At 45.4% G+C, this 288,358-nt stretch overlaps 4 protein-coding genes, 2 long non-coding RNA genes, 1 other non-coding gene and 1 pseudogene across 12 annotated transcripts; 6 read left to right on the top strand and 2 right to left on the bottom strand.

Moving 5' to 3' along the window:
• The first annotated feature begins 46,147 nt into the window (after positions 1 to 46,147).
• Positions 46,148 to 46,220, top strand: TRNAK-CUU. Its single transcript has one exon. It is a non-coding gene; the product is annotated as a tRNA-Lys (tRNA).
• Positions 46,221 to 52,665: 6,445 nt separating this feature from the next.
• Positions 52,666 to 77,833, top strand: MORF4L1 (mortality factor 4 like 1). Of its 6 annotated transcripts, none has more exons than XM_037833263.1 (14): positions 52,737 to 52,754; positions 55,400 to 55,476; positions 60,021 to 60,067; positions 62,554 to 62,621; positions 65,874 to 65,990; positions 67,076 to 67,162; positions 67,810 to 67,890; positions 70,942 to 70,967; positions 71,443 to 71,531; positions 72,441 to 72,542; positions 74,484 to 74,572; positions 75,050 to 75,222; positions 75,494 to 75,578; positions 77,088 to 77,833. In XM_037833263.1, the coding sequence occupies exons 2-14, from the start codon at positions 55,437 to 55,439 to the stop codon at positions 77,170 to 77,172; spliced, it is 1,089 nt and encodes a 362-aa protein (XP_037689191.1). In that variant the 5' UTR covers positions 52,737 to 52,754; positions 55,400 to 55,436; the 3' UTR covers positions 77,173 to 77,833. The 6 variants fall into 6 exon arrangements, with proteins under 6 accessions (XP_037689190.1, XP_037689193.1, XP_037689191.1 ...); XM_037833261.1 differs by lacking the exon at positions 52,737 to 52,754 and adding an exon at positions 59,631 to 59,657 and having other exon boundaries at positions 55,422 to 55,476; XM_037833262.1 differs by lacking the exon at positions 55,400 to 55,476 and having other exon boundaries at positions 52,666 to 52,754.
• Positions 77,834 to 112,512: 34,679 nt separating this feature from the next.
• Positions 112,513 to 113,468, top strand: LOC119531709 (60S acidic ribosomal protein P1-like). Its single transcript, XM_037833260.1, has 2 exons — positions 112,513 to 112,628; positions 112,984 to 113,468. The coding sequence occupies exon 2, from the start codon at positions 113,103 to 113,105 to the stop codon at positions 113,445 to 113,447; it is 345 nt and encodes a 114-aa protein (XP_037689188.1). The 5' UTR covers positions 112,513 to 112,628; positions 112,984 to 113,102; the 3' UTR covers positions 113,448 to 113,468.
• A 986-nt stretch (positions 113,469 to 114,454) lies between these two features.
• CTSH (cathepsin H) lies at positions 114,455 to 142,771 on the bottom strand. Its single transcript, XM_037833259.1, has 12 exons — positions 142,593 to 142,771; positions 129,646 to 129,677; positions 128,935 to 129,040; positions 127,865 to 127,935; positions 127,181 to 127,285; positions 124,444 to 124,530; positions 123,549 to 123,604; positions 121,745 to 121,826; positions 120,338 to 120,406; positions 118,111 to 118,217; positions 116,179 to 116,304; positions 114,455 to 115,462 (listed from the first exon to the last, which is right to left on the bottom strand). Exons 1-12 carry the CDS (start codon positions 142,681 to 142,683, stop codon positions 115,387 to 115,389), a joined length of 1,008 nt encoding a protein of 335 aa, XP_037689187.1. The 5' UTR covers positions 142,684 to 142,771; the 3' UTR covers positions 114,455 to 115,386.
• A 1,899-nt stretch (positions 142,772 to 144,670) lies between these two features.
• LOC119531705 lies at positions 144,671 to 167,501 on the top strand. Its single transcript, XR_005216392.1, has 3 exons — positions 144,671 to 144,765; positions 162,039 to 162,312; positions 167,249 to 167,501. It is a non-coding gene; the product is annotated as an uncharacterized LOC119531705 (long non-coding RNA).
• On the top strand, positions 147,584 to 151,668 carry LOC119531704 (annotated as a pseudogene).
• RASGRF1 (Ras protein specific guanine nucleotide releasing factor 1) lies at positions 155,461 to 275,642 on the bottom strand. The gene is given in 28 exon segments (XM_037833258.1): positions 155,461 to 156,780; positions 170,383 to 170,451; positions 171,502 to 171,619; positions 177,626 to 177,705; positions 182,076 to 182,273; positions 186,448 to 186,532; positions 187,965 to 188,068; positions 190,935 to 190,995; positions 193,120 to 193,232; positions 193,709 to 193,815; positions 194,857 to 195,027; positions 199,720 to 199,845; positions 201,839 to 202,157; positions 202,159 to 202,213; positions 204,407 to 204,655; positions 213,216 to 213,298; positions 215,536 to 215,672; positions 217,596 to 217,659; positions 220,756 to 220,916; positions 223,029 to 223,147; positions 226,609 to 226,718; positions 227,361 to 227,554; positions 229,529 to 229,608; positions 238,832 to 239,085; positions 241,552 to 241,644; positions 249,188 to 249,335; positions 256,818 to 256,924; positions 275,291 to 275,642. Coding segments are annotated over 28 exon segments (3,774 nt in total). The 5' UTR covers positions 275,567 to 275,642; the 3' UTR covers positions 155,461 to 156,687.
• LOC119531707 lies at positions 190,235 to 196,776 on the top strand. The gene is made up of 3 exons (XR_005216393.1): positions 190,235 to 190,347; positions 191,857 to 192,008; positions 196,644 to 196,776. It is a non-coding gene; the product is annotated as an uncharacterized LOC119531707 (long non-coding RNA).
• Positions 275,643 to 288,358: the final 12,716 nt, after the last annotated feature.

Here is a 288,358-nt window from a genome sequence, read left to right as displayed (position 1 = left end):
GTGTGAAGGGTGTGGCAAGCCCTTTTGGCTGTACACCTAAAGCCTTGTTCTGGAATTAGCTTATCTATAAAAGGGTGAATTCTAGAATGCCTCTCAAACTATAATGTGCATACAAATCCCCTGGGGATCTTCTTAAATGAAGATTCTGATTCAGCAGGTCTAGGGTGGGGCTCAGATGTCCAATTTCTAACAGGTCCCAGTGCTGTGGGCCCCCGGACCACACTTTGAAACACAGCTTTTGATCTCCTTCCTTGAAGCAATCCAGGCCGTGCATCTTGATTCCTCAGTCAGTTCTGACCTCAGGAAGGAAAAGAGGAACGTTATTTATTAACTTGCTAAAACCTTGGCAGTATGTGTATTAGTTATCTAATAAAAATTACCCCAAAACTTAGTAGCTTAAAACAATAAACATTTATTATCTCACCGTTACTGTTGGTCAGAAACTCCAAAGCAGCGTATCTGGGTGGTTCTGGCTCAGCCTCTTGAGAGGCTGCCATCAAGCAATCGTTGGCGGCTGCCCTCATCTCAAGGTTAGACTGAGACGGAAGATCCACTTCCAAGATGGCGCCCTCACATGGCTGCTGGACCAGCCCAGTTCCCCAACACGTGGACCTCTGCATAGGGCTGGTTGAGTGCTCTCACAGTGTCTCAGCTGGCTTCCCCCACAGGGACTGATCCAAGAGAGAGAACAAGGAGCCACAGTGCCTTCGATAAACTATACTCGGTAGTGACATACTGCTGCTGTTACTTCCAGTAACTAGTAATCCTATTAGTTAGAAGCTAGTCACTAAGTCCAGCCAGCACTCAAGAGAAGAGCAATTCAGTTTCACCTCTCAAAGTAAGGAGTAGCAAAGAATTTGTATGTGTATTCTAAAACCACTACAGTATATATGTACTTTTTATGATCCCCCCACCACTACCCACATACACACTTTACCTGATTTTTCCTCATGAAGGGGGAAAGCAGAACCCTGAGGAGCCTGATCTCCTCCAAGGACCAGATCAGCACTCAGCATCTTTTCTCTGATTTGTAAAACCAATATTTGTCTTCCGCTTCTCCACTAGAAAGTCAGCTTCCTGAGGACAGGGACTTTGCTTTGTTCCCAGCTGTCTCCCCATAAAAGTACTTACAAAAGCTCCTGTAGACGTGTCTGGCACAAAGTAAATACCCAATGAATAACTGTTTAATAAATAGCTAGAAATAAGGAAGTAGGGCCCTGAGGAAAGGGACTTGGAGCAGGCAGGCTTTCATGAAAGTTCAGCTCAGGAGGATCTGGGAAGGGTCTGCTACCTGGGGCTGTGACTGCTGGGGCAACCTGGGCAGGCAACCTGGGCAGGCCTGAGGAGAGCGGGTCCTCCCTGTTTAGCCCTGAGTAACTCTCTCTCGCCCTTCATACCCCCGGTCCCAAACCCCACCACCCTCCAACCCCTCATGCTGCAGAGTTATTCCTGGTTAAGTCTGAAATACTTTGTTTCTCACTTTTCTTTTTTCCTTAACATTTGTATGCTTACTCTGAGACTGATGTTTAACATGAATTATCCCATTAATCCTTGAGCATTCCTACGAGGTACACTATTACTATCTCCAATTCACAGGTGAGAAAAAGAAATCAAATCACTTGCAAAAGGTCACACAACTGGCAGAGCCAGGATTTGAAGGCAGATCTGTCTGTCTCCAGGTGCCAGGCTCTCAGTCATTACCCTGTGCCCTGTCAGCAGACAGTGGCACTTTAGAAAAAATATAGATGATGCAGAGACATTTGAAAAATGTACATCCCCCACTAGAAATCAAAGGAACACAAATTGAAGCAACCAGAGAGCCCTTCTCACCTATCAAATTAGCTATGATTTTCGTCCTTTTGCTATTCAATTTGTATTTACATCAAAATAATACATGTTCGTGGTTTGAGAATCAAATGGTACTACAGACGTATCAGCTGAAAAACAGCTGACTCTGCCCCAGCCCATCACACATACACACACATATACACACATACAGACAACACAGACTGCAGGAGGAAGGCATGCAAATTGAGAAGCACCCCTGAACAAGGCCTGTTTCCCCACCATGGCCTTGACCTACTGTCCACTGCTTTCTGACCTCTGCACTTCCTCTGAACTCTCCAGGGCCTCTGGGAATGTTGCCTGACGTTTCTGTGATCTTCCTAGTACAGCAACACAAGGAGCTGAGTGTCCTCTGCTGGGGTGGGGGATGGAGTCACATGCAGCAAGAACCAAGAAGGATCCATGCCTCTTGACACAGTCACCTATAATCTCACTCTGGTGAAACTATCCCCAAGGGAAATGCCAACACTGGCCACATGACTCGTCCAAAGCCATCTGTATTATTTTCCTAAGGCTACCAAAACCACATACCACAAACTGTTGGCTTGCAACAGCAGAAATGCATCCTCTTACAGTTCTGGAGGCTAGAATTCTGAAATCTAGGTGTCCGCAGGGCTATGTTCCCTCTGAAATTGGCATGGGGAGAATCCTTCCTTGCCTCTTGGTAGCCTCGGGTGTGTGCTGGCAAACTCGTGCTCCTTGGCTTGCAGATACACCACTCTAATCTCTGCCTCTGGGTTTACATGGCCTTCTACTTCCGTGTGTCTGTCATGGGGTCTCGTCTCCCTATCTGATGAAAACCCCAGTCATGTGGAATAGGGCCACTCTGCTCCAGGTCACCTCATGTTAACTACTTTCATATTCAATGACCCTATTTCCAAATAAGGTCATATTCCAAGGTACTAGGGGTTAGGACTTCAATTTATGGAGGACACAATCCAACTCCTAACACTATCTGTAGAAGTGCTTGTGTTCTCATTGTAGCAACAGTAGGAAAAAGATCTCTTTTTTAACAAAAATAAACACCTCCCCAACCTGTGAGTCTATCCCACCAACACCTGCTTTCTCTTGGGGGTCTCCCACGTGCATGGAATTTAGGACAGTTGCCACCAGAGCACCACAAAGAAAGCCAGACAGGCTCTTCAGAAAGAGGCTGGGGTTCAACTCTCGGTTCTGGCCTTTGTCAGCTGTAGGACCTTGGGCAAGTCTCCTCTCTGAGCTTCAGTTTCCTCACAGAGTAGTCATAAGGCTCAGAGGAAACGATCCTTGTAAAAAGTCTGGCACATGGCTGGGAACACACAGTAGGTACTCAGCCAAGACAGCTACCTTCCTTCCAGAAAGCACCCTGGCCTCAGCCTGGCTCCAACTGTCCTCTCTAACAGTCCCTGGCTCACCTGTCCCTGTAAGTCCACTTTCCAAGACCGAACAAAATGGGAGTAGGGATGAGGGGTATCCATGGCTAAAGTACGGGGAAGACATGGCTTTTACTGGGAGAAGAGGGCTCAAGGCAACTGGGGTGGAGGGCAGGGGGCTGCTGGCTCTGCTGCCAGGACTAGGACAAACTTTCTCAGCTCACGTTGGCTATTTCGGGGTAGGCACTGGCTGGAGGTGGAAGGGCGAGTTGCCTCCCCAGCAGAATTGGTGTGACCTCTTCTCTTCCAGCCCCGAGTTCTGGAGCCACTCTATGAGCCACTGGGCTGCAAAGACTGAGCCTTCAGGCCGGGACCCGCAGTGGCCCTGGTCCAGAGTGAATCGCAGAAGCCGCTTGCTCTGGTCCTGGGCCCATGTTTCAATTTACTGGCGGAGGTCCCTAATCTTCGGCTAAATTGGGGGTGAAAAAGCACCCAATAGAAATACAGCTTGGAGGCTGGACCACAGGTGCAGATGACCAATTGCCAGTGGGACAGTGCCCAGTCTTTAAAGTGCTGCAGTGAATACGCACACTCCCGGTTCTCTCCGCCCGGTTGCCAACCACTGGGTGGATCCCACAGGACTCCTGTGTCCCCCTGTTGCATCACCCCCTTGGCAGGCTGGAAGACTTGTCTTCGGGGCGATCCTTTAATGCCTCTGTGGGCAACTCATCGGAGAGCACCCGCCAGGCCTGGGGTTCCCGCAGCCTGGACAGCCTGGAGAGCGTGGCAGAGGTGCTGCACGACGCTGGCGCTGCGGGCCCTAGTAGCAGGTGCCTACCCGGCCCTGTTGATAGCTGGATAAGTAGAAAATACTCAATATAATTCTTTAGCTGGAAAATGCTTAGTATAGTCTTCAACAGCCAATAAGAAAAAAAACCTGTTTATGAAGATCACTTCATTCAGACAGCCTTGAGTTATTCTGACCATGAAAAGCCCTCATTAAAATAACTTGCTGTTGCTCTAATCTCAACAACAACAACAAAACTTGCTCTCTGCTCCCAGGAACTTTCCCAGCATTGCCCACAGGAGGAAACCACCATATGATTTGATAAAGAACTGGCTTTTTGAAAAACAAACCTGAACGAGGGGAGATGCTGACAGAACAGTTTTCTCTCTTCTATTTTTTTTCCTCTCTGCTTTCTTCTGGCTTCTGGCCATTTCTTTGTCTGTTTGGGGTTATAGAAGCCCAACCAATTCTTCTCACTTTGAACTGGGCTTGAAAGGTTTTTCTTTCCTCCAGTTCCTTGTTGATGCATCTTCAATAAACTTACCTTCTCATCAAAGAAAGAGGCTTGTTTCTCTGTCTGATGCGGGATCAGGCGGGCCTGATTACCTGGGACTGGGTTTTCTACCGGTAACAATTGGCAACCACAAAGGGATCCCTGCTGCCTTTAGAGCAGCCCTGATCCGTGTCTTGTCGGCTGTGGGGCTCCCCTGGACCCCTCAGTTCTGTGCCTAGCAGATGCCCAGGAATTTTTCCTGGAGGACCAGGACTGGAGGGTCCAGGTGGAGGCACCTGTTGTGGACGGATACCAGCGCATCTGGGTGAAGGTGACTTTGCAGTTGAGGCTTTCCCTGTGCTGGGTAAGTATGTGGTCTTTTGCTTGTTGTGTTCATTTTGCTTTCGTTTCAACTGGTCTATTGTGTAATAAGGCTAATTGAGTTGATCCAGGGGTCATGCATGCAGACTCGGTGGGTTTGAGCCCCACTATCCGTGACCCCGGATCTGTGGTTCTCCTTTGGAATTTTGTGCAGTTTGCACAGTTTGCATTTGTGTGGGAACCAGTTGTATTTGAGGAGCTCCTACTCTGATGTTCTGTCTTCGTGATTTCTGTTGGTATTGCCCAGCCATGGGAAACTCTTAAAGTGTGCTGGTTACATCTCCCTTGGGAACTATTCTTAATGATTGGTCTAAATTTGGAGAATGTCATTTAAAGAAGGAATTGTTAATACATTATTGCAACTCTGTGTGGCCACAATATAAATTAAGCAAAGGGCAGTGGCCAGAGAATGGGACTCCTGACCTCCAGGTGATTATTCAATTAGAGACACACTGCAAGAAAAACAAGAGATTAGAGGAAGTGCCTTATAGTCAACCATTTGTGGGGTTATGTGAAGATAAAGACGTTGTAGAGATTTAATTTACTGTACTTTGAGGATTCTGAGGGAGCTAAACAGGAGGAGCCTGTTGCAATAGAGAAGGAACCTATAGATGAGGCCTTAAGACATCGTGAGGTATTTAAAAAGAAGCCCCTCGACAAGGTCTGAGGGGAAAAGCGACAGATATTTAAAGCCTTGCACGAAGTCCTCACTTGTGAGCAGGACCCGTTGGATGACTTTCTTTCCTCCCCATTCCTTCCACCTCCTCCACCTGTTGGTGTAGAAGGAGTATCGTACTCACTGTCTCCAGCATCTGGGGGAGCAGTGACCACTCCCAGTGCAGTTCTGGCAGCAGTGCCATCTCCGCCTGCAAGCTCAACCATTCCCACCCCCTCTGCCGCCTGTGAGCCTGGCCGGGTTCCCTAGCACTCCTCCCACACCCCCATATAATCCTGTTGGAGGAATGACCTCCCCATCTCATACCTGTAGTTGGTGTGCAATTTGGACAGGGTGCAACCGCTTCTGGATCAGGGCAATTTCCAATGCGTCAGGTCCCTTTAGGAGTTGATGAGGAGGGAACTCTCAGGGAACTATGTTGGTCCACATGCCGTTTTCAAAATCTGCCTTGTTAAACTGGAGAAATAGTACACCTGGTTATAGGGCTGATCCAGACCAAATGAAAAGACTGTTTGTGTCTATTCGTGCCATGCACACCCCAAATTGGGCTGATATTCAGTCATTGATGAATGTGCTGCTAACTTCTGAGGAAAGACGAATGGTGTTAGATAAAGCGAGGCAGGAGGCAGAACGCTTAAGAGAGGTGTCTCCCCAGGACTCCATTTATGCCGTCCCAAGTGCTGCGGTCCCTGAGGCGGATCCTCGCTGGGATCCTAATGACCCTGGAGAGCGTGCTTGTTTAGAGCACTATAAAACATGCATTCTGACTGGCCTTAAAAATGGGGCTCCTAAACAAAAAACTCTGAACAAAATACAAGAGGTGCAGCAGGAGCCTAATGAGAATCCCTCTGCTTTCTTAGAATATCTGATGCATACCACAGGTATTCTGATATAGACCCGGAAAGTCCAGAAAATACCAGAATAATTAACATGACTTTTATTAGTCGGAGTGCTCCAGACATTCAGCGTAAATTACAGAAGCTAGAGAGTGGGCTTGGAATGCCCATGGCAATGCTTATAGATGGTGCTTTCAAGCTATTCAACAATTGGAAACAAGCACAGCAAAAACAGCAGATGAAACAACAGACTGCCCTTCTGGCAGCTGTTATACATGGTAGCTGGGCAAGTGGAGGTCATAGTAGAGATAAGAAAGAGAAACCTAGTAAAGATTAGTGTGCTTACTGCAGGGAGGAAGGACATTGGAAGAAAAACTGTTCCAAACTGACAAATAAGAAAAAAGAAAAAAATGAAATGGCACTAATGGCTCATGGATCTGGACTACAAGATTCGGATTAAGGGTGCCCAAGGGCACTAGCAGCATTTTCTTCTGCCATACCTATATACCACCAAGAACCTCAGGTAAAGATAAAGGTGGGAAGCAAATTAGTGGACTTTCTCATTGATACAGGAGCAACTTATTCTGTGATAAACCAGTAATTAGCTGCTGAGACAAATGAGCAAATTATGATCATTGGAATAAATGTCCAAAATACACCTAAGGTGCTCCTACAACCTTGAGATTGTAAAATTGGAAAAGAGTATTTGCAGCATCAATTTTTGTATGTACCTGAATGCCCTATACCATTGCCAGGAAGGAATTTGCTAACTAAATTAAATGCCCAAGTTGTGTTTTCAAAAGGAGAAATAGCGATCCGAGTTCCTCCAAAGAACTGCATCTGCAGGCTGTCCTTTTACAAGCTGAAGAACCTGAAAAAGAAGTGGTACTGGCTCACATATTAGAACATGTCGCCTCTGAGTTATGGTCATCTGGCACTCCGGGAAGAGCTGTAACTGCCCATCCAGTAAAATTGAGCTCAAGGCAGGATCAAATCAACCCAAGGAAAGTCAATATCCTTTGTCATTACAAGCAAGGAAAGGTATTAAACCAGTAATAGAAATTTTGAAAGAAAGTGCCCTCATTCAGCCTTGTCAGTCTCCATTTAACACACCTATACTCCCAGTCTTAAAACCTGGCACTAATGGAGAATACAGATTTGTCCAAGATTTAAGGGCCATAAACAAAATTGTGAAGGACATTTATCCAGTTGTGCCTAATCCTTACACTCTGTTGACAACTCTGACTGGGAACTTTAAGTGATTCTCTGTAATAGACTTAAAGGATGCTTTCTTTTGCATACCTGTGGCCCATGAATCCCAAGAACTATTTGCTTTTGAATGGGAAGACCCAGACACTAAAGTTAAGGAGCAACTTACATGGACTTTTTTACCACAAGGATTTAAGAATTCTCCCACACTCTTTGGAGAGTTCTTAGCAAAAGATTTGCGTGATATGCAACTACATCAAGGGGTCCTTTTGCAGTATGTAGATGACATTTAAATAGTCAGCGAAACTGCTGAAGATTCAGATGCAAATACTATTAAGACTCTGAACTTTCTAAATGCTAGGGGATATAAAGTGTCCCAGAGGAAAGCTCAACTCACTAAGCCCTGTATAAAGTACTTAGGCTATTTTCTCTCCCAAGGTCAGAGAGCCCTCCTGCATGATAGGCACCAAGCCCTGATGAATATTTCAGCTCCTAAAACAAAGGATTTCTAGGAATGGCCGGTTTCTGCCACATCTGGATCCCCAGTTTTGGACTTATTACTAAACCGTTGCACATCGCTGTGCAGGGCTCAGATAGAGAAGCCCTGGGATGGACTGCAGAGTGTAACCAGGCCTTTCATCAAACTAAAGAAAAGCTGAGCACAGCTCCAGCCTTGGGTCTGCCTGTGTGCACAAGCCTTTTGATCTGTCTGTACATGAAAAGCAGGGAATAGCGCTTGGTGTTCTCACACAAAACTTTGGGGGCATTAACGATCTGTAGCATATTTTTCAAAGAAACTGCACTTTGTATCACAGGGATGGCCATCTTGCCATCGGGCTGTGGCTGCCACTTGTGATATTTTACAAGAAGCTACAAAACTTACCTTGGGTCAGGAGGTTTTAATACACATTCCACACGGTGTGCTCTCTCTGCTTGAGCAGAAAGGAGGTTACTGGCTAACTGCCAGCAGGCTGGGAAAATATCAAGCCATATTATTAGATAACCTAACGTGCGACTCCTGAGTTCTAGTTTTAAATCCAGCTACAGTGTTACCTGAATCCGAGGGGCCTGTTTTGCATGACTGCGTTCAGGTGATTGAAGAAGTGTTCCCTAGCTGACCAGATTTGGGGGACACCCCTCTAAAGGAACCTGACCTGGAATTGTTCTTGGATGGGGGCAGTTTTATGGACCATGGACATTGACATTCAGGATATGCCATAGTAACCCTGACAGAGGTGCTAGAAGCCAAACCCCTGTCACCAGGGACATCAACCCAGAAAGCTGAACTCATTGCCCTGACCTGAGCCTTTATCATTGGACAAGGTAAGAAAATAAATATTTATACAGACTCTCACTATGCCTTTTCTGTAGTGAATGCTCATGGTGCAATTTGGAAGGAAAGAGGACTTTTAACCACAAATAATAAAGAAATTAAGCACCCAGAGACTATATTAGTTTTATTAGAAGCTGTACTGCTACCATCAGAAGTTGCCATGATGCATTGTTTGGGGCATCAGAAGTCAAACAACTGTCTAGCAAAAGGGAATCATAAAGCAGATTTGACAGCAAAGGCAGCTGCTAGGATACTTTTTGAACCCAAAAGCACCAAGGAATTAGCTCTTATCCCGACTGCAGACCTCTCATCATCATTCACCTCACTTTATGAAACAAAAGACTTAGAATGGGGATTTAATATCAAGACAGAGAAAGGATGGTTGCAATAGAAGTTAGGCCAAGTTTTGATACCAGAAAAACTAGAGGAACCTGTGTTGTCCTACCTGCACCAGGAGACTCACTTTGGAAAAGACGCTTTTGCAACCCGTATCAGAGGGCACATTGCAGGACCAAAAATCCGGGCACATTGCAGGACCAAAAATCCAAGCAACAATCCATAAAGTGATGAGCAAATGTGTCCTATGTCATAAAAAATAACCCAAAAACTAGCAGACCCCCTTTGACAATATGGGTGCAGGCTCGTGGGTTCTCACCTGGAGAAGATTGGCAAATAGACTTTACGGTGATGCCCCGAGCAGCTAGAAATTTCCGCTATCTCTTAGTGTTAGTTGACACATTTTCAGGGTAGGTAGAAGCCTTCTGGGCCGTGAACACGGTGCTCGACTTCAGTTGGTCCTGCGGGGATGCTGACGCTCACAGTGCTCAACATGTACACTAGCAGCTTCTTCCTCAGCGCCATGAGCGTGGCGCGCTACCGCGCGGTGGCCAGCACTCTCGCCCGGGCGTCTGCGGCATGCCCTGGGCCATGGCCACCCTAGCCACGGCGCCCAGTGAGGGGTGGGGGGCGAGTGCTTGGGCCTGCTGCGCTTCCCTGACGGCGGCCCTGATTGGCTTGCCCTCTACGACCTGCAAAAAGATCGCCGTGGCCTTCGCGCTGCACGCTTCTCACTGCAGGCCTTCCGGGGTCCGCCCCGACGGCACTCCCGGGCCACTGGAGCGCTGGCCTGCTTCTGTGCTCTGCTGGCTGCCCAACCAAGCGCTCACCCTTTGGGGGGTGTGATCAAGTTGGACGCTGTTACTCTGGGACCACGCCTATTTCCAGGAGCAGGACTACCTTTTCCCTGTCTCTGTCTGCCTGGAGCACGCCCACAGCTGCTTCAACCCGCTGCTCTACCGCCTGCTGCACGGCGATTTCCGCAGGAGTCTTCAACGGCCGAGCCCCAACCTGGCCTGAACCAGGATGAGGACCACCCACCAAGGGGTCAGGGTATCAGAACCAAGGGGACAGGGCAGATTGTGCCATCTGGGGTTGGGATAATGACGTCAAGAAGCGGTGCCTGACTTCAGGGCTTATATTCTGGGTTTCTCAGAGGGGCAGGGTTGGCTCAACTCTTTATCACTATTGGCTCATCTGTCAGGTACCAAGAAGGGGGTTAAAGTGTTCAAAGAGGCAGAATGAGAATGATGTCCTGGGCCCAGAGGCGACAGAAGAGCCAGGTGAAAGAGTGGGTGCCCTGACTGGGTGAATAGAGGCTGGGTGGCTATGGGTTAGATGCAGTAGGGGCAGAGAGGATGAGGAGGGGTAACGGCCTGCAGGAATCATCAGCATGTCTGACATTGTCTTTCATAGTAGTGCATCCCCGCCCCCATGGCAGCATGCTGCGGGAGATGATGTATGAGGGAATCCAAAGACTTCTGAAACCCCTCTGAGTGGTGGAAGTGTCAAGCTGTCCACTCTGTGTCTGGAGAGCCAGAAAGAGGCTCCTGCTAAAGGTGAGGGATTTCCCCTGAAAAGGCTAGGCTGTTTCCCAGTCACAGAGCCTGGCTGTTGATGGCCCCCCAACTGTGAAGTGAGGGCCTGGCTGGTTTGGGAACTCCCCCCAGACTCTGGCCACATTTGCCTTTTCCCCTGAGAACAGAGGGACAACTAAGCCTTTTTTTTCTCTCCAAGTCCACTCATCCCCCAGCTCCTCTTTGGAACCTTCCATGTGTTGGAATCCCAGGCAGAAATGTTCCAGGCTTTACATCAGCCCCAGCCTGCTCCCTGTGAATGCTTTTGGGGCACTAGTGTCCTCTACTTTGCACCCCTCTCAGATGCCCTGAGCCTTTTGTCTCTCTGTTATAGCTCTCCACTCTCCTGGCCTCTCTGCAGTTCCCCTGGCCCACCCTGGAGGACGAGGGCTGCGTATGAAGCATGGCAGTCTCTCCCCAGCCACAGCACCAGCCCCCCCACCCCCACCCTGGTGCTCTGCCTGTCGAGTATGGCAAACTGAATGCTGAGTAATGTTTTTGTCTTCTCTTATAAACCATGCATTTCCTTAATGGGTAATGTTTTATGTGCTTTTGGCTGTTTGTATATTTTCTTTGGAGAAATGTCTATTCAAGTCTTTTGCCCATTTTTTAATTGGATTGTCTTTTTGTTGTTGCATTGAAGAATTTCTTTTTATACTCTGAGTATTAAATCTTTAGTGGGTGTGTGGTTTCCAAATATTTTCTCCCATTGTGTAGATAGGTTGTTGTTTTACTTTCGTGATAAAGTCCTTTGAGGCACACAAGTTTTCAACTTTGATGAGGTCAACATTTATCTATTTTTGGTTTTGTTATTTGTGTTTTGGGTGTAAAATCTAACACAATATCCTGAAGATGCTTCCCTGTGTTTTCTTCCAGGAGTTAGATAGTTCTATATTATATTTTTAAATGTAAGTATTAAGGTCTTGATCCATTTTGAGTTGATTTTTGTATATAGTGTGGGGTAGGGATCCACCTTCATCTTTTTGCAAGTAGAGATCTAGTTTTTCCAGCACCATTTGTTGAAGAAACTACTCTTTCCCAATTGAGTGCTCTCTGCTCCCGTGTCAAATATCGGTTAGCCATAACTATCCTTATGTTATGTCTGTCCTTCTGCCAGTACCGTGCTGTTTTGATTACTTTGGCTTGGTAATAAGTTTTAAGATCTGGAAGTGTGAGTCCTCCAACTTCGTTCTTCTTTATCAAGACGGTGTTGTATATTCAAGGCCTCTTACCCTTCCATATAAATTTGATTGGCTTTTCCATTTCTGCAAAGGCTGTTGGAATTTTGATTGGGATTGTGTTGAATCTGTCAATTGCTTTGGATAGAATTGACATCGTAACAATATTTAGTCTTCCAATTATGAACACCGAATGTCCTTCCATTTATTTAGGTCTCTCTTGGTTTCTTTTAGCAATGTTTTATAGTTTTTTTTGTGTGCAGGTCCTGCACATCCTTGGTTAGATTTACTCCTAGATATTTGATCCTTTAGTTGTTATTGTAAATGGAATTTTTTCTTGATTTCTTCTTCTGATTGTTCATTGCTAGTGTATAGAAACACTACTGATTTGCGGGTGTTGATCTCATACCCTACTTTGTTAAATTCATTTATTAGCACTAGGAGCTTTGTCGTGGATTTTTTAAGACTTTCTGTATATGGGATCATGTCATCTGCAAATAGGGAAAGTTTTACTTCTTCTTTTCTGATTTGAATGTCTTTTATTTCTTTTTCTTGCCTAATTGCTCTAACCAGAAATTCTAGCACAATGCTGAGTAACAGTGGTGACAGTAGGCATCCTTGTCTTGTTCCTAATCTTAGACAGAAACCTGTCAGTCTTTCATCATTGAGTATGATGTTAGATTTGGGTTTTTCATAAATGCCTGTTATTATGTTGGGGGAAGTTTCCTTCTATTCCTAGTTTCCTAAGTGTTTTGTTTTTTTTTTTAGTCAAGAAGGGATGCTGGAGTTTTTTAAATACATTGTCTGCATCAAATGAGATGATCCTGTGTTTTTTTTCCTTCATTCTGTTAATGTGGTATATTTGATTTTCTTATGTTGAACCACCCTTGTGTACCTGGGATGAATCCCACTTGATCATGCTGTATGATTCTTTTAATGTGCTATTGGATTCAGTTTGCTAGTTTTTGTTAAGGATTTTTGCATCTAATTAATAACAAATATTAGTCTGCAATTTTCTTTTCTTGTGGTTTCTTTATTTGGTTTTGGTATGAGGGTGATGTTGGCATCATAGAATGAATTAGGGAGTGTTCACTCCTCTTCAACTTTTCAGAAGAGTTTCAGCAGGATTGATGTTAACTCTTCTGGAATGTTTGCAAAATTCCCCTGTAAAGTCATCTGATCCAAGGCTTTTCTTTGTTGGGAGGCTTTTTTATGCAATTTTATTGAGATATATCACATAACATACAGTCATTCCAAGTGTACAATCAGTTGTTCACAGTATTGTCATATAGTTGTGCATTCATCACCACAATCAAACTTTGAACATTTTTATTACTCCAAAAAATAAAATTAAAATTAAAATAAAAAAGAACATCTAAAACATCCCATTCCCCTCCTCCCCCATGTTCATTTACCTTTTTTAAAATACAGTTTTATTAAGATATAGTCACACACCCTACAGTCATCCACAGTGTACAATTAATTATTCACTGCACCATCATACAGTTGTGCCTTCATCACCAGAATCAATTTTTGAACCTTTTACTTACCCCAAAAATAAAAATAAAAGCAAAAAAAAAAAAAAAACCTAAATCTTTCCATCCCCTCCATCCCACCCTATTCTTCATCTAATTTTTGTCCCAATTTTTCCACTCATCTGTCCATACAGTGGATAAAGGCAGTGCGAGCCACAAGGTTTTCACAGTCACACAGTCACACTATGCAATCTGCATAGTTGTACAATCATCTTCAAGAATCAAGGTCACTGGGTTGCACATTGACAGCTTCAGGTATTTCCCTCTAGCCAGTCCAACACACTAAAGACTAAAAGGTGATATCCATATAGCACATAAGAATACCCTCCAGCATGACCTCTGGACTCCATTTGAATCTCCCAGCCACTGGAACCTTATTTTGTTTCATCTCTCTTCCCCCTTTTGGTCAAGAAGATCCCCTCAATCCTGCAGTGCTGGGTCCAGGCTCATCTCCAGGAGTCATTTCCCGCATTGCCAGGGGGGATTCACACCCTTGGGACTCAAGTTGTTTGGGAGGCTTTTGATTACTGATTCCATCTCTTTCCTGACTATTGGTTTGTTGAGATCTTCTGTTTCTTTTTGAGTCAGTATAGGTAGTTTGTGTGTTTCTAGGAAGTTGTCCATTTTATCTAGTTTATCTAATTTGTTTGTGTACAGTTTTGTCGATCGTATCCTCTTGTAGTCCTTTATAGTTCAGAGGCATCACTAGTAATGTCCCCCTTTTCATTTCTGATTTTAGTCATTGAGTCCTCTCTCATTTTTTCTCAGTCAGTCTAGTTAAAGATTTGTCAATTTTATTGATCTTTTCAGAGAACCAACTTTTGGTTTTGTTGATTCTATTGGGTTTTTAATCTCTATTTCATTTACCTCCATTCTAATCTTTGTTATGTCCTTCCTTCTGCATGTTTTGGGCTTAGTTTGTTCTTCTTTTTCTAGATATTCCAGTTTTGAGGTTAGGTGTCTGATTTGAAATCTTTCTTCTTTTTTAATGTAAGATTTAGAGCTATAAATTTCCCTCTCAGCACTGTCTTTGCTGCATCCCATAAGTTTTGGAATGTTGTATTTTCACTTTCATTTGCCTCAGGATATTTGCTAATTTCCCTTATGATCTCCTCTTTAACCTATTGGTTGTTTAAGAGTCCATTGCTTAATTTCCACATTTTTGTGAATTTTCCATTTCTCTGTTGTTGATTTTTTCCTTCATTCCATTGTGGTCAGAGAGAATACACTGTATGATTTCATTATTTTTGAATTTATTGAGTCCTGTTTTGTGACCTAACAGATGGTCTGTCCTGGAGAATGATCCATGTGCACTCAAGAAAAATGTGTATTCTGCTGCTGTTGCAAGAAGTGTCCTAAATATGTCTGTTAGGTCTACTTGGTTTAGAGTATTGTTCAAGTCTTGTATTTCCTTATTGATCTTATGTCTACATATACTATGCATCATTGAAAGTGGTATATTAAAGTCTCTCACTATTAATGTAGAACCATCTATTTCTCCCTTCAAATCTGTCAGTATTTGTGTCATGTATTTTAGGGCTCTGCTGTTAGGTGCATGTATATTTATAATTGTTATATCTTCTTGTTAAATTAACCCCTTCATCAGTACATAATGACCATCTTTGTCCCTTGTAACTGTCTTTGACTTTAAGTCTATATTATCTGATATTAGTATAGCTACCCCAGCTGTCTTTTGGTTACCACTTGCATAGTGTATTTTTTTCCATCCTTTCACTTTCAACCTACTTATGTCTTTGAATTTAAGGTGACTCTCTTGTAGACAACTTACAGTTGGGTCACTCATTTTTATCCATTCTTCCAATCCTTGCCTTTTGACTGGGGAGTTTAATCCATTTACATTTAAAGTTACCACTGATAATGTGGGACTTTCTTCTGCCATTTTGCTATTTAGTCTTTTTAAGCCTTATGCCTTTTTTTCCCCCTCAATTCTTCCTTTAATGCCTACTTTCATTTTTCTATTTTAATTTTTGTATTGCAGCATATTGGGTTCCTTCTCATTTCTATCTGGATATGTTTTTTATATATTTTCCTTGTGGTTACCATGGGTTTAAAATTTAACATCCTAAATGTATAACAATCATATTTGATTTGACACCAAATTGACTTCAATAGCATACACATACACTGTTCCTATACACCTCTATCCACCACCCCTTTTTTTGCACTTGTTACAAATTATACCTTTGTATATTTTATGTCCAAAACCATAGATTTGTCATAACTTCTTAGGCATCTGCATTTTAGCACCCCTAAGAAGTAAGAAGTGGAATTACATATCAAAAACTACAATACAATAGTACTGGCATTTATAATTATGCAGATGGTTACCGTTACTGGACGTCTTTATTTCTTCATACTGCTTCGAATCACTGACTAGCATCCTTCCCTTTCAGTCTGAAGGATTCCCTTTAGTATTGATTTTAGGGCACGGCTAATGGTGATGAACTCCTTTACCTTTTGTTTTCCTGGAAATGTCTTAATCTCTCTCTCAGTTTTGAAAGAAAATCTCACTGGATATAAAATTATCGGTTGGCAGTTGTTTTCTTTCAGCACTTTAAGTTTTCTACCCCATTGCCTTCTTGCTTCCATGGTTTCTGATGAGAAACCAGCACTTAATCTAATTGGGACTCCCTTATACATAACATGTTGTTTTTCTCTTGCAGCCTGCAGAATTCTCTCCTTGTCCTTTACATTTGACAATGTGATAAGTATGTGAAAGGTCGTTTTTTTCTTCAAGTTTATCCTATTTGGTATTCTCTGGGCTTCTTGGATATACATACTCATGTATTTTGCTAAGTTTGGGAAGTTTTTTGTCATTATTTCCTTGAATATTCTTTCTGCCCCTTTCTCTTTTTCTTCTCCTTCTGGGATCCCCATAATGCATATATTGCTATGCTTGATGGTGCCACAGAGGTCTCTTGGGCTATTTTCACTTTTTCTAATTCTTTTTTCTTTTTGCCCCTCAGCCTGAGTCATTTCAATTGTCATTGTGAGGGGCAGAGGTTGGTTGGAGATAGGATGAATGCCGAGGTTGACAACCGTATCTGAAAGCAGATGTCCTCTGGGCAGAGCCTGCCTAGTGGGGGCAGAGCTGGAGTGCAAGGTGCTCACGTCCTGGCTAAAGCCTGCAGCCCCACCCTTTCCCCCTTTCCTTCTAACCTTCCTGGTGACCAGTGGCCTGGATAGGTTAGAAGTATGACACCGACGTCAAACGGTTTGATCAGGAGCCACCACAGAGTTTGCGGGCCCAGGGAGGCTGGATGGAGTGGGTCAGAGGACAGCACAAAGGGGGCTTTGGGTGCAGTAGAGGTGGTGTGGCATGGGGGAAAGAGCACAGGCTCTGGATCACTTCTCGGCTGCGTGACCCTGGAGCAGTTCATTTAACCTCTGTGCCTCAGCCTCCCTCCCTTGTAAATGTGACCCATGCTTTATGCAGCACTGGCCTGAGCCTGACACGTGGTACATTCTCGATAAATGGTAGCAATTGCTAATTTTCATTCCAGTCATGGGGATCAATTTTACATTCAGCAAACATTTGTTGAAGACTATGTGGCAGGCACCATGCCAGCTCTGGAGACAAAGATACACACACACACATACACACACACACACACACACACACATACAAGCAACTTATCAACAGTGTCAAGCTGGATTTTTATTTCTTAAACCCACAAAATGTAATTAATGCCACTAAATTGTACATTTAAAAATGGTTAAAATGCAAAGTTTTATCTTATATATATTGCAATTAAAAAAACACACACACACAAATTCAGCTTTATTCTCAGTTATATACACACCTAATTTAGACACACCTAAAATAAGAACACAAACAAGTTGAAAGTAAAAAGGATGGAAAACGGCATACCAAGCAAATACTACTCCAAAGAAAGCCGGTGTGGCAATGTTAATGCCAGACAAAGATGCCTGAAGGCAAAAAAAATGCACTTTTTAGGGATAAAGAAGATCACCACATAACAATATAAAATAATGATTCTCCAGCAAGAGATTTGAACAATTTTAGCTTTTAGTAACTAAATGACAAAGCCTAAAATTATATAAAGCAAAAACAGATAGAATTATAAAGGAGAAATTGATAAATCCATGATCATGGTGGTAAATTTTAACACTTCTTTCTCAGTTATCGATAGCTCAACAAGAAAAAACAATAATTGGGCTACATAAGATTTGAACAATATTTTTAACAATCAAATGGATACATATAAAACTATGCATCCAAAAGTTAAGAACATACATTCTTTCTAAGTGTTCAAGGAACACTTAAAAAAAATTAACCTTGAATTAGCCACAGAACAAGTTCCAAGAAAAAAACCTAAAGAATTGGTATTGTACAGACTTAAGATCTCCAATCACAATCCAATTAAGTTGGAAGTCAATAACAACAAACCTACCACAAAATGAAACAAAATCCTGTATGTTTGAAAAAATTCAAGTAATGCAAAATAATAAATTATAATGGGAGTTCGACAACTCTGAAAACTGAATAATAATGAATAATGATGATGATGAAACTACCAATACCTAGCACTTTTTGAGTATTTGCTGTGAATCAGACCTACTCTACATACCTTGATATTACTACTATAATATAATTACTTTCCCCACTTCAGAGGACAAAAACCTCAGAGACATTGAGGGGTTGAGTGATTGTGCAAGTTTCCACGGCAGCCACCTGGCAGTACTGAGCTACAAACCCAGGCAGTCTGGTCCTGGAGTCCATGTTCATAACCACATGACAAAACGCCTGGGATGCAGCTGACATGGTCTTAGAATGAAACCGGTGGCCTTGGGTTCCCATATTAGAAAGGAGTTTGAAGGCCTCTGCTACATCCAAGACTTTTTGATCACATCCTAATGTCACACACTGTCACCACGTCATCGGCTGCCTCATCCCCACATGCACTGGACGGTCTTCGGGAGGTAGCTCCATCTCAACAGTCCTTGGCCTTCCCCTTCTCTCCCCTTGCCCACAGTGTGCCCCCCACCTGGAATCCCTCCCAACGCCACCCATCCCTGTTGAAATCCCAGCCAACATCAAAGTCCAACTCAAAGGGCCTCTCTCTATGAGGCCTTCCCTGCCCCCTCGGACATTCTCCCCTAGACCATAAAATACAAAGCTGATCATGCCACTTCCCTGCTTTTAAACTCTTTTCTGGCTCCCTCTGCCTAGCAATGCTCCCCCACACTTCTCCACTGAAGTATTTTGAAGAGCAGAGTTGAGAAGGGACACAGCTGCAGGCTCTGCATTCAGTTGTGAAAAAAATGTTCTCAAAATCTTGAGCTTTATCTGCAAAATTTGACAAGTTTGTAGTCTGCTCCATATTATGTTCGTGCTTATTTTACAATAAAAATCAGGCCAACCTCACCCCGCCCGGCCACGTCAAGTGACTGATGCCATTGGAAGATACCCCAAGTATATCCCGCATGGCTCTATGGAGAATCTCAGTTTGAGAAGCATGAGCTTGCAAGATAAAGCCCAGAATCCTTAGCCCCCACGGCAGCCTCTCCCTCGCTTCAACCTCCCTCTCCAGCCTTCTTGGGGCTTTACCCATTTGAACTCACTCTTGCCTGGGGTGCCAGCCCCACCCCACTTGCTGTGGAGTTTTGGGGGCTCCCACAGCCCCACACTTATCCTTTACTGCGATGCTCCGTTGTACTGGTTGCCGGCACCCTGGACCCTCAGCATCCTGTGTCTGAATCCCCTTTGTTTTCCCCACCTTCCCCACCTCTCAAAGCACTTGGGGACCACGGAGAGTGGATTGGGTGCATTTGTGCTAATAAGTAAGTGCCTTCCCCACACCTGCTGGGGTTCAGATGCTGTAGACATGGCTCTTCTCCCTGGGCTGAGCTGGCGGCCTCGAAGCCAGGACTTGGCTTCTCTAATCTGTTTGTGGCTCCCACACAACGGTCTCTAGCCTGGAGGGGGAGTTGGAAGATTCCTTGCTGAAATGGAAATGTGTGTGGCCCTGACTCTTGACCTTTCTGCTTTGTTTCTTTGCTCTTAATTCCCTGATTAAAATGACCAGTAAACAGGGATTTGTAAACCAACTTTTAATTCCTTAGGGGCGGAATGCCTTTCTGTTGTGGTAGCACAGAGTAAGGGGTGGGGGGAGCACACATAGTGGGGGTCACCCCTGCGGGCTCTTGTGGTCATCTCTCATTATCGTAGGTGGTTTCCGAGTGCTGCTCCAGGGGAGGTGGTGACATAGCAGGGGACCAAAAGATGCTATTAATTAGGTCAGCAAGACCTAGATTCATAAACCGTGGAATGTGTAAGGCAGAGGCACCATCAGAAGTCCTATCTTGTTGCCCTATTTTAGAGATGGGGAAACTGAGCCTCAGAGAGGGGAGGCTGGTGTTCAAGTCATGGAGGGAGCTGGTGACTGAGCCTGCATTCCTCAATCTGACAGAGAGGGTCCCAGGAGGGACCAAACAGGCTGATCAACCATCCAGCTTGCTGGGACTGAAGGGTTTCCTGGGACCTGGGACTTGCAGTGCTAAAATTCAGATAGTCCTGGGGAAACTCAGACAGTTGGTCATCCTGTCTTCATGAGTCATGATTTCTCTATCCTCCCCTGCTATAAACCCTCTCAGTCTAGTTCTAGAAAAAATGAAAAGGCAGAGACATCTTGCCTGAACCCACCTGGACCCATGTCTGGCCTGTAGTGAGGTGGGCTGGAAGGCCTGGGGTGGCTGGGGCCCCATTGCTGCCCAGCCCCTGCCTTGCTGTGGGCACTCGCCTCTGGGTCTCCAGCTTGGACACTCTTCTGTCACTTAGCTCTATTTTTACAAAAGACACAATTTAAAAGCTCTCTTGGGGGTTGTTTAATTTTGATCTCCATAAACATTTCTTTTGTTAAATGCCAGTATACACATGATATATATTTTGAGAGCGTCTACCTAGCAATGTGCTGGCATGTCTTTCCGTTCTTTGCAGTTTGGGGAGGTGAGGTCTGGTGTCTGGCCAGCTCTGTCCCTAATTCCCTGCATGACCTTGAGCAAATTCCCACACCCTCTAAGCCTTAGTTTCCCCATGTATGAAGTGGGAATGGCTAGTATCTGCCTTGTTGAATTGCTTGAGAAGGAAAGGAGAGATGAGGACTGGAACTTGCCTGATGCAGTGGCTGGCACATAGTAGGCACTCAATAGAAGGTAGCTGTTGTTATCTCTGGTCCTTGATGGTTCTCAGTTTGTTCAATCCCTTTCCCAGAGGCTTAGGGGAGTCAGCCGGGGATCAGTGAAGACTCTGGGATTCTCCATGGATGGAAACTTAAGATTTCACTGTCCTAGACCCTGCAGGCCCAAAACTCAAAACTCTGCTGTTCAATGCAAAGGCTTTTCACCAAAGCCCCTTTCTTTCTTAAATTACCAGAATAGAGCCAAAGTTATGAAGGGTGTTCATGCTTTTTCTACACAAAGCTGCAATTATCTAATAGTGGAAGATGCTGAGCATGGGTGGGCAGAGGTGGAATGGATGGGAGGGAGCAGGGCTGGTGAAGATGAGACTGACCTGGGCGTCAGAAGACCCAGGACCCTGTCCCAATTCTGCCCTCTCATTTGCTGTGTGATGTGAGCAAGGCCTTTCCTTCTCTGGGCCTCTGGCTCCTCATCTGTGAAATAAGAAGGTCAGAATCAGTGAACTCCAAGGCTCTTCCTTAATCTTAATTCTTTGAGTCTCAGTTCCTGCACTAGATACACAGTGGGCATAAGTAAATGTGGCATTTAATTAATATTTGTTAAGTGAATTAATATGGGGGGTGGGGGAGCACTGACAGTGATGGGGACTTTGACCCTTCTCTTTATCTTCCAGAAGGAGGGCATGGCCCCAGCATGGGATTCACTTGTTTGCTGTCCAATCCCCAGAAGCACAGTCCTGAGAAGAGGGGTTGAGGGCCAGGATAGGGGCTGCTTCTCCTTCCTGGGGCCCCCACCCCTCCCCACGGGGTTACACAAGAAATGAAAGGAATTCCTTTCACTGGCCCTGAGATAACAGCTGAGTTGGGAGGCTCTCAGCACCCCAGGTCACAGGCCCCCGGCTTTAGTAGGAATCCCAGCATCCTCTCTACAAAGGAGCAAGCTTCTCTTCCAACTCAGCTCCTCTGTGAAAGTAGCCAAGAGATACTAGTTCCTTTTATCAAAACAAACTGGTCTGTAGCCTGCGGCTGCCTTGCCCAATTGTGTGAGCTGGGGTAGAGATAGCCTGCGAGCCCAGGATGCTCAAAGCCCCTGATAGCAAAGAGCATTTGGACCAAACAGCAGCTTAGGCGATCTGTAGTTCTTCAAACAGGTGGAGAGACCTCTCTCTCTTCAGTGTCAACTTCCCTTCTTGAGCTCTCACATAAACTCACTGCAGTTCAACTCCTTGCCACTGTTCCAAATGAAAAGGCTGGGCTCTCAACTCACAGAGCAATAAAAGTTGGATGAGGATAATGTTTCTGTTGGAAAGGAAAGGAATTATCCTTCCTTGCTCACCAGCCACAGCCATGCCAGTCTTCTTTCCATTGCTCCTCAGATGTTTAGCTCTCCCCACATTCAGAGTGTTCACCCTGCAGTTAGCTCTCTCTTTCCAGGGCACTCTCTCCCATCCCCTGCCACAACTGACAACCTCCAGGTTTCAGCTGGAATGTCACTTCTTCAAAAAGGTCTTCTCTGACTTCTAATCAAAAGTATGTGCCCCACCCCCACCCCTGCCACATGGGACCTAACTCCCAGGGGTATAAATCTCCCTGGCAATGCAGGATATGACTCCCAGGGATGAATCTGGACCTGGCATTGTGGGATTGAGAACATCTTCTTGACCAAAAGGGGGATGTGAAATGAAATGAAATAAAGTTTCACTGGCTGAGAGATTTCAAATGGAGTCGAGAGGTCACTCTGGTGGACATTCTTACGCATTATATAGATAACACTTTTTAGATTTTAATATATTGGAATAGCTAGAAGTAAATACCTGAAACTATCAAACTCTAACCCAATAGCCTTGACTCTTGAAGATGATTGTATAACAATGTAGATTACAAGGGGTGACAGTGTGATTGTGAAAACCTTGTGGATCACACTCCCTTTATCCAGTGTATGGATGGATGAGTAGATAAATGGGGAAGAAAACTAAATGAAAAATAGAGTGGGATGGGGGGGATGATTTGGGTGTTCTTTTTTATTTTTATTTTTTATTCTTATTCTGATTCTTTCTGGTATAAGGAAAATGTTCAAAAATAGATTGTGGTGATGAATGTGCACAATTATATGATGGTAGTGTGAACAATTGATTGTACACCATGGATGATTGTAAGGTATGTGAATATATCTCAATAAAGCCGAATTAAAAAAAAGGAAAGTAGGTGCCCCTACCACCTTCTCAGAGTTCTCCATAATTTTTCAAAATAGTACTGACTGTCTTTACTCTTTCTTCCTCCCTCCCTCCTTCTCTTCTTTCCTTCCTTCCTTCCTTCCTTCCCTCCCTCCTTCCTTCCTTTTTCCATCCCTACCTCCTTCCTTCCTTTCTTTTTCTCTCTTTCTCTCTATTGCTGATCTCCCCAACTATATTCAAAGGTCCATGGGATCTTTTATCATTATATGTGGTCCTTGATCACTTTACCCCAAATGCTTGGCAATCTTTTCATTTCAGCACCCCCCCCCCACTGCCACCACCAGTATTAACACAGCCATAGCAGCTGTCTTTGTTTAGTATTTGCCTGTTATATCTTTTTCTGTGTCTATTTTAACTGTATCTCTTGTAAGCAGTGTATAGCTGGATATTGTTTTATCTTTAATCCAGCCTGACAATCTTTGTCATTACTTTCCTAATTTAGTCCATTTATACTTATTATGATAGTGTAATAGATATATTTATCATCTTACTTTATACTTTATAATTATCTTGTTTTTTTCTGTTTTAATTTTCCTCTCTTTTTATTTGGATTTATTTATTTTTCACATTTCATTTTTCCTTCTAGTAGTTTGAAAGTTATACACTCTATTTTTATTCTTTTAGTAGCTATCCTATAAAATATGACCATGCATATTTAACAATGTCTAAAGTTAATTAGTATTTTCATCCTTCTCCCAAACTGTTTAACTCCTGATTTGTGTGCTATTGTTGACTATTTTAACTCTATCCTACTCTTACTAACCCCACAAATTAGACATTGTTTTATACAGTCAGTAATTAGTCAGATGTACTTCCATATTTGTCAGTTTCTTGGTTTGTCATTTTGCCTTGTATCTCAGATCTGTCTGGGATCGTTTTTCCTTTTTCTCATCTACTGTCTTTAAACATTCCTTTAGTGAAGCTTTGTTGGTGGTAAATTTAATTTTTTTAAAAAATGTCCTAATTTTGTTGTTGTTCTTGAAATAGTTTCACTGGCTATACATTTCTAAGTTGATAGATCTTTTTATTCATTTTTTTGAAGATATTATTCCACTGTCTTCTGGTTTTCCATTGTTGCTCTTGAGAAGTCTGCTATTGATTTAATCATTGATCCTTGTAAGTAATCTGTCTTTTCCCTTTGACTGCTTTTAAGACCTTCTCTCTGTTTTTGATGTTCTGCAGTTTTAATGCAATGTGTTTATGTATGTATTTCTTTTTATCAATCCTCTGTAGTGTTCATTCTGCTTCCTGAGTTTGAGGATTCATGTCTCTAATACGTTCTCAAAAATTCTCATTAATGATCTATTCACATATTGCTTCTCTCCCATTTTCTTTTTATACCTTCTGGAACTCTGAGCAGATATTGGTTACACTTCTCACTCTATTCTGTTTCATAACCTCTTTATTATATTTTTCCATCATTTTTTTCTCTTTGAACTATATTCTTGGCAATTTCATCAGACATATCTTTTAATTCACTAATTCTCTTTTCAGCTGTGCTTAAACTGCTGTTTAACCACTCAGAGATTTTTTTCTTTTATCTTTTCTTGATGAACTATTTTTCTCTTTTCTACATGCTGATATTTTTTAAATGCAGTTTTATTGAGATATATGCAGATACCATATAAACCATTTGAAGTGTACAATCACTGGATCACAGTATCATCACATAGTTGTGCCTACAAACCCATGATCGATTTTACGAGATTCTCAGTACTCCATAGAAGAAATAAAAATAAAAAGGGAAATCCAAAAACATCCCATACTCCCTGTCTCTCCCTATTATTGACCCATAGTATTCGTGTAGTACATTTATTACTGTTGATGAACAAGTATTAAAATATTACTGTTAACTCTGATCCATGGTTTGCAGTAAGTACAATTTTTTTCCATATACCCCTCTATTATGAACTACTTGTATTAGTGTTGTACATTTGTTCTATTTCATGACAGAACTTTTTAATATTTTTACAGTTAATTATGGACATTGTCCACCACAAGATTCACTGTATAATACATTCCCATGTTTTAATCTCCAGCTTTCTATTTGGTGACATGCATGACTCTAAACTTCCCCTTTCCACCACATTCGCACACCATTCAGTACTGTTAATTCTCATATTAACATGCTGTCATCACCTCTGTCCATTTCCAAACTTTTAAGTTCAACCTAGTTAAACATTCTGCACATATTAAGCATCCGTTCCCCATTCTGAATGGGGATTTCCAGCTTCACTTCATTATTAACAGAGAAAGTGCTTTGTGTAATTTTAATCTTTTAAAATTTATTAAGAACTGTTTTGTGCCCCAGCATGTGGTCTATCCTGGACAGTGTTCCATGAGTACTTAGAAGAATGTATATCCTGCTGTTTGTGGGTGCGATGTTCTATATACATCTGTTAGATCTAGTTCATTTATCATATTATTTAGGTTCTCTGTTTCTTTATTGATCCTCTCTTTAGATGTTCTATCTATTGAAGAGTGTGGTGTCTTGAAGTCTCCCACTATTATGGTAGAGTCATTTATTGCTCCCTTTAGTTTTGCCAGTGTTTGTCTCATGTACTTTGAGGCACCTTGATTAGGTGCATAAATATTCATGATTCTTATTACTTCTTGGTGAATTGCCCCTTTTATTGACATATAGTGTCCTTCTTTGTCTCTTATACCATTTTTGCTTTTTGAAGTCTATTTTGTCCGATATTAGTATATCTACCCCAGATTTTTTTTTTTTTTTTTTTTTTTTGGTTACTGCTTGTGTGGAATCTTTTTCCATCCTTTCACTTTCAATCTATTTGTATCTTTGTGTCTAAAATGAGTCTCTTGTGAACAAAATATACATGAATCATATTTTTTTTATCCATTCTGCACCTGTGTCTTTTGACTGGGGAGTTTGATCCATTAACATTCAATGTTATTCCTGTAAAGGCAGTTCTTAATTTAGCCATCTTATAATTTGTTTTGTATTTGTCAGATCTATTTTTTCCTCTCTCTTTTTACTCTTTAAGTTACCCTTACTAATACTCTTCATTTCTGTACCCTCCTCCAGACCTCTCTCTACTGTCTTTCTTTTCAGCCAGCAGCTCTCCCTTCAGTAGTTCTTGTAGGGCCAGTCTCTTGTTAATGAACTCTCTCAGCTTTTGTTTATCTGTGAATGTTTTAAACTCTTCCTCATTTTTGAAGGATAACTTTGCTGGATAGAGAATTCTTGGCTCTGACTTCTTAATTTCTTCCTTTGACTGGGCCATATCTTCCTCTGTGCCTTGTAATTTTTTGCTGATATCTGGTCATCTGGTTTTCCTGATGGTTGGTTTCTCCTTCTTGCCTAAGATTTAGTTGTTGCTTAGGTTTGTATTTGGGCACTGCTTTGACAGTTGAATTGTCAGTATTTTCCAGCCAAAACACGGCTGGATTCCTATGCACAGGATGTTTTCCAGCTCTGATGGGCCTGGGACAGGGTCTGGAGAGGCTTCAAAAAGCCCTGTTTTTTTCTCCTGCACTTTCTGAACTTCCCAGCAGTTGGCACTCTTTGGAGTCCCCCAGAATCTGACTCGGTGGAGCTGAAACTGTGAGAATCCTGTTTTCTTACTTTGTTGGCCAATATCTGGCTCAGTGTCAGGCAGTATCCCCCTTTTTCCTTGGGCCAGAGGGCTTCCACAGCCATCCAAGACCTCAGCTGCTCCCCGTGCAAGGATTGGACCATTGCTTCTCTCATGGGTAGGGGATGGGTGCCAGGAGCCATGGCTGAATTTACAGTCTCTGCCCATGTTTTCTCAGACTCTTTGTCCTGCACTGACCTGGGCATTTGAATATCCTCCCCTGTCCCCTGGTTGATTCAGACAGTTTCTTCCTGGCTACTTGCTGTTTTGGAGAAAGAAGTAGGTTTTCCCATTCTCTCCCTAATCCTGCATTTTGGAAACTCCTTCTTGGTGCCCTTTTGTATTCCACACTCTTCAGCAGCTTGTGTCCTGCCCTGGATCTCTGTGGACTTGGGCCTCTGTGTCTGGATATACATGGGGATCTATCTCACTTCTGTGAGAGATTTTAGTCTGTGTCCCTGGTGGGAAGTGGGAGGGATCCCAGCCACTGCCTCTAGGCACTTCCCAAGAAGTATGAGACTGAGTGAGGGGGAGGGTAGAGGACTGGTGGGTCTGGATAGAAATTTCCTACTTGATATTTTTCTCTTTCTTCCATTCTGCATTTGTGGGATCCTTCTCCAGTCCTTACCTTCCTCCAGAGTTCTGAGCAAGTGAGAGTTGTCCCTTTTTTTGCTGAATCTCTGGGGAGAGGTTATCTGTAGATGTCTTATGTCACTATGTTGATGACGTCTTTCCTAGCTTGATTTTTAAGTACATCTAAGCCCCTGTTGACTTCACCAGTTCCATATTCTCATTTCCCAGAACACACATACACGCTCACATAGCCACATTCACACTGATACACATATTCACACACACACTTACCCTACATTCCGTAAGATGTACTGTATGTTCTCTGCTGTTCTCTATACCTTTGCCTTTTTGGAAGCTGAGGAGGCAAAGCCTAGCCCAAGACAAAGTGTAGTTAAGGATCAAGGACATCACCCCATAAAGATGGAACTTCCGAAAGGCCATACCATACCCTTAGGAAAAGCACAACTAGGAAAAATCTAACCTGCAAAAGGAGATAGCAAGAAAATATGCCTTTTGGACTTTACTTCTGATAAAGTGGTGAAAAATAGTTTTCCCCTGACAGTATGGCTTTCCCCATGGTTGGAGAACCTGAAGTCTCACTACATATAAGGTCCAAAATTACCCAGGCTGTAAATATAAAGTGGCAGAAGAACATGCAGTTCTTTCTATAGAAGAGCACTTTCAATCCAGACCTCAAGGAATTGCTACATATGCAGAACCAATGAACATGAATTCACAATCAGATATGATATAACATGATATAACAGGGCACCATGAGTGAGAGTCAATAGACACAACTAACAACAGAATCATGCCCACAAAAATTTAAGCAAATATAATTATCAGAGACATTATAAAATAAGTACATTTAATATGTCTAAAGAAATGAGGTCTAATTGAAAGTATGAGTGAAAAACAAGAGACTATTAAAGATGATCAGCATGGAGAGATTCAGTGATAAAAAGGACAATTCCCACTTATTCAGAATGCTGGAGGAAGGTATAGATTCGAGAAGGATCCCACAAATGCCAAATAGAAGGAAGAGACAAATATTGAATAGGAAACTTCTGTCCTGGACTAGCCAGTCCTCTCCGCCCCCCTCAGTCAGTCTCACACAGCTTGGGAAGTGCACAGAGGCAGCAACTGGGACCCATCCCATATCCCACTGGGGACATAGACTATAAAGTCTCTCACAGCAGTGAGAGAGATCCCCACCTATATCCAGACACAGAGACACAAGCCCACAGGAACCCACGGCAGGACTTAAGTCTCCAAAGGGGGAGTGTGGAATATAAAAGGGTAACAGGGAGGAATTTCCAAAATGGATGATTAGGGAAGGAACAGCAAAATTTTTCCCCAAAGCAGCAAGTAGCTGGCATAAGCTGTCCGAATCAACTATTTGGGGATCTGGGGGATAGGGGAGGACATTTCAAGGCCTAGGTCAGTGAGGGATGAAAAGTCTGAGAAAACACAGGCAGAGACCATATTTCCAGCCATGGGTCCTGGTGCCATCCCCCACCCTCGAGGGAAAAAGCTGTGGGTGGCCTGATCCTTGCCTGGGGGGTGGCTACAGACTGGAGTAGCAGCAGGTGGAATCCTCCATAGCAAGTGAAGTGGGGGTCACAGTCCCACATTGAGCCAGATTTTGGCCAGCAAAGAGAAGACACAGGAATTCTGCTGTTTCAGCCCTGCCCAGTCAGATGCTGCAGGGCTCCAAGAGGTAATGCATTCCCACCCAGTCAGACACAGCTGGAGCTCCAGGAAGTAAACAGCTGCTGAGGACAATTAAGTCACAGAACACTACCATCTCCTGGGCAGGCTGGAAAGTGCAGGTGAAAACTGCAGGACCTTTTAGAGCCTCTCTAGACCCTAACCCAGGCCCATCAGAGCTGGTCTACACCCTGCACAGGTACCTGACCCTGATTTGGCTAAGAAATACTGACAACCCAACTGTCAAAACAGTGTCCTAATACAAACCCAGGCAACAACTAAATCCTAGACAAGGGAGAGAGAAACTGACCTTCAGAATAGACCCAACAAGATAATCAGATGACCAGATATTCAGCAAAAAAATCACAAGGCATACTGAAAGTGAAAGAGAAATGGCCCAGTCAATGAACAAATCAAAAAGTCAGAGGAGACACAGAATCTGGAACAAATAATCAAAGATAAGCAACAAATGTCCTGAATCAATGCAAAGAAATGAAGGAAAATGTGTATAAAGAGATAAAAGATATTAAAAAGACACTAGAAGAGCATAAAAAGATTTGAAAGAATACATAGAAAAATAGCAGACTTCATGGAAATAAAAGACAGTAGATGAAATTAAAAATATACTGGAGACACACAACAGCAGATTTGAAGAGGTAAAAGAAAGAATCAGTGAGCTAGAAGACAGATCAAATGAATTCAAACAGGCAAAAGAACAAATTGGGGGGAAAATGGAAAAATTTGAGCAGAAGCTCAGAGAATTGATTGACAACAGAAGGCACCCAAACATATGCATTATGGGTCTCCCAGAAGGAGAAGAGAAGGGGAAAGGGCTAGGAAAAATATTTGAAAAAATAATGGCTGAAAATTTCCCAACCCTTATAAATGACATAAATATTCATTTCACACCTCTTAGAATGTCCACTATTAAACAGGAAACTACAAGGGTTGGAGAGGATGTGGAGAAATAGGAACACTTATTCACTGCTGGTAGGAATGTGAAATGGTATAGCCATAATGGAGGATGGTTTGGGGGTTCCTCAGAAAGCTACTACAGTATGTGGAAATTAGGTTAGGGAGAGCAAACTGGCTGCAGGAGAGTGAGCAGAGGCCCTTCTCAGAAGCCCACTTGCTGGTCTGATGCATGCTTGGTCATTCAAAAAATACCTCTGAGGGCCACAGAATGCCAGGCATTATGCTGGGCACTGCGGATGCTGTGCTAAGGAAGAGGGTCCCTTCCTTCGTGGAGTAAGGAAGACAGACCTAAAAAGGAGGGAAGTGTTTCAGAGGGATGGACAAGGACATTTTGCATGTATAACTAGGGGACCTGATCTAACTGAGGAGCAGGGATGGACCCTTGAGGAAGGCATGTCTACACAGAGCCTGGCAATCAGGATTTGACCTCCCTGACTGGGGGTGGGGGTGGGGTGGGGTGGAGCAAGGTGTCTCAGAATGGGGTTTCCTGGCCTGGGACTACCCCTGCAGGGGATGCCTTGGTGGCAGGAGCCTTAGACCTCCACTGAACCTGCCAGGCCTGAGATGGCACCAGGGCAGCAAGGCCTGTGCCCACCACTGAGCCATGCTTGGGCGGTTCGGTGGCCCACTCACAGTCTACTCCAGAGGCTGAAGATTGGCAGTGTGCAGGTTATAATCAACCCACAGACAGGTTTGTTCAGTGGGCACAGTATTAACACTTAAAAAATATACATTTGTCAATATGTAAAAATTAGGAGTTTTTGCTTAAAATCCAGATTTCCAGTTCCTTTTTAAATAAAGTGAGAGATCTGGTAGTCCTGGGCCTGCATGCCTGGCAGTGACTGTCCCCTTCAGATCAGACACAAGTACTCCAGTCTCAGGACTCCACCCCCCGCCCCAGTCCCTTCAGCCAACTGCTTGATTCTCTAGACCATCAGTGGCAGACTGGGCACTGAAGCCCTTAGAACTATACTTAAATCCCTTTTCAACCAGCCAAGAAATGCTTCATAAGCCCCAGAAAATGAAAGATCACATCAAGAACTTGTTAGCTGATTGAGGCATAATAGTACGAGCGGGCACTGGAGCCAGGCTGCCTTTCATTCTTCCAGCCCTGCCATTCATTAGCTGCATGACCTTGAGCAAGTTACTTAATCACTCTGTCCCTCAGTGTCCTTATCCGTATGCTGATGATAATACCACCACTTTCCTCCCAGGATTGTTGTGAGATTTAAATGAGCTCACATACATACAGCGTTTAGCAAAGAGCCTAGGACATGGCAAATGAGAAGAGGCCCAGGGGGACATGACTGTGGTACGGGTAATTGAAAGCTTTGAAAGTGCCCAGGTCGGCTATGGAGGCCAGCTCTGCCACTTATTAGCTGTGAGGACTTGGGCAAGTCATTGACCCCAGCTGAGCCTGTTGAAGTGCCTCCACAAATGGCAGCTATTCTCACTAAGTGCTTGCTAAATGTCTTGGCTTGTTTCCACAGCATTCGCTAGCCCCTCTGCCTCCCACCCCTCCTTTCAGAGCTGGGGAATGGATATGATCTGGAAGACAGCTGAAAAGAACAAAGAGCCTCTGCCAAGCACAATGGCTCCATTGTGAGTGCACTGGGGCTCACAGTTCCCTTTCTGTCCTTTCAACTTGCAGGGATGCCCTTTGGGGCCTGGATGGGAATGGCTGGGAGCCCCTCCAGAGTTCTATGAGTTGGTGGGGGGAAGGTCAAAGAATCACAGGACGCAAAGGAGGGATTTCCCTGAAGGATCCTTGTTGGGTCAGTCTCCTCGTTATGTAGATGAAGGCTCCGGGAGCCAGAGGGAAAGAGACTTTGCCTGATATCATGGACAGGAGCCGAGTTGGACTGGAGCCCCAGCCTCACACTGGGGGCCGCAGGAGACATTTTAGACGTTTGATCTTTTCTCCAAATGAAGTCATATATTCTGTCATTAAGCACACTAAGATGCAAAAAGCAAATGTCTGTGTTGCAACTTAAACATTTAAAACATATCTCAAATTTATAATCCCGATTCAGCGTTATTGTTTTCCCTCCTCCTCCTCCTTCCTCATTACAACTTTATTGAGAGATAATTCACATACCGTAAAATTTACCCTTTTTAACTGTACAATTCAGTGTTTTTAAATATATTTGCAGAGTTGTACAACCATCACTAGTACCTGATTTGAAACATTTTCATCAGCCCCAAAAGAAACCCACACCTTTTGGAGTCACTGTGGATTCCTTCCTCTCTCCAATCTCTGACAACCATTAATCTACATTCTGTCTGTATGGATTTGCCTATTGCAAACATCTGTATAAACGAAATCATAGAATATGTGATCTTTTGTGACTAGCTTTTCACTTAGCCAAATATTTTCAAGCTTCACCCATGTTGTAGTATACATCAGTACTTCATTTCTTTTTGTTGCCACATAATATTCCATTGTATGAATATACCACATTTGTTTATTCATTCATCAATTGATGGACATTTGGATTGTTTACACCTTTCAGCTATTATGAATAATGCTGCTATGAATATTTGGGTATGAGTTTCTTGATGGACACATTTTTCATTTCTCTTGAGTATATACCTAGACGTGGAATTGCTGGGGCATATGGTAACCATATGCTTAACATATTGAGGAAATGGCAAACTCTTCAAAGTTGCAGCACCATTTTTCATTCCCATAAGCAGTTTATAAAGTTCCGATTTCTGCACATCCTTACCAACACTTGTTATTTGTCTTATTGATTGTTGCCATTCCAGTGGGTGTGAAGAGGTGTCTCAGTGTGGTTTTGATTTGCATTTCCCTGATGGCTAACGATGTTGAGCATGTGCTTATTGTCATTTATATACCTTTTTTAGAGAAATGTCTATTGAAATCTTTTTTCCGTTTTTAAATTAAATTTTCTTTTCATTGTTGAGTTGTAAGAGTTCTTCATATCTTCTGGGTACAAGTCCCTTATTAGATATATAATTTGTAAATATTTACTGCCATTCCAGAGAAATGTATTTTCACTTTCTTGATGGTGTCCTTTGAAGCACAAATTTTAAAAATTTTATGAAGTAGAATTTATCTATTTTTTTCTTTTGTCACTGTGCTTTTGGTGTCATATGTAAGAAATCATTGCCTAACATAAAGCATGAAAGTTTACTCTTACATTTTCTTCTAAGAGTTTCATAGTTAGCCCTTGTATTTAATATTTAGGTCTGTGATCTAGTTTGTGTTAATTCTTGTATATGATAGGAATCCAACTTCATTGTTTTGCATGTGGATAGCCAGTTGTCCCAGTACCATGTGTTGAAAAGGCTTTTCTTTCCCCCATAGAATTGTCTTGGCTTCCTTGAGGAGAATCAGTTGACCATAAAAGTAAATGTTCGCCGGAGGCGGGGCAAGATGGCAGACTGGTGAGCTGTATGTTTTAGTTACTCCTCCAGGAAAGTAGGTAGAAAGCCAGGAACTGCGTGGACTGGACACCACAGAGCAATCTGGCTTTGGGCATACTTCATACAACACTCATGAAAATGTGGAACTGCTGAGATCAGCAAAATCTATAAGTTTTTGCAGCCAGGGGACCCGCGCCCCTCCCTGCCAGGCTCAGTCCCGTGGGAGGAGGGGCTGTCAGCTCCAGGAAGAAGGGAGAACTGCAGTGGCTGCTCTTATCGGAATCTCATTCTACTGATCCAAACTCCAACCATAGATAGACTGAGACCAGACACCAGAGAATCTGAGAGCAGCCAGCCCAGCAGAGAGGAGACAGGCATAGAAAAAAAACAACACGAAAAACTCCAAAATAAAAGCAGAGGATTTTTGGAGTTCTGGTGAACATAGAAAGGGGAAGGGCCCTGAGGCGCATATGCAAATCCCGAAGAAAAGCTCATCTCTCTGCCCTGTGGACCTTTCCTTAATGGCCCTGGTTACTTTGTCTCTTAGCATCTCAATAACCCATTAGATCTCTGAGGAGGGCCCTTTTTTTTTTTTTTTTTTTTTTAATCCTTTTTTCTTTTTCTAAAACAATTACTCTAAGAAGCCCAATACAGAAAGCTTCAAAGACTTGCAATTTGGGCAGGTCAAGTCAAGAGCAGAACTAGGAGAGCTCTGAGACAAAACGCAATAATCCAGTGGCTGAGAAAATTCACTAAACACCACAACTTCCCAAGAAAAGTGGGGTGTCCGCTCACAGCCATCATCCTGGTGGACAGGAAACACTCCTGCCCATCGCCAGCGCCATAGCCCAGAACTGCCCCAGACAACCCAGTGTGACGGAAGTTCTTCAAATAACAGGCACACACCACAAAACTGGGCATGGACATTAGCCTTCCCTGCAACCTCAGCTGATTGTCCCAGAGTTGGGAAGGTAGAGCAGTGTGAATTAACAAAGCCCCATTCAGCCATCATTTCAGCAGACTGGGAGCCTCCCTACACAGCCCAGCAGCCCAGAACTGCCCTGGGGGGACGGCACTCACCTGTGACATAGCACAGTCATCCCTCAACAGAGGACCCGGGGTGCACGGCCTGGAAGAGGGGCCCACTTGCAAGTCTCAGGAGCCATACACCAATACCAAGGACTTGTGGGTCAGTGGCAGAGACAAACTGTGGCAGGACTGAACTGAAGGATTAGACTATTGCAGCAGCTTTAAAACTCTAGGATCACCAGGGAGATTTGATTGTTAGAGCCACCCCCCCCTCCCTGACTGCCCAGAAACACGCCCCATATACAGGGCAGGCAACACCAACTACACACGCAAGCTTGGTACACCAATTGGACCCCACAAGACTCACTCCCCCACTCACCAAAAAGGCTAAGCAGGGGAGAACTGGCTTGTGGAGAACAGGTGGCTCGTGGACGCCACCTGCTGGTTAGTTAGAGAAAGTGTACTCCACGAAGCTGCAGATCTGATAAATTAGAGATAAGGACTTCAATTGGTCTACAAATCCTAAAAGAACCCTATCAAGTTCAGCAAATGCCACAAAGCCAAAAACAACAGAAAATTATAAAGCATATGAAAAAACCAGACGATATGGATAACCCAAGCCCAAGCACCCAAATCAAAAGATCAGAAGAGACACAGCACCTAGAGCAGCTACTCAAAGAACTAAAGATGAACAATGAGACCATAGTACGGGAGACAAAGGAGATCAAGAAGACCCTAGAAGAGCATAAAGAAGACATTGCAAGACTAAATAAAAAAATGGATGATCTTATGGAAATTAAAGAAACTGTTGACCAAACTAAAAAGATTCTGGACACTCATAGTACAAGACTAGAGGAAGTTGAACAACGAATCAGTGACCTCGAAGATGACAGAATGGAAAATGAAAGCATAAAAGAAAGAATGGGGAAAAAAATTGAAAAACTCGAAATGGACCTCAGGGATATGACAGATAATATGAAATGTCCAAATATAAGACTCATTGGTGTCCCAGAAGGGGAAGAAAAGGGTAAAGGTCTAGGAAGAGTATTCAAAGAAATTGTTGGGGAAAACTTCCCAAATCTTCTAAACAACATAAATACACAAATCATAAATGCTCAGCGAACCCCAAATAGAATAAATCCAAATAAACCCACTCCGAGACATATACTGATCACACTGTCAAACACAGAAGAGAAGGAGCAAGTTCTGAAAGCAGCAAGAGAAAAGCAATTCACCACATACAAAGGAAACAGCATAAGACTAAGTAGTGACTACTCAGCAGCCACCATGGAGGCGAGATGGCAGTGGCACGATATATTTAAAATTCTGAGTGAGAAAAATTTCCACCCAAGAATACTTTATCCAGCAAAGCTCTCCTTCAAATTTGAGGGAGAGCTTAAATTTTTCACAGACAAACAAATGCTGAGAGAATTTGCTAACAAGAGACCTGCCCTACTGGAGATACTAAAGGGAGCCCTACAGACAGAGAAACAAAGACAGGACAGAGAGACTTGGAGAAAGGTTCAGTACTAAAGAGATTCGGTATGGGTACAATAAAGGATATTAATAGACAGAGGGGAAAAATATGACAAACATAAACCAAAGGATAAGATGGCTGATTCAAGAAATGCCTTCACGGTTATAACGTTGAATGTAAATGGATTAAACTCCCCAATTAAAAGATATAGATTCACAGAATGGATCAAAAAAAATGAACCATCAATATGTTGCATACAAGAGACTCATCTTAGACACAGGGACACAAAGAAAGTGAAAGTGAAAGGATGGAAAAAATATTTCATGCAAGCTACAGCCAAAAGAAAGCAGGTGTAGCAATATTAATCTCAGATAAAATAGACTTCAAATGCAGGGATGTTTTGAGAGACAAAGAAGGCCACTACGTACTAATAAAAGGGGCAATTCAGCAAGAAGAAATAACAATCGTAAATGTCTATGCACCCAATCAAGGTGCCACAAAATACATGAGAGAAACACTGGCAAAACTAAAGGAAGCAATTGATGTTTCCACAATAATTGTGGGAGACTTCAACACATCACTCTCTCCTATAGATAGATCAACCAGACAGAAGACCAATAAGGAAATTGAAAACCTAAACAATCTGATAAATGAATTAGATTTAACAGACATCTACAGGACATTACATCCCAAATCACCAGGATACACATACTTTTCTAGTGCTCACAGAGCTTTCTCCAGAATAGATCATATGCTGGGACATAAAACAAGCCTCAATAAATTTAAAAAGATTGAAATTATTCAAAGCACATTCTCTGACCACAATGGAATACAATTAGAAGTCAATAACCATCAGAGACTTAGAAAATTCACAAATACCTGGAGGTTAAACAACACACTCCTAAACAATCAGTGGGTTAACGAAGAAATAGCAAGAGAAATTGCTAAATATATAGAGATGAATGAAAATGAGAACACAACATACCAAAACCTATGGGATGCAGCAAAAGCAGTGCTAAGGGGGAAATTTACAGCACTAAACGCATATATTAAAAAGGAAGAAAGAGCCAAAATCAAAGAACTAATGGATCAACTGAAGAAGCTAGAAAATGAACAGCAAACCAATCCTAAACCAAGTAGAAGAAAAGAAATAACAAAGATTAAAGCAGAAATAAATGACATAGAGAACAAAAAAACAATAGAGAGGATAAATATTACCAAAAGTTGGTTCTTTGAGAAGATCAACAAGATTGACAAGCCCCTAGCTAGACTGACAAAATCAGAAAGAGAGAAGACCCATATAAACAAAATAATGAATGAAAAAGGTGACATAACTGCAGATCCTGAAGAAATTAAAAAAATTATAAGAGGATATTATGAACAACTGTATGGCAACAAACTGGATAATGTAGAGGAAATGGACAATTTCCTGGAAACATATGAACAACCTAGACTGACCAGAGAAGAAATAGAAGACCTCAACCAACCCATCACAAGCAAAGAGATCCAATCAGTCATCAAAAGTCTTCCCACAAATAAATGCCCAGGGCCAGATGGCTTCACAGGGGAATTCTACCAAACTTTCCAGAAAGAACTGACACCAATCTTACTCAAACTCTTTCAAAACATTGAACAAAATGGAACACTACCTAACTCATTCTATGAAGCTAACATCAATCTAATACCAAAACCAGGCAAAGATGCTACAAAAAAGGAAAACTACCGGCCAATCTCCCTAATGAATATAGATGCAAAAATCCTCAACAAAATACTTGCAAATCGAATCCAAAGACACATTAAAAAAATCATACACCATGACCAAGTGGGGTTTATTCCAGGCATGCAAGGATGGTTCAACATAAGAAAATCAATCAATGTATTACAACACATTAACAAGTCAAAAGGGAAAAATCAATTGATCATCTCAATAGATGCTGAAAAAGCATTTGACAAAATCCAACATCCCTTTTTGATAAAAACACTTCAAAAGGTAGGAATTGAAGGAAACTTACTCAACATGATAAAGAGCATATATGAAAAACCCACAGCCAGCATAGTACTCAATGGTGACAGACTGAAAGCCTTCCCTCTAAGATCAGGAACAAGACAAGGATGTCCGCTGTCACCACTGTTATTCAACATTGTGCTGGAAGTGCTAGCCAGGGCAATCCGGCAAGACAAAGAAATAAAAGGCATCCAAATTGGAAAAGAAGAAGTAAAACTGTCATTGTTTGCAGATGATATGATCTTATCTCTAGAAAACCGTGAGAAATTGACGATACAGCTACTAGAGCTAATAAACAAATTTAGCAAAGTAACGGATACAAGGTTAATGCACATAAGTCAGTAATGTTTCTATATGCTAGAAATGAACAAACTGAAGAGACACTCAAGAAAAAGATACCATTTTCAATAGCAACTAAAAAAATCAAGTACCTAGGAATAAACTTAACCAAAGATGTAAAAGACCTATACAAAGAAAACTACATAACTCTACTAAAAGAAATAGAAGGGGACCTTAAAAGATGGAAAAATATTCCATGTTCATGGATAGGAAGACTAAATGTCATTAAGATGTCAATTCTACCCAAACTCATCTACAGATTCAATGCAATCCCAATCAAAATTCCAACAACCTACTTTGCAGACTTGGAAAAGCTAGTTATCAAATTTATTTGGAAAGGGAAGATGCCTCGAATTGCTAAAGACACTCTAAAAAAGAAAAAACGAAGTGGAAGGACTTACACTCCCTGACTTTGAAGCTTATTATAAAGCCACAGTTGCCAAAACAGCATGGTACTGGCACAAAGATAGACATATAGATCAATGGAATCGAATTGAGAATTCAGAGATAGACCCTCAGATCTATGGCCGACTGATCTTTGATAAGGCCCCCAAAGTCACTGAACTGAGTCATAATGGTCTTTTCAACAAATGGGGCTGGGAGAGTTGGATATCCATATCCAAAAGAATGAAAGAGGACCCCTACCTCACCCCCTACACAAAAATTAACTCAAAATGGACCAAAGATCTCAATATAAAAGAAAGTACCATAAAACTCCTAGAAGATAATGTAGGAAAACATCTTCAAGACCTTGTATTAGGCGGCCACTTCCTAGACTTTACACCCAAAGCACAAGCAACAAAAGAGAAAATAGATAAATGGGAACTCCTCAAGCTTAGAAGTTTCTGCACCTCAAAGGAATTTCTCAAAAAGGTAAAGAGGCAGCCAACTCAATGGGAAAAAAATTTTGGAAACCATGTATCTGACAAAAGACTGATATCTTGCATATATAAAGAAATCCTACAACTCAATGACAATAGTACAGTCGGCCCAATTATAAAATGGGCAAAAGATATGAAAAGACAGTTCTCTGAAGAGGAAATACAAATGGCCAAGAAACACACGAAAAAAATGTTCAGCTTCACTAGCTATTAGAGAGATGCAAATTAAGACCACAATGAGATACCATCTAACACCGGTTAGAATGGCTGCCATTAAACAAACAGGAAACTACAAATGCTGGAGGGGATGTGGAGAAATTGGAACTCTTATTCATTGTTGGTGGGACTGTATAATGGTTCAGCCACTCTGGAAGTCAGTCTGGCAGTTCCTTAGAAAACTAGATATAGAGTTACCATTCGATCCAGCGATTGCACTTCTCGGTATATACCCGGAAGATCGGAAAGCAGTGACACGAACAGATATCTGCACGCCAATGTTCATAGCAGCATTATTCACAATTGCCAAGAGATGGAAACAACCCAAATGTCCTTCAACAGATGAGTGGATAAATAAAATGTGGTATATACACACGATGGAATACTACGCGGCAGTAAGAAGGAACGATCTCGTGAAACATATGACAACATGGATGAACCTTGAAGACATAATGCTGAGCGAAATAAGCCAGGCACAAAAAGAGAAATATTATATGCTACCACTAATGTGAACTTTGAAAAATGTAAAACAAATGGTTTATAATGTAGAATGTAGGGGAACTAGCAATAGAGAGCAATTAAGGAAGGGGGAACAATAATCCAAGAAGAACAGATAAGCTATTTAACGTTCTGGGGATGCCCAGGAATGACTATGGTCTGTTAATTTCTGATGGATATAGTAGGAGCAAGTTCACAGAAATGTTGCTATATTAGGTAACTTTCTTGGGGTAAAGTAGGAACATGTTGGAAGTTAAGCAGTTATCTTAGGTTTGTTGTCTTTTTCTTACTCCCTTGTTATGGTCTCTTTGAAATGTTCTTTTATTGTATGTTTGTTTTCTTTTTAACTTTTTTTTCATACAGTTGATTTAAAAAAGAAGGGAATGTTAAAAAAAAAAAAAAAAGAAAAACAAGGAAAAAAAAAGATGTAGTGCCCCCTTGAGGAGCCTGTGGAGAATGCAGGGGTATTCGCCTACCCCACCTCCATGGTTGCTAACATGACCACAGACACAGGGGACTGCTGGTTTGATGGGTTGAGCCCTCTACCACAGGTTTTACCCTTGGGAAGACGGTTGCTGCAAAGGAGAGGCTAGGCCTCCCTGTGGTTGTGCCTAAGAGCCTCCTCCCGAATGCCTCTTTGTTGCTCAGATGTGGCCCCTCTGGCTAAGCCAACTTGAAAGGTGAAATCACTGCCCTCCCCCCTACGTGGGATCAGACACCCAGGGGAGTGAATCTCCCTGGCAACGTGGAATATGACTCCCGGGGAGGAATGCAGACCTGGCATCGTGGGACGGAGAACATCTTGTTGACCAAAAGGGGGATGTGAAAGGAAATGAAATAAGCTTCAGTAGCAGAGAGATTCCAAAAGGAGCCGAGAGGTCACTCTGGTGGGCACTCGTACGCACACTTTAGACAACCCTTTTTAGGTTCTAAAGAATTGGGGTAGCTGGTGGTGGATACCTGTAACTATCAAACTACAACCCAGAACCCATGAATCTCGAAGACAGTTGTATAAAAATGTAGCTTATGAGGGGTGACAATGGGATTGGGAAAGCCATAAGGATCACACTCCAGTTTGTCTAGTTTATGGATGGATGAGTAGAAAAATAGGGGAAGGAAACAAACAGGAAGACAAGGGTACCCAGTGTTCTTTTTTACTTCAATTGCTCTTTTTCACTCTGGTTATTATTCTTGTTATTTTTGTGTGTGTGCTAATGAAGGTGTCAGGGATTGATTTTGGTGATGAATGTACAACTATGTAATGGTACTGTGAACAATCGAAAGTACGATTTGTTTTGTATGACTGCGTGGTATATGAATATATCTCAATAAAATGAAGATAAAAAAAAAAGTAAATGTTCATTTGTAGACTCTCTAGTCTATTCAGTTGTTCTGTATTTCCATCCGTATGTCACTACCTTATGCCACCGAGTCTTGGTTCCTGTAGCACAATACAGGAATCGGGAAGTGTGAGTTCTCCTTTCCAAGATTGTTCTCCCTTTTCAAGATTGTTTGACTCTTCTAGGAGGTCCCTTTCACTTCCATATAAATTTTAGGAACGCCTTTTTAAAATCAGCATAAAAAGGCAGCTGGGGTTTTGATGGGGATTATGCTGCATTTGTGGATCAGTTTTGGGAGAGGTGCCATGTTAACAGTATTAAGTTTTCCATTCCTTGAACAGGGCTGTCTTTCCATTTATTTAATTTCAACAAGATTTTATAGTTTGCAAGGTACATGCCTTGCACTTCTTTTGTTAAACTTATTCCTAAGCATTTTATTTTTGATGCTATTGTAAGTGAAAATTTTTCTCAATTTCATTTTCAGATTGTTCGTTACAAATATATAAAAATGCAATTGATTTTTGTATATTTCTTGGATTCTGAAACTTTGCTGAGCTCATTTATTAGTTCTAATTTTTTTAGTGGATTTCTTAGTATTTTCTATATTCAAGATTATATATCATCTGTGAATAGAGATAATTTTAGTTTTTCCTTTTCACTCTGGATGCCTTTTTTTCCTCCCTCCCTCTCTCCCTCTTTCCCTTCCTCCCTTCTTTTCTCTTTTTGACTATTTCCCCTGGCCTGAACCTTTAGTACCACGTGGAATAGAAATGGCAAGAGTAGAGACCTTCGGCTTGTTCCTGGTTTTAAGAGGAAAGCTTTCAGTCTTTCACCATTAAGTATGATGTTAGCTGTGGGTTTTTGTAGATGTCCTTTATCAGATTGAGGAAGTTCCATTCTATTCCTAGTTGGTTGAATGTTTGTCATGAAAAGGTGTTGGATTTTGTCAAATGCTTTTTCTGTGTCTATTGAGATGATCATGTGGTTTTTGTCCTTTGTTCTATTACTATGGGATATTACATTAAATGTTTTTCAAATGTTAAACCAAATTTTTATTCCTGAGATAAATCCCACTAGGTCATGTGTATAATCCTTTTTATATGTTGCTGGATTCTGTTTATTAGTATTTTGTTGAGGATTTTTAAGTGTTATTGGTCTGTAGTTTTCTCTTTGGGGATATCTTTGTCTGTTTTTGTTATCAGGTAATACTGACTTTATAGAGTGTGTTGGGAAGTGTTGCCTCTTCTATATTTTGGAGGAGTTCATGAAGGAGGCATTTCTTTAGCCATTGGTAGTTGAGAGATATAAATTAGTTTATCAGGCATTCTCCAACCTGACCAGTTAGCTGAGATCAGTGAGCTGAGGAAATTGGATTTAGTATGCGAGGGTGATAGAGATGGATTAGAATCTGGAGACTGGCTATGGAGAGTAGCCAGGTTGGGTGTGAGGCAGGAATGTTGGAAAGTGACCATTACTTGAGAGGATAATACATTACCAGGAAGGAGAGGACAAACTTCTCTGCCTCTCCAGGTTTGATCCCTTGAGACCTTCCAGAAGCCCCAGGGAGATGCTCTTGTTAGGAAGTCCCTCTGCAGGTGCCAGGAGCCTAAAGCCCTTGAGTCCTAGGACATAGCAACCCATTCTTCCATGAGCTGTAGGAAGCAGTGCTTCCCATTCCTTTCCTTGCCGGAGTTCCATGGCAAGGAAACTGTTTCTCATCTGTTCTCTGGGTTTGCAGGCAGAATTAGCTTGGGCAAAGCGTGGCCTCTCCCTGCCTTTCAGGCTGCTGCTGCAGTCCCCACTCCCACAATGTCCATGGATCCACTTGGCTGCCTCCTCCCCTACAACCAAGCCTTGTGTGACCTATAATCCTGTTTCCTTGATGTGAATGAGAGAGCTGGAAGAAAACACACGGCATGGTGCACTCACTTAATGGGCACCCACAAGGGTGGAAAACAAGGTCCTTGTCTGGCCAAGTTCACAGACTGGTGGGGAGGTCAAGTGTTCTACATGCCAGGCAGCAGGTACCACACGTATCCTTTCCTTCAACCCTCCCAACACCCCCATGAGGTCAGTAGGCAGTTCTCAAAGTCACATGATTAATGAGTGATCCAGTTGGGACATGGTCTAGTCAAGGTGGTCTTAGGCTTGACCTCTGCACTAACCACCGCAGAAGAGCAGAGTTGAGTCAGGGAGTACAGGGGTCTGCGGGTGCACAAAGGAGAGTGTGTAAGCCATACTGGTAGGCAGAAGAACCTTCCTGGAGGAAATGCTTCCTGATTCATCAGGGTCTTCCAGGATGAAGGAGTAGAGAAGGGAGAGTGAGTATGTGGGGACATGAGCACTGTCAGTTAAGGGAGAAGTGTGTTTGGCATCCTGGAGGCTTGAATGTGAATGGCTTTGCTCTATCCAGCTGCTCAGTATGGCACATCAGGTGCAGGTGAAGGCTGGCGATCAATGAGGCTGAAGCTGGACCAGGCAAGGCCTGATAGGTCTTTTTAAGGAGTTTGGGCTTTGGACTTCATCCTGTTGTCAACCTCGGAGAGTTTTAGGGAAAATATCAGAATGATCGTGCTTACTGCAGAGGTCTCCCCAGATCACTGAGGAGTTTGGTTTAGCTGTGGCTGGCATACAGGGGTGAAGGAGAGAAGACAGGAATACAAAAATCTTCATAGTTCTTATCTCAGCTGTCTCCATGGTGACACTAGAAGATGCTATATTTCCTTCAAATGAAATTTCCTTACTTGAAGTTTCAGGTGTTTTTGTGTTTCAGGTTGGCCTAGATCCTGGCTTTGTCGTCTTCTCTCTAAACACAGAGAGGAGAACTGGGAAGGTGGGAGGAATGAAACACTAGGGTGAGATGGTGAGGGACAGAGGGTCTCCAGCTGTGCCACCAGCCTGTGCAACCTTGACCACCCATCTCCTGTCCTCCACCCCTAGGCCTCCCCAGGCCTAAACCCTAGCAGAAATCAAGTTGTGCCTCTTGGGAAGAAGAGGGGCTTTTATCCTTGTACTCACAGACAGAGACTCTAAAGAGGGGGCCAGTATTTTTGTCCAGAGTCTAGATGGTTACCAATTCATGAGCTGTAGGACTTGGAGGCTCCTTAGAGAGCTCCTGAAGTCCTCCCTCCTCAAAGTCCTCCCTCTCTTACACCCAACCTCCCCATGACATTTTGCAGATGAAGAAACAGACCTGCATTATGGAAGTGACTTGCATAAAGGTTAAAATTCCAAAGAAACAACAATTCAGGTCTCTTTGATCACAGCACTTTTGTTTCTGAATAACGATATCTATATAGCTCTGTCTCTTTCTGGTCTTGGTACCCAAGGAATTGGTTTGGTTTAAATGGTTTACTCTAAAGGACTCTATGAACTTCATAACTGATCAGATTTCCCTTTCTGCCTTGACACTAGAACGCTTCGGACCAGATTTGTAGACCACTTATACAGAAGATGTATCCAGGGCTTCTGGGTTCTCATTTCTCCTTGCCTAACTGTTGGTCACATTTTAAAGTCCTACCCTTGCTTTTCTTTCTCATCTACTTCTTAAAAATAACTATTTTATTATTATAGAAGTATATATATATGCATTGGAGTAAGTTAGAGAATAAAGATAAGGAAAAAAGTAAAAACAAGATTTCCACCACCCAAGTATCAACCTTTAATACCTTTGCACATCCTTTTTACTAAAATGGGAGATTACATTTTACTCTGCAACCTGCTTTTTTTCAGTCAACCATCTCCACTCTTCCATTGCAGTAAATTTTCATCTTATCTAATATTTGGTCCATATTGAAATTTTCCCAGCTGACCCCAAAATCTCTTTTATAGCTGGTTTGTCCACAGCAGTATCTAATCCAGGACTACCTATTGCATCTGATTATTTTGGCCCTTGTGCCTCTGTGAATTCAGCAAAAGTAATTTTTAAAAATAAGAATATGTGTTGAAGATACCAGGCCAGTAGTCCAGTAGTTTCCCACCTTCTGATTTTGTCTTATTGTTTCCTCGTGGTGCCATTGATCTTGTTCCTCCATGCCCTTTATTCCTGTAAACTGGAATTAATATCTAAAGGTTGCTGAATACAAGTAAAATATTTTTTTACTAGAATAAATACATTACCATTGATCTTGTGTATTTCATATTGTATCTTGCTGTCTTGTGACGATTAGTAAATCATTAGTGAAGCTCAGATTGACTTCTGGATTAGGGTGGTGAACAGCCTGATCCCTTCATTATGCATTTAGTTTGCCTTCCATGCATCTAGGAAGTAGTCTTTTTGGTGCAACTTTGACTCTATGTGAATATCCAGTTCCTTATCAACTATTAATCTAAAGATTTTTAACCACAATTGATCATCCTTGTTTATAAAGGTTTGTCAAGTTGAGCTCTTTAAATACTACATGTTTTACATTTGTTTCGTCTTCTACAAAGTAGAGCTTTCCTTCGTCGACTGGAGCTATTTGGTTACTGAGCAATATAGTTCCCACTGGAAAAGCAGAATAAATTCCTAATTCTTTCCTTTTAGTGGGGGGAAGCTTGGAGTTATGGTCCCTTCTCACACTGAAATGCTATCAGTCTGTAGGATAAATGTTTTCACCTTCTCGTTTCGTGTAATGTGAGCAAACTCTATTCGGTCTTCTCAAGGAACTTCTGAGACTGGTTTAGCTTTTAAAATAATCTTCTTTGATGTGAACAGTATGGCATGGCTTAGTTGGACCACCATCGTGATATAGAAAATCCCTGTAATCTCAAAGCCACACAGTGCCAGAGAGGCCGGCGAGCTCTGCAAATGTGTTTTCAATTCTGAGCGTTTTTTGGGGGGTAGGGAGCCTGTTTTGTATTCGATATTCCCTTGCGCCTGGGGGATGAGCGTTCTACCAGCCGGAAGTTGTAGGACAGACAGAGGCACCCCACACTAGCTTGACTTCAATGCCGTACTTTACTTTAAAGAAACTGGAAGATGCTGACCACTAGAGGGCCGTTTTTACGTTATTAGGCAGTTTATGGGCACGAAATCAGAAATAAAATACAATTTTGAAAGTGGCGGGACACTTTACGGGAAAAAAAAGTTATTAAAACATTATTCATTGTGAGGTATAATCCTTTAACAAATTAAAAAGGTCTTATTACTTTGAAAAGAATAGAAAAAGGTCCCGTTCCCGCCAGCCCGGCTAGCTCAGTCGGTAGAGCATGGGACTCTTAATCCCAGGGTCGTGGGTTCGAGCCCCACGTTGGGCGTGTGGTTCATTTTTCACTTCCTTAGGCCGTTTAACTTCTGGTCCACGTTAACGGGTTATGCTTTTCATTTACGGTAATAACTGACCTCAACGCGGAGTTTCAGATCTTAAGCAAGAAATAAAAATCTGCTAAGACTGGACTGACTGAAGAAAGAGAACAATAAAACTCGAAAGCAATTTCATCTTGTAAATACACAAGGGTTATCTGGTGTGGAAAATATTTGTTACTGAGTGGCCTGTTTGAAGAGTATCGGAATGCCAAAGGTTAGAGATTAGGAAGACACGAAAATTAATAAAATTGTAGAGTTCATAAATATTGCCGAAATGATCTCTATCAAAACGTTTGAAAGGAGTATTTTTGACTTAATGCTATGCGATAGTGAAGATTTGCTTGGATAGGAAGTCTGAATTACAAGTTTTACTAAACATCTTATTTTCATGTCTTGAAATTCCTTTAAGTCAATTCATTTACTTTCGGCATGTGGAAAGGGTTAGTGATTATGATGGGCTGGTATGTTTTTAAACCAATCTAAGATTGTTTTAGAGATGAGCTAATAAGGTAGCCATTGTGAATAGCCCTAACTTTTTTTAATCCTTTAAAATTTTTCTTCAAATTGAAAATTTTTCTTCAGCCATTTTTTAGTCTCAAAACAAATTTCAGAGCAAATGAAACTCTTCCTGATACATTTTCCTAAAAGAACTCACTTTCATAGGGCAAAACTTTGCTTTTAGGACAATGGCAAATTCTTTCCGTGTCTTATGTTTTCAGTTATTCCCGGCAATTCTTGAACATTCTCCACAATTATTGTTATTTAATCATCAATTCAAAGTGCAATTTCATACCTTGCAAGCGAAAAATGGAAAATTTACTCAGAAATGAAAATCCCTAAATATTCCACTGTTACACAGGAGTACTTAATCCAAATGTGATGGGGTTGGAGTGAGGGGTGGGTAGGGGAGACGAGTTTTTCCAGAGAAGCAAATCTGGTCAGAGAAAAAGCAAGCTGAGAAGTCAATGAAGATATCAAATCACGCATCCATTTAAAATTGAAGATCAGTATTATAGGTAATTTTGATTTTAAATTTATTTTATTATACCTTCTATAATTGTCATCATCTTCATTCTCAAAAGCCTTTGCTGAAAGCAATGGTTTGTTTTGATGAGGTCCTAAGTTCAGGTCCAGTGAGGAAGCCAGGGTCACAGTTCCTTCAGAAATAACACTTATAAAAATGAGCTTAATCTCAATGGATGTTTTCTTCTTACTGTTGGCTGATGTTTTATTACTATCTGTGCTAAAAGAATATGTTCAAAGATATACCAAATAAGACACATTTTATTTTCCCATGGAACTCATATTTGAAAATTTTAAGTTCAAGTAATTCATAAATGAAACATTTTAAGAAAGTATGCTAACAAACAAATAGCAAGTATAAGAAAGAAATAGACCATAACATCTCAAGCATATGAAATCTGTAGACCTAGTACGGATCTTGAGTTGAACCAACCAATCATTTAAAAAAGCCTGTATGCGATAGTTGGAGGAATCTGGACACTGACTGCACACATGAAGATATTAAGGAAATATTTATTTTTAAATGTGATAATAGTTTTGTCTTTAAAAGATCCTTATATTTTAGAGATACATACTAAATAAACTGTTTATGAATTAAATAGATATGCTTCACAAGATGGTTATGCGTTTATAACTATAGAAGCAGACTGATGGAAAGACCAGGTTCACTATACTATACCATCAACTTTTGCGCATGTTTAAACATTTCCATAACATTAAATGTCATTTGATTCTGCCAAACCAAAGATGCCATCACCTTCTCAACCCAGTGATCAAACTTAGCATCACTAATAATGGGACAACCAGACATTGTGTGTTTGCTGATGTGATGGAATGAAAAGTGGATAGCATCACTTATAAAATATTCTTGTCAAAAACTTTCAACTTGAATCTAATCAAGCCTTTAGATATAACTGTAAGTTTATAGGAAGTAAAAGAAAAAAGGAAAAAAATTACGTACACCATGAGTAAATAACCAGGCAAATCCAGAATGTCATAAATTTAAAAAGCCAATGTCATGAACAAATATTAACACTAATACTAAGGCTAATACTGATGCTAATACTAACAAAGTATGTATGGTTACGGGGACTAACCCCTGGCAGTCTGGTAAAGCCTCTGTCTCAAATACTGTTTTTAAATGCAAAAGGAAAAAAAAAAAATACATAGGATTGTAAAAGGTAAAATATTATACTGAAGTACAACTATCAAAATATTTTTAAAATGTGATATGATATTGTTTATGCTTCAGTATTAATGCATTAAATGACAACATCTAGCAGCATGTCTAATAACTACAGTAATTTCAAAGTAGTGATGAATGTAAATGTATTTCAGAAATATCTGCAAGAACTTTAATGTGATTAGAAAATATCTGCAATTACTATTGGCAACCAAGTCAAGGATACAGCTGATGCTAATGTAGTTTGTTGCCTTCATTTATAATGAAAGGAAAACATAAATTTCAATTAAAGTTTGGTGAAAATAAAGATATAAATTTTTTCCTATGAAAGCTTTGAATTTTCCTATTTACCCTTTGAATTGTATTCATGGACTCGGGGGTTGAGAATCCTTGGTCAAGATTTAAAAAGACTTAAGGGATTTAACAACAAAATGCACTGTACTGTCATTTAATGCATCCTGTTTTGCGAAAACAAATATGAAAATATTTTAGGGACAATTGTGGAAATTGTAATATGGCGTGAGTATTATATGATTTTAGGGAATTATTGTTAATAGTGTTATATGTGATAATGGTATTGTGATATGTACAAGAACGCCTTTGTATTTTGGAAGTGCATTCTGAAGAAATCAGACATGAAGGATCATGAGGTCTATACACATGCACACACACATATATGGAAAGATGTTTACAATTGTTGAATCGAGATGATATATATTTTATTATTCCATTTTTCTATGTGTTTGAAATTTTCGTAATGTAAAAAGTGACAAGATGTTTTTATTGAGGGATAATGTAGAGATGGTGAAATGCATGAATTGTAAATGTATGGCTTGATGAATTTTTACATAAGCAAACATCCATAAAATCACACCAGATCAAGTTATAGAATATTTCCAACAACCCCAAAATTCCCTAGTGCCCCTTCCCAGTAAATCTCCTCTTCCATTTCAGTTAACCACTATTCAATTTTGATCACCATTGATAAAGTGTCTTTTGTGTCTGGCTTTTTTTTCCGATAGCATGACTTACTGACATAGTAAAACAAATTTTTAGAGACTGATAATACCATGTTTGGCCAGAATGTGGGAAAACAAGCCCTTTCTTAAATTTCTGGTTGAAATGTAAATTGGTGAAGCCTATCATATTTTTGACTTAGATATTCTACATGCAGGGGACCAAAAAAAATTATAATAATAAAAGAAATGTGCATAGTGCACAGCAAGTTGCCAAAGGACCAAATAACTTAAATATTTTTTAAATAAAATGCCATTTTGTAGAAATTGGAGAAGATAAAATGAGACATTATCTAAACCAAACTTTAATATTTCTGAAAAATAAAGCCGAGATTTGGTTTTAAATGTTGATTTTTTTAAAACACCAAAAGCCTTCCATTACTGTATTAAACCATGAAAGAAAGCAGATATATTTTTACATTTTTTTGTTTTATATAAAAAATTAAAAATTCTGACTTTTATAATATTAAAATTGAAAACAAGCTGACTGGGTTCAGTCAGGGTGAAAATACTTGTGACAGACATGAGATGGGTTGTGGTGGAGCTGGTGTTGCCCAGTTTTGAATGGTTTGGGTTTAAAATTGAACTATTTTTGTTTAAAAATGTGAAGAATTTCCTAGAAGAATAAAATTTCATGCAAATCAAAAGGATTATTTTCACTCTATTGCAGCGGAAGTGGCCCTGGGGAGTGGAGTTTTCAACCTCACTATGTTGGATGGTACACCTTTTCACTTATGCTATTTTTGTGCCTCCACATGGGCCAGGGGGGTTTTCATTGTTGTTGTGTTGATTGAGTTATGAAAAAGTGAAGAATCAAAAGGAGAAAAATCCCTTGTTATTCATGAGTCTTAGAAGGCACTTCTCTCTTGGGCAACATTTAGACCCTGTTCAGATTTAAATTTTGTTTGTAACAGGCTACTATTTGGAAAAGAAGCAATTGCCTGCAAAATTGGAAGACTTCCTTCCAAGTAACAAGATAGAGAGAAAGGCTGACATTTTAGCTTTTAAATAACAATTTATATGGTTCTGCTTTTACTGAAATTGTCACTTTTCCAGTGAAAGTGATATACATGTAGAGAGTCTTAACAAGTCTGGGTAAAGTTCCATAAATTGCAACAAAATGATATCCAGTTTCAATTTATCCTTTTTGTATTGTGAAACAGGAAACTTATGACATAAATTATCAGCTGGTTTTCCTGAATATAAAGTGTGAAAACAAAGAACAGTACTTTGATCTATTTGATAATTTTGAGGGTTTTTCTTGAAGAATTAATGAGCATGTACATAGAAATAGTGACTGCTTGAGTACTATATTTATTTGCACTCTTTCAGTACATCAATATTCCTGTATATTTTAGAGTATAATCAAACACAGATATGAATTGTATTTAAAAAAAAAAGAAATGTGCTTAAAGATAGAGGTTCAAAGGTATAGGTCTCTAACAGTGAAAACTTGGAAGCAACCTAATTGTCCGGATTCACAAGCAAGATTAGATAAATTATGGTATATTTATGCTATAATATGTCATGAACTATTAAAAATGTGACATAGATGGATACGTAATTGGAATGATCTCTAGGCCATATAATTAAGTTAAAGAAGAAGACACAGAACATATGTACAACCCATTTATGGTAAAAGAAAAAAAAAATAGGAAGGGGATGCAAAAGATATACTTGCCTAGTGGAACAGAGGCAAATGGGGTGAAATAAAAGTTTTTTTATTTTAAAACTTTTGCCCGCCATTCTGTACTTATGAATTGTTGCATCATGTACAACCCACATATTCAAGTATTGTTTGTGTAACTAAAATATAAAGACAAAAAACTATTTTAACTTAAATATAAATAAAAGAAAGACCAACAAGAGGATGCTAGGATAAACTCAGCAAGGATACATAGGCAACCTTTGTGAGGGGAAGTGGGACTGAGGTGGTAAAGAGACTTTTCACTATCTTCATTTTTATATTAAAAGAAAGTTTGTAAGTATTAACTATTCAAAATTAATTTGCAAAATGCATATCGAGCAGTTTTGTGGGGGAAGGGAGTCTCAAAGAGGCCCTTGCCCTTTTCTTCATGTAGTTAACAATACAGTTGTGCCAAAGGAGTTGCAGAGATAGGATGATCTGTAAACAACTGGAATAAGAGGGATTTTTGTGGGTTTCTGTGGTCCAAAAAAAAAAAAAAAAAAGGGTTGCGAGGGGTTTGGAATTGGCCGAGAGCATTTGAAGACTGCTTTGAAAAGCTTTGGAGATAAAGGTTTATGCAGGGCTTGTAGGTGGGTTGGGGCTGTTTGCGGACGGATTTAAACGCCAGGGTCAAGTGATTAATCCTCGAGTTAACGTTTATTGAACACTTAATCCCTGTTAAACACCACACTAAGCCTTTAAGATGAAATTCTCACAATAAACCGATGGATAAAGTGCCATTATCCCCATTGTGCAGCTGAGCAAACTAAGGACTTTGTGAACAGGGTAACGACATTAAGAAATCCATTTATTTCGATTGTGTATATATTCAATAAGAATAGTTCAAGGAAATTAGGCGACAAAATGGTACAGCTAAATAGGGCAAGTACAGAACCCAGACGTTGGTATTATTTCGTATTATACCCAACAGCATCTTTTGACGGGCAGTACTGCATGGATCTCAAACGGCCAAAGCTCGATCCCCAGTCTGCCCAATGTTTCTACTTCATCTTCCTCCTCACTGCCGCAGGGTCAAGGCTGGAGAAGGATAGGTAGGAGCAGAAAACAACAAATGACCATCAGTCCCACCAAATAATCTAGTAGGGAGTTTGCCAGACAAAGAAGCTTGTCGTGGACCCCATTTCCCTTTGCCTTCCGGCCAGACTGTAACAGCTAAAGCTTTCCTATGAAGAAACTACTCTGGAAGTGCCATTTAAAGTGGGTTTAAAGGAAGTCCTATTTGGGGGGCTCCCGCCCCTCCCCCACCCCGTTTCTCCTCATATTTGGAACTACCAATCCCGGCGTGCCCCGGGGCGGCGTGGACGCAAGAGCGCGTGCGCGGCGGGCAGCCGTTGGCTGGAGCAGCGGCTGCGCGGGTCGCGGTGCTGTGATGTCTGCGAGCGCTGGCAAATCGAGCCCAGGATGTAGAGTTGGCAGTGCCTGACGGCGCGTCTGACGCTAAGTTGGGTGGGGTAGAGAGTAGGGGGCGGTAGTCGGGGGTGGTGGGAGAAGGAGGAGGCGGCGAATCACTTATAAATGGCGCCGAAGCAGGACCCGAAGCCTAAATTCCAGGAGGGTGAGTCTGGACACGAGAGAAAGGCACTTAACAACGCTGGAGAGGGAGGCAGGCTCGGGATGGCTGAGGTTTAGGCGCCTGGGGTGGCACGGGGTGTGTCCTGAGAAGGCAGCGGGTAGCTCTTTGTGCAGGGAAAGCGCATTGCAGAGGGTAATTTTGGTGCGTCATTAGGAAGAAAACATTTTGGGAAGCGAAAGCGTTACCGAGATGTTAAAAATGAGAGTGGGAGCGCTTTACGTGTGACACACTTTAGTCAAGTGTTTGTTATTGTTCTGAGGCAGGGGGCGCGGAGAAAGTAGCCTATTGTAGGGAGGCGACGGGTACGCCATGGCGGCGGTTAAGGGAAGTGATGTGGCGCGGGGGAGGGGAGGGGAGGGGAGTTAATGGTGGCCGTTTGGGGCGCCCGTGCGGGATTCCCCGGTCGCGTTGGCCAGCTGTTAGCGGTTCTGGGCTTCCTCGAGCTCCGAGGTGGTCGCGTTCGGCGTTGAAGCCGAGGTGCGATGGGGGTGGGGGTGGGGTGGGCTTCGCGCCCCAGGGCGGGAGAACTGCGTTGTAAAATGGCTGCTGCAAGATGGCTGCCCCACCGTGGCTGCCGGCGTCTCGGCTTCGGTTCCCAGACACACTTAAGGGCAGATGCAGCGCCCCCTTCAACAAGGCCACACGGAAACCTGTTCCGTAGCGTTTACCTCAGCGAGGGGTGGGGGTGGGGGGCTAAAAAAAAACGATGAGCGTTTCCATCTGCTTTGTGTTGCCTGAAGGCATCACTTTCGTGGCGTTCTCCGAAGAGCGGAGTGCCAAGATTTATTTGACTGTGAGTGTGCGTTCTTGCTTGCGGATCCTCGTAATAAGTAAAGAAAAACAATTTATCGTATTTCCGTTTATAAGCCCGTTGCCCTGATGTCATTTTTTAAGCATAGCAATTGTTTCATTAACGACAATTGTAATTTATAAGGAACGGTGGTGTGAGAGTTAAATTGATTTTTATTGTCTTTTGAAAGTATTTTGACTGACGGTAGAAGCTGACCGCCAATGGAAGATAGTTCTTTTATCACAAACAACACATTATTAACGTTAAGGTGAAGGCTTCATAGTAAATAAACTAGAAAGGAAGTAAATCTTATAGGCAAAAACGGAAACTCTGACATTCCCTTTCATTGCTAAACAGGCTTGTGCTAGCTTTCATGAATGCACATGTCCATACGTTCTGTATAAATTTTGTTTCAGGGATGTTCAAACTAAAGTGTGTGTTAGAATTACTCTTAGGATCATGTACTTTATGGACTATATAAGGGGTTTCCAAGGGTATTCCAGATAATGAGTGTTTTTTTCTTCCTAAGAGACTCTGTGACCATTCTCTCATTCTTTTTTTTGTTTAAGCAGTTGGGTTTACAGTAAAATCATGCATAAAATAAATGTTCCCTTATATCACCCTATTAAATCTTGATTTGGTGTGGTACATTTGTTACCATTGATGAAAGCACATTTTTGTAATTGTACTATTAACTGTAGTCCCTGCTTTAACTTAGAACTCACTGTGTTGTGCAGTTCCATTTGTTTTTTTTTTTTCCAGTAACATATATACACCCTAAAAATTCCTAATACCTGTCTTTTCCTACCTGAAGAGATTGTGACTCTATTGTACTTCCTATGGATTCATTATCTTAGTAGGTGCTTTATGGGATTCTTAATGTAGGGTCAGTCGACAGAATTCGGAGTCCAGTGAACTTGGATGGGGAAAAAATATATACCTTTATTATTTTCCCACTTTCTAACAGAAATTTAGTATTTTAATTATGAATGTAAGCCAAATAAAAACCTACGGTAGTATTAACAGTACTGTGACTGTCAGCAGCAAAAATGCGTTATTTCCCATGTCAACATTACAGTTGCAGAAATTTCAAGATATTGATTCTTTTTATACTTCAAAATGATAGTTATTGGATCTGCAGTTAAATCTTACTAAGGAGCACATGTAATGCCATACAAAATTACATTTAAAATATTTTGATAACTTTCAGTTATAGTTGGTTTTCTTTGTATTTCCTTATTGCGTTTAAAAATGGTGAACAGTTGATTGTACACCATGAATGTGTACAATCATTCATGTATATATTCACATACCAGTGATATATTCACATACCAGTATTGCGATATAGTTACATACTGGTATGGTATGTGACTATATCTCAATAAAACTGAATAAAAAAATTTACATGGTAGTTGATAAGAGGACAATATTTCAGCAATTTTTTTTCATTAAATTTAAATTTAATTTTTGTATGTTTTTTGTACTTTTCCCCCAACTTTTGCCACAAAAATATTTTATGAAATTCAGTTTGATGGCTAAATGTTTTCAGTAGCAAATGATGTTTTGTCTTACTTCTTAACATATTTTTCTAAAGATACAATTTATTTGGTAGCAGTAGGAGACAACTGTGGACACGGGATTTGGAAAAAATTAATGTCTTCGAACAACCTTTTGTTGCTAAATGTCCTTTTAACTAAAATTATCACAAATAAGTGTCCTTCTAAACGTGTATATATATTATGCATGCATATATAATATATCTGTAAAAGTTTTGATAAATCACTCATCTATAGTATTTCACAAAAAGCAAATTGATACTAATCACTTTTTCTTCTAGTTGGTGGCTAAATTTTTTAAAGAAAAACCAGGAAGGAATGATCAGATTACTTAAATTTGGGATATCAAGCAAACTGGGTAAATTTTCTATCTGCTTTCTTTCTTTTTTTTTTTTTAAATCTTCATTTTATTGAGGTATATTCACATACCACGCAGTCATACAAAACAAATCGTACATTCGATTGTTCACAGTACCATTACATAGTTGTACATTTATCACCTAAACCAATCCCTGACACCTTCATTAGCACACACACAAAAATAGCAAGAATAATAATTAAAGTGAAAAAGAACAATTAAAGTAAAAAAGAACACTGGGTGCCTTTGTCTGTTTCCTTCCCCTATTTTTCTACTCATCCATCCATAAACTAGACAGTGGGGAGTGTGGTCCTTAAGGCTTTCTCAATCCCATTGTCACCCCTCATAAGCTACATTTTTATACAATTGTCTTCGAGATTCATGGGTTCTGGGTTGTAGTTTGATGGTTTCAGGTATCTACCACCAGCTACCCCAATTCATTAGAACCTAAAAAGGGTTGTCTAGAGTGTGCATAAGAGTGCCCACCAGAGTGACCTCTCGGCTCCTTTTGGAATCTCTCTGCCACTGAAGCTTATTTCATTTTCTTTCACATCCCCCTTTTGGTCAAGAAGATGTTCTCCATCCCATGATGCCAGGTCTGCATTCCTCCCCGGGAGTCCTATTCCACGTTGCCAGGGAGATTCACTCCCCTGGGTGTCTGATCCCACGTAGGGGGGAGGGCAGTGATTTTCACCTTTCAAGTTGGCTTAGGTAGAGAGAGAGGGCCACATCTTAGCAACAGAGAGGCATTCGGGAGGAGGCTCTTAGGCACAATTATAGGGAGGCCTAGTCTCTCCTTTCAGCAATTATTTTTGAACAAAACTACAGCAAAAAAATTTTATCATACAATAGTGTGGCCTCTGGGCTATATGTGAAGCTGGTCTTGATTTCCCCCTTTTAGCTTTTGGGACCAGATTTGATAATAAATAGTAAGTGTCCATAAATCACTGTGTGCTGAATAGACTATAGAGTTTAGAATTGACTCTGGTATGACTCAAATAAAAACAAAGAAGTTTTGTTTGCATCAATTACAACTTGAGTAATAAAAATATGCCCCTCCAAAAAAAAAAAAAAAAACCATTCAAAGAGGAGGCCCATAGGCTTCACCAGACTGTAAAGGGTCCATGTTACAAGAAAGTCCCTAATATAGGTTATGAAAGTCCCTAATATAGGTTATCAAAGGAGGAAAGTCACTGACATCTGGAACAGTCTAGGATGGCTTGCTGGAAGAAGTGCTGTATTTAGTTCTGAACTAGAAGGATGGTAGAGTGAGGTGAATAGGAGCAAATGAGGATCCATGTGCTGCTGTTCATAGTAGTTAGGTGGGGGAAGAGTAGGAAGCAAGGTAGGGATAAAGTTTAGAAAGGTATGTCCAAGAATCTCTTTACTTACCATCTCTTTCCATGTGTGTTTCTGTTTTTGTGTGACTACTGAATTCTCTAACCATCTTTAGGAAATTACAGGTATTTATAAAATATGTTCAGAGAAAATCTCCTAAGGAGAAAAGGAATATTCTGTTAATGCTAACAGAATTATCTTGAAACACCATGGAAGTGTATATAATGGTAGGAATATGAATTATCAAAATGAGGTAGCATTTTTTGTTCATGATTCTTTAAGTTACACAGTTTTCTCATAAGAAAACTTTAAGCACAGTGACTGCTTTGCACCCTGCTTGGTTTTCCACTTGAACTTTTATTAAAGCATAGGGTAAAGAAAACTTTTGGCCATCTAGCCTGTTTTCATAGTGAAGGCCTTCTGCCTTGTCAGGAATTAAGAGACTGGCTGATGCTGGCATTTGAGTAATGTTCCTAGTAAGCGCAATCCATTGGGAGGATGGGGAATGGAGAGCTCATCAACCCTGAACTTCAGAGCATTAAGCAGAATTACCTTTGTAGTTTGACATTTGAAAGGGTTGAGTGGAGAAAGATAAACCATATCTGATATGGTGGTTTGCTTTTTCCCCAATTATTACTTTCCTCTTCCTTGAAGAACAGTCATTTCTTATCCTGGGTCATACTCCACTGCAAGCGGTGTATTTTGTTTTCTGCAGAATTAGGGTCACATAACTAGAATGGAGGTCAAAGGCCTGGCAGCATCGTCAGCTGAAAAGTAGTAGTAGGCAGACCATTTTCAGAGTGCCTTTAAAGTTTATCTGGAAAGTGTGATTAGAAGATAGGGGTATGCCCTTTGGTGCTGCTGTTTATTGTTAGCATTATAGCTTATTTGTATCCCCACCATTACCCACAATATTTAATGAGGACTTTAGCCCAACTTGCCTTAGCTCCAGACATGTACCTAATTGCTTACTACATGTCTCCATTTTGGGATGTGCTATAACCACTAACATAGTCCAAAATTGATCTGAATTCCCTCCTCCTGTATCCTGTTCTGGTTAATGCTCCCACCAGCTTGGGAGTCATAAACCTTATGCTTTTGTCTTACCTGTCCTCACTGTGTTTGACCCATTTCAGTTCTTATCCTTGGACTTTTGAAGACTTTGACTGGTTTCCCTGTTTCCAGTCCTCACTTCAAGCTTTACATAAACCCAGCAACCCCTGGCAGTGGTTCTTCAGATTGGACCACTGCACAAGAATTATGTGGAGAACTTTTATTTAAATGTGAGGTTCTGGGTCGTACCCTGGGAAGTTGTAATAATATGGGTCTCTGGTGAGGTTTGAAAATGCACATTTTTAAAAACCACTGAGAGTGAGTCAGATTTGGGAATCCCTCTGTACAGGATAAAGACCAGACTTTATAACATGGCTGACTTACATTACAATACCTTCCATGATCTGTGTAATTTTCACTTCTTCTGCCTGTTTATCCCATGTTCCAATGTTAGTGAACTACTTGAGAAAGTTCTCTAACAGTGTCACTTGATCTCTTGCTTCTGTGGTTGAGAGTACATTTCCTTCTACCTGGACCCTTCTCCGTGACCCACCCAAATGGCCCATCATTTCTTTCCTTATTGCTAACTTATGAAGGTAGTGACAACATGAAGCCCAGGAAATTGTTCAGAACTCTTTGTTTACATGTCATAGTAATCCAAAAGAGTGCTTAGCACAATCAGGTACAAGAAAGCACTGGATAAATATTTTGTCAAAAAAATGAATACTACAAGAGACACATTTTAGACACAGACACACACATACACACACACAAAAATGAGTACTGTTAACTGTAAGATATACAGATTTGCTGTGGAATAACTATTTCAGGTTGAAAGTATATCTATAAATTGTGGCCATTTTTAAAACTGTTTTAAAAGCAACAGTACCTTTTAAAAATGATGAAACCTGTATTGCCCAGTATTTGCTTAAGGATTGAGCTAGTACACTTGTTGTGTTGTTTTTTTTTTTTAAACAGGCATCAGAGATGTATTGAAAGTCAAACACCAGACAGTGCAATGATTCATAAATAATTGGAAAATTACAACCTGGGTTTAAGATCTTTATTGATACTATTCCATGAGATAGTGATATTTTCCACTCTGAAGGGAATGCAAGATATCTAGGGATTAAGTTGAAATTAAAAGGTTGATTGTTGCTTAAAGAAAATTTTTAAAAAAGATAAAAATAATACAGGACACATGAGAATGTCAAACTAATGGGGATGCCCACAGCATGTACTCATTCACTGCTCAGAGGTAAGAGTAGTACACCGTTTTAATTTAATTTTAGAGCTGAAAGAGCTGACCCTGTTGGAATACTTAACTTTTGTTACCTCTGGGACTTTCGAAACCAAGTGGACCGAAAATTTATATCACAGTGAAGTGTAATCTGAGGTGTTGCCAGGAATTACCTGCCTGAGTTGTCTTGTGAGCAAATTTGGAACAGGGCTTGCTTGGCAGAGTTGCAGGGTGCATTTCTTATCTTAAGCATGGGTGTCATTCCAGGTCTTACTTTAGCTGCTTTGATTTCATTTAGTGTTTTGTTGTTGTTGTTCTTTGAAGCAACCCAGCACCCAAAAACTTACCAGATTGAAGGAGTGAATATAGGTGGGACAAAAAAATCCAGCCATCCCTGATTCATATTGCAGCTTTAATGTACATAATATTTTACTCAGTTAGTAAAAGTGCTGTTAACAGGGAAGTAAATGGCCTAAGCTTGAAAAACACATGGGCAGAAGCATTTAAAAAACTATATTCACAGAAAACAGTGGAAAACAAACCCTGCCAGGTAGGTAGCTGCAATAAATTTTGTGTATTTGCTTAGTGGGTGATAAGATGATTCGATAATTTAAATAGATAGAAGTTCTGGTAAATTGTTTTTTTGTTGGTCAACTCAGAGATTAAGGTATTTTCCTTTAGGGTAGGGTTGAAAATGGGGGGAAAAGGTGAAAAAAAATGGATCTGGTTGAATTTATATTTGAAGTGTCTATATATAAATTTTACTTGGAATATTGTAATTTCAATTTATATTTGAAATGTCCATATATAGATTTTACTTGGAATATCTTAAGTGTGATGTCTGTCACAGGTGCGAATCTTTTTATATTTGAAAGAGAATTGCAATTAATCCCGTACCTTTTTACCTTTGTAGGTGAGCGAGTGCTGTGCTTTCATGGGCCCCTGCTTTATGAAGCAAAGGTATGAAAACTTTTCCTTTGACGAGTTGACACTAACTACTTCTAGATCTGACTTTTCAGTTTCAAATTTCAATGTTTTGTTGCCTTGGAAAGAGAGCTGCCATTTTTCCTTCTCTGTTCATAGATTTCCTGATCTTTTCTGGGTTTCTTAACTACTTGCTTAATGGGTCAAAATGAATTAAAGCATAAGCATTGCTACTCATTTCTGACTTGGCCATACATCTTACTGACTTGCTAAAGGCCCAGTAGTTGGAAGAAGCATTTTACAATTAGCCAAACATAAACAGAATAATGCATTTCAGAGTTAAATGATTTTAGTAAGACTTGACTCTTTATTAACAATTGTAGTCTTTTCAAAATGAGCATATTATAAAATCCAAAACAGTATAAGTAGTTAAATTGGAGGCAATATATTAATTCTTGGTGAATAGCTTATGTATTTCTCTATGAAAATAAGTCCGTGTAAAGTATTGGCAGCGTGATTAACCATTTTTTCACTACTTTTTACTGGTGTTTTGATACAAAGATTCATGTTTTTAAAGTTCTAAAATGCCTAAGTTTGCAGTCAGATTTTTAGGAACTTCAAGTGAAGTGTGTATGTATATATACATCTATCTTGATGGTATAATGGTAATAAAATTTAAAAGTAAATTATGAATCCTGTTGGTCATTTATATCCCTGGGCGTTCGTTATTTTTGTTGTATCAGCTTCCAGTAAACTCGACTAAACTGGCAGGAGTTTCTCTTCTGGCAGGAAAACACTTGGGTGAACAATTTTAAATGGCTATTGGGATAGCTTAAACTATGTGGTTCTCCTCTTTGTTTGCTTCTGAAAATGACTTTTAAATCCAAAACCAGATATTTGTCATTTTTCAAGTTAATGACTTCTCTAATAATTCGCTCTTATTTGTTTGACTGCTTTTTTTTGTTATTATTATTCATTTTATTGAGATATATTCACATACCACGCAGTCATACAAAACAAATCGTACATGTGATTGTTCACAGTACCATTACATAGTGGTACATTCATCACCCAAATCAATCCCTGGCACCTTCATTAGCACACACACAAAAATAACAAGAATAATAATTAGAGTGAAAAAGAGCAATTGAAGTAAAAAAGAACACTGGGTACCTTTGTCTGTTTCCTTCCCCTATTTTTCTACTCATCCATCCATAAACTAGACAAAGTGGAGTGTGGTCCTTATGGCTTTCCCAATCCCATTGTCACCCCTCATAAGCTACATTTTTATACAACTGTCTTCGAGATTCATGGGTTCTGGGTTGTAGTTTGATAGTTTCAGGTATCCACCACCAGCTACCCCAATTCTTTTTTTTTTTTTTTTTTTTTAAATCATCATTTTATTGAGATATATTCACATACCACGCAGTCATACAAAACAAATTGTACTTTCGATTGTTTACAGTACCATTACATAGTTGTACATTCATCACCTAAATCAATCCCTGACGCCTTCATTAGCACACACACAAAAATAACAAGAATAATAATTAGAGTGAAAAAGAGCAATTGAAGTAAAAAAGAACACTGGGTACCTTTGTCTGTTTGTTTCCTTCCCCTACTTTTCTACACATCCATCCATAAACTAGACAAAGTGGAGTTTGGTCCTTATGGCATTCCCAATCCCATTGTCACCCCTCATAAGCTACATTTTTATACAACTGTCTTCGAGATTCATGGGTTCTGGGTTGTAGTTTAATAGTTTCAGGTATCCACCACCAGCTACCCCAATTCTTTAGAACCTAAAAAGGGTTGTCTAAAGTGTGCATAAGAGTGCCCACCAGAGTGACCTCTCGGCTCCTTTTGGAATCTCTCTGCCACTGAAGCTTATTTCATTTCCTTTCACATCCCCCTTTTGGTCAAGAAGATGTTCTCCATCCCACGATGCCGGTTCTGTATTCCTCCCCGGGAGTCATATTCCACGTTGCCAGGGAGTTTCACTACCCTGGGTGTGTTTGACTGCTTTTGAGAACATAAAATGTTTTTAATCCCTTTACTATTTAGGCTGATTTTTCTGCAGCAAATTACTGTTTTTCATAAGCTAGTGGAATTCTTTATATTATAATATAGTTTGAATGTTTTTCTTTAACTGAATTTTTTTTTTTTTTTTAAACATGCAGCTCCTCGCTAGTTAGATTTTGAGAAAGGACAGGCAAATAGGTTTCAAAAGCTGGTCACTTGTATAGCTTATCTAGCCTATTGATGATAAGGTTTAAGTTGACCTTGTATTCTTATGGTTCTTCAGCTTTGTTGAACCTTTTGTGGCTAATTTGCAGAATTTTATAGCTCTTGTCTAAATGCTTAGTATTAAACCACATTTTATTTTGTTCTTTTTGGCCACCAAAAAGTTTTAAGCTAGAGAGTGTCTTGGAAAATGGATATTTTAAAATTAAGCAGATAAGTCTTTTTTTTTTTTTTTTTTAATTATATTTCTAAGTGAATTTTTTTCTTCTTTATTTCAGTGTGTAAAGGTTGCCATAAAAGACAAACAAGTGAAATACTTTATACATTACAGTGGTTGGAATAAAAAGTGAGTATTAGATCTTTTTATAGTTAAATTGTAGTTTGTATCATAGATGGGCAAAACAAGCATAAGTGCAGTTTTAATGTAATACGGTACATATTGAAAAAGGTGACTCATTTGTAGTGTGATAAAACTATTGTTAATAAGGGTCTTGGAGCTATTTTATTTTAAATACACTTGATTCTTGGGAATATTTCTTGTTTTCTAGTATAATGTCTACCAAATAGGTTTATCCTATTTGGCAGAGCAGCACACTTTTTTCTGATTTTGGTACATTTTAGACCAGCCTGAATATTTTGGCCTTATTAGCACACTCGTTGACTGCATATATTATTTCAAGCAGCTATACTCAAAACTAGTTGGGATTTTCCACCTAGAGAAGGTAAAAGAAAGAAGATTGCCTAATTTTTGAAGTGATGACAGTTTACAGAGCCATTTTCTGAACTTTGGAAAAGCATTATAAAATATTGACAGTGATTACATGTGGCTTACTTTTTTAACATGTTTTAGCACGGATAAGAGAAGTTTAATCACCTAATCTAATTTTTTACCTCCAAGAGTTGGAAAATTTTGGCAATACTGTATTGGCCTTTTCTTGCAAGTAGATATGGGTATAGATTGATCATCAAGAATATTCCATCCAGTGGAACTCTTGCAGTGGTGGATCTTTCTCCAGTAATTTACCCAGGCCTCATTTTTTGGTGCCTGTAGTTGAAGGGCCTGTAATTCTTACTGAGAGGTTTTTAATGTCTTGTATTAATGGTGTTTTGTCTTTAAAAAAACAGACACTGCTAATAAGTGTAGTTCTTTAGGTGTTGTTTTCTAGTAACTTTTAAGTAAGACTGTGTCACTTGGAGCTGTCTGTGGTCTGGTATACCTGGTTCACCATGTGGGCGGTGCCATCTGATTTGATGGGTACTTCACTGCCATAATGATTCTCTCTGCCGAGTTTACTGGCCCTGTGACTTTGTTCTTGTTTTTTATAGTCACCTGTTCAGGTGACTAGCCCACTTAATTTTATTTCTTTGTTAGAAAGTTATTTTCACATATGAAATGCTTTTACCTAAGAGGAAATATAACCTTAGTGTCTTCATTATTATAATCATGGAAAGGTGGAAATCTAAAATGTTGATAAAAGCACTCATTCTGACATTTTTTTCCCTTGGTTATAAGAATTAAAGCATTTCTAATAATAGGTAGGTAACTCAGTAATTCAAAGTGACCCCATGGACTTATATATTTTAAATATTGGGAAATTATGGAGAAAGCTGTCTTGTGGTCTTTCAGAAGTAAATATGCCTTTAAATGTTATTCTGATATAAAGAGAATCTCAATTCTTTACTGAAAATAGGGTACCTTATTTATGCCTATTATGAGTGGGTAGGTTAAATAAGTCCAAACAGATTATTAAAGAAAAACGAATAGCAGATTCATGCCCACTCCCCCACGCACATTTTCAAAGATTTGTGTTAGAATTTCACCTTAATAGCTGTGAATATAGTTTTTATGTTTGATTTCTTTCATATATAATGGATAGTTTGTGTAAAATTACACATAGATGTAATGCACATCTCAGAGACTGGATTTTATTGCATTTGTATAATTTGTCAGAAATTGTGGAAATACCAAATGCTTTTTTTTTTTAATTTTGTTGCTTAAAAATTAATAATTTTTTTTCTTTGGTATTAGAGTCCAGAAACAAGTAAATGACAGGCTAATGTAGATTTTGCTTTTTGTTTTCGGCTGATTTTATAAATTAGTCTTTGGAAAAAGAATCAGTAAAAATGGCACTAAATATTAGAAATCTTTATTAATATCTTTGTAGATGTATTGAAAAATATATCAAATGTCTTTTTTTTTTTTAATTGTGAGTTTACAAAACAATCATGCATAAAATACAGAATTCCCATGTATCACTCACCCCCAATACCATGCAGTTAGTGTGGAACATTTGTTAAAATTGATGATAGCGTTTTTAAAAATAATTGTACTATTTTGTTTTAACAGTAGTTACCTTTGTTACAATTGATGAAAGATTATTAAAATCATATTTGTCATCCATAATTTACATTAGGTATATATTTTTTCCATACACTATCCTATTATTCACACCTGTTAGTATCATACATTTGTTAAATTCATGAAAGAACATTTTTATACTTGTAATATTAACAGTCGTCCATTGTCTACAATAGGGTTCACTGTGTGGTACAGTCCTATGTTTTATCTTTTAATTTCCTAGTAATACATACATACTAAAGTTTCCCCTTTTAACCACATTCACTTCTGTAGTTTAGTGCTGTTGATTCTACTCAAAATAACGTGCTATGATCTCAACCATCCATTTCTACATCTTTACCATCAACCTAAATAGAAATTCTGTACAAGTTAAGCATCAACTTCCCATTCTCTAATTCCAGTCTATCTGCTGGTAACCTGTATTCTAGGTTCTTTTGTGATTGGATTAGTAAGTAGATAAATAAAATTTGTATTCAGAGAAGGAGCCTTTAACCACTTTGAAAGGGAGAGGAGTTACTCAAATGCCTACAGAGTGTGTTGTGTTTTTGTGTAGGGCTGTATAAGTAGTACCCGTGGATCATGTGACTTTGGGAATTAGTCACAAGCTACTTTTGAAAACTTGTGAAAAATTTTTTATGCTTGAGCAACACACAAGAATTTCTGATTGTCCTTGACTTGGCTGCTTGGTGTGATGTTTCTCAGAGCAAAAGATATATTTTGTTTTCCTTTGGTTTACCAAGGATTTTCAGCTCCTGATAGATAAAAAGAAACAGTAGCAGTGACTTGATTTTTAAATCAAGGTGTATATTTAGATGCATTTGGAAACATTTAATGAGGTTTTATATCGGGGAGAAGGGATTTGCAAGGTGCTAAAAAAGAAATTTGTAATTTTAAAATGGCTCATTCCCTTTGATTTAAGAGAGAATTGGAATAGATTTAAGAAGGCATAAATAAGATCCCTCATTTTGGAAAATTGGTTTGTAGGATACCTTATTTTTAAAAAAAATCACCCAACAAAAGCGCAACCCCAAATTGGAATTTTCTTAAACCTCAGTAAACAGGTATTCTTGTTTCAAAAGCATAATAGGTATTAAGATAATTCTAAGTTTTTTAAAGCCTTACTGGAATTTGTTGATATACACATTTATATATTCCATTTGTAAATAAATCTTACTGAAGCTTAAGCTAAATTCTGCACCTAGTTATTGAGAATACTTTGTACTATGCTGTCTGTATCAGAAGTGCTGTGAGGCCCAGGCGCTCTGAAAAAACTTTGAAGACACGTGAGGATATTGTAGCCCCTTTTCCTGTTCCTGAAGGAGCTCCCTCAGTACACCACCCCCACCTGACCTCTAGGTAAATGCATGTTTTTAAGTTTTTTTCTAGGAAATCATGTTGAGAATTGCTCCCTTCTCCCCCCACCCGTCTTATTTTTTCTAAGAGGTCAAAGGTGGGAAATCATAATTAAAAGACAGCTTTGAGGATACATATACTTGTATCACTAAAGGAGCTCCATCAACAGGAAAGGCTCACGTTGCACAAAAAGTTCAACATTCCCTGAAAAATAATCTTCTTTTTTTTCCCCCCTTTGAGGAAAAAAAAGGTGTAGAAATCTTGTTTTCGAACTTTTTCGAAGTGCCAATTGAATACCTTAGCAACTAGGCATTTTAAGGGAGTGGATCTACCTTTTGATGTTTAGAAAGTCGGCTTTTTGGTCAGCCTTGGAAGTGTTAGTTCAAATTTGTGAGTGAATAAAGGTTTAAAATCATGTAGTCTGATAAACCAATGTAGTACCTTAATTTACAGGCTTAGTTGAATCAATATAGGTGGTGGGTGAGTATTATAGATCCCCTAATATGTTTCTGACTTCTTATGTGTTCGTCCTCTGAGTTGCTCTCAAGTATTTCCTATGCATTACTTAATTCTCGTAACAGTTCTCTGAGACAGATACTGTTGTTAACCCATTTTATAGGTGATGGGAGTTATACAACTGCTGTGACAACACAGCTCAGTAGCCAATTCATTTGGGGTTTTAAGGAAGAAGTTTATTATGGTCTCTTGTTTTTCATTTTTAGCAATTAAAATTCTTCAAGATAATATTTTCATTCTGAGAGGCTAAATGTTTAGGGATTCTTATGTTAATTTAAGTATTGTATCCTTATACCATTTCTAAAAATCATTTGAATAATCTGCTGTTGGATGCTGGCAGTTTATTTGGAGTGCTGCTTCTGGGAATATGCTATTTTCTACCTTTAGAGGGCAGAAACATTCTTTAGAGTTTCATTTTAGTTGACAGTGCATTTGTAGTGCTAGGCTAGTTCATCAAATTGCTTCAGAGAAATCTAAAAGTCTTGCCTCTTGGATATCTGAAATATAGTGGGAGAAAAGAACCTGAACAGTACTGAAAACATGTTTGATATTTTAACTTTTCTCTTTCTCAGCTGGGATGAATGGGTTCCAGAAAGCAGAGTACTCAAATACGTGGACACCAATCTGCAGAAACAGAGAGAACTTCAAAAAGCCAATCAGTAAGTTTGTTTTGCAAAATGAATATGAGGAAATGGCTGTAAATTAATTTTTGGGCATGTAATGAAAAATAGGAACGGATAGGCTGCCGGCATATAAGATGATTCTTAGTACCTGTCAGCTGCTGAGTTATGGCTCGGACTTAAGGTAATCAGACAAACCTTTCTGGAGTAAAGGAAGTACCATACCTCTCATTTCTTGATCTGTCTTTAGAGCTAGGTAGAAAACGGAGAGATTTTGGAAATTGCTCTGGTTGCAATTGCATTGTTATCTTCCGTTTTCTCTTTTGTGCTGTGGGAGAAACAAGACGGGTGAGAAAACTTTGGCATTAGTGAATTCCAGATTTTCTATTATATGGGCTCTAACCTAATTTTGGTTATATAGAAGGGCCAAATTCTTAAGCCTTTAGTCTCCCTTTCTTGGGGTTTTTTGTTTGATCTTTGTAAATACATTATCTTTATGCAGCTTGTTAAAAACTGTACCAGAATGTGTATAGACTTGAGAAGAAATGTTAAAATAGGCACCTTAACTTCCCAGATTTTTCATCAGCATCATTTTCAATATAAATCTCTAGGTAGAATCAAGTTGGCGCAATTTATTTTTCCAAATTAAGTATTCAGTTTATAACTTTTCAAAATTATTTTTGAAGGGAGCAGTACGCAGAGGGGAAGATGAGAGGGGCTACCCCAGGAAAGAAGACATCTGGTCTGCAGCAGAAAAATGTTGAAGTGTAAGAAGTGCTGTCTTTGTTTTAATTTACAAAATTGAGATTCATACTTCATAACTGATTATCATGTGTTAGATGTCATTGAAATTAGATACTTTGGAAAGGGAGCTTGAAGAATGTCTGAGGGAGCCTGTGTCATTAGTTTGTCAGTCATTAAAAAATACATATTTTTTAGTTTTCTTTGGCAGGTTTTCTTACTCTGTTTTAATTGTATGTGTAAATATATATGCATATAATATTTTCTCTTCCAAGGATCATATTGAATTGTCAGTAGGATACAGGTTTTTGAGAGATTTTTGTCAAGGTTTGCTTTTTCAGTAGTGTTAAAATTTATACTAATTTAATTTTCCCCTTGAAGTACATGGTAAGAGTATGTGAGATATTATGGTTTCAAATACTCCACAAGTCTCCCCCAAAAGAATACTATTTATTTGTTGGTAACTTGTTAGATTTTAGAACATTTTGGTAATTAGCCTAGAGTATGGAAATTATATGTATACTCTCATTATGTATATCGAAAGTTTAATAAGTACCAGAAAGTGGGTATAGGAATGGTAACTTTAAATATTCTTAAATAAGTATTAACAGTGTTAAGGATATAACATTGTTATATCTTTTATTAAAAGATTTACAAATGAGAGAAACATTTCCATTCAGGAAGAAAATATTTTTAATGAGGTTTGAGATCTGTGGTCATCTGCTTCTTGTCAAAGGATCAAAAGTTAAACATGCTCTAAATATGATTTATCTAAGAGAAGTTTTTATGCTTTTCCTTAAAATTAGTATTTACACTCTTGCTTTTAGAATTACTGGCTTGATTTTCTACTTAAAAGTAACATGTTAGTAATGAAATTAATTTTGTGTTTGAAGCTTAAGATGTTTTACCTTTTTGAATGAGAAGATATTTAATTTGGCAAGGGTTAGGTGTGTTAGCATTTGAGCAGCTCATAGCTTTTGTTTGAGTTAGCAATGTTTCCATGGCCTAGTTCTTTGGAAAACTGCTCTGTTGTGGTATTCATTAAGATTTAATAGCAAATGAAGCAGCAGTTTTTTTCATTCTGTATAAAAATATGGATGTTATTAAGTAGGATTTTGGTTTTTTACTAATTCTTTATTTTGTACTAAAAGTATAGAAATCTAACTGGGGTGGTAGTATGCCTAAAGATTATTTTCATTTGAATATAAACTGTGCTGTGCCGTTTCTACTACAAAAGTAATAGCTGAGTAAATACATTAAAGCCATTTAAAACTCACATTTTCAATCAATGCTTGGGACAGTGGGAGCCTTTTCAAATTGGCTCCAAGATTTTTAAAGGATTCTGAGTCTTTGGGGTCTTCCTTGCCAATGATAATGATAAGATGTTCCAAGCTTATCTTGTGCATTTCCTGCCCCACGCAGGAAATCTTATTTTTCTCCAAGGAGCCTTCCTTTTAGTGGGAAAAGTGGCATTTTGATAAGATCAGAATCTGAATTAGAGGTCGTCATGTGAGTTTAAGTAATTTTAAGTACTGTTACTCCCTGGTAGAGTAGGAGGTTTTTTTAAAATAAAGATAGTGGGTAATGTAAACTTAGTGAATTTTTTTTATGTTCTTTTCCTCTTGATTTGAGGTATTGATGTGATTTTAATGTTAACCCTATTCCATACTTAGTGTTTGCTAATTATCTTGTAGCTGTCTCTGAATATGCATAAGTATAAATGCTCTGATTTGAAAGTATGAGAACCAGTTAATACCATCATTTGATTGAAGCCTAGGTCCTTAATAGTGAATACATCTGAATTTTGTTGGTACTTTGACTTCAAAGGCTGTGCTTTGATGGTTCATTATTTACTTATTGCCTTTTCTTAAAGAATGACTTAGAACTTCAGTCATTCTTTGAGGTAGGTTGAACCTAACAGCTTATTTTGAGTATACAATATTTATTCATTGAGGCTTGGAAATAGGAATACAGGTGAACAGCATTTTACTGTTTTAAATCTATTGCACAGTTTGAGAAACTAGCTTGTATGTGTAATTAATTCTACAAGCAAAAAAGTTGAAGCAGGAATGTCTAGGAGTCCTTATTAACAGAAGTCATTGAAGTGTAGGTTATAGATCCTTGTGTTCAGATTGAGATCTGTTGTCGGTGTTTTTATTTTATTTTAATCGTAGGGAAAGAGTGGATAAGGGAAGAGTGTAACGTAAGGACTCTTGGTTTCTCTTGGCCCCATGTATTATTGAAGATGTACAAATATTTGTATTGTAAAAATTATCATAGATGTGGAGGAGAATACCTGTACTTCAGATGGCTAGATTCTTGTGTTTTGGAGTTGTAAAATGAACTATAAGCCCTAAATTAAATGAATACAGTTAATTAATACTTAAAATTTGGGGGGAGGGTAAATATTATTTTAAAGTTATAGAAAAGTGAGAATGTTAAGATTTTCTGATATATTCTACCAGAAGAATCCATAATCACAGACTTCATGAATTGTTTTCCTTATATTCTAGAAATTATGTAAAAAGCAAAATTAGCAATTAATTGTTCAGTGCAGTAGTTAGGCGTAAGTTAAGTTGCTATTAAACATGATAACGAAGAGGAAGTAAACATTAGGAAGTAGAATAATGGAGCAGGTGTTGAAAAGGAGGAAATACAGTTTGGAAAAGAGATAAAGGGAAACAGGTGTGGACCAGTGAGAGTGGAGTAACAGACTGGTCTTAAAGAATATTCAAATCTAAAACTGAATTATGCAAAGCTACAGTAATTGGGGAAAAGTATTTTAGCCCTTGCAACATTTTTGTTTTTGGTAGGGTTAATCAATAGAATAACCCTGGAAGGAAGTCTCCTGAAGTATTCTTGGCTTATTTTTCTTTTATGTGGAGGAGGTGTGAATTTAACCAATTATCGGTAAAAATCCTTGTGTCTGAGTAAGAAACTATATTTACTGCCTGGTCTTATCCTGGATGGCAGTATTTCTCTACAAACTTGACGCTGGTAAAAGGGAATTGAAATAAAGGTTGTTTTAGTAGAAATAATTATTTATCTTTGTCTCTTTTTTTCTCACCACCTTTCAGGAAAACAAAAAAGAACAAACAGAAAAGTAAGAATATTAACTTTCTTAAAACTAATTTGTTTTACCTTTATAATGTTTACATTTTATATTACTGTTAAATTGAATGTTACATTTTAGAATAAGCTTATGTTTATTGATATAAATCTCATGGCAGTACGTAGAGTTAGGTAAGTGGTGGTGACACCTAATTCTGATGTTCTTTTTACTGTGGAGAAACGTAAACAGTTAATTAACTTTTGTCGTCTTGAGTCTTAATGACTCACCTTAAGATGAATGAAAGATAGTAATGTTATTAAATGTTGCCTTGTGCTAAATGGTTTTGTAAAGCTGTTTAGAAAAGATATATTTTTGATAGGATTTTGATTCTTTAACTTGGATTCAGGTAACACCTATGTAATGGAAAATAATGAAAGGAGAAGGTGTGTCAAGAGACTATTTTCCTTAAAGAGTTTCTTACTTAATTAGCTAAAAAGTATTGTTTTACCCTCCTGAATTTTTATAGCACCTGGAAATGGAGATGGTGGCAGCACCAGTGAAACACCTCAGCCTCCTCGGAAGAAAAGGGCCCGAGTAGATCCTACTGTTGAAAATGTGAGTTTTTCCTTGAGAATTTAAAAATTGCATGTTAGAATTCTCATCCATGTGTTACAACATAATAAAATAGAGAACTTTGATTCTCAAAAGCATTGCTACATGTTGTACAACTGAAATGAGATTTTTATCCTTTTTTTCAGTTAAAGGATGTATTTATATACATCCTTTTTCATCTGTAGCTCTAGATTCCCCCCACCCCCCAACTTATTATCACGTAATTGTGAAAGCATTAGGTACAAAGCAGAATGTTTCTTTGGTGTTAGATTGGAAAGATTTATGAGGTCACATTAAAAGATGTGACCTCATAAAAAGTACCATGAAGCCTTTCAGTTACACAATTGTGTATGTGGGTATAGTAGTAGAAAATTCTTACAGGATAATGTATCTTATTTATAATTTATTGTATTTATAATTTTCCAGGTTATTAATTTAAAGAGTTTTAATTAATGTTTCCATTTCTGAGGCTGAAGTTACAAAGCCAAAATATGTTGAGCATTGTACGTGGACAGTTACTGAAGACTTACTCAGGAATGAATACATTTAATTACTTTTGTGTATTCAAGATGTAGTTTTTTTATGTTTATGTTATGTTTGGGATAATCCCATATGAAAAATATCAAGTTAAAATGTATTGAGTCACTGTGTTCATTTTCACAAGAAGAGGAAGTTTGCTGAAGGATTTTTGCCTTCACATGAAAAAGCATTGAACATCAACTATTGTGTTTCAAGAGAAGATCTTTTCTCTCCCAGCAACTAGCTATGTTTGGTCATGTTTACGATTTGTGAAGTAACAATTTCAGCTGTGCATTTTGACAATTAAAAAATGGATACCCAATACCTCTAAAGGTCAAGAAAAGCAGTCTTTTAGAGTTAACTCAGCATGTAAAGAGAGCTTTTTCTATTTAGGAGGAAACATTCATGAACAGAGTTGAAGTTAAAGTAAAGATTCCTGAAGAACTAAAACCATGGCTTGTTGATGACTGGGACTTAATTACCAGGCAAAAACAGGTAACTTGAAAGCTAAACAGATTGTAAGTTTTATTATGTTCGTATGACCAGTAAATACCGTTTTAATTCAAAGACTGAACAATTTGACCATCAGGAAGAATAACTTGGAGATGGATAAAAGATTTATGAAAGTCCTTAAGTTTATAATGTTAAAAAGGGCAAATGTAACTCATTTTTTGGAGGAGGTTAGAATTCAGCTCATTTTGAAAATTCATTGTTTCCAATCTTTCCTATAGAGATGGACTGATTTCTGGCTAATAAATGCCAAAGCGTTGGTAATGTTAGAAAATCACCATTTTGTAACTTAGGAAATTGTGGATTTAGGCAGTGATAATTGATGATTGTTAAAACTATTAGGTGAAAGATTTTGGAGAACTTGAGAGTGGATGAATCAGGCCAACAATCACTGGACACTAATAATCTTGCCGTTGTTAAAAATGGGACATCACACATTATTATGTTCCTGCCCCTGCTAATAGAATATAATAGGAAGTATATATCACAATCTGTGAGGTGTTTATGGCTCAAAAGAAACCTGAATCTTATCAAGCTCATAGGTATAGTAACTAATTTATAGGAAATAGAGACATAGAGGAATATATTTAACATCACAAGATCCAGAATGAGAAATTCTATAGGACAGATGAACCAGTTTCTTTTAACAAACAAATGGCATGCAGAGGGTGGGGAGAGTAGTGAATGCTTGAGGATTGAGAGATTTAAGAAATCTATCAGTCATTTACAGTGTGGAACTTTGGATCCTGATATGGCTCTGGAGCTAATCTTAGAGGTTTCATACCTTTTTATCTGTGATCTTGGGCAAGTTTACTAGGCCTTTTTGTGCTTTAGTTTATACATTTAGTGGATTAACAGTACCTACCTCCAAGTGTTGATGTAAGGATGAAATGAGTCTGGAACATAATCAGCAGACAGTAAATGATGGCCTAATATCATGGAGATACATGCATGAGTGGTACCTTCCATGTATAGTAATTGTGTGTGTGTGTGTGAGACAGTTCGTGTTTTTTTGTTTTTTTTTAATATTCATTTTATTGAGATACATTCACATACCACGCAGTCATACAAAACAAGTCGTACATTCAGTTGTTCACAGTATCATTACATAGTTGTACATTCATCACCAAAATCAATCCCCGACACCCTCATTACCACACACACAAAAATAACCAGAATAATAATTAAAGTGAAACAGAGCAACTAAAGTAAAAACGAACACTGGGCGCCCTTGTCTGTTTGTTTGTTTGTTTCTTTCCCCCACCTTTCCACTCATCCATCCACAAACTAGACAAAGGGGAGTGTGATCCCCATGGCCCCCCCAATCCCACTGTCTCCCCTCATAAGCCACATTTTTATACAATTGTCTTCAAGATTCATGGGTTCTGGGTTGTAGTCTGATAGTTTCAGGTATCCACCACCAGCTACCCCAATTCATTAGAACCTAAAAAGGTTGTCTATATTGTGCATTAGAGTGCCCACCAGAGTGACCTCTTGGCTCCTTTTGGAATCTCTCTGCCACTCAAGCTTATTTCATTTCCTTTCACATCCCCCTTTTGGTCAAGAAGATGTTCTCCATCCCACGATGCCGGGTCTACATTCCTCCCCGGGAGTCATATTCCAGACAGTTCGTGTTTTTAAAGCTGTGCTGTCCAGTGATAGTAGCCACTAGCCACATTTGGTATTACAATTAAATAAAATTTTTAGTTCTTCAGTATCTTTAGCCATATTTCAGGTCCTGAATATCACATGTGAGTAAAGGATTCTGCGGAAGTTTGTATTGTACAGTTGGCTGCTTTAAATGCTTTACTTTTTCCTATTTTGGAATACTGTTAGGTAATAATTTGTTATGTTAAAGCTTTTCCAGTGTAATATTTCTTTAAAAAATAAAATATCGGTATTCAAGTGTGTTTTATGTTTTCATAGCTCTTTTATCTTCCTGCTAAGAAGAATGTGGATTCCATTCTAGAGGATTATGCAAATTATAAAAAATCACGAGGAAACACAGATAATAAGTAAGAATATGACACCCATTTATTTATTTATTTAGTACACACCCTTTAAGTATACCCAAAGATATTTTTCTTTTAGGTGTTTTCTTATTTTTAAATACATCATCTTAAACTTACACTTTTAAAAATAAATACCATCAGAAACTAGCAAAATAGAATTCTGTTGGTTTGATACAGACAGGGCTTGCCTGACAAAGTTTCTTACAGGCTGAAAGGTAAAATTGAGGCTGTTCTGTAGGTAGCCATTTAAAAATGTCAAAACCATTCTTATTGAGGGTTATAATTTGTCAACCCCTGGTTTAGCAAATTTCTGAAATTTATTTAATGTAACATTAAATCCTTTTAAAAAATAAACTGTTGATGTTTTTGTGTTGTTCATTAAGTTCAACCTTAAACTTAATCTCATGTTGCTAGAATTAATCTCTGTCCCTAAGTTATTTTTATTGGCCAGCTTTGAAAGTAAATCTGTTCATTTATCAGGGAATATGCTGTTAATGAAGTTGTGGCAGGGATAAAAGAATACTTCAATGTAATGTTGGGCACTCAGCTGCTCTACAAATTTGAGAGACCACAGTATGCTGAAATCCTTGCAGATCACCCTGATGCACCCATGTCCCAGGTGTATGGAGCGCCACATCTACTGAGATTATTTGGTAAAATGCCATTGGGAAACAAAATTCAACTTTTTTTTTCTTTGGGCCTTTAGTAATTAACTTTTTTTAATCTAAGTGAGCAAGGGGTAACAACTAATTTTCAAAAACATAACCATTTTAATTTGAACTCTTATCTAAAATGTTAACTATCAAAATCTGTTTAAGAGTAACTCATGTATTTATGTATGTTTTGCTTACATAATTAAATAATTATGTGTTTTGCTTACATAATTAAAATACAAAACTTGACTGAATTCTTTTGTTTAAATAGTACGAATTGGAGCAATGTTGGCCTATACACCTCTGGATGAGAAGAGCCTTGCTTTATTGCTGAACTATCTTCATGATTTCCTAAAGTAAGTTTAAGACTGTGCTTGAAATTATAAACATGAGCGAGTACAGTATACTGAAAACTGCTCTGATACCAAAAATAAAACAATATGTGGTGTTAGTATAGGAGTAGACAGATGGTTAGTGGAGCAGTATAAAATTAATGCAAATACATGGTAACTTCACAAATAACAGAAATAGCATCTTAGTGCAGTAGGGGAAGAAGATGGACTGTTTCATAGGTGGTGATGGGACAATTGGCTAGTCATTTGGAAGAAAACAAAGCTAGATCCGTGCTTGTTAATCTATGTATCAAAATTCTAGATGGATCAAAAACTTAAATGTAAAATTGAAAAGTTACTAAAAAAGGAAAAAAATTGGAATAATTTCAAAATAATTTTGTAGTAAGAAGGGCCTTTCTAAAAATTAAACTCAGATATAATATAACAAATGATTGAGAAATTGGACTATGTGAGGTTAATACTCTGTATGGTAAAAGATCCTGTAAACACGTCAAAAGATGAAGCGGGGAGAAACATATATGTTTGTTACATATATGATAAAAGTCTGCTATCTTTAATACACAAGGAGAAGGTCTTACTCCGTAACAAGCAGATGAACAAACCAGTGAAATGTGGAACATGGAAATTCATATAAATTGCAATACAAAAGACCATTAAAAATATGTTCAACATTATGATAAAAATGCAAATTAAAGTATCAGTCTTGTCATATTGACCAAGATGTAAGGTTGGAAATGGGGAAAAGGGGAATCTGGTCACTGCTGGAGAGAGAAGTTGGAACAGCTGTTTGGAGGGCATTTGACAGTGCATATTAAGATTTTAAATATGTTTACTTTTTAACTTTGACTTAAAAGTAAAAAAATTTTCGAGCATGTTTATTTGCATTGTTATTTTATAATAGTGAAGAATTTGAAGCAACCAGACATCTTTTAAAAAGGGTAAAACAGCTCTAAATCTACTGGTATGGGAAGATGTCCATGTTGTGTTAATTGAATAAAAAAAAATGAGTTGCAATAGAGGGTATGGTATGATTCCCCTCATTTGTAGAGAAAAACTGAATCTATGTTAAAAAGCCTGGAAAGGTATGGATCATGGGGTGTATTATTTCTTGAGCATGGTATATTGAAGTGGACATATTACTTTGTAAGTTTCTACATCGTAAGTTTCTGTATTTAAGTTTTCTTAATGACCTCATCTTTTATAATAAAAAATTTTAAACTTCTTCATGGGCTTGGCCAGTAGAATTTTGTTTCCTAGAGGTAGTCCAGGTTCTCAAGATGGTATTCTGAGGTCAAAACTGTTGTTTTAAAATAAAGGAGTAACACTGGACTTCCACAACTTTATGGATAGTGTTTTCTGGAATATAACCTTATTTACCTGGGTTATAGTTACGGTTTTACTGTGAAGGAATGATTATCTTAGTATATTTCAGGAAAGTTTTTATGTGGCTTATCGATATGTATTTCAAGATACGATTTTTAAAGATATTTGTACTTAATATTTTAATTTTAGGTATCTGGCAAAGAATTCTGCAACTTTGTTTAGTGCCAGTGATTATGAAGTGGCTCCTCCTGAGTACCATCGGAAAGCTGTGTGAGACTGCTGACACACACTTACGTTTGAACCTCTGTTAACAAGTTTTTGTTCCTAGTCCTCTTGTACAAATGATGTACTTTGAAAATGTTAGTGTATAACAGAATTGATGTATGTTTGTTTCTGTTTAATTTTAAACAGAAAATAAAAGGGGTTATTCTCCTTTTTTTCTTTTCTTTTTTTTTTTATTTCAAAATTGCTGCCAGTGTATTCAGTGATGGACAACAGAATGCTGTAGAGTGTTTTATGGCCTAATTGACAAAGCTGCTTTTGAATGCTGGTGGTTCTATTCCTTTGACACTACGCACTTTTATAGTATGTGTTAATGCTATATGACAGAATGCTCTGATTAGTGCCAAAGGTTCAATTCAGTGTATATAACTGAACACACTCATCCATTTGTGCTCTTTTTTTTTTTTTTCTTCTTTATGGTGCTTAAAGTAAAGAGCCCATCCTTTGCAAGTCATCCATGTTGTTCCTTAGGCATTTTATCTTTGCTCAGATTGTTGAAGAATGGTGGCTTGTCTCATGGTTTTTGTATTTGTGTCTAATGCACGTTTTAACATGATAGACGCAATGCATTGTGTAGCTACAGTTTTCTGGAAAGTCAATCTTTTAGGAATTGTTTTTCAGATCTTCAATAAATTTTTTCTTTAAATTTCAAAGCGCAATGTGCCTGTGTGGATGCATTACAAAAACCTTCGTATATTGTGTAATTCTTGTATTTAGACTGGTTTTGCAAGGGGATGTTTAATTTTCTGTTTTGGCCTTTATGGAATGAGAAACTTTGTTTTGGTACCTAGCTTGAGTTTACAGCAGCTTTTGTAATTTGCCCTCCCGAGTCCCAGTTAAAGCTGGAGGTTCACCCTATTTCTCTGCTTTCTCCCAATTTTTTTTTTTTTTTTTTTTTTAGGTAAAAATCATGATTTTATTAGTTTTTTTTTTTTTTATTAAATTCAGTTTTATTGAAATACATTCACACACCATACAATCATCCATGATATACAATCCACTGTCCACAGTATGATAACATAGTTATGCGTTCATCACCACAATCTATCTCGGAACATTTTCCTTACATCAGAAAGAACCAGAACAAGAATAAAAAAAAAGTGAAAAAAACACCCAAATCATCCCCCTATCCCACCCCATTTGTTCTTTAGTTTTTATCCCCATTCCTCCACTCATCCATACACTAGATAAAGGGGGTGTGATCCACAAGGTCTTCACAATCACACTGTCACCCCTTGTAATCTATGTTATTATATAATTGTCTTCAGGAGTCCAGACTGCTGTGTTGGAGTTTGGTAGTTTCAGGTATTTACTTCTAGCTATTCCAATACATTAAAGCCTAAGAGGTGTTATCTATATAGTGCATAAGAATGTCCACCAGAGTGACCTCTTGACTCCATTTGGAATCTCTCAGCCACTGAAACCATTTGGTCTCATTTTGCATCCCCCTTTTGGTCTAGAAGATAACTCTCATTCCCACGATGCCGGGTCCACATTCATCCCCGGGAGTCATAATCTGCGTTGCCAGGGAGATTTACACCCCTGGGAGTTGGGTCCCACATAGGGGGGAGGGCAGCGAGTTCACCTGTCAAGATGGCTCAGTTAGAGAGAGGGCCACATCTGAGCAACAAAGAGGCACTCGGGGAGACTGTTAGGCACCATTACATAGAACTTCAGACTCTCCTTTGTGGTAATGAGCTTCATAAGTCTCCCAATTTTTTCTTTTTTTTTTTTTTTTTTTTGCCTTGGCTGCATATATATATATATATATTTTTTTTTTTTTCATTTTTATTGAGATTGTTCAGATACCATACAATTATCCAAAGATCCAAAGTGTACAATCACTTGCCCCTGGGTACCCTCATACAGCTGTGCATCCATCACACTTAATTTTTGTTCAATTTTTAGAAACTTTTCATTACTCCAGACAAGGAATAAAGTGAAAGATGAAAAAAGAAAAAAAGAAAAGGAAACTCTAAACCTCCCCTATCCCTAACCAACCCCCCTCAATTGTTGACTCCTGGTATTGATACAGTACATTTGTTACTGTTTATGAAAAAATGTTGAAATACTACTAACTGTAGTATATAGTTTGTAATAGGTATATAGTTCTTCCTTATATGCCCTTCTATTATTAACTTCTAATTGTATTGTCATACATTTGTTCTGGTTCATGAAGTGATTTCTAGTATTTGTACAGTTGATCATGGACATTGCCCACCATAGGATTCAGTTTTATACATTTCCATCTTTTGACCTCCAACTTTCCTTCTGGTGACATATATGACTCCGAGCTTCCCCTTTCCACCTTATTCACACACCATTCGGCACTGTTAGTTATTCTCACATCTTGCTACCAACACCCCTGTTCATTTCCAAACATTTAAGTTCATCCTAATTGAACATTCTGCTCATACTAAGCAAGAGCATCTACATTTCTTCCACAAGGCAGGAGGGAGAGTCAAAGAAGGCAGAGAGGCAAAAGAAAGAGGAAACAAAAAAATGACAGGTAGGAAGCAGCAAAAGGAAAAATAATCTTAAAGTAGAATAAAGAATCAGACAATACCACCAATGTCAAGTGTCTAACATGCCTCCCCTATCCCCTCCTCTTATCTGCATTCACCTTGGTATATCACCTTTGTTACATTAAAGGAAGCATAATACAATGATTCTATTAGTTACAGTCTCTAGTTTATGCTGATTGCATCCCTCCCCCAATGCCTCCCCATTTTTAACACCTTGCAAGGTTGACATTTGCTTGCTCTCCCTTGTAAAAGAACATATTTGTACATTTTATCACAATTGTTGAATACTCTAGATTTCACCAAGTTACACAGTCCCAGTCGTTATCTTTCCTCCTTTCTTGTGGTGTCTCACATGCTCCCCACCTTCCCCTCTCAACCGTATTCATAGTTACCTTTGTTCAGTGTACTTACATTGTTCTGCTACCATCTCCCAAAATTGTGTTCCAAACCACACACTCCTGTCTTCTATCACCCTGTAGTGCTCCCTTTAGTATTTCCTGTAGGGCAGGTGTCTTGTTCACAAAGTCTCTCATTGTCTGTTTGTCAGAAAATATTTTGAGCTCTCCCTCATATTTGAAGGACAGCTTTGCTGGATACAGGATTCTTGGTTGGTGATTTTTCTCTTTCAGTATCTTAAATACATCACACCACTTCCTCTTGCCTCCATGGTTTCTGCTGAGAGATCCGCACATAGTCTTATTAAGCTTCTTTTGTATGTAATGGATTGCTTTTCTCTTGCTGCTTTCAGGATTCTCTCTTTGTCTTTGACATTTGATAATCTGATTATTAAGTGTCTTGGCGTAGGCCTATTCAGATCTCTTCTGTTTGGAGTACGCTGTGCTTCTTGGATCTGTAATTTTACGTCTTTCATAAGAGATGGGAAATTTTCATTAATTATTTCCTCTATTATTGCTTCTGCCCCCTTTCCCTTCTCTTCTCCTTCTGGGACACCAATGATAAGTACAGTACTGTACTTTGTTTCATCCTTGAGTTCCCGGAGACGTTGCTCATATTCTTTCATTCTTTTCTCCATCTGCTCCTTTGCGTGTAGGCTTTCAGGTGTTTTGTTCTCCAGTTCCTGAGTGTTTTCTTCTGCCTCTTGATATCTGCTGTTGTATGTTTCCATTGTGTCTTTCATCTCTTGTGCTGTGCCTTTCATTTCCATAGATTCTACTAGCAGGTTTTTTGAACTTTTGATTTCTGCCGTATACATGTCCAGTGCTTCCTTTACAGCCTCTATCTCTTTTGCAATATCTTCTCTAAACTTTTTGAATTGATTTAGCATTAGTTGTTTAAATTCCTGTATCTCAGATGCAGTGTATGTTTGTTCCTTTGACTGGGCCATAACTTTGTTTTTCTTAGTGTAGGTTGTAATTTTCTGTTGTCTAGGCATGGTTTCCTTGGTTATTCAAATCAGGTTTTCCCAGACCAGAACAGGCTCAGGTCCCAGAAGGAAGAAATATTCAGTATCTGCTTTCCCTGAGGGTGTGTCTTAGAAAATTGCTCCACCCTTTGATGCCTCAGGTCACTGTGCTTTTCTGCTCAGCAGGTGACACCTGTTAGCCTATAATTCTTGACTGGTGTGAGGAGGTATGGCCGTGTTCCCCCAGGCTCTGGGGTCTGGTTCTGAATGGAAAGGGCCCCACCCCTTTCCTCCTAGAGAAGACAGACCCCTCAGGTGGAGGTCAATAGCATTTCAATGGTCTCTCTCTCTGCTTGTGGTGTCTCCACCCTTCCCAGAGTCACAGCCCTGGAAACTGAAAATGACTGGGGCTTTCTCCACTGAGCCAAAAAAGAAACAGATAGTCCCCTTCAGACCCGGTCCAAGGCGACCCTCCTGCTCTCCCAGGTCAGTCGTCACCCAAAGCCTCTGTCTGTTTTTTGGGGCTGCTTACCTGTAGTGAGCAGTTCACACTCGCTACTTAAAACCCCAGTTGGAGCTCAGCTGAGCTGTATTCGCTTGCTGGGAGAGAGCTTCTCTGTGGCACCACGTGGCTCCGCAGCTCGGGCTATGGGGGAGGGGGTCTCCCGACCTGGTTCCGCAGGTTTTACGTACAGATTTTATGCTGTGTTCTCGGGCATTCCTCCCAGTTCAGGTTGGTGTATGATGAATGGATGGTCTCGTTTGTCCCCCCGCAGTTATTCTGGATTATTTACTAGTTGTTTCTGGTTTTTTGTAGTTGTTCCAGGGGAACTACTTAGCTTCCACGCCTCTCTATGCCGCCATCTTGCCCGAGTCCCCCAATTTTTTTTTTTAATTGATTTTGAGCTTTGTAGGCTTTTTTGCTATGTGACAACTTGCCTTTTGTCAATAATTATTTATTCAAGGTGTTAAGCTTTAGAAACATGAACTAAGAACAGCAGTGTGTACTACTAAATATTTGAGAAGGGTGACTTCTTCCCTTTAACAGAGATACCAGAGTGGTCTAGACTTTAGAGGTTATGCTCATTGACAATTAAAACGCAGAAAGTTCAAATGACAAGCACAAAGAGATAACATGAGTTCGGAAGGAGGATACTCAGGTTAAGCTCCACAGAGGCAGAAGAATTTGCTGTAGGCATTTAAAGGAAACTGTACGTAGCCATAGTTGTCTTCCAGCCTTGTTCTTTCTGCTCATTGTCTTCTCCTTTTTGTTTATTTAACCTTTCCCTTTTATCACAAATTTACTAATGGAGTGTAACTTCAACATTATGGATTCTTTTTGCTTGGAAGCATCTAGCTTTTATTATATTTTATTCTTTATTTATTTGGGATATCGTGAAATACACTCATGGTTCCTTGAATATTGGTGTTATTTGGTTAGGTATTTAAAGATTTGCTTCTACATATAGCACAGGGTGTTGTTTCTTTCTCCATTAAAATGCCTCCAGAAGGCTGTTCTTGATCAGAATGATAGTGCATGTTTTACTCAGCCAAGATTGCCTTTGTCCATCCATTTTAACTTGTGCAAATGTGTCTAAGTTTGAAAAAAACATTTCCTTTAAGAGTAGTCCCTCAAAACCAGTTCCTCAAAAAAAAAGTTTCAGGACCTTTTCCATTTTTACAATGTTAATAATTATTGAAACTCCAAAGAGCTTTTTTTCATTGAGTTATATTTTTAAATATTTACCATGTTAGATATTAAAACAAGTATTTGAAATAGAGGAATGAATAAGCATATTTTCCATTAGCTGTCGGAATGGTAATACTACACATCATGTAACCTCTGGAAAACTCCATGTACACTCAAATACAAAAAAAGTCAATTTTTTAGTGTTATAAAAATAGATTTAACATCACAGATTCCTGAAAGTGTCTCAGAGACAGAAGGGCCCTCATTTTTTTCTCAAAGAACTCGTGCTTTATCACTTGGAGATTATAGCAGTAATTTGTATGATTCTGTATTCAAGAATTTTAACATTTATTATTCACAAAGCCCCCCCATGAGGATTTTCTTAATTATTCATTAAGACAACTATCTCCTCGCAATTTAAAATAGAGCATTGATAGTTTTGTGTGAAGATTCTAAAGAAGGCGATAAGTTTCCTTGGATATTAAATCTATAAACTGTTTTTTGAGTATTTTTGCATTTACTAGTAATTCTTGGTTAATGCATCTCCAGATATCTTGTGCATTAATGTTAGAGTAGCTGCAATTATGTAGTGTCAGGATAATTGTGAACTGAAGATTATAGTTAATAATTACTACCAAAAATTATACCAGATGGGTATTAACAGTATTAAAGCCATTTGATTTTTTAATGCAATTTTATTGAAATATATTCACATACCATACAATCATCCAAAGTGTATAACCATTGTTCACAGTATCATCATATAGTTGTGCTTTCATCACCACAATAAATGTTTGAACATTTTCATTACTCCAAAAAATAAAAGTAAAAATAAGAATAAAAATCCTACCCCCATTACTCATTTACTTTTTGTCCCTATTTTTCTTCTCTTTGTCTGTACACAAGGTAATGGGAGTGTGAGCCACAAGTTTTTCACAATCACACAGTCACACCATATAAGCTATATAATTGTACAGTCGTCTTCAAGAAATGAGGTTACTGGGTTGCAGTTCAACAGTTTCAGGTATTTCCTTCTAGCTATTCTAATAAACTAAAACTAAAAAGGAATATCTGTATAATGCATGAGTTACCTCCAGAATGACCTCTCGACTTCATTTGAAATCTCTCAGCCATTGAAACTATTTTGTTTCATTTCTCTTCCCCTCCTTGGGGCCAGAAGGCTTTCTCAGTCGTATGAAGTCAGATCCAGGCTCTCATCCCTAGGAGTCACTTATCATATTGCCAGGGAGATTTGCACCTCTGGGAATCATTTCCCACATAAGGGGAAGGGCAGTGAGTTTACCTGCCATTTGATTGAAAGCCATTTGATTTTTTTTTTTTAATGCAATTTTATTGAGATGTAGTCACTACCATATAATCATCCAAAGTGTACAGTCAGTTCACAGTATCATCACATAGTTGTGCATCCATCACCACAATCAATTTAACATCTTCATTACTCGAAAAAATAAGAACTAAAAATGAAAGTGTAAAAGAACACCCAAAACATCTCATACTCCTTCTCCCTAGCCCCCTGCCCCTTGGCCCCTTTTTTCTACTAATTTGTCTATGCACTGGATAAAGGGAGTGTGAGCCACAGGGATTTTTTCACAATCACACAGTCACATCATATAAACTATATAGTTACACGAACTTCAAGAACTGAGGATACTGGATTGCAGTTCAACAGTTTCAGATATACAAAGCCCTTTGATTTTAAATCATTTTTTTTAAACCTAAGTCTTTATTTTCAAACAGTTGTTTCCCAGTGTATATTAAATAATCACTGCAATTTGAGCCTCAGAAGCTGTGAGACTTACATGGATTAGCTACTTCATGTGCTATAATCTAGAATGCTTTGTCAAGTTTATTCCTTGAACCTATCACTTAACCAAATTAAGGAAAGGGTTACTCTAAGGTCAGGAAGAAGCATTGCTGGTGATGAGGTTATATTTAAACTAATATTCTCTCGGCTATTTCCCTCCATCTCCTTTCCTTGCTATGACTACAGCTCAGCTAATAAGTAATACATGGTTTTTAAAAGTTGACTCCATAACCATCTTAATCTTGGTTTCCAAAACATTAAATAACTATCTTCAAATAGCAAAATGGCAAAACAGTATGTAACAGCTTTCAGGAACATTCTTAGTAGGACTCAATATACATGTCTGTATAGAAATACAGACCTGTATTTGTGTTTTGTGGGTAGGATATACCTGTGAAATGGTTGGCTTTTTTGCTTTCTTGGCACATCCATGGCATTTGACAGTATTAATGCCCTGGTACTTTGTTTGCATTTTTGCACTTTTCCTTAATAAATCAGCTGTGATACTTGCTAGGTTTTCAAATTATTTCTGTAAAATCAAGATACTTTTTTTTTAAATTTTTTATTTTGAAATAAATTCAAACTTACAGTAACAGTTGCAAAAATACAAACCCCATACACAGAACTCCAGCATACCCCAACCCCCCTCCACCGACACCCCAATGTACCAACTTTAATATTTTTTCACTTTACCATTTTTCTTTCTTTCCCTCCCTCCCTCTCTCCCTATCATCCATCATCTATTGCTCTGTCTTCTGAACATATGAGAGCGAGTTGCACACATCCAAATCAAGATACTTTTGCTCTTGCTTATCTCCTTCCCCTCTTTTTTTGGTTTGTGGGCATTTGTTAGTAATAGCTGCTACCATTTTTGGAATGTATATCAGGTGACAAGCATTTGCCAAATTCCTTATCACGTGACTTAACTCTTACAACAACATTGTAAAAATCATGTTTTACGAACTGAAGTCTGAACAGGTTACAGAGATTAACCCTTTCCCATGGTAGTTAGCTGTAAGTGGCAGAGCCATGTTGAACACCAGTACCTTGTTCTTCAGCCACGCACCACAGCCATTCACTCTTAACAGGTATTTTCTATTCCGTTTTCCAGCTGCCTCTTTCACATCTGTTAAAGCGTGTATTTTAATGGTTTTGCATTCTTAAATATCTGCTGGTATCTCCCATCCCACACAACATCTTTTAGTCTCCATACTGACACCAGCTATCATGTTACTCCCCTTCTTAAAACTTATGGCTTCTTATTAGATGCATTTCAATTAGGGGAGTGATGCTGGTTTAGGTTAAGGTTCAAACTAATAATACTTTCTGTCTTCACCTCTGCATGTTATTTTTCAGTCTTTGTTTTGCCTCTAGACTTGCTTTCACATGCTGCTGAATGAAAAAAACAAGTTGGGAAACAATATTGTATGAAAAAGTACATTTCTAGGGGTGTGTATATATGTTTTCTAAACGCCTGGGACTTGTTTTGGGGCAGTATAGTGGACAAATTGTTGCAACTTACTATAGAATACCTAGAGATGTGAGATAAAATAACTTTCTCTTAAATGCATAGATGGGTGCAAAAGGAGGTAAGGGACTAAAACTCTGGAAGCCCCCAAAATTATGGCTTCCCTGAATCTAGGTAACATCGGGATACTGCGTATAAAGTAAGTTTAAAATATTTAAAGAGAAATAGAATTTAAAAACAGAAAAGAACAAGACAGACCAGCAAAGACTAGTATAAATTAATGGCAGACTTGGTAATTCAGACCAACTTCTCAGTGAGGATTCAGAAAATAAGCAGAAATATAAAACATCTGTTTGAAGGCATAGGAAAGCTAAGGTGGTAAAAACTAATTGAGCCAGGATCTAGGGAGGACAGCATCCCAGGGGCGTAAGCTCATGTTCAGTGCTGCATTTTGTTTGCCAGTGTCAGAGTAGTGCCTGATAGGCTGAGTAGTGCTTTTGCCAGTCCTACTTGGGATAAAGGTCATGAATTGGAGTCGGGCCTGCCAAAAATTAAAGGTGAACCAGGTGTAGACTGGTCCTTGGAGGAGTTGCAGCTCAGCTTTAAATAATCTCAGTGCCTGAAATTGAATTAAAGCAATCCCAGATTGCTAGTAACTAGGTGCTTGACAGAAGTAATCATAAATGCTCAGTGAAATGATAGATTCACCCTAACCCTCAAAATATTTCTTCAAACAATTTTGCAGTTATAATGACCAGCAAGTAATAAATGACAGGCTTGGACATGAAGGGAAAAAAATATAAAACATCAAAAACAGCGATAGACTCAGGATGGTAGATTTATATTCAGTCTACTTTAATAAATGACAATTGTCAGATACTGGAGTTTTCAGACACTTTAAAATAACTATGCTTACTATATTCAGGGAGATAAGAATTTAGATTTAGTTAAGAATTTAGAGAATTGGAAAAAGAAATCCAAAAGGAAATTTAAGAACCAAAAAAATTCAGTAACTAAAATAGGAAGTCAATAAATAGGTTTAGCAGATTAGACCCAGTTAAAGAGAGAAATAAATAGGGAGATAGATAAGGAGGGAATAAGCATATTGAGGGACAGCGAGACAAAAAGATGGAGGATTTAAAAAAAAGGATAAGGAACAGAGGAAGTGCAGTGATGAGTCATTGATAATGTCTCTCAGATAATGTGTGGTTTTTATTCCAGAAGGAAAGGAACAAGAGAGAATGGACAAGCAGTATTGAGACGGCTGGCAACTTTGCAGAGCTAATGAAAGAATCTTTTCTAAAGATTCAAGAAGCCTATGAACCACAAGCATGACCAAAAAAAAAAAAAAAAAGCACTTATAGCTGTATCACTGAAAAGGTTAAAAGCACACTGATTTAAAAAAACAAAGACAGTTGGCTTCTAATTGCAAATACTGGAAGCCAGGGTACAGTGAGATGTGTTTAAAATGCTGAAAGAAAAGCAACTGCAACCTAAGATTCTAAACCCAGTAAAAGTCCTTCAAGAAAGACACCTCCAGACAAAACTCAAAAAACATTAGAAAATTTGTTACCAGCGACCCAACTGGAAAAAACAACTAGGCAGAAGAGAACTTACCCAGATAGCTCAGAGATAACATGAAGAAGTGAAGCTTGGTGAAAATATGTGGGTTTATCTAAGTGTTGAGTACAAAAATGTAATAATCTTGTTTAAAATATATAGAAATTCCATGATGACAAGGACATATAAAACTTCTTTCATTATCCATGAACATAGGAGTCAAGAAAATATGTGGAATCTACATTAACCACTAAAAGAATAGTAAAAAAGTTGAACTTCCAAGCTAATAAGAAAATGGATTTAAAATAAAAAGACAGTAAGAAAAGAAAGGAATAGAAAAATATAGTAAGATGGGATATCAAAACCTAAATGTTTCAGTATTTAAATGTGAATGGACTAAATGCACAAATTGCCACATTGGTTAAAAGAATAAAACAGTACACGATATGTTCAAGGGCCACATCTAAAATATAAGGGTAAGATTGAAAGTAGAAGATAGGAAAAGAAATACAAAAGATTGTCTTAGTTATCTATTGTCATGTTAAACCACCCCAAAACTTGGTTTAAAACATGAATGATTTATTGTCTCTTGTGAGTCTGTTGGTTTGCCGGGCCCATCTGCATAGCTGTGCCAGATGTGCCTCGTGTCACTTGTGAGATGGTAGGAGGTAAATCCATGAAAATCCATAAACCCATGAAAATTTAGGGGCTTGCATTATCTATGACTTAGAAAGGAGGCACAATGTCTACTGCATTCAATCTATTGCAATACATTGTTTCAGTTGAGATATATGAAAAAAAATCTAGCCTTGCACAGAAAAGGAAATGTTTTAATCGCCTTTTTAGGTAGTTGTAGATATTTTATATTACATCCAAGTTCAGCTGGTAGCTAGTTTCTTAAAGGTTAGTCACAAGGTGGAATTTGGAATAATGTGGAACTTTATTCCAAATCCTTTGGTTTTTTTTTTTTTTTTTTTTTTTAAATCATCATTTTATTGAGATATATTCACATACCACGCAGTCATACAAAACAAATTGTACTTTCGATTGTTTACAGTACCATTACATAGTTGTACATTCATCACCTAAATCAATCCCTGACACCTTCATTAGCACACACACAAAAATAACAAGAATAATAATTAGAGTGAAAAAGAGCAATTGAAGTAAAAAAGAACACTGGGTACCTTTGTCTGTTTGTTTGCTTCCCCTACTTTTCTACACATCCATCCATAAACTAGACAAAGTGGATTTTGGTCCTTATGGCATTCCCAATCCCACTGTCACCCCTCATAAGCTACATTTTTATACAACTGTCTTCGAGATTCATGGGTTCTGGGTTGTAGTTTAATAGTTTCAGATATCCACCACCAGCTACCCCAATTCTTTAGAACCTAAAAAAGGTTGTCTAAAGTGTGCGTAAGAGTGCCCACCAGAGTGATCTCTCGGCTCGTTTTGGAGTCTCTGCCACTGAAGCTTATTTCATTTCCTTTCACATCCCCCTTTTGGTCAAGAAGATGTTCTCCATCCCACGATGCCGGGTCTACATTCCTCCCCGGGAGTCATATTCCACGTTGCCAGGGAGATTCACTTCCCTGGGTGTCTGATCCCACGTAGGGGGGAGGGCAGTGATTTCACCTTTCAAGTTGGCTTAGCCAGAGAGAGAGGGCCACATCTGGGCAACAAAGAGGCTCCTTTGGTTTTTGAATGGATCTTTACCCATGCATGGTTCTGTAATTGTGTGCTTCGGTCATTTGGATAATATTGGCTTATTTTCCAATTTGTGAATTTCCCGAATGTTGACACATCTCATTACCCATTATGGAAGATTGATGTAAGGATTTCTGGGGTTAAGTCAATGAGCCTCTTCTAATAGGCCCACCACGTAGAAGCTATTTGTCTTTCATATGAAAGTTCACCACAGGGCATCCATGATGGACAAGGCTCCCACATGTCATCCAAAGTTACCTGCAGAGAATATGTGGAGATGTAACAAATGTTACTGTTTTAAGCCTCTGAGTTTTTGGATGATTTGTTAATGCAGCGAAAAGTAACCCAAACACCTGGTCACTGCCACTTCTGATTGCCTAGTCTGCCAACCACAGAGACCAGTATTGAACCCCAGATACGGCACCATTTAGTGACAGGTTAATTACTTTGGACCCCTTCCCTCATAAAGGGGTACCAATTTGTCCTTACTAGAATAGCCATGTTTTGGATATGAATTTGGCTTCCCTATCTGAAATGCTTCTGCCAACAACCACCATCTGCATTCACAATACTTTTATCTACCACCATGGTATTCTGCACAACATTGTTTTTGGCATACCTCCATCAGCCTGAGATAAGTAGATTCAGATGAAAATTCAGTTGTGATGCCAGTTGGGACATCAAAAGATTGAGGTTCTAAGGATGCAGTATACAGGTGTGTTTGAAATGGACAGTCAATATATGATGATCTCTTATTGTCACAATATTACAGGACTCTGGGATACTGGGTGGAACTTGGGAGTCCCTTCTCATAATTATAAACCAAATGCAGAATGTTTGCTTACTATTCCTACAAATTTCGGTTCTACTCGTTTGCAAGTTTTGGTTCCAAAAGAGAAAAGCTGCTCCAGGGAACATAATGGTTCTGCTAGATTGGAAGATGAGATAGCCATTTGGGGGTGCTCATCCTGAAGCTAAAGAAGAGTTACTCTGCTTCCTGGGATGATTGGCCCTGGTTATCAAGGAGAAAATTGGATGCTGATATACATAGGCACAGGAGGAACAATGTCTGGAACACAGAGAATTCTCTGGGACACGTCTTAGTACTTCATGTCCCTAGATAAAATTTAATAGAAAAATACAGAAACTAAACCAGACCATGGAGGATTCAGACCCTTCGGGAATGATTTTTGGGGTCACCCTGTCTGGTAAACAGCAAGACTAAAAACAGCTGAGATGCTGACTTAGAGCAAAGGAAACGGAATAGGTAAAAGAATGTTTTAAGTGTCAACTGTGTCTTGTGACCAACTATGGAAATAAGGACTAGCAACTTTATGTTACAGAATATTCAAATGGGATGGCTGGAGGAAGGATTGTCAAAAGGCAAATAGCCAAGTCTTGTTTTTCTGAGGTATGATTTTCGAAAGGACCAGGCCCAAACACTAATTGGTTTTTAAAAACAATTGTGGATGTATTTTTATTTAAAAAGTGTTATGCAGTGTGTATTCCAGTTATATTTTCCTCTATAACAAACTATCCTGAAAGTTTATAGCTTAAAATAATTGTATTTTGCTCACAATTTTGTGAGTCATGAATTCAGGATGGACTTGGTTGACAATTTGTCTTTGATCCATTTAGAATGTCAACTGGTGTGGGAAAATAGCCTGAGCTGGGAATGCGTCCTTGACTTCCCGAGCACCCGCATTGTTGATACAAGAAGCATGCAAGTCTTGGATGGTCTGTCCTTGACTTCCCTGTTTTGCTGACTTCCCTTTTTTGCTAACTTCCCTGTCTTGCTTTCCCTAGCCTGTTAGTAACTCCCCTATTTTCTGTGAGAAAGTGAAGCTAATAAATATGCTGTGGAGCAAGTAGAGGGGCTCTTTGTCTTCAAGGCTCTGAGTCCCCTGCTCCCAGAACTTTATATTTTGTGTCCGTGCTTCATTCCTGCGCTGCCCGTCAGCAATAAACTGGTATGGCCGGAGCTGAAGGATAGGCTTCCAGGATGGGTTTTTCTCTCAAATGTCCGGCACCTCTGCTCCCTGATCCCTCATCCAACCTTCAGGGCTTCTGTGTGCGGCTTGGGCTTCTCATATTGTGGCATGGCAGCTTCAGGGTAGTTGGATTTCTTACCTGGCAGCTCCGGACTCCCAGATGGAAGATTCCAAGAGATAGAAAGTGGAACCTGCCAGGCTAGTTAAGGGACTATGCTCGAAACTTCTCTTTTCTGTTGGTCATAGACGTCTCAGAGCCTCCCCAGATTGTCTGTAGAGGTCACAGACTCTACCTTTCAACGGGAAGAGTATCAGAGAATTTAAGGCCAGTCTGAATCTAATTCAGGATATAATCCCAGTGAAACATTCTAGGGTGGAGTGGACTATTTTGTCCCTGAAATGACCATATCTTGCCTGCAGTTGGGGTGGTAGGAGCAGTAGGGTACCTCATGAAAGTATGGGTTATTCAGAGATACTCAAATATTTTTTAAAGCTTCTTAAAGTTCATTGAAATGCAAAATATAAAATTAACTTTTAAAGAGGGAGCCCTTTTGAATGCCTCAGGCTTCAAGTTTAGTCCCTTGCAAGTGCAGGGTCATCTTGGGCTTTATTTTCTTGATCGAGTTTTACTGTATTGTTTTCCTGGATTAACCTATTGTTTGATTACAGTTTATCTACTAACACAGAACCAAGGATTCATGAACTATGTTATTGAGTGATACAGTCTTTTTTTTTTTTTTAATCATATTTTAAATTTTAAAATTATAGAATACAACATATATACATAGAAGTGATACCATCTTCTACAGTCTGGGGATTCATCTTTAGAAATGGCAAGATGGGAAAGGGATTTTAAGAGATGTTCTTGTCGATTACCCTGCCTCCTGGGGAACTGTCTTGTCTTCCACACTGAAAAAATCCAGGGAGAGAATCTATAATTTCTATATGCTAGGCATGAGGTTATTTTTTTGTCATTACTTAGATTTAAATACCTTTTTTTCTGATTGTAAAAACAGTGCATTGCTCATTAGAGAAGATTTTGGTAGATACCCATCAGACTGGTTAAAAGTTAAAAAGCAGTGCTTAGACATGTAGCGAAAGGGTACACATGGCTGGTAGAAATGTGAATTATTAGAACCCTTTTGGAATGCAATCTGGTGACATTTTTTTAAATAATCAAGTACCCTTTGACCCTTTTACTAGTTAGGATTTAATCAAGTTGTAAGAAAACAAAGTAACAGTAGCTCAAGACAAAAGCTTATTTTTTTCTCAAGCTGCTGAGTTGGGAGATAAAAAGTTCAGGACTGGTATGATGCTATGGGGTCACAGAGCCAGGTGCTCTGTTGTTTCCATTCCCAAGGCCACCTTTTGGTTCTGGGTGGCTGCTGAACCTTCTTTCAGAGTCTGCATAACAACCAGGGGAAGAGAGAAGAAAGACATGGCCCTTCTTTTCAAGGCACTTCCCGGAAGTTGCACCTATCACTTCGACCCATTGGTCAGAACACAGTTACATAGCCACACTAGCTGCTAGGTAGGCTGGGAACTGTAGTTTTTAATTGGGACAGCTTTATGCACAACTAAAATTTAAGGATTCTATTACTGCGGAAGGAAGAGAGAGCCGATATTGAGGGACCAAAAGCATCTCTCTTATTCTTGGCAATAACACTCCCAAGAATTTATTCCACAGAAAGGAAAGCTCGGTATTTAAGGTTATATGTGCAAAGATATTTATCAAAGCCTTGTATAAAATGGCAAAAAAATTAGAAACAAAGTGAATGGCTATTAATAAGAGAATCTTTGAGTAAACTATGGTTCATTCCTACCATGGAATATTATTCAGTCATTAAAAAGTTATTTATAGAAGTTAATTTGACAAATTTTGAATAAGATATTTGGGTAAGAAAATCAAGGTGAAGAAAAGTACGTAATATGATCTGAGCTCCTTGGACGCTCATGCTGTCAGAACTTATCAGTCATCACTTCTCCATTCCTGATGACTTTTGTACATAGCCCAATTGCTTTCCTTTTCACTCATACGTCTATCAGATTTCTTAGAGACTTCAACATCCCCATGAAATATCTGTCCAAAGTCTTGTCTTTTAAACTCCTAAACTTCCTATCTGCCAGTGATCTTTTCCTCTGCCCCACATCTCCACCTTAGCTGCTACTCTAATGGTTATCCTTCTCTTCATCAGAGACATACCTCTGAAATTTCAATTCAAGGCATCCCTCTTTCTGACCACCACCTCCTGTGCTCCCCCACTCTAGAACTCCCACTCCAGCAATTGTTTTTACCTTACAAGCAAGACATGAAACCGTTGACTGTACCATTTTTCCCTTTCATGTCCTCACTCTGCTTCTTGTAATCATTCTTTTCCTTTCTCCTCTACCAAAGCCCCAATTATGGGTGAGCCCACCTATTCACCCACTTGGTGCCTGCACCCCAGTGACTGAACTAGCTTCAGAATAACACATAATTGGGCCCAAATTTCAAACGGGCACATAATCTTGCCCTACAGTCTCACTATGCTAGCTAATATATTTGTTTTCCCACTCCAACAAGACTGTTTTACTCCCAAGTTCTCTAAAACCTTTCCCTTTTCCCCTTATCACCCCCAGGTGGTAACCTCCCCTCAATACTTCCTGAGAAAAAGGAAGCAGACAGTAGCTTCACCATCTTCCCATCACCAAATTGACCAGGCAGGAGGTGGTGAGGAACAGAGTACACCCGGTAGGGGGTTCCAGGGTGGGCGAAGACTCCCTCAAGGGCACTCCAGGACCATTCCTATGCTGTTGTGTATCAGATCCCACCCTCCACTACCTTGCACAACTTTGGGGGGGCATATGTCACATAGACTGCGTGTGACTGAGGTTCCTCATGTGACGTAGCACTGTCCTCCCTGCTGTTATCTGGGCAGGCCTTCTTCAGCCCGGGAGCACATCCTCTGAACTCTTGCATTCCCCTCAGGCTGCTCAGGAAACCATGGCCTGGGCTCTGTGGCTCTACACTTCTTCAGCCTCAGATCCTAACTAATGGATGTGAAAGGCATGAGGTGTGGGGAGCAGAAGTCAGACACACCTGGCTTTGATTCCTCTCTGTGACCTTGCCCAGGTTAGTTACCCTCTCTGAGCCTCAGTTTCTTCATCAGAAAAGGGAATAATACTTCCTACTGAAGGTACTACTGGAAAGCAGAAGAGAGCTGCCACCTAGAACTTGGAAGTTAAGAAATAGGGCTACTTGCCAGTGTAGCACCAAACATCGTACACTGGAGTAGAGATATCAGAGATGCAAGGCTTGTAGGGAGAGAGGATGACTCCTGGGCCTGTACAAGGTGAAGACACAGATAAGAGAGTCATTAGAAAGGATGTGAAGTCTGAGGGGAGCCCCTAGAAGCCTGTCCGTAGCATCCTGGGGCTGAAGGGCATGTTGCTCACCTCTCTTTGGGCAATGGGGAGTGAAACAAGCCCTGACTCATCCTTCCCTTCCTTCCCAACGTATTGGGGGTGGGGGTGGGAGTTACTTGTCAGAGGTCAGCAGACATAGGGTGATGTGGAGACAAACTGAGCCTGTGAATGTATAGAGGCTTGGATAGGATCCTGAATATGGGAATGGCATTGGGTGAGCAAACCAATATTCATGCTTGAGGCCAATGTATTTAAAATTTCTAATCAAATTTAAAGGGCAAATTCCTAAAAAGGGCAGCAAAGTGATTGCAAAGAAGGCTTCTTATCTATGTACAATGGGAGTTGGTTTATTCCCAGGTCCCTTGGTTCAGTTTGAGAAATTTGCTTATTCAGCTGTTCATTTATTCCACAGATACTTACTACATACCCACTATGAGCCAGGCACCAGGCTGGGCGCTATGGATACAAAACCAGATGTGGTCCCTAACTGATGAAAAAGAAGTAGAGTTGGGGAGACAGATATCATTTAAAGAATACCTCCCTAAAATATAAAATGCAGCTGTGTGAAGTGCTGTGAGACCCTATGTGAGGGGATTTGTGTTTCTCAGCAAGGTCAGAGAAGGCTCCCTGAGGAGGTGATGCAGGAAGGAGAGTTAACTAAACAAAGGGAGATGGAAGAGTGTGCCAGGCAAAGGGAGCAGCCTGCAGAAAGCTCCAGGGCAGGAAGGAGTGCGGGACGCAGGCAGGGCTGCAAGTCCAATGCGGCTGGAGAGGAGCAGGAGTCCGTCCCTGCTGTCTTGTCTTTATTCTAGAATGACTGGGCAAACAATTGAGTTTTAGGTGAGACGGAGGGAGGAGAATGGTGCATGCCGGGGATTGCCGTTTTGAGAAACAAACTGGCTGCAGGGTGAAGAATGGATGGGTGGTTTGGGGGAAGGTGGATGTGGAGGCCAGGCAGGTGTTGCTCTTGTGTCCAGGCATCAAGGAATGAGGATCCTTTAGTCCAAATTGTTGGCAGTGGAGATGGAAAAAAGAAGAGCATTCAATAAATATTTTGGCAGTAGAAATTTTCAGGGTTTGGTGGTGTGGTAATGGGGATGAAGAAGAGAGAGATGTGTAAGGACTAGAAAGGGAATAAAGAAATGAATGATGCTGACAGCTGGTCAACCCTCTTGAGCAGGTTTGGGAAAGCAAGTCGTGCCCCTCCCATCTCACCACTCAAGTTGGCTCTGGTTGTTTCCCAATCCCCCCTGCTGGTAGGTCTAAAACCCACCACAAAGCCCACCTCTGACACCGGCCCCTCTGCATTTGTGCTCTGGGTGTCCAACTGCAGACCCAGTCTTTCCTAGGTGCATGTTGCAACTAGGTGGGGTGAACTGGGGCAGATGGGTGAAGGTGGAGGAAGTACCAAGCCCCACTTGGCTGTATGTTCTCAGATCCAGCAATAAAGCAAACAGGGCATTTTAGATCCCAGTGACTCCTGCGTTTGCTTCTTAAATCAGGTGACACTTCTGAGGGAGATGTGTGCAAGTAACAGCTCCAGACCTCTGTGCTTTGTTGAGAGTTAGTCCACATGTGGATTTATCCTCCCCCCTCATGCCTATTCCCAGGCTAAATGCTGTTAACAGGGGGTGCTGTTAATCTTTTCCTGTGCATACCACTGAGTTTCACTGGAGCCAGGGCAGAGGGGAGAAACCCCAAACCCTGAGGGAACACAGGGGAGGGAGGGCGGCCATACCTACAAATCAAGCAGACCTTCAAAGTCCGCCTGCTGGGACTTGCTAAGTCCTAGTGATATGCAAGCAGAAACCTCTGTCAGCTGGGAGCTGCTGGCCTGCGCTCCTTGGAGAATCTGGTTGGCAAAAGCTGCTAAAATGAAACCAAAGGGGAGCTGTATGTTTTAGTTACTCCTCCAGGAAAGTAGGTAAAAAGCCAGGAACTGCGTGGACTGGACACCACAGAGCAATCTGTCTTTGGGCATACTTCATACAACACTCATGAAAACGTGGAACTGCTGAGATCAGCGAAATCTGTAAGTTTTTGCGGCCAGGGGACCCGCGCCCCTCCCTGCCAGGCTCAGTCCCGGGGGAGGAGGGGCTGTCAGCTCCAGGAAGGAGAAGGGAGAATTGCAGTGGCTGCTCTTACCGGAAACTCATTCTACTGATTCAAACTCCAACCATAGATAGACTGAGGCCAGACACCAGAGACTCTGAGAGCAGCCAGCCCAGCAGAGAGGAGACAGGCATAGAAAAAAAACAACACGAAAAACTCCAAAATAAAAGCAGAGGATTTTTGGAGTTCTGGTGAACACAGAAAGGGGAAGGGCGGAGATCAGGCCTTGAGGCGCATATGCAAATCCCAAAGCAAGGCTGATCTCTCTGCCCTGGGCACTTTTCCTTAATGGCCCTGGTTGCTTTGTCTATTAGCATTTCAATAACCCATTAGATCTCTGAGGAGGGCCGTTTTTTTTTTTTTTTTTTTTTTTTTTTAAATCCTTTTTGCTTTTTCTAAAACAATTACTCTAAGAAGCTCAATACAGAAAGCTTCAAAGAATTGAAATTTGGGCACGTCAAGTCAAGAGCAGAACTAAGAGAGCTCTGAGACAAAAGGCAATAATCCAGTGGCTGAGAAAATTCATTAAACAACACAACTTCCCAAGAAAAGGGGGGTGTCCGCTCACAGCCACCATCCTGGTGGACAGGAAACACTCCTGCCCATCGCCAGCCCCATAGCCCAGAGCTGCCCCAGACAACCCAGTCTGACGGAAGTGCTTCAAATAACAGGCACACACCACAAAACTGGGCGTGGACATTAGCCTTCCCTGCAACCTCAGCTGAATGTCCCAGAGCTGGGAAGGGGGAGCAGTGTGAATTAACAGAGCCCCATTCAGCCATCATTTGAGCAGACTGGGAGCCTCCCAACACAGCCCAGCAGCCCAGAACTGCCCTGGGGGGACGGCACTCACCTGCGACATAGCACAGTCATCCCTCAACAGAGGACCCGGGGTGCACAGCCTGGAAGAGGGGCCCACTTGCAAGTCTCAGGAGCCATACGCCAATACCAAAGACTTGTGGGTCAGTGGCAGAGACAAACTGTGGCAGGACTGAACTGAAGGATTAGACTATTGCAGTAGCTTTAAAACTCTAGGATCATCAGGGAGATTTGATTGTTAGGGCCACCCCCCCTCCCCGACTGCCCAGAAACACGCCCCACATACAGGGCAGGCAACACCAACTACACACGCAAGCTTGGTACACCAATTGGGCCCCACAAGACTCACTCCCCCACTCACCAAAAAGGCTAAGCAGGGGAGATCTGGCTTGTGGAGAACAGGTGGCTCGTGGACGCCACCTGCTGGTTAGTTAGAGAAAGTGTACTCCACGAAGCTGTAGATCTGATAAATTAGAGATAAGGACTTCAACTGGTCTACAAACCCTAAAAGAACCCTATCAAGGTCAGCAAATGCCACGAGGCCAAAAACAACAGAAAATTATAAAGCATATGAAAAAACCAGACGATATGGATAACCCAAGCCCAAGCACCCAAATCAAAAGACCAGAAGAGACACACCTAGAGCAGCTACTCAAAGAACTAAAGATGAACAATGAGACCCTAGTACGGGATATGAAGGAAATCAAGAAGACCCTAGAAGAGCATAAAGAAGACATTGCAAGACTAAATAAAAAAATGGATGATCTTATGGAAATTAAAGAAACTGTTGACCAAATTAAAAAGATTCTGGACACTCATAGTACAAGACTAGAGGAAGTTGAACAACGAATCAGTGACCTGGAAGATGACAGAATGGAAAATGAAAACATAAAAGAAAGAATGGGGAAAAAAATTGAAAAACTCGAAATGGACCTCAGGGATATGATAGATAATATGAAACGTCCGAATATAAGACTCATTGGTGTCCCAGAAGGGGAAGAAAAGGGTAAAGGTCTAGGAAGAGTATTCAAAGAAATTGTTGGGGAAAACTTCCCAAATCTTCTAAACAACATAAATACACAAATCATAAATGCTCAGCGAACTCCAAATAGAATAAATCCAAAAAAAACCCACTCCGAGACATATACTGATCACACTGTCAAACATAGAAGAGAAGGAGCAAGTTCTGAAAGCAGCAAGAGAAAAGCAATTCACCACATACAAAGGAAACAGCATAAGACTAAGTAGTGACTACTCAGCAGCCACCATGGAGGCGAGAAGGCAGTGGCACGATATATTTAAAATTCTGAGTGAGAGGAATTTCCAGCCAAGAATACTTTATCCAGCAAAGCTCTCCTTCAAATTTGAGGGAGAGCTTAAATTTTTCACAGACAAAGAAATGCTGAGAGAATTTGCTAACAAGAGACCTGCCCTACTGGAGATACTAAAGGGAGCCCTACAGACAGAGAAACAAAGACAGGACAGAGAGACTTGGAGAAAGGTTCAGTACTAAAGAGATTCGGTATAGGTACAATAAAGGATATTAATAGAGAGAGGGAAAAATATGGCAAACATAATCCAAAGGATAAGATGGCCGATTCAAGAAATGCCTTCACGGTTTTAACGTTGAATGTAAATGGATTAAACTCCCCAATTAAAAGATATAGATTCGCAGAATGGATCAAAAAAAATGAACCATCAATATGTTGCATACAAGAGACTCATCTTAGACACAGGGACACAAAGAAACTGAAAGTGAAAGGATGGAAAAAAATATTTCATGCAAGCTACAGCCAAAAGAAAGCAGGTGTAGCAATATTAATCTCAGATAAAATAGACTTCAAATGCAGGGATGTTTTGAGAGACAAAGAAGGCCACTACATACTAATAAAAGGGGCAATTCAGCAAGAAGAAATAACAATCGTAAATGTCTATGCACCCAATCAAGGTGCCACAAAATACATGAGAGAAAACATTGGCAAAACTAAAGGAAGCAATTGATGTTTCCACAATAATTGTGGGAGACTTCAACACATCACTCTCTCCTATAGATAGATCAACCAGACAGAAGACCAATAAGGAAATTGAAAACCTAAACAATCTGATAAATGAATTAGATTTAACAGACATCTACAGGACATTACATCCCAAATCAACAGGATACACATACTTTTCTAGTGCTCACGGAACTTTCTCCAGAATAGATCATATGCTGGGACATAAAACAAGCCTCAATAAATTTAAAAAGATTGAAATTATTCAAAGCACATTCTCTGACCACAATGGAATACAATTAGAAGTCAATAACCATCAGAGACTTAGAAAATTCACAAATACCTGGAGGTTAAACAACACACTCCTAAACAATCAGTGGGTTAAAGAAGAAATAGCAAGAGAAATTGCTAAATATATAGAGACGAATGAAAATGAGAACACAACATACCAAAACCTATGGGATGCAGCAAAAGCAGTGCTAAGGGGGAAATTTATAGCACTAAACGCATATATTAAAAAGGAAGAAAGAGCCAAAATCAAAGAACTAATGGATCAACTGAAGAAGCTAGAAAATGAACAGCAAACCAATCCTAAACCAAGTACAAGAAAAGAAATAACAAGGATTAAAGCAGAAATAAATGACATAGAGAACAAAAAACAATAGAAAGGATAAATATCACCAAAAGTTGGTTCTTTGAGAAGATCAACAAGATTGACAAGCCCCTAGCTAGACTGACAAAATCAAAAAGAGAGAAGACCCATATAAACAAAATAATGAATGAAAAAGGTGACATAACTGCAGATCCTGAAGAAATTAAAAAAATTATAAGAGGATATTATGAACAACTGTATGGCAACAAACTGGATAATGTAGAAGAAATGGACAATTTCCTGGAAACATATGAACAACCTAGACTGACCAGAGAAGAAATAGAAGACCTCAACCAACCCATCACAAGCAAAGAGATCCAATCAGTCATCAAAAATCTTCCCACAAATAAATGCCCAGGGCCAGATGGCTTCACAGGGGAATTCTACCAAACTTTCCAGAAAGAACTGACACCAATCTTACTCAAACTCTTTCAAAACATTGAAAAAAATGGAACACTACCTAATTCATTTTATGAAGCTAACATCAATCTAATACCAAAACCAGGCAAAGATGCTACAAAAAAGGAAAACTACCGGCCAATCTCCCTAATGAATATAGATGCAAAAATCCTCAACAAAATACTTGCAAATCGAATCCAAAGACACATTAAAAAAATCATACACCATGACCAAGTGGGGTTCATTCCAGGCATGCAAGGATGGTTCAACATAAGAAAATCAATCAATGTATTACAACACATTAAAAACTCGAAAGGGAAAAATCAATTGATCATCTCAATAGATGCTGAAAAAGCATTTGACAAAATCCAACATCCGTTTTTGATAAAAACACTTCAAAAGGTAGGAATTGAAGGAAACTTCCTCAACATGATAAAGAGCATATATGAAAAACCCACAGCCAGCATAGTACTCAATGGTGAGAGACTGAAAGCCTTCCCTCTAAGATCAGGAACAAGACAAGGATGCCCGCTGTCACCACTGTTATTCAACATTGTGCTGGAAGTGCTAGCCAGGGCAATCCGGCAAGACAAAGAAATAAAAGGCATCCAAATTGGAAAAGAAGAAGTAAAACTGTCATTGTTTGCAGATGATATGATCTTATATCTAGAAAACCCTGAGAAATCAACGATACACCTACTAGAGCTAATAAACAAATTTAGCAAAGTAGCGGGATACAAGATTAATGCACATAAGTCAGTAATGTTTCTATATGCTAGAAATGAACAAACTGAAGAGACACTCAAGAAAAAGATACCATTTTCAATAGCAACTAAAAAAATCAAGTACCTAGGAATAAACTTAACCAAAGATGTAAAAGACCTATACAAAGAAAACTACATAACTCTACTAAAAGAAATAGAAGGGGACCTTAAAAGATGGAAAAATATTCCATGTTCATGGATAGGAAGGCTAAATGTCATTAAGATGTCAATTCTACCCAAACTCATCTACAGATTCAATGCAATCCCAATCAAAATTCCAACAACCTACTTTGCAGACTTGGAAAAGCTAGTTATCAAATTTATTTGGAAAGGGAAGATGCCTCGAATTGCTAAAGACACTTTAAAAAAGAAAAACGAAGTGGGAGGACTTACACTCCCTGACTTTGAAGCTTATTATAAAGCCACAGTTGCCAAAACAGCATGGTACTGGCACAAAGATAGACATATAGATCAATGGAATCGAATTGAGAATTCAGAGATAGACCCTCAGATCTATGGCCGACTGATCTTTGATAAGGCCCCCAAAGTCACCGAACTGAGCCATAATGGTCTTTTCAACAAATGGGGCTGGGAGAGTTGGATATCCATATCCAAAAGAATGAAAGAGGACCCCTACCTCACCCCCTACACAAAAATTAACTCAAAATGGACCAAAGATCTCAATATAAAAGAAAGTACCATTAAACTCCTAGAAGATAATGTAGGAAAACATCTTCAAGACCTTGTATTAGGAGGCCACTTCCTAGACTTTACACCCAAAGCACAAGCAACAAAAGAGAAAATAGATAAATGGGAACTCCTCAAGCTTAGAAGTTTCTGCACCTCAAAGGAATTTCTCAAAAAGGTAAAGAGGCAGCCAACTCAATGGGAAAAAATTTTTGGAAACCATGTATCTGACAAAAGACTGATATCTTGCATATACAAAGAAATCCTACAACTCAATGACAATAGTACAGACAGCCCAATTATAAAATGGGCAAAAGATATGAAAAGACAGTTCTCTGAAGAGGAAATACAAATGGCCAAGAAACACATGAAAAAATGTTCAGCTTCACTAGCTATTAGAGAGATGCAAATTAAGACCACAATGAGATACCATCTAACACCGGTTAGAATGGCTGCCATTAAACAAACAGGAAACTACAAATGCTGGAGGGGATGTGGAGAAATTGGAACTCTTATTCATTGTTGGTGGGACTGTATAATGGTTCAGCCACTCTGGAAGTCAGTCTGGCAGTTCCTTAGAAAACTAGAGATAGAGCTACCATTCGATCCAGCGATTGCACTTCTCGGGATATACCCGGAAGATCGGAAAGCAGTGACACGAACAGATATCTGCACGCCAATGTTCATAGCAGCATTATTCACAATTGCCAAGAGATGGAAACAACCCAAATGTCCTTCAACAGATGAGTGGATAAATAAAATGTGGTATATACACACGATGGAATACTACGCGGCAGTAAGAAGGAACGATCTGGTGAAACATATGACAACATGGATGAACCTTGAAGACATAATGCTGAGCGAAATAAGCCAGGCACAAAAAGAGAAATATTATATGCTACCACTAATGTGAACTTTGAAAATGTAAAACAAATGGTTTATAATGTAGAATGTAGGGGAACTAGCAGTAGAGAGCAATTAAGGAAGGGGGAACAATAATCCAAGAAGAACAGATAAGCTATTTAACGTTCTGGGGATGCCCAGAAATGACTATGGTCTGTTAATTTCTGATGGATGTAGTAGGAACAAGTTCACTGAAATGTTGCTATAGTATGTAACTTTCTTGGGGTAAAGTAGGAACATGTTGGAAGTTAAGCAGTTATCTTAGGTTAGTTGTCTTTTTCTTACTCCCTTGCTATGGTCTCTTTGAAATGTTCTTTTATTGTATGTTTGTTTTCCTTTTAACTTTTTTTTTCATACAGTTGATTTAAAAAAGAAGGGAAAGTTAAGAAAAAAAAAAAAAAGAAAAAAGACAAAAAAGGAAAAAAAAAAAAAAAAAAAAAAAAAACGATGTAGTGCCCCCTTGAGGAGCCTGTGGAGAATGCAGGGGTATTCGCCTACCCCACCTCCATGGTTGCTAACATGACCACAGACATAGGGGACTGGTGGTTTGATGGCTTGAGCCCTCTACCATAAGTTTTACCCTTGGGAAGACGGTTGCTGCAAAGGAGAGGCTAGGCCTCCCTGTATTTGTGCCTAAGAGTCTCCTCCTGAATGCCTCTTTGTTGCTCAGATGTGGCCCTCTCTCTCTGGCTAAGCCAACTTGAAAGGTGAAATCACTGCCCTCCCCCCTACGTGGGATCAGACACCCAGGGAAGTGAATCTCCCTGGCAACGTGGAATATGACTCCCGGGGAGGAATGTAGACCCGGCATCGTGGGATGGAGAACATCTTCTTGACCAAAAGGGGGATGTGAAAGGAAATGAAATAAGCTTCAGTGGCAGAGAGATTCCAAAACGAGCCGAGAGATCACTGTGGTGGGCACTCTTACGCACACTTTAGACAACCTTTTTTAGGTTCTAAAGAATTGGGGTAGCTGGTGGTGGATACCTGAAACTATTAAACTACAACCCAGAACCCATGAATCTCGAAGACAGTTGTATAAAAATGTAGCTTATGAGGGGTGACAGTGGGATTGGGAAAGCCATAAGGACCAAACTCCACTTTGTCTAGTTTATGGATGGATGTGTAGAAAAGTAGGGGAAGGAAACAAACAGACAAAGGTACCCAGTGTTCTTTTTTACTTCAATTGCTCTTTTTCACTCTAATTATTATTCTTGTTATTTTTGTGTGTGTGCTAATGAAGGTGTCAGGGATTGATTTAGGTGATGAATGTACAACTATGTAATGGTACTGTAAACAATCGAAAGTACAATTTGTTTTGTATGACTGCGTGGTATGTGAATATATCTCAATAAAATGATGATTAAAAAAAAAAATGAAACCAAAGGGAAAGTAGTATTTACAAATATTGTTAATATCTTGGCATTTAGGATCTTGGGAATAATTAGAAAAATGGGAATTGAAACTGAGGAAGAAGAAATGAGAGATGAAGTGAATGGTTTCAGAAGAACAGATGGCTGTGCCTTAGAATGCAGCCTTGAGAGAGAAGGGCAACTGAGCAGCGTGCACCAGGCCTGACTGTGGGGAGGGGATCAATGCTTGGGTGTTGTGTCCTTGGGTGATTAAGGGTAGACAAATCTCTGAGTGAGTGAGTGAGTGTGTGTGTGTGTGTGTGTGAGAGACAGAGAGAGAGAGAGAGAGAGAGAGAGAGGGAGAGAGAAGGGGGATAGTCTGGTATGCTCTTGACCTGGGGCTCTCTGACACAAAGTTACCGTGGGCAGAGCTAAAGGCAGATCATCCTGTACTGGCGTTGCCGAGCCCCCCTTAGTGAGCTTGAGAAATAAAGGTAGCATGTTTTCCCTGTGCTTATAACTTCATGGGTGAGGGCAACATGCCATCACTGAGGGGCTAAGTCATCCTGTCCTTTCTGGTCCCAAAGCTGGAGACACAAGGATGCCCGTTGTGCATTGAGTGGTCTGGAACCCCAGAGGTTACTGACCCAACTGGTGTCATCAACTCAGGACACAGTCTTTCACTTTTGCTTGTCTAGATTATTATTCAAGCCTCCATTAGCAGGGAGTCTTGTTTCTGCTCTTGACCACCCCTCTTCTGGTTATCCAAGAATCAATTCCAGGGCAAGCCCCCTTTCCAAAGCCAGGCTGGGAGCTATGCACACCATTTGACCATGGCGGCCACAAGGTGCCACTGTTGTAAGGGTCCCCGGTGGGGTGTGGCCCGGCCAAGGTGGCATCTTATTCTGGTGCCCTGATGTTACTGTTTTCTTGACTCTCGCTGTCTAGCCATCTTTCCTCAGAGCAGAACATGTGCCGGGGTTCCTGAGACCAGGGGTTTCACTCAGACCCACCCATTGTCTGATCCTGAACTTGGGTCAATCTCCAGGTTCCCTTTCCCTTCTCCTCTGGGGAAGTCCCCTTAAGGGTCTTTCCCGACACAAGCCTGCTTCCGGGCCACTTAGGCCACCCTGATAGTTGTCCCTGACTGCACTCTCTGTATTCCCGGGCAAATTGGTCCACCCTGCACCCCCAGGGGGAAGCAATCTTTGCTAAGCTACACACAGCAAACCAGAGGTTTTGTTTATACTCTTTACCCTCAGCAACTGGCTGATTTTGCATTCACATAACCCAGGGGAGTTCGGTCAAATGATTTTCCCCCCCTAATAATGAAAATGTGTTCTGTATCTGGAGTTTACACTCCAGATAACCCCCTGTATCAGCCAGAGTCGCAGCAAGAGAAAGGACACACTCAGTTGGGTAAATGGCGGATAGTTTAATAAAGGCATTGTTTATTAAGGGTAGATAGAAATAGGGCATCCACAAGGCATCAACAGTGCCCAGCTACTACCCTAGGCCTGAAGGGCAGGGCAAGTTCCCCTAAGCATATGCTACCCTGTAAAATGGGATAATAATAAAGCCCATCTTCCAGGGTGGTTGCAAGGGGTAGAAGTAATTAATGTAAAATAGCTTAGCCCAGCATGGGATAGTCATGGCACAGTAGGTATTTATTTTTGCCTAAAGTGATCATGTAAATGGCTGAGCTGGAATTTGAACCCAGGCTGCTCGAGGCCACCACCTGTTGAAACTTCCTGGTGTTCAGGTGCTGATGATAGCACAGGTGGTTGCACAGCTGGGAGTCGGTGTTGGAGCCATGAATATTCTCTGTTCTGGGCAGCTGGCAGGAGCCCCGGGCCTACATCTGACACAGGTTTTGGGTGAGGACAGAGTCTGGCCCAGGTGATGTCCCGGTGGCCACCAGGAGCAGGGCTGGTGACCCCGAGGGCAGATTAAGCCTGTGTGTGCATCAGAGCACCTACCAGGCAGGGAGATGTCAATAGGGTGACCAGTTCCTCCTGGCAGGGCTGGCTACATCATTGACAAGGCCCAATGAAAAATGAAAATGCAGGGCCCCTTGTTTAAAAAGCAAGAAAAGAGTGCCATTAAAGGTACTAAAACATAAAATTCTTTCCTTTTTTCTGCAGTCTCTCTCTTGACTTGTCATGGTGTTTTATTTACTATTTAATGCCATGATCCCCTGGCAGTATGGTAATCACCTGGGAGTGCAGACCATCATAGGTACCGGGGGTGACTGGATGCACACGTGACCCACCAGCTGCAGGATTTCCCCACCTGCCAGCCTCTGGCCCAAGGCACCAGACCTGACGGGGTGGGAAGTCAACCTCCGTTCCAATCTTCCTTTCCACGGCCCTGTAACCCCAACCCACAGTAGACGGGCATCACGCAAGGGATTGCAACTTCCATGTTAGGACATGCTCAATGTTTGGGTCAGGGGTGGATGACAGGCTCAGCCTCACCGTATTTGCCTGGCTGGTAAGCTGTGGAGCTACCAGTCTGGGTTGGAGACTGCCACTACCATGCGCTGTCCTGAGATGCCCCAGGACATTCCTGGGCCCAAGCTCAGGCCCTGCCAATCAGCAGGAAAGTGGACAGCTGAGACCCTGTCCAGGAGAGGCAGGGAGCAGGTTTGGTGGTGGGAGGTGGGACCGTACATGAGCCAAGACCCCAAGACCTAGTGTATGCTCCATCGTCCCAATGGACTTCACTTACAAAACACAAAATCAAAGGGAAAATCATGATGGCGACTGTGCAGCATTAAATCCCTGGCCTGGGGCCCTTCTGAGCACAGGACCTGTGCGGCTGCCCTGGCTGCACCCCCATGAAGCCGGCCCTGCCTGCCTGTTTTCCCGGGACTGTTGCAGTTGCAGCACTGAAAGTCTGAGTCCTGGGAATACCCTCAGTCCCAGGCAAACTGGATGGTGGTCATTGGTCACTCCAACCCAAAACAAGACTGCCCCAGCCTCAGTTCTTCAATGACCTTAACTAGAACTTGAAAACCTAGAAAAGGTGTTTAATTTTGGGATGCATACCATTTGTGATGTTCCAAAAAAATACAAATGAATTCTAAACTTTATTCTGATATACACACACTCATCTGAGTTGGGGAGGAGCTGAATCTTTTCAGGTCTTGAGGCTGCTGGAGAGCGTCCGCCCTGTGCCCAGCAGGGGTAGCTCTCCTGGGCTGGACGCTGACCTCCGGAGGCTGGTTTCCGAGGAGGGGGCAGAAGACCTCTCAGCCAGCTCTGTAGGGGCAGGTGCCCTGGCCTGTGAATCACCTTTGCAGGCCGCAAGCAATTGTAATAAAGAGAGGATGCCCATACCCATGAGCCCAGCCCCTCTCACAGAGTGGGGGGTGGGGAGTGGGCACTGGCTTGCATTCAGACAAACCCGGTTTCCTCTCCCAGGAGCACAGCTTTGTGTAACCGTGGGCTAGCCATATCATTTCTTTGAGCCTCCTCGGCTTCCTCTTCTGGAAATGGGGTCGTCTTGCCTCATTGAGGGTTAACGGGGGATTAAATGGAGTCAGGCAACTGATGCACCAGCCCAGAGCCGGGTGTACAGCAGGTGCTTAACAAGAGCTATCGATGCGCACAGGTAGAATGTTTTCAAGAGTCACACCCGGACCTTGCTGGCAGGATGGCTCTTAACTGTCTCCAGAGAAGAGTGGGAAGACTCACTTGTGTAAAGAAGACTGGGTTTGTGAACGCAGCTACTGCACCTGCCTGCCCCTTGCTGCGTGCCTTCCCTGCCTCCTGGGGCAGGGCTGGGCATGTTAGAGGTTAATGCATGATTGTCGAACAGATGAGTGAAGGACAACTTTCTTTTACTGAGCACTTTCTAGGAGCCAGATGTGGGACTGGGTATTTCCACATAAGTTCACCTCAAACAGGAAACATGATTATATTGCTTTTATAGACGAAGAAACAGAGGCTCAGAGATGGTAACTAACACCATCCGCCTACTCCCCCTACACAGATAATTTGTGGCAGAACTGGGATTTGAATGCAGGCGTGTCAGGTTCCAAAAGCTGTGCTCTGTTAACTTGCCTTCTACTGGATGTCCTGGCAGGAGCCGGGCTCACTGTCACCAATGCTTGGGTCTTGGAAAGAGATGCCTAGTTCACTCACAATACCAATCATGGCAGGATAGGCCCTGCTCTTCCACGATGAGTGTGTCTTGATGTTAAGTCTAAGATCTATGTCTTGAAACACAGGCTTCTTTTTTCTAAACATAGTCTCTTGCATTCATCAGGACTGCTTCAGTTGCAAGTGATAGTTTTAACTCAAACCTGTTTAAGCTAAAAAGGGAATTCATTGACTCATGTAATGGAAAAACTAAGTTAGAAAGCTTCAGGCATGGCTGGATCCAGTGTTCTTAAGAGTAGCTCATCTCGCGACCATTCTTTCACCTGTTTTGGTTTCAGTTTTCGGCATTCTTTCCCAGAGTGGATGAATAGGTGGCACAGGCGAATCTAGGTTATGTCTTCCCAGCTTAGTCCATCCAGGAACAACAGAGAGTCTCCTCTTTCTTACAGTTACCATGAGCCCTATGCTCGTTGCCTCTGTTTGGCCCAGCCTGGGCCATGTGCTATCCCTTGGACTAATCCCTGTGGCCAGGGCAGGGGGATGAGGTAGTTCTATGGGCAAGGCTCAGGTCACCTGGTCCCTGCTGTGGGGTGGGGTGATGGGGTTGGGGATGGAGGGAAAATAGGGGGGTAGTCCTATCAAACCTCAGGGACGAACAGCGCAGAGGTATAGCTTCCAAAAGAAAATCAGGGTATTCCCAGAACAAGAAGAAACAGATGGTTGAGAGTTAGAACATATTACTCTGAAATTTTCTCTTTAGACTGCCTACAAATATTTTCATTGGATTTAAGCAAACCTTCACTGGCACCCATCACCCTGTCAGTCAAGTCCAGATTCAATGGGGTGGCATTCGGGGTCCCCCACAAGCTGTTGCCTCCCACCTCCCCAGCCACAACTCCTGTTGTATAGGGACCCTATCCACAGAGCTTGCCACTCCTAAGGTTTAGAACATGTGGTTTTCCCTCTACGTGGAAGATCTCTGTTCTTCTTCATTAAGCCCATTCATCCTTCAAAACCCAGCTCAAATGTCTCCTCCCCTGTGAAGCCTCCCTGGTTTCCTGGGGGCACAGTCAGAATCTCTAGGTTCCATAGCACCCATACATACCCCTCACAGCACTGACCCTAAACTGTTTTTTTTTTCCAAATATAATTCACATACCATAAAATTCAACCTTTTAAAGTATTAATTCAATGATTTTTAGTAGATTCACAAGGTTGTACACTCACCACCACTAATTCCTGCTCATTTTCATGACCCCAAAAAGAAAGCTTGGATCCATTAGCAGTAACTCCCCATTCACTGCTATCCCAGCCCGTGGCAACCACTAATCTACTTTCTGTCTCTATGGATTTGCCTGTTATGGATGTTTGAAATGGAATCATAGAATATATGCTCTTTTGTGACTGGCTTCTTTCAGTTATAATATTTTCAAGGTTCATCCATATCGTAGCATGTATCAGGACTTCCTTCTTTTTTCAATTCAATTTTATTGAGATATATTCACATAAGACTTCATTCTTTTTATGGGTGAATAATATTCCATTGTACGATTATATTACATTTTATTTATTCATTCACCAGTTGATGGACATTTGGGTTGTTTCCACTTTTTGGCAATTATGAATAATACTGCTATGGACATTCATGTACAAGTTTTTGTGGGAATGTGTTTTCAATTCTCTTGGGTATAAAGGTAGGAGTGCCTTTCTGGGGGATATGGTAACTCTATAACTAACTTTTTGAGGACTTGCCAAACTGTTTTCCAGAGTGACCACTCCATTTTACATTCCAACCAGCAGTTTAGGAGGGTTCCAATTTTTTCACATCCACACCAACAACTTATTATCTGACTTTTTGATTACAGCCATCCTAGTGAATGTTAACTGATACCTCATTTTGGTTTTGATTTGCATTTTCCCTAATGACTAATGATGTTGAGCATCTTTTCATGTGCTTATTTGGCCATTTGTACATCTTTGGAGAAATGTCTATTAAATCCTTTGCTCTTTTTTAAAATGGGTCATTTGTCTTTTTATTATTAAGTTGTAAGAGTTCTTTTTGTATTGTGGATACTAGATTCCTATCAGATACATGGTTTGCAAACATTTTTTTCCATTCTGTGACATGTCCTTTCACTTTCTTGATAGTATCCCCTGAAGCACAGATATTTTTAAATTTGATGAAGTTGAATTTATCTATTTTTTTCCTATGGTTGCTTATGCTTTAGATGTTACATCTAAGAAACCATTGCCTAATCCAAAGTCATAAATACTTACTCCTGCTTTCTTCTTAGAGTTTTATAGTTTTAGCGCTTACATTTAGGTCTATGAGCTATTTTGCATTAATTTTTGCATGTGGTGTAAAGCAGGGGTGTGACTTCATTGTTTTGCATGTGGATATCCAGTAGTCCCAGCACCTTTTGTTAAAAAACTATTCTTTCCTCTATTGAATTATTTTGGCAGGCTTATCAAAAATTAATTTATATAAATGCATGGGTTTATTTCTGGACTCTGAGTTCTTTCCCACTGACCTATATGCCATCCTTATTTCAATGCCACAGTCTTGATTACTATAGCTTTGTAGTAAGTTTTGAATTGGGAAGTGTGAGTTCTTCTTTTTCAAGATTCTTTTGGCTATTCTGGGTCTCTTGCATTTCCATTTGGATTTTAGGATCAGCTTGTTAATTTCTGCAAAGAAGCCAGCTGACAATTTAATAGGGGTTGCATTGAATCTGTGGGTCAAATTGGAGGCGTATTGCCACCTTAATAATATTAAGTCTTCCGATCCATGAGCATGGGCTGCCTTTCCCTGTATTTAGATCTTCTTTAATTTGGTTCAACAATGTTTTGTGGTGCTCAGTCTTGTGCTGTTTTTTGTTAAATTTATTCCTAAGTATTTTATTCTTATTGGGTCTATTGTAAATGGAATTATTTTCTTAATTTCATTTTCATATTGTTCATTACTAGAGTATAGGAATACAATTGCTTTTTGCATGTTGATCTTGTATCCTACAACCTTGCTGAACTCATATATTAGCTCTGACAGCATTTTGTTTTTTTGTGGATTCCTTAGGATTTTCTCTATATAAGATCCTGTCATTTGCAAGTAAAGATAGTTTTACTTCTTCCTTTCCAATCTGGATGCCATGCATATATTTTCTTGCCTAAATTCCCTGGTTAGAACTTCCAGTACAATGTTGAATAGAATTGGTGAGAATGGACATCCTTGTCTTTCTCCTGACCTTAGGGGGAACGTTCTCAATCTTTCACTATTAACCATGATGTTAGCTGTGGACTTTTTGTAGATGTCCTTTATGAGGTTGAGGACATTCCCTTCTATTCCTATTATTTAGTGTTTTTATCATGAAAGTGTGTTGGATTTTTTTAAAATTCCTTTTCTGAATCAAATGAGATGATCACATGGGTTTTTCTCCTTCCTTCTGTTAACATAGATTAATTGATTTTTATAGGTTGAACCACCTTTGAATTACTGGGGTAAATCCCTCTTCACTTGGTCATGGCATATAATCTATAAAGGCAGGCATTCTTTCCCAGAGTGGACTAGTATTTGTTGAGGACTTTTGTTTCTGTATTCATAAAGGATATTGGTCTATAGACATCAGATTTTCTTTTTAACCACTAGTCTTTTTTTTTTTTAACTTCGCTGTCTTTCCTCCCAGTGTGGGAGCTAGTTGGGGCCAAAAATGTGTCCCACTAACCTTGGATCCCTACAAGTCAGCACAGGGCCTGCCTTGACCTAGAGGTCAAGAGATAGTGACTGAGACTAATTGGGTAGAGCCTCATCTGTGCCAGGCTCTGTTCTAGATCCTTGAAGTGCATTTAGTTTGTTCTTCCCGGTTGGATATAGCCTAGAGAGCACTAGGGCATGGGCCATTTTGCCCATTTCACAACAGCTGTGCAAACACCTGATTCCAGGAACATCCTTGTACTCTGTCTGGTGCCTGGTGCAGGAAGAGGGGAAGTGTACACAGCTGATGCCCAGTAGACATTTGCAAATGAATGACAGGGAGGTAACTGGCCTCTGCAGTCCCTTTTATAGGAGACCCATCATCACCTTCTGTGTTTGAGGGCAGCAGACACCCTGGATAGTTGACATTTCAAGGTAATGTTAGTGCCCTTGAAACCTAATCCAGAATCTTTCTTTTAAAATGAATGACTGATCTAATAATAATGTATTAACATTGGTTCATTAATTGTGATAATTACCACACTACTGAAAGATGTTAGTAATAGGGAAAACAGGTGTGGGGTATATATATGGCAATCCCCTTACTCTTTTCTCAGTAATTCTGTAAATCTAAAACTGTCCTAAAATTGAAAGTTTACTAACAACAACAAAAACAGAAAATAGTGCTGGGTGAAGATTTAGATTAATTTGTTTTTCAAAATAGCTGTTCAATTTTCTAGCACTTTTTATCGAAACAGTAAAAATTGAGTTGTTGGGTCCTTTTCCTCAGCTGCCTCCAAGGTGCTCGGTTCTTCCGAGGAAGCGAAGGCCGCGCTGGGGTGAGGCCCTCACTTCATCCGGCGACTAGCACCGCGCCCGGCAGCCGCCTGCTCAGCACTCTCTTGCACCATGGCCTCTGTCTCCGAGCTCGCCTGCATCTACTCGGCACTCATACTCCACCACGATGAGGTCACCGTCACTGAGGATAAGATCAGTGCCCTCATTGAAGCAGCTGGTGTAAATGTTGAACCTTTCTGGCCTGGCTTGTTTGCAAAGGCTCTGGCCAATGTCAACATCGGGAGCCTTATCTGCAATGTAGGGGCTGGTGGACCTGCACCAGCAGCAGCAGGTGCTGCACCAGCGGGAGGTCCTGCTCCCTCCACCACTGCTGCTCCAGCTGAGGAGAAAGTGGAAGCAAAGAAAGAAGAGTCTGAGGAATCTGATGATGACATGGGCTTTGGTCTTTTTGACTAAACCCCTTTTGTAACATGTGCAATAAAAAGCTGAACCTTTAAAAAAAAAAAAAATTGAGTTGTTGGTTTTTATTTGGAATCTTCATTTTCTAGATTCTGGGTGATATATGCACTGATTCCTTGATTAATCTAGCCATGAACTTGCACACTATTTTTTAAGTATTGACACTTTGTTATTTATAGATATTTATGAAAAAGTCTGTTGTCATTTATAAAATCTTCTTAACCATCTTGGCCTTTTCCCTCAAGGTAAATAAGAAGTATCCAAAGTTTTATTGAGATTTTAATGGGAAATGTACCAAATCTGCATTTTGGGGGCAGGAAGAATCAACTTATTTGATTTCAAAATTCAAGAGTGTGGCATGCCTCAAGCTATTCAAGTCATCCTTTATAGTTTTTAGTAATTTTCTTCATATTGAACTTATTTTTCATAGTTATTCTTACCTGCTATTTTGTTGCTATGGTTTAAAATATTCTTCCGATCTTCGTGGAAAGCTTTTTATTTTTTACTTTATCTGGTAACAAACCACTTTCTGAACTCTTTCATCAGTTCTAACTTTTCCCCATCGATTCTCCTGAATGATTTCTAGCCGTGCTGACATACTGTCTATAAATAGTAATTTGTTTATTCCTTTATCACATTGGCCAGGCCTTCCAGACTAATATTGAGCAATGCTAGTGCTCTTGTTTTTTTAATGGAACTGCTTTTACACCACTGAGCACTGGTTGGGAGTCTTTATTACACAGTATTAAGAAATTATGCTTTCATTTCATCTTAGTTTTTAAAAAATCTCTATAGGCAATAAATTTCATACAATCACCAAGTGCATTAAGATGGCTGCTTTTTGCCTTCTCTGACTTATTTCTGTGATGTCTTATGTTACTAGAGTTTTCTCATAGATTAGACCACATTTGCATTTTCTAAATAAGCCTTGTCATGAGAATAAAAAAAAATAAAATAAAAATTCAAATACCCTTAAATCTTTAGCTCCCCAGCAGGCCCAGATGACATAAAAAGGTTTTTTTTTGTTTTTTTTTTTTGGTTGATTTTTTTAAAATTAAGGAAGTCTGTGAACAGTAGGACAAAGATCAGAGCTGCAACTCATCCCCCAGACACAGCCCCAGACCTCAGGAACCTCAGAGAGGAACAGCCCCGGAAAGGGAATCCGAAATTTCTCAAAAGGGATGAGACGGTGTGGGAATGACAGAAGCATCCGGGTGTGTTCAAAGCATGGGGCTGGGAGAGAAAGGGGTAGGCTGGAGGTGGAGGGATGCAGTGCCAGGCAGAGGGCTGAGTCCGCGTAGAGGCAGGAAGCTGAGACCTCTTGGAGAGATACGGGCTTTGGGGACCGAGGTTGTGGGTTTGAATCCTGGTCCTGCCAGAGCCTGGCACATCTCCTCTTCTCCTCCCCACCTCCTCACTCGGGTCTGGGACAAATGTTCAGGATGTCATAGTCACCCTGCCCCTCCTCCTGGGTACCCCTGGCAGGCAGTGCACCAGCACCCACACCACCATCCCAGCAGAGACCCGGGCCACCCCTCTGTGTCTGAGTCACGGCTGGTCCCAGCACGCAGCTCAGGCCTGGCCCAGGGAGGCGCTCACAGAATGTTTATTGGATAAAGAACACAGACAAGTGCTCTCCAGGTGTGAATAGAAAGAACACACTCGGCCCCCGTGCTTTCAATCAGGTAAAAACCGTGCCCACGGCACGTGCTGGGGGTCGTCTCTGTGCCAACAGATGTGGGTGAGCGTGTTGCGCGGTGGGTTTCTTCTTCCTGGTTTTCTCTAGGCTTCCGGGTGTGGCACTGGGGCGAGGATGGGCCGTGGCAGGGCCTCTGGGGGGATCTCCCCACCACTCCGGCCAGGGCAGGGCTTCCACGGAGTGGCCTGGGCTGCCCGTTCCTCCCTGTCTCTGCCAACCAGTCCCTGCCGCCCCGGCTCACACCAGGGGGACGGGGTAGGAGGCGCAGGCCGCCAGGCCACACATGTTCTTCCCTCGCTCGATGAGGAAGTACCTGGGGAGAGAGGAGGCGCTGGGGCCTGGCCAGGGGTTTCTCCACCCCAGGCCTGACTCCAGGGACTCTACCCTCTGAGCTATTCATAAAACACCAGCCTTGGGCCTATCACCAGGAAATGACTGACCTGACTGTGAAAAATCTATCCTTCCCTCTCCTTGGCCGCCAAATGAACTCCTTATTCTCTCCATACCCCACTTCTCTCTCGAATTCACTGAGGGCCCCCTCCTTAGCCCTGGCTAGGCCCTCACAAAGTTATTTAATTGAAGTAACAATTAAAATTCTCCTTTCAGAAGAGCCTGAGGAGAGGCATGGCCAAAGTCACATCAGGATATGCACCAGGTCTCCTGATTCCAGCCTCTTCTCCTCTAAGGAGGGGCTTTCAAGGGTCAGGGATAAACTTGTGGCTCTGATTTCTCAGGAACAGACCCTCGATGCTGGCTTAGTCCCAGCAGGGTTCTGTGTTGTAAGGGGTTTTTCTAGCAGTGGCTACAGACCGTGGTGAGCCAAATGGACTCCTGTTCCCAATCGTTAACACCTGGGGTTCAGCAGCAGCAGGAGATGCTAAGAGAGGTCGTGGGGGTGTGGAAGTTACAGTCCCACGCTCCCCTTCCCCCTGCCTGGGCTGGGGCTCTGCTGACCAGCTCTGTCTTGGATGCCACACCTTTGAGATCCACACGCCCGCCCCAGGCATCTGGGACCCGGGAGATGCTCACCCGTTCATTCCCCAGTAGGGACCCCAAGAGTTTTTCACGATCCAGTAGGGTATCCCATTTTCTTCTCCATACCCAACAGCCAGGACTGCGTGGTTTACTTTATCTGGAGTTTTATGACAGGAATTACTGGAAAACAGAATAAAAAATAAGAATAAAAATATGGGAAGAAAAAAGCAAAGACATTCACATTCAAAAACGGTTCTTTGAGTACTGTAAAGCAGTGTTTCCTAAAGGACAGAAGGGGAGGCATTTAAAGCATCGTTTAATCCTGGTATGAGAATTACTCTCTTCACTTTTTTCAGTTCTGCCCACGTGAAGAAGACCGTCTCAGGGCGGTGCTGGTGCATCTTTAACACCTGACACTCCCTACTTCCTTTTCATAACCAGAAGAAAACTGCCTGCTCGTGCCCATCTGTAGGCAAACAGTGTCCACTTAGAATGTAATACAGAACAAACTGCAGGGGTCATGTAGTAATTCAGCTAACGTGTCGAGTTATTAGTTTGTGTCAGGCCTGGGACAAGGTGCCAGGATATGAGCAGGAGGCAAAACTTCTGTTGTCCTCAGGAAGCTTTGCTTGGCAGGGAGCAGACTGGCAGAGATGACTTCAATATAGCTGAGTGAGGGCTGGGACAGTGGGGAGGGCATTTGGAGACCCCAGGCGGGGATCCAACCCATTGGGAAGGGGGATAGGGTGGGGCCGAGGAAGGCTTCCCTGAGAAGGCAGAACACAACCATGAAACTACACACCTTTCACAGCGCTGCAGGGGTGGGGGCCGCAGGTGGGGATGGGTGGGTTTTTCTGAAGAATCAGGAAAGACCAGATCATGAGAGTCCTCCCCGCCAGGCTAAAATGCTGAAGCAGTGGGGAGATATTTAAAAGGTGGTGTGGCAAAAGGAATGTTTCAGAAGGCTAACTTCTGAAAGTCGAGTGGAGAGGGTAGACTGGTAGGGGGAGCAGACACAGACAAACCAGTATGGAGGTGGCTGCAGAGGAGGGCAATGGTGGCCCTGGGCAGAGAATGGGCAGTGGGGGACAGCACAAGTCTTATGGGTGAAGATGAGGGATGGGAGCCTTTGGGAATGGCTCTGGTCTCTCCCTTGTGCAGCAGCAGGATGGTGATCTCATTAACCAGGACGGGAACCTGGAAGAGGCAGGTCTGGGGCAGAGGGAGGAAATAAGCAGGCTTCAAGGATTCTCTGGGCCTTCCAGGTTGAGACGTCAGGAGGCTCTTGGATCTAATGCTCAGCAGAGACCAGGCTGGTGGATGGAGACGCAGCAGACAGCTGGCCATGGAGTTAGAGCAATGGACCAAGAAGAGAGTGCATCAGTGAGGAGAGGAAGAGGGCTGAAGACAAAGCCCCAGAGACTCTGACATTTCAGGGGTGGCTAAAAGACAAGGAGACCATGAAGGAGACCCTGGGGAGGAATGCAGGAACGGGCTGGAGAGATACATAGCTGGGCTCACTCACTTTACAACCCAGGTGAGCTAAGGGGTGCTGGTAAGATAAACTGCACATTCAGCATGTCAAGGAGCTTGGTTTTTTTTGGAAGAACCCTTGATTCTGGTGTTTGAGAACTGCTACTTCCTTTTCCCTGTTTCATATCTTCAAATTTTTGGACCTGGGTTTTCTTAATTGGAGATGGCTCTTCTATTGAGGAAGATGGAGCCTTGGGCTCAAATTTTGGCCCTGTCACTGACTAGCCATGTGTCCCTGGTCTGTCACATCTCTTCTAACCTTCTGTTTCCTCCTCTGTGAGGCAGAGACCCTGGTTCTTGACTCCAAGGCTGCATAAAAAGTATCCAGCACACAAGGTAGGTGATAAGAAATGGTATGACTGGGGGTCTGGGCAGATTCCCACGTCCCCCAGTGAGGAGGCCCCACCAGCCCTTCCACTACTCTCCCGCCTGCCTCCCAGGGTCCTGGCTCACCTGGAGTAGATGCCCTTGCGGTAACTTATAAAGTCATCGGTCACCTCGAAGGCAAAGCTCACGGGGTTGTACAGGGCCACAGCCTCCACCATGGCCTCCTCATCATTCTGTGGACAGACAGAGGGACTGATGGATGGACATACATGGCCTCTGCTGCATCCTCAATCCACTTTCAAATGAACCTCACCCCACCCGACTTCTATCCCCACGACTCCCCAGAAAGGTCAGTCTACAGAGCTTTTGGGAGAACACAGGGGTTGTAAGTTCACAAATAAATAAGATCCAGGCTGTGATGGAAACAAGAGGAGACTCAGCAAGGGGTCTCCTGTGTAGGGGATGCCTTCTGCGTGGGACTTGTCCTTTTCAGCTAGGGAAGGCATGCAGGAGGAAAGCAAGGAGGCTTCCTGGAGGCTGTAGCTTTGGAACATGAAAAGAACCCGAAACCCTGGCTGCACGTTAGAACCACCTTGGAAGCATTAAAAAAGTCTTGATGGCCTTTTGACGTAAACTGCACCCCAAATCAAATACATCAGAATCTGTGCAGAGGGTCCTGGGCATAACAAAGTCATTCCCCTGGCTGGAGACCGTTAGGAGTAGAAATGAGGGGGAACGTTCTGTGAGCTGAGGCCAGGGCTCTGCTGAAGGGAGGGGAAGAACTGGGCGGGGGTGGACGGGGCACCCAGCCCTGCCTCAGTCCTACCTCCCTGGGGGTGGAGGAGGGGGTGGGCAGAGACTCTGCTGCAAAAGGAAAACAGCTGCCTTGTAAGGAAGAGGATTCCTTCCCTGCAAACTTGGAGAAGACACTGTTAGAGCCCCAGTGGGGTCAGAGAAGATCCAAGATAAGGAAGGTGTGGAGGCCTGTCCCCTGGGGCCTGTGTGCTGCTGTGGCACCAGCACTGTTCCCATGGCCAGCCCAGGCCCTGGCCGAGACAGTGGCCCTGCCAGAGAGAGCTGAGCGCCAGGTGTCACCCACCAGGCTCTCGGTGGGGGCCAGGCAAAAGGCCCCTTAAATTTGCCTCTCAGTGGGATGCAATGGCCCAGAGCAGGTCAACCCTAGGTGGGCGTGTATGAGAGAAAACTGGTTATTTTTTGAAGATAAATTTTGTGGCAGCCAGTAACATCTCTGTTCCTGGGTGTAGGTTGCAGATTATCAGGGTGATGAGCCCTGGTTCTGGAATGACAAGATCTCAGTTCAAATTCCAGCTTCCACTTCCTAGGCTCTGGGGCCTTAGGGCCTCTGTTTCCTCAGCTACAAAATGAAGATAATAATGACACTTACCTAAAAGGGTTATTTTGAGTCTAAAGGATATAATGCATGTTAAGTGCTTGGCACACAGCACCTGTAAGCACTCCATAAACTAAACTGCTATTATTATTATTACCAAGAGCTTGGCACTTGCTTCATTTAGGTGGTAGCTGCTGTTATTACGTACACAGCAAGTCTGTGATTTGCACATACATTTGCCACACACACATGCTCAGCCTCATGCTCTCTTCTGCACACATCACACTCACATATCCCCAGGGGAGATGTTCTTTTGCCTTTGACACACATCCTCCCACATTTGTGCACACACACACTGGTGTCATGAGGGCTGTTTGTGAGTATTCCAGCTCTCCCTCTAAGGAAGAGGTATAACTTGTTTTGGCAAGATTTACCATTCTCTCTCTTTCTCTCTGCCTGGACCATGGAGTGAGGCCAACAACACAGATCACAGTTCTGCCTAAGCTGATGGACATGTTGCGTGAATGACATAAACCTTGATTGTTCCAAGCCACTCAGATTTTGGGATTGTTTGTTACTGCAGCATAACCTAGCTTATCCTGACTGATACGCATTCACACTCTCCCTTAATCTCTCCTATACATATGTATCCTCACATGTAGATGCTGACATTACACACATGCTTGTGCCCTCTTTTGAAGGATGGGGATTATTGCTTGCATTTTACAGGCAAGAAAACTGAAACACAAAAAATGTAGGCTTGCATAGAACTGGAGACAGAACCTGGGCACCTGACTGCCAGTCCCGTGCTGTTTCCCTCCCACCCTCCACCATGCAGCCATGACGGTGATTAATATTCAGTGACAATCAAAACTTTTCTAATCCAAGTGATGTACTCCAAGAAAGGCTGTCCTGTTGGGCCCACTGGCCATCTGACAGCTGTGGGGACTGGGCTCCTTATCAGAACACATTCCCCATCTGAGAGAAGGATCCAGTACTCACAATTGTGATGTTGGCTACATCCTTGACAAAAGCAATGGCCTTTTTGGACTGAAACTTGCAGGTTCCATCCTGTTCAGGGAGGCAAAGGGCAGAGGATACAGGTTAGGGATGCTCAGCCCCAGGCCAAGACTTCTTTTACTAAGCAAAAATCACATGTCAGCGCCTGTGCTGGGTGAAGGGAGAATCCGAGGCCTCCCTGTCCTCAAGGAGCTTGGTCTAGAGGCAGGAGCCAGCCCTGCTATGGCTGTGACAGGTGAGCACAGCAGCTGGTGGGAGACGAGGGAGGGGCCCGACCAGCCTAAGGAGACCTGCTGAGAGTTCCAGGGCCAGCACAGCAGGGGAAGGGAGGAGCCTTCCCAGTACAGGGAACAATACCTACGGGAGGAGAGCACAGAGATGGGGGGCACAAGCCCTTCAGCGAGAGGAGCAGGGAGAAGGTCAGAGACGGCAAGAGAGGCAGAGCCTAGGCTTGGGGGACCGGCCAGTGGTTCGGCTGGAGCAAAGTGTCAGGTTGTGAGGGGACAGAAAGGGAGATACGACTGGAAAGACTGGTTTGGGGGGGCGGGGAGCTGGGGAGGGCCTCGAAGGGCAGGCCAAAGAGTCCAGACTTTATCTCATGGGCCCTGAGGAGCCTCTGAAGAGTTTGAACAAGGCTGGGGTGTGGTCAGATCTGGGTTGAGAGGCCACTCAAGCATACCCGTGTAGAGGCCACCAGCAGTGGGGGGAGGGATGCAGGATGGACGAGGAGCAGCCCTGAGGAGGTCAGCTGGGTCAGCAGGCTGGCGACTGACCAGAATGAGGTCTGGGTGGGAAGAGGGGGTGGCCACCAGGTTCTGAGGGAAGCAGGTGTCGCTTGTCACCAAATGGGGTGTACAGGAGGAGCCGCATCTTTGTGGGAAAGACGAGGTGCTTGGCTGAGGACAGGCTGGATAGGGGCTATGGACGGAAGGCCCTTGGCACAGTTAGTAGGCCTTGGGCCAAGCAGGAATGGGGCCTGGAGAGCACCACCAGCATGAGAGGCTGAGGGACACACATGGTACTGATGGGCCAGAAGGCCCTGTGTCGAGCGAGGGCAAAGCCAGAGGATGGCACACCCGAGCACACTCACAGCTGAAGGAGGAAGAGGAGCTGGGAAGAAAGAGAGCAGGGCGGTGTGAAGAGTAGAGAGGTCTTGGGGAGGAGGGAGTCTCAGGAAGGAAAGGGTAAGGGGGTGAGGGCGATCAGGGGCCCCCGGATCTGAGCAGTGGCTCAGGCAAGTGAAGGTTGAAGAATGGTTCAGAAGAATGCTGACAATTCTGAAGATTCCAGCAGGACAGGACACCCCAAGGAAGGTGCAGGGAGGAGGAACATTTTTGGAGGCTGGGAAACTTTGCAGATCAAGACGGAGCAGAAGTTGCCCAGAATTACCCGGGCCTTGTAGGGGTAGGTGTCTTCACCCATGATGCCCTTGTTGTAGAGGATGTACTCAAAGGCCTGGCTGGGGAGACCCCTGCAAGAAGCACACAGAGATGAGCCCACCTGGGACCAGCCCTGATGGAGGCAGCCCTGCTGCACCTGGGCAGAGCTGGGAGGCCTTGGCTGGGAGCATCCAAGAGGTGGAGAAGAGCTCCCTGGGTCTCTGAGGGGCTGACAATGCCGATCCATTTGTCTGACCTTGGGATAAAGCTCAACAAAGTCATATGAGGCTCCTGGAGTCCAAGGACCAGCTACGCATGCTGCAGGGGGATAGAGACATCTGGAAGCCAGGCCCTCTGCTCTGCCAGGAGTGGGAAGTCCCATGGGATGGCCGGCAGGATCAGCCCAGCTCCGCCTCATCAGCAACCCATGTGGCAGATGCTGTTATTTCCATTTTACTAAAGGGAAGACTGAGGCACAAAGAGCCTGGACAACTAAGTTGCCCAGGGCTGCAGAGTTCAAGTCAAGTCAGGTCCCTGAAGTAGATTTTTTTCTACATCATGTTGCTTCCCACAGAAACCAAAACTCAATGATCGCCCAGCCACAAATGCTCAGCAATCCTGGCCCCCTGGCCCTGCTTTGTTTGTTTTTTTTTTTTCCACATAGCATTTGTCTGTGGAACAAATCACCTGACCTAATTATATACTTGATTATTGTCTGTCTGTCTGTCTTGCCCAGCTAGAATGTCAGTCCTGTGTCTTCTTAATTGCTGTATCCCCAATGCCTAGATAATCAGCAAGCACTCAGTCATATTTGTTGAATGAATGAAAAAATGAACTATTGTTCTGAACCAAAGAAAACAGACTCCTTTGAAAAATGGGGAGGGAGGCAGAGCCTTCTTGTCAGACGCGTTATTGGTGGTGTTTATACCTTGCAAAGAGGAAAGAGACCAACAATGAGGTAGAGATGAGGCTGAATGTGACGGCAAAGCTGTGTGCTCACCCGAACCCCAGGGACTTGGGCGGTTGGGCGGGAGCACGGCCGTGCAGGAGGCCCTTTCTTTCTGTTTTCACAGGACTCTGCCCGGGAGGCAGAGGGGAGTCAAGGCTGGGAGCTGGCTCTCTGGGAATACAAAGAGCCTAGAGTTTTCTCTAGGAAAGCAGAAAACCCCTGGAAGTGTCTCAGAGCACCACATGTGTGTAGAGAGGTGAGGGATGGAGACACAGTAGAAACAGGTGCCAATTTCTAACCACCTGCTTTAAGAATGGGCCAGGAAAGCAGGCCCAGGAAAGATGCAGCCCTTATGACGGATGCGTTACCACCTTTACGGGAAAGTTCCCTCGGAACGCCTGTTGAGCTAGGTGTTTTAGAAAACGTGTATAAAGGCCAGCCGGACATCCATGCGGGCGTCCTGGATTTGGCGGATGATACGCGATTGGTTGTCATTCTATGATTCCTTTTGGCCCCAGACCCAGAGGCCTTGGTGGCTGGTGAACTGACAGCGCTGTGGAATGACAACAGAGCAGCACCTGGAACGGATGGAGCACGGAGCCAGAGGCCAGGCTCAGGTTCCAGCCCTGCCTGGCTCCGGCTGTGGGACCCTGGACGTCTGAGGCGACCTTCCTCCCCTGCACAATGGGGAAGATTTTGCTCCCGTCAGGGCAGTGAGTGGGGTGCCTTCCGAGGCAGGGCCCGGCACAAACTAGATGCTTAATATACTATAAGTTTCCTTCCTTTCTCGGGAAACCAAAGAGCATGTAGAAGTGATCCACTGGAAATGAGACGGGGTTTCAGGTCCTTCCCGCTCCGGACATACCCTTTGCAGCCGTGATTGTTGAAGTCTGCAGCGCAGTCCACCAGCTGCTGTTCTGCCTGGAGGAAAGAACACAAACCCTATGAGCCGGAAGCTGAGAGGGCAGCAGGGCAGAGGGTGCTGAGCCTCCCCTGCAGACACTCCCCGTTGGCCAAATCAACATGTGTCAAGATGACCAGGTCACAGGCTCCCCAAAGGGCAGGGGCAGCTCTATTTGTCTTGGTACGTCCCATCTGCCAGGCCCTGCAGCCGGCGCATGTCAGGAGGGCTCAGTAACCACCCAGTGGCCAAGCCGGCAGGCAAGAGGGCGTCAGTGGGTCCACGCTGTCTGAGCACCTGCCCTGCAGGTGGACATGTCCAGCAAGGGGGCAGGGCTCCCGCAGTGCTCTATGGGAGAGGGAGGGGACAGGCCTATCCAGAGTCCCTGCCCCACCTTTCCTCAACCCCAGGCCCTCATGGACCCCACAACCTTGCCCTGTGCTCTTCACCTTCCCCACAAGCACACGGGGCCACTTCCTTCAGTGGCCGTCACCCCTCACTCTGCACATGGATTTCTCAGTGAAAACAATCGAGGCAGCTTGGGCTGGGGCACAGTTCCCAGAGAGGGTCTCCCAGGCAGGCTCTGCCTTTCTGGTCCCCCTCCGTGGTGAGGGCCCCAGGATGCCACACTGAGGCACACCCCAATTCACCCAGGAATGAGTCCTCCAGCCCTTTCCTCAATAAGCCACATTCCCTTCTGGGAAAAGCATCAATTAATTGGGACTCTCATTCCAGATATCCTCCACGTGAAAACAGCCCTAGGGGATGTGAAGATGAAAGGCCCAGGCCTCGCCTCCCCATCACACCTGGGGCAAAGCTGTGACCCCTGCAGAAGGTGACCCAGGGGCTGATTTCATACCAGAGGGCGCAGCTTCCCAGTGGCTATGGCCACCGCAGCCTCCAGGGCCCCTGTGGTGGAGAAAGTCCAACAACTGCCGCAGGCACCCTAGAGAGAAGGCAACCGGAGAGGGGAGGTGGTGTCAGTAATCCGGACACCAGAAGACAGCTCTGGTCTTCTGCCTTCTTCCCCTGGCCCCCCGAGAACCCCAAAGGCTCCCCTAAGCCGCTACAGTTTACAAGGTTCCTGTTCCCGACTTGTCCACTCGACCCTCCCAGGTCCTGAGAGGCTGGCATCTTTCTCCCCAAGTTACAGAAGAGGCAACTGTGACCTGCAGAAGAGCAGGGGCGGCAGGTGGCTAGTCGCTGAGCAGCCTCTGGCGCCTGCAGATGCCCAATCACGCCTCCTCTCAACCAATCACCACCATCCTGCCAGGTCCAGAAGCCTCCCTGACCCCTTTTTATAGACTTCTGGCTCTCCTTCGATTTCTGAATCTTATGCCAGCTCTGCTTCTCCCCACTGCTCTGCAGCCAAAGGATTTACCAAAGTCCTGTTTCTAGAACCTTCTCTCTCACCTCTCCATCACCACTCTCATTTCCACCCACGCTTCTGTTAAACTCCCCAAACTCCAGCCTCTGCCCTGACTTCCACCCAGGCCCAGACGCAGAACTGACTCCCAGACAGACCCCCCGAGCCAGCTCGGACTTTGCCGGTCCTATGCCACCCACCATCCATCTCGCTGTCTTCCACCGTAATCCTTGCTGCTGCCTGTCTCTCACTCGTGGCTCCTCTGGGATATGTGAGGGCTATGAGCTGGGTGCCTGAGCCTCACAGCCTGGTTCAAATCACGCTCTGCCGCACACTAGCTGTGTCACCTGACAAGTCATTTCCTGTCTCTGTTTCATCATTTGTAAAGGCGGAATGACAACAGCTGCCACCTCACAGGGCTATTAAGAGGGTTACAGAAAATCCTGGCTGCCAGTGGGCTCAATTTGCTGTTCTTATTTTTCTCTCAGGTACCAAACCTCCAAAATCACAGGTCTCTTTTCTTCTCTTCACTGGCTCAGTCCTCCATATTCTACCTCTGAAATGTCCCTTTAAAACTCCCTCTCCTGCCCATTCCATCGCCCTAGTTGAGTCCTCCTCACTTGACCCACAGAAGGAGCCTTCATATCGGCCTCCCCCTTGCCTCTTCCTCTCAAACCCTTCCCTCGGCAGAGAAGGGATGCAGCAGGTCAGGGGGTCTCCGAGGCGTCAGGGAGGTGGGGGTGGTCGCTCACTGCCCACGGTGGCAGAGCAGGGCTGAGCCCTGGGCCCTGGGCTTGGGGCAGAGACCTGGTGTGAGTCCCCTCTGTCACCTGCTTTCCTTGCACCTTGGGCAAAACCACCTTTCCTCTGTAAAGCGAGGAACCCTCACAGGGCTGCCGGGTTAACGGTAGATGCTGTCACTGCTATCTGCACCCACACAGGGGCCGCAGTGACACCTCACTCACGCCTAGGAGATCAACCCCCTTTGTGCTCCCGACCCTCAGCCCACCTGGGTGTCCCGCACTTGTTGGCTGGCCCAGGAGCAGTTAACGTGAGGACTTGGAAAATTCTTCGCATTCCCCCCCTTCCCACGTGCCTGAATGATGCGCAAGTTTAGGTCTCCACATGTGCTTTTTGATTTGAAATGCCATATGGTGGTTTCAAAACTGCCTTTGGATCATATGGGGAGGGGAGATTTGCTTTGGCTCAGGGTTTAAAAGCCTAGGGCACTTAGGGTTTGCACTTCACCTTAAGGTGTTCACTCCATTTGTATCTATTTATACTATATTTCTGTTTACTAAGCGGGGAGGGGTTTCCTTTATACAGTGCTTCATTGTTAATAAGTCATCATTCTGGTTCTCGGATGTTCTTTTCGCGCACTAAAACACTTAAAAAAAAAAAAAAAAAAAGCCCAGGGCACTTGGCAGGCTCCAGGAACACAGTGAGCCTGGAAGGATCCGAAGCGACTTTTAGGAAATGAAAAAAAAATGTTTCTCATGGAAAACTTCAGTGGAAAGCAAGTGTTTCCAGGAGGGAAACTTTCACTTTTTATTTCTTGGAATTGAGAGATCAGCAACCTTCTGGAAAAGGCCAACAGACGTCCCCTGGCAGGTGAAGGACCACAGCAGGTGGAGCGGACAGCAGGGAGTGGGCTGCAGGCCCTCCTGAACACGCCAGACCCCCTCCTCCCAGCAAGCGGCCCGGTCCTCAGCTCTGAAGGGTGGGGAGGGGGGAGGCACCACCACGCCCCCTGCCAAGTGCACTGTGCCTGCAGGAGGAGCCCCCGACAACTGACAGCAGTGAGCCACCCACAGAGGGGACCCAGAGCCCAGCCATGGCCCGGGCATGTCTGAAGTGCTGGGCTTCATTGTGGTCTCTGACCACCTGGACCCCCCGAGGGAGGCAGCTGGTGGGGCTGGTGGAACGGACGGGGGACTGGGAAAGGGAGACGCCTGGGTGGCAGGAATGCAGTCCTGGTGTCCGATCTCTGCTGGGCACAGGGAACGCAAGGTGGCCCGGAGGGGAGACTCAGGGGGCTGCAGCCCAGTAATAAAGAACTTCTCATCCTCTGCGGCGGCCCTTAGGAGAAATGATCACCCTGGACTTTCAGAAGAAGAGGACTGGAGAGATGACGAGCAAAACCAAATTGGTTCTTTTGAGTTTTTCTTCCCAACCCATTTCCTGAGAACATGGTGATTATCTGAGAAAGGATGGGGACTGCCGTGCATACCTGATTTTTCACTGGTGTGATGTAATTTCCTTTTTTCCGCCAATCCACAAGGGGTGGGTAGGGACCAGAACCCCGAAGGTAGTTACTTTTGGTGGCTGAGCAATTCTGTAAAAACCAAACACATTTTTTTTCAGGGGAAAAACAAACAAACAAACCTTTTTGACAAAAAAAATGGAATCACTGAGAGACAATGAGAGAGACTGTAACTGTCAGAACCATCCCTCACCCTTTACCATTCCCAGATGCTGAATGACCTGGCTCTTTGAGAATCCAGGTAGGGCAAGTTAGGATACAGTTGCCAGACCGAATAAAAAAAAATACATTTACCTCAGTTAAAGTTGAAACTTTAAGACAATCAACAAATAATTTTTTAGTGTTAGTATGTCTGATGCATTATGGGGGATATACTCATGTTAAAAAATTACTTGTTGCTTATCTGAAATTCAGTTTTAACTGGACATCTGTATTTTACCTGGTGACCCTAAGTTAGGGTCCACATGGCTGTGGCTTTGAGCCTGGATGGGGGACTTTGCTGAGATTCTATCCTCTGGGTCTCCCAAAGAGTCTGGGGGACACCTCTAGCTGCCACTTGGGATGGGATTGAATCTGGCTGGAAGTAGAGCAGGCTACAAACTTATTTCAAAGGTTTAAGTGAAAAGATTGAGATTTGGTTGCAGTACCTACCTGAGGCTCAGACCAAAGATATTTTTGTTTTATTTCAGCAAAGGTCATGTCTGAAAATTGGTTCAGTGCCACTGAAAAGAGAAGGAAAAGATAAAACCAAAACAATCACCACCAGAGGAGCTTAGCACATCTCTAATAAAGAAGCACAGAAAAAAATAATGAAACTGCTTGTTGACCTGTGTCCCCTTTATAGTCACTGCAACTCGGTCCCTTTAAAATTTTTAAACAGAATATACCAAGGTCCTGCAATTTCAGACTTGACTAATATGGTAGCTGTCAGCCCTCACTGTGCTCCAGAATCGCCTGGGGGACTTTTAAAGAGTACAGGTGACTGGGTTGCAATCTTGAGATGCTAATGCAGTTGGTGGGGGGTGGTGTCTGGGCACCCATTTCTTTGACACCTTGCTGGTGGGTCTGATGGACTTTCAGGTAGGGAACCACTCACCTGGGCCATGTGCTTTCCCACCTCAGAACCCAGAGAGGGAAGCATTATCATCTCCACTTCAGAGGTGAATCAAACTTCTCTGAAGGTTACCTACCTCAACATCATACCACTAGTGTGACAGAAACGAGATTCGAACCCAGGTCTCCATCCAGCTCATACCTGACGCTCTATTGCCGACTTTATGAGATGCTGCCATCATTTCTCATGACCAACGGTGAACATCCTTGGATGTGTGTTTCTAGTGAAACATACCTGATGTCCCCAGAGGCTGCTCATGAACACAGAGCCTGTCTCTAAGAAGCACTGCCCCCCAGAGCAATCCAAGACAGGGCTCAACATCCAGGTCCCACCCTCAGATAGCATGGCCTTCTCTACCGTTTTGTAAGCCTCACAACCACCTGGAGTACTGTCCTAAATTTACAACCCCACCTCACAAAGAGACTGACAGCAGAGCCAGAATTGGAGGTCAGCCCCCAGCTTCAGAGCCTGGGCTTCTGCTCCCTCCACCCAAAGGCCCCTCATGCACCCTTTAATCAGCGTGCATTGTTAACTGGTTTCTTTCCAGAATGGAGACCCTCTCCTTCCCGGTCCCGAGAAGCCTGCAGGAAAGGCGTCACCACGGTACTTTTAAAAGTGTGGTTCCCAGCATTGTGGGCATTTATCTTCCTCCAGTTGCTGAAAAACGTCTGCTGCCTCTGGAGGTACTCCTCCGAGCTGTACTTCTTCTGGTGCTAAAACAAAACACATCAGCAGTAAGTCACGGAAGCCGGATGCAGTTCACCCGAGGGAGACATTTTTACGTGTTCAGAAGAGGGATGTGTCTTTCTGCCACAATCCTCCCTTGGGCCGAGTCTGTGTTACTGGGTGGGACACTGTCTCGGGTCTCTGCTGTGAAGGCCAGGGGCCGTGGCCAGAACGAGGAGCAGGCAGCTGCAAGTGCCTTGGTAAAGAGACTGCCAAGTGCCCAGCCTCTCCCGACACCATAGCTGATGCTGTGTCAAATTGAAGGCAAAAATCACCATTTTTTCAAAAAGGACACCCACTGGTGTTCTCCAATTGATTTTGCAGCCAGCACACAATGTGATTGAATACAAAATACGGAAATGAATTCCAAGGCTTGAAAGGTCACCAGCCAACTTCTACATTTGTTCCTGGGGCCACTGTTTGGGAGAAGTTTACATAACTGAATCTCAGTTTGGTCAATTTCTAGCGTGGAAAGACCCAGGGGGGTGAGGTAGAAAAATCCCTCTTTAGTGTCTCAAACCTGGTTCGGTTTGGTTTGATAACAGGAAAGTTACGAAATGAAAGCTTTGAAAAAGCAGAAGTTGGCACTGACCTGCAACATCCATGACTTAAAGTGAAACTTCTCTGCAAGGAAAAAAAAGAAAGAAAAAAAAAAAAAAGATTAGGCCTGAGTGCTCCTGGTAGTATTGGGTCTAGAGCCAAATAGGGCACTTTAGAACTGATTTGCATTGTAGGTAACCATACTAAATTTAGAACACGAGGCTGCACTTGTAAAACCAAAAAAAAAAAAAAAAAAAAAAAAAAAATTTTTAAAGGAACTTGTATTTTTTCTCACACCCCAAATTAATTATGAAAAATCATATACCATTAATCTATAGTGTTAAAAGTCAGATAGTGGTGATCACCCAGAGGGGCCTTCAGGGGTGCTGGGAATATTTTATTTCTTCATCTGGATGCTGGTTACATAAGAGTGTTTTGATTGTGAAAATCCACTGAAATGCATGCTTAGAATCTGTGCATTTTTCTGTATGATGTCCCATATCAATAAGAAGTCAGTTAAAGAAAACAACTATATTCTGCAGGGTTCAGCAAAGTTTTCTTAAAGGGATAGACAGGAAATGGTTTAGGCTTTGCAGTCCATTCGGTTTCTGTCTCAATTTCTCAACTGTGCTGTTGTAGTGCAGAAGCAGCCACAGACAACCTGAAAAATAAATGGATGTGCTGTGTTCTAATAAAACTTTATTAATAAAAACAGGCCAGCCAATGGTTTGCTGATCCTTGATATACCTCCTTGTACAATTTTAAGTTATCTAAAAGTTTTCATTTTAAATTTAAATAGCTGCAAAGGATGTATGTATTCCAGGCTATTGTAAATACGGACATTTAAAAATAAGATTGTCACTCCACTCCTGTAAAGTTAGCCAATGGAATCTAAATGCTATCATGATTTGATACTCACCATCAATAACACAAGTATGCTCTTCTCTTTAAGGGTAGGACAGTCTACATAATTTCTTTTTCTCCTTGAATTCCTATCTCCCTCCCCTTCTTACAGAATTTTACTCTAAGGGAGCAGATATTTTATACTTGATCACCCTAACACACTTTTCTGTAGCAAAAATATATATAAATTTAACATTAATTTTACTTCCTGTGATCCATAAGTTTCTGAATGTTTGAAAAATTGATTTCAGATTGAGTAATCATTATAATCATCAGCGTACATTGTTTCCCAGCTGCTAAAACAAATATCATGCAATGGGTTGGTTTAACTACAGGAATGTATTGGCTCACAGTTTCAGGGGCAAGAAGGCTTGCTTCCTCCCAGGGCCACTATCTTCCGGCTGGCTGGCATTCTTGGAGTTTCCTTGGTCTTTCTGCCACATAGCCAAGCACATGGCAGTGTCTTCTCCTTTCCCTTTTGGTTTCCATTGACTTCTAGCTTCTTGCTGCTCCCTGTGGCTTCTCTCTCTGTGTCCTTCTCTATAAGGCCTCCAGTAATAGGATTAAGGCCCATCCTGATTCAGTTGGGCCACACCTTAACTGAAGTAACGTCATCAGAAGGTCCTTTTCACAGTGGGTTCACAGGCCCAGGAATGGATTAAGATTAAGGACATGTTTTTCAGGGGTACATAATGCCAAGTCACCACAGTCTACACTCTGGACCCCCAAAAGACATGTTCTTCCCAAATGCAAAATATATTCATTCCATCACAATGTCCCCAAAGCCTTAAATCACTTTAGAATAATGCGAAGTCCAAAGTCTCATGGAAATCAGTTATGGATGCGGTCCTCCTGGACAAAATTCCCATCTGATGGATCTGTGAAACCTAGAAAACAAGTTATCTGCTTCCAATATACAACGGTGTTATAGGAATAGGATAAATACAGGAAGAAATTAGAAGGAAAACAGGGATCATGGGTCCCAAACAAGTCTGAAACCTACTAGGGCAAACTCAAGGTCTCAGAGCAACCTGTGGCTTGAGGCTTTGTCCTCCAGGCCTGATGGAGCAGCAGCCATACCCTTTCCAAGTGCTTGTGCTGTGGCTATGCTCTCCCCTAACACCAAGGTGAAGGCCTCAACCTCACTAAGCCTCAGGATGGCGGCCAGACTCTCCACTAACACAGGGACACAGGCCCACTCACCTCCGAGCACTGGGGTGCAGCGATCTCTTTGAACAATGGGGCACAAGGCCTGCCCCCTCCAAGCCCAGGTGGACCTGCCCTCTCCACACACATGGGCAGGCCCACTGTCTTGGCCTGAGGAGATCTCTGCAGTCCAGACCTCGGCTTCCACAATTCTGCCTCTGAAGTCAATCTTCCTTCCATTTGTCCCTTCTCTGTCCCTTTCAGGAGCCGCTTCTGTTAATACACATTTCACAGAAACCTTGTTGGCTTTGCATGCAGTTCCGGGGGTCCAAACTATCAGACAATAGAACTTTCCACAGATCCTTCCTAGATAACTGTACTTTCAATCCTGACTTCCACTGAAATGGCCGAATAGATCCATGTTCAGCCACTCCTTTAGCAAAGGGTTGTTCAGTTAAAATCTCACCCTCTGGTGAGCCACTTCCCAAAAGCTCAGGGAGCTTTCTGACTCTAGTCTTAGAGCACACTATCTGGACAGGCTGAGGATTTTCAAAATAAGCTGCAAGGAGAAGCCAGGCTCCACCTTCCGCACATAGCTTGGAAATCTTCTCAGCTAAGGGATCCAAATTCATAGCTGTCATGTTCTGCCTTCCATCCAACACCAGATCACATTTTCGCCAAGTTCTCTGCTACACTGTAAAAAGGAATCGCCTCTCTTCCAGTTTCCAATAACACATTCATCATTCCCTTCTAAAGCCTCTTCAGAGGTCCTTCAATGTCCGTATTTCTATCAAGGGTCTTGTCCAAGCAATCTAGGCTTTTTCTATCAAGCACCTCACAATTCTTCCAGCCCCACCCATTACCCAATTCCAAAGTTGTTCCACATTTTTAGGTATTTGTCATAATAGCACTTCACGTTTTGGTACCAAAAACTGTTTTAGTTTCCTGGCTGCTAAAACAAATACCACACAATGGGTGGGTTTCACAACCCATTGGCTCATGGTGTCAGAGGCTAGAAGGCTTGTTACTTTTCAGCGTCAGTATCTTCTAGCTGGTCTGCAAGCAACCTTTGGGGTTCTTTGGCTTTTCCATCACAAGACAATGCGTCTTCTCCTTTCTTCTACGGGTTCTACTGACTTCCAGCTTCTGGCTGCTCCCTGTGGCTTCTCTCTCTGTGGCCTTCTCTATAAGGCGTCTGGTAATAGGCTTAAGACCCATCGTGATTTGCTTGGGTCACACCTTAACTGCAGTAACCTCATCAAAAGTTCCTTTTTACAGTGGGTTCACATACACAGGAATGGATTGAGAGTAAGGACAAGTTTTTCTGGGGTACATATCTCCAAGACACCACATAAATCAATTACTCAAAACATTTAAAATATATTATACATTGTGAAAAATAATTCTTAAACATAAATGTAAAATTGGAAATGCATCTCTTAATGTGGCAAATAGGGTTTTACCACCCCTCCCATGGGTTTATGTGTTCATGTATAAATATTATCTATTGCTGAAATGAGACAATTCTGGACCTTTTTTTGGTTTGTATAATGGGCTAAGAAATCCTGCTCAAATTAGTAGTTGCAAATGGAAGGTAGTTTGTTTAGAGTGATGTCACTCAAATTTTTTGTACTTCATATGCCCCAAATCATGTGGTGCTCAATCACCCAAAACTGTGCCTAGGACCTATTAGCTGGTTCCTCCATGAGTCCTCTCCTTCAATTTTAGTTCTGTTGAAGAACTGTAAACACCAGACATGAAGAAGGGTTTGTTCCCAGTGGTCCCCGATGTTGTCCCTTGTTTGTTGTCCCAGGGGCAATGTCAGTTCAGATTCAAGATGAGTGAGAAGAAAGGGCCCCTCCTGTCTTCAGCCGGATCAGTTTTACCAAAGAGGCTATCTGGAAGCAAAGGGCCTGGAAATTGATTTCCTTAACAACTGGTAATGTCTTCTGTTCCCCAGGAATCCACGTCCCCAGTTTGAAGATCTCTGCATTTAGATGTCCCTGGAACAGACTTGTCCTAGAAATTCATGAGCGCTATAGCTATTTTCCCTGGGAGGGAAAATGCACATTTCCCCAATATACATCCTGCACAGGGTGTCAGGGAATTCCGAGTCTTGGTTAAGGGCTCTCTATAGCTGACAGCTTCAAGGGGAGAGACCTCAACTCATGACAGTGTCTGAGGCAAGACGGAGTTTAGGGTAACTGACTAGCTTCTGGAGGGTTTCAAAAGAAACAGGAAGGTGTGAAAAAACCTGACTTTTGGTGGAAGAAAAAGCACACATTGAGGGCACTCCTGAGGCTGCAGAGATGACCCTGGGACCGGGGTTGTAACTGAGAAATTAAGAATTAACAAATGATTATGATTACCGAATCACTATACAGATGTTTTTTCTTTCTATATTGTAGAACAGCCAAAAGTTAGTATCTGAAATTACTGAAATTCAACTAGTCTCCCCTTATTTACAGTTACTATTATAATGGTTATTCTAGCCTAGTCTCAGCCCTGTTAATACTTGATATTGTAATGGTAGCAACTCTATCTCACCTTGACTGAATCCATAAAAACCCTGAACTCCTTACACTCAGAGAGAAAGATTTTTGGGCCAATAGGCCATCTGATTTCCTGCTTCGTCCTTAGCAATAAACTCGCTCCCTCTTTGAAACCCTGGTCTCATGGGTTAGCTGTTATACACATTAGGCAGAGAACCCCACTTTTGTTCAGTATCAGCATCAGGCACCCCCTGCACCCCCCAACCCCAACCTCAAATTGGATCCATTTCAATCCAGGATCTTGAGCCCAGCCTGATGGGCTGTGTGGGAAATAGGGATCAGTAAACTACAGCCCATTGTCTGATTTTGTATGGCCCATTAGCCAAGAATGAGTTTTACACCTTCAAATGGTTGGAAAAAATCAGAAGAGAAATAATATTTTGTAGCATATGAAAATTATATGGAAGTCAAATTTCGGTAAAGGTTTATTGGAACATAGCCACGCTAATTCATTTATCTATGGTTACTTTCATGCCACCAAAGCAGAGTTAGGTAGTTGCCACAGAGGCCCATGGATGGCCCACAAAGCCTAACATATTTGCCATCTGTCCCTTTATAGACAAAGTTTGCCAATCCCTGCTCTAGAGTTAAGAGAGCGTTTCAGCTCCATCTCTGCTGGCTGCTGGCTGCGTTGTCAGGGTAAAGCAAAGCCCTCCCTTGGGTGCAGCTGGGTTTTTCTCAGGTCTGAACTGGCCGGGGGCTGGGAATGCTCCTGGTGTACACTGTTTGGGGGCTTTGTTTTATAAACGGGTGGGAAGGAATGAGGCAACACTCTGACCCAGCAAGATTCAGCCTCAATGACATTTGTCCTGTAACCAAGAAGTTAAGGATTAACAAATGATTGATTACTGAATCATTACATAGAGGTTTTTCTTTCTATTTTCTAGAATAGGCAGAAGTTAATACCTGAAATTACTGAAACTCAGCTAGTCTCATCTTGTTTATAGTTACTATTGAAATGATTATTCTAGCCTAGTCTCAGGCTTGTGTATACTTACTATAGTAATGGTGACAATTCCATCCTCCCTGCTTGAATCCATAAAAACCCTCAACTCCTTAGACTCAGGGAGATAGATTTTTGGGCCAACAGACCATCTGATCTCCTGCTTCACGCTTAGCAATAAACTCTTTCTCTCTTTGAATACCTGGTATCATAGACTGGATGTTGAATGCAATCAGGCAGAGAACCCACTGATTTTGATCGGTATCAATTTGGTGACTAGATGGGACAAAGTTTCCTAAGAAGCAAGGAGTCTGACTGCCTGAAGTTCTGAGCCCTGGCAGGACAGGTAAACATGGTGATGGAGCCTTTTGTGGCTGCTAGACTCTTTTAGTCTAGAGCTTCAGCCACCAGGTTTTGCTCTGCTCTGCTGGCCTTCCAGACCCTTGGAGCCTTAAAAAGCTTCAAAGACAATTTCCAGTTCCAAGTCTGGACATCTGACTGGGTGAGTCATCAAGATAAAAGTGGATCGGGAAGTTAGTATGGTGGTTCATGTCCCCTGGACCTGGGCTTGAGGCCCTGGCTCCCACTTTCAGAAAGACCCCCCCCCCCCCACCCCGCTCTGTCCTCTACACCTGCTTTCTGGGTATCATTCTGTACAGGGTTCGAGGCCCTGACCTGAGTTTGTTGAGTATACTCCTGGAAAATAAGTAATCCAACAATTAATTGCTATTTAATGAAACTAAGTAAGTGTATGATGCCTGTTTAACTATTAATTGGTGTGTTGCTTAGATATATTAAGTGTTTAATGCCTGTTTAATTATTAATCAGTGTGTTTGGTCTAGTTATTAATTGATGTGTTATTTAAATATACAGTAAGTGTAAGCATCTGTTTAAATTTGTTACTTGTATGTTACTGCATTTGTACTGTTCAAGTGCTCTAATTGGTTACTGATTAGGGAAGTTTTTTAAAATGGGAAATTTTAAGTCTAATAGCATTCCTGAATATAGTCCTTTAGGCTGTATTTTGAAAACTTTGAAACTTAGGCTTAATTACAAGCCTAAGAAAAAACAACAACAACAAAAAATAGTTTATTTCTGTAACAGTCTGGCCTCAATATGATTTAGAATCAGGAAAGAATGGTATCAGAATGCTCTCCAAAAAATAACACTATATTACAGTTAGAGTCATCCTTCAAAAAGGAGCAGATTCCATTAAATGTAACAAAGGCAATATACCAAAGTTAAATGTGTATGACAGGGGGATATAAGAGAAAGATACAGGATTCTTGGTAGTGGTGTTGTTTTCTGTCCTTACTGTTATGTTGTATTGTATGACATTTTATTTTTCTTTTTATTATCTTTTTTTATTATTTGCCAAAAAAACACACAAAAAAACAAAAAATTTTTTCATAGTAATCAAAAAAAAAAAAAGGAGCAGAAATGGGATGAGATGATGGACACTCAATCCTTTATTTGTCCTTCTCAAAAGCATATTTCTGTGTTTCTGCTTTTTGTGTGACTAACTTTCTATTTGTGCCTGTCTGCTTGTTCAATGTATATTTTCATACCTCTAGATGGTAATAGCAAATTAACAAAAAATTCTTAAAGAGCTCTATTTGAATTGCTAAAGGATAAATAAGTATATATATATATATATATATAAATCATACTACTGGAGTCCCAAAAATAAAAGAAAAAATACTCTCTAGGCACCAGGGTTCAAAGCCTTAGTACCTGTAATCACTGTTAAAAAACCCCTGTCATTAGAAAGAAACCACCCCCCTGTAACTTCTCTAAGGCAGTGGAGGGCTATCAGAGGACTACCTCAGGAAATGGCAAAGACTTTTCCAATTGTCCAGATCAAAATAAATCTATTAATTGAAAGCTTTATGCAAAATAAATCTAATAATTGAAAACAATAAAAAGAAGGGCATAGGAACTCTCATTAACACTAAGGCCACCTCAGTGGTCTTAAATCCCACCACCCTCATTTAAAATTTTGAAAACCACGTTCAACAGACCAGGCCTCATTCTTTTTCTCACGCCTATCCCTGCCCCCAGGGCCTAACTAGCTAAGGCGGCTATGGGGGAAAGACTGGGTGCAGAAAGATGGGGGAGGGTGGGCTTGGTTTAAAATTCTTTAGAATTCTTTCTACTGGGCCTAGAGATTAGAACTGGTAGGCACAGAAGAAATGCTGCAGAATAGGCCATGTTTGTTCTGAGAAAATTCCCAAATTAAAATTTTTTTTTTTTCCAATAATACCTTTGCAATGGTAACTATAACAAATTATCATTAAAATATAAATAGCCTTGCCTAAATATTATTAAAATGTCAATTCTATCCAAATTGATCTACAGATTCACTGCAATACCCATCAAAATTCCAACAACCAACTTTGCAGAATTGGAAAAGCTAGTTATCAAATTTATTTGGAAGGGGAAGGGGCCTTGAATAGCCAAAAACATCTTGAAAAAGAATGAACTGGGAGGACTTATACTTCCTGACTGTAAAGTTTATAAAAAGTTTATAAAGCTACAAGGGTCAAAACAGCATGGTACTGGCATAAAGACAGACATACTGAATCAATGGAATTGAATTCAGAGTTCAGAAATAGACCCTCAGATCTATGGTCAATTGATTTTTGACAAGCCTCCCAAGCCACTCAACTGAGACAGAACAGTTCTTTAATAAATGATGTTGGGAGAACTGGATATCAATATAAGGAATGAAAGAGGACCCCTACCTCACACCCTACACAAAAATTATCTCAAAGTGGATCAAAGACCTAAATATAAGAGCCAGTACCATAAAACTCCTGGAAGAAAATATAGGGAAACATCTTCAAGATCTAGTGATAGGCAGTATTTTCCTAGACCTTATACCCAAAGCACAAGCAATGAAAGAAAAAATAGATAAACAGGACCTCCTCAAGATTGAATACTTCTGTACTTCAAAGGACTTTGTCAAAAGGGTGAAAAGGCAGCCAACTCAATGGGAAAAAATATTTGGTAATCCCTATTTGATAAAAATTTGATATCCAGAATACATAAAGAAATTCTACAATTCAACAATAAATAGACAAACAACCCAATTATAAAATGAGCAAAAGACATGAACAGAAATTTCTCCAAAGAGGAAATACAAATGGCTAAAAAGCACATGAAAAGATGCTCATCTTCACTAGCTATTAGGGAAATTCAAATGAAAAACAAGAGATACCATCTCATACCTATTAGAATGGCCACTATTAAACAAACAAGAAACTACAAGTATTGGAGAGGATGTGGAGAAATAGGAACACTTATTCACTGCTGGTGGGAATGTAAAATGGTGCAGCCACTGTGGAAGACAGTTTGGCAGGTCTCAGAAAACTAAATATTGAGTTGCCCTATGACCTGGCAATTCCACTACTTGTTATATACCCAGAAGATCTGAAAGCAGAGACATGAATAGACATTTAAACACCAATGTTCAAAAGTGGCACTACTCCCAATTGCCAAAATATGGAAACAGTCCTAGTGTCCATAAAGCAATGAAAGGATAAACAAATGTGGTACATACATAAGACGGAATATTACTCAGCATTAAGAAGGAATGAGGTCCTGAAGCATGCAACATGGATGAACTTTGTGGACCTAATGCTGAGTGAAATAAGTCGGACACAAAAGGACCAATATTCTATGATTTCACTAATATGAACTACTTAGAATATGTAAACTCATAATCACAAAACTGAGAATACAGGTTACCAAGAGATAGAATGAGGCCAAAGAATGGGGAGCAATTACCTAATATGTACAGAACATTTAATGAAGTTCAACTTACATGTTCGGAACTGGATAGAAACAATGGTAGCTCATTATTGGGAGTATAAGTAATAGTGCTGAATTGTAGGTGAATATGGTTGAAAGGGGTTGTTCAGAGTCATGTATGTCACCAGAAGGAGTGCTAGAGGTTAAAATATGGGATTGTATAACACAGGGAACTTTGTGGCAGACAAAGTTTAGGATTAACACTACAAATATAAATAAGTTCTTTCACAAATTAGTACAAATGTATGACACTTGTACAAAGACTTAATAATAGAGTGGTATACGAGGAAAAATTACCTATTGCAACCTGTGGATTATAGTTAGCCGTAATATCTTCATATTCTTTCATCAACAGTAACAAATGTACCATGTCAATACTAGGGGTCAATAAGGGGGGGAGGATAAGAAACATAGGTGTTCTGGTTTTCTTTGTTTATGTCTATTTGTCATTTTTCTTTTTGGAGTAAGGAAAATGTTCTAAAATTGATTGTGAAGATGATTGTCCAACTAGGTGATGATACTGTAAGACACTGTATATGTTGGATGGATTATATGGTGTGTGAATATATGTCAATAAAATTTGTAGTTAAAAAATACCCTTATGATAGGGGTAATTGAATAAGATCCTATTGCCAAATTTCAGTAAATAAACGAATATGTCCTTGAGAGTTACGGAAAAGTTTTCCTGGACTTATGCTTGGGACAAATTAAACAACTGTATATTTTCCAGTTTGATGCTTTTGAGGTTGTTCACAATTTTAGGATATTATGAAAACAAAGAGATTTTTTAACCTCCAATAGAAAAAGGCAAACACAGCTGCGAAAATGCAGTGACAAAGTCTAGACCTATTCCTGTTTTTATGATGACTTTTGAACCAAACAAATACAACTTTATTCTACTTGGGTAAATTTGGTTTTCCCTAAATTTAAACATATTTACTGATAAAATAAGCTAGCATTATATCTACTAGATCTTTTAAGATGGTGAAAAATTAAGTTTGTGTTTAATGAAATTAAATTACTATTTTGACAAACTATTTAAAAAATAATTAAGTTTTGTAGGATGTTTAAAGAAATGCTTATAAAAAATTAGGGACTGGAGCGTAAGCTCTTACAGCAGTCACATTTATTCTGTAGCTTTAACTGTTATTTCTAAATTCTGAGATGCTTTGCTTTTTGTGTATAACCGGGTAGCTTCCTGGAATTTTGAGTATCGGTGTGACATCTGAGACTCAGATGTAAAAGAGTTTTCTAACTCTAGAAGTATGAAAGGAGCAACGTTACCCCATAAAGCAACCGTTAAAGAAGGAGATAAAGATCAGACTTCAATTAGGGATGCGAATGAGGCTGATCTGGTTAGGACTAAGGCAAGTCAGACCACAGGGTAAAGGATGACACTGTCTGTATTTTAAGACTTTAATTTCTGTGTGAGACCAAAGGAGGAGAGCTTTTATTGTGTTCAAAATTTAAATTTTCCATGCTCCACTATCTGATTTAAGCTGTCTGGTCAGTTTATTTAAACAACCTAATTCAGCTTTGTTTGACATGGAACCTACAATAGAGAATGAGATCTTAGTAATTCTGTAAAAGTTGATGTAATACCCTGATGCATTTCAGAGTGTTCTGGGCATAAGAAAATGTATTTGCAAGGTCCCTTGAGGGACTAGAGTAAGAAAGCATAGAACTATTAAACTTTCACACCTGGGAAATTCCTACTATTCTCTCAAGAAATAGGGGCTCCTAATTTCCTCTAAAATATATGAGCCCTAGCTAATATGACTTAATACCTAAGAGTCACCCCCTAAAAATCTCAGTGCTGCTCAAATGTAGTCACTCTCTCACTAAGCCAAACTCTGCAAATAAACTCACTATTTTCCCCCTGGAAGATATGACTTCCAGGGTTAACCACCCTGACACTGTGGGATTAGCAATGGAAGTGTGATCTAAAGAGAGAAAAGAAATAAAGTTTCAGTGGCTAAGAGATTACAAATAGTGTTGGGAGATCATTCTGGAGGTTCCTCTTAAGCAGGTCTCAGCCAGATATTGCCAATACTGCTCCTGAAAACCCTAAGGAATGTCCAGGTTCCATCTAAAATCTATGAAAAGTTATTTCCCCAGTATGACAGTTATAAATTACCTCCTTCTACTCCTTTGATTTAAACCTATAGTTTTCAGTTTACTTATTAAGTTTATTTTTCAGAGCCTTAAAGCCTCTGGATTGTTCCTAAACCAGTTAAGCCCTGAAACCCAGAGTCACCAGTCTCTCCAAGAATAATAACCAGTTTCATTCCTCTACCCCATAATGTTGGCACCCCTTTTCAGCATGAAGTTAGAATGAAGAAGTTAGAATGGTTGTTGGCCAGATATCCCTCAAGGCTGAGGAATGAAAACAAAAGGGAGGAATTGTAACCAAGAAGTTAAGAATTAACAACTGATTATGATTACTGAATCACAGATTTTTTTTTTTTTCTATATTGTAGAATAGGCAGGTGTTAATACCTGAAATTTCGGAAATTCAACTAGTCTCACCCTTGTGTATAGTTACTATTGTAATGATTATTTTAGCCTAATCTCAGCCTTGTGTATACTTACTATTGTAATGGTAACATCTTTATCCCCCCTCGTCTCTATCCATAGAAACCCTGAAGTCTTTAGACTCCGGGAGACAGATTTTGAGGCTAATAGGGCATCTGTTCTCCTGCTTTGCATGTAGCAACAAACTCTTCTCTCTGAAACTCCGGTGTCATAGATTGGCTGTTGTGCATACAGGGCAGAGAACCCACTGCTTTTGAACAGTATCCCCCCTTCCCCAGGCTGGTCCTTAGCTACACTTTTCTGTCTGCAGGGTGTGGGGGGCAGGTGGGCTTCACGGGCTTCCTGAGCTCCGAGCTTGTGGGTGGTGGGCTGAGGCTGGGGGCAGCAATGAAGGAGGAAGACAGTGTTGGAGAGGAGGCTCCTACCTTCAACCTGGGGAGGTACCAGGAGCCGGGCAGTAGACAAGGATGCAACAGTAGCATAAAGTTGGACCAGTTACAGCTGGGACTGGAAGAGGGAGTCCTGGAGTTGACCTTACACCATGGGTCCTTTAACTCTCTCATTATCAGGAGTTAAAACTGCTGCTGATCTAAGTGCCTTCCTAGCCAACAGGACGAGTCACTCCTCCAAACAGCCCGCCCAACTCATCCTACAGATCTCAAGGCACCTACGGGGATCCCTGACGTGACAAGTCCCCGGTGTGCTGCTAAAAAATCTGGAAAGTCCCTGCTTGCCTCTGGCGGGGCAGATCAGGCGCCAACTACGTCCCAAGATGGGGTGTGGAGAGTAGAAAGGGGTGCAGGCTTCTTCGGTATTCTAGCCTCTGGAGCCACCGGGGCAAGTGGATCCCTCGACACCCAGCCCACCTCCACCCCTGGTCCTGCAAGATACCCACCCTCCAGTCTCCGGTGCGGAGGAACCCTCCCACCCCCGAGGGGTGCAGTTCACCCCTGAACCCCAGCCCTGGGAAACGCCCTGCCCCGTTCCTCCCGAGCCCAGGGACCCTTCCTCCCCGAGTTCTCAGACGTCTCGGACCTGCGAGGCCCCGTTCCGTCTGCGCCTCCCCAGAGGGCCGGCCCGGGTCCCCGAATTTCGCCCTTCCCGTACCTAAGTTGCTCCCGGACAGAGCGGCGGCGCCGCAGGCAGCGGGTCCCAGGAGCCAAGCCCCGGCGCAGAGCAGCGGCAGGACCACCCACATTGCGGCGGCGGCGGCGGCAGCTGGCTGGGCGCCCTGGGTCCCAGCGCGGAGGTGCCGGCCCAGAGCGCGACGCAGGAGGCGCGGGGCGCGGGGCGCGGGGGCGGGGCGAGGGGCGGGGCGGCCGCGGGGCAGCCGACAGCCCAGCCTCCAGGCGGCGGCACACGCGGCGGGTCGGGCGCCGCAGGACGCGACCTTGGCGCTGAGTTCGCCGGAGGTGGGGCCGCCCTGACCCTCCTGGGTCCCTGCTTCCTCCTTCTTCCCGCCTCTTCTCACCGGCCGCCTCCCGCCCTTGCAGCATCACTCCCCTTTCTCCTCTGCCAGAAAGGGCATGTTGGGCCGTCCCGTCTGTCCCGGGTGGCGCGGGGGTAGAGCGCGGCCGGGTCGTTCCTGTCCCTACCTGCCCCACCCCGCATCGCGCATCTCCCAGCCTGCCCACTCCTCCCCCAGAACCCCGATGTCCCGACTTGTGTCCACCCCAGAGCTCCCATCTCACTCCCTGTCCCGATTAACCACACTCCTGGCTGCTCCTGTGCCTTGGATGAACTTAAACTGGAGGAACTAGACACATCTGTGTGAGGAGTATTTTTTTTCCCCCCTTTTCATAACAGACGTTTTAGTCTTCCTGCTGGGAAAGTTACACTGGCAGTTGCAGGGCCATTTTTTTCTATTTTGCAAATCTGAACAAAGGAGGAAGTCCATCTATAAGGGTCTGGGTGTGAGATAAACAATCGAAACAGTGAACCTTACACTGCAATCACCGAGCTACGTTGGGTGAGGAGATTCAGACCCGCCTGCCCTGTGTCAATTATGGAGGCTTGCGGGAAAGTCCAGAAGCTGCTGATCCATCCCATGGCTGGGATTAGGGTGAGTGGAATACGGCCAAACTGTATAAGTGCAGGGTCAGTTTTTTATTTAAATATTTGATAATTTTGTTCATCGTGGATTTTTTGCATTAATATTTGATTTTTAAAATAGTGCATAAAAATACCAATTATCTTGATTCCTGAGTTTTTTTGGCACCCCCTTAAATTTTGTGCCTGAGATGAATGCCTCATTCCTCTTACCCTAGTTCTGGCCCTATGATGAAACACCTTCTTCTGGACTTTTCTGCAAACCCCTACACCCTCTGCTGTGGGACCTTAGCCTAGATGAATTGGTCTCACTCTCGCATCTGTGTGAGGCAGGAGTTCACAGAGTGGGAGCCCAGTTATTTCCCAGGGCTCCTTCAGTCTCCTGTTGTTCACAGATTCTAACAGCCTACACTCCTTTGTCTGGCATTTAAGACCCTCTGTGATATGACCCTATCCTGCTTGCTGTTGTCCATCAACCCTGCACTCCTTGTCAGCCTGCTAGTCTGCCCCATCTTCCGCCCAGCCCCACCTCTGTCCCTTTACTCCTACCACATCCTCCTCAGCCATGCCTTCCCCACCTCCAAACCAAATTCCACCCCAGTTAAGTCTCTCTTTCATGGAAATTTCCTCTCCCTGAACTCCTGAATCAATAATCTGCACCATGTGCTATTATGCTTAAACCTTTGCTTCTTCGGAGGGTTTCCTGCAGAGCGGGCTGATTTTTGGCCAGTTTGCATCCATTTGGTGTTAGCTCTGAGCAGTCAGTGCCCATGCCATGTTGGTGATTAAATATTTAGAAAATCACCCAAGGTTCCTGAACCTTGCCTTGGTCAGTGAGATGGAGGTAAAAGTGTCCCTGTGACAGTGTTTAAGCACAGAGCCTGACGCTCTGCAAGCACAATGTAGATGGCAGCTGTAGCAGCAGATGTTGGTATTCTTTATTCTGAGTCAGATGGTGAAGGGCCTGTGGCCTTGAAGGTGACATTTGAAGGGCTTCGGGGTCCCAGCTGAGAGAGGTTTGAAAGTGCTGTACTCACCTCCTGAGGAGGAGTGCCTTAAGAGGACTCTTAAGAGAAGCAAAAATGTGTGTATGTGGTTTGGGGGTGGGCTCACGCCTTGAAAGGAACAAAGGAAGAGAAAGCAGCAGCTGGGGCTGTGGGGAGGCCCCAGACCTGAAGGAGCAGAGACTGCAGAGGCTGAGCAAGTTTGCCCAGCTGCTGCCCCACATGAGGTGAATATTCCTGATTTTGTTTTCTGTAACTGTGAAATGGGCTTTGACAATTTCTGGGCCATGAGTCATTTGGTCCGAGTGTGGGAAATAATTGCACAGTAAACATGCATCATTGCACATGCTGTGATAAAAGCTAGTGAGGGGTTGACAATTAAAATGGAATCAGGCAGGGCCAGGGGGAAGCTTGCACCATCTCTTCAACTAGCCGTCTGGTGCCGCGAGAGGGGCTTACTCCCTGGCCAGCCACTCAGGGCCCCCCAGCAGCTTTGAGTGACCCCACTGTCTTGACCTACCTGGTCCCCTGCCCCCTTGGGCTTCTCACCCATACCTGCTCAGCCCATCTCTCAGATTCTTCCTTATCTGGACACCCTCGCCCTCCTCTTCTCTCTGCTGGAAATCCTGGGGTTCTGTTCCTTCAATGCCCAGTTTGAGGCAGTTTGTCTGAGAAACTCTGCCTGACCAGCCCCCTTTCCTGCGGCCCCATTTTGCGTCAGTGGGGTGCTGGGAGATGCAGGATATGCCAGCTGAGTCAGACTGCCGGCTGTGTGGAATCGAGGGAGGGGGCATCTCAGGTCTGGTGACAGAGCCTGGTGAACTGAGATGGGCTCTGAGGGAAATCAGGAAAGGCTTCCTGGAGACAAGGTCATGTGAAGAAGGTGGGATTGGAAAAGGCAGAAAAGGGAGAGTGAGGATGGGGCCATAGGTGGAGGACACGGCATCATCAAAGGCAGGGAGGTGGGAAAGGGCAGGGGATTGAAGCAGACAGGAGGCCCTGACTCAGATCTCACCCTGACATTTACCAGGTCAAAGTGGGCTGGATGCTTACTGTGTGTCAGCGGCAGGTTCCTTACCTGTAAACTGGGGATGGTGGTGTCCCCTGTGTTGGATTATATAAACAGCCAGGCATGGCTGCTGTAATGAAAGATCACAAACTTATTGGCTTAAAACGACGCAAACTTATCTCACAGTCCTGTAGGCCTGACATCCAGGTGGGCTTGGCTTATGGCCCAGCCCCGGTCTCACAAGGTTGAAATCAAGGTGTCGGTGCTCCTTTCTGGATGCTCTGAGGATGACCCCACTTCCAAGCTCATTGAGGTTGATGGCAGAATTCAGTTCCCATTGGTTTTAGGACTGGGGTCCCCATTTCCTTGCTGGCTTATTTCTCCTTCTACAGCCATCTCTTCTACCTCTAGCTGGAGAAAGTTCTTTACTCTTAAGTGTTTATGTGATTAGATAGGGCCCACCCAGATAATCTGGGATACTCCTATGTTAAGCTTTACAACCTTAATTACATCTGCAAAGTCCCTTTTGTCGTGTAAGGTGACATATTTTCAGGTTAAGAGATTAGAGCATGGGTATCTTTGGGGACCACTCTGCATACCAAAGCACTCAATCCCAATCCACATGTGGTGGAATTAATCATAATTGTGAATGCTGTTCACAGTGGGATCTGGTTGGCAGACATGGGAGTAGAGGGCCATGCCGCTGGAAAGGCAGGACGTGGCCATATCCTGGGGTAGAATGACATTTGCCCGATGAGGCCTTGATAGAGTCTCCAGTTCTGAGCTTCTAAAATGGTCACGTGCACACGAATCACCTGGGGATGTTGTTAAATGCAGAGTCTGATTCAGGAGTCCTGGGGCAAGGACTGAGATTCTGCATTTCTAACAAACTGCCAGGGGACGCTGATGTTGCTGCCATATTTTAAGGAACAAGGATCTGGGTCATTCATTCAACAAACATTCACTATGGGATTTTACCATATCCCAGGCTTCGTGCTGGGCAGTGATGAACAACAGAGCCATGTTTTTGCCCCAGTGCAGGTTACACTTCAGTGGGGAGGACAGCAATTAAGTAACAAATTATGTAATGAAGAAGAATGTACAACAGAGATGGTTTCTAGAATGTCTTCTCTGGGGAAGCAGAATCTGAGTTGAGATCTGAAAGATGGCTAAGTATTGCCTCAGAAAAAGAGGGCATGGCATGTGCACAGGACTGAGATGGTGTGATGGGTAATTTTATGTTGGCTTGGCTAGGCTGTGGTGCCCAGGTGTTTGGGCAAACACTAGTATGGATGTTGCTGTGTAGATATTTTGTAGGTGTGATTAGCATCTATAATCAGTTTACTCTAAGTAAAAAGAAATTACCCTCCATAATGTGGGTGGGCCTCTTTCAATCAGGTGAAGGCCTTAAGAGCAAAAACTGAGGTTTCCAGAGGAAGAAGAACTTCTTCCTCAAGACCCCAACATTAACTCCTGCTGAGTTTCCAACCCGCCAGCCTGCCCTACACATTCACAGTTGCCAGCCTCCATAATTGTGTGAATCAATTCCTTAAAATACATAAAGCTCCCATTGTTTCTGTATTTCCAGAGAATCCTGTCTGATGCAGATGGGAAGAAATTTGATGGAAAATAGAAGGCCAGTGTGGCTAGAGCTCAGGAAGCAAGAGGGGAGGAGGTAGACAGAGGAGAGATAGTGCAGGACCTTAGAGACAATATTGAGGATTTTGACCTTTAACCTGAGAGCAATAGGATGTCCATAGAGGGTTTTAAGGAGAATGATAAGATCAGATTTGTGGTTGAAAAAGATCACTTTGGCTCTAGCTGAGAAATGAACTAGAAGGGGGGATAAATCTCCAAGAGGGGATGTAGAGGCTGGGGCAAGAGTGCATAAGTCCAGTCAAGGCCTGCTGGTGGCTTGGTCTAGGGCAGTGGTTTTCAAAAGGGGGTTATGAGGTCAAAACTATTTGCATAATAATATTAAGGCACTGTTTGCCTTTTTCACTCTTGTTCTCTGATAAGTGTACAGAAGAATTTTCTAAAGGCTTCGGGATGTGTGACATTGCAACAGTTTGAATGTAGAAGCAGGTGTGGGAGTCTAGCTGCTTCTCTTAAGCCAGATGTTAAAAGAGATTTGTGACACCTGCCCCTCGCCTGCCTTCTGGATTGTTTGTGGGAGACAGAGATGAGAGAATTCAGGATGAAAAAACTGTATGTTCTGTGGAATTTATGAGCAAGCAGAGCCTCAGAAATCAGGACTGGTGGGAGCAGGGGAGCAGCTGCTATGGCTTCAAAAATCCTGGTGGACATACAGGAGGAGGTGAGCTGTTCCATCTGCCTGGACCTCTTGACAGAACCCCTGAGCATAGACTGTGGCAACAGCTTCTTGCCAATCCTGCATCATAGGTAACAGTAACAGCAAGCAATCAGAGATCAGTCATGAAGGGGAAAGCAGCTGTCCTGTGTGACAAACCGCGACCAGCCTGGGGACCTGGGGCCTAATCAGCAACTGACCAACATAGTGGAAAGACAGGGAGGTGGTGTTGGGCCGGGGGAAGCAGCCAAAGTTAATTCTTTGTGCTCATCATGGAGAGAAACTCCAGCTCTTCTGTAAGGAGGATGGAAGGTCATTTGTTGGCTTTGTGAGTTGTCTCAGGAGCACTGTGGTCATCACACATTCCTCTTGGAAGAGGTTGCCCAGGAATATGAGGAGATGCTCCGGGTGGTTCTGGAGAGGCTGAGGAAGGACCAGCCAGAAGCTGAGGATTTGGAAGCAGACATCAGAGAAGAGAGAGCTCTCTGGGAGAATCAGATACAGAATGAGAGACAATGTATCCAAGCAGAGTTTAATCCTTTGAGAGGTATTCTGGACAGCCAGGAGCAGAAGGAGCTGAAAAAGCTGCAAACAGAAGAGGGGAAAGTCTGGATAACCTGGCAGAGGCTGAGAATGTGCTGGTCAAGCAGAGCCAGCTTGTGAGAAAGCTCATCTCAGATCTGAGCATCAGTTGCAGGGGTCAGAAATGGAGATGCTGCAGGATGTGAATGGCATCATGAAAAGGAGTGAGAGTGTGACCCTGAAGAAGCCAATAACTTTTCAAAACAAAGGAGTGCATTCCGAGCTCCAGATCTGAGTGGGGTGCTGTGTGTGTTCAAGAGCTGACAGATGTTCAATGCTACTGGGGTAAGGAAAAACCGCAGTATCTTCAAGCCACTCTGTTCTGATCACCTTTCAGAATTTCATCTTCTCTAGTAGACCTCGTGCTTTAATGTCCCCCCTTCTAACACATGACATTTCTCCAGTGTTCCCTCCCTCTGACCCCTGAACAAAGTTCTTTCTAGCTCTCTCTCAAATTCTTCTCAAGATCTTCATCAAAATGTCATGAATAAAATGACTTCATATCCTTCATATGCTCTTTAATTTTCCTACAGTGTACGTGACGCTGAATCCAATCAAGACTAATTCAGATGTTGTCATCTCTGAGGATTGGAGATGAGTGAGATATGTACTTGATTTAATGAGAAATTCATTTTGGAAGGGCAATGATGATGATTATGATATTCTGGGCTCTCACTAGATCATATTGGGGGAACATTACTGGGACGTAAATGTGTCCCAGAAAACTGCCTGGTTCCTGGGGGTACACTGTAGAAAAGATACCAAATCCTTTTCAGACTTTGGTGTTAAAAAGGTGCAAGTCATTGAAATGATTACTCCAGATATCAGCCTCGATATAGCTGCTGGGTTGCAGGTTTACGGAATCAATATGGGTGTAATGCTTCTGAGACTTCTTCTTCCTCAAATCCCTGCTCTCGACCCTCTCCTTGACTGCTTCTCCCTGTTGTGTTGGGGTTTTCCTAGACCATGAGGCTAACACTGTCATTTTTCAATGTTACAAACTATGGGTTTCTTATCTATAAATTCTCTAATTGTCACTTTTCTCACACTGTTTATCCATATTTCAACCCCCTTGCGAATGGTAAAGATCCCGTATCCCTGTGTTCACCAAGCTCTTGAACTTTCTTACACCCTCGCTCACTCTGTAGTGCCCCTTGTCCTGGGGAACATCTCTCGCACCCAGTTCATGGCACCAACCTGACCATCTTTTCCTCGTTCTCTCCCTTCTTTCTTTCTGAAAGTCCTTCAGTCATCAATAGGATGTACAATTTGCCTCATGTCTTATTCTTCCAAATCTCGCTAGAATTAAGAGAGAAGCCTCATTCATCATTTTCCATATTTTCAAGGAAAACTGATTGATCCTTCCTAAAAATCAAAGACTAGAACTGGGATAACACCTCGGCCAACACTACTCGACATTCTCTCTGCCACTGGCCTGAGAGGTTGAGGCGAAGCTTTTCAACAACCTTGGGTGTTATCCAAGATCTTATATAGGAGACTTTTGCTAAGAAACGAGTCCTTAGGGGTGTGTGAGTTTACCCAGGATGCCCATATTTACTAAGGAGTTAGGGAGAAAATAATATAAACAGTATATACCAAGACTGTAGGTTTTGTGTTCAGAGTGTGAGTTCAAGCCCTTCCTCTCCACATGCTAGTGGTGTAACCTAGAATAAAATACTTAAATATTGTGCCTGGTTTCTTAGAATCATTTTGGGATAAAAACTGTTAACTGTGAGAAACTCAATACCATTAAATGTAAAGCCCCTAAGTGTCTTGACTTAATATATTTGTTCTGCTTTTTACTGAAAAATATAAGCTGTCCCATAGAACAGGTTTCTACCTTCAGGGGAAATATAGAAGACTCTACTGAAGTCTCATTTTTCAGGCCCCAGGTACCACTGTCAAGGTTACTCCAGCTCTTCTTTGATTAACAGGCAGATATATATCACAGTTAGATTTCATCCTAATTCTGATGTTGCCACATACTAGCCTTTATGAAGTAAACTAAATTCTATGGGATTCACTTTCTCATTTGTAAAATAATATAATGAAACTTACCTGATGGAGTATTGTGAAAATTAAATAATAGAATTTTTAATAACTTCTGCCATTTCCTAGCATTTTAACAGTGATCCATAATGGTGGGTATCCCCCCACCCTTTTTTTTTTTTTTTGACTATCTAGTTTACTTTAAAAATTATTAAAATTTTTACTTCATTTTAAAAAATAGAATAATGATTAAAGAATCACAGATATTTAAAAAATATTCTCTAATTGTAAAATAAATATTTCAGCATTGTAAAATGGTCTTTGTTCTTATTATTTTCATAGCCGCCTGGACCTATTTTATAATTTTAATAGCCCCTTAATCTGATTATATTAAAAGTTGATTTGATATTCAAAAAAAGAAAGAGATTTTCAAATATGTAAAGTGATGCATTCTTCTCATTAAATTATTTTTGTTTTTGAAATTTTAGTTTTCATTAAAAATAGTTTATTTATGTCAACATGTAATGGGTCAATTATTATTTTTAATGAATTAATAAATAGTTATTTAAAAATTTCCCCCAGTTTTAGTTTTGAATATAATAATCGGTAATACATTAACATTGATGGATGACAGCCACATAAACAAAAGCCCTTTGGGTTCCTCAAATTTCAAGAGTGAGAGGAGTTCTAGAGGCAAAAAAGTTTGGGAACTGCTGGTCTAGGTTGATGGCAGAGAAGATGAGGAGCTGTAGCCTAGTCAGACAGATAATTAGGCAGTGAACATTTTCTGGACCCTGTGACTGACTCTCTGGAAGTTGGAAGTGAGAGAAGGGCAGGAGTCAGGGGGCACCTCTGGGTTTCTGGTTTGCACCACTGGTGCTGAAGAAGGCCCAGGTGAGGTGGGGAAGACGATGAGGTCAGTCTGGTCCATTGGGTTGGAGGTGGCTGTAGGGCATCCAACTGGGATGAACTCTAGGTAGTTGACTGTCAGGGTCTGGAGCCTGGAGAGAGGGCTGGGTTGGAGCTAGGAATGTGGGAGTTGTTCCCTGTCTTCTGCTGGGTGATGAGCTCTAGGAGGTCAGAGTCACGGTTGGATTCTTGTTATCTTGGTATGCATGCGGCAGGAGGTTAATAAATGCTTGGAGGTTGGGTGGTGCCTTCACAGGCCTGTGACAATAACAACCTGCCTCATTATGTGCTTGTGCCTAGGCAGCCAGTGAGACCTGCACTGGGTGACTGTTAGGAAAGAGACTCTGGTCATCATTCAACAAGGAGTGAGAGCTAGAAGCTGGGGAGGGCAGCCAGATGCCAACGAGCGACACCATCGGCCATCGGGGTGACCTAGTGACACCAAAGGATGCTAATGGACCAGGTGCAATCTTCCCTTTGGGTGCTGGACTTTAAAACTCATTCACGGAGTTGGGGCCAAAAGACCCCTTAAAACCCAACCACCCAGATATGAACACAAACAAGCCAGAAGCCAATCAAACCCAACCCCTCTTTCACCAAGCAATAGCCTGAAACCTGGAGCACTGCTACTTTCTTTCTGGAATTAGAGACATTTAAGACTCCACTTACCAAAGGGGCAAGCAGCCCGGTGCCCTGAGAGCCCTGTTAGTGCCTGAGGCAAAGGAAAAATCAGTAATCTTGACCCTGCCTTTGATTTAAAATTTTGACATTTGGTTCCTCATGGATTTTTTTTACATGAATTTTAATTTTTTAATATAGTGCATTAAAATATTATTTATCTTTATTAATGAGTTTCTCAACTCCAGAAATTTAAACCGGAGTTGGGTGGTTTGGAGATGAGTCACACCAAACCAGATCACCTCCCATCTGCATTCAGAGGAATGACAATCTCACTATTTCTTTAATGACGGGCCTCAGGGTTTGGGGTCAGATGCCCCAGTCAATTTCTGCAACATCCACCCTGCTCGATTGTCCTCTTGGTACTTATCACCCTGAGTTAGGTAATTTCAAAAAAATTATCCACCCCCACCCACCACTAGAATGCATGCTTTGTGAGGGCGGAGACCTTGTTTGCTTTGTTCACAGTGCCCGAAATGGGGCCAGATACAAAGTAAGAACAGCTAATGATTACCAAGCACGTGCAGTGTGCTAATCACCTCCTATGTAGCTCATTTAATTCTCACCACAACCTTGTGAGGTAGGCATTATTGTTCCCGTTTTACAGATGGGGAAACCGAGGCATAGAGTGGTTAGGTAACTGGCCAAGTTCAGGCAGCTAGTAAGTAGCGAAGCTGGGATTTGAACCGGGGCACCCTAGCTCTAGTTCAGGCACTCCTGACATTTTGGGCTGGTTAGTCCTTTGCTGTGGGGGGCTGTCCTGTGCACTGTAGGATGTTTAGCAGCTTCCCTGCCTTCTACCCATGAGATGCCATTAGTACTCCCACACCCCTGACTGTGACAGCCCAAAATGTCTCCAGACATTGCCAAATGTCCCCTGGGGGGCAAAATCGTCCCCTGCAGAGAGCTACTGCTCTAGAGCGTTTAACTGCTGCACCACCCTGTCTTCCTATTTTGAAGAGATGGAGAAATACACTGAGTTCCAGTCTGTGGTGCAGCCATCTCCTTCGGGTCTGCTCACAGTGAGGAAGGGGCACAGGGTCTCCATCCTAAGTCCTGGCAGCAGTCTGGGCCACTCTGAGGTGGGAAGGCCAAGGGCACTGGGTGCTGCCTTTAGCCACCCCCCCCACACCCCCCCACCCCCCCGCCCCAGAAACAAAGAGGATGGAGAGCAGGGGAGGGAGCAGCTAGCTCAGCAAATGCCTTGACCTCTGGGCCTTGCCCTGGGGAGAGGGATGAGGCTGATCTGAGGAGCCCCTGCATGACTTCTGGCCCCAGAATGAGTCATGGTTGAAGTGTCTCTGCTTAACAAAGCACCTTTCCCCACATTACCCCATTTGCACCTCAATTTACCCTCTCCCCCCTTAACATTACTGACTATCCTGAGCTAAGCACTCTGCATGTATTAGCTAATTAAATTCTACTCTATGATGAGGTACTATTTTCATCCCCATTGTTCAGATGAGGAAACTGAGGCTCAGCCAGGTTAAGTGTCTTGGCCATGCTCATTTGGCAGGTGTGTGGTGCAGCCTGCAATTGGAACCAGGCCCTCTCACTGCAGAACCCTCTGTGTCAGTTTGGCTATATTATGTCCCCCAGAAAAAGCCATGTTGTTTGATGCAATCTTGTGGGGGTAGATGTATTAGTGTTGATTGGGTTGGAATCCTTTGTTTCCAAGGAGATACGACACAATCAATTTGGGGTGAGACCTTTGATTGGATAATTTCCATGGAGGTGTTACCCCACCCATTCAGGGTGGGTCTCATTAAATCACTGGAGTCCTATAAAAGAGTTCACAGACAGAAGGAACTTGAAGCAACTGAGAATGACATTTTGGAGAAGCTGCAGCTTGCAGACATTTTGGAGAATGCAACCCAGGAGCAAGCAGATACCTAGAGGGGAACATTATGGGAGAAAGGCATTTTGATACCAGAACTCCAGAGTAGATGCTAGTCACATGCCTTCCCAGCTAACAGAGAAAAGTTTTCCGGACACCACTGGCCATCCTCCAGTGAAGGTACCTGATTGTTGATGCATTACCTTGGACACTTTATGGCCTTAAGACTGTAAATGTGTAACCAAATAAACCCCCTTTATAAAAGCCAATCCATTTCTGGTATTTTGCATCATGGCAGCATTAAAAAACCGGAACACTCCTCCTTTGTCTATTCTGTTGTCCCTTTTGGGATGGGGGGTGCACAGCACAAGGTTGCAGCTGGGAGAATAACAGCCAGAGGAAACTGTAAAGCCGTTAAAGAGCCACCTGGCTGCAGGTCACAGGGAAGCTTGACAGTGGGTCACGCCTTCAAGCTGGCATCATGTGCTCTGGGTGTACCTTTTGTGGGTAGTTGTGAGGAGGCAGCTCCTGTGGACTGGGGGTTGGGACTCCCACCCAAGGGCCCCAGTGGGCACCTAGATGCCTTCTCTGGGAGGCAGCACTCAGACTCTTCCTGCCTGTGTGTTTCTGCCCGTCCTCCTCTGCCATCCCTGGAGACTGTGGGTGGTGGCCATCTCTGCAGCCACGCAGCATCTCCTCAGCCTCAGCTGGCCCTGCTCCTGGGGCTGCCCTCTCCTCTTAGGAATCCTTTCCTTCTGGCTTGACTTTCTCCACCCTATCTCCAATCCTTTGCACCAAAATGGCACATCAGCATTCCCGGGGCCTTTGCATGTCTGGTCCCTCTGTCTGGCATGCCCTTCCCCATCTGTGGAGCTTTTCCCAGACACACCCCCCCGCCCCCGTTACTCCACCACACAGGCCTTTCTGTACCACCCTGTGACAGCTTGTCTCACATGATCATGGTGTGTCTCTCTAGCAACTTAAAGATGGCTGCAAATTCTTTGCTCCTGTTCTCATTCTCTGGGGAGCCTCATTCCCCTCCCCTGTATGATGGAACTGGTCTTGGTGACTTGTTTGCCCAATAGAGTGTTGTGGGGGTGATGTTCTTGGATGTCTGAGGCTCGGTCATAAGAAGCCTTGCAGCTTTGGTCTGATTCTCTTGGAACCCAGCCACCATATTGTGAGAAGTCCAAGCCACAGGGAAAGGCCATGTGTGGGCGCTCCCGTCCACAGTCCCCGCGTAGCTCCCAGCCGACCAGACACGGGAGAGCGCCATCTTGGATACTCTGTTCAGAAGAGCCTCCCAATGGTTATGGACCCAGGTGCTGTGTGATGACATCACGAGAGACCCCAAACAAGAACTGCCAGCCGGGCCCTGTCAACCCATAAAACTGTGAAAGATAAACAATATTCTTTCAAAACACTAAATTCTGGAGTGGTTTGTTCCTGGAGCAACAGATGATTGGAACAGGCCCCCTCACCAGTCTGCGAGGTCCCAAAAAGCAGGGATTCGTGTCCTTGTCACCTCTGGATCTGTGGTCCCAGCCCAGGGCTTGGCTTGGCAACTATTCCTCAAGTGAAGGAATGAAGCACATCGAAACTCCCCATTCACCCTGAGATAGAATAGATTTATTAGCAAGAGGTAATCAGGAAACATGTATTTTTACAAAAATGGAAATTTCTTTTTCCAAACAAGCTGTAAGATGAAACATTTTAGGACTTGAAATAGAATTCTCATACCACTAGGTATTGCTTACAGCAAAAGTTGTCTGTCTGTCGTAAGTGGAGCATGCCTGCCACTTGAGAGTTAACCTGTGTTTTCTATACTGTACAATGTAAAAAATACATGTTAATATTCACAGAATAAGCACTACAGTACTATATTCCTGCTAGAAGGCATTTAGACAGGACTACAGTATATGCAATAAAAACACTTGGTTATTGATTTTCTAATTCTACAGTGTGGTACTAATTATCACAAGGTATACAGATTCAGAGCATCTCAACATAAGCTTGTGGTGACTGTTAGGCGGCTAAAAGAGTAAAAGTGACATTTTTGTGTCCCCGTCTTCCAGTGAATGCTGGGCAGCGGTTGGCAACAGTCCTTGTGACTGTGTGTTTGACTCTGTTTCCCTCGGGAAGTCCCAGGGCCTCGTCCAGTTTTATTGAGACTGCTATTCATGCTATCTGATGTTATTCCTAGAGCAGGGAGTGACAAGGTAGCTGGACGAGCCCGCGGCATTGGTGCCGATGGGCATGGCTCTCAGCAGAGAGGACTCCCTGCCTCCAGGTTACCGGGAGATGGGAGAGTTTTGAGACCTGCGATTTTGGCTGAAAAAGCTGCTTTGGAAATTGGCATCACCATCAGCGGCAAGATTCGTCAATGACTGGACTCTGGGGTATGGTTGCCCTTCCCGCCCCACCCCCCCACCCAGTTCTAACGCTACATGGAACATGCTGGCAGGACGCTGAGTGGCCGACTCGACCCAGGGGCCCGGGCTGGGGAAGGACGAAGCAGGGTTGGTGCCTAAGATCCATGTCTGCACAGGGGCTGCTTTCCCTTCTGAGAAGACTGAGGTGTCTAGGAAGCACAGACTAAGAGTACAGTCGTTGAAAAGAAACAGGCACTGCAGGAGAGAGGGTGGAACGGATGGGTGACGTCTTAAACAGTGCAGAAATTCATATTCCAGTTCTACAGGAATCTAAGAACAAGAGTGGATTTGTGTTCTTGGAGAAGCACAGACTCAAGAAGGAAATCCAGAGAAACCAAACAAATATGTACAATATCATATAGCGAGTGTACACGGAGTGGCTGCGTCGAAGCTGCCACAGCGTCAGGTCGGGAGTTTTGGTTCTATTCGGAGAGAAGACTCGTAGAGGCTTTCTTCGTCCATTACAAAAGATTGATCCAGTAAATACTGGGTTACCTGAAAAGAGGAAAAAGAGAGAAAGGAATGACAGGGTTGTGGGACCTCCAAATCACAATAAGTGTGGAAAACGGATGTCCTGTGGGAACCAGTTACCCTTCTGCGCGTGGGGTCAGGTTGGGACATAAGGCAAAATCACCGAGTTAAGCAGTTGTTTTGTCTTAATGTTATTATTTAATAGCATCTTAATGTTTGTCTTAATATTAAAATCACATTTAGTCAAAATTACCCTTGACTGCTATTTCTTTGGCCGAGTACTAGATGAAGTGTTTTGGGCCATTTCTTTAAAAAATGTCTAAAATGTCAACTGTAGAATTGAGGTGGTGGGTGTTTTCATAATTCTTTCCGTGTTTCTATATGTTTGAAGAGTTTCATAATAATATTTTGGGGAAAATATATTTAAATATCAGGATTATGTAGTATTGTGAGATGTTTGCCCCAAGAGAGGCAAGTGGGAACTGAGGCTGGGTGAGGCGAGAACTTCCTTCCCACCCCCCATCCCTTTGGCTCACTCTGGGGCAAATTCTTAGAGTGGAAGGTCAGGAAGATTCACCTTGTGACTTAAATTAGTTTTTTTCCTCCTGCTTCCCCATCCCCTCCTGCTCCCAAGTTGGGCTTTGCTGAATTCCTGTGAGTTAAACGTGCAATGAGGGCATCTCACAAGCAGCCCTCAGCTCCAAAAGTCTTTCCAGGCTCAGTTATTTGTGGTTGTGCGGAACTGAGGGTGCATTTTCCCAAAGAAAGCCAGAGCAGAAAGGAAAAAAAAAATTATGTTTCTCATTACATGGTTGAGACTCTTCTGATAGCTGCTTGGGGTCTTGGCTAATTGACTCTCTCTGCTTCTGTAATGGCAGGAATCTGCTGTCAAGTATGCTGATTAACACTTGTACATAAATGATTAATGGCCCATATCCAGCATCTCTGGGAAGATATCACAGTCTAGTTTAACCCATACACACCAATAAAGATACAGCAATTTTATCTACCATATGAAATAAACCAGTCTTTTATACCTGGCTAATAGATTCATGTGAACAACCCTTCCTAGAGCACAAAGTCTTGCTACCCGTCCAATCCTCTGGGAATCAGTGTCCTGGCATGTCCCCTTGTCAGTTCCTTCTGTAATGAGTATGTCCAAGATCAATTTCCCTAAGAAGTTTACTTAAGTGGGAGATGGTTGCAAATACCGCCACTACAAAGTTGGTAATGAAAGAAGTCCAAAGAGCAGTGATACGTATCTGTATTGCATCAGAGTTTGAAGGAAAGTATAAGAAGAAGGGGGCAGGTGACTTTCGAGACATTCCGAGAGGGATGTGACCACAATGCCCCCCGGACAAAGTCTCTGTCTGGTCTACATGGCAACTCTGCGGCTCCCAGGCTAGAAGTCATCAAGGCAATGTCCCCAAAACAACAAATACAGCCACCAAAACGCTGCTGAGTCTTAATATTTTTTATTATAGAAGAGATGATGTGACAACATTAAATACATTTTTGGAGGGAAAAAAAAAGCCCTAAATCCTACTACTCTAACATAACCATTTGTATTTTTAGATGTGATCTTCCAGTTCTTGAACTTAGATCTATTTTATATAGTTACGACCACGGAATGGATAACATTTGGAATGCTTTCATTTATACTATTATGAAAACTTTCCATGTTTCCACAACATAATCTTCAATGTTGTAATATTTTGTAGCTGTAACAGAACACCATTTTGCTGTATAACATTTTTCGGAACTCTTCTCCTATTGTTAGATGTGTAGAATCTTTTCAGAAGACATTCTTGCTGCAATGAATATCTTCATGAATACAGAATTTTTCCTCAACTTTTTTTTAGCATAAATTCCTAGGAGTAGGATAACTGAATTTCTTCCTACATTTAAAAATATTTCTTTCAAAAGGATCTTTGCCAATCTCAAACACTATCAGTACTTGTCAGTAACGACCTTTATTTTACTTAAAAAAAAATTATATGATAAAATCTACTCTTTTTGATGAACTCAATTCTGATGCACAATTAAATTTGAGAACCACTGACTTTAAACACCTCTGCTCTTTCCCCCATGTGCCTGCCCCACAGCAGCTGCCCTGGCTCTCCAAATGCCAGTGATCACCTTTTCAGCCTCATCTGAGTCCTACACCAGACCCTCAAAATCATTTCGCTCAGCCAGTTACCCCTTCAGTGAGACAAGAAACCTATTGTCTCTCAAACATGTCTGAGGGCCCCTAGTTCATCGCATCAGATAGTAATACTTTTAAAAAGTACTTCTACAAAGGTTGTCATATTTAATCATCAGAAACAACCTAGCCCAAGTTGGAATGAGAATCTTATTTTACAGGTGAAGCAGGTAAGTGATTTGCAGAAGGTACCACAGCTGGTGAGTGGCTATGGCAGGATTTGAACCCAGTGCTTTTCTGTTAGAACAAGAGAAGCTCATGGGCTCTTGTGGGAGAGGATGTAGCAGTTGTGGATAGAAAGTGAGATATTGCAGAGGGAGGAAATTGGGAGATGCTGACGAATCTCTAGTTTGCTGCTGTGAATTGGCTGAGGGAGCTATCATGAAATGTGGCCTCTCACCTAGCAGGACAGCCCCAGTTCAATTAGTGGTTTTAAGCTGGTGGATTCAATGTTTGGTCTGGTTATTTAAATCACTGTGTTTATCCTTCCAATGGTCCCGCCACACTCCCCACCAGATCAGCAGGACCTTTCTTTTTCTTTTTAATTACAATTTAAGTTCTTTTTATTTTAAAATTAACTTCTATATTATTTTAGAGTAATATTTTTATGTAGTTTAAAAAGTGAAATAGAATTAAAAGGTTCATAAAGAAAAACAGCAGTCCCCTGCCTTGTCCCTTCCCAACCTGCAGCCTAGCTCAGTAGAGAAAACAATTGCTAGTTCTCTGAGAGCCTCCCTGTCCAGTACAGAAGCCACCAGCCAATATTGCTACCAAAACTTGAAAGGTGGCTAGTCTGAATGGAGGTGTGCAGTGAGTATAAAATATACACTGGATTTTTGAAAATTTAGTATGCAAAAAAAAAAATCAAAATAGTTTTTATATTGGTTATGCAACCAAGAAGTTAAGAATTAACAAATGATTGTGATTACTGAATCATTATATTGCTATTTCTTTTTACTTTCTAGTATACTAGAATAGCCAGAGGGAAATACCTGAAATTACTGAACTGTAACCCAGCTGCCTCTACCTCTGACAATGATTGTATAACTATACAACCTTTATCTTGTGATTGTAAAAACCTTGTAACTGGCCCCATCTGTATCCCCTAATTCTGTTTTCCAACTTTAGAGTCTTATGATCACAAAAGACAGTCCCTAATGTTTATTAATGAAAGAACATGAGTCAGCCCAGAAGTAATCCACCTCAATTACTGAACTATCTTGCTAGACAAAGCTGGATCTAACCAAAACGGGCCTGTTTGATGTATAGTACCTTAAACTTCAACCTAAAAGTGACCTATACCTCATTATAGTACTAAAAATCATGCCCATCATCAAATTAAGGCCACCATTTCATTACATATGTTATGTGCCCAAGCATGTAATCAGTCTGTGCTTGCTCAGTAATTTGATCATCTCTAACTTTATCATCTCAAGCTATTGTACTCATTATCCTAAAGCCTGCCTATCTTTTGATACTATAAAACTATCACAGTTACTGCAGTTTGGGGAGACAGATTTTTAGGCCAATAGGCCATCTGATCTCCTGCTTCGTGCTTAGCAATAAACTCTCTTTGAAACCCCGGTGTCTCACGAATTGGTCATTTGAGCACCATGAGCAGAGAACACCCCTCCCCCCACTGCCCCCCAGCTTTAGATCAGTATCAGTTATGTTTTGAAATGAAACTATTTTGGATATATTGTGTTAAATAAGATACATTAGTATAGTTAATTTCATCTTTTTTTTTATTGTGGCCACTAAAATATTTAAAATTACATATGTAGCTTATATTATATTTCTAGTGGACAGTCCTATTTTATATATTTCTTCTGGTATTTATCTCTGTTAAGTCTATTTTCCTACCAACATTTTATTTTAAAAAATGTAAAATCTACAGAAACAGCATATATGTGTATCCTTTTTTTTTTCTGAACCATTTGAAAGTAAATGGCAATGCACTTGCCCCCTAAATAGTTCAGTATGCATCTCCTAAAATCAGGGAAATTCTCCTATATAACCACAACATCATTACATCCAAGATATTGGACATTGATACAACAATACTATCTAATAAATGTATGATATTCAAGTTTCTTTAACTGCCCCCCAAAGAACCTTTATAGCTTTTTAAAAAAAAATCAAGAATCTAATCCACATTCACACATTGCATTTAAATGTCATATCCTCTAGCCTTCTTTAACTGAGAGCAGTGCCCTCTGCATGTTTTGTCTTTCATGATGTTGATATTTTTCAAGAGTACAGCCAGTGGCATGCTGGAGCTGGCTCATACCAGCTTGCGAGAGCCAGTCCTCAGCATCCCTTCCCTACTCTGATTGGTGGCTTGAAATCAGCCCTGCTGGGGGTATTTACACCACGGAATTCAGCAAACGCTACAATCAGCACTCCCTGCCCCAAACACACACATTCCTTCCCCCAGAGCGTTTAACATTTATCAGCACACTGCTGAGTACAGACCAGGATACTATATAGGAGATGTTGTGTCTCATTATGCCCTTTATCCATCACCCCAAATCCCAGGACACCCTGGCTCCTTTGTGAGAATTAGATTAAGTTTAGCTTTCACACAGGGTGGGGGCAGCTCAGGGGAATGGCAGTGGGTCAAGAAACCAAGCTATAATCAGTGGCCTGTCCTCCTGTTTATCCGCCCACTGTCCTTGCAAGGTGGAGATGGGGGGGGCGGGGGGAGGTAGAGGTTCCTAAAATAGCTTCATAAATTGTTACCAAACTAGCTCAGACTGGCTCTGCAGTTAAAGAACAAAGGAAAGGTCGGTGGAGACTTGTTTCAAATGTTCCAAGTTTGCGCAGGAGACTTTTTTTTCAAATGTTTCCAATTTGGGTGGGCTGCATGTTTCAAAGTTGGGTGGGCTAGTTAGGCTTGTCGAATAGAATGTAACCTCTGGAGTATCCAGCCACTGGAGAAACAGGGGAGGGACTTGCGGTTAGGCCTAGGGAATAAATACTGCTGGGTCTATTTTTTTTTGTGCGCCAACCCCCAACATTTGGTTGGGCGCCCGTTCTTGCAAGATCGTGAATTAATTCTTTTCTTCTCCACAATCAGGTGAGTGTTTATTCCTTTTTAGGAATAGTGCTTGTTTCTCATAATTCTTGGGGGCTCATCCGGGATCCGAAGCATTGAGGAGGACCCCTGGGACGGAAGAAGGGAAGGCGCGCCCCGCCGTTTGAGCGGTCTCGGACTCTGTCGTTGGGGGCCTGCTGCTTCTGACTGCTGGTGAGACCTGCGATCAGGTGCTTAAGTCTGCTGATTGTGGACAAGAAAAGGGGAAAGAACAACGTGACTTGCAGCCACCAGGTAACTCTGTGCACAGACCAAGGTAAGGAAAAAGAACTGTTAAGTATTACCTTGGTGGTGGGGACATTCTGCTGAGTCTGAGGCTGATCCTGAGGGAAAGACGCCCAGACAAGACTCAGAATGGGGAATAGAGGCAGTCGGCTGGCCAGGGGACAAAGGGAAGGGGGTACCTGTAGGGTCCCCTGGGGAACATTCCTCTGGATAGTCCATTGGGGAGGATGTTAAAACATTGGGCTGAAAGTGATTGGACCAAGGGAAAGGATAAAAGGAAAATGATTCAATATTGTTGTTATGTTTGGACAAGAGAAAGCATTTTGGCACCCGATGTATTCTGGCCAAAATATAGGCCAGATGAGGAATGGCTTTGTGCTGACCTCATGCATTATGTTAATAAAAAGAAACCTTTTTCCAAGGAGGAATCTGACTATCCCATGTACTGGCTGCAGGGAAAAGAAACCAGTTTTTATCCCATGAAAGTTAAGAACCCAGATTCAGAGACTGGATCTTTAGAAACTAAAACCTGGGATCCTTTGTTAAGCTTTCCCCCGCCTTATGTTTCCCCTCCCCCACTGGGGCAGGAACAGTTAAACCTTAAAGATTCAATGGAATCAGGCCACGTGCCTAGGCAATCAGAGGGGCAGTCGGAGAGCCAATTGGTGGCTACTGCTTCATTGGTTTCACCTCACCAACAGTTAAGAAAAGAATTGGAACAATGTAAGAAAAATATCCGGAGGTTTCTGTTTCTGGAGGCTTCTGAGGAGAGGAGGGTAAGAGTATATAAACCTGCTAAATCTCTGTACCCTCTCAGAGAGTACCTATTGGATCAGAATAAATTGGTTATGTATATGTCCCATTGATGAGTACAGAAGTAAGGAACTTGAAGAGGGAAATTAAATCATTAATGGAAGATGCAGCAAGGCTAGTTGAACAATTAGATCAATTCTCAGGCCCCAGTTTATGCACCTGGTCTGAACTTATGTCCATACTAAACATCCTCTTTACAGGAGAGGAAAGGGGAATGGTGAGGAGGGGGGCTATGAGAGAATGGGAGAGGCAGCACCCGCCTGGACAAGGGGTGATGGCAGCAGAGCAGAAGTTCCCCAATGTGGACCCCAATTGGGATAATAATGATCAGGGGGCTGGAACACACATGGAAGTTCTTAGAGAACTAGTTTTACTGGGAATTAAATTGGCTGTACCCAAATCTCAGAACTTAATTAAGGCTTTTGAGGTAAATCAGGAAAAAGATAAGGCTCCTTCACCCTACCTGCAAAGGTTGAGGGACCAGGTGAGGAAGTACTCAGGGATGGACCCTGATGATCCTGTGGCCCAGGGAATGCTAAAGGTCAGCTGTGTAAAGGGATCTTGGCCTGATATTCAAAAAAAGATCCAGAAAATGGACGGATGGCTGGATAAGCCATTGGAGGAGTTATTGAGAGAGACACAAAAAGTGTTTGTAAGAAGGCAGGAGGAAAAGCAAAAGCAAAAAGCTAAGGTCATGATAAGTACAGTTAATCACATAGTCAAGGAAAGATTAGGGACAAGGCAGGGAGGAGGTAAACAGAGGCGAGAGAGAGAAGCAGTTGGAGCCAGTTGGAAAGAAGGGAGAAGGGCCCAGAACTTTGCAGGGTGCTATCACTGTGGGAAACCTGGTCATTTCATTTTAAACTTGGGAGTGCCCAAGTTTAAAAAAAGAAGGTCGGGTGGTACCCCTAATGAATTTTGAGGATTAGGGGAGTCAGAGGCTCCTTATCCCGAGAGCCCACAGGGAGCCTCTAGTAAATCTAAAGGTGAGCCCATATCAAGAAGAAATTACATTTTTGGTGGACACCGGGGCAGCTCGATCTTCTGTAAATCATCTCCCAAAGGGGATCGAACTTTCTGGTAGTTCTCTTGCAGTTTCGGGGGTAAAAGGGGAGAGATTTAAAGTTTTCATCCTTAAGCCGACTAATATTTGTTAGGAGGACAACCAAATTGTGACCCCCTTGTTGTATATCCCAGAAGCCAGGAGTAATTTGCTGGGAGAAAACCTAATAATACCCATGGGGCTGGATTTGGAAGTGAGAGATGGGCGGTTAGAAGTTGTTTTGGCCTTACTCACCGAAAAAGATAAAAGGGATATAAAAGGGAAAGTATGGGTAAAGGAAGGAAATAGAGGGGGGCTGCAGTACCCCCTATTAAAATCAAATTAAAGAAGGAAGGGGAAGTTGTTTGCCAGAGGCAATATCCCATTCTGCTAAGGGGAAGACAAGGACTTCAACCCATCATCGAAGGTCTCCTTCGAGATGGACTCTTGGAGACCTGTGTGTCCCCTTTCAATACTCCTATTCTGCCTGTCCAGAAATTGAATGGTAGTTGGAGGATGGTGCAGGACCTAAGGGCCATTAATCAAATTGTTCAGGTCCGACATCCTGGGGTTCCTAACCCTTACACTCCCCTCAGTAAGGTCCCCTACCATCATAAATGGTTGAGTGTAATAGATCTGAAAGATGGCTTTTGGGCCTGTCCCCTTGACCCAGAGAGTAGAGACCTGTTTGCCTTCAAGTGGGAGAATCCCTTCACTGGGCGGGGGCAGCAAGACCGGTGGACGGTCCTACCCCAGGGCTTCGTGGAATCCCCCAACCTCTTTGGTCAGGAGTTAGAAAAAGTCCTAAAAAGATTTTCAATCCTGTTGGAAATCACCCTTTTACAGTATGTAAATGATTTGTTGATATCAAGTAAGGAAAGGCAGGTATTGGCTCAAGCTACTAAAAACCTATTAAACTTTCTGGTAGATCAAGGCCTGAGGGTGTCAAAAAGTAAACTACAGTTTGTAGAAAAGAAGCTCGGTACTTAGGCCATCTCATCAGTGAGGGAAAAAAAAAATTAACCCAGAAAGAATTCAGGCTATAATTAACCTACCCCTCCCCTGGACAAAAAGGGAATTAAGGAAATTTCTGAAATTGGTGGGGTACTGTAGATTATGGATAAACTCTTATGCATTCCAAGCTAAGGGGCTATACCAAAAACTGTTGGAGGAGGAGCCTGATAAATTAAAATGGAAGGAGGGAGAGAGAAGGGCCTTCAAAGTGCTCAAAAGAGCACTGGTGCAGGCTCCTGTTGCAGCCTTCCCCTCCCTCGAAAAACCTTTCCACCTGTATGTCTCAGTGAGTAAAGGAACAGCCTTAGGGGTACTGATCCAAACTTGGGGAGGTCAAAAAAGACCTGCAGCCTTTCTTTCCAAAATTTTAGACCCTGTCTCTAGAAAATAGCCTGAGTGTGTTCAAGCTGTTGCAGCAACTGTGCTCCTGGTGGAAGAAAGTAGAAAATTAACCTCTGGAGGGGCATTAGTGGTCAGCACCCCTCATCAAGTCAGAACAATTTTATCTCAAAGGGCAGGGAGATGGCTGACTGATTCTCGAATCTTGAAGTATGAGGCGATCCTAAGGAAAAAAGATAACTTGGTTTTAACCACAGATCATAGCTTAAACCCTGCCTCCTTCCTTTGGAAAGGGCCTGATCAGGCAGGAACCCCTGAACATGACTGTTTAGATTTAATTGAATATCAAACTCGAGTTCAGCCCGACTTAGGGGATCTTCCCTTGCGTTCGGGGGAAAAATTATTCATAGATGGGTGCTCTAGGGTTCTTAAGGGAAAAAGACACAATGGTTATGCAATTGTAGATGGGCTAACTTGTGCAGTAAGGGACGCTAGCCGATTGCCCAATGAGTGGTCAGCTCAAACTTGCAAGCTGTATGCACTGAATCAAGCCCTCAGATTGTTAGAGGGAAAGGATGGTACAATCTATACTGACTCTAAGTATGCCTTTGGGGTAGTCCACACCTTTGGAAAGATCTGGAAAGAAAGGAGATTAATTAACAGCAAAGGGAAAGAATTGGTCCACAGGAAATTGGTGAAACAAGTGTTAGCCAACCTACTCTGACCTAGAGAGTTATCAGTGGTGCAAATAAACGGACATGAAAAATGTTATTCTTTTAAGGCAAAAGGCAATAGGTTAGCAGATGAAAAAGCTAAGGAAGCCTCCCTCTGTCCCTCTCTAAAGTTAATAGTTCTGTTACCCTCCATCCCCAAAGAGTCTGGGGTCCCTATATTCTCCAAGAAAGAAGTAAAGGAACTGGAGCAGTTGGGAGCAAGCCTAGATAATCAGGGAAAATGTCTCCTCCCAGATGGCAGACAAATGTTAAACAAGCAAATAATGAGGGAGGTCTTAGCAGTTTTACACCAGAGGAGTCGTTGGGGAGTACAGGCTACGTGTAATCTAGTTCTTAAGCATTTTGAATGTGTGGGCCTTTATACTGTAGCTAAACAAATATGTGAATGATGTATTATTTGCCAAAGGGTTAACAGGAAAGTCCTAAGGAAACAGGTACATGGGTGAAGGGAACCAGGCCTCAGACCATTTCAAAGTGTTCAAGTTGATTACACTGAGATGCCCCCCGTGGGGCAGCTAAAATATGTTCTGGTTCTTGTAGACCATCTGACAGGGTGGGTGGAGGCATATCTTCTCGCCTCGGCCACAGCAGCGGGAACTTGCAAAATTATCCTTGAACAAATCATTCCCCGCTGTGGGTTAGTAGAGAATACTGATTCCGACAACGGCAGCCACTTTACCTCCTGTTTATTGCAAAATGTTATGCAAAGCTTGGGTATTGCATGGGATTTCCACACACCCTGGAATCTGCCATCCTCAGGAAGGGTGGAAAGAATGAATCAAACCTTTAAGAAAAATCTTTCTAAGCTGGTCTTTAGAGACCAAATTACCATGGACTAAGTGTCTACCCATCGCTCTGCTAAGAATTAGAACCGCCCCTAGAAAAGAACTAGGAATCTCCCCCTATGAAATGCTCTTTGGCTTGCCTTTTCCAGGGAAAACTAGAGATCTCCCTTCCCTAGATTCGAAGGATCTCTTCCTTAAAAATTATGTACTGGCTTTGTCTTCTACTCTATCATCTCTCAGGCATCGTGGTTTGCTGGCCCAAACTCTGCCTCTTGAATTTGCTGTCCATCAACACCAACCTGGAAGCTGGGTGCTGATCAAGTTGTGGAAGGAGTCCAGACTTCAACCAGCCTGGGAGGGACCTCATCAAGTTTTGTTAACACTGAAACAGCAGTCTGGATGGCAGAGAAAAGCTGGACTCACTACCCCTGAGTAAAGGGACCGGTGTCTGAACCGGATGATAAATACCCAGCAACTCTGCCCAAATCTTGAAAAATAACTCCAACCTCAGATCCCTTAAGGGTCACTCTAAAAAGACAATGGCTGGGAGGGAATATCGGAAAAGCTGGGGGGGGGGGGGTGGGTCAAACCCTGTGTCTCCACACCACTTGGTCAGGTGCTTTAAAAAAACTGAAGAATAGGCAGCTTAAAGCTCAGACTAGGAATGGGGATAATTATGCTAGCTATAATGTTCCCAGTTCAGAATGCAATGAGTCCTGTCCAACTAGTAATAAATATAACCGAGGGCTTAGAGTTTCAAACAGTGCAGTTTGACACACGTCAGGTAGTGAACTGTGGAAATTTGGAGTACCAGCAGTGGCTGAGTGGAAAGGATAAATATCTATGCCCGAAGCCAGTAAGGAATGTTTTCAGCTAAGTCTCCCCTTGCCTAGGAATTGGATTCGCCCAACCCACTGAAAATTAAAGGATAAAATAACCTTTTATAAAGGGAATAATACCCCACCAAATTGCAGGAATCGTCAATGCAACCCAGCGGTAATAAGAGCTAATAAATGATCCAGTACCAGTGGAGGAGTTGATGGGGTATATGGCATAGGGGTAGTAGTTACTGGTAGAGATCCTCTGGGGAGATTCCATCTCCGGGTCCTTTCCCCTCTATTAAACTTGTCATTAACAACGTTCTCTCCAGTTAGCCCTTCAGTAATACTTAATGGGGCAAGGTAATTAAAATAATTAAAGCAGAAAACTTAAAGCAAACAATAGAAATAGAAACAGGATATGGGGGTGCAAATGCCTGGGTAGAATGGGTTAAATATACAGCCCAGAGCCTAGACAAAAGTAACTGCTATGCTTGTGCCACAGGCCGACCCACTGCTCAGATCGTGCCCTTTCCCTTGGGTATGAAAAAGCATGAGAAGGAGTGCAAGTGTGTGGTGCTCCTTTTCCAGAATACTGCTCCTGGTGAAAATTGCAGTATGTTGTCCTCCCTTTTTCCTCCAGTCAGGAGAGGAAACACCAAAGCCAGGCTAGCTCCTCATCCTAGTCCAGGAAACCACTCTGCCTGTCTCTCTAGATGGGGAGAGGGGCTCCAGGATCTCGGAACCATGGCCTCGTGTACCCCAGTGTGGGATGTGACTGAGGATAGTCCTGGCAGTTTTCCAGTCTAACCATACCACGAGCAGACCTTTGGTGGTACTGCGGAAGGGCGTCCTCCGACCAGTGTTACCTGAAAAGTGGAAGGGAACCTGTGCTCTGGTCCAATTGGCCATCCCATTCACCCTGGCATTTGGGAAAGGGGAGGAAGTGAAAACCCAAGAGAAAAGGGAGAGAAAAAAAGCTTACATAGTCCTTTCAATGACCGAATCTATTTAGACAGTGTAAGAGTTCTGTTTCCCTCCATGGTTATAATAACCATCTACCAGATTATATATTTTCCTTCTTCGTTCATCTGTCTTCCTCTAGAATGCAAGCTCATGAGGACCAGAAGCAGTTTATCTGTTTTGTTCACTGCTGTGCCCCAGCATTTAATACAGAACCTGGCACGTTATAGGTGCTCAGTAAATATTTGTTGAATGAGAGAATGAATGAAGAGCATCACAAAAGTGGCCCAATTAGTTAACCCACAGATTTTCCTTCTCTAATCTGGCTATCAGCTGTAAAACAGATGAGTTCATAGAAGATGGCAGATAACAGGTAGATTCTTAAAGGACAAATCTATCACAAAGCAAAGGGAAAAATGGTAAAAATTTTGATTTGCTGGTATGCTTCGGGGTGTGGAGCTGGATATTTTGGTGAACTGCACACTAGAAGGTTAAGATATTGAATGGCAAGCAAATAGCTCTCTGGGCAAAGAAAAAAGGTCTTAGGACTGGGAGCAAAAGGGTGTGGGTAAGCAAATTTGTTATTTTATCTGTAAAATGGTGCTAACAGCATAGGGTTTGAATAATGAAATGAGAGCTAGCACAGCCATCTTTTAAAAAGGCAAATCTGATTATGTAACCTCCTTCCTTGGTCTTTCTGGGAGCCCATTGATCCCATCTGATCCAGCCCTGTCTGATGTCACTTGGGGGTCTTGGTGCTTCTCAGATGTCCCCTGCCTCGTGCAAGCCAGTCTTTTGTGCCCTACCCCTAAACAGGATAACTCCTCCAGGAGTCAAATGCTCCTTCCTCTGGCACAAGCTTCTCTCTGCCTGAGACCAGGGCAAGCCGAGGGATTTAGGCTCCCAAGGTATGCTCCACCTGTTTCCCAGATGCACAGGTGTTTCTTTGGGGCTTTGTTTGCAGCAGCAAGAGACTGAACCTCAATGTCCATATAGAGGATTGGCTAAATAAATGGGTCTCTCTGCAGCCGTAAGAAAGAATGAGGAGGCTGCTGAGTCGCAATCAGCAATGTTCTCCATGATATATTGTTACGGGGAAACAGAATGATGCCGGGCAGTGTACAGCATGCTATGCTATAGCAGAAAAAGTGTGCTTATGCTTGCATAGACTCAAGAAATTGGTGACATAGTTGCCTTTGGATGGGAGATGTTTTGCTGTGTGTCCTTTATATCTGTGAATTTTGTACCTTGTGAATGTATTACCTTTCAAAAACGATGTTATAACCTGTGTTCTCCAGGAGTTCTCCTTTGCCTTTGGGGAGATCTGACACAATTTTAAAATCAACCATTATGGCAGGTAAAATCAGACAGGAGTTTTAAGATTAGCATAAACCACGTGTGAAGGAGGGAGAACTCACCTCTAATCCTGGGGCAGGAAATAGGGAGGGCTTCTTTAAAGAGGGGGCATCTGAGCTGGGACCAAGAGAATTCAGAAAGGGAAAGTGGTTGGCTGTGGAGGGGAAAACTCAGGAAGGCAGGGGAGACAGAGCAATTGTGAAAAAGCAAAAGTGACTGAAAACACTGCCAGCTTACCTTTGCTTGGTGCTCTATTTTGTAGGCAGTTTGTTGAAACTGGCGAATCTCTCGGATAATGTGGGATATCTGTGGGAAAGTGGGAGACTTTTAGAAAACAGTTTACTCTCTTAGTGCTGTCCTCCACTTTGCAGAGCAGAAAGTGCATGCACAGGTAAGCCCGAGGACAGTCTCTTATTCAATATTCCTTGTCTTCTGGAGGATCCCACTGGGGTATCACGGTTTTCTTTAAACCAGCAATCTGCTTCCAAGCCTGATACCTGTCAAGACCCTCTAGGTTAATCATGTTATGTGACTGAGAGGAAAAAATTTCCTTTAATCAGTGGCATAAACCATCCAACATCACAAAAACTAAACCCTCCTGCTCCAGCAAAAGCCAGTCATCTGCCACTTTCGAAACACTTACTATGTGCAAGACATGATGCTAAGGGGCTTCCGCGAGGACGGCACTTTAAATGTACGTTGGACAGGGAAACATTTTTTCAAACAAAATCTCTTGTGGAAGCCCAACATACTAAATGGACAGAAGTGATTGAAGTGAGAGGGTGGAGAAAGGGATGGCTAGAAAACCACTCCAGGCTCAGAGGGATCTCCTTGCTCCCATCCTCAGGTCCTAGATTTTTGGGGGAATATTTGAAAACTGCTTGCTTAGGAGGTGTTGCCCATGAGCTAGTGGTTTTACTTTGGCCACACAACAGCCGATGGGGAAGAGAGGGATAAGGTGCCCCCACCCCAGCCTGGCTGCAGCCCAAGCCCAAGCTTGGTGACCAGAGCAAATGAAGGTGCCAGCTTGAGTCAGACTGACCAGGGCTCAACACCTGGCTCTACCCATTACTTATGGGGTGACCTTGGGCGGTTTCCTTGAGGCTCATCTGCAAGGTGGAGAATAAGAGTACCTCCCTCTCAGGCTGTCAGGATTAAAGGAGGAAATTGCTCAGGGCTTGCCAAGTGCTCATTACTGCCAGTGACAGTTTGTTCTTATTGGAGGAGCAGATTCAGGCTCTCAAAGGGGTGTCCCATCTCCAGCCGGCTCAGCCTGGGGGACAGAGCTTGGGTGGGCCCAAGGCTTGGGTCTGGGTTTTGACGCCCCCCACCCCTGCCCCGCTGTTGGAAACGCACCATTCTCATCTTGGAGAAGTTGACCAGTCCATCCTCTGTGTAATTGGGCGTTCCCTCCTCGATGAAGGCCAGGTCGGTGAGGTACATCCCCAGGTAAGGGACACAGGGTGGGTCACAACTTTAAAGCAAATGGCATTAACACATTTTTTTTTTTCACTTATAAAAACAAGGTTCTAACTGAGAACAGAACACCCTGCTCGCACTTTTTTCTCTGCTAGAGGCAAAGGGCCTTCCATTCACCAGGAAGAACAGTACACTCCTTGGCCTAGGGTCACTCTTCTGGGGCCAGGGAGTGACAAGGTGCTACCTGGGCCTCTCACGTGGGCTGGGGCTACTTGATCAAGTGTCCCTTCCCTGCCAGGGCCAGGAGGCCCTCCTCTCCCTCGCTGTCCTCTGTCCCAGATGGGGTCCTTTGGCCTTGATCAAGAAACTTGCTGTCGCCAGCCCCCTCCCGGCCCATCTTTCCTTTCTGTCTCTCTACTAAAACTCCTATCCAAACCCTACCCCAGAACCACCTCCCCGAGGGTTATCATCCTTCCCCATACCTGTCAGTTGCCAGCAGCCGCCCTCTCCAGCTCCCCTGCCTCTTCCTGCTCCCAGAGACCCAGCCACTGCTCCCTTCAACTGGCCTGCAGCAAAGTCTACCTGTGCCTCCCTTCCCGCTCCACTGGCATCTCCCGCCCACCCAGACACTAGGCTCGGGGCACCAGAGCAGGAACAGCTGCCCTCTGTGATCACCTTCCTGGAAATGGCTCCTGGGATGGGGGTTGGGTGGGGGAGTCCATACTTGGGGGCTGTCAGGGGATGGGACCATGCCTCTCTGACTTATGGCTTGGAAGCAGGGGCTCCTGCTACTGCTCTGTCCCAGGCTGACTGTGCTTGTTCTGGTGCCCCTGGGGATGGTGCTGGGTAAAGGGGTGATTCTGTGATGGATCCCATTTGGCGACTGTATCCTGGCCCATCTAGTCCATCAGTGGGACTCTTTGCACAGTGCTCTGCAGCCTCCCCTCAGCTCAGCACACAGAAGCAGGGTGGAACTGCTGCTTGCAATGCAGGTGACCCTCATTTCCTGCCCATCCCACCTTTGTCTCCCAGTGACCAGTTGGCAATCCTGCCACTCCAGCAGAAGGTGAGGCAGGGAGGGTTGGTAGAGCAAGGACAGAAACCTGGCTTCTTGCTGTGTGACCCTGGGCCAGTTCCTTCCCTCTCTGGTTCTCAGGCATCCAAGACAATTTTAGGTGGTCTGATGATTGATTTTAGTTGATGCACAGACACCATATTAAATAATATTGAGTCATATGCTGAGAAGCATATTTTCATTTTTACCCCTAGTGCTTAAGGAGAGAGCCTCCGTTAGTGGTAGTTTGGCTTTGACACTTTCTACCACTCATCGAATCTCCCCTAATATTTTCTTTTCTTTTTAAACAAATAGCGACAGGTCTTTGGATCAGAGTGATGGCAAACATTACTATCTGGCCAGAACATTAAATTGTTTATGATAATCTCGTATTTTTGGCAAGTAGGCTGGTTTTCCATTTACCACCTTGATCTAAAGTTTACCTTTTTATTTAAATTTATTTTGGGAAAAAGTGAGTTAAGTTAAGGGAGACTATTAAATGAACACAAGTATATCTGGGTATGCAGAGTTGTGAAGGAGGTGGACACCTTAATTTGGGAAACGGTGGACAGAAGAGTTTTTCTAACTGTAGCTCTTGACTCTTTTGTGGGTTTTGAAATCAGTTTAGGAGGTTTTGCTCAGATTTTAAAAAAAGGGGGGAAAAAAAAAGAAGAAATGGATTAGGACAGAAAACACCTGAGTCATTACACAGAATAATGGTATAGATTGTTTTGTGAATTTCCATTCCTGTTATACATATATGTGTTTATATACTGGATTGTGAGGCCAAATATATTTGTGATTAAAAAAAAAATGACTGGCTCGTACTGGCCATGGGTGGCCCTCTCTGGGCCCTTTTGGTCCTTATAGTCTGTGATTGTCACAGGCCCAGCTTTTTATTTTCTATCATACTCCACATGTGAAGCACAAAGCTTGTGGATCTCATGGTGAAGTCAGTCAGAGGTCTGAGGGTTTGGTGGCGGCTGAGCGGTGCCCTCCGTCTTCACCCTGCTACCCCTGTTCGGGGTGAGACCAGGTACTAGATGCTTAAAGACCTTCTCTTCCCAGACCCGGAGCGTTTCTGAAGGTCTTACAGGGTGGTCAGTCACCCAGACCCCGAAAACCTGAAAGTGGGGTTCGGGACGGGGGCCCTCTGGTGACTGAGGTGGGGTTTCCCAAGGTAGTGAGGTTCCCAATCCAGCTGTGAGAGGCTGATGGATTTGTGATGTAATCAAGTGCAGGTGGCAACCCTCAGCCCCGATGCCAAACGTCTGCCCCTGTTCACTGCCTACCTAGTGGAGGAGGGGGCCGGAGAGCCTGAGCCATGCTGGGGAGTGTTTGGGGCTGCCACAGTGGTCAGGACAGGGGACCGTTGTGTGGGACAGGGCTGGCGGAGGGCAGCAGGAGGGCCCTGCCAAGAGGGGACTCACCCACAATAGGCAGCTGAACAAAAAGGGAAATATTGGGGGTTTTGTGCAGGCAAAACACCTCAACTTTTGGCCCCCTCTGATCTTCCCATGTGGGTGTTTTGGCCTCTCCCAGGGGGACCCAGTCTTACCCTTGATGAGGGCCTAGACAACAAAGCTGCTGGGGTGCGACTTCCTCTTTTGGCAGAGCCCTCAGGCTGCCTGTGTCTGATGCTTCAGGGAACGGAGCACAAAGTACCCACCCTCCAGTTCTAAAAACTGCTCTGGTTTTCCGGGCCATGGTGAGAGGTGACCGGTCAGTGACTGGCCAAACCTGGCATCCAGGCCTTGCCTGTGGTTTGGAGCCCCCAAACCTGATGTCTCCCTCTACCGAGAAATCCTTGGTTACACAAAGTGGAATCATAGAGATCAATGATACGCTGTTCTTGCTGCTGAAAGCAAGATGTACATCCCCTCTGCAGGGAAGGTACTGGTGACAAGCATCCATGTCCACTTCTGTCCTCCCTTCGCTGCACCGCCCCAGCTGTGGATAGGCCACTCTCTGCTACGAGCCTCTGCTGGCTCTGGTCAGGGATCTCCTCTCTCCCGTCTTGAGTCCATGTGAAAGGCTTTCAGGAAGGGAGTGGAGGGCCTGCCTGGGGCCGGGCTGTGTGGGCCGATCCCCTTGGGGTCATGGTCCAAGGTTCTGGCACGTGGTGCAGGGTGATTAGGGACTCAGATTTTGATTAAAAAAAAAAATGCAATGGGGGAGCAGAGTCCAATGCTGCTTTTTTGCTACCTGGACACTAACTGCTTTGTTGTGTTGTCAGCAGGAGGCCAGGCCTTGGCTATAGGGTCACAGGCAGAAAAGGAAGATTGAGATAGACATTCTGCCTTCTTGGAGCCCCTGCAACTCTGGAACTCCAGAAGGGTCAGCCTTTGAACTCATAGTATGCGCAGATAGCTGGATCTCACCCACCTTGGACTGTGCATGGAAACAGCATGGGGGTCAGCTAGCTGAGTAGCTGTGTGCAGCTAGTCCCACCCTTGACTTAAGGGGACAAAAAAGGAAAGGTTTTTATTGCAGCAGTTCTAATCCTTTAGAGGGTTTTGTTCCTCTAAATCAAGGGCTTCTTATTCAAATTCAAGACAAAAGGTGCAGACATGCAAATGTGTGCTGGGGTGAGATTAGACAGGGCTGGCAAAACTGGAACCAACCCCTCAAAGAGCTCATGCCCAAATTTGACTGTTAATTTTAATTCTCAGCCAAAGTTTGCTGCAGGGAGTTGTGGGAACACTGATCGTTGCAAGGCCAAGAGAGGGGTATGGGGAATGAGAAGAGGAGGTAAGGTCACTCTCAGGGCGCCAGGGAAGGGGGTGGAGGGGCACACAAAGCAAAGATGGTAGGCAGGCCAGAGGATATTTAAGAGAGTGGCTGGGGGAAGGGATGCAGGATGTGGGGTTGAAATTTTTGCCAGTAAAGGCAATAAGGCCATTCGTGAACCTGGATGCTGGCACAGACTTAATATTTTAATGACAGGCTGAAAAAGATGCCTGGGACACCCGGATGGGGCTGTGCGCCCACCGCCAGCCTCCTTGTCTGGCTGGCCGGGTACCAGCCATGTCCAGCAGACAGCCATCCTGCTCTCCCTGCCCATTCTCCCCCACTGTTCAAGGCAACATTGCTTCATGTGAAAATCTTAGAGCCTTAGGAGAAAAGGTGCACACACTTGCCCCATGTTTCCTCATTCCCTCCTCCTTTGCACCGAATGGCCCAAGTCTCCATAAAGCAAGAACCGGGGTTTGCATAAAGGTCTCGGCTCCCAGAATGCCCGAAGGCCAACCCCCTGCCCAGGGCTGCAGGGAGCAGAGGAGTCTGGGAGAGGTGCTTACATGGGCTCAAAGGTAACCTGGAAGAGGGAAGACAGTCAGGATGGGGACTCTGAGACAGAATGCAGCACCACGGGACAGTGGAGGCTGTGGTGGAGGCTCAACGGCTGAAGAAGCCATGGGAAAGAGGTGGATGGAGAGGCCCCTGGGGACAGGCGGACAAGTTGGTGAATGCACGATGGGAGCTCCCCACAAGCACAGTCCACAGGGGTTCCGGGAGCCCAGGTGGAAGAGACGGCGGACAGCACAGATGGGTGGGATGTCTGTCTGAGGACACAGAGTAGGGATGGTCAAGGCAATGGCACACGGAGCTGGCGAAGGACAGGCCAAAGACAGCAGGAAGAAAGCGAGAAGAACAGGCAGATGAGGCTGGCAGTGTTGTGGGGGGAACAGCGTGGCAAAGCCACCAATAGAGGCGGGAGGTTCTGAGTGTCCCGGCCCCCAGGCTGGCCCTGGGCTGGCAGTGATCACATCGTCCCTCGTGGAGGGGAGGAGGGGCATCCCTGCCTGGGTGCTAGAGGAACCAGGGCTCCGGGGGTCTCCTCATCTCTCCAAGGTCCAGTGAGAAACCAGTCAGGTGAGGGGGGAAGGGCAGGGCCAGCCCAGTGGGCGGGTGTTCAGGTGACCGCGGGGAGCACAGTGGGGCCATTCAGTCAACAAGAGGAGGGCAGAGACCTCATGCAGAGGCTGAAGTAAGCATCTCACAGGAGTGGTGACAGCAGATCCCACGTTTCATGTGTGTGGGTGGCCACTGTGTGTACAAATGGGCTGAGTTGTTGCTCCCTGGGAGAGGGCTCCTGAACTTCACGGGAGGCAGCCCGAGGCAAAGCAAGAGCAGTGCTGGCCTTGGGGGCCAGCCGGGGCCGTGTCACTGTGGCCACAAGTCCTCGGATCATTCCAGCTCCTCAGCTTCCTTGTCTGGGCAAACAGGATGGTTGAAGCTGTCATACAGCAACGGTTCTCAATGGGGGTGGGGGTGGGGGTGGGGGTGGGGGTGTGTGATTTTGCTCCCCTGGGGATATTTAGCAATGTCTAGAAACATTTTTGGTTGTCACAACTGGGGACAGAGAGAAATGCCACTGGCATCTTGAGGGGAAAGGCCAGGGATACTGCCAGATATCCTACAATGCACAGGACATCCCCCCAAAAATAATCTGGGTCAAACTGACAATATGCTGAGGTCAAGAAACCCACCTTTATACGGTATGCTGATGGGGTTAAATGCACTTAAGGCTACGAAAGTTATTTGTAAACTGTAAGGTGCTGTTATTGGCAAAAAGTTTCCAAGATACCATTGTCTGTAAAATGCACTCTCGTTTGATGGCTACTTTTAGTGTAAAAAAGAAAACACAATCATATTAAATGAACATATTGACTTTAAAATATATCCTGATGTCAGAAATTTGAAATTAAAAAAAAAAATGTGTGTTTTAGAATTGAGGTGTCTGGGACCCCATTATTCTCACTATTATTGTGCTTGTCGGGATTTCAATGTATTGTTTCCTGTGCCTCCTTAGGGAAAGGCCACCAAAACTGCAGAAATTTCTTGGCAGACAATGGAAGACAAAGCTGACCCACCATTGGAGTTCAGGACATCTAGGAGTCTTGAGGGTAGACAGACAAGACAGACAGACCTCCTGTTCCAGACAGGTGTGCCATGTGAATGCCTCTGCAATGTGGTTATAACAGTGACAAAACGACACACACTTACTTTTTCAGAGCTTCTCTCAGATTCTTAAATCTGCCCTCTGATGACACAAGTTTTTGGAGCTTATCAATCAAAGCTTTGGTCTAGAAGGAATTAGAAGCATTTACTAATAGACAGCAAACATGGAGGCCCGCGGCTCTGGCCCACACTCCAGCATGCTGCCCGGGCTGGGGTTGAGGGTGGGGGTCCATGCTTACTTTGCCCCGTGAGGGGGCAAGGTGGATTCAGGGACTCCTGGATCTGGAGACCTTGCTCCGAAGTCTGTTGGAGTCAAACGTGGATCCTGGTTTTGCGTGTACGTGCTCACACATGCATCTCTCAGAAACATGCAAGTGGGCCAGGGGGTCCTGACCTATGACACTGGCCCTCAGAAAGCTGCAAGAGACCCAGGTGGTCTAGAAGGACTTGGTGGGTGACCCTGAGGAGCCTGCACTCGGCAGGGAATGGCTGGGTTTTCATTACCATGATCTTTCTCATGAGCTAAATCCAAAGGATGTGACATCTTCTTGTACCTTCACTCTTATACACCAGGAACACCAATTCATTATCCAATATGTGGATAATGAACAAAGGTGGTAAGTCCTCTGATCACAAACAAGCAAAGGCCTTGATGGAGAAGAGAGCAACCCCATGGTTTGCCGAACGTCCAGCCAGGCCCAGCGCACACACGGGGCTGGAGTAAAGTTTCAGGGACCGGAGTTTGTCTGCAGACCGGATGTGTGTTATGGCTGAATCTGGCTTTGCTCTGTACCCCCGGTGGCCTGGGAAGAACTCCTTCACCTCTGGGGCCCGCAGTTCTCTCATTTCTAAAATGGTGAGGTGGATTAGTGACCTCCTTTCCATCTCCGAGATTCAAAATTCAGAGTGTGGCTGAGGAACCATGCTGGAGAACAGCAGTGCACCGCGTGCCCAGAGGGCTGGCCAGCCCGGGAAGGAAGCCCCTCGGGACACAGGCCACAGAGGCCAAGCACACGTGGATTCTTTGGGTCAGATTTTTATCTGAGAAGTCTGCTCACAGAAAGTGACAATCTACGTCTTCATTCTGATTGAAGAAGAGATCAATGTGTATTCTTCAAGGGGAAAGAATGGCAGAATGTACCCTTCAGTCCATTATCAAAGAGGAGAAGGAAGCTTGCCAGCTGGTTTGGGCTTAACCTTGTTGAAAGCAAAAAACAGTTTCTGGAACTGGTAAATGAGACATGAGCCGGGACAGCACAGGCCCCTCTGAGTCAAGGGCAGATGATTCTGCTTTTACCACTTGAGATGTCTGCTTTCAGACAACTGGGAGAATCTAGATGCCCAGGCCAGTCTTGGCCCCAGGGTCTCAACTTCTGTCCTCTACTTCATCTCTTTCCAAAGCTGCTCAAAAGGAGGGGGTGGCAGGTCTGAGCTGCACCTCTCTTTCCTTTTCTTTTCTACCCACCTGCAGAGGAATGATCTGATACGGCCTGAGGCCAGGTACCCTGTGTTTGGAAACCAAGGGCCTGACTGGGATCTGTCACCCACCTTTGTGTGCCCACAGGCAGATCACTTCCTCTCACTCTCCTGGGCCTCAGTGTCCACACCTGGAAATGGGAGGGTAAGTCCAGGTGTTCCCTAAGGACAATAGGTTCAGGTATTCTAGAATTGTGGTTGGGAGACCCTGTGGCCAGATAACTCTGGGTTTGGTGTCACTGTGCTTGGACGTCATGAAAATGTAGAGAGAATATTCTGAAGTGTGGGTTTCTCTGTATACGTTTGGGACCAATCTGTGGCTGTCAGCTGGGCACACCTTGATTTCCTTCTACAGGCCTGTGCTTACTTTCCCTGTGTATCTGCTCCTCTTAGGACTGTCACAGTCCGGCCTGGAAGACCACAGAATTTTCCCAGCTGCTGCTCAAAAGTATGTTGCAACTTGATCCAGCTCAAGTATCTTCTGGCTGGACCAAGAACTTCTACCCACTGATGCTCACTGGGGATACCAGGCCCTCCAGATCTGGGGCATCTCTGCTGGAGTGTGGACATTAGTGGGCAGAAATGCAGGGACTATTGGAATATGTCATTGAAGCCAGGGAGCAGGGACAAAGCAAGGAGCGTGCTTTGGAAGTAGTGTCAGAAAAAAAAAAAGATGATTATTTGGCCTCCCAAATACCATCCCTACCTATACACCAAAGGAAGACTTCAGGATGGCCAAGGCTGCTCCTTTCCAACTTCACTAGGAAGGTGAAGCTGGAGCACAAGGCCAAAAATATTCTTAGTCAAAGAGGCTTCAGTCTCTACTAAAATGCAACTGTTACCTAGGAGAGGCAACACATAAAACCCCATCAGTCATCTGTACCCTCCAATGGAGGAGCAGCATCAGATCCTTTCCTGAGGGAAAGTTTTATTTGCAGAGGGTGGGCAGAGGGGTGGAAGGAAAAGAAAAGGGAAATGGAGATTCGAAGTCCCAAACTGATTCTGACTGCTTAACTCTTTTGCTAAGGGCTAGGCCAGACTAGGACATAATTCTTTTCCACATTATTTTTCTGTTTGGGCCAGCATATGGAAAGAAGTGATAAAAACTTGGTGTTGAGGCCATAATTCAGGCCCTCTAATAAATGTGGCCATTTTGGTGGCTCACAAATGTCCATGGAATACCTGCAGAGAGCTAGTGAGCCATCCCTGGCTGGTGTTGACCAGGCCATAGCCATGGCCTCCCAGAAGCCCTTGGAGCTAGGGATCTGTGCAGATGTATGACACAGGATGAAGGTCTGGGAGGAGCCATCAGAGTCCAGCTGCCTTAGCAGGTGGAGGCCTGGTGGGTCCATCAGAGGTATATTGATTTTTGGATGTGGCCAGCTAGCCCCAGGCTAGTGCATGACATCCTAGAATGCAGGCCACCATTTGATGGTTGAAGCCACATTCCCTGACCTCTAATTGCCCTCGATTCACACTCTCCAAAGAGAATGGAAGGCTTCAGGATGGCCAAGGCACTTTCCGCCCAACTCCATGAAGAGGGTGATGTTGGAGAATGAGGCCAAGAAATGCACCAGGCGTGGATACCAGGAAGCCCAAGTGGGGTTGGAAAGTGGAGCCTGGCCTGAGGGCCTCTGGAAGAGATGACACCATCCCACCAGGATAGGGCAGGAGAAGCAAGATATTGGCCTAGAATGGGCCCCTCAGACTCTGCCAATAACCCTGCCTGAACCTCGACTGGCTAGACCAGCCAGGATGAGTTAAAGGTTCTGCAGCAGCCCTGCTCAACCCCTGACTTCAGGAGTTCACAACCAAGTGTGCCACTTGTGGCCAGACGTGTCTGCAATCCCGAGCTCTGATGCTTACAGCCTCTTCTCTTTCTAAGAGCCCACTGATAAGAGGGGCCTTTTCCACTGTCTTTGCCCTGATCCCAGATCTTTGTGTGCCAAGAAGCAAGAGGCCCAGCCTCATTGGAATGCAAGATCAGAGAAATCAAGGGGTTGTACTTGTAGCACTCTGCAGCCCTGTTGTAATCAGGGACTGGAGTGACCAAGAGGCAGTAGAAGGGCAGCAGAGATGCCCCATGGCTGTCCTGAATTTTGCTGCTATTTTGTGACAGAAGGATTTAGGGGCCTTCACCTGGTTGGTGGGGAGGATCTTGACCTGCCATTGGCATGAGGGGTGTAGTGAGGGGCGGGTAATAAAGAGAACAATAAGAGGGACATGTATGAAATCCAGATGGTCCAAATGAGACGGGCCCCTTGGAGACCCAGGACCCCATAAGGCCCACCCAGCTGTAGGACTATGGAGACTACTGCCAAGTTATCAGTGTCTTTGGAGGCCTACCCTGTCCACTGGTGGTGCTTGCCCAGCCTCTTGCAGCCTGGGGCTGTGCATCCATCAATTGCACCAAGAAAGTGGCCCAAGTGCCCTGTTATGCCCTCTTTCTAAGAGTGCTGCCCTCTTACGACCCCAGTGCAGGGAACTTACTTCAGAGGAAAAATCTATCTTATGGTTTTTCAGAACCATGTTCTGAATGAATAAGATCAGGCTCACATTTAAGATCACCAGCTAACCAATAGGTAGCAGGGAACAACTAACTCTCTAGTGGTTTGAAGGGCTGGTGTAATTAGAGTCCTGAAGAGGCACTCGCAGGATCAACTGACCACTGTCTCCGCAACCCTGCAGATCTGGGCTGGGATCCCCATGAAGGTATCACTCAAGTAGAAGAGTGTTGGGACCAATAATCATTATTTTACATGTCTCATGTATTCAAGGGGAAATTAACTATTCAAGTAGGAATTAAATCCCATAGATCCCAGTACCATGTCAGTGGGCCTGATATCTGGTTCCAGGTGATATAGGAGAAGAGGTTCTCTGCACCGGGGAACTTGTCCCTCACCCACCTGTGGGTGCCCCGTGGCCAGCCCACTGGCCTCTCTGGCCCAGCCCCAGTCCAACCCCAGCCCAGCCCCAGCCCAGCTCCAGGCAGGCAGTGGTGCCTGCCTCCTGCCCGCACCTGCTTAGAGACTTTGAGCCATGTCTTTTTGAGCCGGAAGATTGCACTGCGGTTCATGGATGAGGTGATCTCCAGCACAGCGTTGTAGTTGTGCAGGCAGCGGCATATATCGGCCACAGCCACCCACTTCTCGATGGCGCTCACCCTTGCATTGATGTCTTCATTGCGGATGATTTCTGAAGCGATCAAGTTACTGATCTTTAAGCCAATACAATAAGACAGAAAAAAGTAAGAGGAATAAATATCGTAAAGATGATAAATCACCATTATTTGCAGATGATATGATTGCCTGGTTGAAAATCTCAAAAAGAATAAATTGGAAAACAACTAGAACACATAACAGCTCATTAAGGTGGCTGGATAAAGAATATACATAAATGAAAAGTTTTCCTCTTTATTTGCAGTAACCAGTCAGCAAATACAATGAAGAGGAGATTACCTTCAAAATAACAAAGGGAATTTGTAAGTTACATATGAATTTAAGTTAATGAGAACTATGTAGGGTGCTACATGGAAAAAAAAGTTTCCAAAGTTTATAAAAGGACTGCATAATGGAGAAAGAAATCAAATTCCCAAATGGGAATGTAAATATGGCAATCTTCTCAAAACCAATACATGAATTTAATGCAACCCAATAAAAATACAACGGATGTTTTCTTGAGAACTTGACAAAAGGATTCTAAGTTTCCATCTTAAAGAGTAAACGGTTAAAAAGAGCCAACTCTGAGGGAATCTCCTGCCGTTCAACCAGACCTTGGCTGGGACTCCCACTTTGGGGCATCATTGGCCTCACATGTAAGGTAGGAGAGTTCTCCAAGGATTTCATCTCCTCCAGCCCCCAGTAAATGGTGACACACACACAAACAAATAAAATGTCAGTTGGGTCTGGAGCAGCCAGGAGGGTGGAAAGCTGGGGCCAGAACAGCAGAGAAGTAGAATTGCCAGGATCCAGGAGAGCAGGAAGAATGGGACCTCCCTGTACATTTCTTCGCAACTTCCTCTGAATCTATAATTATTTCAAACTAAAAAGTAAAGAAAAAAAAACACAAAAAAACCTTATATATATAAACTAATATAAAAAATTGAGGGTGGCTAAACAACATAAAAGCTCTAGGGCTTTACCACCAAAAGACCTTTTCAAAAAGAATTCCTAAATGATGTACATCAAAAAGAATGGATTGGAAAACTACTTGAGAATGGTTTGGGACTCAGAAAGAAATGATAATACAAAATAGTATGCATTTTATAATTCTTAAGTAAATTAAAAGAGTAGTTAAATTCTTTTCCATAAAGAAAACACCACACTCAAACCGTTTTACCTATGAGTTACACTGATTTTTCAAGGAACAGATAGGTCAAATCTTACACGAACTTCCAGAGAATAGAGAACAAAGGAATACCTGCTGTGGTGGTCTCAATTGTGTACCCCAGGGAAAAAAACATTCTTAATCTTAATCCATTCTTGTGGGATGGGCCCTTTGTAAATAAGAACATTTGAGGATGTTGTTTGGTTAGGGTGTGGCCAACTGAAATTGGATGAGCCTTAATCTGGATTACTGGAGTCCTTTATAAGCAGAAGAAATTCAGTGATAGAGAGAGAAAGCCAAGTGGAGGAACAAAGGCTTGAAACTAGAACCCAGAAGAGAAAGGTCATCACCATGAAAGGGGAAAGCCAAGAAATCTCAAAGATCCGCCAACTGCCAGAACACTACTGACCCTGGAAGGGAGCAACCCTTGCTTAAGACAAACCATTGTATGGTATTTTCGTTAGCAGCTGGGAAATGAAGACATCTGCCAATTTATTTTTTGAGGCCAGTTTTGATACCAAAATCAGATAAGGACAATACAAGGAAGGAAAAGTACACATTTATTTGTTTAATACATCATGACTATAGTGGATTTGTCTCTGGAATGCAAAGGAAAGAAGTCTATAACTGGCATTCACCACTTCAACAGATTAAAGGAGAAAACCATATGATCATCTCAACAGATGCAGAAAAAAACATTTGATGGAATTCAAAACTCAATTATGGTAAAAATCATTAGCAAACAGGAATGGAAAGGAATTTCCTAACCTTGATAAAGAAATAAACATCATCCTAATTGAGGAAATGTTGGAAAAATTCCCTTCAAAATCAAGAACAAGACCCACCATCACCATTTCCATTCTACACTGTCCTGGAGAGGTCCTGGACCAAGGTGAGGCAAACGAGGCACCCAGGGGTGTAAACACGGAAGCCTGAGAGTGTGTGGCTCTTTAAATATTGTGCCCTGGGCCCCTTACTTGCCTCTCTTTAGTTCCAACCCTGGTATGGGAGATCCTAGCCAATCCCAATCAATAAGACAAAGAAATGAAAGGCAAAAGGATTGGTAAAGAGGTGATAGAACTGTGCCAGGGAGAGAAGAAGAAAATGAATTTCAGGCCGCCATCACCGTGATTGATGCTCACATATTGTGTATCCAAAAAAAAAAAAAAAATGATGGATTTCAACAGAGGCAGCCAAATCCCAAGCAGTTACAAGGGTAGCCTGGGGAAGCTGCTGGGTTCAAAAGCAGGCTCTCCTGCTTTGTAAATTTAATCTCCTTGGGCCTCAGTTTTTCCATGATGTTTATGAAACCCTTAGGATAATGCCTGGGATGTGGTGAATATTCATTAAATGCTCACTTCATATCCTCGTCTTTTACTTACTTGAGTCCTGGGCACACATAGGACACGGCAGGGAGAGGGGCAGTGTTTTGCTGCCTGGCACGGGTTTTCGAGTTGTGTGCAAGGTGTGGTCAGATCCAGTGTCCAGGCAGGTTTCCTGGGGGCCTTGCCCCATCTCCATCATTTATTCCCTCCTGATGGACATGTGGGTCTCCTGTTTGCTGCCCTGGTCACTGTAGGAACTGCTGGGTGCTGAGGGCTGGGAGGCCCCAAAGGGCTGCTCCCCTGAGCTGCGATATCCCGTCCTGCAGGCTGGGGAGTGTTTGCTAGGGGGCCCGTCCTTTGCTGTAGGTGACTGAAGTGCCCCTGGCCAAGGGATCAGGACAAGTGAAATCCTGTGCTCCCACTTCCAGCCATCAGAGGTGCTTTCCTTGTGTTTGATGATTAAACTCAGAGGAATGAAAACGTCAAGTGCAAATCCACTCAAGGTTGTCCCGGGGCCAGGAGTGGATGGGTCCCTGTGGTTCCCAGGGGCAGGGACTGGGCAAATGTGGGGAAGGTGCCAGGGGAGAGGTTCTTTCCCCAGAGCCAGGGCTGTGCGGCAATGGAAGACCGTGAGCTACCGCACGAGTTAATGAGAGCTTGGACATTTGCCCTCCTGGAACTTCCTTCTTTATATCTAAAAATTGATAAGAGCCCTATCTTTTAGGGTTGGTGTGAGGCAGCTAAAGCACTGTTCTAGGCTCCGGGTAGGAACTCAGTTAAGGCGGGTTATTAAAGAAGTTTGCAAATGTTCCCTGCAGACATTAACCATGACTTAGAAGTGGGGCTGGACCCACTAGGCGGGCTGCCTGCCCCCACTTCTCTGCTGACGTCATGCTGCCCTGAGAGGGGTTTCTGGGAGCCTGAGGGGTGGGGTAAGTGGTGGTGGTGGTGGTGTGAAGCACTCCCCTGCCTTAGTGTCCTAATCAACCATTCTGGGCCCTTCCCACGACACCTGCTGGGCTGCTCTGCTGGTCCAGTGTTTGCTTCCATCTCAACAGTTCTCCTGGGAAAGCCGGGGGAGGGGAGTGGAGAAGCCAGCTACTGGGCCATCTTGATCCGAGTCAGGGTCACTCATGAGCCCTTGGCCTAAACCCGGCCCTGGTCATTGCCCAGCTCTGTGGCCTTGGGTCCCTTTAATGTTGCCCAGTGGGGTCGGCTCACCCAACACCACAGGCCAAGAAGGAGGGGGGTAAGAAATCACTTCTAGCTCAAATCTCAGGAGGTCCCCGGGCTTCTGGGTGACGTACGTATTAGAAGGAAGCTGTCTGTCATTTTCTAGCCAAATACTGCTTTCCCTATATCAAGATGAGGTTTTTGGAAAAAAAAGCATAGCCAGGAAGGCTTCATTTCTTTCTTTCCAGTCTCTGTTGCAGACTTATCAAAAAGTTGGTCCGAGGCGTAATCCCAGGCCCTGACTGAGGCTCATTAAGAGCCAGTATGGGGCTAAGAGACTTTATATTATCGTCCCAGTTCATCTTCCTATGGCCCTTCTGGGGCCAGCCCTGTTTAACAGGAAAAACTGAGACTTGGGGGCAGCCCTGCCCAGGACCCCGCCAGGCGGTGGGGGGACTGGAGGGAACTGCAGCCTCCTGGGTCCAGCGGGGCCCATGGCCTTCCCTCTACCAGCCTCCTGCCAAAGAGAAACTTGGGAGAGAAAGGTGCTGCCCACCTCATACTCACATCATTGAAATGCTTGGTGGTTTTCATGATATAAGGGGTCCTTTCATTCTTTTCCAGTTTCATCCAGCCCTGTCCGAAGAACTCTCTGTGGGAGGTAAGAGGAAAACCCAGATCCAGTAAGGTTTGCTTTGCCATGATAATATCTTTGCTTTCAGACTGAGGTTGCCATTTCAGGGGAGTAGCTTTCTGTAGAGCCCTGTAGGGAGAGGCAGGGACCCCAGGTTCAAATCTAGTTCTGCCATGTACCAGCTGTGTACCTAATCTCTCGGGGCCTCAGTTTCCTCATCTGTAAAATGGGAATAATGATGATACTTTCCTTACAGGGTCGCTGTGAGGACGAAATGAGATAAGGGATGGGAAGGCACACCATACACTGGGAAGTGTGCTAGGCACATCAAGGCTTGTTTGCTGACCTGGGAACCCACATTTTAGAATCACTTTGCAGCTGCTGATCTGTAGACTGGGGGGATAGAAGGCCACAAAAAGGGGTCAGATAAAAGGATAAAAGAGTCTGCAGGCCAAGCAGATAGTGGAAAGCTAGTCTAGGGCCCAGGAGAGTGGCCTGGGCAGCATTCTGTGGGCACGAAGGGCCAAGGGGAGGCGATCTGCTTAAGCGCCAAGAGGGAGCATATCAAGAATAATGGCTGCTTTTACGTCCAGGATATATGGCAGGTTTCCCCAAAGCTGACACTCTCCATCTAGGTGAGGCAGCACGCGTGCTGGTGAGGGCACAGGAGAGTGCCAGGTGGGGCCCCTTTCTGGGAAGCAGGGATCAATGGCCCTAAAGTCATTCACAGCCTCAGATCTGGTGACTCCACTTCTGGGAATGCATTCTAAGGAAATGGTCAGAAATTCAGAGAAATATACAGTTACAAGGATGCTTAGCTCAGCTTGGAATATGAAAGTGAAAACTGAAAACCACCTCATGGCTGAATGCAATATTAGAGTATATTGTATACCTATGAAAAATGATGTTTACAAATGCCATTTAGGTATATTGTTCGCTGAAATATGAGGGATACAAAATGACTTAAGTAGTGTAATTACAGTGATGTTAAAACAACAGATTAGAGAAAAATGGGAAAGGAAACACAGGCCCGAGAAGATGACCCCAGTTCTTAGGGCTTTCTCAAAGTCCAGAGCTGTCCCCGAAACCTGCTTCTGGGAGTCCTCAGGGTGTGTGCACACACGCACACACACACACTCTCACATACTTACACTCATATGCACACATTTGCTCATGTGTACATTCACACACATGCATGAACACACAGTCCTTTCCCAGACCTCCAGATTAGGAGCTCAGAGTTGGACGTGTGTGTGCAGCTGACAGATAAGAGGAGACCTTCGGGACAAGGAAGGGAGACGGGATCCTTCCTTGTCCCTGCAGACACAGGCACATTTTATTTCCAAGCTGTGAAGAACCTGTGCAGCCTTGGACGTCTGTGTCAGGGGTGTTTTCAAATACGGCGCAGGAGGGTGAGGGGGGAGGAGGGTCGGGTGTGGGGACCACTTACTCGTAGGGGATCTTCTTGAAGACAAGGTGATCCAGCAGGGTCAGCTGCTCCGCGATCTCCAGGGCCGAGTGGTTTTCAAAGGGCTCAGCCTTCACGCCTTCAGCCTGAGGGGGCAGGGTCCCGAGTTAGGTCCGTGAGAAGCACCCACTGGCTTTTAGCCTGCTTCTCTGTGGGAGTCTCAGGCTGGACTGTGTTGGGAGGGCAGGTGGGGATGATGGGGGTCGGCCCCCTGCAGGACCAGGCTGGGGGAGATGGAGGAAAGGGGTGAAGGGAGCCGGGAGCCACTGAGTGTTGAGGCTCACATGTGCGGGTCTCTGTGCTAGTTCCTCAGGCTGCCCCATTCAGTCCTCACAGACCCTGCCAGGGGAATGTGGCTACCCCAGTGTCTGAATGAGAAACCGAGGCTTCTGGAGGTTCAAGACTTGCCCAATCACTGCTGGAAGTGGGTTGACTGGGATTCAAGCCCAGGTCATCTGATTCCCAGGCTGTGACTTCTCACTCCCTTCAGGCTCTGTCTGGGTCCACGCTGGCTTGATAACATTTTCATTTAAAACTCACTAACAGGTGTGGACTCATAGGTGAGATGGGCCCATGGGACAGGCTCTAGTCCTGTGTCCCAAGACAGCCTCCTGGCCTTAGTCCCAGGGTTACTGTGTCCCTGCCCCCAGAGGTTGCCCATGGCCTTTAAGGGGATATCCTCAGGGGATAGTGGTGGCCGTGGCAGAGAGAGATAAGAGGTGGACAGGGGAGGGTGGTACTCTCAGGCACTAAGGCCTTGTGAAGGCCTGTTGGATCCGGGGCGAGGCCAGAAGGAGCTGGAGGAAAGAGGGCCAGGAGCCAACCGAGGCTGGTCCTGGGAGAGGCCGGGACACCCCCCTCCCCATCTCGGGGCTGGAGGGGCTGTGCAGGAGGAGACTGACCATCGTGGGCCTCCTGGGACTTCTATTTTCTTGTGTTCAGTCCACCCTGCCCAGAAGTCCTAGCAGGCCAGGCTGAGTGCTTGAACGTAGCCCCCCGCCCTGCTCCTGAGGGAAGGGGCTCCACCCCCCAAGGAAACAAGCCGCCCTCCTAGACGAAGTGTCTCCCTCCCTCCCTTCCATTTCCTCAGCAAACTTTCTTGGAGGTTTCCACCTGCCAGACCCCGTACTGGACACCAGGGATAACACAGACCAGGAAACATGGTCCCTGGCTTCAGGGGGCTCCAGCCTAAGGGCTTCCCAGTCATGAGAACAGAGAAGGGACAGAGAGGGTGGGAAACAGACGAGGGTGCTCTGTGGGCCTCTGTGTGCTGGGATGGTGTAGTGGGGTGTGTGCGTGTGTGTGTGAATTTCTCCTGGCAGAGTCACCAGGGTGGGGAACAGAGTGTGTAGAGGTCCAGATGCAAGAGGGAGCATGAGTGCAGGGGACAGTCGCGTGCAGAGGGGGCATGGGGTGAGAGTGGCAGGGGATTCCTGTGGAGCTGAACTGCAGGACAAGGACCCTGGGGAGGGGGAGCCCCAGCCTCCAAAGCAAGTGAACCCGAGCAGGTGGGCAACTCGCCCATTCACTCCTGAGGGCCCTGCACTGGGGCCTCGGGGCAGGGGCCTGAGGAGAGGTCTGGGGTGGGCATGAGTGGCCAAGAGGTCTGTACTACCCTCCCGGCCAGGAGAAGGTGAGCTGGAGAGGAAGAGCAGGCAGGGGTGCTGGCCAGGCCCCCATCCCACCCCCTTTTATGGTGGGGCCATAGAAAGAGGAACTGGCTTGCAAAAGACCTCATGGCCAGAGGCCATGAGGGCCCTTCCCCAGCTGGATCTGCCCCACCCAGGCTCTCTGTGGACTCTGGACGGTGTCAGGGCTGGAGAGCAGTTCAGCGGTGCTTTGTTCTGACAATGGCTCCCGACTGTTTACAAAGGAACAAGGGGCCCTCATGCTCTTGAAGGGTAAACATTCCAGTCAGGCCCTATTGGGAAACAGAGGCAGAGTGCAGGCCCTTTCTCCTCAGGTCTGGGGAGACACCAGAAGTCTGGAAGAGGGGTGTCCAGGGTTGGGGTACACAATCAACCCCCCTGATAAGAGTAAGGGTGGGCTCCCTGGGGTCCTAAGCCTGCAGTGCCACTCTCGGGGGCAGGTCTTGAGTGGGCAGGGGCCTCCTGGGCAGCCTCACCCCTGCTCCAGCGTGGGGAGAGCCAGCTTGAGCAGTGGGGAGGGGGGGCAGGGAGGGGTGGGGAGCAGTGGGCCCAGAGCCCAGAGTCCTAAATCCTCACACTGACTTCTTTTAGCAGCTTGGGGATCACTTCTCCAATTTGGGAAATGAGCCCACCTGGGGCTGAGGGGCCTGTGTCATCTTGACTCTGGGGAGGCGAAAGTGAGTCTGTCTTGAGCATCTCTGGCACCGTGATGGCAGGTACAAGGGCTCTGGGGTGGCTCGTGGTGGCATTCTGGGATGCACATCACCAACCCTTGCCAGGCACGGGGAGCACACAAACCCTCCACTGACTAGAAAGCCACCACTAGCTCATATTCCTTTGTGGTGAGCAAAGCTCTTGCCCTGGGCAGGTGGTGAGCTGCCTCCTGTGGTTCTGGGATGAGTTCTTGCTTTGAATCAGTCAGACTTGAATGTGAACACCAGCTCTGCCACTTAGCACTTCCTTGGCTGGGTTGCTTAACCTCCCCCTGTCTCAGTTGCAACATCTGCAAGATGGGGACAATGCTACAAGCTTGTGGCCTAGTTGATAAGTCTTTCAGAGTCTGGCACAGTGCCAGGCACCCAGGGGACACTCTGTTAACTATAGTTCTTAATTCTTACCCTTCTCCTTCCAGGGTGAGTGAAAGAGCATGGCAAGGGCAGAAGGGGAAAGGGGGTGAAGGGGAACAACCTATGAAGGGACGTGGTGGTGGTGATTGGTTGGGGGGTCATGGGCCTGGGGACCCTGGGAGCCAGGGAGGGTCAGGATGGCCTGGCTAGAGAGTGAGAGGGCAGGTCTGGCTCACCATCTGTGCGATCTCCTCCAGTGTGATCTGGTTGTCACCTGGGTCCTCTTGGGTCAGGGTCCTAGGGGGCCAGAAGTGCAGTCTGTGCCTGACCCCCCATTCCCCCCACCGGCATGCTCCCTCCCCACCCCTGGCCAGAAGGAACGGTTTGCAAATTCAAGCCTGTGTGTCTTTGCTCGTGCCATCCCCTCTGCCAGGACCTCCTTTCCCTCATTCCTCTTCACTGACTTCCTCCCGGGGGTTCGTCCTTCAGGATCCAGCTCCCTGACCCTCCTGGCTGGGTGAGGGCCCCTCCTGGGGCACCCTCAGCCCTTGGGCTTCCTGCTCTTGGCTCTGCCTCTCCACGTTGGATGGCTGTGGTGCCTGGTCCTGCTAGATGGGCAGGGCCATGTCAGTTTGTCCCTGTAACTCAGTACCCAGCACCAGGCTGGGCACACAGCAGGCGCTCCTATGTGCGTGTGGAATGATGGAATGATCGAGGGGACAGGAGCTCGAGGCCTGGAGGACCAGTGCAGGTGGGAGCTGCTGGGGGGCCCTCTGAGGGGATGCCCCCTTAGGTCTGGCCTTGACTGGACTGGAGGGAAAGAGGGTGGAGTTGCAGCAAGGTGGCCACAGGCTCTGAGATGGGGCCATGTTGAGGGGAGAGGGAGGAAGGGGGCAGACAGCAGAGTAACGCGGCTACCAGGCAGCGCTGGGAAATAAGGCCACCCTCAAAGTCAGGCTGAAGCGCTGGGCCACGGCTGCTGGTTAGAGGAGGCTGGGGGAACAGCATACTGGAGGCTGGGACAGGGCACAGGGAGCCAGGCTTGGTGGGGGGAGGTGGTCAGGAGGCTGCAGGGCCTGGGCTGGACAGAGGACACCTGATTGCATATTCGACTGGTTATCAGCTCTGGTAGAGGGGATTATCACGCCTATTTTGCAGCCGAGGAAATGGACATCCAGAGAAATGTCTCCCCGAGGTCCCTCAGCTGGAGCTTGCTGGGTCTGTAATTCCAACCAGGTCTTGCCAGTTCCAAAGCCTGCTCTTTCCACTCTGCCTTGGGGCAGCATCCAGGACAAACTCCCTAATGGAAGGTGAGTTTGATCTGGGGTGGGAGGCTCAGCACACTCCCACAGGCCCCCCGGGAGGCAACGAGGGAGCCTCCAAGGATCTGGGGGCTGACTGTGGGTATGTGTGCCTGTGTGCGGGTGGGAGTGAGAGGGTGAGTATGGGGTGGATATGATGACGAGATCCCTGCAGCCCGGGGCCTCGGGAGAGGAAACTGGGTAGTCTGGTGGGGAAGGGGGCTGGAGGCTTTGGTTGTAGGCAGTAAGTCCTGAGCAGGATTTGGCTGAAAGTCTGGGGCAGAGATGATGCTGAGAGGCAGGGTAGGGCAGCTGGAGCCAGGCCAGAAGTGAGGCGGGGGGCCTTCCCCTAGAGCTCACACCTGGCAGGGCTAGGGGAAGGCAGCCCAAGTAGTCAGGACGGGGCCTGGCTGTGTTGACACCCACGGGGCTGTCTGCAGGGACAGGCACAGGCCAAGCACGCCCTCAGCCCAGCTCCCCCAGCCCTCCAAGGGGATGCTGTGCAGCCCCATTTTACAGAGAGAAAAGTGAGGCTCAGAGAAACGCCTTGCCCAAGGTCACACAGCAAGTCACTGGTGAGCCTGAACACTGACCTCAGCCAGTGTTTCCGACCAAACAGTTTAACTCCTTGCAATTCATCAGACATTCCCCGAGCCCCTTCTCACAGCCTTAGTCAGCTCTGTCCCAGGACTCTGCCTTGAGGGGAAGGTTCTATACCTGAACCTCCCAGCCCATAGCCACCAGTCACACGTGGCTATAGAAATGTGGCACTTGTGACTCAGCCACTGAATTTTAAATTTTATTTAATTTTAGTTAATTAACATTTAAATGGAAACAGCCATATGTAGCTAGCAGCTACCATTTTGGATATTACAGGCTAGACTGGTGTTAGCAGCTGGAGACTTGGAGTTCTTGTCTCAAGGAGATCAAGGTCTGTTGGGGGACAGGGAGAGTGGAGGGAAGGACCCATGGATACCTGCTCCGGAGCCTGCAGGTAGAAGGGGGAGTGCATGGTCCCCAGGCACTCGGGGCTCCTCCCTGGCACACCTTTTGCCCGGGCCGTCCTGCTTGGCCCGCGGCACCTCCCTGTCCCCGGGCCCCAGGAGGCTGTCCGCGCTACCTGATGATGTTGGCTGCAGCCTTCCGCTCCTGAGTCAGGAGCTCCGGGTCATGCATGACCTCCTCCAGGAAGCCGATCACCTTGCATTTGAGCTCGTCGTTGGTCTCAAAGTCCTGCTGGGAAGATGGTTGGTGGCTCTGGCTACTGTTTCAAGCCACCCTGCAGCAGTCCCAGCCCAGGCCAGAGGAGTTTCCATGCCTGTTCACGGCAGGCTGCCCGGCCTCGTTTTACCGTGTCACTTAGCTGGGCACAAGCAGAGCCTCGAGACACTCAGGCAAAAGGTACCAGGGCAAGACCAAGGACCATTCCTCAGCCAGCTGCACCCCAAGGCCAGGACCCTGGGAGGTACAAGCCACCTTTACCTCTGCTGCAGACAGAGGCGGAGAGAAATTCGAAGCTCCTTGTCCTCTTGATGGTCCTTGCACCCCTCCCTGGGGATCTGAGCAGGCTGTCCTGACAACACTGGGGGCATAGTGGGCCCCTTCCCCCTGCTGCCCACAGGTGGCCATCGGCCGCTTCCCGAGGGCAGCTGGTTCTGGGGCAGTGCCCGCGGGTCCCCAGCATCCTGCCCAGGGGGGCCCCCACCCACCTGCGAGTGCTTGGAAACCCAGTGGCGGAGCACATTCAGGACACGATTGGTGGCTGCTCTGCGGATCACAAACTCCTTGTCACCATTCCTCTGGTCGGGGGGGAAGCCTGGCAGCGTGCATGGCAGAGGGAGAGAGGGTACGTGAGGACAGGAAATGGAGCTTGGCTCCAATATGGATTCAAATTCCAGTTTTGGTTACGCTGGGGCTGCTCCTCGCAGCTGCCGGGTGGGAGGGTGATGGGCAGGGGGAGGGTAATGAAATCTTTAACAATTAGCCCAGGTTCTGGCCAATAAGACTGAGGCCACGACTTCTCAGGTGGATGCAGTCCGTGAACACCCAGTCCCTGCGGCTCCCCAGTGAGGCCACAGCCATCTCCCCAGGGACCAGAGCTCTCCAGGGTCCCCCACTCCAGCCTCTGCTGAAGGACCGATGCAGTGGAAGTGGTGGGTGGGAGGGACCAGTCCTTCCTGGGAGGGTGGGGTGACAGGTTCCCAAGGCAATGGGCTTTAAAGCATGAGTAGAAGTTTGCAGAGTAGCAAAGGGGATGGGTGGGAAGGAAGGGGCCCCTAGGCAGGCCCAGAGGAAGAAAAGATATCTGTTTTGTGTGAGCACGGCTATTAGTTTAAAGGGTAGACTGGACGGGAGGGTATGTTTGGGTGTGGAGTGCTGGGGTGTCTGGAGATCCGCTCTCCTCCCATGGGGCAGGCCAGGCTGAGTGGCCTGGATTGTATCTGTTGGTGATGGGAGCTGGGAGGTTGAGGGTGCAGGGACAGGTCATGCCCTCGACACACCGTGGCCCTGGCTAAGGCCCTGGGTGAATGCAGAGCCCCAACCAGGCAGGGAGATGGGGGCTGTGACCCAGGGCCTCCGAAAGTGGGAGGTGGCTGCCAAAACTCACAAAAATGATGGAAGTTTGGCTCCAGTTAGTTAGAGTAGTTGGTCCAAGCAGGAGGCTCTCTCTCTTGGGGAGTAGGGGCTGTTAGGACCACCTGTGCTATCAGCAAGGTGAGCTCCTCACCTGGAGGAGACGAGTCTCTGGGCCATGGGTGCCGTCACCTGGTGGAGTGAGCCCTCCCCAGGCACAGGCCTCACGAGGGGGGCTGACCTCAGGGAGGCTGCGAGCACAGACCCCACCTCCCCAACATACCTGTGCTCGCTAAGGACATCCTCCGGTACTTCTCCTTGTTTGGGGTGCCCTCGTTGGCCCCCGCGGTTGCTATGGCAAAGGCGGAGGCGGCCGATAGGGCACTGCGGTTATTGTCCAGTTCTCGACAGGAGGTCATGACGACGCCATTATTGTAGGAAAAGAGTGGGAACTCTGCGGAGAGGATGGAACAACCCTCACTTTTCTTGGTCTCAGCCCCTCAGGCTGTTGGAAAAACCAGAGGTCTGAGGCTGGAACAGCCTCGAGGACAGGCAGGCTCTGTCTGTGCTGAAGCAAGGGCTTGTCAGTGGGGGGCAATGGTACTGACATCTCTGTGAGGGGTCATGTGAGGAAAGCCCCCGGATCGGGGTGCCCTCTCCCCTTGAGGTGCAGCAGGCCCTGCCAGGCTCCTCTTGGGGCCACACCTTCTGCTTCTGACAAAGACTCTCCGACCCCCCTTCCCATCTCCCTGCAGCTCCCAATCCCTTTACCTGTTAGGCCCAGCTGGGAACAGGCCTGCTATGGGATAGCAATGTGAACACTCTCACCCTTTCTGGTCTATTTGGGATTAATCTATAACCTATCCAATGCCTGACATTAACAATTCAAACTGATGGACTCATCAGCATGGTTTGATGGAAAGAGCACTGGACTGGATTGAAATGCTATGCCCCCTCCCCGATACTTAACAGCTGTGTGATCTTGGGTGAGTTCCTTAACCTCTCTGAGCCTTAGTAAGTGCCTCTGGATAATGGGGATATTAATACCTACTTCAAAAGGTTGATGTAACGATTAAAGGAGATAACATAGATGAAAGTACTCTGTATTGGGTGAAAAGCTAAATAAATGTCATGGAATGTTACTGCTATTAATAATAATAATTTTCTAATAGTAATAGTAGTAGAATCCAACTCCAGGAACCTTTAGCTTCACCTTGTAAGTCTCTGGAAAGCAATTCATACTCGGTTAGGACAAAGTACCAATACTTATGCTGTGAGGGGCAAATGGTTTATTTTAAACTCAATGCTGGGCTCAGCCCAGATCAAGATGGAGGCATGAGATGCCTCAGGGCTCCATCTCCCCCACCCCCACAGAAGCTTTGAACAATGAGCAAGAACTGGCTAGCTTTCTAAAAGCTCCAGGAAACAGTTAAAGGACTGCAGTGATGGGGCAAGTACCAAATTAAGAAAAAGGCTTCTTAAAAGAGGTAGGATGTTGTGGTGCCCTAGTTGGCTCCTGTCTCACCCCTCACCTGTCGGCACTGGGCCAGCCTGTGCTCCCAGTGTGGAACACTGGTCCTGGTTCTGGAGGGAGCAGGGAAACCCTGGTCACATATTGGGAGCATGTCCGTCTGGCCCAACCTGTCTGTGGTGGCCTGAGGGACTCGCTGTCCCAGAACTCGCCCTGCATGTAGAAGGTGGCACATAGGGCTCTCCTACGGACGCTGGGGGAGAGCAGTCACGTCACGCTGCATGGGGCAAGGCTTTGCTGGGTGTAGGACATACAGTGCAATGCTGAACCACAGTGAGGAAACTGCTTCCTTAGGAAGAGGAACCGTGTCAAGGGGGGTAGTTCCTAGGGCCACATTTGTGTGCCCGAGACAAGATGCGCGTGCAGAAAGGATGAGGGTGGCCCCTACGCTTTGGCCTGGAGCTATTCCCTAAACTCTCTCTATGGATAAGCCCAGAAGGAGAGCACTCACCCGGGTCAATCTGCAAAGACTGGGAAAAGTGTTTTCTTTTTTTTCCCTTCATCTTTCTTTTCTTTCTTTCTCTCTCTCTTTTTGTTAGCTCCTGGCAATAGAGGAAAGCTCTGTTTTAACACTAGCTGCATATAAGCTTAAGGAACAGAAGCCTCAGAGTCTAAATTCTACTGATAACACATCACTAAAATAAAAAATGTCCAGTTTCAACAAAAGGTCACAAAATATATAAAGAAATGGGAAGTAATGCCCCAGGCAAAGGAGAGAAGTAAAGCATTAGAAACCATCAATGAGGTTTCTGGGACATACCTGACAAAGACTTTTTAAAAATGGTCCTAAATATACTCAAAGGGCTAAAGGAAAACATGGACAAAGAACTAAAGGAAATCAGAAAAATGACAGATGAACACAAAGAGAGTAACAACAGAAAGATGGAAGTTAAGAAAAGGAACCAAATAGAGCTGAAGGCCTCAGTATCAAAGTTAAAAATTCCCTAGAGGGGCTCATCAGCAGATTGGAGCCAGCAGAAGAAAGAATCAGTGAACTTGAAGATAAGACAATTGAAATCATCCAGCCCGAGAAACAGAAGGAAGAGTGAAGAAAAGTGTACAGAGCCCGAGGAACCTGTGGGACACCATCAAGTATATACGCATTATGGGAGTCCCAGAAGGAGAAGAAAGAAAGGCGCAGAGAGAATATTCAAAAGAAATAATGGCTGACAACTTCCCAAATTTAACAAAAAAAAATGAATATACACATCCAAGATGCTCAGTGAACTTCAAACATGATAAATCCAAATGGACCCATGCCACAGAATACCATAATCAAACTGCTGGATGCCAAAAATAGAGAATTCTGAAAGCTGCAAGAGAGAAGCGGCATGTCACGTACAAGGGAGCATCAATAAGATTAAATGCTGATTTCTCATCAGAAACCATGGAGGCAAGAAACCAGTGGGAAAACATTTTTAAAGAGCTGAAAGCAAAAAACTGCCAGCAGGAATTCTATACCTGGCAAACTGTCTTTCCAAAATGAGGGAGAGATTAAGACATTCCCTGATAAACAAAAGCTGGGGGAGTTCATCACCACTATATCAGCCCTATGAGAGATGCTAAAGAGAGTTCTGCAAGTCGAAAGGGAAGGACAGTAGACAATGGATCAAAGCCACGTGAAGAAATAAAAATCCCCACTTAGATTAAAAATTGGGGTAAATATAAATGCCTGTACTATTGTATTTTTGCTTTGTAACTCCACTTTTTACTTCCTAAATATCTAAAAGGCAAATGCATAAAATGTAATGATAAATCAGTGGTTCTGGACTCATAATGTATAAACATAATTTGTAACAAGAACTACATAAAGGTGGGGGGACAGAGGGGTATAAGAACATAGTAGTTTGTGTGTATTATTGAAGTTAAGTTGGGATCAAAGTAAATAAGATTACTGTAGATTTAGGGCATTAAATTTAAGCCCCATGTTAATGACAAGGAAAATATTAGAGAATATGCAAGCTCATAGAGACAGAAGATAGAGTACAGGTTATCAGTGGCAGAAGCCAGGGGGAATGGGAAGTTACTATAAAATGGGTGTAGGATTTTGGTTTGGGAAAGTTTTAGTAAATGGAAGATACAATCAAACTGTCGAATGCCAAAGATACAGAATTCTGAAAGCTGCAAGAGAGAAGCAGCATGTCATGTGCTTATATACTGCAGTATAATATATGTGATTAGTACCACTGAATGGTATGCTTGGGAGGGTTGAGATGGGAAAGTTTATGTTGTATATATGTTCCCACAATAAAAAAAAAAAAAGAAAGAGCAACAAAATAAACAATGACAACTAAAGGAACTACATGATCCTGGATGGGGTCTAACAAGGGAGGAGAGAAAGCTCAAAAGGATATTTCTGGGACATGGGAAAAAACTTGAATATAGACTGTAAGCTTTATATCAATGTTAGATTTCTTGAACTTGATAACTGCATTTAAGGTTGATACAGAAGTGAATTTCCTTGTTCTTAGGAAATACATGTGGCAGAATTAAGTGTTCAAGGAGCATGATGTATGTAACCTACACTCAAGGGTTCAGAAAATGGATTGATAAATAGAAAGACAGACAGATGGACAGATAGATGCATGGATAGACTGATGAATAGACAGAATGACATAGCAACAGGGCAAAATGTTACAATTGGTGGATCTGGGTATCTGGGGGGATAGGAGTATGCTGGAGTTCAATGTATGGGGTGTGTATTATTTTTGTAACTGTCCTGTAAGTTTGAAAGTATTTCAAAATAAAAAATTTAAAATAAAAAAAAAGGTTGCAACAATAAACTTTTCTAATGCCCTTGCTGAAATTTTTTTTTTTTTTTAAAAGAGTTTTACTTCTGAAATTTGAATTTCCATGGAATCTGTTTTTGTGTCCAAGAAGCTGTGGCTTGGCTGGGTTTCTTCCCAGAACCCCGGATAGTTGGGAGTTTGGGATTCAGGCTGCACCTTGGGTGTGGGAGCCGGGCTCTGGGAAGGCTGTGGTGAGGCGGGAGGGGCTGCCTGGGAGGAGAGGCCCTTGCTGACTCTCTCCCCACCTTTGGGGTTCTCACAGCTCCCCTGTGTGGTGAGGTGATTTATGGGGACCAGACAGCAAGACGGTTCCTCAATCACTCGTAGGATCATAATGCTGAGATGGGAGGTGGGGGGTGGGGTGGGAAAAGCAGCATCACAGCCTCTTGGAGTCTTTTTACGTATTTGAAATAATGGGGATAATGTGGCCATGCTACAAGGTTGTCAAGACAATTCAAGGACCCAGCACAGAGCCTGACAGGCAGTGGGAACCCAGGAGGCCCTTCTGCACCTGGAGATTCTGGGAAAGGGTCCTAAGATGCTGGCCTTCCTGCCCACCTGCCTGGGGTGCGGTTAGATGCAGCTTGTCTGAAGACGGGGGAATAACGACATTGAGCTGATGAGCAGGGCTGAGCCAGCCAATGTCCTGGTACCCAGTCTCCCCTGGGGGTGATGACGTATCAGCCGAGTTGCCTGGAGGAGTCCCTCCTAACACAGAAGGGACGCTGCCCACTCGCCTTTACTTTCCTTGCCCTGCGGCTGCCCCCTCCCGGCTCTGATCTCACCCATCCTCTGGGATTTGTACTTCCGGACTGCTGAATCTTACCTGAAGAATTTTTGCTTTTGACTGATTTGGGCGTTGTCGGAGATTTAGTTGGTGATGTCTCAGTATCACCGTCGTCACTCTGGTTTTGATCAACATCTGACTCTTCCCTCATGGAGACTTCTGAGCCTGGGAGGAAACAAGGAAATGATTTTACTTTTTCCAATTATACATCAACTTTAAAATTCATATTTATAATTTATTGAGGCAAAACACTAAATTTGGGATGTGCTAGTTGAAAAAAGTTTAACAGCTTTATTTGACACGAACACATCAGAACCTTTCCCATGCTAATGTGTATGGTAAATCCCCAGGAAGGGCTTCTGCTCTACCAGCTTTGCAAACCTTAACGTGCACAACTGGGGATCTTGTTGGAATGCAGGGTCTGATTTGAGGTCTGGGGTAGGACCTGAGAGTCTGCGTTTCTAACAAGCTCCCAGGTGAGGCCCACGCAGCTGGTCCATACATATTTTCAGTAGCAAGGTTGCTTTTTTTTTTTTGGGTGATGCATCTTAGTTAGGGTGACCATCTGTCCTGCTTTATACTGTTGCCCTGTGTCACTGGTCACCCTCGAAAGTGCCCTGGTTTGGACAATAAATTAGAGAGTCTCTGTAATCTTGGGAGCCTCATGGTCTGCACACTTTGAGGAAAGCTAATGAATTATGTTAAAAGTCCAGCTCTGGCTTGGTGAGCTCTTGGGTCAAAAACTCTAAACTTCTCTGGGCCTCAGTATCGCCAACTACAAAATGAGTGAAATTACACTTGATCTTTTTGAGAACCTAAAGAAATCCACAGATCTTCTCTTTAGAAAAGAATGCCCACATGTACACACACACCCCCCCACGCGCACATGCAATTGGTCACACAGCTAAACAGGGTTCAGAATCCCCTAGATCACTGGTCAAGGAGCCTGGTATCAGGTGATTTCTCAGGACAAGCTTGAACTCATTCAGGAGAGTCACTGTGCATTTATGTAAGATGAAATTATGTCTCCTCCCCACTCCCTGGGACCTTGGCATCTGCAGGATGGCTTTTGGGGCTCTCCGGCAGGCTGTTACCTTGGTTACCGACCTTCAGCTGTGCATGTCACCCTTTTATCGTATGGGTCACAGTAAATGTCACTTGGTGATGGAGCCGCTTGGGGCTTTACCCCTCGCCGGCTGGGAGCACCCTCTACCTTCCCTTTTCTCAACTCAGAGGAGAGAAATCCTGACCATCTTCAAAGTCTCATTTAAAGGTCTCCTCCTTAAAGCCTGGGCCTCTGACAAGCCCAGGATTGGGTATGTATGTGGGTGTGTACGTGCTCTCATGGTGATAACCAAGAAAGAATGTTGGTGGTACCCAGATATGGCCTGACCTGATATGAGAACCAGACCAACCACCCACACAAGTGCCTTTCTAGAATGATCAGGAGAGGCTTTGGAGGTGGGAGGTCCAGCCTGCCCCAGCCCAGTGTCATCTCCAGCCACTCGCTCCATACCCAAGACTGCAGGTATGCCGAGTCTCCAGCTGTTCCCTGGACACACAATGTTCTTTCTTGCTCCTCAGTCTTACACATCCATTCCCCTTCTCTAGAGTGTTCTTCCTTCCTCCTAGTGGAAATCCAGATCCAGTGTGTCTCTCAGGAAGCCTCCTCTGACCCTCCTGACAGGGTCCCCACTTAACCTTCTGCACCCCTCCACATCCCTCTAACACAGCCCACAGCAGGCATCCAAGTCTCAGTGCCTGGTCCGGCTCCTTAGCTACACTGTGAATCCTGGAGCGCAGGACCTGGGTTTGATTCTCTCCAGGCTTCCGAATGGGGCCTGGCCCAGAGTGGGTGCCCAGGACATGGTCACTGCATAGATGGATGAATATAGGGATGAAGGAGAAGCTGTCATCAGGACAGCAGGAGCTGACTCCCATCTAAGGTACGGAGATGCCCTAGAATTCCTGCCCACCGCACCCTGGCCACCGGGGCTCCCACATGGTGCTCCCTGACTGCTTCTCTGCACTGCCAGCATGTCTGGCTGGGACCTCGAGGCCTTTCCCCTTCTGCCCCGTGGGAGCACTGAGGAGAGCTCCAAGGGAGAGCGTGGCTGGGCCAAGCCTCACTGGGTCCATGAGCCAGGAGGCCACTCACTCTGCTTGCTGAGAGTCGAGGGGTCTTCAGGTCTCTCGGTGGGCATATCACCCTCATCTGGAATCTTGTTGGCGAAGCTGCTGGACACGTAGAGCTTGCTGGTGTCCAGCGTGGCCTTGCTGAAGGGCGACATGGCTGAGTACACGCTGGTATAGCCGTTGGAACTGCAGCTGAGTGCGGCCAGGTCCAGGGCCTTGCCGCCTGTGATGATGGGGATGTTGAGGGAGAGCTTCCGCCGGCGGCTGGGCGATGACGTCTTGGTGATGGACAAGGGTGGTGGGGAGGAGAACTTGCGGGTGGCGCGCGGGGACTTGGGGGGGGTCGCCATACAGAAGCTTGTTGTTCTGGCCACTGGCAAACAAGAGCTCCAGTGACCTGGGGGGAGGTGAGGGGTTGGTGAAAAGAAATGGTCAAGGTAGGCCTGGCCTGTCTCAGGTGCCACCCCCCACCCAATCCCTGGTGGGGCTCAGGGTGGCAGCTGTGGATCCCTCATTCTCATGATCCCTGAAGCCTGGGCTGACCCTGAGCAGATGGGTTTGAACGAGAGAGCAGGGGAAAGGGACAGTGATGAAATAACCTGCGACCAAGTGTCCTGCTCTTGATAGTTTGGGTGGGGGGTGTGGCGCCTTCACGGCAGGGGGTGGGTGCAGCTGACACATCCTCCTCTGCCTCTCTCTGGTCTGCGGCAGTATCTGACTTGTGGTCCCCCTTGACCGCAGGCTTCTGCAAAACCTCCTTCCTTCCCACACAAGGGCCTGGCATCTCACCTGCATGCTCTGACCTTATCCTTACGGAGGTCCTGAGGGGTGAGGGAACTGAGGCCCAGAGACAAGAGCTGACTGGTCTGCGGTGCTGCCTCCCGACTCTAAACCCAGCATCCTTTCCACCTCGCTGCGGGGCTCAACAGGCCTCAGTGGGTTGCACCACCACCCCACCCTGAGGCCCAAGCCTTGGGGCCAGGTGGGAAACAGGTGACACACACGGTAATAATCAAAACTACAGCTCGCGTTCGTGGAACGGTTCTGCTCTGTTTCCCACTGGACATTGACCGAGGAGGTAGGTTTTATTATCGCCATTTCCCAGACAGGAAACCGAGGCTCAGAGAGGTTAAGTGACTCGGCCAAGGTGCCAGGATTTGAACCTGATCTTTCCACTGTCGGCCTTGCCTGCTGGGAAAGGAAGGGCTGCCTACCGGGAATTATCTCGTTTATTGATTGGAATAACTCCATCCTAGGTGGGAAGATTTCTCCTGCTTTCACATGGAGGTGGGAAGAAGTTCAGGGCGGAGGCAAGACTGGACCAGCCCCGCTGAGGGCTGAGCTGGGGATGGACAGAGGACACTGGTGGGGGTGGACTGAGGGAAGAGGGGAAGGCACTATGGGAAGTGGGTTTGCTCTGTGGGAGAGGGTGTGGGTGGGGAAGGTTTGGTTAGAGCCCCAGGCCTCCAGGCCCCCGGCCCCTCCTCGGTCCAGGGCTCGAGTCAACACCAGCCTGGGCCTCCCAGCAGCACTGGGGAGTCGGTGTGGCTCAGGAACCAAGCTCCCGACAGCCCCCAAGTGGAGGCTGTGACTCCATGTCTCACCTGGGGGGAGCGATCAGAGCGGGGCTCTGGGGCTCTGAGGGATGGGGTGGGCTGGGCTGTCTGCAACTGAGGTCCAGGTGGGGCCTCTCGGGAAAGGAAAGCATGTGCTGGCCCCTCCCATTTGCTGAGCACTGAGGTCTGTCAGGGCCCGGGCAGGTCCCCAAATCTGGCCTGTACTGCGTGGCCATGGGTGAGCCCTTCATCTCTCCGTGCCCCACTTTCCCTCTGTTGAATGAGGATTAATAATTGCCTTCCTTATGAATCTCAAAGGCAGGAAGGGTCTTGCTTGATTTGACACTGACTCCCCAGTGCCTCGCTTTGATGAGGTTGGAGGGAAAGTTTTTGTTAAACTAAGATTTACAGACAGGAGTGGCCACTGAGTGGGCTCAACGAGACCAGGGCCCTGGGTTCAAGTCCCCACCCAGCTCAGAAGTGCTGTGCCCTGGGCAAGTCTCTTTGTCTTTCTGGACTCCAGTTTGAGCAGTGCTGATGAAGACTGACAGATGGCATCGATGTGGGGCTAAGGTGCCCCGCTCCCCGCTCACTGTACCACCCCAAGCTTACCACAAAGGGCTCCCACTTTTCCCCTTGGAGCAGAGATGCAGTTTAATCTGAGCCAAGGTAAAGTTTTTTCCTTCTTTCTTTCTTGTTTTAAATGGGGGAAGGTGGTAGGGAGGAAGAAGCCCCATCCTCTGGAGAGGGACTGTACAAAGGGAGGGGTCCTGAGAGGTGACAGAAGGGAGAAGAGAGCAGGGTGGGGAGAGCATAGCGTCAGGCAGGTCACCCCCTCTTGCCTGTTTGCAGAGGGCTGGGTTGGCTCCTTGGGGAGGGGCTCCCACACTCCCAGTGCCTGTTACAGCCTATCCTCTGGGGACCTCCCAGGCCACGGCCGATGCAGTGCTCAGGTTCCCTCCCGGGCCTGGGAGATCTGTGGTTGCCGGGAGAGGAGGCAGCCCGTGGGCCCCGCCGGCCGTGGGCCTGCCCACCTGGCTGGGATGGCGCTGATGGGCTTCCTGTAGATGGTGATGAGCTTGTCCAGGACCACCACGGCGGTGGTGAAGACACGGTAGGAGTGCAGGAAGGTGTTGAGGAAGTCGATGCTCAGGAAGCGCAGGTCCGTCAGCCTCTCCAGCAGCCGCTCCACGCTGGCGTACCGGATCTGCAGCACCTTGCAGGAGTTCATGGTTTTACTGAAGCGAATGTCAACGTCATCACAGTAGAGAGAGGCGTCGGATCTGAGGAGGGAGGAAGGAGAAGAGGTGACGTGGTTCTGAAATTGTCGGAGCCCAAGGCTGTCTCTCCCACTAGGGGAGAGCTCCCTCGGCGTGCAGGCCACTGCCACACGCACCGTCTCCCCAGGCACCAACGGCCAAGGGCGGCGGCTGAAGGACTAGTTTGTTTGATGAAGAGAACGAGGGAAGCTTTGGAAGGATGACACTGAAAATGAAGAGGCTGCAACTTATTTTTCCTAACAATATCCTAAAAACCTTACATTATAAAACCTCTAGAAACACCAGATAAAATATTATGATCTTTTTTTTTCTCGAATGTATTGCTGAGCTAACAAGATAGAAAGGAAATCTGTTCACACAAAAATTTGTATACAAATGTTCCTAGAAGCATTATTCATAATAGCCAAAAAAAGTGGATACAACCCAAATATCCATTAACTGATGAATGAAGGAGGGGGATTTGGAACTGACTGCAAATAGCTGTAAGGTTTCATTTGGGGGTGATGGAGATATTCTAGAATTAGATGGTGGTGATGGCTGCACAACATAATGATCAGACTAAAAAACACTGAATTGTACATTTTAAAATGAATTTTATGTTACGTGAATTATGCCTCAATAAAAAATAAGTAGGAGGACAAAAGATACAAGGGAAATCCCCAAGGGCCAAAAATGAAGAGAAATCTGGAAACCAGTTGACATTTTATCTGTCTTTAGGGCATCTGCTGCTCTTGGAAAACAAGTGTCTTGGGTTTTAATAGGGATGGGAGACAAGGCTTGAGCCTGCAGGAGGCAGGGAGCTGGCACGAAACCTCCATGCAACGCCAGGACCCTTGAACCCTCAGTGAAACGTGGCCTAGAAAAGTATCTACCCACCAGGGAAAGGAGATTGCAAGTTTTTCTGTTTCATCCCGGGCTCTGGGGAAAGGCAGGGAAGAGCACAAAGCTCCCTTGAGAATGTATTATTTGCCTTTACAATAGTCTTGGAATACAAGTATGCTCTACTTTTGTGGTCTGGGAACACAAAACAAAAGAGTATAAAAAGTGGTTGCAGGATGTAATATTCCTGGGGTCCACTGTGGAAACAAATGCAAAACCTTTCTGGAAGGGCTCCCCTCAACCCGGCCCTACAAGATAGTCATAGATATATGAATATATATATTTATTGGTATAGATAACCCCCTGCCCTGAATATGAGCTCACAATCCAAAATTAAGAACCACACGAGGAATCAAGCCACCATGAGTGAGAGTCAGCACATGACTGAATGAGAAAACAAATAGCTGAATTAGGGCCCCAAGAGTCTAATTTTTTTTCTAAGTCTGAGAACCCTACTACTTTTTGTTACTAGCCAACCAGCGACCAGTTTTTAATCTCCTGGCCTGCTCTAGACCTCACATCTTGGCAACCTGAGAAAAGTGGAACTTGTTGCTACCAGACCCAATTTGGAAAGTTCCAGAAAAGGACTGATTGGTCCAGCTTGGGTCAGAGTCCTACTCCTTGAATCGTTTACCTTGGCCAGGAGTGAAGGACTTTGATAGATCCAACTCAGTTCAAAGAAAGCCACATTACTGTTGCATCTCTCCTCCCCAAGTTCCAAAGAGCTACTAAGGATGAAGCTGGCTTTGTGATGTCCATTTATTACAAAGCCAAGGTGGGGCAGACTTCTCAGCAGCTGGTCTCTTCAATCTTCCTCGTCTTTGTAAGAGGAGGCCATCCCCTCCTTGACCTCTCCTTGGCTGCCTGTTAAAGCATTAGGGCTGGTCTTTAGCCTTAAAGCGTCAGGGCTCTAGCAGTGGGTCAGCTAGACTTCAGGTATTTGACTAACCCCCAGGGTTGGGCATGTCTGGATTGGATCTATCAAAGTCCTTCACTCCTGGCAAAGGTGAACGAGTCATGGAGTAGGACTCTGACCCAAGCTGGACCAATAAGTCCTTTTCTGGAACTTTCCAAATTGGGTCTGGTAGCAAGTTCCACTTTTCTCAGGTTGCCAAGACGTGAGGTCTAGAGCAGTCAACTAGACCACAGGGAGCTGAGGAACTGAGAGCTGAGCTGGGTCTAAACTTCCACGGTCCACTTTTTTCCAGCTGTGTCTGAGCGAGCAGCCAGTGGCATGAACTGTGTGTGATGGAAACCCACAGCTGTGAATTTCCAGAAAGGCATCACACAGCGCTCCCTGGTGGTTGAACAACAGCAGACATGTTTTCCTTGTCACATCAGATCTATCATGACTCTTGAGCAACTGTTTTTCGTTTTCTGGACATCGTGAATCTCTGCAATCATGGTTTCCTTTTTTCTTTTTTTGTCTGTTAAGAAGCTTAGAGTTATATCTAGAACTCATGGCAAGTGCACTTAACCTCTTCCAGGCTTTATTTTATTTTTCCTTCCTTATTTTTTTGTTTGCCTTATTCCCTAACACATTGATTAAAATTAGATCTGTTTTTATATGTATTTAATTGGCTGCCTTAAATCTCTTTTGTGCTCTGGTGGTATATGATTAGAATAATACATAAATGAGCAAATAAATATATGACACTACTAAAAGGATACACCTGGGCATCTTATCCTATGAGTTTATAGGGAAAGAAATATGTAAAGAAATTTATGAATTTATCCCTTAAATGTTTTCATGACAAGAACAGGTTTAGCATCTGTGGTATAGTGGAAAGAATACAAGAATTGGAATCAGAGTATATGGGTTCAATGCCAGCTCTAACTCTTGTTTCCTTTGGATCTTTAGATGAGCTACTTCCTCTCCAGGCCTCAGTTTCCTCATCTGTAAAATGGAAATAATAAGACCTAGAACAGTGTCTGGCCTGCAGTAGGTAGTAAATGAATGCTGACCCCCCCACCTAGCCGTTTCCCACCCAGGAGCTCGGACAGCACTCCTCTCCTTCATGCTGTCCTTCTTTAGAGGAGTTTCTTTGGAATTGTTCTGGGATTTCAAATATTAATAAACAAATAAACCTTTGCTCAATGAGCAGGGAAGTGGGGATTTCTTTCCAGGATGAGAAAAATACAGAAAAAGCACAGGGCCTATAAAGATCCTGCAGCTCCAAAAGAGACCATCCTGAAGAAGCAGAGGAGACGCTTCCATCTAAAGCAGCTTTGCTGCAAGACACTGAACATTTTGGAAAACTTCTGTTTTATGATTTCACCAAGATTCTGGAAAACTTACTGCATTTACAGAACCATAAGGAGGAAATATGAAAAGGAAATAATCTGAGATCAGGAAAGGTCTCCTGGAAACGAGACAAGATTGCTGAACCTAAGGCTAGAATAAAAGGAAACAGCAGATTGGACACTCAGAAAATCAAATGAGTGACACGTTAAACACATTTGAAAAATTCTCCCAGAACTCAGAAAAGGATAAGGAGGTTAAAATGATCAGAGAAAATGTAAACAACCTGGGATACACAGATAAGGGATCCAGCTAGTTTAAACTCAAAAGGAAGACAAGAAGCTGGGAAGGAGAAGCATAATCAAATAATGGGTAGAAGAAAGTTTCTGCAGGTGGAAAGGGCTCACTGGGCAATATTAATGAAGAGATGTGTCCAGCTCTTGTGGCTGAAGGGACTCAGTAACTGTTCCTTAAATTGAGCCAAGTCTCTCCTCAGATCTGTATGTTCTACAGGGAAAATGTAACTCATTACACACCAGAGCATCTGGTCCAGACTGGGCATCTTAATGGTAATAATTGGACCCCCTTGGCAAGGGTTTGCTTTCTGTGGACAGAATCTAGCACCTTCTCTCTGGCTCCTGCCACTGGAGGGGGTAGAGGAAGTGAAAAAAGTCTTCTCCATTTTATAACTGTCTTCTTCTCCTTTCTTTTCTGTTCCAAACCTCACAATCAACGTTGGTTATAGGTCCTATAGTAAACCCAATATTACATAGTAACATAAATCTATCCTAGAGTTTTGCTTTCCCATCTGTAAAATGGGAGTGGCACTAAATCAGGATTTAGTGCCAGCAAAATCCCTGGACACCAAAATCCTTGGATACCAATTCTGACTGACTGTTAGTCGCTGCCTAGTGCTTGCTGATGATTCTTTGCAGACTCAGCACAAAAGAATGCTATGATTGATTAGTAATGTCTGCCATGGTTCTGGTTCAGGAATGGCTGGCTTGTGTGCCAGATACTTGCCATCCCTGCTAGAAGTTGTTTTCAACTTGTTCACAATGCGAACATTTTATGACTCTAAATTCAGCCCTGCTTCTGTCTTTGCTCTTTGATGAAAACTCTAAGAGCCATTCCTGTCTCCCAGGCATTGACATGAGGCCTTTGGCTTGAGTGGAAAGGACTTTCTTTTTCTCCTTGGTCTTTCCCAAGAAGAATGCCTGCTTCGTGTCTACCTGTCCTTGAGGCCATATGTGGGGGCAAAGCTTCAGCACCCAGGAACCCAGAGCAGGTGGAATACGTCTCAGCCCTTGGGGTGCCTGGGGGCTGGCCACTCGTCATTCTCCGGACCCTCCTCTGAGACCTTGACCACCAGCATCCCCCCATAGGGCTGCTGAGGGAGGGCTCAGTTGTGTTCTCTTATGCAGGTAGCAGGAGTATCTGTGACGCTTGAGTCCAAATGCCTCTTCATGCTGCAAACCCAAAATCAGGATGCTCTTGACTCATGGTCTGACAACAGGGCAGGATATTTGACATGGGAACTGTCCCAGAACTCAGAGACTTAAGGGGCAAAACTCCAGGGAAAGACTCCAGGCCACCGACGCTATAGCTGTATAGCACCAACGCCTTTCTCCAGCCAGGCTCTCTGTCTCCACTCTCTCCCCATTGGGGTGACCACAGGGGAGCCTACCACTCCCTTGGGTATGATCCTACTACCTACCAAATAAAACTGAACACCTCACCTGTCACATTACCCTCATCTGACTCATGCCAGCCCCACCTTTCACCATGTCTTGCAGGTTGTTGTATTGCTTAAGAAAATCTAATTGTGCTATACAATACAAAATAAGAGAAATAAGGAGAATAGATGAAATTAACTATGGGAGGAAATAGCTTGTGAGACATAGTAGACATATATAAGCTAAGCAGAGTACACACGAAATATTCACATGCTGCTTAATATTCATGAGGAACACAAATATTCATGAGGTCCTAAATCAGCCACCTGTTTGTGATACCCATTCTGGCCCCATGTTACCTCTGCTCAAGAAATGTAGTAAAATCCATAGCTCTTCTTCATGTAAATTAGTAAGGAAGAGCTGTGGCCAGGCCAATTTGCCCCATACCTCTCCGACAGAGTAAGACCCTGCCACTGCCCAGGCTACTTTTATCTATTGGGCCTGTTTCATCTAACTTCAACTCTGGGCCTTGTAGAAAGAAAGGATTTATGAACATTGTGTAAACACAATTCAGGTAGCATGGTCCCTCCTTCTCACTCAGTTTATCCTAAATGTGTTAATCCACTATCCCATCTCTCCCCAAGGCTTCTCATGATGTGTATTAAATTCATTCAGTATGTGGTGTGATTATGCAGCTTAATTCAGTCTGCGAGTCCTTCTGCTCCAAGACCTCTGGGATAGCTTGCCAGGTAGTATAGCTAGAGATCACAAATGCATCAAGATTATTTCTCACACAATACACCCCTTTCCCGACCCTGCAGCCCCATGGAACTACTGATCATTCCCCAAATACACCATATGCTTTCATGCCTCTGAGCCTTTCCTTATCCTGTTCCCTTTTCCCAGAATGCCCTTCCTGCTTCATCATTTAGCAAACACTAACTCATCCTTCGAGGCTGGGTCTGATGTTCCCTTCTCTGGGAAGTCTTCCCCAAATGTGCCAGGTGGATTAATTCTTTGCCTTTTGTATACTCACAGCACTGCACAATATTCTCTTTTATAGCACTGTTTACACTGTTTTATAATTATCTTTCTATGTGTCTCTTTCAAGAAACACTGAACTCTCCAGGCACACGGGCTACATCTGCTCATTCTGCTCCCCAGTGTCCTCCCAGCAGGGCCAGTACCCAGGGACTATTTCCATAGGGAGGCCAGGTTGGTTGGATGGCGGATAGGGCAGTCCCTGGGTTCGTAGTATAGATTTTGACATTCCCTTTACTTTCTCACCATCGTCCTTTAAATTTTTGTTATTTTTCTTTCATAGATGACTTTGTTTTGGTTTCATCTAGTTAACCTTAGTGTCCTAATATATATTCTTTCTAGAAAATGAATGAGTATCCTCTATACATTTAACATTAATTTTGCATGTGACATTTGTTTGATCATTGATAGAAATCTAGGAGGTGAGTAGGGAGGTATCATCATCTCCGATTTACAAATGAGAAGCCCAAGTTCCAAAAGGTCAAGTGACTTGTTAACAGTCGTACCCAGAGCTGGGCTCAGGACCAGAGCACTTTCCTTCCAGATCAGACCTTCCCTCTGGACCCCACTTCCTTTGACTGCGAAACAATGTCCTCATGGGGAGAATATCTCATAAACTCATCCAGAGGCTTTAAAAGACCTGCTGCACATGAAACCGCCTAGGCTAAAAGTTCTTGGCACACAGGGGGTTCACCAATGTTCTCTTCATCAGCTGCGAGCTGACGGTGGAGGGCAGGGAACTTGCACACGCTTGGCTAAATAATTTGGCGCCTGCAGTTCCCCGGAGCATGCACTTGAAGTGGCAAAGAGGCTGTGGGTTACTTCGATGCTTGCTCTAGGTGGCAACAACACGGCCCAGGTGGGGCTGGGTCCCGGCAGGCCCCTGGTGTGCACCAGCAGGTGAGGAGTCACAGAGCCAGTGGGCTCCAGGGTGGGGCAGGAAAGAGGCTGAGGGTAAGGGGCTGAGGAGTGCAATCCCTGGAGGAGAATCATGTCTGCCTCAGGAGTGTCCCCCTCACCCCCAGGGTGACTCAAATAAACCCAGGGGCCCTGGAGCCTGCATTTTTGGCTCTTCTTTGTTTTTGAAGTGTTCTATATATTTGTTTTGTAATTAGGAAAAGAAAAATTCATTTAAAGAAAGAACGAATGCATAAAATTTTACTCACAATGCTATGTATCTTAAACAGCCTAGAGCAAGAAGTCACCTGCTCAAATAAGTAACAACAAAAACTGAGTCAAAACAAGCATCCAAACAGACACTAACAACTCATCAAACATGCCTCCTAAATAAAAACCCAGAAGACAAAATCCAGCATCTTTCTGAGCCCGGTGGCCGACCCGCCCCTGTGGCCTGACTTCCACTGTGTGACATTCAGACCCCAGGCTCTGAAATGCAGCCTGGTCAAAACCAGGTTAAAGGCACTTACTTTTAAAAGATACGATAGATAGATATGACTTCAGCAAAATTAAAAACTTTTGTGCATCAAAGGACATTTTATCAAGAAAATGAAAAGACAACCTACAGAATGAGAAAAAATATTTGCAAATCACTATCTCATAAGGGTTTAATATCCAGAATATATAAAGAACCCCTATAACTCAACCACAAAAAGACAAACAACGCAATTAAAAAATAGGCAAAGCCCTAATGTTAATTATGGGCCATAGTAAATAGTACAATTATAATAAAATTCTTTTATCAGTGGTAACAGAGGTATCACACTAATGCAAAGGGTAATAACTGGGGAAACCATGTGTGCAAGGGAGTGTTGATGGGAACTCTACGTTTTCGGGATGATTTTTCTGTAAACCTACAATTTCTCTAATAAAAAAATATGAAATAAAAAAAGTATTTAAAAAATGGGCAAAGGACTTGAATAGCTATTTCTCCAAAGAAGGGATACAAATGGTCCATAAGCACATGAAAAGATGCTCAACATCATTAATCACCAGGAAAATGCAAACAAAACCACAATGAGATACACACCCACCAGAGTGGCTATAATAAAAAAGATACTAATAGAGAAATGAAGAAAACAGAGAAATTGGAACACTTGTACACCGTTGATGGGAATGTAAAATGGTACAATTGCTATGGAAAACAGTTTGGTGGTTCCCCAAAAAGTTAAACAGAATTTTCATATGACCCAGCGATTCTACTTCTAGGTATTTACCTCAAAGAATCGGAATCAGGGACTCAGACGGCTATTTATACAACAACGTTCATAGCGGCATTATTTGCAATTGCCAAAAGGTGGAAGCAACCCAGTGTCCGTGAATGTAAGAATGGATAAACAAAATGTGGTACAGACACACAATGGCATATTATTCAGCCATAAAAAGGAATCCATGCTACAACACCAATGAACCTCGAAGACATTGTGTTGCATGAAATAATCCAGGCACAGAAGGACAAATATTATATGATTTAACTTATATGAAATATCTAGCATAAGCAAATTCATAGAGACAGAAAGTAGATTAGAGGTTATGAGGGGTTGGGGGAAGGGGGCAAGGGGAGTTACAGCTTAGTGGGTACAAAGTTTCTGTTTGGGGTATTGAAGACTTGGTAATGGATGATGGTGATATTAGCACAACATTGTAAATGTAATTAGTACTACTGCAGTGTATATTAAAAATGATTAACATGGGATATTTTGTATTATAAAAGTTACCACAATAAAAAAAAATAGATATGCCTCTCCTCCCAAATAAAAGCACTTACTTGATCATCTGTGGCACGGTGACCTTGGAATTTTCTTCAAACGCATTCATCATGAGCCCGTTGCACCGGATGTTATCCACACACTGGAAGCAGAGAGAGGACCCCGCGGTGAGCCTCGGCCTCCCCTCTGGGACCGGCGCCTGTGCAGGAGCTCTGCCCAGCGAGGCAGACCCAGCCTCAGCCCTACACGGACACCTCAGGTCCTGCCACGGGCCTCGCCCAGGCGAGGGCAGCGTCAGTGCAGAGCGTCGCTTGTACTCTGGCCTGACGTCAAGTCCCAGCTGAGTGCCCTCTGGAGATTTACTTGACCTCCTTGGGCCTCAGTTTCCCTATTTGCAAGGCGGAGTAGCGTCCCACCTCATCGAGCTGTTTGCAAAATGGATGCATCTGACCCTGGCCAGCCTGGTGCCGACCCCGAGGGCCAGCGTCCAGGATGGGACAGATCCATGGGGTGTAAAGAGGCCCCGGGCCTTCCCCCTGCCCTCCTGTGTGCCTGTGCTCTCCTGCTGTCTCTGCCCTTGCCCCACTGGAATGCCAGTGCTCTGATGCTGCAGAAGGTTTTAAATGTTAAAGAGCCACATGTGGGGAAGGCAAGGCTGCTGGCAGTGGCGAAGCAAATAATCGAACATTTTATTCATCCTTCAAAAAAATTCAAAATCCCAATTTTGCTTTGAATAAAAGAACCCATGCTAACAAAAAGAAAAGAAGAGATATGTTCTTGGGGGTGGGGGAAGCTGCCTTCCCCCAGGTGCCCCTGCCCAGAGCTTTCATATTACTGCCAGAGGTTTCTTTCTGGTGGGGGAGGGATGGTTTGGGTGAGGGGAGACTGTGGCACATCACGGGATCTGCAGGTTCTGAGGATGTATGTGCAGGGGAGAGGGGAGTGTTTGAAGTCTCAGGGAAGTGGCAGCCCAGAGCCAGGCACAGCAGGCCTTGAAGGCACCTTGCCCAGCAAAATCGCTGCCAATTTGCATTTCCCAGCCCACCTTCCCATCGCTTAGACTCTCTTGAGTTCTGGTTTTGTCAGTGACTCTGGAATGGCCAGGGAGTCAGAGCCCCATGGAGGCAGCACAGGGCCTGGTGGAGTGAGGGGAAGGGCTAGATGAGCCAACACCCACCATCACTAGCAATCCTGGCTCTGGGGCAGGTTGGCCCCGGGGCCACTCTCCAGGCGAGCGACCAGGAACCTTCGGATGGCTGCAGCTCACTGGGAAAGGGAAAGGGCCAAGTGCATGCCTGGAATTTCCAGTTTTCTCCAGGAGAAGGTGGGTTCTTTGAAGAAGTGCGGGTAAGACTCAGATGGAGCAGGCCCATGCACCTCACTGTCCCCACCCGGCCTAACTACTCCGGGACTGTGAGATCGGCAGGCAGGCCAGAGGGAGGCAGGGAGCAGCAGTCTAAGAACCCAGGAAGTGGGGCATGAAACCAGGGGGCAGGGAGCGAGGGAGGGAGGACACCTAAAGACGCTGCTCTCCTGTTTTCTGTGGCCACAGTGCCCCCAAACCACCTGAGTGGTAGAGGGGAGACCTCAGCCTAGCTCTCCCCTTTCTCCAGCTGCCAGCCGATCCAACACGCTCATCCTCCAGCAGAGAGACGGCAGATGGCACAGGAGCTGGCCCTTCAGGAGCCGGGATGGGGCTGCTCTGATCCATGCCAGGCCCTCGCTGGGCTCAGGGAGAGGCCGTCCAGGGGCCCAACTCTGGTGCTGCCGACAGCCTCTTTTTCCAGAGTCAAATCTCTGCCCATCTTCTTGTACTTCTGGTGACCAAAAAGGCCCTCTGGCTCTGCTCATGGCTACCCGGGGAGTCTGCACTTTCTAGCTAAACCTCCAAATAGGGTGACTGAGCCTACACTGCTCCTTCTCTTCTCGATGCAGCAAAGGTGGGGATTAAATCTTCCCTCTGTGTAGTGGACCCTGGGCTTGCTCTCAGGAACTGCCCCGACTCACGGGAGGTGTCCTAGCCATTTCTCTCTCAACCCTACTATATCCAACATCCACCATGGTGGTTCTCAAATTTTTTGTGCATACCAATGACCCAGGGTGTTCACTGCAAATGCAGATTCCCAGGCTTGCACCAGAGATTTGGACCTAGTAGGTCTGGGTTCCTGAAGCCCAGGAATCTGGATGTTTAAAATCACCTTTCCAAGTGATTCAACCAAGGGGTTCTTGGACCCCACTTTGAGGATGGCCCAGGGCTCTGTGAGTGGGACAGGTAGCTGAGCTCAGCCTTGGGGTTGGTACAATGCAGTCACCTCCCTTCCCCAACCAGATGAGGCATGAAGGGACCACCTGCTTTCAGAAACAGGTGACGCTGCTCACCTGGCTGATGTCACTGGTCCATGCCGCCTTCTCCTGTCTGGATGAGGCCACGAGGATGACGGTGAAGGGAGGGGAATCCTTTGGTTCCACCCCAATCTTAAAATCCAGGTGGTCTGTGTCTTGGCCGGATCCTTTGGCTTCCAGTTGCAAAACATGAAGTTAGCAGAATGAGTGTGGGGGCCCTTTTTGAGATGAAAAACATCTGAACATACCCTGCCTTACTTACTGGGGAAAGCACTGCATTGGTAGGACACCAGGCCACTTGCTATTTTCAAATCTTTTTGCCCCTAAGGTGGGGAATTCCCATTTCAAGATAGAAACACTAAGATGTGGAATGCAGAAAAAGCTTATGACCACACAGGGACAATTCTGGTTTCAGAGAGCTGGAAAGAGCCCTCAGGAACCACGGAGGCTGCCCTCTGCCCTCATTTCACCGAGAGGAGTCAAGACTCTTAGGGGACTTACCCAAGACCCTCCCACAGGGCAGCCAGGACCAGAACCCAGACTCACAGTCTGGGGCCTTCCAGGGCCAGGTAAGAATTTTGAGATCTTTAATTTTTATGGACTAGGCTAGACACTTAGCTCAGTTTGGAGCTCCCCAAAGGGAAAGCAAATTCTTTTTTATTATTGCTCTTAACCTGAAAAATTCCTTCAACTCTTGAAAGTTACTTATCTGGGAAGACTAACAATACAGCTTAGGGATTCCTTTCAATATGCCCACATTAGTTGGGGTGGAATGTTCTGGAAGGTCTGCTGGGGGCCTGGAGACAAGCAGCATCCAGCAGCTCCTGGGAGAGCGGCTGCCATCCATGGGGGACACTGAGGCGACTGGGCTCCCCTGCTGCTGGTTGGATATGCGTCCAGGGGCCTCCCGTGCAGCGAGAGAGGGACGTGGTGTCCCCGAGGTCCCTGTCCTCTCCGGGTCTGGCACTCGAATATTCCATGATTCTTGCCAGGCAAAGAGGAGCCTTTCTGTGTGGTAGCTCAGGGATGGGATCCCCACTGGCTTCTCTGAGAAGTGGGGTGTCTGTGTGTGGCTGTGTTTATGGTGGGGGAGGCTTGGAGAAGCTCAAACTGGGGCCCAGGAGGAAAAAAGAGCTTTAGAACACATTTATTCTTCCCTTGGGGAGCCCTTTGGCTTGGCCCTCAGCGGAGGGGGCACGAGGGACGTAGAGCCCAGCTGCAGCTGTGCATGTGATGTGCATGTGTGGGGCTGTCAAGTGTGCAGGCAGCCCAGTCCTCTACCCCTTCTCCCAGCAAACCCTGAGCCAGGTTGTGCCTGGGAGGCTGAGGCAGGGCAGACACGGCCCTGCCCTGAGGATCCCCCAGTCCGGGGAAGGGAAAGACGGTGAGTCCTGCAGGTGCACAGTGCAGGGCATCAGGGGGCATCTTGGAGCCTCGCCTGGGGGCTGGCAAATAAGGGAGCTAAGAATAGACTTTGGCCCAGTCAAGAGTCTGCAGCTTCCACCCTCTAACTCCATCTTGCAACCCTGATGCCTGGAGAGAGAAATCACACAGAACACCTCGACTCTGAGGCTTGCCAAACCACCAGGCTCAGCCCTGGACCCCCACTGCCCCGTACAAACCCCTCTGGTGTGTCCAGTCCCTGCTCAAATGCTCCCATTCCTGGAGGTCTCTTGAGACTCCCAGCCCTGCACTCCCTCCACCACTGATGCGTGTGTCCCAGCGTCTCCCATCCTTTCCCCGCTGGAGGACAGAGATGGGGCCGGGTCTCCTTTGGCCTCCACTGTGTAGCTCCACAGTGTCCAGTCCTGAGTTGCACCCAGAGAGCCTCTGTGCACGCGGCATGTGGATGCCCCACTGAGAAGCTGTGTCCCCTGGACCCACCTGCACCAACCAGTACAGGGGCCCAAGAAGCAGGAAGGACCCAAGAAGGCTGATCACCGCCATCACCTGCTGGGCCAAGGAGCTTTTTCTGTACCCAGGAGAGGCACCACCGTGCTTCAGCATCCTATCTCCCTCCCAACCGATGAGACCTAGGCCCCACCTTCTGGGACACGTAACTGTGTGCACACACATGCATGCAACCTCACTCTCACCTTCCTCCTCTGTGCTTTCTGGGTCTTCCAATAAGGTGCAGTCAATGAGGGATATGACTCCATTCTGAAAAAGAGCAGCGGTGACCACCTTGAATTAAGGGGGCAGATACGTGCTTTTAGGAATCCCCGAGTGTCACGCTGGAAGGGCCTGTAGAGCCTCCACGTATATGCCTGTACGTATGCGTATATCACATGCCTGGTGTGTGTGGGAATTGTGTCATTTAAGGTGAAGGACTTTATCTTCATGTAAGAAGCCCACTAAGGTGGACAATGTGGGAGTGTCTCAGCGAGGTCTGCCCCAAATGAGGGCGGAGACCAGGCTATGGGCTGCTGGGCCTCTTCTCGTCCTCCCCGAAGCCCTGAGGCATCACCTCATAGCCTTAAATGTGCAGAAGTTTGAAACCCCTGTTCTAGGCCAAACCTCTCATGTTACTGATAGGGAAATGGAGGCCCACTTCAGGACGCTCACGGGCATCGTTATTCTCATTTTACAGAAGCAGAAATGAAGTCAGGGAGGGTACGTGACTGCCCAAGCTTACCTGGCCAGTCAGTGGGATCCCGGAGAGGGGGACCCTGATCCCAGACCAAGGTCAGTTTGGTTTTCAATTTTTAGGGACACCTAAAAAGTGTGTGAGCGTCTCTTGGGTGAGATCCCTCGAGGTTGTAATGAGGAAGAAGAGTAATCACAACTGTGCTTACAAATTCCTGATATTCCTCCCCTCAAAAGGTGGAACCCAGTTTTCCTCCTCTTGAGTGTGGGCTGGACTTAGTGACTCACTTCTAATTAAAGGAATAAAAGAGACATGATAGGGAGCAACTGTGGAGACCAGGTCATAAGAGGCCCTGCGGCTTCCTTCTTGCTCTCTCCTGGGTCATCTGCTCTGGGAGAAGGTCTCTGAATGTGGACTGAGGCCTCCAGCCGACAGCCACACAAGTGTGACATCACAGAAAGGGGCTTCCGGTCCTACCCAGCCTTGATGTGACTGCAGCCCCAGCTCGTACCTTAACTGCAAACCCACGAGACACCCCAGGCCAGGATCACCCAGGCAAATCACTCCTGAATTTCTGACCCACAGGAACTGTGATGTAGTTTCTTGTTTCTTATTCTAAGCCATTGTGTCTTGGGATAATCTGTTACACAGCAATAGATAACTAATGCAACCAGCCATGATAACAGTGGAGACCTAGCAAGGCGACTTATCTACAAATGCCCTTGGAGGGTAGGCTGCCTCTTGGGAAACAAGGGGGACTGGAGAGAGCATCAGACTCTCTCCAAATCTGGGTTCTGCTTCTTGCCCTGCTCTTGGGTGGCCTTGGGTGTTGCTGGGCCTTAACCTGTGCAGTCAGTGGGCCTGATAATCTTGAAAGCCCATTTAGCTCTGACGTTCTTACTTGAAGTCCTTCAAAAATTCTTTTTGTAGTTTTAAGTCTTGCAGATTTGTAGCATGCCCCCTTCAGAAGGGACTTACGGCATTCTATTCCCAATTGTGTCACATTTAAAGAGAAGTGACTTGAATTTTAACTTACGGCTCCTGGCAGCCAGATAGCATAGTGAGTAAGACAAGTACTAGGATTTGAGTGAGACTCGGATTCCATGTTCTTCACCAGTATGCTGACACTTCAAAAATAACAGCAAACAAACGAAAACCCAACCCAACCAACCAAAGAATCCAAAACACACACACACACACACACACACACACACACACAATAACAAACATAAAAACATATGTTTTCTGACTTTCAGAAGAGTAAGCTGCTTTCAGGTCTCCAGTTCAACCTGCCCCTGTGAACCATCTGCCAATGGAACCATCCCCTCAAGTAAGTCCTGGACAGACACGTCAGTAGAAATTCCGGAGCTAATAAATAATGAAAGCTTTCCTTGATGCATAATTTGGTTGATGCTGGAGAATTCAATATTTGTAAATTAATTTCCCCTTGTGCAGCTAGCCAACTAATTTGTCGACATAAGCAGTGCATTCCCTGAAGCCACTGTCTGATCTACTAGCTCTGCAGGAGGTTGTGGGGCAGGCACCTGGGGTCTGGAAGACTGCTTCTCTGATGCTCCGGCTTAATTAAGTGCACTCCTGGCCCTCCCCAGACCTCAGTGTGTTCAGACTTGAAATCCACTGAAAAAAAGCAAGCTTCCACAGGGATGGATGTGGTGCTGGGGAGATGGTAGCTTCTCAGGAGCAAGCGCTCCATAATTAACAGTAAGTTTACGTTCAACACTGGTTCATTATACTTATCGTGGCTCTGTGAGGAAGTTCTCCCATTTTAAGGATGAGGAACCGAGCAATCAAGGCAGGGCCTTGTCTAGAGCCACCCACGTGTAAGTGACAGAGTAGGACCAGACGCCAAGCTCAGAGCAATGCAACAAGCAAGGGGCAGTTCTAGGGAGACCAGGCCCCGGGTGCAGGCTTTCCAGGGGAGGTGTTGCTTGAGGGGCATCAGAGGAGTCTGCTGGGGCAGAAAGAAGGCTGTGCAGCTGAGTGGATAGCACAAGCTAAGGCCCCAAGGTCTGCAAGGAAGCAGGAGAGGGTTTGAGATGCTCATTCCCCTCCACCTTTCAGGTTAGGTGAGTGTGTGGGGTCTCTTGCAGGGCTGCAGGGTCTGGAGGGCAGGGCCTGTGTGTGAGCTGCTCAGAGGCCTCCCAGATGGCCAGCCCGGGTCAGTGCTGCTGTGTGGGCTGAGTGCAGGCCGGGAGAGGCGCTGGAGGGGCCCTGTCTGAGCACCTTTTCATAGAGATGAGAGAAAGGCTCTGGGTTCTCTCTCAACCCTCAGCCATGTGCCCTCCTCTGCCCTGCCCTTCCCTCCTGATCCCAATGCATGAATACACACACACACACACACACACACACTCCATGGGCCTTTTAAGGGCTTCTCAGGTGCCCAGTTGTGCGGGAGGCTTTGGGGGCCTTGATACTCACTGTCCCATTTCTCCTGCTCCCTCCCGTAGAAAATCAGGAGACAGCCCATTCGTTTCAACCAGCCAGCTAAACCGGGGTGCATGTGCACGTGCACAAGTGTGTGCGTGTGTGTGTGTACACTCATGTGTCCCGGGAACCCCTGCCCACTGCCTGGAGCCCCCACCAGGGCCAGCCGTACCCCCTGGCCCTTGGACCTCCAGCTCCAGCAGCTCCTCTCCCGTGGTCCTTACCTTGGTCAGGTGAAGTTTTCCACCAGAGCCTCTGGTACAGATAATTAGATGTTTAGAAAACAGGAAGCACTGTCGCTCGCCCTCTTTCTTTAGGGACAGAGACCCTAGGCGCCCTCTGGTGATCTTGCCTTTTTCGGACATGGGTACCTGGATGAGGGAGCCTGTGGAGGGAGGGGAAGACCCTGAGCCCGTGATCGCCAGGGAGGGTCCACCCCGCCCCAGCCTCTACGCGGAATGTGGGGTTGAGGCACCCCAAGTTCCTCAAGCCATCACCCTCCTCCTTGCAGCCCCTCCTCAGGGCCAGATGGGGGTGGGAAGGGGTCAGAGAGGCTCCATGCAGGACCCGTTGACCCCTCAGCCAGGTGCCAGGACCCTGCCAAGCAAAAGAACCCTAAAGGGCATTGTCCATGTGGTGAGAATGAAGGCTGGGTCAGGCTCGGGGATGATAGGAGGCTGGCAAAACAGGAAGCTGTCTACAGGCCCAGAGGGATCAGCAAGACATAATGCACATGTGCTGCCACATGCAACCATGGCAGACATCACCAATCAATCACAGCATCCTCATGCAGAGCCCAGAGAGCACCTCACCATCCTTCTCTCTGGGGATGAAACCCATCTGCTATCCATGCTCTGGCCTCCCCATCCCTAATACAGCCCAGCAGGACTGGTTTCCCCACATCAAACCCTTCCACGGCTTTTCATTGCCCCCAGGACTCAGGCATCCAAGGCACCTCCTGTCTCCTCTCTCACCTTTCCACCCTCCTCTACTCCAAGCCTGGCTCTAGGTCAAATTCCCCTTCACTCCCTGGGTGCTGCTCCTTGGCCTGGAAAGTCCTTTCTTCACTTCATCTACCCAGTTAACCTCTACTCATCCTCAGACTCAAGTCCAGTGCCACCTCCTTGGAAAGCTTTCTTGACTCTCCTCAGCCCTGCTCCAGGCCACCAACCACCTCCTGCTGACCTCCACCCCCTGCCTGGAGCGCTTTGCTGCCTTGCTCTCTTCTTGCCTCTTCCCCTCCGCACACTTTGCTCCTGGAGGGCAGGGCTGGGCCTGGCTCTCTGGGTGTCCTGGAGCCAGGTGGGCCTGGCACGATGGGCAGGGACCAGTGCTTGTGGCATGACTGGACAAGTGAGAAGGAGCTTTTTTGGTCCACCACCTGGTCTCCAGGGCCGGCCCAGCCCCTCGGCAGGTGGGGAAATGCTTGGGCTCAGGGCAGTGAAGCAGATTCCTGGTCTGTGGGGATGCTTCCCTCTCCAGGAAGGGTGATTCCATAGGCCACTTCCAAGCCAACTCTGTTTGGGGTTTTCTTTAGAGGGGCCTACAAATGGCATAGAGAGCACCCCACGCAGCTCAGGGGGAGCCGGGAGCCAGGCAGGCTGGTTTTGTGCTCAGCAGTCCCAGGATGGACCTTGGAGAAGGGCACTGAGACAGCAGCACACAGTGGCTTGGAACAGAACCCCACGGATGACGCCCTTGCCAAGGGCGGCAGGGGACAGAGGCAGCTGCACAAGCCAGTGGGAGGCGCTGGAAGTTTCTATTGACTCCGAGAATCCCAGGGCTAGATAGAGTGGACTTTTGAGATCCATTCTGAGGCGGGAGGTCACCCCTGGCACATTCACACAGACGACAAGTGTCCCAAGGAACAAGACATTCGAATGAAGGGACCTTTAAGGACATCTCAGCTCTAAAGTCCCAGAATTGGATCCAGTAAAGCGCCACAGAGCCTTTCCTCACCTCTCACAACAGGGGCTGTGCTCTCTAACATGCTCCCAAAGTGGGTGGAGGCCAGGGGTGGGGGAAACCTTGCCCCTGGGAGTACAACCGTGAACGTGGCCTCCCCCAAGTGGTAAAGGAAGATGAGCAAAGGACAGAAGGGCTGACCCAACGCCAACCTCCTCAAGGGCACTGAAAATCCTCGTGAGTCATCGTTATCGATCCTCATCCTCCACCCCACATTTTCTCTCCAGAAAGGATGTGTCGGTGTTTACTATGACATACAATAGACAAACCAAGGCCATCTGGGTAGGATTACATTTACATCTGGAGAGAAGAAAACTGTGAAAACCAACAACATCTACAACTATATGTAGAGTTACCGGCATCTACATATAGCTGTCACGCTCTGCTGGCAATCCCAAAATGCTCCGCAATGGCAATCACTCCGGCAGGTTTTGGCAGGCGGCAGCCAACTGACTAGCGGTTTCCCCAAATGCCGACCCCCTCCCTCTGCCGGGCCCACCTGGTGGGCAAGGGGAAGGTGCAGAGGCCATACCTTGTCTCACAAAAGTCTGGCTGGTGTCCAGAAGGATCTCGCAGCCTTCGATGATCATGCGCTCAATGGCCAAGTTTTTCCGGATATTCTCCGTCTCGCTTACTTCGTCGTGCATTATCCTGCGGGATCAGGAAAGAGCACAGTCAGAGGCGGCTGCCCCCCTTCCTGGGAGGAGGGAAGGCTGGGCCTCTGGACAGACCTGACGGGGAAGCCTGGCATCTCGGGTGGAGCCCGTCATCAGGAAGGGAGAGGAGCACGCACCAACTGGTGCCTGCCGTGTGCCGGGCACTTCACAGGTGTGAGCTCATTCTGTTCTTGAAACAGCTGAAGGATACGGGGGTTCTTATTTCAGAGCAAAGGAAACGCAGGCTAGCGGGTAGGAAGCAGATGCGTCTGAACGTAGAGATTGAACCACGCAGAGCAGACAGCGGGGCCGGCCCCGGCACGGGGAGGGAGATGGGAGTTCAGGAGACCCTGCCCTCCGTCCCACTGCTGGCCTAGTTCCATCCGCAGAACAAACCACACCCACTCCTGCCTCAGGACCTTTGCACCTGCTGATATGCTCCCTGGAAGGCTCTCTCCACACCTGTACTTGGTTTTTCCTTTATTGTCATTTGGGCCCTGGAATGGCTTATCTTTGGAGCACCTGGTAGTCCAGCTGCCTGCGGGGAAGACCGATCTCAGTTTACTTCCATAGGCTCTGTCACATGTGGGAGGGGAGCAGGACACAGCCGCACCCCTTATTTGAGAACACCCCGCTTCCATCTGCCGCAGTACCCCTCTCAACCCAAGGGTGGCGCCATTTAACCGCTTTTTAAAAGTGGGTTCAGAAAGGGTGGCTATAATTTGCCAACTTTGGAAAGAGCCTTGATGGGTTTCCAGGAGTCTTAGGAAGATGGTGAGTGGCTTTTTAGGGGTTGTTTGGAAAAAAATACCCCACCTACTGCAAGCAAAGCACAAAACCTCCTATGTGTCTGCTGAAACCTGAATTTCCACCATTAAGACCACCAAGAGGGCTGGTTAGTAATGTGTGTGTGGCTTAAGAAGTTCTCTGGGAGTTATAATCCAGTTTAAACCTCACAACAATGAAAGATACCACAGGTTCAGCTGGATCTGAGATTGACTGCAGCTGAATTACTTCACTTCTCTGATCCTCAGTTTCCTCACCTGTAAAATATTGGGGTGAGGATGGAAGATAACGCATCTCACAGGCCACCACTGGGCCCGTGACTGGTGAATAAAGGGTAGCAATCATCGTAGCTGTCATCATGAGTTGCCAAAATATTATCAGCTATTTTTTCTGATTTAGGACAAGCATTTCAGGCTTAAACTCACAAGACCGGCACTTTAGTAAAACAGACGGGAGCATCTCTCTTCATGAGGTCTCTTCTGGAGGAGCCTCTGTTGCCCCCTCCCCGGCTCCTCAGAAGCCCGGGCCCCAGTCCTCTTCTGGAAGGGATGCGGGAGAGGCGGTACCCTCAGGGTACACGCGTGTTCCCTTGAGATGTCTCTTCGGAAGTAGCCAAAGGTAATCAGAGCCACGTCTCTTGGCCAGGGTGGGGATTTTGCTGAGGGGAGCAATATTTGGTAAAATACAAGGGGGTGAATCCAAAATAGCAAAACTAGTTTTCCCATCAGATGTGTGTGAAAGGCAGCTGCTCAGAATAGGCTCCCGCCCCTCTGCTGGGGTTGGGGGCTCTAGCAAGGCAACTCCAGGTCCTGAGGCTCCTGGGGGAGCTGGACGGAATGGCTTGGCTTACCACTGACCCCAGGAGATGGGGTTTCAGGGCCAAAGGGTGGGACAAAGGCTTGAGGTAGGGGGAGCCAGTCCAGAAGGGAAGGAGGGTTTGTGACCATAGCCAGGGGAGGGGATTGGTTATTTGCTGGCTTCCTGTCAGGTCTGGGGAGTTTTCCTTTGTTCCCTGTGGGCAGGTGTGAGGAGGATGAAAGGCTATTGTCACAGAGATAAGAAAGCCCTCTTCTGTGCTGCTAGGGCTGGGTTCAGGCTGAGGTACAGGTGGTCGGATGGAACAAAGGAGGAGCTGGCTGCGCCCTCAGGATTCCCCGGGAAAGGGGATTGGGGCCTGAGGCCAAATCCCTTGGCCTTTACCTGCCACTGTGGCTGGTCCTGGCACCAGAACAGGGCGTCCAGCAGAGACGAGGAGCCCCCACTGCCTCACGGGGGTCCCAAGTCTTCTCCTTGGGGAAGAGCATGCAGGATTTGGCTCCCTGGGACAGGTGAGGACTGGGGTGACCCCCTCACTGCTGCCACAGCAGTTCAGTTACTCTACAATCACGCCCCGATCCCCTACTCTGTGGCCTTGGAAGGATCGGAGGGGACAGCCTGTACCCCGCCCTAGCCCAGCCTGGTCCTGCCTCTGCCAGCTGGGAGCTGTGGCCTGACTGGCGGCCACTCGGCAGACCCAGGAAGCTGTTCGGGGAGTTGAGTGGTGGGGCAGGACCCTGGGGGCGGAGCCCGCACACTGCAGACTGACCCTCCCTTGCAGCTTCAGCCAGCCCATCCGTGACACCCCTCTGTCTCGGACATACACACGGTGGAGGCCCGGGGCTCAGGCCTGCGTTCTCCTTTTCCTGTTCAAACTCACTCACTCGGCGACCTCACCTGGTCCTGTGCCTTTAAATACCGTCTCCTGGCTCCTGAATTTCTCTCTCCCCTTGACTCCAGTCTCAAATATGCAACTCCCTTCCTGTTGTGTCTACTTGGATGTCTAAGCTTCTCAAGTTTAACATGCCTCCCGCCTCCACCCCCCAAATCTCCTAAATGGCCCCTGCAAACCTGTCCTGCTGCAGTTTTCTCCCTCTTGGTTAACAGCAACTCCACCCTCTGGCTGCCCAGAATCACCCCTGACTCTGATCTTTCTCTCACTGGCCACATCGAATCCAGCATAAAGTCCTGCTGGTTCCGCCTTTAAATGCATCCAGGACGCAAGCATCCGCCCTGCTCCCTCTGCTCAGCCCCTGCAGAAGAAGGCTCCCTCTGGGGTTTTAAAGGTAGAGAGAGGGGACTGGAGCCTCTGAAACCGGGAAAGCCCAGCGCTTTGCACCCCCCGGCACCCCTGCGTGACTGGAGCCTGGGCACTCGTGGGCCTGTCACCCAGGACCTCCTCTTGGGCCCCCACAGCCAAGGTGCTGACACAGTGACACTGGAGACTGCAAGGAAGGGGCAGAGTGTCCAGGGGTCCATGGGCAGAGCTCAGTCCTGAGAGGTGGGCACAAGTGTGTGTGCCAGGGGCTGTGCACTCACTCACACTATCCCCACATGTGCCAGGGACCTCACACTCTCACCATTCCCACGTGTGCCAGGGATCTCACACTCACACCATCCCCACGTGTGCCAGGGATCTCACACTCACACCATTTCCATGCATGCCAGGGATCTCACACTCACACCATCCCATGTGCCAGGGACTGCACACTCACCCACGCCACCCCTCACTCTGTCTCGAGGTGGGGTGGGCTGGGCCCCTCTCTCCAAATCCCAACTCAAACCTGAGCTTCAGCAAACTTGGTGAGGGCATCTGCAGCTCTGCCCTGCCTGCTTGTCTGGGGTGGGGCTCACCGGGACAGCTCCTCCAGTTTGGACTTGGCATAGTCCAGGCTGTTTCGCTCCACGTGCTCATGAGGAGTGTGTGCCAGGAGCTCGTGCAGTGTCAGGATGTACCTGGGGATCTGCAGGTGGAGGAAAGGAGGAGAGAGAGAAGGTCAGAGAAAAAGAGAGGGAGCATGGAGACAGGACAGAGAAAGAGACAGGACAGAGGGGAAAGGAGGGACAGAGACAGGGAGAGACAGAGGTGTCGAAGCAAGAAAGAGACAGAATAGCATCGTAGAGGGATAGAAAGAGAGAGAAAGAGAGGCAGGGAACAGTTGTTTCAGCTCAGAGGACACCACAAGCAGGACTGAGAGAGGAAATGGGATGCTGTTTTGGTTGCAGACTCTAATTCAAAGGCTTTTCTAGGGTCTTGTTTGGGGAATAAGAGCCCAGAGCTCACAGCTCTGCTCCAGCGGGATCTGGGGCCAGGGGCAGCAGTGGTGGAGGCAGCTCAGAAGCAGGTAGGCAAAGGGCCTCCTGACGGCTGTCTCTCGGAGGTGGCACCTCACCTTCCCACACTGCCTGTTCTGTGGACCGGGACAGGCTCCTGGTCACTTGTCCTGCACCAGCCAGGGTCAGGGGTGGGCCTCTCCCCATTCATCAAGCAGCCCAGAGCAGGGGCCTGTATCAGAGACTGTGCCCTCCCACCCGAGGCCCTCTCTACCATGGCCCCCCACGAGCCCCCTGGGCATGCCATCCCCGCTGGCAGAGCAGGCAGCCACCTGGAACATGGGGTAGGTGAGGAAGGTCTCCAGCGTCCTCTCCTCGCAGTCGGGCTTGGCCTCGTAGTGCTTCAGCAGCTTGTCGAAGTCGCGGTTCTGCTTGCAGTGGGCCAGGATCTGGAGGCTGTACTGGTGGTTGCGGACAAACTCCTGGTAGATGTTGAGCATGGGCAGCAGGATGTCAAACAGGTCGGCTGCAGGGAGGGCGGGGGTCAGTGGACAGGTGCTCCTCAGGCCTCTGTGAGGCTGGGGGTCCCCGAGAGCTCTCAAGCTTTGGGGACAGCCCCTTTCTGGGACCCTAGAGTTGAGCCCCAGCTGTTGGGACCACATTAGAATCATAGATTTTTAGAGATAGAGAACCGTCTGGTCTGATGCCTCCTTACTTGAGGGTCAGAGAGAGGAGGTGCAGGGAATGCTGGGGTGTGCCCCTCGGAACCCCTTGCAAGACGATGGACTGGCTCGTTCTCCCAGCAGCCGGGAGGGCTGGCAGCTCTCAGCAGAGCCCCTGTCCAGGAACTGCTCTCAGCTGGAGGAAGCCGCCTTGCCCATTACACCCCATTCAATCACTGGTCCAGTGGAGGTATAAAGGCCAGGCCTGTCCCCCACCTCAATTCAGACATCTCTGAAGACCACTGCAGCTCCAGAGCTCCCTGTGGGGTTGGCTGGGGCCTCTGCTGCAACTGCATTGCAGCCCCTCATCTTCTTCTCCCTCTCCATCCCGCTGCCCTCCCGCCCCAGCCGACCTCTGTCTCAGGATCTGCCCCTCCAGGGAAAGCGACTCATTGAGTGCACGCCGTGAACCGGTGAACTGGGAGCCGCATCTCCCGACCATCTGTTCCAGGGCTTTCCCCACCCCCAACCTGTGAGTCTCTGCTCCTTTGTCTGTCCCGGTCTGACCACATTGCCCTGATCTGTGCCCTCTGATTCAGGCAGGTGGATCCCTCTGCCCTCCCAGGTTCTTTTGGGCATATCCTGCCCTTCCAACAGCCCATCTCCCCAAATGTGCCCTTCAGCAATCACTGGGATGCATGGACCCAATTGGAAAAAGAATGCTTCCCTCGTAATAAACTCGAAACGGGAGTTTATAAAAGGGCACTGATAGACAGCATCTTAAATAATGCTACTGCAGAAAATGCAGACCTTTCCTTCCAGGGTCTCCTGTTGTTACGACCTTGTAGAAAAGCAGGGTGCATGTGAGATAAACAAAAACATCCCCCGCCACATGGGAAGCCTCCCTGGCTGAGGGGCAGAGCAGCTCTGCAGAGACCTGTGTGGGGTCTGGCTCTGTGGCCTCAGCCCCCCTGCACCTCCCCAAGCCTGTGTCCTCGTCTCCACGTGGCGCTGACACCTACACTCACCTTTACCTGTAAATGAAGGTAAAACAGACAACACCCTGTGCTGGGAGGGCGAGACGCTGGTGGTGCTTCCTGCTCGATGGTGGAGGGTGGTGCAATTTGACAAAAGGCTTGAAGCAAGAGCCTTTCATGTGTTTCTTTGTTTCATTAATTCTACTTTGGAAAACCTATCTTAAGGCAATGATCTGTAATATGGATGGGAGCTGGCTAAATTAATGGTGCATCTGCTGGGTACCATAGCATTATACAGCGATGAAAAACAGTGCTCTCAGCATGAGAAAGCACTTATGCCACAATGCTAAGTAAAAAAAAAAAAAAAAAAAAAAAAATTAAAAAAATCAGCAGGATTAAAATTCTATATTCACTATGTTTGCAATTATGTAAAATCGAAACAAAAAGCCACTCAAGATCTATGCATAGAAGAGAAACTGGAGGAAAACAGACCAAAGTGTTTATAGTGGTTATCTTTGGGAAGCAGAATTATGGTTGATATTTTTAAACTTTTCTGGATTTTCAAATGTTCTTAAATGGGTACATAAGCATTATTTTTAAAAGGGAAATGCAGATAAGAAATGAAAAAAAAAACAACAAAAACAAACAAAAAAACCCCACTTCCTCCTAGCAATACAGCTTTTGCCAACTTGCCTTTCCTCTTCTGCCAGCTCTGAGGGGTTCTGTGGGTTTTTAGGGGACCCCTGTCTTATATCCTAGAAGGACAAAACTGCTGCCAGCTTCAAGGCCAACCAGGCCCCCCCGAGAGGGCCTTCTCTTGGGGCAGGAGTACCGGGGCCTCCATGGGGGTTGGCTACTCACCCAGGACCAGTGTGGGCCAGCTGGAGATGCGTGCTTTCAGGCCTTGGTAAAAGATCTGATGCAGGAACATGATGGTTTCACTGAAAGAGAAAGCGCAGGGTGAGCTCTGGCCAAGGGAGTTACTAGCTTCCAGGGATGCCTGGGGGTGGGGAGGGGGCGTTGGTGGACGCTTCCCCCGATACCAGCTGTGCTGGGGGCCCCGGGGCATAGGGCAGGGGCTGCCACTTCCTGTGCAGCAAACCCTTTCTCGGGTGAGAACCTGGTCAGCAGGAGCAGCTATCGTAAGTTATTGGGCCCAGTGTAAAAATGAAAACATGGGGCCCCTTGTTAAAAAATTATTAAGACCACTGAACTGAGTGGGGGCCCTGTGTAACTGTGCAGGTTGTTGGCCCATTGTTGACATAGGGGAGGGGGAGCTGTTCTGTCTGACAGTCTCCGGTGTCCCCTGACCCCTCGAGTCCCCACTTGCTGGGGGTGCCCTTAGGTATCCTGGAGGAACCCAGGACTCTAGAGAACACAGTAACACAGTGTAAAAGCCGCTGATGATGTGAAAAGAGCCAGGCCTTGGGACCCCACAGAGCGGGTTTCAAATCTGCCTTCTGTCCCTTCCCAGCTGCGTGACCTTGAATGAGACGCTTAACGTCTCTGAACCTCAGGTCCTTCCATGTAAAATATGAAGGTGAAATGAGATAACCTCAGTATTTGAGTGCCTGGTGTCTAGCAGGTGTTCAGCAAATGTCAATTTCCCCCAACATCCCCATGACCGAGCCATTTTCTGGGAATCTAAGTCACAGAAGCAAAAAGACCCAAAGTCTGCCTGTTTGCAAAGCGTCTGCTTTGTCACCAAGGAACATGCCTGGGGAACACGTATTCTTATTGGCAGCTTAGCTTGGGGCTGGGTAGTGGCCTCTAAGCACTACCTAGGCAGCCACATTTACCTTGGGCTGCTCCTAGCACCCCCTCCCCTCCCACAGCTTCCTAAGCAGCTGGCCTCAGAACACAGCCTCAGTCCCTCCTCTCCCAAGACAAGCAGAGAAAATGGAGAAAACAGAGAAAAGCCAGCTCCTGCTCCTTCCTGCAGCCCCAGCGTTCCTTCCCAACCCCTTCTCCTCTGCTCCTGCTCCTCACCCCCAGCTCCTACCTCCCTGGAGACCTGGAGATTTCCCCAGACTGTCTGGGGACTTGCCTTTGAACCAGACATGGTAAGCTGGAAGGATTTTGTAGTGCACCCCATTTGTGGGTGAAAATTGAGGCCCGGAGAGAGGGAGTGAGCTTCCCCAGGAGCCAGGGGCAGTCCTGGGCCTCTGAGCCTCTTTCTCTCTCCTGGGAAAGTTCTCTGCCTTTCTTTGCTCCAGCTGATGCTGGCTCCTCTTTGGTTACATTGGTGGACCTGCTCTCTGCTCCCTCCCTCTGCACCTTCATAGGGCTTTGCTTGGCTGTTCCAGGTGCCTGCTGTTTCCTGTCTTGGGGAGCTGTGCACCCAGTGGTGTCCCCGCTCCCAGAAGCCTGTGTGCTCCCTGAGGGCAACCTCCCTCACTCTACCCCAAGCCCCTGCACATCCAGGTCTGTCTTTGCACAATAAGACCAGGGGCTGGGAGGACCCAGCAAGCAGCAAGGACCACAGCCCAGGAGGCCCTGGGGCAAAGGCATCATGTCTGCACAGGGAGGGCGTTCTGGGAAGAAACGGCTCCGTGACCTCAGGGGCTTTGAAATGTCCTGTGCACCCCCACTCTGCAGGGAAGGTGATGATGGCAGAAAGAAAATAGACAAGGTGGGGAGAAAGAGGGCATGAGAAAGGAAAGGGGCGGCTGCAAGAGAGAAAGGGAGTGAGGGAGGTAAGGGGGGGAGAGGTAGGGAGGCATTGGGGGAGGGACAGAGGGAGAGAGAGTGAGAGAGAGAGGAACGCCTCCAGGCTAATCAGGCTGAAAAAGCAAAGCCAGCAACTCCATTATATTCCATTATACTCCACAGAACTATTTACCATGTGTACTGGTAACTAACAGAAAAATCTAAGTGAAAGAAAACTTCCCCATGTTCTCATTCTTGAGTCTGGCTATTATGATGAATCTGTCTGTCTTCTCACTAAAGTCCCAAGAGAATGGCCCCTCTGGGTGTGGCTACAAACTGACCTCTGGACTAGTGGCCCCACTTGATGACTGAAGTCGTTTTTCAGGCAGCAAGTCCCTTACACAATGATCCCTGACAAGCCTGTTTCTGTCTGGCTGTGGCCTCTGAACTTGTTCATTGAATAACAAAATTTACCAGTGTTAAGGATTTTCATATCCCTCATATGAAGACCCCTCTAAAAGTTCTACCAACCCAGGGGTACACGAGCGTGCATAGAGGGAGATATGTCTAACCCAATGGGGAGGTGGGCTGGGGGCTGGGAGACCTTCACGGGTTCTCGAGGGAGGTGTCCTCGTCCCTCTCAAAGCCACGAGAATCTAGACAACCCTGCACAGCAAATCTCAGGGAAGCCGATCCAGGCAGCTCCGGCAAACAACTCATCAGGATGCACCCTGGAGGAAAGGAGCCTTCTTAAATTCCAACATTGCACAGACTTGTGTAGTAGCATATTAGAAACATTAGAAGCTTGAACTATAAATATGCAGTTGATGACAGCTCCATTTTTAAAGTGTTAACTATGAGGATTTCACCTGTAATCCGATTACACAGAAATCACCATTGCATTCCATCTGATAAGAAAAACAGTATCTCATTTTTATTTGATTTGCTTAAAAATATCATTATTGGTGGATCAGTTAAACATTCCATATGTATTAGCCATCTCTATTTTTTTCTTTTGGGAATTCCTTATTCCTGTCTCCTATTTTCTATCTTATTAATTTTAAATAACTCTCTATAGTAAGTGATATACTCTGACATATATACTGTAGACATTTTTGCTTAGCTCTTTGCCCAAGGATTTTGTATTAGGTGTTTTTTGTTTCTCTCTCTCTCTCTTATTTTTTGCATTGTGAGGTCTAGCAATCATTTTCTTTCTGTTCTCTGCCTTGGGCATCATGCATACAACTCACCTGTATTTTTATTTTATTGTTTCATTTTTACATGAAAATACTCAAAACAACTAGAGTTTGCTTTGGTGCAAGATGTGAATTAAGCATATAAATGTAATCTTTCCCTCAATTTGGTTAGCCAATTGCTCAGTTCAATTTATTGAATACACCACCTGTCTCCCTCTGATTTGAGAGGCCACCTTATTATATTTACTAAATTTTCACATATTTTTAAGTCTATTTCTGGACTTCCTGTTTTGTTCCAAAGATCTATTGGTCTCTTCTGGCACCGGTCTCATGTTGTTTTCATTACTTTATATTTTTTAATTTTTATAGTTCTATATTATTTATATATGGAGATGAAGTTTCATTTTTTTCTTTAGAACATTATTGTCTCTTTATATGTATTTTTTCCTTGGGTTGAACTTTAAAATCATTTTGCTAGGCTACAATTGGAATTATATTAAATTTATAGAATATTTTGAGTGAAAATAACATCTTGGCACCGTGGAATCTTTCCACCCAGGATGCTCAGACAGCTCTCCACTTCCTGATGGCTTCATTTGTCCCTCATCTCACAGGCCCTGGGCTCACTCCGAGGTATTCTATGTTTTTGTTGCTATTGTAAGTGGGAACTTAGCCTCATATTATGCCTTCAAAGTGGCTACTGTAGATACAGCGGTAAACCACTGATTTTGATGGTTTATTTCTTAACAACCTGAATTCCCAGCAGCTTACTGGTTTTTGGGTTGATTCTGACCCTCTGGTCTTGCTGCCACAGAGCTGCTTGTCCTTTGCTGGCTTCTCATCTCATTCAATGGCAGCCCCAGCCCACCAGCTGTGCAGACAGGACTCAGGAGTCATCTGTTACCTCCCCTTTCCTCACCCCGACACTTACTCCTTCAGACACTGCTGATTCGGTTCTCTCCTCTCGAGCACCCCTGCCACCCCTGGCAGTTCTGCCTGGACTTCTGTCAGTGGGCTGCCACTGGTCCCTGTGTCCACTCCTGCTCACGTCCACCCAGTCATGGACTGCCGCCGTAGTCCACCCAGTCAGGGACCGTCACCGTAGTCCTCCCAGTCATGGACCGCCACCGTCCCCACATCACTCTTGCTCCCAATCCACCCAGTCATGGACTGCCACTGTCCGTGTGTCCACTCCTGCTCACGTCCACCCAGTCATGGACCGCCACTGTAGTCCTCCCAGTCATCATGGACCACCACTGGTCCCCAAGTCCACTCTTGCTCCCAGTCCATCCATTCTCCACACGATCACCAGACTCACCCTTTAAAAACAGAAATCTGGTCATGTGCAGTGAGTGGGATAATGACCCACTTCTTAACTCGGCCTCCAAAGCTCAGAAGAAACCGCCCCTGTGTGTCCCTGTAGCCCCCCTTCACCCACTCCCCTTTTACCGCTCTGGCCTTTTTTCTGCTTCTTGACCTGCCAAGCTTTCTCCTGCCTCAGCGCCTTTGCACAGGCTGATCCCTTTGCTCAGAACACTTTCACTCCCACTGTGTTGGCACAGCACCTCTGTTCATTAGTGAGAGTGGGGTGTGTGTGTGTGTGTGCACACACTTGTGCAAATACCCTATTTTTTAAAAATCAAGCCTAGTAAAAATAATATGGAAGCTTTTCATTTTTCTATGTTCTGTAGCAATTTAAATAGGAATGATTTACCCTTTCAAAACGCTCTTTATGTGACCCCCTAAGGGGCAATGTACCACGGAGCTTTCCTAAATCGACACGAACCTCTCAGGGTGCAATACTGCTAACATACTGCAGAATGAGTGTTTTATTCATCCACTCAACACATAGTTGCTGAGTTCCTATGTCAAGCACTAGGCCAGACATTGGAATCTCTACATCCAACTCCAGCAGTGATAAAACAAAAATAACCCCCATCAGAGCTGCTGGATGTTCCATTCTAGAGGGCACCATTCACCTTCCAGGCTAGCCAGGGGTCAGGGTACACTGGTCCAGGGACCAAATCTGGCCAGCCCTTGTTTTTATATGGCCTGTAAACCTAGAACAGTTTTTACATTTTTTAAATGGTTGAAAAAAGAATCAAAAGAATAATTTGTGATATATGAAAATTCTGTGAAGTTCAAATTTTGGTGTCCATAAATACAGTTTTATTGGAGCACAGCCACATCTGTTCGTTTGTGTTGTTTTGCGCTACACTGGCGGAGTTGAGCAGTTGCAACAGAGACTGCATGGCCCATGGAGCTTGAAATATTTCCTCTGTGGTCCTCGACAGAAGGAGTTTGCTGATTGCTGGCCTATGTGAATGGTGCCCTCTGAATTTGGCAGTGCACACCTGGTGCAGCTGTATTCTACAGTCCTGTCCTTACCCACAGCGAGCTTATTGTCTAGTGGGGAATCTACAGACAAAATATATCAAGTGTGATGAATGCTACAAAGGGGCAGCACAGAGGCCCTGGGAACACACAACCAGGGGAATAAGGTGGGGAGAATGGGAGGGTGGTCAGGGGCATGACATGGGGGGAGGAACAGCTGTCTAGCTATCCCAGGGAGAGAGGACAGTGGATGGGAGGACTGTTCCAAGAGGAGGGAGTGGCGCATGTGCAGGACATACTTGGGAAGTGCTCCTCTTGCCCTGTTCCCTTCCTGAGTCAACAAAAGGGCATACCTTGTCCAAAGCCAGCCTAAAGCTATAGAAGGCTTGGCCAGGCCAGAACCCAGGTGTCTCCCCCTCCAACTCCCACCCCCCACTTTGCAGTTAGAGCCTGCCCCTCTTCATGCCCCAGCCCATGGCAGACATGACCAATTGATCATGGCCTCGACATTGCCTCATTGTCCTCAATCCAGGGCTCCAGGCAGCCTCTGCCAATCAATCAGAGTAAGCCTGGAGATACAAAGCATCTACCCTCACCCACCCACCCACCCAGAGTGGGCTGCCTCTCATCAGGGCAACGCCTGTGGCTCCCAGCACCCAGAACACAACATTGGATGTTGGACATGATTTTTATTACAGGTAAATAGCCAAAGTCTATAAGCTCATTGTCTTGGCTAAACAAAGCCTGCTGCAGATGGTTAGCTCAAAGATCTTTTTTTCCCTATTTGAAAAGCACACAATTAGCACCCTCCCCAGCTCTTCAAATCCAGGATGAACCTGCCAACCCGGAGGGAGGCCTTTCTCTTCCCAAGGACCTCTTTTAATGAGAACCAGTAAATTAACTCACCAAATTTGCATCAGGTTTCTAATGTAGCTGTACATTTCAGCTTAAAAGCACATCTAGGGGAAAGCTCTGTGTTGAAATGCTTTCTAATCAGCAGGCTGGTGGCCTCTGCACAGACTCTGTGCTGTGGCCCGAGGCAGGGAGACTCGTGTCCCGGATCCTGGGAAGGCTGGGCTCACATACCAGGGAAAGTTTTCTAACATGCAAGAGTGAGACAGAGTGCGTTCTGAGACCCATGCTGTAGCAAGCCACACTCTGGGAATGGGGAAAGGGAGTGGAGAGGATTCCGGCTCATTATTTAATAAGGTGGCAGGAGAAAGCACAGGCTTTAACATGAAACAGATATGGGTTAAAATCCCACCCACCCCTCACTAGCTGTGTGTCTTCACCTCTTTGAGCCCTGGCCCGGCCTCATGGGAGTGTTTTGGAGGGTTAGAAACCTGGCAGGCCAAGAGCTTACAGAGAAACCGGGACAGAGCAGGGACAAGCAAGCACCACGGTCATGTGGTAAGTACAGTTCGAAGCCTTCAATTCTGCAAAATGCTGGGTGGAGTGATTAAAAGGTTAAGGGAAAAGTAATTTCAACTGTTCTTTATGTTCACAAACAGCATAAAGGTTAAGATAGTGAAGCTTCTGCGGAACCCAAGTGGCCATATACTGAGATGAGAAGAAGCATGAGGCAGGTGTTTTCTAACTCTTTTCCACTTCTATCCATGTCCCAGGGAAAGGAAAGAACTTTGGCCTGCTCCTGTTTGAGAATGGGAGCCAGGGTGGAGGACAGAAGCCAACCACACGAGACTTCCATGTATAGTACTGAAATGATCATTTGGTTTTTCTTACTTAATCTAGTGCTAAAATACAGCACATTACACTGATTTTTCAATATTGAACCAGCCTTGCATTCCTGGGATAGACCCTGCTTGGACATGATGTATTATCCTTTTTATATATTTCTGGATTCCATTTGATAATATTTTGCTTCTATGCTCATGAGAGATATTGGTCCGTAGTTTTCTTTTCTTGTAATGTCTTTTTCTAGCTTTGGTCTTAGACTAATGATAACTCAATAAAATGAGTCAGGAAGTGTTCCCTCTACATTCAATGTGAATTTTTGCAAGGTGCATTACTGTGAGGCTTTACTGTTTTAACGCTGTCAGGCACTTACAGAGGCCTTGGCCCGTGTGGGCTAAATGCTTCACCAGGACTCTCTCACTTGATGCTCCCTCACCTGTAAGAGGCAGGTACTGTCTCTGGGGCAGTTGTTTCTGATGACTGCTAGAGACCACCTTCTGGGGGCCTTTAGAGCGAGGCTGCCACTATTTGACCTGCGATCAGTGAGACTGCTGAGAGGGGAACAGTGAATCTCAAGCTGTCGTAGAGAAGGGGAAACAGGCCTTGCAGGGACCAGAGAGAGAAGCTCTGGGGGTGGGGCCCAGCACCCGGGGCTCGCGACTGAGAACCTCTGCTCCAAAGCAAGGCCAGGATCTGAGGACCCAGCCCCACTGTCTCGGGTTTACTCAGGAAGGAGTATAGTTTATTTCTCACCCCTTTCAGCCACATTTCAGTTCATGAAGTCTAAAAGACCCCATTGCTTCTGGGGTAAATGTTATCTGATTTCATAAAAAGATAACGAGTCACTTAATAAATATTAATATTCATTAATGTTTAATGAATAGAAACATTTACTTAATGTTTAAAAATTGGGTTCATCATTTATATTAAAAGCAATAATAAAAGGCAATATCGTCAGACTCAGTGAGTCAGGGTTTCTAGAGGGTCTTGTGAGATCAGATACTGTTTCCCCGACCCCACGGGCTTCTTTCTCTTTGTCTGCACCCCTCACCATGTCTCTTAGTCTGTCCTCCCCACCACTGCCCCATTCTCTGTCTATCTGTCTACCCCCTGCACCACCTGCTTCTCTGTCTGTCCACCCCCTTGCCTCCTCCATGTCCACGGTGTCAGCCCCTCCCACCCAGTGACTTCCAGTCTCTCCAGCCTGATCCTGCACCTGGGCATCAGACCCCCATCTCACCCCCACCCGCTGCCTCTCCCATCAACTCTGGGGTGTCCACAGGCTCCTCAAACTCACCACACCACACTGGCAGGGAAAGGGGGAAGAGGAGGCACAGGGAAGGTGAGCCAGGGTCAAGGCACCCATGTAGGATGCCTGGTGAAGGGCCTGTTGGGGTGAGTGAAATGACCGAATGACGGATCCCTGAAAAGAAATGCCACTGAATGATCATCTAGGGGCACCCCGCGATTTGCTCTGCTTCCTAGATGTGAATCGTTTGTAAAGTGCACTGTTTATATGTTTTCATCTTTGTTGCTTTTATCTAGTGTACATAATTTCACTGCGCACGATGAAGCTCCTTTAAACCATTCCCTCAGCAAATCCTTAAAAAGGAGATTGATGGTGAAAAGCAGCCCTGAGCTCAGCCTCTGCAGTATCACAAACTCCTCTCTTATTGTCCAGAGTCATTGGGGGGGAAAGTGACGGCTTTTCCCAAGAACCTGGAGAGTGTGGTGCAAGGTAGAACCCTCGGGAGGCTCAGGGTTCTAAGTTTGAATCTGATTCTAATTATGACAGTTTCAAGTAGAAGACGACAACGCATTTTAACATTCTGCAGCGTGATTACAACTTTTAAACATTCAGAACAGGATTTCTCAACCTGGGCACCATTAGCATCTTGGGCAGGATAGTTCTCTGTCATGGGGACTTGTCCCGTGCACTGTAGGATGTTTAGCAGCACCCTCAGAAGCCAGTAGCACCCCCACCTCCAGCTGTGACATCCAAAAATGTCTCCAGACAGGGAGACAAATCACCCTGGTTAGGGACCACTAGTTTAGACATAAAGTATGTGGACTGCCATTCACACTCTCATAGTGGCTGGGGCTGGCATGTCTAGCTCTGCAACCCTGGGCAACTTCCTTCATCTCTGGGCCTCAGTTTCCCTGTGGGTCCTTCATGGGAATTAGATGAGGACTCGTGCCAAAATGCAGCTCAGCGCCATAGCCCATGCTGGCTCGTTTCCCTCCCCCTTGGCCAAGCGCTCTGGGGTGGAGCTAACCCCCAAGCGCTCACCTGTTCAGGAAGATGCTGCTGACATCGTCGTGCGTGATGGGAGGCTTCTTGGAGCTGGCCGCCATCCGCAGCGGGCGCAGGAAGTTGTTGACGAGGATGTGCAGCTGCTGCACATACTCAGCCTCGGCCTCCAGCATGCTGAACACCACCTGGTTCCTCTTGCGCATGCTGTCGGCGTGGGGCGACCGGATGTAGTCCTGGATGATGGTCTTCCACTTCCGCCGGCACAACCAGCCCCGCAGGAAGCTCTGCACCTGGGCGCCGAGACCGGCGGGAGAGCCTCCTGTGAGACATTCCGGGCTGGGCTGGTCCTTTCAGGCTGTGAACTCCCCAAGGGCGGGGACCAGGGCTCTGTCACCCCCTTGCTGGGCAAGTAGAGGAGAGCTCAGATACAGACCAGGCCTGGCCCTGCTACCTGGTGTTGCCGGGCAAGTCATTTGGTCCCTGGGAGCCAATTTTTCCCTCTGTATGAGGCTAATGAGATGTTCTGCAGTCCACGAACTCGGAGCATTAACCTCTCCTGAGAGCTTGCAACAGATGCAGATTCTCAGGCCCCATTCTAGACCTACTGGATCAGACTCTGCATTTTAACCAGATTCCTGGTTGCTTTAGAAGCATTTGCCAAAGGGGTTAAAATGTGACTCCAAGTCTCCATAATGGGAGGTGGCTTGAGACTAGGGGCTTGCCAGGCTCTGCCAGGCACAGCTCACACCTTATCTTATCTAATGACCAGCCTGAAAGCCCAGAAGTTTCAATTAAATCTTGTCTGGAGAGAGGGCAATTACCAAATTCAACAGAACATGGAAAATTAGTTAATCTCATGCTTGGGCTTCATTAGCTGTTTCTGAGCACCAGAGCCTCTCCTGCCTCAGTGGGGAAATGAGCACAAACACTTGACTCAATTGTCTTGGAGTCGGGCTGCTTGGAGTAACCTCGTTTTGGCAAGAACTTGGGGAAGGGCCTTGATTCTCAACCCCCCCCCCCCAAAGAGTCATTTTTAAGATGCATGTGCTTCAGTCAAGAGCCCCCCTGGTTCTCTGCCATCTGACCACTGGGCTGTGCACGCACAGAGTCCACACAGGGAGGGGCCCGGGGCAATGGGAGCAAGTTTCCTGGAAGGAGCTAGGATGGGGCCTGGGGATCACACTGTGAGGACCACCTGCCAAGGGATCGTGCCAAGGGCTTATCAAAATATTATCCACTGAAAGGTGCAGACTGGCCGACAGATGAAGAGGAGGGGCCTAACCTGAGACCAACAGGTATTTCTGAAGTTAGGAAAGGCTTTCTAACAGAGGGAGGCCCTTGCTCTGAGGCTCCAGGAGGGTGAAAATAGGTGAAGGGCAGTGGATTTCAGTGCGTCTTTAACAAAGTGTTCCAACCAGATTGGCTGCTAAAAATGGAGGGGTGAGCATCCAGGGGGCCAAAGCAGAGAAGGAAACCCAGGGCATCCCTGCCTGGGTGGGACTTAGACTCAGCTGACAAACTCAAATGCCTGTAGGGGCCTGGCAGGCCTAATAGATGTGCAAAGTTGAATGTGAGGGACATGATGAAGGGGGTAGCAGCTCCTTGACTGTAGTTGACTTCACCATGGGTGGGAGGTCGTCTTGGGCTGCTGGACCTTCTGTTTTCCAAGAGGCTGGCAGCTCAATGAATGAGGACATGGACTCTGGAGTGAAGCATCCAGGGTTTGAATACGAATATTTAGCTGTGTGACCCTGGGCAAGTCACTTTGCCTCTTGGTGTCTCAGAGAGTTTTTAAGTGAGGATTGAATTAATCTACCTGAAGCCCCTAGAATAGTCTGACACATATAGAAAGTGCTTAATGAATGTCAGCACCTTCTATTTTCAAGAAGCCCGAAATTCAGATTTTTATGTGAAATGTTTAGCTTTTAAGGCAGTGGCAACAAATTAAAAAGCAAAAAGCACCAAGGGCTAAAACTTCTAAACATACAGGAAGGCTGAATTTGGCTCATGGGGCACACCAGTTTGCAGTTTCTGGTCTGGATGGCATTGGGGTCTCTTTTATGCTCTCAACCTGTAGGAGTCTCTGGTTTCACCTGCTTTTATTTTCCAAAGTCTGGCAAAGCTGCAAACACAAACCATGCTCTTTTCCTCTGCCAACCCTGCTACGGGTTGGCCGCTGCTGCTGGTCACCACCCTGGCCACTAGGCAGATCCCTTGATACCTTTTGAGATGTCTGTCTGCCCCTTCTGGTGTCTGTAAAAGGCCAAGACCAGTTGGCCTGACTATGGGGTCTGATAAAGGCTGGGGTCCCATGCTGAGGTCTGCTGGGAACCCAAGAGGACAGTTGTGAGAGGTGGTGTCTGTAGGACAGTTGGGTGGGTGTGTGTGTGCAAGCAAGAGATGGTGCAGAGGTGGCACTGGGGGTCTTGGAGAGGCTGCACCATGCTGAGAGAAAGGCTCTCTGCTGAGAGTCTGGAGGCCTGGATTACTGTCTTGGCTCCATCCACTACTTCTTCTACCAGAGCCTCAGTTTTCTTATCTATAAAATGGGTCTGAATCACCCCAGCTCACAGGACAGGCAGAAGAAACACTGCTCAGGGACAGGGGGTGGTTGTTTCTGTCTTTGGGGCTGAGGTGAGTGAGCAGCACTCCTGTGGGCAGTGGGACGGTAAGTGGACTGCTGACCCTGGGACGTGCCAGGGGGCTCCCTGGAGAGGGCTGGGATGGATCTGCTGTCCCGGAGGAATCGTACAGACCTTCTTAATCTTTTTGATGTCGCTGTCTTCGTCATTGGGGGGGACAGTCTGTGTGGACTGGATGCGCTCATTGTCCTTGAGCAGGGATGCAATCTGCAAGAGAAACACATGTCAGCTGTGGGGGGCACCAGCCAGCCAAGACCCCATCCTCCAGCCACCCACAGGCACACCCGTGGTGAGGCAGTACCCTGCCTCTGCTTCTCCGAGGCCAGCGATACCACAGCCAGTGATGCCTCCTACTTCGTCTCATTCCAGACATCTGGGATACAGCGAGCGCTGGGCTGGGGACCAGTCCATCTGGGTTCCCGGCCAGCTGGCTGCTGATTTCCCAGATGACCTTGGGCAAGTCCTTTCCCCTCTCTAGGCTGTGGGCACTGCATTTGTAATCTGAGAGCTTTAGCCTAAATCTGTGATTTTTCCTCCCTTCTGCTGCCCCTTTTCCGTCAAATCAGTCCCTTTATTTAAAACAACAACTGTATCTGGAACCTCAATATATAAATCAGATAAAGGCACATGGCTCGAGGTAGGGTCTGGTTGGCCTGGCTCCCCCTTCCTGGGCAGCCCCAAAGCACTCACCTGAACTAGAGGGCTCTTTGGAGTACAACCTAAAAACTTCAGGCCTAGGAAAAATGAGACAGCCCTTGCAATTAACATTTGAGCGGGCTAAAAACCTCCAGTTGCCTGATTTGGGGATCAGAGAGGTCAGCACAGCTGCAAGAACAAAACAAAGGGGTGATGCCCCGAAGAGGGGGCACCTCCAGCCCCCTCTTCCTCAGGTGGGACTCCTGGGTGGATAGACAGGCCCCCGAAGCACCCTCCTGGGCAGGCTCCTCTCCTAATTGCAAGTCTTCGTTGACCCCTTCACCAGGGCTCCCAACAAGTAATAGGGACTTTCTCATTAAAGTGCTGGCATCACTCATTTACTTTTTCCTTTTTTTGCTGTGAACCCTGTGGGGTGAACCCTAGCACAGTGCCTGGCACTCAAACCATACTTGGTGTGTACACAAACAAGTGCATTAAAAAAGAAAAAATCCGAAGAGCAACAATCACAGAAACCTCAACCAAAGGAAAACGCTGCAGTAACCAAGCCCCACTCATCTAAAGATAGGAGCTCGGGGGATTCTACAAATACTGCAGCAAAGCTGGTGCACAGCTCTCCCCGGCACACATGGCTCTGTCCCCTCAAGGCCACTTGAACTGCAGAATGAATGGGCTCTCACAATTGAGCGAATTGAGCACTTTAAAAGCAAAATGGAACAGTTACCCGCTCTCCACTCCTGGTTGCTAAAATTACCCCAGCCTAGGCTTGAAGAGTGGCTGAAAATATCTCACTGAGAAATATTCAGCGTGGAGAAGGGCTTTTCTTCTTTTTTTTCCCCTCTCTTTTATCCTCTGAGAACATCGCACACTGAAATAAAGGCCGGATCTTTTGATCTGTAATCTAAAGGGTGGAGGGACAAGCACACTCACACTCCAATGGAGAGCACAGAGGCCAGGATGCCCCGTCAACACCTCCACCTTGGCCTGGTGGCTGATTATCACTTCCAGGTCAGGCTGCTTTCTTTGCCAGGTTTGGGATTTGCACGTCACACCCTTTTTCTCTTTACCATGGCAGGGTGTGTGTGGGGGGAGGTGGAGGTGGTGAAGGAGTCTGTATTTAAAACTGATGGCACTCTTCTCAGAGAGAGGCATTCCAGGACAGGGACTCAGCAGGGACCAGGGGAAAAATAGATGCAATTAGGTCAGACGCTCTGCTACCTGCACAGGCCACACCGGCAGCCCTGGCGTCTTTATTTAAAGATCAGTCTGGGTAAGGGGCAAAGCTCTGGAGAGTAATGGGCCAGGGGACCCTGCTGAGGTCTCAAGCGGTGTAGCCTGCCAGAGAGGGGATAGTGAGGCCCAACCCTGGGCTTGTGGAGGCAGCTTTCCCTTAACTCTGGCAGGCCCACTCTGGGAATGAGTTTGCTTTGGATCTTGATTTGGCGGGTGGATGTCTGGGCTGTGCTCAGTTGACCCTTGTCAACGATGGCCACGGAGCGCTGGACCTTTGCCTCATGTCCCATCCCTCTCACTGGATTCCAGCTGGCTTTTCAACTCCCCGCCTGGCTCAGTGCCTGGTGCCTCGGCTGGCTCCTGCCCACCCACCACCCCAGACTGGCTTTCCTTGCCTGTCAGAGGCAAGCCCCGCTTCACCACAACCCCTTTTGGGCACCACACAGTGGCTCCTGCCCCATGCTGCCTCCCTCTCCAGAGATACTTTCTTAATCTGGAATGTGTTTACTCAGTGCAGTAATTGATGGTGGAATTAATCCAGGGTTTGTTTTTTTTTTCTTTTTGTTAGCAGCCAAGGTTTTGCTAAAGATCTCTATATTTCTTGCTTTTCAAACAGCTGCCTCACGACTCAGCTCTCTCTCCTTCCTTCTTTGGTTTCCGCTGGCCCCTTCCAAGCCCAGCAGGTGCCCATCCATGTCTCCCTTTGTGCCAACCCCATTAGTTAGTGTGTCCTGAGGGTGTCTCTGGGCTTGGCATCATCCTGGGCACTGGGGAGACAGAGCTGGAAATGGATAAGTCACATCCCTGTCCCAAGCAGCTTCCAGCCTCAGAAGGCACCAGGCATCCACAGAGCTGGACAGATAGCTAAGGCAAGGCCAGAACATTGTGTGCACCCACTGCCATGGACATGGCAAGGGCTTCCCAGAAGACGTTTTGAAGGACAAACAGGAGTCCAACAGGTGGTCTATGGATGGGAGGGATTTTGAGTGGAGGGGATGATGTGAACAAAGGTACAGGGGTGTGATCAAGTGTTGCGTGTTAGGGCAGTAGGTGCATGGAGTATGGGGGTGGCAGGAGAGGTGGGATGCAGGGGCCAAGGCATGGAAGGGGGCCCTGGTGAGGGAAGTTGGGGAGGTGCTCGGTGGGAACAGATCAGGGTCACCATCGCCATCTCCTGCTACCCTCGGAGCAGTTCCCCTTTTTTTTTTTTTAATATATCGGTGTTCCATGTCAAAGCTTGTTTACAAAACAAATTTCATAGTTAAATGTTTATTTTAAACCTTGAACCAAAGATCTCTGCAGTTTTCTTCCAGAGTCAATCTTCTAGGAGTCTGAGTGCTTCCAAACCCATAAAATGTCACGACTATCTGTAAACTTCTCTCCTGCCCTTTCAGGCCTGCCTCAGCTTGCCAAATATACTTCCCATTACAAAAAAGAGGAAAATAGCTCTTACACAAATGGGATGGTGCCAAATTGAGCATTCTAAGGGAGGGAAGGATTCTTCTCAGAGGTAGATGTTTCCTTGATGGAGTTTTTGGTTATGAAAGGTGAGGCCTGATAGGATTGTTTGGATGGGAAAGAAAAGACTGTGACAGAGGAGGATTTCTTTACATGATAAAATTACAGGCACTTGAGCATGATTTCCTGTTACCTGTATAAAGAGATGCAAGTGGTGAGGGGTACAGGGCTGGGAGGGTATAGAGGGAGGAGACGGCACCAGCTTCACAGGCGTGCAAACCGTGCGCTTGCAGAGTCCCAAGCTTAGAAGGGCCCAACGCTTGGTTGAAAGCTCTGCTGTTGCCATCCTGAAACTCTTAAGGGCCCCACATTTTCATTCTGCCCTGGGCCCTGCAAATTATATAGCTGGCCCTGAAAAGAGACATAGATAGTGGTGTGCTGGTAAGTGCTTAATGACCAGCACCCTGGGGGAAAAAAAACCACAAATGAAAAAAACACTCTGACTTGTAGCATTTGCCAATTTCCATGGTGTAAACACTCCTAACTTGGCCCATTTCAAGCTACCAATAGTTTAAAAATCAGCTTGCAGAATTCTTGAAAAGTTGGCATTTGGCTCTTGCAAACTGGTAGGAGCTGGCTCTAGGACATCCTTGGGTGAGGGCAAGGGGCTTGGTAGAGAAAGAGATTAGAAACCATAATAACGAACAGTGTGCCAGAATGTGAGGCAACGAGGCAGCAAAAAATCCTCGTGCCAGGAAAGGCCAAACAACTTGAGGGTAGGGCTGTCTTCAATTTATTTTTAAGCTGTTTTCTGTTCCGTGGGAGAACATCCTTGCACTACATCCAATCTTTAGGAAAGTCTGCTACATGCAGCAGCCTGCGTCATGGGCTTGGGGAATGAAGGGGGAGCTACAGCTTGGTAGACTCCAGGGTTTTGGCTGATATTCTGGTTCTCCTCCTTCTTGGACATGAAGGGATCTTGAAGTTGGGCCTGGTTATGTGACTTGTGAACAGACATGTCATGTGTCATTTGCCCTGTTCCTTTCCCCTGCCAAGCAACCGGTGAATTTCCTGATGGTGGAAGCCCCAGGAGCCTATGTCCTTGCTCTGTGTGAGAGTGTTGTAGAGCAGAGCCCCACAGTGGGCATACAGTGTGTGTGACAAATCAACTGTTGTTGTTGTAAGCCACTAAGATTTGGGGGCTATTTGTTACTGCAGCATACTCTAGCCCATCTTGACAGATACATGAAGTGACCAGCCAGGGAAAAAAGAGCAGTAAAGACTGAGAAGAGGCCTGGCTGTGGTGCGAGTCATGTGTCAAATTAGGAGATCAGAATTTGAAAGAAAGTAGTGACCAGAAGAATGTAAGCTTCCTAGAAATCCTCAGGAATATGTGGGATGGGGGCCTGAGGGATCTATTTGGATACCAGTGGAAAGGTGGCCCAAGAGAGCTTGGTGCTGTCCCAGGTACCGTCCCTCCCTGACATGTACCCTCTAATCAAACCTGTCTCCTGGGTGGGGAAGGAGTACATTGTGGTGGGGCAGGCACCAGCCAAGGATTTGAGCCAGGAAATCCAAGTTTGAGCCTGAGCTGAGCAACCCTGGAAAAGTCACTTCCTCTCCCTGGAACCCAGGGTCTTCAGATCCCTCCCCAGTTGTGGTGTTCTAAGACTCCCTGTCTTTGTCACTGGGGCCACTGATCATTTACCTGGCTTGGTGATTCTTGTGTACCTGATGATTTACTTCCTAGGAAATGAGCTCTGTTTCTACCTTCCCGGGGCTCATTTAGAGCAGACACAAACCCTTTGACCTGTAGGATGTGTGTGTGTGTGTGTGTGTGTGTGTGTGTGTGTAGTCTGTGTGCATGAGAGAGCGAGAGTGAGAGGGGCAAAGAGAGACACTACACTCAGAAAGCTTTAATAAGCTGGTCTCTCTTCCAAAGCTTTCTTCAAAAAAAATCTCTTGCCCTGGAAGGTAATAAACTCAACTGGAAGCCTTGCTCCAAATTCCCACCAAATGGGCCTTTGCCACCACTTGAAGACACACACATGCTCACACTTGACTTGCTTTTTGCTCCCCAGCTCCAAAGAGGGCTCTGCCCTTTACACCCACCCTTCTCAGGCCTAAAATCCCCTGAAACTCTTCAAGACCACATGAAACATGAACCCACAACCTTCTTGGTCATAAAATGACCCAATTCCTGACCTGGCTCCATACTGTAAGCTTTATTATGGCACTGATCACATTGTACCTCAATCAGACACCAAGGGTAGAAACTTCCACATCCACCATGCCTACCACAGAGCATGATGCTCACTCATTCACCAAGCCCTTACTGAGCACCTACTGTATACCAGGCATAAGAGAGAGTGATCAAGGTCAGGCCGATGGGGGAACAGCCAACGTTGGAGATGGCTCTTGTGGCGCATGCTGAGTGTGGGAAGCAGAGGGCAGTGAGCACAATCAGGGGACGGAGTCCTCGAGGAGGAGGCATTTGAGCTTGTTAGGATTTCACCAGAGGGGGAAGAGTGGGGATGAGAAGGGCATTCCAAATAGAAGCAGAACCTGGGAAGAGGTCAAGGTGGGGCTGTGCACAGCCACCAGGTGCTGGCTGGTGTCTGGGGTGACTGGAGAGGAGGGCACTTGGGGAAGAGGATGAGGGCAGTGGTTGGGTGGTTAGCAAGTGAATGAATGATGACTGAGACCTGACACCTATTATGTAAGCAAACAGTGTGGTACTGGGGCCAGTCTCCTTCCCTGATCCTTACAGGGGTTTGGCTTGGATTTGGAGATCTGTGTTGGGCTAACATGGATCCAAGGAGTCATCTCCAGAGTGGGACAGATCCCAGAATGAGTCAGGTGGTTTAAAGATGGTGCAGCCCTGGGTTCCGTGCAGCCATGTGAGAAGAGGCTATGAATGGGAAGAGGCTATGAGCAGAGTGGAAAGACTAGCAAGCAGATGGGCAGACCTGGGTTCAAATCCCAGCTTTGCTGCTTCTTAGCTGTGTGTGCTTGGGCAGATTACTTGAGGTCTCTAAGCCTGGTTCCTCATGAAAACTGAGGGTGATAGATTCTATCAGGATGTCAGAAGGTGCCTGGTGCTGGGCTTAGAGGAGGTGTGATGAACTGGAAATTTTTGTTGTATCTGAAGTTCCAAGTTGATGTTACCATGTGCAGTTCAGAGCTTAGCCGCTATGGGACGAAGATGGCTTGAGGTCTTTGAACATTCTAGGTATAGCTGGTTTCATGGGCCTGTGACAGAGTCTCATGCTTAGGAGGGCCCCATGCTTGGGTTTGAAAGCTCTGGGATTGCCATCTTGAAATTCTTAATTTTTATCTTTGGACTCGTGTTCTGTAAGTGGAGTTTGCTGAGACGAAGGAGCATGCAGAGGAGCTTCGCGCCTTGGCCCATGGGTGGTTCTGCCTCCCCGGGACAGGTTCTCAGCTGCCTGCTCCCCACACCCTGGGCCTCCCCCAAACCTCCCCCTCCCTGCCCCTGCCCCATGCCCTCTGCTGGTCGAGTCAGCAGGAGGAGGCTGTGTTTCATCATCACCCTCCGCCCTCCGCTGGGGCCTCAGTGTAGGGGTGGAGATGGTCAGGCTGGACGTGTACCCCACTGCCTCAGGGTAGGGCGAGGCGATGGCTACAGATTATGCAGCCAGCCCTGACTCCAGGAATCTATGTTTTCATTTTTCCTCTCTCAGCTTAGAGTTTCTGGTGCTCGCGTGACATGGCCCGATAATGTGAGCGGGCTGGTGAGGTGGAGGGTGGAGAAGTGATGGGATCACTCTGTGGTGGGGGAGGACAGCTGGTGGGGGCATCGAAGGGACCGACAGACCAGAGCTTCTGGGGCTTTACTGTAAATGGGAATCACCAATGGGATGTTGCTTAACTGCAGATTCTTATTCAGAAGCTCTGGGGTGGGGTCTGAGAAGCTGCATTTCTAACAAGCTCTTGGAGCAGCACTCCATGGACCACACTTTGTGAGGCTCTAGAAGGCTTAATCTAGCAGCAGCAGGGCCTCCAGATGGCTACCTGGTGCAGTCCTCTGGGAGTTTTCCTTGTGGCAGGCACTGAGCTGGGAGCCGCGCTCTAATGGCCTCCCAGTGACCTCGTGCCCTCTGGGGTCTCGGGCTGATGCTGAGGGAACCCCTAGTTCCCTGGGGCCTTCATCAGATAAGTATTAAAAACCTCCTTTTACAGAAGAAGAAACTGAGGCACAGAGAGGCTGGGGGGACTTGCTCCAGGTTGTAGTTAAAAAGCGATAAGAAGGGCCCATGTTGGAGGTTTTACATCTGAAGACTCACATGACCCTCAGATCCTGCAGGAGCCCAGGGTTTGAAGCGCTGGGTCTGGGGCCTAAGCCCTCCATCTATCCCCCTCCCCATGCTCAGCCGTCAGTCACCTCTGCTTTCAGCCGCTCAATCTCGATCTCCCCATCCTCGATCTGCTGCCGTAGCTGCTTGGCCACAGTTTTCTCTGTCTCCACGATCTGCAGCAGGTGGAGGTACTTCTGCATCAGCGCTTCGTGCTCTGTGGCCAGGGTCCTGTAGCTGGGGACACACAGATGATCATGTTGGCTAAGACACTGCCTCCCGTTCCCTGGAGACCCAACCAGATGTGGGGCTAAACCCACCTACCTGCAATTAGGAGAAGGTCCCAACTCCCAGAATGACGCGTGGGCTCTCAAGCTGGCTGCCATGGCTGCTACTGATGGCTCTGGTGTCTTCCCCAGACCCTGCCTCACACTCTGACCTCTGGTTCCTCCAGCATGTCAACTTGTGTTTCTTTTATCCACTCCCCACCCCCCCGCCCATCTCTGACTCTCTCTGTCTCTGTTTCTTTCTGTCTCTCTGTCTCTCTCTCTCTCTCTCTGGGCTTTTGCACAAGTAGATCTTCTGCCTGGAGCACATCTCCTTCCTCCATCTTTCCCCGGGCAAGCTCCATTCTTTCTTTCCCCGGCAACCCCCTCTCTTTCCCCCACCGCGTCTGACTCCCCCAGGCTGCGTGGTGTGTCCCCTCGGCACCTGGGCTTCTAATACCAGTTACCCACTGCCTCCACACTAGACTCTGCATTCTGTGCAAGCAGAGCCACATCTGTGCTGGTCACTCCCGTGTCCCTAGGGCCTGCCTGGCACAATGGCTGGCACTAGAAGGTGCTCAGTAAACATCGGCTGTGTGGATGGATAACTGGATGGAGAGACATGTCAGGCCCTTTGGGATCCATGTAGGATTCAGGCACATACATTCCACGCTCTTGGGGCCATTTTCAGAACCTGTGCAGTACACCTGGGTGCCAAATGGGGCATCACGGACTGTTAGTGCTGTAGGACAGAAGAGACAGCTGGCAGCAAGGACTTGTAATTAGGGAAGACTTCCTGGAGGAGGAGGCCCCTGATTGGCACTCTGGGCACATGCTTATCAAGGAGAAGTCTTGAGTGGAAGGCTTGTGCTGTGGGGGGAGGTAATGGGAGATAGGCTGGATCGTTAGTGGGGCTAGATCTGAGAGGGGCCCCAAGGAGAGGCAAGAGGCAAAAGATAGAAGAAGTTGTCCCAGGATTGGTGTAAACTAACATGATTCAGATTTGCAGAGCATCAGCAGGGAGGGGTCCTTAGGAGACTACCGAGACTAGGGAGGTTGAATGGCCTGCCCCGCTCCCTGTGTTGCAGGCCTGGGCCTCTTGCTGACACCCCATATAAGGGCCATTTGAAGGTGTCAGAGATGGGGAGAAAATTGATTTCAGTAAAGGAGGTCCACCCACAGTGGGCAGAGAGGATCTGAGAAGGGGATCCCAGTATCCCAGCCTGTGTGGGCCAGGGACAGGGGATGAGAAACGCAGGCACCAAATAGGAGGGAAGGCTTAGAGGTCTCCAGGCCCATCTGGAACGAGGTCGAGGTCGGGGGCTGGGATCCTCCTGTCCTCCCACAAACCGCCACTGACCAGGGCCCGGCCCACCACCCCACCCCCTCCCTTTTCACTGCAACCCAGGACTACCCCATCAGCCTCCCCTTTGTCCTTCCTCTGCCACCTCCCGTCCTCAGCTCCCCCCTACCCTTGTCCCTCTCTTCCCCCTGCCCAGCAACGCCCCATCTCTGGGTCTGTCCTGCGTCCCCCCAGCAGTGCGGAGCTTCACCCCACCCTCTGAACTTGGCTGGGACTCGCAATGTCCCTCCACCCCACACCCCTCACCCCCTTTCCAGCCACGCACCTCACTCCCCTTTACCTCCCCGGCAGGTAACCCTGTTCCTCCACCAACAATCTCCCACTTGCCAAATGTACACTCTAGTCCCCTCTTAAAAGTAAATAACAGGCTATAAGAGAAAATTTAGTTTTCAATACTATTTGATTAAAATAAGGATTTTGTGCTTCCCCTACTAAAATGAATCTTCACTAGAAGATTTTAAAGTTTTTCCAGCTTCCCGGGAGACTTCATTGTCTTTACTTGCCAAGGAAATTCAGCTGAGAGAATGGAGTCTCTCTCCACACCACCACCTCTCCCTGCTTCAGGGCTGTGAACACTGGGCTTCCTTGTTAGTTTGTCCTTACTTGGGGCACCGCCCCTAATGCCACGCTTCAAAACCAGGAGCCGCCCTGTCTCACCTGCAGGATGATCTGGTCAGTCTGACCCCTTCTTCCCTTCACTGCCTCTCTCCATCCTCCCTGCTTCCCCCCCTTCCTCCTTTCCATCCAAGAAAGCCGGCTTGAGCCCCTCCTTGTGCAGGAGATGCAGTTATAAACTCACAGGCTCTCAGAGCTGGACGCCCCCTCAGGAATCACAGAAGGCCCACCTTCTTATTTCATAAATGAAGACAACAAGGCCCCCAAACACAGCCACTAAGTGTCAAAGCTGGAGGGAGCTAGAATTCGGCTCTAACCTCCCAACGGCACAGTTCTGTACTCACTCTCCCATGTGGTCATGTAGTTTGGCATAGACCTATCTTCACTGAGAAGTAGACTAAAACATACACGCTGTATGACATTTTATACATTGCTGTATATACACCCATACTCCTAGAATACTACACATGCAGTGTGAGAGTACATTGTCTCGACATGCTATTAAAACAGCATAGTGTTTATTTTTGTATATAAAATGTATCTATTATGTATATGTAAATAAAAACTAAATCAGGAATATGCAAAAATACTTAATACTCAATATGGCTGTGGAAGAGAGCCAATCTTTCCCTAGACACACACACACACGCACACGATGTATGAAGCTTGAGGTTACATAAAGCTCTTGGCACAATTAAGAACCATTTATAGTTTCCCCTTTAATCCCATAGCCAGCCCCCCAGATAAGAGTCCGATGGCAGTAACTGGTACTCCTGGTGCTGCCCAACAAGCTTCAGCTGAGACAGACTGGCTGCTAGGAACTATTCTAAGGAAATTCACTCCTTTCTCTTAGCAGTCACCATCAATGTCTCTAACACGGACCGAACGGGGGAGATTTCTCTGAGGCCAGTGGGTTTATCCAGACCCCGGGGCTTGGCAAGAAAGGACAAACAACCAGGACACCCCCCTGGCTTCCAAAAGGACGCGGGTATAGAGAGGTTTCTGTTCAAAGGTATGTGGTGTCTGTTCACCTGACTGCTCCCTTCTGGGGTGGGCTGGCTTCTGGTCGGGTTGAATCTGCATTATCAGGGAGTCACAGAGCCCTCAGCCGGGAGCCAGGATCTGGGACACCCCAGGTTCTGCTCAGGGCATCTGGTCCCCGTGTGACACTGGGCCTCAGGGTCCATGTCCGTCAGCGGGGCTGAAGGGACCACGCACTGGGTTATCCTAAAGCACAAATGGCACTCAGAGTGAAAAGCTTCACAGTTGTCCTTTGTTAACTAGACGACAGCAACGAGCTTGGGTTTAGGACTGTGGTGATGGAGGTGCCCTCAGATGTGAAACAGTCTCTGTCAGGCAGCTGGGAGCCCAGGAGTCCTGGCAGGATTTATGTAAATCGGATTCGTATTGTGTTATCCGCTCGTTCTTCAATTCAGTGAATCATGGTAGGCAGAGTTCTAAGATGGTCCATCCCCACCCTGTGTCCATGCCCCGCACAATCTCTGGGTGGATTTTATTGTGGTAACATACACACAGCCTAAAATTTCCCATTTTAACCACTTTCAAGTATACAATTCAGAAGTGTTAATTACAACCACAATATTACGCTATCCTCACCGCCATCCATTTCCAAAACTTTTCCATCACCCCAAAGAGAAACGCTGTACCAATGAACATTTTAAAAATTTGAGGTTCAGTGTATATATAGTGGAAAGCTGAGATCTAAAGTGCACAGTTTGATCAATTTTGACAAATACATATAATCTGATTAAAATAGAAGATTTCCATCACCCCAGGAAGTTCCCTAATGCCCCTTCCCAGTCAATCCTCACCTCAGAAGCAACCACTGTTCTGATTTCTATCACCACAGGTTAGTTTTGCCTGTTTTAGAACTTCACATAATTGAAATCTTACAGCATGTCCTATTTTGCATCTGACTCCTTTCATTCAGTATATTGATTCTGAGACGCACCTGTCTTATTGCATGTAGCTGTACCTGGTTCCTTATTATGGCCATGTGGTATTATAGTGCACAGATGCACGAGAGTTTGCTTATACATTTGCCTGTTGAACAGCATCTCAGCTACTTCTTGGTTTTCGGCTATTATGCAAAAAGCTGCCAAGAACATTTGCATACAAGGATTTTTGTGGACAGTTTTTCATGTCTCTTGGACAATTAACAAGAAGTGAAACTGCTGGGTCATAGAGTAAGGTGTAAGTTTAACTTTTTAAGAAACTGTCTAAGTTTTCCAAAGCTGTTGTACCATTTTTCACTCCCACCAGCAATGCATGAGAGGTCTCACATCGTCCCTGGCTGTGCTGGTTTGAATCTATTATGTACCCCATAAAAGGCCATGTTCTTTTAATCCAATCTTGCAGGGGCAGACCTATTGTGGGTAGATCTTTTGATTAGGTTGTTTCCATGGAGATGCGACCCACCCAATTGCGGGTGGGACCTTTTGATTAGATTATTAACATGGAAATGTGGGCCCGCCCATTCAAGGTGGGTTTTAATTAGTTTACTGGAATCCTTAAGAGAGCTCAGGGAGAGAGAGAGAGCTCAGAGCTGACACAGACTGAAACAGAGAAAATGCCCAGAGACATTTTGGAGACAGCCATTGAAACCAGAACCAGGAGAGAAGCTAAGAGATGAAACTCAGAGTTTGCCCTGGAGAAGCTAAGAGAGGATCCCTAGATGCTTAGAGAGAAACACCCTGGGAGAAACAACCAAGGATACACAGGAGCTGAGAGAGAGAAGCTAAGACAGAAGCACAGAGACATTGTGGAGAAAGCAACGGAAACCAGAAGCTAACACTGAGAGACACCCAGCAAACTCCGGCTGTGTGCCTTCCCATGTGTGCTAGTTTGAGTGTATTGTGTCCCCCAACTGCCATTATCTTTGTGGTCTTGTGTGGGGCAGGCGTTCTGGTGATGGTTGGATTTGCTTGGAATGTGCCCCACCCAGCTGTGGGCAATGATTCTGATGAGATGTTCCCATGGAGGCATGGCCCCGCCCATTCAGGGTGGGCCCTTATTGGTGGAGCTATATAAATGAGCTGACTGGGGCGGGGGGAAGAAAGAGAGTGCAGCTGGGAGTGATGTTTTGAAGAGAAGCAAGCTTGCTAGAAAGGAATGTCCTGGGAGGCCGGAGCTTTGGAGCAGAAGCCAGCTGCCTTCCTAGCTAGCAGAGGTTTTCCGGACACCACTGGCCGTCCTCCAGTGAAGGTACCCGATTGCTGAGGTGTTACCTTGGATGCTTTGTGGCCTTAAGACTGTAACTGTGTAGTGAAATAAACCCCCGTTTTATAAAAGCCTGTCCATCTCTGGTGTTTTGCATTCTGCAGCATTAGCAAACTAGAACACCATGTGACAGAGGAACCCCAGATGCCACTGGTCTTTCTTCAGAGAAGGTATTGTCCTGTTGATGCCTTAACTGGAACATTTTTATGGCCTTAGAACTGTAAATTTGTGAACCATAAACCCCCATTTAAAAAGCCAATCCATTTCTGGTATATTGCTTCCAGCAGCTTTAGCAAACCAGAACACCAACATTTGCTATTGTCAGTCTTTACCATTTTAGCCATTCTAGTATATATTAATGCTATTGCATGGTGTCTAGAAAATTTTGCATTAATTGATTTTCGAAGTCAATCTAGTCTTGGTCATCAGAATGTATAATAAATTAGAATTCTAAAATGCTTCGCAGCTTACAAAGTCCCTTCACATATATCATTTCATGTGGTCCTCAAAATAACTCCATTATTAGCTCTACTTTGCTGCTGGGGAGACTGCATCTGGGTTCTGGCCCACTTGATTCCATCCTCCTGAGCACCAGCAATTTTCATTCTAAATCACAGCTCTGATCATGTTACTCTTCCCTTGTAAAACCTTCGGTGGCTTCCCAAAAAGGTTTAACATCTCAGCTGGGTGTTTGAATCCGGTTATGCTCTGGTTCCAGCCACTGGCCAACTGTACCTACCTCTAGGCACCCAAACTTTGTCTCTTCGTTATTCTTGAAAATCTCTTTCCTATATCAGTGCCTTTGTTCAGGCTTTTTTTTTTTTTTTTTTTTTTTGCAGGGGCGGGGCTAGCTAAAATGCTCTCATCTAAACCCATTAAATCTGCACTCCACCCTCCCTATTCCCGTCAAATGCCACCCCATTTCCAGCTTTCCCAGGTGCCCGTTTCCCTGCAGATGGAAGTAACGTCTCTACAGTGCTTTGTACTTCCAGACTTCACACACCAGAGCTTTTTGTGCATGTGCCCAACGTTTCCCTGATGACACTATGATATCCCTGAGGGGACACTTGTGTTACATTCGTCTTGCCAGCACCACACACAGGGCCTGACTCTTTTGGTTCATGTGTGGGAACCTGGTCTCCTTGTCTAGTCTGGACACACCTTGAGGACAGGGATGGAGATGGCCCCACCTCAGGACTAAGGTCAGTGCTACAGCCATAAGAAGGATTTCTGGTTAGCCAGCCTGATCCAAGGCTCAAGGGAAGGCCTGGGATTCAGCCATCCACCATCACCATTCATCATCCATTCATCATCCACATGTAAATCCCACATCCGTCCTCCATCTTTCCACTCATCCTTGCTTCTTCCCACCCACATTTGCTGAGCAACTTGTCTGTGCCTTTATAAGGCCCTGGGGATGCGAATCACACCTGGCCCTTGCCCTCACATTTTAGTGGGAGAAACACACCATCATCCATCTGACCACGAGGCTTACAGCTCAGGAGGCTGAGTGTGGGTGTCCTGCTCCCAGACAATACTCAGCTCTGCCAGGGCAATGTTAGCTCTGGGGCCATACCTCAGGACACCAGTCCATAGGTTTTTCAGGACCCAAAAGGCACTCAGTCCAGTGTGGAGCCCCTATTTTCTCTGCAGCGTACATGTACCTTTTGCTTTACTCCCCACTTGGCCCAGTAGTTTCCAGGGAGGGGCACGTTCTGCTTGGGATGTGGGAAGGGGCAGGTCTAGAATCCCTGAGCATCAAAGTTCAGAGGGGCTTAGGAAATTTCAGCTAACAGATGAGACAACTGAGGCTCAGAGAGAGGACCGAACTGGTTCATGGCTACATGGCAAACTGGTCACTGTGTCTGGGTTTGGACCCTGGAGGCCTTAGACTTTGGTAGCTATAAAACTCTTTAATCAAACTAAATCCTACTAATTTCTCCTCTTGTAAAAAGAAGACTGATCTGGTTGAAACAGTGATGGGACTCTGCAATGCTTCTCAAAGCCTCTCCTTCCCTGGGGCATCCCAGGGAGGCACTGCCCCAGAGCTCCAGGGCTCCAGGGGGATCACTGTCAAGAGATCCCCCTTAACGCTTTCCATCTCGCCTCCTCTCCTTTTTCCACACCCTCGCCTTCCCGGGGCTTGGATTTGCTCAGAAACAGGGCCCTTGACTTTGGCCTGTTCTGCCTGGGCTGTGGCCTGGGGGGCTTCCCATCCTGGGGAGGGGAACATACCTGGCATGTGCGATGGCTGCCACCCACTCGTCACAATCCTTTGCATCCTCTGTCCGCAGCTCCAAGGCTTTCTGGTTCTCATGGCTGAAGTTAACCGTGAAATAATGCTGCACCAAGAAGAAGACAGCTTCGATTACCAGGGTGTCCATGTAACCAGGATCCTCTCCTGCTATCAATCTAGCTGTTTGCAGAGCTCTTGTTGCCACGTCAGAGAGGCACAGAGTTGTCTGTGATTGTCGGGATGCCATTCTATTTAGCAGTTTCAGACTCTTGATTACGACAGGCTTTGTACCATGTAACAGAACCTATGCTTAGGATATTGTAAGAAGGAAGCAAAACCCACGAAGCCCTATTTGCTAGCAAAATACAACAAAAACAGCTTTAAACCATCAGGTATGCTGGAGGGAAGGCAGAAAAAAAATATCAAGAGAACACCCCCATTGGGAATTGGGTACCAATTCAATCCATTTAATTCGTTCTACAAACACTTACTGTGCACTCTTCTAGTTCCTGGGTTAGAGCGATGAAGTAACAGACCTGGTCGCTATGAGATTCCACTGTGTGCCATCTCTGTGTGGGAGCAGGTGGCTTGGAGCTGGGTCACCTGTGGTGCCTGCCCTCTCCCCCCCAAAATTCCCAGGGAAGTGGAGGAGCCAGACAACAGACACACATCTGTAATGTTGTTATATGAATCAAATACACATAAAGCCCTTAGAACAATGCCTGGCACCAAGTAAGCACTGCATAAGTGTTTGCTATAATTAATGCAGTGTGATCACTACTGTAATGGAAGTAAGAAAAAAGGGCTTTGGGGGGAAATGAAAGCTGCTATTTTAGCCCAGGGAAATCAGGAAGGGCTTCCCAGAGGATGGGGCACTGTCCTGGGTTTCATTTCAGGTAGACAGAAGTGTGTGTGTGGGTGGTACAGAGGTCTAGAGCACATGGCATGTTTGGGGGATGGAAGGTGGGTGGTGCAGAAGGAATAAGGGATGACACTGGTGGTGGTGGTAGGGGGGGTCAGAGATGAAGCTGGGCAGGTGGCCTGGGCCTGGGTGGAGCAATGGGGTGGGAAGACAGTGGGATGGGTGGTTGGGAAAACCCCAAGTTTTTTGGCTTGGGCAACTGGGTGGGTGTGGGGAGACAGACTGGGCTGGGACACTGGCAGGGTAAAGAGTAGGTTTTAAGGGGTCAGGAGTGGGGTGGGGAGGGTGGCCACGCAGACTTGAGTGCCTGTGAGCCAAGTCAGTATGCACTTCCAGTTTTAGGGTGTGCGGGCTGCAGAAAGGGGTTGAGAGTGTCAGCTTCAGGGTGGAGAGTGAAGCTGGGAGAGGGATCACTCAGAGAGAGGGTAGACAAACAAAGTGCTGGGAGCCCAACCTGCAGGGGCCTCCTGGCTTTCGTCCTAATGAAGCCAGGAGGAAAGAGGCAAGGGTGGGGTGCAGAGAGGGGGCCTCGGTCCTGACCATTCCGAAGATGCAGTGGCGGGACCCACAGCATGGCACTGTGCCTGGGAGGGTGCCCAGCCCTCCATCCCTGGGTGCCCAGTCGACAGGGTGAAGCAGCACCAGGTGCAGCATGTCAACTATTTTTAGTGTCTCCCCACACCCACCCAGTTGCCCAACCTGCTATTTTAGCCCAGGGAAATCAGGAAGGGCTTCCCAGAGGATGGGGCACTGTCCTGGGTTTTATTTCAGGTAGACAGAAGTGTGTGTGTGGGTGGTACAGAGGTCTAGAGCACATGGCATGTTTTGGGGATGGGACATTTACTGACATTTACTGTATTTCTGTTAATTGTCAGTTAAGGTGGCAGCCAGGGGTGTGTGTGTGTGTGTGTGTGTGTGTGTGTGTGTGTGTGAGAGAGAGAGAGAGAGAGAGAGAGAGAGAGAGAGAGAGAGAGAGAGGAAGATATGTTGCAGAGTCAATGTCTCCCACTTGTTTCCTAGGAAACAGATAACTGGGACTATAGAATGAAATGTCAGCTGCAACCTCAAATAACTGAATTCAGAAAGCTCCGGTGGATACTCCTTCACCTTTGAGAAGGAAGCAGGTTAAAAACAGAGTTGCAGGTGGCTGGTAGTGCTGTTCCCCATCTTTTGAGAGATGATGAACACACAAACACTTGTTTCCAATGGTCTAATTCCCACATAAACCAAGTGGAATAGGTATTATTATCTGTGGCTCAGAGAAGTTGAGCCACTTGCCTAAGGTCACACAGCCAGCAAGCAGAGGAGCCAGGACAAAACCTTCACTTGGCACTCACCCTACACTCAGGCCCTGGGCCTGGCACTGGGATGTGAAGATGAAAAAGGTCAGGTCCTTACCTCAAGGAACCTGTAGTCAGATGAGACCTGGGTCCCAACTCAGACACAAGGCACTCTTGGCTATACACAGGGTCCTTGTGGGGCACAGCGGGGTTGCTGGGTCCCCTTAGAGCTCCAAGGGGGATGTCCCAGAGCTGGATGAGCCCATTTGTAGACCAGGCCAAGTTCTGAGGACAGGGGTGGTTTTCTCCCCCACTAGGCTGCCAGGGACCCCAAGCTGCTCTCCCTAGGGAGGGGCCATGGCTGGGGAGGCCCCCGAGGGGCTGCTCTGGAGCTCAGCACCCCGAGCCCAGCCTGGCCTCACTCAGAGCTTCAGGGAGTGACCGAGGCCCCACATGTCTAAATGAGACTTCTTCCCAAGCAGCCCTGCTCTATGGAGAAGCAAATGGCTACTGGCCACCCTCTGCACTGAAAGCCCCTGACACCTTGCCCCTGGCTGGAAATTTAATGGTGAGGAAGGAAGCGAGGAGATCCCGCAGGCCTGAATCCATCAGAGACCTCTGACTCCTGACAGGTGGGGAACTGTCGGCACTCTGTCCCTCAAACCAGGAACAGGGCTCCTGGAGGCTGCGGGAAGCTTGTCGCAGGTTACTCCTGCTACCTCCCCTCCCCGGCCAGTTGCCAGTCTGTCTGTGTGTCCATCCGTCTGAGTTCTGTGTGTCCTCGCCCCCCACTCCCATCGCCACCGCTCTAGGTGAGGCCCCACAACCCTCTCCTGGGCTATTGCCTCCTAACACGAGTCCTGCATCTGCTTTCCTCCATGGAGAAAGCACCCCAGTAACTGTTGGGCTGGAGGAGGAGGCAAAGCGGCTGGCGGGTGGAGGGGTGGGTGTGCTGGGCATTAGGGGGACGGCCGGGTGAGCTCTGGGGGATGCCCCGAGCATCTGCAGGGCAGGGGCCAAAGGGTTTGACATCTGGCAGCTCGGGGAGCCCCAGAGGAAGGGGAAGGGGGAATGGCAGCGCTACCACGCCCCAGGCACGGTGAGAGTCTTAGCAAATCTTACCTGCATGAAAACACACCCCTCCGGGAGTGAAGTATATTATCCCCATTTAATGGAGGAAGTGGAGGCAGGACACAGGGGTCACCCAGCCAGGAAATGGCACTGTGGAAGCCCAGGCTCAGGGCTGCTTGGCCCCGGGGAGCTCTGGCTGCCCCAGGCCGCCTGCGCTGGAACCAAGTGTCTTGCTCCCTTCGTGACTGTAAACCTTCCCCCTGACATTCGGTTCGTGCAGCCACATTGCCTGACTGACTAGTAGACAGTATGCACTAAGGGAAAGTCAACTTCTCAGAAGCAGCCCTGGATGTCAGACCTTCCAGCTTTGCTTTCTTGGTTCACTTCTCTTCCTCTAGCTGGTGACTGGTTGCCCCAGGGTCACGGACTCCTGCTCTCTCTCTGCCCATCCGTCATCGTCCGTCCCAGAAAACTGGGACACATGTCCTTTGGCCCTGGTGCTCACTCTCCTTACCCTGGGCTCCTTTTCTGGTCCTGGTGTGCTTGGGAATGGGCTTTCTGGATGCTGGAGCAGTAAGATCTGCAACTGGGGCACGGGCTCAGGGAGGAGGAGGGTGTATGAGCCACCAGCCTCCAAAGCCTCGGTGGCCAGCCTGGCTCAGCACAGCTCCACCACTGAGCCAAAGCGGGCAAATAACAAGTGTTCCATCACCAGTGACTGCCTCTTGCCTGACAATCTCGCAAGGGTGGTGGTCTAGGATGGGATTTGGGTGTTCCTGGGGGTCCTGGATAAAGAATAATCTTGATGTAAGTCTCTTTCAGAGAGGAACAGTGACCTTGGATACTGTCAGAGCTTCTGAGACCACCCTATAACCTCAGCTGGAGTCGGACACCAAGTCACCCCGGGAAGCTGCACCACACCTGAGCCTTCCCCGGACTTACAAGGCTGTGCAGAGGCTGGAGCTGGGTTCCTCCAGGGTTGCAGAGTAGAAACCAGACTCATGCTGGGGGCCACTAGAACTGCTGCGATGGAACCAGGACCACAAGTTGGGCATCCAGTGTGATGCAGAGACCAAGCAGAACTGTCTTGGAGCTTATGAGAGTTGAGATGACTCACTCATGGCTACACCTGGGACTCAGGGTGGCCACAGGATGGCACCCAGCCCCACCTGCCACAACGATGTGACCACATGGTCCACCTGGGTTCTGACTGGACCCCTCTGCTGCACGGAAGCCTTGTTTTGGAGTCATCCCTGGGGACACCCTAGACCTCCCCAGTGAAATGCAGAGCCACATCTGGAGCCTCCTGGGACACCGGGTAGGGTCAGGACCTACACACTACAAGTGATCAAGGACACAAAACCCCAACCCTACAGCTGGATGGAGCAGGTGGAGTCCCAAGAGCTGGGGGACTCTGGGCAGCTGCCCCATTTTCCCAAGACCCAGGTTCTTCGCTGGCAAATAGGCACAACAACACTTGCCTGGAAAAACTATAAAAGTGTTATTAATAATGAAAAATAAAGGCTTTGGCACCTTCTACTCCCTGATGGATTTCTTACTCATTAATTCAACAAATATTTAGTAAGTCCTCACTATAATCAGACACTGTACACTTAATGGCTATTGACAAACATCAAAGCCAGGCACACCAAGTCCTTTCAGGAAGGCACAGACATACCTTGTATTTCAGGACTTAGCTGGAATCCCTCTTTCCTAGTCCTCCTAGGCTGTCACGTGTGCTACCACATGTCCCCTGGGGCCCCGTCCTTCTCCATCAAAGCCATTATCAAATTGTATTGTAACCACGTTTTGTCTTTCCTACTACAGCAAAGATTCTCAATCCAGGCTGCACATTAGAGATACCTGGACACTTAAAAAATACTGACACTGGAGCCCTTCTCTAGATCCATTAAAGCAGAATCTGGAGGGTGGAGGGGGTAGGTTTTGGGTATTGGTAATTTGGAAGCTCCCCAGCTGGTTCTAACGTTCACTCATCACTAAGAGGGGCCCCGCCACCCTGGAAACACTGGCCCTTCTCTTGCCCATCGTCCCTGCCTCCTTACAGCCCAGGGTCCTGGGCAAGCTGCCTGGAGCAGCACAGAACCCACACCCCAGAAGTCACCCCTCCAGGGGCTCCCAGGAATTTGGAATAGTGACATGGGAGCAAGTTTAACTAGCTATGTATTCTGAACTGTAAGTGCAAGTAAAGAGACAAAGAAGGAAGCAGAAGTGTCTCAGAGAGAAGCAGAGACAGGAGACCATGGAACCAGAGAGAGGAGGCAGGGCAGAGAGTTGGACCACGGTCCCGGCCTTGGAAACCCAGACATGTGTCTTCTCCTGGGATTCCATTAATTGCCCCTGTAATTATTCCAAGATAGTCCTCATTTGTGTTTAAGAAAATGCTTTGTTCCTTCCAAATAAATTATTCCTGACCGGGAAACATCCCTGGAGCCTGGCACTGTGCCTTGGCCTGGGCACAGAGCGGCCGTCGTCTGCTGACTGGCTGTGGCCACTGTACAGAAGCAGCTGACAACTGAACAGCCCCCTTTCTGATCTCCCTGCCCCAGTCTCAACCCCTCCAATTTATCCTGCAGGGCCAAGATTCAGACCCACTGTCTGGGCCTCTGCTTGCTGCTTCCTCCAAGCAGAGCTGGGGTCAGCTGAGCGATGGATGCCTTCACTCTTGGACGACTCCCATCCCTTACTGAGTGTCATTCTGCTGCCCCAGGACAACTCCTGGCTCCTTGCCTTCTGGTTCATCTTTGGCGCTGAGGTCCCAGAAGACCTTGTCCTCAGCTGGTGCATTCTGACAGATGCTGCCTGATGTCCTAACACAGAGAGGGGGGCTGTGCTTGAGGGGACCTCATGGGGCCCAGCCATGTGTGCACAAGTGCATGTGTGTGTGGGCATGTGTGTGCATGTGTGTACAGATGTGGGCATGTATGTGCAAATGTGTGTAAGGGTGTGTGTGTGTGTGTGTGTACACACCCTGGCCAGGAGTCCTGCTATTTGGCCATTTCTCCCCTCCCTTTTCTCAATAAGGGGTCATCCATCCAGGCTCCCCCTCAGGTCCTCCTGGACACCCTAGGACCCGTTTCTACACCTCACTACCAAGATCCCAGAGGAAGCCACGTTGTTCTCTGGCCCACGCAGGGAGACGTCCCTTTCTGACCTGGGCCATGCACACCATGAGTGGTTTTGGGTGCTGGTCTGACCTCTCTTAAGCCTTTGAAGCATGGGGCATGCTCTAACAACGCTGGCGCCTTCTCCAGCCCTGGCTGCCTCATCCTTGTGTCTGGCACACTGGGAGCTCCACTAGGCACAGAACTTCCCAGGTGGGCCTGGCTTGATGGAAGTATTGGCCTCTACTAGCCCCCCTGGAGCTCTCAACCAATCTAGGAAGGACCTACCTATCCCATTCCACTCACAATCCCCACCTCCTTTGACGTGGCTTCTCACAGTCTGTACCCCCTTCGTGACCCTCCACTGCTCCGAGTGGCCTCATTCTGACCGACCTCTGCCTCTGTGTTCCAAGTCTGAGTCTTCCCAGAGCCCTGGTCACTGCTTTGTCCCCATGCCGAGTGCCTGTCTCAGGCCCTGTCCAGATCCACAGTCTCCTATGGGGTCCGAGCCACGCATGGCTCTGCTCTGCACCCCAGCCCGGGACCGACCTCCTGGATGCCACACTACCCGCCCACCTATGCTCCCTACGTGGGGATGGGGATGGAACAGGTGGGAGGAGACCTGGGAAGTGCTTGCAATGTCAGAGCTTAAAAGTCCTGTGAGAGCCCCTGTGCTGGTTTGAATGTATTATGTCCCCCCAAATGCCATTATCTTTGATGTAATCTTGTGTGGGCAGATGTATCAGTTTTGATTAGATTGTGATTCTTTGAGTGTTTCCATGGAGATGTGACCCACCCAACTGTGGGTGATGACTCTGATGAGATAATTTCCATGGAGGCGTGGCCCCACCCATTCAGGGTGCGCCTTGATCAGTGGAGCCATATAAATGAGCTGATGGGCAGAGGGAACTCAGTGCAGCTGTGAGTGACATTTTGAAGAGGTGCTACAGCCAAGAGGGACACTTTGAAGAAAGCACAGGAGTTGCAGATGAGAGACAGTTTGAAGACGGCTGTTGAAACCACACTCTTGCTCCAGAGAAGCTAAGAGAGGACAAATCCCCCAAGTGCAACTAAGAGGGACATTTTTGAGGAACTGAAGCCTAGAGAGGAATGTCCTGGGAGAAAGTCATTTTGAAACCAGAACTTGGAGCAGACGCCAGCCACGTGCCTTCCCAGCTAACAGAGGTTATCCGGACACCATTGGCCATCCTCCAGTGAAGGTACCCGATTGTTGATGTGTTACCTTGGACACTTCATGGCCTTAAGACTGTAACTGCGTAACCAAATAAATCCCTTTTATAAAAGCCAATCCATCTCTGGTGTTTTGCATTCTGGCAGCGTTAGCAAACTAGAACAGCCCCTCTCTCTCAGAATCAGCCTTGAACCAGGCAGCATTTGACCCACGGCTTGGGGGACTTTGTCAGTTCTGCCCTCCCAGATTTTCCCCACCAAACTGCTTCTGTTTAGTGTATGTTACTCCAGAACCTAGAAGCCTTTGCCATAGGATGAAACGGGCCCTGGTGGCTGTCACATTTTGGTGGTTGTGCATGAACATCTTTCAGTCACTTACCTCCTCAAACCTCATTCAGCCTGCCCTTCACGTTCCTAACAACCTCCTCTCTAGACGTTTGCTGAATGAATGCACGAATTTCAAACTGGACATGTCTGCCCTTTCAGTTTCCACCCAAAATCCAATTAGAAAGGACCCAGGCACAAAGTTATTTACTATTGCAGTCCTCTTTCCAATAGCAAAATACTGAAACTTACCCAAAAGTCCCCAGAGAGGAGACTAGTAAAATAAATAATTGCACAACCACATAATGGAATACTATGCAGTTGGAGAAAAGAAAGACAAAAATCAATATTTTTGTAGAGAACTAGAGCCACAAAATAGTAAGGAAAACAGAGTGTGGAGTAGAGTTTATAATATGCCACAATTTGTATAATCATCATATATAAATGTACATATATTTGTGTAAATGCACATATTTGCAAATATATATATATGCTCTCTGTGGAAAAATGCATAAGAGACTGGTAACAATGACAGCCTCTGAGGAGGTGGACTGGGCTGCTGGGGTCAGGGACGGGAAGGAGTACTTCTGCTGCATAGTTCTATGTATCTTTTCTATGTTGAACCCTGGGAATGTATTACCAATTCTACAATTTTAGAATAAAAGATGACAGTGGTATTTTAGAGTGTCCGTCTGAGGGGTTTGGTGACCATCCATTCCCCAGACTTCTCCAAGCTGCTCCCTGCGCTGTCAGATCACCAGGATGTGTGTCCCTCAGACCCCACCACTCCGGCCTCCTGGAGAGGGGTCTCTACCGAGCCACGGAGGGCCCACAGGAGCTGCTGGGGGGCAGGCCTCTGCGTCTGCAGGGACTCTGCCCTCACGGCCATCACCACTTCCCCGCTGGAGCTCCCTAAACCAGCCCCTGGGACACACGTACTCTTGCCCAGTGAGCTAGACTATGTCTTTCCACAGGACCATGAGTACCCCTTACAATCTGTTTCCCTGACTAACAGGGAGCTTTCAGCCATAGTTGTTCTCCTCACCTGGGCCCGCCTGGCATCTGTTCTCCTTCTGAAACACCAGCTCTCTTTCCCTCCCCCAGGTCCCAACCATCTGCAGATGTGATCAGGAGGTGAAGGGAGCTGGTGATTAGTGTGGTAGGAAGGCAGAGAAGGGCAAAGGGGGTGGGAGGAGAGCAGCAGGCTCAGGCACCAGTGGAAACCTGATGTGTTGAGAACACCACACATTGACCAGGTTCTTCAACCTATTTCATCAATTTCTTGAGTTTGGGTAAGAGCCCAAGAGGCATTTAAGCAAAATGGATTTTATTTCACTCATATAGTCTGACAGAGGAAAAGTTAGCCTATATCCGGTTTCTCTGAATTTCTAGATGGGTTTCTGGAATACCAGGTAAGGACATTTCCAAAAATTCATTCATTCATGCATGCATTCACTCTTCTAATACTAGGCTGCTTTTTTTTTTTTTTTTAATACTAGTTTTAAAGGCTTTTATTTTAAGGTCTAGATTAGTGAGATCTAGTCTTTAAATTGCCTAATTTACAATTGGCCTGGATGTCCACTGACCTTAAGGACCAAGAACCAGGCGGCTTGGTTCAAGATCCGACCCTGACATGGATTAGCAGTGAGAGCTCAGTGACTGGCACCAAGTAGGCACTCAATAAGGATTTGTTGAACAAGTGAAGTCCATCTATCTGAGCCTCATCTGTCAAACAAGGATTGCATGGCCGCTCCTTCGAACCACAGTAACCGCAGGATTACTATGGTGGGGAAATTAAATGCCAAGCATGAAAAGGCCCTTGCAAACTGAAAAGGGCTTTATCAGAGAGAGGGGCTGGATAGGAAGCTGTGGACATTTGGAGCTCTTGTGGGATGAGAGCTGATGCTTCCGACCCCTGCCCACAAAACCCACGGTGTGGGAAACCCAAGGGGCTTGGAATGTTGTTGTGGGAACACATTAGCTTGGGATGATTTAGGCCGCACAGTGACCAGGCTGGGATGGCAGTGGAGTGGGGACCTTCGGTGCTTGGGGCACTTCCTAAGTTCAGGCCTTTGTTACCTCCCACTCAGTTGTCCAGCCTTCTCTACCTGGCCTCCTGCCTCCAGATGGGCTTGCCTCCTGCTCATTCTCACCCTGTGGTGATCTTTCTAAAGCACAGCTCTGAGCGGCCCCCCGGGCTGAGAACCCTGCGTTGGCTCCCCACTGCGCTTGTGAAGGCCCTAGCTCTCTAAATGATATGTGAGCTTTAGGGACTGGCATCAGCCTCCTAGGCTCCCTTGCTCCTCTGCAACCTACAAACTCCTTGGTGGAGCCTTCCCTGATCCCCCCAGGCTGGGCGAGGTGCCCTACCGGGACCTCAGAGCCCCTGTGGGCTTTCCTTTGCCCCAGCACTGATCATACTGCTTGTCCATGTCTATTTACTAGCTGTCTCTTACCAGACTGTAAGCATCTCCAGGGCGGGCAGGCTCCAGCCTTCTAGGCCCTGTCCTTCCAGTACCCCAAGTGGGACTGGCTGCTGGGTAGCACGGGGAAATCTCCGCTGAGCAAACGCTATCAATGGAGCGTTAACATTCTCAGAATGCCACCTCAGCCTTAAAGTCATCTTCCTTGTTGATTCAGGGAAGCCCAGTGGCTAAAGTGCTTCTTGAGCTCCCTGGTCAAGGATGACAGAGTCACTGAGCTTAAAGAATGAGGGAGGGCCTGGCTGGGACCCTGCCCCTCTAAGTGTGAGCAGGGGCTGCTCGGCGGGCTCTGCCTCCTGTCGCTAACCCCAGGGTGAAGGCTCCCTCGCCTTTCTCCCCAGCTACTGTGTGTCTGTGAGTTGTGTGAGAGAAATGTGATCAGATTCACATTTTGGAAAGACCATTCTGGCTATAGTGAGGCGAATGGATTGGGGGGGGGCACAGCGAATGTGGGGAGACAGTGGGTGCCATTAGCGCTGTTCACCCGATATTTCTAGCTCTCTGCCTTTCAGGCACATGGAGGTCTGTACTTCCCCAGCTCCTCTGAAATGAGGCCACGTGCCTTGCCTTGTCCAGTGACCTGTGCTTAAGAGTGGATCACCTCTGGGCAGAAACTTGAAGAGCCAGGAAGAGATTTACTGCCTTTCTTCCCGTTTGCTGGGGTGGGTGGGAAGAAGGCACTGGTATGCAGCCTCTACAGACTGGGGTTTTGAGTGATCGCCCAAAGCAGAACCCTCCTGCTGGCCCACACGGGATATAAAGCAAGAAATAAACCTCTGGTGTGTCAACTGAAGTCCTGGAGGGTGTTTGTTACTGCGGCATAACCCAACCTGTCCTGACCTGCACACTAGTTTGGAGGCCGCTGCCTAAGTTCAGATGTGAGATGATGGCAGCCTGGAATAGAGCATTGGAGGAAGAGATGGAGAGGAAGAGACGGCGCAGAGAGATAGTCAGGAGGGGAAACTGACAGGGCTCGGTGACAGTTTGGCTTCCAGGGACAAAGGAGAGGGAGGCTCCTGCAGCAGTCATTTTCCCTCTTTTAGGTACCTACTTGCTGAGATGTTTTTGGGAACCCACAGGTCCTTTGAGTTAGGATTTACCGCCTTCTCTTTCCATTGAGGGTCAGGGGGCTGGGTAGTTCAAACCTGCCAGAGCCCGGGTGACCTGGGCCAGTGGATCATTGGAAGAGCTAGTCATGAAGGTGAAAGCTATAATTTATTGCTGACACCTCTGTGCCGTGCTAGGGCATTAGAGACAACACCCAGTTGAACGCTCAGGATGGTGCCGTGACATGGGCTTTCCTACGGCCTCCAATCCACAGGCTCAGACGGTGTGAAGACCTTTCCCAAGATAGGAGGGGACAGAGCCACGATCCAAAGCCAGATCCGAGTGGCTCAAAACCCATGGTTTCTACCTAACGCTGCCTCATTCCTAGAGGCAGAGTAACTCCATCAGCGAATGAGGTGGGAGCTAGAAACAGAGGCTGCGCATTGGAAGGGCTGTGTGCTCCTCTCAGAGTGGGGGGACAAGGGGGTGGGGCTGTCCAAGCCTGCCAGCTGCTCCCTGCACGACAGTCGCCCTCACAGAAGCATTTGGGCGTTGGCAGTTTTCTGGGTCCCTCTCAAGTCCGCGCGTCACCAGATCTCCCGCATAAACATCAGGGGGCTGAGTCCTGTTCTTGGCTGCGTGCGCACAGGCAACGGCTGAAATGCCAGCTTCGGCACCGGTTCCAGACTCCCACGGATTCCAGGGAAACCGGACCACGGACGTGGAGGCTTGCTTTGGTGGATTTTTTCATTGACGTTCATGGGATTCAGAGTTGCAAGGTTCCCACCTCAGCAGAAGCAAAAGTCGCCTTCAAAAATTGGCCTGAGTGACGGTGCTGTGTTTCCACGTGCTCTTTTCCTCCATGTATCTTGGCAGAGGATGGCAAGATCAAGCAGTCCGTTACCCTAAGTCTTTCTGTTGTGTGTTTGTGGTTGAAGAGCTCAGGTTTTGGAGTCAGACTTGGGCTCATGTGCCAGCTCTATCATGTACTCACTCTGCAAACATGACCAAGTTGCTTAACATCTCTGAGCCTCAGTTTTGTCATTTCTAAAATGGGGGTGATAGTGATGACCTCATAGGGCTGCTGGGATGATTATGGGTGGTGCTGTATGTCAAACATGCACAGTAGTACCTGGCACATAGTAGGTGCACAGCAAATGGTATGTATTGCTATCCAGTGTTTTTGGTCTGGTGTTTTGAAGCATCCTGCTACAAGATTATATATATTTAATCTGTATTCACAGCATGTTAAAACTAAAGGGCATTTAGCAATAACTTCTGGAGAGTGCTAAACTTCTCAAAGCACCAATAAAGATGAAATCTTATGTGGAACCGCTCTGATTGATTTGGGGATGTGTTCCCAGGGCCCTACCCCTGAGCCTCCCCAGTCCTGATGGTGCCAGAATCCCCAGGGCTCCTCAGAAGGAGGCAGGAAAACCATAGATGAGGGGAGTGGAATATCTGTCCACAGTCACCAGGAAGGAGAGAGGGCTCAAAGACTACTTCTGCTGAGTGGCCTTGGCAAAGCTTCTGGGCTTCCTCTCCTCTGTCCGTGAAAGAGAAGTGACAGTGCCTGCCTGGCAGTGTTCTGGGAAATTGAAATAAGACAATGCGTGTGGTCACGCCCTGTAGGAAGCTGGAGACTCCCATACCAGCGAGTGGCCTGCACACCAGTGACTGCGCGTGAGAAGAGAAAGCAAAGGCTGATAAGCCAAGCTGGGCTGTGAAAGTATCTAAAGCAGGCAGATCCCAGAAGGACCACAGGAAGGCTCCGTCCAGCTGGCACTGTCCTCTGCCAGCCCACTCGGTCCCTGCAGTCTACCTGGCTGCCCTGTCATTTCAATCCATGGGCTCTGGGAAACAGGACAGTTTGGTTACCTGCCAAGCCTCTGAACGTGCTTTTTTGATGAGTCAACCCCCTTCAGCACAGACCTCCAGCATTCCTTGTGGGGCTTCATTTGTGTTTGGAATACATATCTTTCCTATATCTTGGAAGAGGCCAAAGCCCTTTTCTGCCCTCAGGTGTCTCAAAATTGACCTCCCTAAACGGGACTCATCATCTTCCTCTGTCTCCAAGGCTGGCAGCCTTGCATCTGCCCCGCTGCCCAAGGCAGAAAGGCATCAGGTTTGCCCCTTCCTCTCCTCTGTCACATCCAACTGGAGGGCAAGTCCTGCCAATTCTCCACCTGAGTATCTTTTGATAAAGTCTTTACCATAAAGACCCAGTTCCTTCATCCTTTCAGGTTCTCACTCTTCATCTCTCACTGAACTATTAATTACAATACCCCCTGCTTGGTCTCTTGCCTCCTGCCTCCTGCCTCACTTGCTGCCTGCTCTCCTGGTGCTTACGTTTTAGTGGGGGAAGATGATCATTCACAAACTACCAGCCAAATACATAAAGCAATCACAGACAGTGAAAAGTGCTAGGAAGACAAGAGTGCTGTAAGTGAAAACGCTGGTCCCAGGGCTGAGGGGAGGCCCCTCTTAGACACGGAGGAGAAGGAGCCGGCTGTTTAAAGGGTGAGGGGGTGGGCGGAAGACCCTTCCAGGCAGAAGGAACAGCTTTTGCAAAGGCCTTGAGGTAGGAAGGAGAAGTATCAGGTAGGAGTGGGGAGACATAGCCTGAGCAGGGTGGGGATGGAGGAGAATGGGGTGGCTGGGAGAGAGCTGGATCTTGCTGGGTCCTCCAGGGCACGGTTGGGAGTTTGAATTTTTTCTAAAGGTCTTGGGGAGCCATTGATGCTCTCAGTGGTAGAGTACCATGATCTGATCCGCTTTTTAAATGATCACTCTGGCTGCCTGCTGCGTGGAGAGGGACCTGGAGTGGGGCAAGGTGGGGTAATGATGAGGCTGTTCAATAAACCAAGCCTGATGCCCTGATACTGTGAGCTCCTGAACCAACACAGGGGCAGGGGGAGAGTCCGAGGCTCTTTAGGAGGAGAATTCCCACTGGGGGAATGAATCTAGAGGAGGGGCTTCCCTGCAACTCTGAGTACTTTGAAGACAAGGGTTAAGTTTTATTCTTCTCTGTATCCACAGAACCTAGCACAGGCCTGGGTCAGAGGGCACAGATAAATGATATTGACATTTTTGTGGAGGCTGGTATATGTGTGATCTGTTCCAGACCCTCACCCCACTGGCACCAAGCAAAGGGCTAAGGAGCTGGCTCCTCCTTGTCCCATTCAAGGAATAATTTCTGAGCCTCTTCAACTTCATGTCAGCTCTAAGAACGTTTGGGGGATGGGTGGGGAGGTGTGCATCCCACATGATTAATGTGGGATCTCACACCTGCTGGGGCTGGGCCTGGCTCTGGGACCCATGGGCAGCTGTGCTGGCCTTTCCACAGGTGTGAGGATTCCACACAGTCAGAGCTGTGGGTGCCACACTTATGCCTGTATCTATGTCTGAGGGGTGTTGCTTTTGGCCCAACCTTTTCTCCCACAGTTCAGGCTTATGTTTCCTGATAGGCTGGGAGGCTGAGCATGCTACACAGCTGATGTTTCAGGAGGCTGTGCTTTGTGGTGGAAAGAGCACAGCTGCAGAGAGAGAAAAACACAGAATTAGTCTCATTTCTGCCACTGCCTTGCTAGGTGACCAGTGGAGACTGTTTTCTCATCTGTAAATTGGGCACATTCATACCCTCAGGGCCATGGCTGATCTAAATCCACCAGGCCAACTGGTAATGTGTTCTGTAAATGAGGACCAAAAGTGGGCTTCTCTCTTGTCTCTAGGGAATGGCCCCTACTGGGCAACCTGCCAGCCGTCTTTAGCTTCCACAGCCTCCGCCCACATCAGTGGTGAGGTTCTGGCCTGAAGGGATTTGTCCATTCTTGGTCTTGTCTCCGTCCCCAGTGAATCAGGAAGAGCCTGGCATCCACATTTTGACCACTCCAGTGTGGGGGTGGGAAGTTATGCTGGGGTTGGTTTGGCCGGGTCCCGGGTTCTCGGGATGAGCGTGGGAAAATCCAGTGTGGGGTGACTCCATGCTAAAGCCGAGTATGAAATACCAAGGGTCAACCTCTAGATAAGCTGAACTCAAACCAAAGTCTAAGGCACCCAGGCCTTTGATGTGTGGGTTGCAGGACTGGAAGAGAGGGTGTCAGAGGTCAGCAGGCAGGGCTCAGTCCAGGAGGGGCAGCTGCCAGTGGGCACGGGGGGCATGGCTGTGCCAGTCTGACTTAATGAGGCCTCAGGAACCCAGGCAGAGCTCCAGGATGTCGGGGCTGCATCAGAGGCAGTCAGGCCATCCTAGCAGCATCCAGGAGATGTACCATGCTGGGATGGGTCTGCTGCTCAGTTCCTAGGTCCCTGGAGCACCCTGCCTAGATCTCTAGTGGAGTATCTCAACTGCACGCCATGCTTTTCTTTATCTGCCTTTGTCTTCTGGGGATGGGGGACAAGGACTGTGACAGTGAAGCTTCCTCAGCCTGGGATCTAGCTCAGAACCTGGCACCCCGCCAGTTCTCAGGACTTGCAATGTAGGATTAACACACAATCCATCAAGTTCAGCTCAGTAAGCATTTCCTGTGAACCTACTACGTGCTTGGCCCCTGACTAATATGACCCTGTCCCTGCAATGGGGATTCCCAGCTAAAACTTGTTTCTGTTCCTTCAGAAGCCATCCCTGGGCTTTCAAGGAGGAAACTGCCTGCTTGGACCAGGATAAAAAATGTGTCCTTCTAAAACCAAAGGCCAAAGGAGAAGGATCTGCTTTTCCACATGAAGCAAACCCTCTCTCTAGAGTAGGAAGTAACATCCATATATGTATATGAGATGAAGCATGAGTATTTGTCAAAAATTTTCCCCTGAGTTGGGCAGCACTAGACTGTCAATCCCATTCTGTTCTCCAGTGCCAGGAGGGCTCCTTTTGCAAACACATTTGAGGATCTTTGACTGATAAAGTTCTGGGTGAATGGCTCTGAATATGGGTGAATATGGTTTTGCACTCCTGTCTCTCCCATGATCCGCTGCTAGCATGATTCAAAACCTGAGCCAAGAGTTAAACGATTTGGAATCAATGTAGGATCTCATTTTCAGGAATTCTTAGACATTGGATGAATTCTAGGTCTAACTTACTCTGTAGCTTTGTGTGTAACTCCTTTCCCTTCTCTAGTCCTCAATTTTCCCATCTGTAAAACGGGAAGGAAGGGCTGGACAATCTCTGAAGTTCTTTTCAGCTCTGAATAATAGTAAGTCTTTGTTCCCCGCTCTGGTGAGTATAATTCAGATTCAACTAAGATTTTCTAGATTCAACTAAAATGTATGGTGAGCACACTTTCATACCATTTTGTAGATTACAAAACAGAGGCTTGGAGAAATTTAGCGTGTTAACTAAGGTTACACAGCCAGGAAGGGGGAGAATTGAGATTCAGGGTTGTGGTTGACCTCACGCCTGCCTGACTTCATATCCAGTGAGCTCAATGCCAGTTTGGCTTCTCTGAACCCTCCCTCCCTTCCTACTCAGGAATTCCACTTTGGGTTCTGGTGTAGGGAGCTGAGGGATGGAGGGGAGGCTCCAGCTGGAGGTCACTGGTGGGTCTTGGTGGTGAGAACTGGTGATGTTCTAAAAGGCTGATCAGAGGCAAGTTAAAAAGGGTTGAGAGCACCGTTCTGGGCTGGTCTGGGTCTGGCTCACTCAGGTGAGTCCTATAGGACCCACCTGTGCTCTAAGCTTAAGGCGCTGCCTGCTCTTTTCTGCATTTTGACATTAGGGAGCCTTGCCTACATGTGGCTGGTCATTCCCAGAGACCCACTCTTGAAAATTCCTCTCCATATTTCCCAGCTTCCAGCTCCCAGCACCCCTGGGCTGAGGGCTGGCAAAGAAGAGGTGTGTTGGAGGGAATGAGCTCTGATCTTGATCTCTCTCCTGACAATGAGGAGAGTGACTTTAAGCCACGCTTTTATTTCAGCCAGATTGATCACCACCAGTCTGCCTGCAGCAATGGCTTTTGAGATCTCAGTTACCATCTCAGAACCTTGGGGTGGCTGTAACTCCTAAGCACGTGAATCTCTCTCCTTGGGCCTTAGTACCCCCATCTAGGCAATAACCAGCTAATGGGATCCTACAGACCTTAGGTCTCTCACGGTGGTGACATCTTAAAGATCCAGTATCATTTACTTTACCTTCTTCGCAGAAGCTTGAAAGCGAATCACGCTTAAAGAACACTCTCTCGCTGTCTGAGTATTCCCAATCGGCGACTGCTAGTGCCCCCTTCCCCACTTCCCAACCAAAGGCGTACCCTCACCCTGACCCGGGCAGATCCAGGCCTGGCCCATTAGCCTTGCAGCTCAGGAAACACTAGGGCAGCGCTATAGCCGCGACTGCGGCGGTGGCGGCGGCGGCAGCAGCAGCGGCGGCGGCGCAGGGGGCGGGGGAGGAGGAAAGCGCCTACTTGTCCCTCCGCAGCAGCCCTGGCCCTAACCGCCGCGCGTCTGAAGGGTCTTCGGGATCCCTCAGTTTATCGCTGGGACCCGGGGTCTGCTGGGGGCTCAATACCGCTCGGTGGCACCGAACAGACCCCTGAGGCCCCGCAACCCCTAGCTCCACTAAATAGCGCAGGCTCTTTTTCGCCCCCAGCTGCTGCGAGGCAGGGGGCCGAGGCGATCGGGCGCCTCGGTCTCATCCTTCCCATCCTTGAGCCCCGGGAACTACACCTCCCCCATCTAGGGCAGACGACCGGGGCTATCCCGGGTTGTGGAGAAGGAAAGAAGGGAGACCGGAAGCACAGTTTTTTGCTAGACCTTGGTCCCGATTCAGAGTCTCCGTCTGGTCACTCCGACCCCGTCTTCTTCCGCATCTCGGGTCTCGGCCCCTCTGCGCCCGCCTCCCACAGGGATTCAGCTCGCCGGGCGAAGGGCAACAGCAGCCTGCTCCCAATCCCCGCCCGCAGTCCCTGCTCCCTGTACTCGCCCCGGAGTCACCCACTTGACGTTGGGGGACCAAAGTTCGGGCGCCATCGGCCAGCTGAAGGCCCCGCGCCCAGAGAGCCGCGGTTTGGGCGCCAGGGGGTCCCGACGCGGAGCTCGCCTCACCTGTTTCTCCAGCGGCTCCTTGGCCGAGAGCGTCGGCTTGGGGGAGGGCGCGCGGTCGCAGACGCAGCCCTCCAGCAGGTAGAGTCCCGAGGGCCGCGAGCTCGAGTCGCTCTCGAAGTAGAAGAGCAGGTTCTGCAGCAGTGCGAACCACTTGGTTTGCCATTTTGTGTTGTCCGAACTCCTCTTGCTCAGGTAGCCTTTACGCGTGCCGTCTTTGCGCGCCAGCAGCCCCAGGGACGCGACGTGACCGTCGTTCAGCCGGATCCCCTTCTGCATGGTGCTCGGAGGCCAGCGAGACCCCACGCGCTTACATCTTCTCCGCGCGGCACCCCGCAGCCCCCGTCCGTGTGCGCCGCGCGCTGCCTCTCTCTGGCGCTCTCTCGCTCGCTTGCTCTCTCTCTCCCTCACCCCCACCCCTCCAGTATCTACACTTCGGGATCTGGCGCCGAGCCTCGGCTTTCAGTATCCAGATGTGCCATTCCCTGCCGGAACCTCTCCTCCGCTCCGCAGAGTCCCGGGGCCCAGGAGATGCAGCCCAACCCTCCCCCGGCGCCGGGAAAATTGAGGGACTGGCAAGCTGCGCGCTGGCTAGGGGCAGGTGGAGTCATGTGACGCCGATCCCTCGAAGAGCCCGTTTCAGCAGCGCGGATAGGGACACAAGCACGCAGCCCCGCCGAGGCTCAGAGCAGCGCGCAGGCTGCACCTTGGTGCCCCCTCCCCCTCCCCGGGCACGCACGCACACACACACGCGCGCGCGCACACATACACAAACACAAACCCTGCCCCCCTCCTCCGCTAGTCTATCCTTCGGGTGTTAAAAAGCAAATCAGATCAATTTTCGTTTAACCCAATGGAACTCCGGAGAGTCGCCATCCCCGGAGTTTGAGTCTTTGCGCCCGCCCCTCCGCCTCGCACTGTCAACCCGGGGTTAAGACCCAGTTGTCATTTTCTCCTCCGACGGTTCCGCACCCCCCCCCCTTCCGGTGTTTTATTTTTCTAATTCGAGGTGGACGGAGGAAGGTAGATCGCGAAATAGATTTGAAAGCGCTAATCTCTGCGTAATCGACCGGGTCAAATTCTTTTGAGCATCCAGTCGCACTCCCGGCGGCTTCCCCAGCAACCTGAGGACAAAGCAGGGGGTGAAATGAGGCGGAGGAAGGTGAGGGTTTATTTTATTTTGTTTTGTGCGTTGGTATAACTGCCGGCGCCAGCCCCTGCGCTCTCAGATCTGGCTGGCGTGCCGCTGCTGGGAGTTTTCTGCAAATACCCCCCAAAGCCTGAAGGCGGGCTTCAAACGCAGGCGCCGGGGACCATAGGAGCCTTCAAATAGCTGCGCTGGCGCAATGATACCTTAATGATAGATTTTCCGTTCTTATTTTTAGCTTCCATTCGCCTACACAGTTACACGGCATTTATCCGAGAACGTCACAGCGCCCGCATGCTGCACCAGGAGGGCGCGCGGGCCACCGGGCGAGCCGCTGAGCGAGAGCGGGGTGCGCGCACCGCCGTCTGCGGCAGAAGACAGCGGCCTGGCCCAGACCAGGAGCGGCAGGGGTGGGCGGTCGCGCAGCCCTCGGGAGGAAGGCAGGACACCATCTTTTAGCACAGAACTTGCGGGCGCCCCTCCCTCGACACACACGCACACGCACACACACCCCGGGCTGGCGCGCAAAGGAAAGGAGCTTGGGAATCTGGAAGCCCCGGAGAGGGCAAGGGGAATCCACGGAGAGATATCTCACTGCTGTGGAGCAGTGGAGCTGCCTCTGTCTTTGGCACAGCGGCTCAGACCTGGTCTCCTCGGGCGGGGAGCGTTTTGTGGGACTGCCCATGGCGACCTCATTACTTCCTGTTAGTGCCCTTATGCCAGACCAGGGGTTCTCTCCAAGGACTCTCTGCTGCTGATTTTATTTCTCGAATAATGAAAAGAAAGAGGGAAGACAGCTGTCTCTTCATTCGCCTTGATTTCATCTTTATTTCTCTTTTGCCCTCTTTATGGAAGCAGAGTTTTCAAGATTGAAGTTCTTAAGCGAGCCTTTTCTACATTTAAGCTCTTTTATTAGAAAGCCTGTTATGGAGGCAAGAAAGCTTAAGGGAAGGGGCCCTGTTCTAAGTGCCTTAGACCACTTAAGCCATTTAGTCCTTACACAACCCTAGGGAAGAAGTCTTGTTTGGATGGGCTCCATTATACAGCTGGGAAAACTGAGGCGTGGAGGGCTGGAGTGACTTACTCAGAGGCACCCAGTGGGATTTGAACCCTGGCAGTCTGGGCTCAAGGTGTTTGTCTCTCAGCCCAGAACTACGGCACCTTCTAAGACCTATCAATCACCTCTTTCACACCGGTTGGTTGAGCCAACCGAAAGGCAGGGATGTGGATGAGGAGCCTGTGAGCTGCCTTGGTGAGCACCCTCATCTAGAGCCAGAAGATGTGGGTTCAAATTCCTTTTCCACTGGTATGTGACTTTGAGCAACTCACTCGGACTTGTCTTGGCTCTTCATTAAAAAGCAAATAATCACTAAATATCTCACTGGGCTGTTAAGAAGGTTTAATGAGATACTACATTTGAAGGCATCCGACCCATGGATAATGTTTGGTGAGTATAGATTGGATGGTTTTGTTACAGAAGAAAGGAGGGCCCCGTGTGCACTTAAATAAGCCACCCCAGCAACCTGACCACAGAAGGGCTGCATTCTCCTTTGGGTTTGGGGAAATGAGTTATATTTCCAACTCCCCCCTTCTTCCATGCCCCCCCGAAATCAGCTTCATCTGAAGCATCTCCCCTCTCTGGACCAGGGCTGCCAGAAAAAAATACAGGACACCCAATTAAATTTGAATTTTGGGTAAACAATGAATACTTTTTTTTAGTATAAGTGTGCCCCATGCAATGTATATTTATTTGCTAAATCTGACATCCCTACTCCAAACAGATTTGCATGTAGAGCTAAGTTCTGGGTCACAGGGTGGTTGGTGAGGAGAAAACTTTATTTTCTGGGCAGTTAGCTTTACCTTCAAAGAGGGCAGGATGGTAGAGGAGGTCCCAGGTGGGCCAAAGCCAAGGTTGGGCCTGCATGGGTGCTGCTGTGGCTTCTGAACCAGGGCTGCACATCGGACTCATGGAGTGTGTGTGTGTGTGTATGTGTGTGTGTGCATTTAACAAGCACCTGTGATAGGGTATGGGACAGTTTTATGCTTTTGTGGGTGATTTTAATGGGGCACACTGGTAAACAAAACACAATCTCTGCCTTGTGGAGCTTAGACTAGTCCAAGGGCTCCTTCTCTATCAGACTCTTAGTATATCAGGAGGAAAACCAACTTCCCCTAGGTCTGGAGAAGGGATTTTGATTAGAGGGATAAATCAGGCAAAAAAACTGAACCCACTCGAGTGGTTCTCAACCCTGTTACGCTTTAAATCACTTGGAGAGATTGTAAAAATCTTTGTGCTCAGGCTGTACCCCAGACCAGTTAAATTCAGAATCTCTATGGGTTGGACTGGGACATCAGAACTTTTGTTAGCTCTCCAAGTGATTCCAATGCCCAGTCAGGGTTGAGAACAACTGGTCTAGAGCCTGGGCCAAGAAAATCCCTTCTTGACCTCCCTCCAGCACTGGGGAGGCTGAATGGCCCCACTTTCTGGTCTTGGAATTATGGGAATTCTTGCCAGGCCTGGCGTGCTGGAGGGCTGGGCTTGGCTCTCTTCTCCATGTTGGGGAGATGCCATGGCAGCAACATTTTGATATCATCCATCTGAGCTCCATCCACATTGGTTTCTCTGTAGCTTCCGTGGGCAGAAACCTGAATACAGCTTGTGACTGCCTCCTCTGGGGTCATTAGCTGTGATTCCATCCAGAGTTCAGGGCCCTTGGAAGGCACTCGGGGGAGCTGACCAGTGAGTCCTTGTTTACCAGGCTGGCCCAGGTGGGCTAAGGTAGGAGCGCTGCAGAGGGTGTAGGCCTGCCTTGGCACAGCTGGCAGAGGGGGGCACGTGTGGCTCATGCATACCCTGCCCGCCAGGCCCGAGGCCAGCTCTCTCCCAGAGGTGGACATGATGCCCACAGGACCATTACAGGTGCCCTGGGGCTTTGCCTTGTTTCCTTCCGTCCTCCAGATAAGGACAAGAGTTAAAAACCCCATTTCAGAGATGGAGAGACTGAGGCCCAGATAGTGGGAGCACTGTGCCTAGCGTCTGACACGGAGCTGCTGAGTTGGGGTGTTCTGACAGCTCATCCAGAACTCATCGCAGAGGGCCTCTCTGGGCTTCCTGCCTCCCAGCCCTCTGTAGATAAGGAAATGAGGAGAATTAAGGAATATTTTAGTGGGTTTGATTTCTGCATATAGAAATGGCTAGTGAATGGCAGGGACATTGCCCAGTCCAAAATCGTACTGAGTCTTTGGGGGCAATTTCTGTTGGGCTTTGGAGTGGATATTTGTTAAAAATGGGTGTTTTGTGGGTCTGACTGACTTTGAGGTCATGGCTAATGAAGACTTCGGTATGTGTGGGGTTTGTGGTGTGTGTGTTGTGTAGTGTGTGTGCGATATGTGCGTTGTCTATGATGTGTGTGTGGCTACTGGGTGGCGTGGTGTGTACCTGTGGGGCATATGTATGGTGTGTGTGTAGGGTGGGTGAAGCATTTAGAGAACGTCTGTTCTTTTGGGAGTGTATCCCAAAAGAAAATTGCAGCTTCTGTATCACTTTAAAATGAGGAATTAAGTGGGTGGGGCCAGAAGGATTTTCAGAAACGGAGGCTTTGCCATGGGGGCTTGCTTCCCCTACTTGGGACTTACTTGTCACTTTTTCCCAGGTACCCAAACAAAGACACTGGGGGTCCCACACTTCAGTTTCCTAACCAATGAAAATAGCCATATTATTCCTATTTGGGTATGTAAAGCATGCTCTTTGTAAAAAATTATGGTGATATAGAAAATAGATAACTCCTCTATCAATTTTTAATAGATTTTTTTCTATGCAAATATATTTAGAAAAATGGGCTGCTGTCATTCATGCTATTTTATAATCTCTTCTCTCCATTTGGGAACATCTTTTCATATTACCACATATTTAATTAACTGATTCTTTGTGGTTGTCATTTAGATTATTTTTATTTAATAGTCTTGGAAACAATGCTGCAATTAATATCTTTGTATATATATTTTCCCTACTGTGGTGATGTGAAGGTGTATATACCCCAGAAAAGCATGTTCTTAAAGTTAATCCATGCCTGTGGGTGTAAACCCATTGTAAGCGGGACATTTTGATGCGGTTACTTCAGTTAGGGTGTGACCCACCTCAATCAGGATGGCTCCTAATCCTATAACTGGAGTCCTTTATAAATGGAATGAATGCACAGAGAGAGAGAAAGCCGTGGAAGCAGGAAGCTGAAACCCGGAAGAGAAAGGAGAGACTGGCAGACTGCCTTGTGCCTTGCCGTGTGGCAGAGGAGCCAAGGATTGCTGTTAGCTGGTCTTCAGGAAGAAAGCATCGCCTTGATTTGGACATTCTGATGGCTTCAAACTGTAAGCTAATAAATTCCTTAAGCCAATGCATTTCATGGTATCTGCTTTAAGCAGCCTAGGAGACTAAAACATCCCCTTAGGCAAAAATTCATGAAATTGGTATTTCTGGGTTAAGGGATGCACATTTTAGATGCTGATCCATACTAGTTGCTCTCCAGAGTACTTTTTACTCTTTTACACAGCCGTCAACAGTGGATGAGATGGCCCATTTACAATGTTCCTTGTCAATCCTGGTATTGCCAATCTTGAAATATTTGCTCATTTGACAGGGCAAAACTGATTCCCTTTTGTTTTATTAATTTTCATTTCATTTATTACTTGTGAGATTAGACATTTTTGAATGCTTATAGTTATCTGCAGTTCTCTTTTTGTGAATTTTTGTTTCTATTCAATGCTTTTTTTTTTAAGCTGCAGTTATATTTTTCTTGTAGATTTGTCACAGTGCTTTCTATATTAGGATATTAATCATTGACTGTCATACATGTTGCACATCATTTTCAGAGTTTGTTGTTTCTCCTTTGAACCTCTATATCATCTATATCTATATGTCTTTATAAGGGTTATAAGAAATTTTAAATTTATTGTTCTGATTTAGGCCCCCTCTTGTGCTTGCTCCTTCAAGACTGAAAAATAGTTGCCCCTATTTTGTATGTTTTTATGGTTTCAAATTATTTTTCTATTCCTGCTTTTAATTCATTTGGAGTTTACTTTTGAGTAAGGAGCAAGGTTGGGATTTGGCTTTAATTCTTAATTTTCTCCCCACATGGCTGACAAGTTGTCTTGGCATTACTTGTTTTAGTAATTCAACTTCTATCACTGATTTGAAGTAGCATCTTTATCATATACCAAATTGCTGTCTATACTTGGGACTATTTCCATATTGTGCTTTTTGTCTCATTGTTCTGTCCATTTGTTCTTGCACCAGTAATGCATGATAATTTCTTATTGCTTTATCACCCATTTTGAAATCTGTTACCACAGGAATACCTTTATTACTTTTCTTTTATGCAGGTTTTCTAAATATTCTTGTGTATTTACTCTTTGAGATTAATTCATTACTCACTTTTTCAGGTTCCAAAAAAAGTCTCATTGAAATTTTACTGGAATTACACTGAAAATATTTATTAATTTAGAAAGAATTAATATATTTACAATCCTTTGTCCTCTTATTTAGGGAAAAAGTATGTCTCTCCAATTCTTTGTCCTTTATAGAAATTATTTTGGTTGAATTTTATATTTTTTAATATATGTTTTGCACTTTTGTGATTTAATTTATTTCTGGGTATTGTATGTTTTCTTGATACTATTGGAAATGTGATCTTTTTTCTATTTTTTCAAATGGACATTGTTGGTATATAAGAACGCTCTTGCTAGTTATACATATATTTTTTGTAACCAGTTACTATTCTGAATTCTTCTTGTTTATAGAAATATTTTAATTCAACTGCTTGGATTTACCAGTTAGACAATTGAAATACATTAATACATTTCCCAGTATTTAGGCATTATTGTATTTCTCAGATAAATTATTCTTAGCCATGGTGGATTTTTAAATTATCATTGGATTATTTAGTTTGTCCATCTCTTCTTGAGTCAATTGTGGTAAGTTATAATTTACAAAATGATTTATTCACATTTTCCAATGTATTATGTAGGTCTGTACCAAACATTCTCTTACAATTCTAATTTTCTCCATCTGTGTTACTTCCTTGTTATATCGGTGCTGATTTTGGGTTTTTATATTATCTGCCTTTTTTTCCTGCAAGGGTTTTAATTCTATCATCATTATTAAGTCTTTTATTTGTCAATTCTACTTTATTTTGTAGCTCATTAATATATCTATATCTTTATTACATTCTTTCTCTTGCTTTCTTCTGACTTATTGTTTTTCCCAAATTTTTTAATGCTTCATTAATTGATTTTCATTATTTCTTGTTTAGTAATGATAGTGTTTAAGACCATGATTTTTCCTTTAGGTACAGATTTTTCAAGATCCAATAGGATTGCCATATAAATTTCTGATTACCACTGTATTAAAATATTCTGAAATTAATGTCTTGTTTAGGTGGATAATTATCAAAGTTTAACAGAATAGTTTCTGAATTTCTAAGTAGATTTTTTTTCTTGTTTTTGCTTCTTTCTAGTCCTGTTGCAGTGTGCAGAGGGAATGTAGTCTGTACTATTTCCCCATTTCGAGCTTTATTGCCTTTTTTGTTGTACCCTGTGTAAGATCAATTTTGTGATTGTTCCATGGACTCTGGGAAAGAAGACACACACTCTGTTCACATGGTATAGAGTTTGACATAAATCTATTAGCTTAGATTAATTAATTATATTGTTCAGGAGCAAATCTCTAATAGTGATCTTTATTCAGCCCAGCTGGCGGCTGTGCCCAGAAGCTAGAGACATTCACATGGCCATGAGCTCCAGGGCTGGGGAACGCTGATGCTCTCTTCTATCACAGTCCAGTGTCCCTGTGGTTCACAGAGTCAGTAAGATCCAGAGCTCAGCAGTAGACCAGGAAGCAAATATAAAGGGCCTTCCAGCAGTCAAAAAGAACACTGCAGTGTCCATGTGCTTCAAAGCTCCAGTTTTACCCAGAATCAAGCCCCTAGGTCTCTGCATTTACATTGTACACTGCCTTCCAGTGAACTTGGTATTAGGCTTCCTAACCCACAGAGGATTAGGAGCAAAAAATTCACAGATGAGTGAGCCAAGCATATGGCTGACAATAAGTTAAGAAGAGCACAGAGGATCGGGTCTAGGGCAATTACCAGTGTTCAGTGGAATAAACTTGTGCTGGACCTCTCCCATTTGCTGTTCTAGGCTTGCTCTCTACACCTCCACCCTGCTGTGTGCCCTGGGAGGCTGGGGTCAGCCTCTGGTCTCAGATGCATCCAGGGCTTCTGGTTGGGTTTGGCCTGAGAGAAGTGCTTTCCTGGAGGGAGAGAGGAGAGTGAAATTGGTGTTGCATCCATCTAGGCTCCTGTAATTGCTCCCTCCCTTATGCCTTCAGGCCTAGGGGTGGTATTAACTGCAAAGTAGTGGCTTCTCTACTCCCAGCCCACATCTTTATAAGTAGTCCCTTTATGGCACTGTCCTCTCAAATTACCCAATTTGAATGCACCATTTGTTTCCTGCTGGACTCTAACTGATACAGAGCTGGTAGGAAACTTAGGAAAAATTCAGTCCAACCTCTTTATCTTTTGATTGGAAAGTGACATGCTCAAGATCACACAGAAACTAGAACCCAGGTCTCTGGGGTCTTAGTTTGGCATTATTTCTTCTCAATATTCTCTCTTTGGATCAAATTATGTTACATGTAGAGGGCTAGGATCAACTTATAAATATGGAAGAAGGGAAAAATAAGTCAAAAGATTTACCACCCCCTATCATTGGAATCAGGCCCAGCTAATCTGATCTTTTGAATCATTTTAGGGGAGTGGGAGGGGAGTTAGGCATATGTGCTCTGCTTCTCATTTTGATTCAGTATTCTTTTTTCCTTATCTGTATTTTCTACTTGGTGTAGTAAGTCAACATAGAAAAGACATAAGACAGGGACATGCATAGTGCTTTTGAGAAATGCTTTCATCAGAAACTTCTGGTGCTTACGAGTAGACACATCTTCAGCTATTTAGAGAATTCACTTATCCAGACTGGTAAAGTTCTGAAGAGTTATCCAGGGCTCTGAAGAAGAGATTTTGCTGCTATTGGAGGAGGAATAGTTGCTCCCAGGCCCTACACCTAATATTTGGGCAGATTTGCTGCAGGTTCCAAAACTAGGAGAGGATTTTAAGAATCAGAATTCAGAGGCATTTAAATATCAAGCTTTTATCATTTGGCTAATTTTGGTATTTTAAAGCAAAAAAAGGAGAATCAATTTGGTAATTTCTTGTTACAGTTGAGGCACCTAAAGTGGACAGTCATTTAGTAGATAACTTCTCATGGTGTCTCTTATCTTCTGGGACTTTCCCTTTTAATGCTTAAACTTTGTACAACTCCTTAAACACATGGGGAAGAAAGGGGCCTTCTCTCATGGCCCGAATGCCCTGAGAATGAATTCCCAGGATCAGCCTCAGAGTCTGCAGGCATAGGCTGAACTCGGTAACAAATGAATTCAAAAGTCTGTGGTTCACACTCAGTTGAATTTTATTTCTCTCTCCTCTAACACTTTAAGGTTTTCAGGTGTCCCTTCTGCACACAGTGATTCAAGGACCCAGGCTTCTTTCCTCTTGTGGTTCTCCATGCCCTAGGGCTGTGTTCTCATCTGCGTGGTTGAGGGAGGTGGCATGTGTGGTTTCTAGCCAAGGAGGGGGAAAAAGACTATGGAGAAGACACTCCCTCTCTCTTAAAACTCCCACCGCAGAAGTGGCACAGTTTACTTCTGCTCATGTCCTTTTGGTGAGAATTAGTCATTTGGCCAGTCCTGATTGCAAGGGAGACTGGGAATTGTAGACTAGGCATGTGCCTGAGAATAAGGGGATAACAAGTTTGGATGGAAACTGAGTCTCAGAAAGGTTAAGGGAACCACCCAGCACCCCATAACTTGTATGTGGCAGGACTGAGTCTGCATGATTCTATACTCAATGCATTTCCCACTACGTCACGCTTCCTTCCAAGAACCCAGATAGTCAAGAATGAGAAGGCTCCCACTTTCCATCTGCAGAGTGTTTTATAGTTTACAAAGTGCCTTCAAAGTCACCATTTCAGTTAAGTCTCATAACTGGTAGCTTCTCCTCTCTTCCTTCTCACTTTTCGGGTCTCTACTCTGGTCCCTAGCTCTCCATACCTGGGTACATGGATGTTCCACCTTTGGATGTGACTCTCCTTTAGTTCCTGAGTGATTCCTGAAAATACTGGGGGATTGGTTCTGACCCCAGAGGTATGTACACTGAGCCTGCTTCATTTAGCCCAACTCTGGTCCCTTGCAGGGTTCCCAGAGTGGCTGCTTGCTTTATCTCCTAAAGTTCCTGATCCTCTGACCTGGCTTTTCAGCCTGTTTCTGAGTTTTCATCCTCACTGTGTCCACTACCCAGATGCCTCAGCCTCGCCCTCAGCTCCAAGTTCCTCTCCTACAAAAATGCCTGGGGTTCCAGGTCCCTCTGAGGCTCAGGGCACCATCTTGAACTCCTCAGGCTCCTTCTCCTAGGCTTGGAGCCAGGGCAATCTGCCTCCACCCAGGGCTATGCCTCCCAGGGGCCCTTGGTGCTAAGAACGTGGAGATCTCTGTGACCTGTTTTGTCCCTGTGCCTGTAACATGGCCTGGTTCCAGCCTCTTCTTTGATCCTGCTGGGAATTAGTGACTGTGCCCCTTTGAACTCTGAGATACAACAGCTTTTTGAGGTAGGCATGAATAGTATACTTGTTTTCATCTCCTTTATTTTTGCAGGTGAGGAAAAGGCCCAAAGTGGTTAAGTGATGTTTCCAAGGGTGCCCAGTGCATTTAGTCCTGGCTGGGAGCCAGAAGACCTGGATTCTGTTTCCAGTGTGACCTCTGATTTTCTAGGTGCCTTTGCGCAAGTTCTTCTACTTCTTTGGATCTCAGCAAAATGTCTACCACCTCCCCAGACACACCAGATGGTCACCAAGTCCCAGATATCCAACCTTTTGAGTTTCTCTCTATTTCTCTTTTCCTATCCATCCCTAGTGCCAGATTCTCCAACTAGTCTCTTTAGTGGTCTCCCTCCTTGTAGTCTTACTTCTCTCTAGATCTGAGCACAGTAAGCCCCTGCTTAGAGCCCCACTGTGGCTCCCGGTACTCTTAGAATAAAATTTAAGCTCTCACCTGCATGCCATTCAAAACAACACATCATCTGACTTAACAGTTTCCTTGCACAGCACCCTCTGCTGAATTCCCTGACTTTCCCACACTGTTGCACACTTCCAGTGTTGGCACATGCTGTTTCCTCTGGCTGCGGTGACCTCCCCTCTTAACAATGTGCAGCCTTTAATCTGCAACTCACATTATCTCTTTTTGACTCAAATTTCTCATCTCTGCAATTACTACCTCTGCTTTCTGATGACAAAGTCCCAATTTAAGGGTTGACACCTAAGCGACTTATTCCACTGATGCATCAAGTTTTAAAGTCACAAGAGCAAGTTCCTTCCAGTTCTGATGTTCTGGAAAAGCACTGGGTTCTGCTTTGGTGAAGGTAAGGGATCATATGATATGGGGCATGCCTTAGGCAAGTTATTGGAAGGAAACAGATGGCATGCTCTAACTGACTAATAGAGGAGAGTTTAATAAAAATATTATTTGAAAAGACATGTCAGTATTTAGAGAAACTTCAAGGGGCAGTGCAGTACCCCAGGGCTAGTAAATATGGGGAGTGCCTGAAGGGTCAAGGAGAAAGAGCAGTTGCTAGAAGCCAATGAGAGAGTCATCTGACAGGCGCTGTGACTTTCAGTAGAGGGACACAGACAACCCATGGTGACCTGGAAAGTTGCAAAGTAAGAGCTGGGAAAATCAACACTCCAACTTCTCTTCCCCTCTGGATCTGCTGCTGGTGCCTCCTATTGGCCAAATCCAGCCAGAAGTCAGAGGGCTGGGAAGTCCACAAGGATCAGCTTCTTGGGACTCGGAGCTGGGTGGAGAAAGGTAGGGAGTAGATCTGGAAGGGAGAATGGAAGAGATCTGGTATCAGTCATGAACCAGACCCACTGGACAGCTCCTGCTGATGAAAACTCTTCTGCACAGGAAGCTGAGGCTCTTAGTGACTTTGGGGAGTGAGGAGGGCTTGGGGAAGCTATTTGCACCCTTTTGGAAACCCTTAGTGGTGATGCCCTTTGAGCCAGCGCTGAAGATACCAGGACCCAGGGGTAAAGATGCCAGGCCCAGGCAACCTGATTTGCAGAGAGCCTCAAAATGGTACCAAGAAGTCTACTGTCTCTGATGCTGCTTTGTGTCCTCTCCATGGGTTGTCACATTTTCTGGCCATGGTTTTGGGGATAATGTTGTAGACAGGGAGGCAGCTGGATATGTGCCAGCTGGTTGATGGGTTGGGGATCACCAGAAGGTTTTGCCCTCTTTGCAGGTAGCGACAGTGAGGTTCACCATCTCATTTACTCTGCCTTGGGCTTTGCACCCTGGATGGAAACCTCCAAGGCAGGCTGGATACATTGTTGCTCAAAAGGGTCCTCGGTTGGGGGTTCCATCTTGGGGAAGAGCAACTGCTAATAGAATGGATCTGTCTTTTTCTTTTTGGCCATGTAGCATCCATTTCTTCTTCTGGTAACTCTAGTTTTCCTTGGGGCTCCCCTTTCTCATTTCCTAGTCCATATGGTTCAGATGAAAAGTGACTCTACTCCCAGCTCTTGGCTTTACATACCTCTAATCTCTGTGAATGGATTAGGCATGGTTATGCAACCCAAGCCAGGCCAATCAGAGGCAGAGAAACTCAATTTTAGGGCTATTTTGAAACTCTCAGAGACTATGCGTTCTCTTTTCTGTTGAGGATGCTGAAAGCATATGATGTCAGCCTAGAGTTGCCTGCAGCTTATCTTGTTACCATCAGGAAGGATGAAGCCAACAGGAGGAAAGCAGAGATGACGGATGGAAG

The sequence above is a fragment of the Choloepus didactylus genome, chromosome 4, assembly GCF_015220235.1.
Source record: "Choloepus didactylus isolate mChoDid1 chromosome 4, mChoDid1.pri, whole genome shotgun sequence".
Taxonomy (NCBI): domain Eukaryota; kingdom Metazoa; phylum Chordata; class Mammalia; order Pilosa; family Megalonychidae; genus Choloepus; species Choloepus didactylus.
The sequence above is the reverse complement of the archived record's forward strand: the minus strand, read 5'-3'. Positions and strand labels throughout refer to the sequence as shown.

Excerpts from the sequence above, each read along its gene's own strand:
- MORF4L1 (XM_037833261.1), top strand. The coding sequence starts at position 55,437 with ATGATCAGATTACTTAAATTTGGGATATCAAGCAAACTGG. Across the intron at positions 67,163-67,809 it reads GAACTTCAAAAAGCCAATCA|GGAGCAGTACGCAGAGGGGA; the intron begins GTAAGTTTGTTT and ends TTATTTTTGAAG. Across the intron at positions 72,543-74,483 it reads TAATTACCAGGCAAAAACAG|CTCTTTTATCTTCCTGCTAA; the intron begins GTAACTTGAAAG and ends ATGTTTTCATAG.
- LOC119531709 (XM_037833260.1), top strand. The coding sequence starts at position 113,103 with ATGGCCTCTGTCTCCGAGCTCGCCTGCATCTACTCGGCACTCATACTC.
- CTSH (XM_037833259.1), bottom strand. The coding sequence starts at position 142,683 with ATGTGGGTGGTCCTGCCGCTGCTCTGCGCCGGGGCTTGGCTCCTGGGA. Across the intron at positions 127,286-127,864 it reads ATCTTTGGTCTGAGCCTCAG|AATTGCTCAGCCACCAAAAG; the intron begins GTAGGTACTGCA and ends TGGTTTTTACAG. Across the intron at positions 120,407-121,744 it reads CCTACCCCTACAAGGCCCGG|GATGGAACCTGCAAGTTTCA; the intron begins GTAATTCTGGGC and ends CTCCCTGAACAG.